General features: G+C 38.3%; 1 protein-coding gene and 1 long non-coding RNA gene across 2 annotated transcripts; both read right to left on the bottom strand.

Moving 5' to 3' along the window:
* Nucleotides 1–31,350: 31,350 nt before the first annotated feature.
* LOC307008427 lies at nucleotides 31,351–37,844 on the bottom strand. Its single transcript, XR_013799817.1, has 3 exons — nucleotides 37,608–37,844; nucleotides 34,621–34,926; nucleotides 31,351–34,227 (listed from the first exon to the last, which is right to left on the bottom strand). It is a non-coding gene; the product is annotated as an uncharacterized lncRNA (long non-coding RNA).
* Nucleotides 37,845–135,522: 97,678 nt separating this feature from the next.
* mgat5b (alpha-1,6-mannosylglycoprotein 6-beta-N-acetylglucosaminyltransferase B) lies at nucleotides 135,523–283,386 on the bottom strand. Its single transcript, XM_079590347.1, has 17 exons — nucleotides 282,802–283,386; nucleotides 278,260–278,372; nucleotides 245,075–245,219; nucleotides 237,756–237,865; nucleotides 228,149–228,222; nucleotides 222,779–222,946; nucleotides 216,475–216,639; nucleotides 205,620–205,789; nucleotides 170,386–170,517; nucleotides 163,486–163,619; nucleotides 159,237–159,367; nucleotides 147,641–147,796; nucleotides 146,165–146,311; nucleotides 142,894–143,010; nucleotides 140,561–140,635; nucleotides 138,253–138,524; nucleotides 135,523–136,578 (listed from the first exon to the last, which is right to left on the bottom strand). The coding sequence occupies exons 1-17, from the start codon at nucleotides 282,867–282,869 to the stop codon at nucleotides 136,380–136,382; spliced, it is 2,376 nt and encodes a 791-aa protein (XP_079446473.1). The 5' UTR covers nucleotides 282,870–283,386; the 3' UTR covers nucleotides 135,523–136,379.
* Between the last annotated feature and the right edge of the window lie 4,972 nt (nucleotides 283,387–288,358).

Raw genomic sequence — 288,358 nt, 5'->3', positions numbered from 1 at the left:
AGCGTACCAGGCTCAAGTGGAATATAACTTGAACCTTTCCTTCCCGTTCTTAGAACCGTTTTGGAAAAAGCGGCTAGAGTAAATGAACCTGGCTGTTTAGAGACTCTCAAACACATCACGAACGACACGTGTGTACGCGACATGCTTCACTCTGAAACCGGTAGCGCATATAATTACTTAAATCTCAGACTATGCGATTTGAAAATGGCCCTAATTCACGATATTGCCCTACTGCACAAATCAGCAAACCGTGCAATCCTCCATCAGAGCCATTTTACGGTGACGTACAACTGCGCTTGCAGAGAAGCAGATCAAGCTGACGATTATTTGTCGTAATGAGAACACTGTGCACATGGTCGTTCTCACAGTCCGCTGCGGCCGCACATTCATCATCCGCCTCGTGGGCAGAAACACTCAAAGACGTAGACGGGATCGTTTTTGAGCACAGCCCGCCGGGCACTGACCCATATGACTCATCCAAAACTGTTAACGCCAGTACTCTCTTTTTATTGGCACACAAAACCTTCTTTACCGATGACCTAGTTTCAGAAGCTCCGAAGGCATGCGGCCTAATTGGATCTGTATCGTTCGGGAGCGTTTGGTCTGAAACCACAAATGTTAAGAAGGCTGGAGTGTTATGCAGACTTGAAAGACCTTTTATTGACGTTTCTGAGCCTAAAATAGAAGTGTGGAGGCAAGATAGTCTTTGCTGACTCGTTCTTTATGCAGGAGTGATGTAGTCAGACATCTACTCTGGGCTCCTTTTGTTATTTTCCTCGGGACATCTAAAATTCATTGTGAAGTATATCTTTCAAAGTGTTTTTGTTTAAGAAAAAAATTAAGTTGAAAATGATTGCATATTTGGATAATTCTCAGGAAACAGTGCCATTCCTGCCCCATTTGTGTCCAGTTGACTTATTAATACAGAACTTGTAACCCAAAGGTTGCAGGTTCGATTCTCAATACCGACAGGAAACAACTGAGAAACCCCCAATCGCTTCCCGGTGAATGGCTACCCAATTTACTTTAATTGGAGATTCAAATAAAATTAATTGGTAATGCAAAAGAAAGTTAATAAATACATTTACATATTTTTTTTTTTATCAGCTTGTTTGTATATCCCCATTCATCACCTTTATATTACTGGTAGGTTAATTGATCTTAATATCTGTGTAGTTTTCTGAGAAAATGTCGTTTTTTTCATTCATCACTTTCTTTTTAACTGTGTTATGCTGTGACATTCCCTCCTTTAAAATTTTTTTTTTTTGATTCAACATCATATTTTAAGGACAGACTTAATCATGTTTGGATCACATTGAAACACATTACATTACTCATTGTTTCTTCTTCTGGTTACAATTATGTTTCCCTCAATGAGTACAATAGTTCATAAATGTTATGGAAATAGCACAGTGAAACACAAGCTTAGGAGACCAGTTTGACCAGGAAACCACATTTAGCTTCTTTAACTCTTTCCCCACCAGTGTTTTTTTTTGTTTCGTTTTTTTAAGTTGGCTGTTCGCGCCAGCGTTTTAGATTATTTTCACAAAAGTTTAATGGCCTCTAAATTTGTTGAATATCTGAACATGCAATATATCAAAAGAAAGAACAGAGCCAACCCCAACCATCAACACCCACACATCTTCACAGTCCTTGGTCTTTCTGCATCTTCTTCACCTGTGTTTTGATTAGGAGGTTCAGTACACTTTCAGGAGATGTGTAATAGCGCCGCCTCAGTGTATAATATTGAAAATACGGAAAGCCATAAAAACTTTTTGGCGGGCAAGCGCATTTTAATGAAAGACGAGATAACTTGTCATTGGCGGGCAAAGAGTAAAGCTGGTCTTTCAACGCAATGTATTTGGCCACTTTTAACATTTAACCCTTTAACGGTAGCTGATCTTTTTAATCAAATAAGTTTGTTTCATTTCAATTCATCATGTCCTCTCCATGGATTTAAAAGGTCCTTCTAAGACAGTGATTTTCACCCATGAGGCACCTAGATGACTTCAAATGACAAAAAAATAAGACAGAATGAGTATTAAAATAAGATATTTATTATTTTAATACTCCCTTTCAACAATTGTTCGTAAAGTTAAGTCAGATGAATGCAAAGTTCTGTCATGAAACTTTAGATGGCGCAGGCTGGTCCTTAACTCAGTCTGCTTCCAGTCACATCATTCTCTTTAGGGCACAGCTGATTGGTCCCTGCTGTATCAATAGCCAATGAGCTCACTGTTTAACCTTCAAATACTTGGTCTGCTGTAGTAATTGCAGTGTGCTTTTAGAAATCCTCCACCTTCCCCAGCTCCACCTGTATAGATCTGCTACAGGTAATCCATGTATGCTATATTGTACAGTGTAACAGCAGTATGTATTGGCAGTAGCAACAGCAGTGTAGCAGATCTATTTCACCAAGACCAAACACCTCAACTTTGTCATGTTTATTACCATGCCAAACACTCAATACGAGAGTTGTCATGGCAGAAATGAAGTAGCCTAATTTTTTTAATATTAGTAGACCTGGAAAAGCTGTAACTTGTATATAACTTGTATTATCATAAACCAGAACATTCCTTGCATGCTATTTCATCTTCTTTATTAGGCCTTGAGGATGATAACCAAGAACAGTGTTACTGTTTGCCTTCTGATTGCTGAAATAATTGATTAGTTTATCTAAAGCCTGGGGTCACGATGTACCTATAACTATCTCATTATTTAAGCTGGAATAATTACATAATGGAGAGGTCAAATGATCCTGTTGACATTTGCTACATCTCATTTATGCCTCAAGAGAAGATTGTCATACATTAAAATGTCAACAACTGCCATTTTGCCATTCAAGAGCACTTTATAAGAATATGCTCATGATTCATACGACCCTGTAGTGACTATACACAGATGAGCCAAAACATTATGAACACCTGCCTAATATGCTGTTGGTCCTCCACATGCTGCCAAAACAGCACAGACCCACCCAGATATGCAAGTCTACAAGACCCCTAAAGGTGTCCTGCGGTATCTGTCACCAAGACTTTAGCAGCAGATTCTTCAAGTCATGTAGGTTGTGAGGTGAAGCCACAGTGGATTGAACTTGTCTGTCCTGCACATTTCACAGATGCTCAAATGGATTGAGATTTGGAGAATTTGCAGGCTAGGGCAACACCTTGAACTCTTCATCAGGTTTCTCAAACCATTCCTGAACAATGTGTGGCAGGGTGCATTATCCTGCGGAAAGAGGCCACTTCCACCAGGGAACACCATTTTCATGAAGGGGCGCACCTTGTCTACAACAATGTTTAGATAGGTAGTACATGTCGAATTACTACCTAAACAGGGCCGGACCCAGGTCTTGCAAGAAGACCATTGCCCAGGTCATAGTCCAATGGCGTAGTCGTCATCCCACAGTTTATCCTGGTGCCATCACTTCCCCAGGTAAATGGTGCACACATACTGTACATAGCCATTCGCGTGATGTAAAAGAAAACGGGACTCATTGCACCGTACGACTTTCTTCAGCTCCCCCAAGGTCCAGTTCCAAAACTCGTGTGCCCCTTTCAACTGTGGACAGGGGTCATCATAGGCACTCTGACTGGTCTGCAGGTGTAACCCCTACCCTCGGGTCCTACTCACCCCGCTCCGTGCGGGTCTCGTACCCGGGTCTCCGGCATGAGAGTCAGGCACTCTAACAAGGAGGCTAAAGACTGCAGCCTCTAGCGTCTATCGCTAGAGCGCCTATTGAGATCAGAGGAGTGAGGTTTACTCGCACAGCAACTACTAGCTGGCCTCCGTTACACTCACCCCCCTAAACCTTACTCCCATCCGGGTCACGGCACCAATGTAACCCCTACCCTCGGGTCCTACTCACCCCGCTCCGTGCGGGTCTCGAACCCGGGTCTCCGGCATGAGAGTCAGGCACTCTAACAAGGAGGCTAAAGACTGCAGCCTCTAGCGTCTATCGCTAGAGCGCCTATTGAGATCAGAGGAGTGAGGTTTACTCGCACAGCAACTACTAGCTGGCCTCCGTTACACTCACCCCCCTAAACCTTACTCCCATCCGGGTCACGGCACCAATGTAACCCCTACCCTCGGGTCCTACTCACCCCGCTCCGTGCGGGTCTCGAACCCGGGTCTCCGGCATGAGAGTCAGGCACTCTAACAAGGAGGCTAAAGACTGCAGCCTCTAGCGTCTATCGCTAGAGCGCCTATTGAGATCAGAGGAGTGAGGTTTACTCGCACAGCAACTACTAGCTGGCCTCCGTTACACTGGTACACAGTCTCATAAGCAACAGATGCACTGTTTTGTGACACATTACTCCCATAACCATCATTCAAATTGTGTGTGACTTCTGATACCAAAGTAGACCTTCTGTTGGCTTGGACAGGCATCCGTTGCCCTTGTGCATCAATGAGCCTTGGGCGCCCAACACCATGTCGACGATTTGTGGTTTGTCCCTCTCCGGACCACTGTCGGTAAATTCTCACCACTGCTGACTGGGAGCAACCCACAAGCCTTGCCGTTTCAGAAATACTGTGACCCAGTTGCCTTGCTATAACAATTTGGCCCTTGTCAAAGTCACTCAGATCTTTATTCCTGCCCATTTCTCCTGCTGCGTCCAACATGTTCATTACGAGAACTGATTGTTTGCATCCAACACAACGATTATGAGAACTGATTGTTTTCTTACCACCTAATCTACCCAGACCTCAATATGTGGCCTTGTTAAGAGATGTTCAATGATAATCATAATTTAAGTTTTTTTTTGGTTCATCAGTGTATAATTTGTTTGGCTGAATCTGCAATGTAGTTTTAAAGACTGAGATTTGTAATGTAAAACCTTCTTGGGAGAACTTGGATGTGATTCATTCTCAGTTCCTCTATATTGAGCACCATATTGACAGTAATGTACGATTCTGCCTTGAATTTCATCTCTATGATTAGATGTGCCCGTGCAATCTTACTGCATTTCTGCCCATTCGTCCTTCTGATGATATTTAAAGACGTGCACCATAGAGCATTGAGGCTGTCGAATGAGATTGTGCTGCACAACAAACTCCTAAGGGCCCTTTACACTCCACGAACAGAACCTGTTATTGATCCGTTTCTGATTTCATGTAATTCACTGTGCAACACTTTAAACACATACAGCTGATTTCAGTAGTCTGAGGCCATACTAAAAATCCTGGATGTAAATAAAGCTGTCAATTTTTAATGTTACGTTTTTGAAGACAACAGATACACTCATTTTTATCAATGTCACGTTTTGTCATTTTAAAGGATTTTTAGTTTGTTCAGTATTTCCTGTATTTTCTATTTCCAATTTTGTTTGGTTGTCACCGTATATTGTTTGACTGATTAGTGCACGCCTGTTTTGTATTGAGTTCATTATCTTGTGTATTTAAGGCCTTCCGTTGTTTTCTGCTACCACACTGTTTCATTCTTCATTTTCTTATACAGTTTCTGGTTCCCATTGACTTCCATAGTAGGAAAAAAATATACTATGGAAGTCAATGGGAACCAGAAACTGTCTGGTGACTGACATTCTTCTAAATATCTTCCTTTGTGTTCAGCAGATGAAAGAAATTCATACAGGTTTGAAACAACTTAAGGGTGAGTATATGATGACAGAATTTTCACTTTAAAAGTGAACTAATCCTTTAAATGTGTTAAAAGTACAATATGTAAGAATTTTGTAATAAAATATCCAAAAATCACTTGCACAGTGTGATATATTTGCTGCAGTTGTGTACTTACAGTCTAAAAAATGCTGGGTTGTTTCAACCCAATTTTGGGTCAAATATGCACAAACCCAGCCGTTGGGTTAAATGTTTAAATTACATTTTTAACCCAACGTTTGAGTTTGTCCATATTTGACCCAAAATTGGGTTGAAACAACCCAGCATGCATGTAATTATGCATAATTTATTACTAACTACACTCTAAAAAATGCTAGGTTGTTTCAACCCAATTTTGGGTCAAATATGGACAAACTCTAACGTTGGGTTAAAAATGTAATTTAAACGTTTAACCCAACGGCTGGGTTTGTGCATATTTGACCCAAAATTGGGTTGAAACAACCCAGCATTTTTTAGAGTGTACAATATCCCAAAAGTTCCCGAAGATTTTTAATTTCAGAGAAATTCCAATTTTAAATAATTGGTCGTCCCGGAAAACTTGTTGACTTGTCGCCTGTCAATGACGCAATATCCGCGTTATCCCTGGTTTCCGCTCAAGTACTGCCGTAGTAACCATGGCGACAGACGTGGACAACTGCGTAGTGCGTAACGTCTAGCTGCACGCTGTTGTTTCGTTCAAACATTATGGACCATGGCCAGCAGACTTTGGGAAAAAAGGAGAACTAAAATGAGGATCAATATCAGCGTGGCGTTTTCGAGATGCAGAGAGCTTCACGTCCGTGACAAACTTCGACTTGACGTGACGCCGCTCTTGGATGTACTTTATTAGACAGGTGAGCAAATGTACATAAAACTAATAAATGTTATTTAGTTCAACATGATGAAATGTTAGAATATGATCTGTATGTTATTTTAATGTTCATCTAGCTTATTGCTAGTCTCATACAGCCAACAAACATATAGAATAACATTATAACTTTCACCACAGTCAAATGCAGTTTAGTGTGATAGTGTAGAGCAAGTGAAACAGCGCTGTGTTACGTCACGTTTAATTAGTCTAATAAACTGACCTGTGCGAGTAGTAATTCAGCACTTGTGGTAGTTCGGTTGAATTAAATGTCATTATTATTTTATATCCGCGGGACTCGTGTGTGTGCGCTGATATCTGTCTCTTATTAGCAATATCGCCCTGCTTCATACCACAGTCATGATAAAAACATCAATGTGTCGCATAATTCCGCCGGAAATTTAGCGTCATCAACGTATGCCTTTGTGATTGTAAGAGGTTAACGACCCCTAGTGGCGAAAAAAAAAACAGGCTGTATCTTTAACTGTACTAAGGCCTAATACTGGTTCACTAGTCTGTGAAACTCTAACACTGATGCAGTGTTTCTTTTAAAACCCTGCTAGTGCTTCCCATATAAACACAGATCAGTGTTAATTTAACACCGGGGATTTTTATGTGGTGCAACCCAGTCTTTTCAGAAATACTCTGACCCTTAATAATTTTGCCCTTGTCAAAGTCACTCAGATATTTATTCCTGCCCATTTCTCCCATTCCTGATTGTTTGCTTACCATCTGATATACCCAGACCTTACTATGTTGCTTTGTTAGGAGACGATCAATGATATTTGCTTCAACTGTGACTTGTCATAATGTTTTTTGGCTCATCAGTGTATAATTTGCTTGGATGAATGTGCAATTTAGAAAATTAGATTTGTAATGTAAAACCTTCTTGGGAGAACTTGGGTGTGATTCATTCTCAGTTCCACCATATTGAGCACCATATTGACAGTAATGTAAGATTCTGCCTTGAATTTCATCTCTATGATTAGATGTGCCCGTGCAATCTTACTGCATTTCTGCCCATTCGTCCTTCTGATGATATTTGAAGACGTGCACCGTAGAGCATTGAGGCTGTCGAATGAGATTGTTCTGCACAACAAACTCCTAAGGGCCCTTTACACTCCACGAACAGAACCTGTTATTGATCAGTGACAGAAAAACGCCATCTTAATGTGGATGGAAGACCAAACCGTATAGAAAAAGATACGTTTTCCAGATTAGTGTGTAGACGTAGCAGCAGTTACTTGATATTCTGGGAGAGTCTCACTTCATGAAAGTACCAAGTTTCTGAAATGGCAGATAGTGGTTTTGTTGTGGGGCTTGAAACGCTCTTTGTGGATCATCACTCGTCAGGTTGTCTGTAATAATGAAAGGCTCAGAGACAGCAGAACTGCTATTAGCACTGCAGAAATGGCAAGGTTTGAGTACATAGCCTAGATGTATGGATTAGTACAGCTTAATGCTACAGGAATAGCAACCGACCCCTCGGATGGATTTTGCTCTCAACTCAAATGATTGTACAACATTGACTGCACTGTAAATCTGCCCGTGTTATCTCCTTCTTCTCCGCATGAATATCCATGAGATGCTATCACACTCCCTTTGGCAACAGAGATATCGGCTGCAATGTTGGGTTTGAATCTTGAAGTTTACAGCCTAGCCTTCGCTCGCAGCTTTCTCCGTGCTGGATCTTTCAGAGCAACCTTTACCTATGGAGGTAAAACAGTCAATGTGCTGAATAATCTTGTAAATATTATGTAGAAGAATATCATGAAAAAGGTCATGCAAATTTAGAAGATTGTGTTTCAAGGATTTTTGAATCATCTGTTCCAGGTTTTCTTTAAGATATGTTTTCTAAGCCGTTTATACAGTGTATCTTTCAAAGACTAAGAATGTGGCATTTTCAGGCTATAAAGCAAATGCTTATGTAAGTAAATACTCGTTCTGAAATACAGTCAAATTATTACAAGTATATTTAAAAAGTACTTTCCAGTTAATAAAAGTGTATTGGCAAGTATGAGCTACTGCAAAACAATGCATGTATTCATTCAGATACCCATACAAACAAATGTCTACATGACCAGCCTGATCTTATACGCGAAAATTAGTTTTTACATGCTACGCAGTTTTCAATTTATTGTGTGTAATACCCACGTACACCACATAACCAATCTTACCCAAACGTATAATAGGCACGTACCCTAATCCTACTCAAGGGGTTTACAGTGCGTATCATATGTATGTAAAAAATATTTTTTGCGTATAAATTGCACAATAAACTCAATGCCTCACTGTAATTTTAACGGTAAAAAAATGTAAAAAAGCAACGGAAAAGACATGTTAATTGTGTAACAGTATGTACCCTTACTATATACAGTGAAAAACTGAAATGGCTCTCACGGGACATTTCATGTAATTTTACAGTAAAATACTGTTAAATGTATGGATTTTGAAAGTACACTGTAAAAAAAAAACCTTACCATTGCATTTACCGTAATTTACCGTAAAAAAATACGGTAGCAATTTTTATGTTTTACACCATTGAACTAAAATTTACGGTAGAAAACTGGCAGCTGTGGTTAGAGACGCATTTAATGAGATCGGGTTGAGGACATGACATTTAAGTCTACATTAAACACTCTTTGCATCCCTCTGCTATATATCTGAGTGAGTCAGTGAGAATAAATGTAGGAAGGAGATTTTTTTTTTTTTTAATCTGAGATTGATTGGGTATTCCCAAGTAGTTAGAGAGACGGATCTGAAAAGTATGATTGCTTGTTTCCGCCACAGAATATATATATATATATATTCCCTAGGAAGGACCCTAGGAGCTATGTTGTCCGGGGCTATATGCCCCTGGTAGGGTCTCCCAAGGCAAACAGGTCCTAGGCGACGGGTCAGACAAAGAGCGGTTCAAAAACCCTTATGATGGACAACAATACAGGAACCGTGACGTCGCCCGGCATGTCGCAGCCGGGGCCCTACCCTGGAGCCAGGCCCAGGGTTGGGGCTCGTATGCGAGCGCCTGGTGGCCGGGCCTTTCCCCACGGGGTCCGGCCGGGCTCAGCCCGAAGGAGCGACGTGGGGCCGCCTTCCAGTGGGCTCACCACCTGCAGGAGGGACCATAAGGGGACGGTGCTTAGTGGATCGGGCGGCAGTCGAAGGCGGGGATCTCGACAACCCGATCCCTGGACACGGAAACTAGCTCTGGGGACGTGGAACGTCACCTCGCTGGTGGGGAAGGAGCCGGAGATTGTGCGTGAGGTTGAGAGGTTCCGACTAGAGATAGTCGGGATCACCTCTACGCACAGCTTGGGCTCTGGAACCACCCTCCTTGAGAGAGGATGGACTCTTCACCACTCTGGAGTTGCCCATGGTGAGAGGCGGCGGGCTGGTGTGGGTTTGCTCATAGCCCCCCAGCTCAGCTGCCATGTGTTGGAGTTTACCCCGGTGAACGAGAGGGTCGTATCCCTGCGCCTACGGGTCGGGGATAGGTCTCTCACTGTCGTGTGTGCCTACGGGCCAAACGGCAGTGTAGGGTACCCGGCCTTCTTGGGGTCTCTAGGAGGGGTGCTGGATAGTGCTCCGACTGGGGACTCTGTCGTTCTACTGGGGGACTTCAACGCCCACGTGGGCAGCGACAGTGACACCTGGAGGGGCGTGATTGGGAGGAACGGCCCCCCTGATCTGAACCCGAGCGGTGTTCAGTTATTGGACTTCTGTGCCAGTTACAGTTTGTCCATAACGAACACCATGTTCAAGCATAAGGGTGTCCATCAGTGCACGTGGCACCAGGACACCCTAGGCCGTAGGTCGATGATCGTCTTTGTGGTCGTTTCATCTGACCTCCGGCCGTATGTCTTGGACACTCGGGTGAAGAGAGGGGCGGAGCTGTCAACTGATCACCACCTGGTGGTGAGTTGGATCCGATGGCTGGGGAGGAAGCTGGACAGACTCGGCAGACCCAAGCGTACTGTAAGGGTCTGCTGGGAACGTTTGGCCGAGTCTCCTGTCAGAGAGATCTTCAACTCCCACCTCCGGCGGAACTTCGACCGGATCCCGAGGGAGGCTGGAGATATTGAGTCAGAGTGGACCATGTTCTCCACCTCCATTGTCGAAGCAGCCTCTCGGAGCTGTGGCCGTAAGGTCTCCGGTGCCTGTCGAGGCGGCAATCCCCGAACCCGGTGGTGGACACCGGTAGTAAGGGATGGCGTCAAGCTGAAGAAGGAGTCCTATCGGGCCAGGTTGGCTTGTGGGACTCCTGAGGCAGCTGGCAGGTACCGGCATGCCAAGCGGAGTGCAGCCCGGCTGGTTGTGGAGGCAAAAACTCGGGCCTGGGAGGAGTTCGGTGAGGCCAAGGAGACTACCGGCTGGCCTCGAAGAGATTCTGGCAAACTGTCCGGCGCCTCAGGAGAGGGAAGCAGTGCCCCACCAACGCTGTTTACAGTGGAGGTGGGCAGCTGTTGACCTCAACTGGGGATGTCGTCGGACGTTGGAAGGAATACTTCGAGGATCTCCTCAATCCCGCCGTCACGTCTTCTATTGAGGAAGCAGAGGTTGAGGGCCCAGAGGTGGATTCGTCCATCACCCAAGCTGAAGTCACCGAGGTAGTCAAGAAAATCCTCGGTGGCAAGGCACCGGGGGTGGATGAGATCCGCCCTGAGTACCTCAAGTCTCTGGATGTTGCGGGGCTGTCTTGGCTGACACGTCTCTGCAGCATCGCGTGGCGGTCGGGGACAGTACCTCTGGGATGGCAGAACGGGGTGGTGGTCCCTCTTTTTAAGAAGGGGGACCGGAGGGTGTGTTCCAACTACAGGGGGATCACACTTCTCAGCCTCCCCGGGAAAGTCTATGCCAGGGTACTGGAGAGGAGAATAAGGCCGATAGTAGAACCTCGGATTCAGGAGGAACAGTGCGGTTTTCGTCCCGGTCGTGGAACACTGGACCAGCTCTATACCCTCTACAGTGTGCTGGAGGGTTCATGGGAGTTTGCCCAACCAATCCACATGTGCTTTGTGGATTTGGAGAAGGCATTCGACTGTGTCCCTCGTGGTGTCCTGTGGAGGGTGCTCCGGGAGTATGGGGTCCGGGGTCCTTTGCTAAGGGCTGTCCGGTCCCTATACGACAGGAGCAGGAGCTTGGTTCGCATTGCCGGCAGTAAGTCAGACTTGTTCCCGGTGCATGTTGGACTCCGGCAGGGCTGCCCTTTGTCGCCGGTTCTGTTCATCATTTTTATGGACAGAATTTCTAGGCGCAGCCAGGGGCCGGAGGGTGTCGGGTTTGGGGACCACACGATTTCGTCTCTGCTCTTTGCAGATGATGTTGTCATGCTGGCCCCTTCAAACCAGGACCTTCAGCATGCACTGGGACGGTTTTCAGCCGAGTGTGAAGCGGCTGGGATGAGAATCAGCACCTCCAAATCCGAGGCCATGGTCCTCAGTCGGAAAAGGGTGGCCTGCCCACTTCAGGTTGGTGGAGAGTTCCTTCCTCAAGTGGAGGAGTTTAAGTATCTTGGGGTCTTGTTCACGAGTGAGGAAAGGATGGAACGGGAGATTGACAGACGGATCGGTGCAGCTGCTGCAGTAATGCGGTCGATGTACCGGTCTGTCGTGGTTAAGAAAGAGCTTAGCCGCAAGGCGAAGCTCTCGATTTACCGGTCAATCTACGTTCCTACTCTCACCTATGGTCATGAACTTTGGGTCATGACCGAAAGAACAAGATCCCGGATACAGGCGGCCGAAATGAGCTTTCTCCGCAGAGTGGCTGGGCGATCCCTTAGAGATAGGGTGAGGAGCTCGGCCACTCGGGAGGAGCTCAGAGGTCAGCTGAGGTGGCTCGGGCATCTGTTCCGGATGCCTCCTGGACGCCTTCCCGGGAAGGTGTTCCAGACGCGTCCCACCGGGAGGAGACCCCGGGGAAGACCTAGGACACGCTGGAGGGACTATGTCTCCCGGCTGGCCTGGGAACGCCTCGGTGTCCCCCCGGAAGAGCTGGAGGAAGTGTCTAGGGAGAGGGAAGTCTGGGCATCTCTGCTTAGATTGCTGCCCCCGCGACCCGGCCCCGGATAAGCGGAAGAAAATGGATGGATGGATGTATATATATAAATATATATATATATATATATATATATATATATATATATATATATATATATATATATATATATAAAAGATAATTGCAAGTTTATATCTCGCAATTCTGACTTTATTTCTTGCGATTTCGAGTTTTTAACTAAAAATTCTGAATTTTTTTCTCAGAATTATGACTTTTTTTATTTTGGAACCATAATTGAGTTTATATCTCACAATTTTGAGTTTATATCTTGTAATTCTGACTTTTTTTTCTCAGAATATATATATTTTTTTCCTCACAATTGCGAGTGTCACAATGAGCAGACTGATCTCATGAAATGGCGTATGTATGACACGCCAATTCGTATTCCATTCGGCGTGCTATCAAGACGCATAATCGCTTTTTGGTGTGTTTTTCAATCACATCTGGGGATATGGTTCGTTTCAGCGTAGACATAGGCTACACGCGGAATCCAATGCGGGGATAATGGTTCGTTTCGACGTAGACATGCTGTCACAATGTCTGGGTGATGTCCCCTGGGTAGCCACTTGAGGTCCTCTTCCCCCACAGGTGTCAGTCACTATTGGACTACAATCCCCATCACCCTTGTCGGACTCATTATTCATTATCACACTCAGCTGTTCCCACTCACCTTGTTAGTGTCTGTCTATTTATACCCTGTCTGTTTAATCACTTGTTCTGGAATCCTTGTTTCATGTCACCCGCTTCCCAGAATCTGTCTTGGTTTGTCTTAGTGTTTGTTTCTTCTTTTGGACTGATTCTCATGATTATGACCTTTTGCCTGGCTTGGATTTACGATTACGGATTACCCAATAAACTGCATTTGGACTATTACCCTTTTTGTATGCGTGTCGTGACACATGCACACGGAATCACATCCGGGGATGATGGTTCGTTTCGCTCAGAACATTTGACAGATGTTGTGCCGAATTTTGACTCCCTGCCAAATTATTACCCCCTTCGTTGAAGTCAGTACCTGATTCCCTAATCTTAACCGCACATCTAATCCTAACCCCTCACCCACAACTAATCCTAAACCTACCCATACTAGGGCGTAGACATACACGCGGCGTAGACATACACGCGGATAGCTCGAAATGCGTACAGATACACTTGGCAGTGGTGTGTATGTTTACTCAAAGTCATGATGTCATGTTGCAATGAGGTATAATCCAAATCGCTTGGCGCAGATACAATGGAAATTATTTAATAAACTAATATAAACACAGGTTACCATTAATGGGTTACCACTACTGTATATTATACATTATGCATTATTCACATTGATTATGAACCTGTATACAGTAGTTCTTAGTAGTCCTCTGGGAGGTATGAAAAACAAAGTAGTAGTTACTGATTAGCTAATAGTGAACTACCACATTCAACTGAGCGCTATTACTTACTAATTCATTAATCAGAGTTTCTTGCTAGTTAATAATAGTAGTTCCTGTGTAGTTATTCAGTAATGATGGAACAGTAACTTTTATTTATTATGTTGCAAAAACAAACTTCTTTAGAAAATGGCCTGGTGATTTGTTTCACAAGTGGAGCAAGTTATTCGAGTTTGATGAAAAATTACAAAGATAAACATTTTGTTATTGGAATAGCATGCACTGATGAATAACACAATAACATCAGGCATTGAGAAAACAAGGTGGATTTTGATTGTATGTTGACTGCAACTATAATTGATTTGAAAGAAGGTATCTGTTCCGTATTGCACACATTTCCAAACTTACTGTGGCTTAGTTTACCTCTCACTCTTGACAAAAAGTACTGTTTTGACAGGAATAGTATTATCTAACTCAGGCCTACCGATTATGCCCTGTGTTTTCTTTGATTTGGGTTAGAGGTGAGTGCAATGATCCAGTTCCAGTGAATTGCCACATTTGGCCTCTATCTGTCTTAATGACTTTGTTTAGTTTCCTCTCTATGGTGACCCTGTGGGATATATATATATATATATATATATATATATATATATATCACAGTGTAAGGCAAACATAAGTAACAACACAACGGTAAGCACACAGAATAGAATCAAAGGGTCATTATGAGGGAAAAATTCAGGACATGTTTTGTTATTGTTGTGATGTTTTATATCATCACTTGAAAAAAAAAAAAAAAAACACAGGATGTTCAAGAAAACATTTTCCCTCCTCGTGCCCCAAGTATAGGGCCATAACTGTCAGATTCTAGAGGACCGCCATTTATTAGTCTATATAACCCATTAAATGAGTAGATGGGAACATAGAAGAGTATATTCATTTCTGTTAATACAATGCACATTAATGAGTTAAATCAAAGGAAGTCACCAAGTTCAGTTGTGTTGTGAGTTTTGTATAACTTGTATAATCGTGTTGTTTACATTTTTTTTTTTTTTTTGGTAACAGATTTGTGGACTACCATTCCCATGGCAACACAATACAGTACATCATGTATGATTTGGTTTTAAGGCCCGTTAACACCACTAACGATAACTATAAAGATAACTATAACAACAACTATATTAGCATCCACACCAGTGGACGGTATCGTTCTGTTTATTCAGTTTTGTCATCTGTCGTTTTAAAGCTCTTTATAGCAGGATGGACTCTGATTGGCTTTTATTGTTTTTAATCGTTGATCAGCGTTTCCTGTGCTGTTATCCATAAACCATTCTTTTATTTTAGGAACGATTTTTACATCTACATCTATATTTGAATGCAGTTAGGAGAGGCCAGGGGGTATTTAGGGCATGAAAGCACATAACTCAGTTCTTATGGTCTCTCTGTTATAAATAAAAACAAGGCTCTTGGCTGTGAAGTGACTTCACTCACTGCTATCGAAGGTAAGTGTCCGAGTGTCCAATGAGAATACATAATACTGTAGGCTAGTACGATTTTATTACTCCCCATAAACCTCCATATAACATGCCCTCACTACCAAACACACACACACCTCGAGATAAACTCGCCTATACAGGGTGAGTAAATGGCATTATAACAAAACCTTCCCTTGAAGGACTGAATTTGCACCACTGTCAACACAGCGTAGTCAACCATACTGACTCTGTGTTTGGGTTTGAGCGGCCATGTGGTCATGATGTGTTTGCTGGTTTAATGTGGCGTATTAATGGCCTACAATACGAGCGATGACGTTAACCACTAAACCGAGAGAGGGTCACACGACTAAGTTTAAGATCCGCATGAAAGCACTAAATGAACTGAATTAATGTAGTAAGGTGGCGTGTGCCCTTGTCAGTTGAAGTGCATCAGATGTGTGCCGTTCAATATACGAGGGAAAAGTAAACCAGTTCACCAGACAGACGATGTTTGCTTGTCTTGATAAAATGAAAAGGAAATGTGTGAAGCAAACAAAGACAAAGCTTTGTTCTAGAATAATTAATATTTAATAAAAGAGTGCCAAGTTCTAGATCTCGGGTCTATTTCAGGAGGCCAGAATAATTTGTTCTCGTAGATTGTTTGGGCAAACAGGACAGCAGGGAAGATCTTTGAACAAAATAATGTAATTCTTGGAAAAGTAGATCTACTTTACCATCTCTTACATGACATATTAAGATTCTCATCACTGTAAAACATTTTTTGTTGTATTGGTGTTACATGTTTGGTCATCTTGACTTCCTTAGTGTTTCCCCTGTGACCTAGCTTTGCTGTGTTATGATTAGCTCATTATTCCCACCTGTTGTCTCATTAATTATCCCATTAGTCCCAGTGTTTAAATACCATTAGTTTACTTCTAGTGGCTGTCGGTCTACATATGTTTATTGATGTTTGGTTACTTTCTACATGTTTCCTTCAACAAATTCCTTCATTGTGCGAGTCATTGCTACAACCAAGTATGTTACAGATAGACTGACCTACAAAGGTTTTGCTGTTTTTTCTTTCTTTTTATATGTTTGCTTTTCCCATGGACCTTCCCTCAGTCAAGGTTCTTTGCTTGGAGCCGAGAGACCATCCGATGGAGATCCACACCTAGGACTTTTTACATCTGGTGTGCCTATTGCACTACCCTGATCGCTCGCTCTGTGTTTTCTACCTCACTAGCCTGAGCGAGCGATCGAAGGCACGCCTACAAGCGGACAGCCCCAGCGAGGATTTCACCGTGTTTGTGGATTAGATGCTGGTGAACAATGACTCTCCGTTCACCATCGGCCTGGAAGATGACCACAAGCCCTGGAAGAGCCCTACTCCACAACCAGAGACCAGCAATCCACCACTGACAGCGACTTACACCCTAGAGTTGTCTGAGCCCGTGGAGACCGTCAAGCCGTGATGGACAAGCCCGTACCGAGGATAAGGACGGAGAGTGTCATCGCCACGTAGCCCGGACCACAAACAGAGTCTGACCAGGTGCCTCTGGATTTCCGGTTCCACCTTGGATGCTGGTCGCCGCGACTTGACCTCTGTCTCCGGGACCATCAGCAGTGTGTGGGCACATCGGCTTCACCTGGATATCCTTCATTGGTCGCTGCATCTCAGTCAGTTGTCCCTAGGGTGTCTGTTTCCATGAAGTCTGCAACACCATGGCTCCTCCGGCCTGCGAATCTGCCCTGGGGTTTCGTCCTGGCTTGTCATCTGGCTCCTCCTGCTCCTTGCTCCCCACTGGCTCCTCCCACTTTCCACTCCTCCTTGGACTATTTCTTTGTTTATGAACTCCTCCTGAGCCCCCGCCCTCCCTTCTCAGTTGTACTGTCTTTTATGGTGCGAGGACGAGCCTTCCCAGGAGGGTATTTTTCAACATACTCCAGTTGAAAAACAAATTCATGGCTTACTTAATTTAACTTTCTGAAGTCATTGTGCAGATTACCACTTGTCACGGTTCTGTTGTTTGGACTTTGTTTGCCTATTTCCGCCATTCGCTTTCCACTTCGGTTACTCATTTGATTTTTCATCACGTTCAGCTGTGTCGTCATTAATCACCTCGTTTGTCTGTGTATTTAAGTTCCTGTTTTCAGTTCACATTTGTCCGGGCTCGTCGATGTATGGTTGTGTTTGTCTTCCCGCCCTCGACTGGATTTCTTCATCTTCTTGTATTTGTATACAGCCAAGTGTGACAGAAGACCAGACTGAAAAGAAAGGATTATGTTTTTGTGGCATTTTGTTATTTATTGTCTTTTGTTCCCCTCACTATGGATCTGCCTGCCGTACAACTCCTGTGCCTGGAGCAGATTGACCCTTCGCTGGGGGAATATACCCAGGACTTATGATGACCACTTGATGACCTATGTGAGGACTCCGCCACCTATGTGGAGTGGGTGCTGGTGCATAATGGACTAGATTATGTCATCAGCCCCGAGGAGGACACCAGCCCCACTCCTAACCCAGAGTCCAGCCAGACACCTCCATGTGAGATGGATCCATTGTCCATCGACGTGGCAGTTTTGGTAGAGATCGAGGGAATGGAGTTGAGCCCCGCCCACACTCCGTCACTGTGAGTGAGTTGTCATTAGTGGAGCTGGGGTTTTTTTTTACTTTGGAGAGGATGATTCCCTGCCCCCAGAACCAACCCGAATCAGACTCTTTATCCTATGGATCTATGGATCCCGCCCAACCTCCCTCTCCCACCTCCTCTCCAAACCTCAGCCAGTCCTTCTACCCAGTCTCCGCTGTCTCTCGTCAGCCCATCTGTTCCTCCTCATAGTGAGCCACCTCCGGCCTTCCGTGAGCCAGCTACCCCTGGGCGAGTGGTTCCCCTTACTCCACCTCCAGCCACTGATCCACCATGGCTCGTCACCCTGACTCCTCCGTCTTTACTCCTCCCTCCCTCAGCTCCACCAGAGACCATTGAACTTACGGCTCCACCGGGTTCCCTCGACCTGCCGGCTCTGCCTCGGTCAGACATTGCCATGACTATGCCACGGACCTATGAGACGTCTGTTACGCTCCGTCGCTCCACTCCTCCTTCTGGCTCTGCCCTACCTCCGGTTTCACCTCAACCCTCTGGTACCCCGGGTCCACCTCGGGTATGTCGCTGCAGCTTTGTTGCGTCCTCCAAAGCCTACGGTGTCGTACCGGAACATCGGCTCTCTGTCTGTGCCTAGGGCTCCACCACCATCGGCTCAATCGATTGATGCCATGGCCGCAAGTCAAGGGAATCCCCGCCATGGCTCCTCCCTCCTTCGGCGCCGCCTTTTGCACACACACAAAAACATAATTTACAGACAAAACATTATGAAATCATCTACTTATGGTTTGTGATGCAGCTGCTATCAGATCCAATACAGTTGGCTGCTTTATCTTTTAACAATAGTTTATTTGCAAACTCTCCATTACTTTGCATCTTGTTTACAAAACAAAATGCTCCGAACAAACATATGGACAACATTAAATTAAAGGGGTCATGACATGTTTTTTTTTTATTTTATTATTATGTTCCCTTAGGTGCAAATATAGTATTACTATAGTTTTTTTTACAAAAAACTTTTAAAATGTAGTGATTTATGACCTTTTCCCACCCTGTTTCTCATCCTCTGATTGAAACAGTCTGTTTTGGGGGTGTTTCCCCTTTAAGAGTTCAGTGTTAAGTCCCAATGTTATGATTGGCTAACGTCAGTGCCTATGCAGCAATTATTAACGCCCCCAGCCAGAAACTGTGCGGATTCAGCGTATTTAAAAAGTAGTTTAAAGTTTTAAACACATTACTTACAGTTTGCGTCGTCGTTGTTGAGCCCAGAATAGTCGGCATGGACTTATCTTTGAGCAACAGTTTTCTGACAAAGCCAGAATCATTTTGGGATTTGTTCTCAAAACAGTCATCCTTCAAATGTATAGAACAAACGCTTAAACTAACACTGCCGTGACTGGGACGTCCGCAAAAAATAAAGTGCATCCATTTTCCCCTGACGACTGGATCTTTCGCAGCGTATTCAAAGATGTTGTTTGTCCACAGCCAGGAACAGCACATCTGCGTGGCATCGTAATTTCCCTGTACACAGACCCACTCTCGCTGTCCGTCGACTGAACACTTGTGAGGCGCGCAGCGCGCGGGCGCGATAACGATACCAAATGAGCGTAGTTGTCTTGCGCTTAAAGCGTAGTTGTCTTGTGCTGGAGGCAGTCTATATGCAAACGCTGGTACGTCACTTCGTACCGTGACGTCACTTCTTACCATGAATCCAGAACGAGCTGTATTTAGAGCTTGATTAAATAAATGATTAGTTTATAATGGGGAGGAAGTCTTAAGCAATGAAACTTGCAGGGCGTTTTAATGGTACAAAGACCTCTTATATACTAAAAGATCAAGGCAAATTTGGTTTCTCATGTCATGACCCCTTTAAACCATCTACTTGTTTCTGACGCTGGGATCCTTCTTAATCTGTACAGAGACGCAAACAAACGCAAACAACTGGACGCATCAAAGCGAAAGTTCTTTCATTCTTCCATTTGTCCTGTTGTCGACAGACTCAAGCACATGAAGAATGTCTGAAATGAACGTGCATCTGTAAACTCTATCCAGTGTAGACAGCGTCAGTGATTATAATGTTTTAATACAAATACCTCTTACAAATATAATACCTCTTATATATCAAAAATCCATACAAATGTGAGTTATCATGTCATGACCTCTTTAAAGCCACTGATTAGCCTGTACTTAAATATTCTTTTAATGTTTTTGCAGTTTCATAGATTTTTTTTCCAGTGTATGGTATGAAATATATTTACTATTTTTATAAAAGTATTTATTAATACAGTAGATAAGACCTAAGTCTAAGACCACATTGAAAATGTGGTCACACACACACACACACACACACACACACACACACACATATATATATTTATTTATTTAGAATTTTTAAGGAAAATATTAAACAACTAGCTTATATTAAGGAGAAATGTTTAAGTTTCGGAACTGTTAATGTGCTGAAATCTTTGTAGAGATGGTCAGCTTTTTTTTTTCCATTGAAGCACAAGATGCTCTTTGCATAATTTTCAAATCATGCTGGAGAACATAGACCTGAATGTCTCTAAATGGGCAAATAAACCAGGCACAGCTGAAAGATTTAAAATCATTTGTATGGAGTGTCCATTTTCCCTGAACAGAATGATACAGTGATATCCATCACAAAGGCTTACCTCAGCCCCCACAATCCATCGCACGGGTAATTGCTGCATTGCATTTGGGAGGTATTGTAGTGATGCTTCTATAAATGGAAGGAAAGTGGACAAAACTGGATCAGAAAGCTCTGGAGAGACAGGCATTTTTTAATAGCACATTATTGTGACTGATTTAGAGGCCAGCGTGTCCTCCACAGGCCACTAGTTTGGCACATAAAGCACAGGTACAATTCATCATTTTTGCAGCTGTAGAAGCTTGGATTGAAAAATCATCCTGCAAGTATTTATACATTTTTTGCTGGTCTTGGTTATTTACCGTCTACTTACTGTGCCATTTGAACTGAATTTACTCATAGTATTGATACTGTAGATTTAAATCTTGTTAATTCTCTTGTCTTGCCAAAATATAAAAATCTGCAAATGTACTAAATGGTGTTTCTAAGAGCTTTTGTAACAGGTTCTGTATTGTGTGATTTTACAGGGTCGTGACTCAATAATGCCATTTGGAAGAACAAGGGAAATCACAAGCTTTAGTGTGTGCTGACAATTATTAAGAGTGCAGATGTAAGCACTCTTTATATCCCAAAAGCCCAAGGAAGATTCGTGTTCAGAATTTGAATCATGTGAGCAATATTATTAAAATATAAACCAAGACAAGCCCATTACACGCCGAGCACACGCTCATTCTTGAAGTCTCCGTTGATTTATACAAAGGACTCATTTGTGGGCTTTTGTTTAATTTCTCCAGCCCAAACACTTCTAATCTCACACATGTTCAGTCAGTGCATCTTGCATTGCTCCCACTAAATGTGTTGTGAATTATAAAGGGCAAATCCACTGAACTTCTCACGACGCTAGTCATCTGGGCTCTTAGAGAGGACAGATGAGGCGTTTCCTCAGGAATTATCGGAGATGTAAGCAGTGGTTTTAATGATTACACAACCCCTAACACTGAGAGGACAGACAGTTTCACCGCCGTCCTTAATGGGCATACATTGCAGTGCTGTTGACTTTTACCACCTTATGCAATTGGGTAAACAGAGAACAATAGCTGTCAGTACAGCTTTCTATTTACACACCTTGGATTCCAATGTAAATATAGTGAATTGAACCCCCTAAACTCCATAGTGGGTTAAATATCATCCAGACATCTAAGGTTTATCTGTGTACACTGGGATCAGTAAGCTTTATTTATTTTTATTTTTAAGATTCTTTTATTCAGAAAGGGCATTCAATTGATTAAATGTGATAGTAAAGATAGTGTTACAAAAATGTATTGAACGAATCCCAAAGAGCCCAATCTGTTTCACGGTTTTCACAAATACATTAAGCACAACTGTTTTCAAGACTGACATGTTTCTTGAGCATCAAATAATCATATTAGATTGATTTCTGAAGGATCATGCGACACTGAAGACTGGAGTAATGATACTGAAAATTCAGCTTTTCCATCAAATAAATTACATTTTACAATATATTACTATAGAAAGCAGTTATTTTAAAAGTTTAATAATATGTTACTATTTCAGTTTTAACTGTGTTATTTATCAAATATATGCAGCCTAAATAGTACGACATTGATCATTTCAGGTTTTGGATTATGCCCTTTTCACAAGATGTAAAATAAATCTCTGATGTCCCCAGAGTGTGTGTGTGTGTGTGACGTTTTAGCACAAAATACCCCACAGATATTTTTATATAGCATGTTAAAGTTGTCACTTTTTGAGGGTTTGCAAAAACGCACCGTTTTGTGCCTGGCCCTTTACACATGTAGTGTCTCGCTTTAAAACACATGTGTCTCGTACATGTGTTTTAACTAGCAGATATCACCATGAAACTTTCCCAGTTGATTACCTACATTAAGATGGGAAAAAAAATGTATTACAAGGTTTCTGTAATTTAATGTTTAAATATGCAAATTAGGCATTATCTAATTAAATATGCGCTAATTTGCCTATATTTAAAAAAAACTAAATCTCAGAATTGGATAAAGCCAGGTTCAAAATAATTTTTTCATTGTGTTCACATATTAGATGGGACACACTAAAATGACAGAAACTGTTCTGCCTTTAATGTTAAAATGGAGTCAGACAAAGATGGAGAGACTGAAGAAGAAGTGACAACATGTAGAAGCAACAGGACGTCTCTGAATGGTTAGTTGATGAATTTAAGTTGCTGATGTGGAGTTATCTATCTTCAAGGATATTCTGTCATGGTAATCTATAAATCGCTCGTATAGGAACTGTTGTGAGATGCACACAGAGTGAGTTTCTATTGCATGTGAAAAGATGGATGCTAAAGTTTGAGCTGACTCACAAATGTGCTCGACTACAACAACTCTTCCACTTCTCAACATGGACTGTGTGTTCCCGGGGGCGGGGCTTATGTACATTTTAGGGTTGGTGATGTCACTAACGCGGAAGGAATGTTAGTTCCTACCAGCCGTTTGTTGTAGTCCTTTTCTTTGAGCGTTGTAACTTTGCAGATGTTGTTTATGCTCAAACAGCAACATTACACACTAACTAAAGTTAGAAAAGTGAAATCATACTTTACCACCCCTTTAAATTGTGATGCCTTCCTGCTCTCAGCTGCTTTATATGTAGAGTGGGTTGTCTTTTTTTTATTTTACCTTGCATAGTTCTGCTTATGGTTTTAGAGGATGGGGGGACGATATCATGGTTGCTCACGAGATTTAATGGCCATATTTTCTAAAAAAATGAAATGAATCTGATTTGCTTGAATTAACAAATATAAATAGTTAATAGAAGTGATGAGAAAAACCTTTGCTAACACATTATGGATGCAGCTCTGAGCGCTTCATCTAATCAAACTCTATCTGCATTGCAGAGAGATTGCACCGGCTACTTCTTGGAATTGAATGACAGAGGCAGAGCCTTACGGCAGACTAGGCCAATTAATTTTGCTCTGCTTTTAACTGCCGAGGCATTTATATGCAGTGCTGACAGAATATCATGCAGTTTATGATGACGGAACTTGACTTACGTGTACGACTCAGGTGGACTGCTAAAAAGAAGACTTCACATCTGGACTAAAAATATGTGAGTTGCACATCTCTGGATGGAATGAAAGCTATGAGTGAAAAGCCCATCTGCTAATTTTCAGATTTCTCCTGCTGACAGGAAAAAAATACAGATCAAATATTCTGAAGCCCTTGCTAAAGGAGCATAATTGGCCATTTTCATATGAATTCGTATGATCTGTAAGTGTAGATAAACTTTCACCATGAAAGTCCACCCCTAAACATAAACCTCGGGGGTTTGCAGATCGTGTAAAGCATACACAATTGTAAGATATATATGTCAAATGTCATGAGACTGTTGGTTGCTCTTGTTAAATAACATTTCACAGTGAACAACGCATGACAGATTTCTGTGCTGTTTTTCAAACTCGTCTTTGACTAATTTGAGTGCATTTGGAGAGCACAAAATAAGTGGAGCTAATCAGCTGTTGTTGTGTAGCAGGCATTCAGAAAGGTTTCTTCATTGTAAACCTGCGTTCACCATGGCAACGCTGACTCTGCCGGCAGAAGCCTCAGGTGTGTGTGACTGTGTGATACTAGGCTTCGAGAGCCACAATCAATGAAACTCACTGCAAAGGATCTTATAAACCTCTAACCTAATGAGAAACAAGAAAATAGTCCATTTTATACCTATTTTCACATTATTGACATATTTTTTTACTCGTTTTTTTTTTAATAAGAATATATTTGACCCAACTCACTCTGTGTTACTAGCCTGACTACGTCAGACTTCCTACTTCCGCTAATTTCATTTCGCTCCTGTATACAGTCTGAGATAGCGGCCTATCTTTCAGTTTTCCACCGGCCTTCGGACGGCCGGGCCAATCAACAAACAGAGGGCGGGCTGAGAGCCGTGACGTAGACGCTAAGCATTGTTTTACATTGTAGGTTAGAGAAATCGAAAACCGAAACGAGACACGGGATGCAATTCGCTCTGTTATGGAGAACCAGTGCCGCCGCTCCCACCACGCGCTGTGCGTAGGGCACCAAGAGCTGAGGAGGCACCAAAAAAATAGCGTTCCGGTAGTCTCCAACATATTGATAGCGGCTCACTGATGCCCGCGAATTAGTTAAAATCTCCGGAATCTAGAGCGAGCGCGCCCGCGAGACAGAGACTGTGCTCCAAACCGCGTAGCGCGTGCACGGCAGAGAGGGAGAGAGAGCAAGAGACCGCGCGCGTGCCTCATGAAGCTTCTCGGGGTAGAGGGCATCATCAAGGAATTATGCTTAGGGCACCAAAATGGCTAGCAGCGGCACTGGCTGTGTTTAAAAGATCTAATCCTAATTTTGAGAGTTGGCTACAAATATTTTCTTGTTTCACTCTGTCAAAAATAAGTTTAGAGGCCGTGATTGTACCGTGGATGCGTAGATTAATTTAGCATAATCTGCAAAAGTCGTTTACAGCCATGTTCACTCCGGTATTTCGCTCGCATCATCATGCGTTTACAGTGTAAGTTCGATCATAGATTTGAGTTCGATGCATGATGTCTGTGGTTCGATGTGGCTGTACAGGCGCATAACATACGTCCTAACTAAACTTATCTGATTGGCTTACGGGTAACCAATGATTTTAAACTTCAGACAATCGCCCCCTAGCGAGAGAGAAAACACTTCTCTATTATGCCATTCCAGACTCTGTCTACGAAGCAAAGTGAAGTAGCAGAGTCTGGTATTACCAGGCTACTATTACCCCTTTTCCACCAAGGCAGAGCTGGTGCTGGTTCGGAGCCAGAGCCTAGTTTCAAATCGGTTCTTTGTTTTTCCACCGCCAAAGCACCAGCTCCGAACCAGTAAAACTGGTTCTTAAGTAGCACCAAATCATTGCAGGGTCTAGAACGGAGCCAAGTAAGAACCGCTTGCGTCAGGGGCTGGGGGCGGGGTTACCGTGGTCCGTGACCAACAAGACGAATAGAAACTTGTGACCGCCATTTTTAAATAGCAGCTAGTCAAGCTAATAGCAGCTCGATTATAATATCCGTCTATGTAAGTTACGGCGAGCTGCACGAACGCGTTGGATTCCGATGTATTTTTGCAATCCCATGAGGATCCATAGTATTGCAACGTCCGTTATTGTTGATGGCTTGTTCGAGATGCATCGGAGCGGCGCGGACCGATCAGAGCTCCGGGAGTATTTGTAGAGATACGACTCCTTTGATCGCTTTCGCAGTGCTTTGATGTCACGCGGCGATTGGTCTGCGAGAAGCCGAACCATCTCGAACAAGCCTGGTGTGTTTTTGTTTGGCAAAAGCGTTGCTGGGCAACATGAGATGTATACAGTGACGTAAGATCTGGCTCTGTTTTGGCTCTCTAGCCTGTGGAAAGGCAAACCGGTTCTTAGAAGAACCGTCAGTAGAACCAACTCCGAACCGGCTCTAGCTCTAGCTCTGAACCAGCACCTGGTTCTTGCTGGTGGAAAAGGGGTATGTGTTACAGCCTTAAGGTCAAGGTCAAGGTCACTTTTATTTATATAGCACCTTAAAAACAGCATTTCTGCTGACCAAGGTGCTTCACAGAAACACAATATAAACACAAGTAAAAACAAACATCATACAAATTACATAGTAAAAATTTAGCTCACAAATTCTACATCCACAGTTAAGGATAGGCCTGAGAAAAAAGATGTGTTTTTAGTGCCGACTTAAATGCATATAAAGAAGAAGACAACCTGACTGATTTAGGTAACGAATTCCACAGTCTAGGACCAAAAACGGAGAACGCTCTGTCACCTTTGGATTTCAACCGAGAGTGCGGAATAGTTAGTAAGCTCTCCGATGATGATCTAAGAGATCTTTGAGGAATGTATACGGACAAATGAGGTCTGAGATATAGACTGGACCAAGACCGTGCAAGGCTTTAAATACAAAAGTCAAATCCTTGTACTCAATTCTGAATCTGACCGGTAGCCAATGTAAATGCCTCAAAATAGGGGTGATATGCTCAAGCTTTTTCTTCCCCGTTAAGAAGCGGGCTGCAGCGTTCTGTACCAGTTGCAGATGCGACAGTGAAAACTGGTTGATACCCGCATACAAGGCGTTACAATACAACCAACTTAAGATCAAACAGTCCAGTAAAAATATCAAAAAATCAAAAGATTCATTGACAAGATAAGCAAATATCATAAGCAAATAGTATTTTGTGTTGTTTCGTTAGCAGATTTGTATAACATTTTTATTTAATTATGCTTTTTTGGATATTACCTCTCATGTAGTGTGTAATACCGTGTAATACTGTAAGTGCATGTTAAAGGGTTAGTTCACCCAAAAATGACATTAATGTCATTAATTCTAAGCCCGTAAGACCTCCGTTCATCTTCGGAACACAGTTTAAGATATTTTAGATTTAGTCCGAGAGCATTCTGTCCCTCCATTGAAAATGTATATACAGTATACTGTCCATGTCCATAAAGGTAATAAAAACATCATCAAAGTAGTCCATGTGACATCAGTGGGTTAGTTAGAAGTTTTTGAAGCATCGAAAATACTTTTTGGTCCAAAAATAACACAAAATAAGACTTTATTCAGCATTGTATTCTCTCCCGGGTCTGTTGTGAATCTGCGTTCACGACTCCGCAGTGACGCTGCTGACGGAAGACGCTGATGACGTGTTATCTGGTGCGCCCGAGCTTCGTTTACAGTCTGAGGGAGACGCACGCTATATTCAAGCTATTCTACATTGTTTGCGTGGATATCATTTTTTTAATGGTGCGTAAATGTGCATGTCGCGGATGAGACACTTTTACAGCGTGGGTTTCCCTCAGTCTATAAATGAAGCTCGGGCGCACCAGAAATACACGTCATCAGCGTCTTACGCCATCAGCGTAACTGTGAAGGATTGACAACAGACCCGGGAGAGAATACAATGCTGAATAAAGTCTTATTTTGTGTTATTTTTGGACCAAAAAGTATTTTCGATGCTTCAAAAACTTCTAACTAACCCACTGATGTCACATGGACTACTTTGATGATCTTTTTATTACCTTTATGGACATGGACAGTATACTGTATATACATTTTCAATGGAGGGACAGAATGCTCTCGGACTAAATCTAAAATATCTTAAACTGTGTTCCGAAGATGAACGGAGGTCTTACGGGCTTAGAATGACATGAGGGTGAGTCATTAATGACATTATTTTCATTTTTGGGTGAACTAACCCTTTAAACTTGTATTCAAATTGATATGGCAAAGCTGTCACCATCGGTACTGTTCATATTACTATGCATACAAGCACCGAGGAGGATCCGGAGCTGAAATTCAGATATGCTAATGGTCATTTCTAGCATGCACTGTAAGCTAACAACCAATCACAACAGACTGGGACATCTGACCAATCAGAGCAGAGTAGACCAATCAGAGCAGAGTAGACCAATCACAATATACTGGGATATCTGACCAATCAGAGCAGATTAGGCCAATCACAACAGACTGGGGCATCTAACCAATCAGAGCAGAGTAGACCAATCACAACATACTTGGATATCTGACCAATCAGAGCAGAGTAGGCCAATCACAACAGACTGGGCCATCTAACCAATCAGAGCAGAGAAGACCAATCACAACAGACTGGGATATCTGACCAATTAGAGCAGACAGAGTAGACCAATGACAACAGACTGGGTCATCTGACCAATCAGAGTAGACCAATCACAACAGACTGAGCCATTTAACCAATCAGAGAAGACAGAACAACATACTTCCTTTGGTGCAATTATGAGAAAAATAAAGCCTATCGTATGATACATCTAAAACAAAATTAAGAACCTTTAAAATAGCAAGATAGGGTCACTTTAAGAAAGTGCCTAATCGAATTTAGCTAAAAAACAACAGCCAAATGTACAAGACAAAAAACACATATACCGGTATTCATGTAGCAGGCTCCTCAGATACTCTATAATTATTCAGTTAACAAAAGTGACAATAAAAAAGTTTTACACAATGCATTTTATTAATGTAATAAAATGCAATACAAAGATTACAAATAATCTGATGATGACTGCTTAGTACTGTAGTAATCTTAATATCTGTTTAAAGTAGCTCTCTGATATCGACTCACTCTAACTGTGCTCTTCTTCTTATAAATCTTCTATCCATGACATGAGCTCCAGGCAAAAGGAAATGATCCCTGAGAGCCTCCTGTGATCAGACAAATCTATCCTTCCTCCTAAAGTAAAGATGGTTCACCATGGCTGGTGCTTCTGTCTGCTCTATTGAACTACATTGTGTGTTAACAAGTAAACAATGGATCATCACCCATATAAAACCAGACAAGTCCATTATTCAGTTGTGCAGAAGAGTTCACAGGGATGTCTGCGCTAGTTGCTTTATATAAAGAGGGGATACAAAACCTGCGACCTGAAGTCCACGCAAAACAAATGAGGGATTTGATTTGCTAGCAAACTACTTGTTAGTTTTAATAGTAGTAACTAGTTATTCATTAATGACGGAAGAGAATTCTAAAGTGTTACCAAATGTTATTGCGATGACCCTGCCAGAAACAAACTACAAGTGCTAAATACTAAACCACACTTGGCCCAAACTTTGTTGCTATCTGGAGCCATATGCAATTGCTTTCTTTGTTTGTCTTGTGCCATTGCACCTTGAATCAAAGTTGACATAGTTTTTAAATAACACTAATTAGACCTACTTTTGAAATGAGCAAATAAGCATGAATCAAATTTCATTATTTTTGAGAAGAGAAAACCTTTCTCATATATTTTGTTGTAGGCATCAAAATCATCATTCATTATTTTGTTACTGTGTTGGGTTTTCCATGTCAAATCTATATCCTGGTGCAAAACCAGTTGAGAACCACATTGCCAGTGATAAATGTAGTGAAGAGTGAATCTGCCTCCTAGTGGGGTTTTGTAAAACTGCATGAAACTTCTAGGAGTGGTGAAACGGACTAGTGAAAATCACATGGAGCTTATATGAGGGTGTTTGGGTACTTATGGGATTTCAGATGGAAATCTTCATGGTGGCTTGTGAAGTGGGGAAAGAAGGCATCATTGATCCGTGTGTATGGGCATGATGTCAAAAAGTGCAGAAGCATTAAGACAAGTCATGCAAAGTCATTCAGTGGCTAGAGGTACAATACTCTCCAATAACATTATATGGAATATACTGTATGTTTGTGACTTATTCAGTTTGACAGTAATTTGCTTTTCAATTTAAGAAACAATGGCCAAATTTGATTGTCTACCACAAGCCAAAAGTTGCATTTAAATGCAGAAAAGAAAATTTAAAAAGAACATGTCTTCATGGGAACAAAAGCATATCTTTTTTTCTGAAGTCAACATTATGGTAATAAGTGTTCCCTTTAGTTAGGCTCTTGGCCCTTGACTTTTAAGGTTTTAATGACTTTCCATTTAGAAGCATTAAAGGTTAGTTTACCCAAAATGAAAATTCTGTCAGTAATTACTCACCCTCATGTTCTTCCAACCCCAGTAAGACTTTGGTTCATCTTCGGAACACAAATTAAGATATTTTTGATCTGAGAGCTGTCTCACTCCTCCATAGGCTGCTAGGTAATTTCATCTGCCGGCCCAGAAAAGTTAGTAAAGACATTGTTAAAATAGTCCAAGTGACCACAGTGGCTCAACCTTAAGTTTATCAAGCGACAAGAATACTTTTTGTGAAAAAAACTTAAAATAACAACTTTATTCAACTATTCATTTTCTTCCGTGTGGGCCTCTGACGCGAGTTCACGAGATCGCCACAACGCATGCGCGAGATCTGAGAAGATGTCTCGATGTAGTGTCTAAATTGGTTCTAAAGTGTGCATTCTCTGGATGTCCGAATCGTGAGAAACCAACGAGAAAACATAAAAGTGCCTTACCAATGCCACAAAATGAATGGCTTACCTTTCACACTTTCCCATCAAATGATTGTGAGCGTCATCTTCTCAGATCTCGCACATGCGTCGTGGCGATCTCGTGAACTCGCGTCAGAGGCCCACACGGAAGAAAATGAATAGTTGAATAAAGTCGTTATTTTAGGGGGGTTTTTTTCACAAAAAGTATTCTTGTCGCTTGATAAACTTAAAGGACAATTCCGGCGAAAAATGAACCTAGGGGTAATTAACACATGGTTAACTTTGGAAAACAGTCTCGACCAGTCGGCGTTCGTGACTCGACTGGTCGAGACTGTTTTCCAAAGATGGCTCCTGCCTGTATACGCGTAATGTACGGTCTTTATAAAGTATCTTCTTATTAAACTGTCTGTAGTACACTTACACAGTTCTCAATGCTTCGGTTTGCAAGTAGGGACCCTTATTATGCTACCGTGTTAGTGTGAGGCTATTTTGAGCCTTGTTAGTGGTATTAACTAGCGATTTACTTTTACTTATATTCTATGCCCCATATAGCGTTATAAGCTAATCTGTTTTTAGAGATAAAACTCTTTACATTCGATTATCATGAAAACACATCCCAGAGAACGATCGACTCGGTAACCATGTGTTAATTACCCCTAGGTTCATTTTTCGCCGGAATTGTCCTTTAAGGTTGAGCCACTGTGGTCACCTGGACTATTTTAATGATGTCTTTACTAACTTTTCTGGGCCGGCAGAGGAAATTACCTAGCAGCCTATGAAGGAATGAGACAGCTCTCAGATTTCATCCAAAATATCTTCATTTGTGTTCCGAAGATGAACAGTGAACTAACATTTTTAGGTGAATTAACGGTTTAATGAATAGAAAAACACACAAATCAATTCAACCTTCGTAATAGAAAGAGTATTGCAACGCATTAACATTGAAAACATGAAGAGATATTTAATAAAAATGTACAACATCTTTTAATGTAAAAATGGAGTTGTCTGTAGGTTTGAATGTGTGTGTGCGAGACCCAAGCCATGTAATGGGGAGGATTGTTCTGTGAAGAGTTCCAGCTTTGAACCCCATTCATTTCAGTGTTTCTCAGGCTCACTTACCAGGTAGTTGGTACGTTTTTACCAACGTTTTAACGATTTAGTTGACCTCTCAGGAATCTAGCCAGTAGTGGTATTTTATATTGCGTGTTATAGTTAATGTACATTGTTAGATAATATATAGTTAGACTATCTGCAGTTAGAAAACATGAGCTACCAAATCAATAGCTACCATAACCAGATGCTAGTTGTCATATTTTGAACAGTTTTTAGTCTTTCTGCACTCTTTCTCTCTCTTTAGGAGTTCGAATGAGTTTTTATGAAGACTGCCCATTCAATGAATAACTTATCCCTCACCTCACATTAAGTCATGCCAACATGGCTGGGAGTGTCAGACCAACTGCATCAATGAGCAAGTAAAGGCATATTAAGATGATTCAGCAAAATGGCTGAAACATCAAATACAGTCACTACCCACATAGCAACATTGTGACGTCCCAGATCCGGCCCACATCTGGTACACGTGGAATGAAGATCTGGCCCACATGCAGGCCATAGCAATGCCACATGTCAGCCAAGAGCAAAGAAACAAACCAGAACTGGACCTTATCTGAGCCACAAAATATGTGTATATTAAATATTGAGTCATCTCAGCCGTAATAAGTCTGTTAACAAGCAGAATCACCGAAGGAATGAAGAGAACAATAACTACAAATGACTTCAGACACAGTCTTAGATGAAATCCACTGAAGAGAAAAGAAGACATTAAATCTGTGAAGATCTCAGCAGAGGAGGATTAAACAACTCCACAAACAGCATTACCAGCTTCACTTATTACTAACCAGACTGACTTTATTTCTGTCAGACGTCTACAAAAGTTGTTATTACGAATTAACAGAGGTTTAACTCGGTTTCATTTAAAGTCACCATAACAGTGATCAGTGTTTCCATTAGTTGGGCTCTTAACTTATATTTGCCATTACATATTTTAAACAGTAATATCCTATACTAAACCTAAATTAATCTTGACAAACTATATATCATTTGAAAGCTTACAATCTCTAGTTTACATATTTGGTGACTCAAAATAAATTACAGAGGAGCTGTAATTTATCAATTAGCAACAAGAATATTTTCATACTCCTAAGGCGTGTTCAGACTTTTATTTTGAAATAGTGATGAACATGAAAAATCATGAAAGTATGGTAGAAACCTGAGTTTGTTTTCATGCCAAGAGTTCAAAAGATAGCATCCATTCAATTATTTTAGAAAAAAAGCTCTGAAAATGTTCTGAATATAAAGAAAATAATAGATTCAGCATTAGTGATGTGGCAGCGAGCTATAATGCACTTGCGTGTTCTTCTTGTGTTACTTAGAGGTTGAATTCATTTCAAAATCTGCCAAACTTTCAATACTACTTCTGAATAGGATGTCTACTTCATAAATTGAATTAAAATTGTAAAAATAATGGTTCAGATCACTCAAACATATGGAAATGGAGTAATGTCAACTAGTGAAAAAGTTTGGTACTGCGCCCAAACAAAATCTCACTGAAAGCTTATTTTTTGAGATATCAACCTACCATTTGAAACACAACTTGTTCAGATGTTTGGCTTTGATTGTCTTGAATTTTTAGAGTCCACCATGTTTTGAAAATATATATTTTATATAAAATATGAATAATAAAATGTTTACATTGTACATTTTCATAAACTCAAACTTCTATAACTTTTTTTTCTGTTTAACTTTCTCAATATATTTTACTTCTACAAAAATCAGCCAAATGTCTTCTTTAAAACAAGACCGATATCACATCTATATTCCAAAGCATTCTTGAATTACAACCATTTAAGTTAGGAATGTGCATTTTCATGTCTATTTAAAAAAGGGGGTGCCGCTTAACTCTTATTATATATTTTGTCGGTTTTGGCTGCTTTCCACGGTGCACGTGTGCCAGATGTGTGCCAGATCTGGGACGTCACAATGTTGCCATATGTGGGTTGTCAGAATATCTATTTGAGACCATCAAAATAAAGTTTTAGAAGATATTAAGCAGACAGTCTACTAAAACTCGAATAACTGCTAGTTGACATGTAGTTGCAAAGCTACTACTACAATGTCATGGACTGTCGAAATAAAGTGTAACCAATCCCTAGCCTTATATTTCCCTAGATCTAGATTTTCTGCATGGCAGGCAGTTCTTCCAATGATATATTGATTAGATGATCAGTCTATCTTGCAAATTCCATTTATTTAAACCCATCAGGTCTTGTGATATTTTGAAGTTGAGTTGATTTATAAAGATCATAAAGACAAACAGGTTCTCAATGAAAACATGGCAAGAAAGAGAAGAGTCCCTGATAAACAATGCTGCGCACTGGTCCTGCTAACTGGACTGAAACCACCACCAGCATCAACTTCAAACTCTTGATCTTTAAGGTATCGTCCATTTTTGAGTGACCACAGAGAGCAGTTATATCTCGGTTTGTTGTCTTGAATGTTTAGGATGCTTGAGATGTTGAACGTTCCATCGGAGTTCTTCAGGCTTGTGACACTAGAGTTGGAAGTCACGTTCTCGTCGTAATGAAACCAGTTTATTATTCCGTCCGGATACACGCTATTAAAGCTACATTCCATTTCTCCGGGCCCAGTCATATTTTGGGAGAATTCTCCACTGCACTCTCCTGCGTAAATACATTTACAAACACAAGTTACCAGGGTTAATGATGCGATGCCCAGTTTTTGTGTCCAGATCTATAAAAAACAATCTTTTTTTAAAAAAATATAGTAAATATGCAATTGTATAAACCCTCTTCAATGATGAACATGTTTTTAATTTTCCGAAATAAAATATATTTTGTTGAATTGAATTCAAATGTTTTAAAAATACAAAGAAGGTTGAATTCAATTATTTTTTAAATATTACTTTTTAAGTTTCTCATAATGTAGCGTTTTCTACATATTGATTGATTGATTCACTCGTACATTCAAACATTCATGCATTCATTAAAATATGCATTGTGCATGCAACTTTAGACTGCTTAATCATCATAATTATAATGGATCAATGAACTGACCTAAAGAAACGTTGATTTTCTCTGATTCATGTCCAGAGGACGCCATTATACAACAATAATATGTGTCTATGTTTGCTGGTGTAGATTGTAAAATAGTTAACGTTAATGCTTCCCCTGTGAAGTTGCACTCAAATCCTGGAGGGTTGTTGCTCGATGTTGGATCACATTTAAAATCTGGTTCTGCTTTTTTCTTCCAGTAGTTTTCAACAATGGTCAACTGCTTTGATGCGATGATGTTGCACTGTAAGACAGTCCTCTCGTTGCAAGTCATTGTCTGGTCTGGGAAAGCATCCAGCAACTTTTCACCTGCATGTATCATAAAGCAATGTTAGCATTTGCTGAACCATTTTTATGCATTTTGATAACTTAATAAATGCTAAGCAAAATTATAAAACTTAATTTCTAAGGTTGAACGTCAAAAAGAAAAAAAAATCAAAGGCATGTTTCAATGTTGTCTAATATTTTTGTGGTAAAAATGCAAAACAATTAATTCGAAAAAATTTATTAGAAAAATTAATTAGAAAAATAGTTAACAGCATGAAAATGTCATTCAGACATTGTAGTCATACAGAAGTTGTAGAGAAACTTCCTTTCATTTTATTTAATTGTTTTATGTTGATGATAGTAGTGCCTTGTGAAAAGAAAGTACACTTTAGCCATAGTTTAAAATAAAATAATTATTACAGAAATAAAATGCTTTAAAAGATTATAACTCTAACTTGTAATGGTTATGTTTTGATTGTGGAATCATGTTGTTTCCTTTAGTTCCCGAGTTTTCTTTCTGTGTTTAGTTCCTGCTTGCTTAGTTCCCTTGGTATCTCCTTTGTTACCATGGTTACTCGTATGCTAATTGATTATGTTCACCTGTGTCTTGTTTGGTTCCTCATTTAGCCTGTGTATTTAAGCCCTTGGTTTGGTTCTACCCTTTGTCCTGTATTGTCTTTGCATGTGTGAAACTGTTACATTGATTTATTTTTTATTTTTTTTGGCCATCTGGATTGTTTTTGTTTTAGAAAATAAAAGTAAAACGGTTGCAATTTATGGTATGTTTACACAACAACTATGTACTAAAAAGAGAAAAGTTTTTCCTTTGCATTTTTCGTGTACAGATGACAATGTCAGAACGATCACCGTTTGTCCCCGATCCCTGGGTCCGCGAAAACGATTAAAAGTGCCATATTATTTATGCCAGGCCAGTAGTTGGTCACTTTGTAAAGAAACACTATGCACCTATAAACTGAACACGTAATAGGCGTGCACATGACGTCACAGTTTTCACTAGTTCATGTTTTTGTAGTTTAAGGCTATGTTTACACAGAAACGATCTGAAGAGAAAACGCAAAAGTGGCGTTGCGTTATCACTTTTTATTCTGCGTTTAGACAAGCGTTATGGGGGGAGAAATCTGCGTGCATATGATGACGCAAAAGTGTGTGAAATTCGATGTAGTGTGCACTCCAGACGGCTAGGTGACGATGTGAAGCACTGAAAGTGAAAGAGCCGCTGACACAGTTTTTCATGTTTAATACGGTAAAGCTGCTGCTTTAACCCTCGGTGCTCTTCGTGTGTCGCTTAGAAATGACAGATTTTTTTTTTTGTCAATGAAATTAATGCTATATTTTAGTTTGATAATGTTTTGTTATTTTCCTGTACTGGCGCATGCATGTGACGTAAACGCGTACGCGACGCCTTCACTGTCTAGCAGACATTTGCGTTTTTACCCTTTAGACGGGAACGCGATGGTGGAGCGTTTTTAAGATTTCCACTCTGGAGGGCGGTTTTACTTTTTTGCGTTTTTAAGCTCCAAAACGTCGTCGCCGTCTAAACGAATGGCACATCTGATAAAATATTTGTACGTTTTCACCCTCGAGCGTTCTCGTGTAAATAGGACCTAATGGATACTATAACAGCATTGTTTTCAAAAACTTGCACTATAAAACCAATTTTCAAAAGTTGCATTTGTTAAAAGTGCATTTTCAGGCCCCCAAAACACCATTATCGTGTAAATGAACAGCCAAAAAAAAGTTTTCCATTTTTAGTTGAAACTGGTGTCATGTAAACGGTCCCTAAGATCCTCTGCTCCTCTTCCCTGGCCTGCACCATAACAACACTTAAGTGCGAAGTGAATGTATAAACTGAATTAACACAATTTAATATTAATTGTAATTAAGTGAAAATGTATTATAGTTTACATTTATATCTAATGCAATTAGTTCAACTTTAGATTGATTTTTGACCCTCTTATGTGAGACTTACGTACACCTTTATATGTGATTTCATAATTATCCTGTTGTGTGTAAAACGGTGTAATGCCGAATGTACTGACAAGCTTCTATTGAGACGTGCATGTCATGTATTTAAATATAGTTGTAAGTATGTAATCAATGAATTTGTAATTTCACTGTAAAAAAACAACAAAAAAGTTGGTTTAACTTAAAAAAGCAAGTTACCTTGTTGCCTTAAAATTTTGAGTTTGTTGTAATTACAATTTGGAGTTAATACAATGAGGAAGAATGTTTTAATAACCAGAAACTAAAAAATAGCATGTTATCTTCACAAAAAAATTGCTGCGATTATTTATCACAACTTAAAATCCAACATTGTTTCAACTTTAAAAAGTATGTGTTCTTGCTTGACTTAAAATATTACGTTTAGTTAACTTTAGTTTAGTTTAGTTAAGTTGGATATTAAAGTTATCTCAACAAATTTTAAGTTGTTATAACTAACTGTAGCCAAATTTTCTTAAGTTGATTTGACAAAAGATAAAAAGTTGTGATAACAAATCATGAAAATATTTTTTTACAGTGTTGGTACATTTAAAATATGTACAAAAAAATAAAAACCACAATGCAGTTCAAATTATAATCAAGTACTTTACATGCGTTTTATGTTAGTCAACACATCAAAATAAGTGCACGTCTTTAAAGTAATTCAATACATGTATGCAAGGGAAGTCATCAATGAATTTATGAATAACTAAATGTCTTACCTGAGGTGGTCACCTTCCCTGATATCAGGAGAACAATTAAAAATGTCATAATGACAATCATCTTTTTTAGTTTTTCAGAAGTTAGATATGCGCTGAGAGGAAGAAGAAAGTGTTCATGAACATGAACTGTCTCGGTCTGCACTCCTCCTGACTCCTACACGGACTATGAAGAGGAGAATTTACCCTGAAGCCGACAACAAGTACTCGCTTGTCCACCCTGCAATGGCAAGTTCTGTTCACCCCTCTCTTCTATCTTTTCGTCCTGAACAATGTCAGACGGGATTTCAAAAAGCAAACATATTTGTCGTTATGTCTCGGCTTTTCTTGAAATACCCATGAAATAAAGGGATTGACCCCCTGGCCTTCATCCTTTCACTTATCAAGAGATTTTCTCAAACATCCTCCTTGTGTTTCATTAGCCAATATCTGGAATGCTGAATTTGCAATGTGATTTTTACCTTTTTAAAAGGCAGAAATAAACTCTACTGGAGCCAGTGGTATTTACCAAAGCTTACACAGCATTACTCACCTCTTGTGTAATGAATTTATCTAATAAACGCTTTTTCTAAACACACAGCACGTCCAGACAGAGACTTTGGAACTCCTACAAGAATGTGTCTTGCCTTTTTTTTGTTGAAAAAGTTTAGATACATGTGTTTACTGACACAATCACAGGTGACTGAGACACGAGTGCTGCTTCTCTGATACTTCGAAACCTCCTGAATGTTCATGACAGACACGCGTGTGTTTTGCTGGGGCAATGCAGGACATACGGCGGATGAGGCTTGCTGGAATGTTTTAGCATTCAGTGGTTGCGTTCAGATCTTCTGCGTATATAAAGTGTCTTTTTACTACGTTTGAGTTATGTCGAGTTATGTCGTAATGCCTTCAGGGGTTCATTTCTTTTGCCCATTTGCTTTGTAGACGCAAAGAAGAACATTTCATGAATCATTGTGCAACTGATCTCTGAAAAGTGGAAAGCATCCAGAAGCACACGCTCTCGTGTAGATAGATAGAGGGGGAATTGTGCTCCCACTCATATTACAGAGGTTCACACATCTGGCTCTGAGTCAGAAAGCAACCCAACACTCAAAACACACTGGATACAATCTTTTAGCAACAGAACATTTTCTCAAGAACGTCTTCATTTACATTTACATGTTTGCATTTGGCAGATGCTTGTATCCAAAGCGACTTACATTACATTTGAAGTTATGCATTTACAAAAACTTCTCTGATCAGATTTGCAACCGTGATTCACTGAAAACAAATGTATATATTTTTAAAATTATTATAATTTTTAAATGATGATAAACTGCATAGCAAGAGTTAAAGACACCGAAAAATAAATAAAAAAAGGTCATAAGCATAACACAAACACACACACACACAAGCGCACACGCACAAGCGCACGCACGCACACGCACACACACACACACACGCACACGCACACGCACACACACACGCACACACACACACACACACACACACACCCAATTATAGACACACAAACACTTATAGACACACACACACACACACACACACACACACACACACACACACACACACACACACACACACACACACACACACACACACACTTCGCTCTAACATGCTTTTTATCTAGTTATGGTCTTCTGTTCGACCTGCACAAACTGAAGCCATTGCCGGATCAGAGAGCATGAGGAGTTCTGTGTAAACATAATCTTGGTCAGCCTCGCTCACGCTGTTGAGTCAGCTTGATATCCTTATAACAGTGTTAGCTCTGCTAGATTGTTCTTTGTTAGCTTTTATTTTGAGGTTTTGTCTTTGATGTTCTTGGCTTTGTTCAAAACCTGTGAAATGCTGAAGTAGGAACATGTTTTGAAGGCAGGAGTAATGAATTCCTTTGCTGCATATGCAATCCCAAAATCCAGTAGTTTGTAAAAAACAACAAAAAAAACAACAACACTTTGACAATGTGATGCCCTGAGAAGTCAGTAAGTTACTAACAGTCAAAATGTGGAGACACTTGACATGACACCGATAATGCCTAAATACTTGAAATTTGCTTTGCAGACAAATATTATCAGTGCATACATTAAAACTGAAAGGTTTACTCCTTATATCATTCCAAACCCATACTTTTTAATGCAAACTTTTTAAATAATAATAATGTGAACTGTTTAATCCTAAAACGTTAAAACACATATACTTTAAAAATGTATGGTATTATAAGTTAAAGGCATCTGCCAAATCCATAGATGTAAATGTACTGTCTCTATCAGTGATGTCTGGCTCTTCCACCTCCTCGCTCTGAAAGCATGAGAGAACCTCGGTGGCATAATCAGATAAACTTGAAATCTCAAATGAGATGTACAACACCCGCATACCACAAAACACACACAATCTTAAATAAATCTCTGCACAGAGAGTGAGGGCTCAAGAGTGCAGCTCTGTGTCTGTTGTGCTGTTCAACCCCTTATATTGGCACAGCCAATTGCATATTTAAAACAGTAATATCCTATACTAAACCTAAACTAATCTTGACAAACTATATATCATTTGAAAGCTTACAATCTCTAGTTTACATATTTGTTGACTCACTTTCAAAAATAAATTACAGAGGAGCCGTAATTTATAAATTTGCAACAAGAATATTTTCATACTCCTAAAGCGTGATTCAGACACGGGCGTTATAAGGGCGTGTTATAAGTTATAAGTGTTATAAGGGCGCCTCCATTTCCATATGTTGTTTGAGTGATCTGAACCATTATTTTTACAATTTTCATACAATTTATGAAGTAGACATCCTATTCATAAGTAGTATTGGAAGTTTGGCATATTTTGAAATGAATTCAACCTCTAAGAAACACAAGAAGAACACGTATGTGCATTATAGCTCGCTGCCACATCACAAATGCTGAATCTATTATTATTTTCTTTATATTTAAAACATTTTCAGATTTTTTTTCTAAAATAATTGAATGGATGCTATCTTTTGAACTCTTGGCATGACAACAAACTGAGGTTTCTACCATTCTTTCATGATTTTTCATGTTCATCATTATTTCAAAATAAAGGTCTGAACACACCTTAGGAGTATGAAAATATTCTTGTTGTAAATTGATAAATTACGGTTAAGCACATTACATAAGCTTTCAAATTATATATAATTTGTCACCCCACACCACTAATTCTACCCAAACGTATTAATACACACGCACCCCACACCACTACTAAACCTACCCTAACCAACCCATGCGTGTCCTATGCACGTAAAAACTCATTTCCGCGTGAAAATTACACGATAAACAAACACACTGCGTGACGCATTTAGTGTGATCGGGTTGTGTCTAAATCAAGTGTCTAAATGTGAAGAGGTTGTCATTAAACATCATCATCTGAACAGATAAACTCATCTGTTAGTGACTTTCAGCCTTATTGTGCTTATAATCACACTCTTACAAACTATAACTCAAACTCTCAAGGAAAATGTTTATATATATATATAAATAAAGTGTGAATAAGTTGTCAGAAACTTAGTGATATTGAAGTCCGTGGTGGTTAGTTTTATAGCCTATACTTCTGACAGTTGTATTTATAGTGCTTCAAAATTCATAAAAGTTGTGTTTACTTGTGAAGATTATCACGATGATGAACAAAACGTGTAAGAATCTTACAAACTTATGTTGGTCACAGAGCTGATTTTCTGCAATGGAAAAATCCCATTGAGTTTTTTGTTGAGGGAACCAATCATGCTTCAGTTTGGCCCACACACATCCCTCATCCCTCCAGCACTCGACTGGTAATTCACATCAATGTGTGTTTGGGACAGGGCCAGAGCTGCTGTAGTGAATGACTGTCAGGTGCATGATTATGGGTAATAATTAGTCAAATGACATTTACGGCTCAAAAACTTTCATGTCACTTATCATGGCAGATTATTTATTTACTTAATATTCATTCTGCTGGACACTGATTCGTCACAAAGTCCTCTGAAAGTAAGTGCAGATTGTGTGATATTTGAAAATGTCATTTATGAACCAGCAGAGGACGCTGTTGCTGTTTTTATGCCTATGCCTGTCAGTGTCTCAAGCTGTAGACTGGGAAACACCATTCCAGGGTAAAATTTTGTAAAATGTCCTTCTTCTGAATTATTATCATTCTCTTTAATATTCTGATGCGCAACATGAAGTTGATTGATTTCACATTTCAGACAAAAATTATAGAAAAGTTGTTCCTTTAGGGGTACAACAGGGAACTTAGAGGAACATCTTTGTACCTTATTTATACTCTTACACGTTTCCTATACATCTAAGGTACTAATATGGACCGTTTAATAGAGATTTTAAGAACTCTATAAAAACTCACGGCCTAACCTTAACCTTAACCCTAACCCCGGGATGCTAATTTACACTAAACTCTGAACACTTAGACTCATGTAAACTTATAAACTACTTTGAACTTCTTACGTTTAAAGCTCCCAAGCAATGCCATAGCAACCAAACTTGAGTACCCTAGCAACCGTTTTGCAAGAACTATATCTCTGTATCAGAACATCGTATAGAGATGAGGGTTGGCTCTTTTGACTCATGCTAGCAAACAGCACTTCCAAAATGCTGGTTTTAAAACACATGCTAGTAGAGAATAGCTACATGTGATAGTGATTAGATAAGTGCTAAATCATGCCAAGAACATGGAACATGGTAAGAACTCTATAAAAACTCCATAGTAACCATCTGTGACAACTACCAACCACATAGTAACACCGTAACAACAGTCCTGAACACCCTAGCAACCGCCTAGCAACCACCCAGAATACCCTAGCAACCTAGCAGCCACCCATAACACCATAGCAACTGCCTAGAAACACCATAGCAACCACCCAGAACACCCTAGCAACTGCCGAACAACCACCCAGAACACCCTAGCAACCACCCAAATTACCTTAGACTACCCTAGAAACACCATAGCAACCACCCAGAACACCCTAGCAACTGCCTAACAACCACCCAGAACACCATAGCAACCACCCAAAATACCTTAGAACACCCTAGCAACACCATAGCATCCACCCATAACACCCTAGCAACCACCCAAAATACATTAGAACACCCTAGCAACACCATAGCAACCACCCATAACAACCTAGCAACCTCCTAGCAACCACCCAAAATACCTTAGAAAACCCTAGCAACACCATAGCAACCACCAAAAATACAATAGCAACCACCAGAACACCTTGGCAACCCACTAGAAACACCATAGCAACTTTAAAGTACTTCAAATTATACTTTAAACTTCAAACTTTCTGGTCCAAACTTTCTCAAGCCAACTTAAAGTTTGTCTCGACAAACTTTTTAATCTAGAGTAACTCTGTTGTGCAAAAATGTACAATTTGTTTTCTCTCAGTGCACATGATTATTGTGTTTGATGGCTCAGCAGTTGTTATTTAAAATTCCTTTAAAAATCAGCAAGTCTTGCAGAATTTGGCCTATCTCCAGCGTCAAGCTCATTGACATCCATTAGCAGGAGGTTCTGGATTTAAACTATATCTGAGTGATGTGCACACCCACACATTTTAAGGATAATGGGACTGGCATGTTTGTTAAACAGACAGGATCATCCTTAAGTATATAACTGCAATGTGCTTTATACTTGATACCAACAGCTGCTGGTAATTAACATACAAGCACTTCATTTCCCTTCGGTGTAAGGTAAGCTATAGGTGTAACTCATTTACAGACTCATGTGGAATCTTTTACAAAGAACAAACAACTCAAATGCTTCATTCACAAACAGCTACGGATTCCATCCTCTTGCATGGTCATTATATATATATACTTGACATAAAAAAACAAAAAACATTTCCTTTAATTCTTCCTTGTTTGGCTTATGCTACTCTGAGCAATGCCTGAACTCTGTATTTTGAGCACTTCTTGCGTTATTTTTGCCTCTTCACGATGACTTGCTTGCTGTGGTCCTCAGTTGTAAGTCGCTTTGGATAAAAGCGTCTGCTAAATGACTAAATGTAAATGTATAAAAAACACATGCATATAAACAAAAAAACTTTTAGCCAATTCAATAGTTTCAGATTGAGGGTATTTTACACGACAGCGATATACTTTAAGCGAATACGTTTTTCCTTTGAGTTTTCCACGCACATACAGTACGACACCATTGTCAAAACGATCCCCATTCACAAGGATCCGCGCAAAACGACTAAAAACGCTGTATTCTGCTGCCAGGCCATTAGATGGCGATGAAACACTATACTGAATGCATAATATTTATTTGTATGATGTCATCGTCTTCACAGATTCCCATTTTTGTTGTTTTACACGGAGACCGTTTTACAAAACTTGCACTTTGAAACCCATTTTCAATAAGTTGCGTTTTCAGGCACCCAAAACTGTCGTGTAAATGAGCGGCCAAACCGGATAAAACGTTTTTTTTTTTAAATCTGAAAACGAAGTCGTTTAAACAGCTCCTAAGGGTTTGTTCACACTTGGCAGGTTTGGTTTGATTAAAACGGGCCGAAACTCAACTTTTCAGGGGGTCTTAACCCGCTTCCAAGCGAACTCTGATGTGATCCGACTGAAATATGAACACAACATGGACTAAAGATGAAACCAAAAACAGGATGTGATGTCACAAGATGACACCCTGAAAAGGACAGAATCCTGAAGTACCCGTTTTTTTCTCGTCATAGTCACGATGTTGCCAATTACAATTCAGTACAGGCACTGGAAACACCGTTTCCTCGCACATTTGTGTGTGACAGAGGGATTCCTGCCTCTGTTTTGACTCCTTTACATATTTTATAAACTCTTCACGAGTTCTTAGCTGGTAAAAATACCACCAAATAAATTCTGTCTCAAAATATGTCATAAATGTCATATTCATCTTTCGCTTTTATGGTCGGTGTTAAAAATGACACCGTGAACGCCATAACGAGGACCAGGACTAATCGTATCATTTTGAAACATGTTGTTTCTGTCCTTTTTGGACCTTGACAAGCAGTATTCACTGAAACTGGCAGCTTAGACATTCTGCAAAACATCTCATTTTGTGTTTTCCACAGAAGAAAGAATGTAATTCAAGTGTTGAAAGAAAATGAGAGAGTACATAATGACAGTGAACATTATTACATGATGTCTCCCTTTCTTCGCTGCAAAAGAACCATTGATCTGGAAACCTATAGATTGTGTGTGATGAATAGTTCTTTCAGAAGTTTTTCCAGGAGACTCGAACAGAAAGCCGGATCTGTTTGTGCGTTTGAACCCATCACTGCTGCGTGTTGTTGGAGTGAAGCGCTGGTCAATGTTGTTGCCGGATCAGTGAGCCATTCTCAGAAAGCCATCTTGGGATCTCAGGAAAAGCACTTGCTCATTAAATGGTCATTTATCTCTCGTCTTGATGCTTGCACATAAAACACTCTCCGCTATACGTCTGTTTGTTTTGCGCTGTCTTGCTCTCTGCATTTTTCTTTGTGTTATTCATAAGAGACTCTTTCAGTTTTTACACTTTCACTTACTCTGTGTTTTGTATCTGTTCTTGAACATACTAGTTCTGTCCAACACATGTTCTGGATTCATGTTTCTAATGGCAACTAATGGTCATTCTGGGGAAATAAAAGTGGTTTACTGTCCCTGTAATGCATGTGCTTACGTGTGTGAGGGTGTGTGTGTTACGTTACGTGTGTGTTTGTACAGCTTTTTTCTTGTTTTTAATTATTTGTGTTTGTTTGAGCATTTCTATTATTTATGTACTGTATTATTTATTGCACGTCTTATACATTTTTCTGACCCAAAAGAAATGTACACATCATTCTGGATAAACTTCAATATTGAGCTTTTATGATAGTGTTGGCACATTATAAATATTTAAGATATATAGAATATTAAAGTCAATGATTTAAGGCAAATTATGCCATGCATTTTTTCTTTAAATATAGTGTCCTGAAGTAGGAATTTATCTATTTAACCATATAGAAAAAAAGCTGAATAAAAACAATACAAAACTGCATTTGAACCAAAGAAAACTGAAACATAAAATACTTCACTGATGTGCGTGTATATGGTTAAAATATTTAAATAATATAGTAATTTATTTTATTTTGCAATTTAAAGTACTTTTTGTGTCTGGTGTACTAGGTGGTCTTTTTGTTCTGTCTCTGTTCCCAACCACTGCACACTAAAATAAATAAATAATAACAAAGCCAAAAACATAATGTTCCTCAGGCATGAAAACATCAATAATTCTGCTTTTTGGGGGGGTTTCTTGTTGCTGAATACACCTGAGACGCTCAATATCTGTGCTTGGAAAGCTGCACGTAGGATTTTTTTCTAACTTTATGAAAGTTTCTAAAATAAAAAAGCAAGTTAAAATGTCTTTGATGACTAAACTGCCATTAACCCTTAAATGGATGAAAGTTTTGCCAATCATTATTGCATATTCGGGTCTTTGTCGACCTGGATCTCCATGGATGGATCTCTAATTGCCACAATATTATAAAGACTAAGACTCCCCTGATATTTTAACAAAAATTACAAAGTAATAAAATAAAGCATACTTCATTACCGTTTGGAACCTTGAGGAATAAATGTGAATTGCACTTATTGAGTCATTAGGGATCCAATTATTGTTGCACAGAAAAAAAATACTTACACACATATACGTCCTATACACTTTTTACCAAAAAATTAATTCGAAACCATACATTTTACTTTTTATTCTTGTTTTATTGTTTAATAATTAATAGATTGAGGAATATTAATAAGTTTGATGTCTAACCCCTTACATTTAAAACCGTAATATCCTACACTAAACCTAAACTAATCTTGACAAACTATATCATTTGAAAGCTTACAATCTCTAGAGGAGCCGTAATTTATCAATTTGCAACAAGAATATTGTCATACTCCTAAGGCGTGTTCAGATCTTTATTTTGAAATAGTGATGAACATGAAAAATCATGAAAGAATGGTAGAAACCTCTTAAAGGGATAGTTCACTTTGAAATTAATTTTTGATATGTTTTGGGTGGTGATGGCGCAATGGATAAGACACATGCCTTTGGTGTGAGAGACCCGGGTTTGAATCCACTGTGAGACACCAATGTGTCCCTGAGCAAGACACTAAACCCCTAGTTGCTCCAGAGGCGTGCGACCTCTGATATATAGCAATTGTAAGTCGCTTTGGATAAAAGCGTCAGCTAAATGAATAAATGTAAATGTTTTAGCTTACCTCAAGGGCATCCAAGATGTAGGTGTCTTTGTGTCCACAGTATTTTCAATTTTGATATTTTTAGGTCAAACCGTTGTTGTCTGACAGTCATATCATGCAGGTCTATGGGGTCCACCTCAAAGAGCATGCACAGAGAAGTCCAAATTAAACATAATTTAATGACTCGTAAATGTAAGTACACATTGATGGCCTAAGACACGAAACGAGCGGTTTGTGTGAGAAAACGAACAGTATTTATATCGTTTTTACCTCTTGTAACACAGCCCGTCCAAAGTGATCTGAGGGCGCGAGCGCATCCTGGTGTGTGACGTGTGCGCAGACTGGTGCATAGATGTATACACTAGATGTCGCCTTGGCTACGGCAGTTCATTGGAACGAATGTCTTTAATGCGACATCTAGTGTATATATATCTATGCACCAGTCTGCGTACATGTCACACAGAAGGAAGCGCCCGCGCCCTCAGATCACTTGGACATGGCTGTGTTACAAGAGGTAAAAACGATATAAATACCGTTCGTTTTCTCACACAAACCGCTCGTTTCGTGTCTTAGGCCATCAATGTGTACTTACATTTACGAGTCATTAAATTGTTTAATTTTGACTTCTCTGTGCATGCTCTTTGAGGTGGACCCCATAGACCTGCATTATATGACTGTCAGACAACAACGGTTTGACCTAAAAATATCAAAATTGAAAATACTGTGGAAACAAAGACACCTACATATTGGATGCCCTTGAGGTAAGCTAAAACATATCAAAAATTATTTTCAAAGTGAACTATCCCTTTAAGTTATTTTAGAAAAAAAGGTTTAACTTCCAATACTACTTCTGAATAGGATGTCTACTTCATAAATTGCATTAAAAAATTGTAAAAATAATGGTTCAGATCACTCAAACAACATGTGGAAATGGAGGCGCCCTTATATGTGCAGTAATCTCAACTAGTGGAAAAGTCTGGTACTGCGCCCAAACAAAATCTCACTGAAAGCTTATTTTCTGAGATATCAACCTAAAATTTGAAACACAACTTGTTCAGATTTCCACCAGGTTTTGAAAATATATTTGATATAAAATATGAATAATTAAATTTTCATAAACTCAAACTTCTATAAAAAAAAATATGTTTAACTTTCTTAATTTATTTCACTTCTACAAAAATCTGCCAAATGTCTTCTTTAACTTTAAAAAATAAATGTACTGAATGACATCCCTGGTGAATAAAGACCTGAGGTATGCATTTAACTGTAAAATGTATCCTTTTTTTAAGCTTTAAAGCTGTCAAAATGATTGTCAGCAAAAAGGACAGCATTTTTCATTTTTGGGAACTGTCAATAAACATGATAAACTGCCATTGAAATATGTCCATATATTTCCACTACATACTGAGCGGGAAAGCTAACAGAAAATGCTGTGGAACAATCCCCATACCTCATGTTGTTCTATCACTACTGACAGGGCTGTGCTTTGCTATTTATTCACTAGTTAAATATATATTTCCAGTAAATACTAATGTGAATGCGAAAGCATGCTGGGCTCTTCTATTTTTCACAGGAGGGAATCCACGGCAACAGACCACAAATGCACATCATGTTTCCTTCTGTGATCATAATCATAGGGAAGCTTCCTTCAAGAGCATGAATTATTGAACCACAAAGGGGAAAGATTTCTTAACGTTTTATTTTCATTTAGCATATGTTCACTGGGAAGCATTATGTGGGAAGCAGGAAGCTGAGCAGATCCTTCAAGATGTTATACGCATTTTTTAGTTTGTCGTTTGTTTTGCTACCTTTGACAACACTGAGATGACAACTCCTGCACCATCTATGAATACAACATTCTCAATAGTGCACCTTGCAGGGTTTTGGAAATAGGAGTCTAATTCAATCAGTGGCTATGGAAGTTCATGAAGACATCACTTACAGCACCATTACATGTTGTAAGGCCATGGGAATATATGAAGTAAGGATATTAACCCTTAAACGCATACCCCGGGTCTTTAGTGACCAGGGTTGTCCCAGCTAACAGACTTTTGTTATAAGAACGTTCTCCAAACATTCAGTGTTGGTTCCGGGAATGTTAAAATGTCCAGTTTTCTTGACGTTAGAGGAACGTGTTTTAAAAGGTACACAGAAAAAAACTACAGTGTTATAAATTAACTCTCCTGTGAGTTTGTTTGGTTCAGCCTCAAGAGTGTAAAGTGTTAAAATATGAGTGTTAAATTAACACTCAAGAGTGTAAAAGTTAATGAGATAATTATGTGATTAATTGAGTGATGATTGAGGATTATTGAAGACACCTGATGTTAACAAGCAGAATCACTGAAGGAGAAAATCAATCGAATTTTAAGTCACCATTATGGAGATCAGTGTTTACTTTAGTTGGCCAGTTGACCCTTACATGTTAAACTTTAGATTTTGTTATGCTGTTGTAACTGAATTATAACAGACAAATGGACAAAAAAAAAGGTGATCAAGTGATGGTGGTTGTGTCTTAACATAATAATCATTTGACCTCATTTAGAGCCTAATCTCTGATTTAGATTAATATTATTGATTATAGCATCACAGTGAATCTACATCATAAGATCCATTGACGATATACATTTATTCAAAAGGTTTGTTATAAAAAATATTCTGATAAATAAATAAAAAATCTTTCTCTTAGGCTCACACAGACATCAATAATCAGTGTATGTATCTCAACAATGGTGACAAAAATAATATTCAATTAGGAAATGGAAATTACTAAGACAATTCAGATCATAATTTATTCATACAGCAATGCATGATGGGAGCCAATGGATGAGTTTTGATTGGTGGTACCCAGAATGCACATGCTTTATTATTGTCACCATTGTTGAGATTCATATGCTGATTATTGATGTCAAGTGTGTTTAAATAAATAAACCGGTTCAAAGTCTGTTTTTTTTTTTTTTCATCAGAACAACTATTAGTTAACATTATTTTTGATTGTACAGAAAAGCTGAAAACCATATGATGTAGAATTAGAGGGCTGTTTTAATCAACAATGTGACTATAGGTTTAGTGACTCAGGTCAAATGATGAAAATTTTCCATCTAACATCACCTGATCACAGTATCTCTTTGTTTATCCAGCTGTCGTAATTCATACAGCAGCCAAACAAAATTTAAAGTTAGCAGTTTAAGGGTCAAGAGCCCAACTAAAGCAAACACTGATCTCCATAATGGTGACTTAACAATTATATTTTCTCCTTTTGGTGATTCTGCTTGTTAACATCAGGTGTCTTCAATAATGCTCATTCATCACTCAATTAATCACTTGATTATCTCATTAACTTTAATACTCTTCAGTGTTAATTTAACACTCATATTTTAACACTTTACACTCTTGAGGCTGGAGCCAATTTAAACTCCAATCCATGGAGTCCAAAATCCATTTAACACTGGAGTTTTTTCTGTGTACCTTTTAAAACACGTTCCTCTAACGTCAAGAAAACTGGACATTTTAACATTCCCGGAACCAACACTGAATGTTTGGAGAACGTTCTTATAACAAAAGTCTGTTAGCTGGGGTCATTCATACCCTCCTCCTCATTCATTTTTTAAAGTTAGACTTTAGGAATAGGAAGAATCATCAGCAAAACTGGAATGACTCAGCGATTTACTGCAGAGCAAGTTCTGTGCGCAATAAAATATTAGTGTCACTGTCACTTGATGGTGAGTCTGGTGAAGAAGCTGTCAGCGATCAGAATTTTGATTGTGAAGATGTTGGACATTACAGTTTTGAGAATATGTCTGAGATTATGAATATGAGCCAGATGCTGCATGTACTGGGAAATGAGCTCTGACGAGGACAGTGATGATGGTATAAAACATCTGCTCAAACGGAACCCTTCCAAGCAACAAAAGGTAACAAAATATGCTTTATTTGATTCTTCTGTAATAGTTCTCTAATATCAGGAGAGTTTTATATTATCACGACAGGTAGAAATCCATCTATGTTTCATATAGATCCGGGTCGCTAAAGACCCGATTATGTAATAATGATTGGTGAAACATTCGTGCATTTAAGGGTGAAAGAATATCCCTGCTGAACAAACATCTTAAACCAGCCTTGCTATAGTCTGGTGTCCCAGCCTTGTCGAGCTGCTGCTGACCACAGCTAAGACCAGCAAACCAGCTTACATGGCTTGAGAATGTTGAACCATGGAGTATAAGTGTATCTTGTAATGGGTTATCTGGGTTTGTGTCTGTTTTGGGTGGGCTATTATGTGTTTTAGGGTACATCTACACAACAGCGATATGCTTAAAGCCGAGAAGTTTTTCCTTTGAGTTTTTCGTGTACAGACGACAGCATGTCAAAATGATCCCTATACATGGATCCGCAAACAAAGACTAAAAACGCTGTATTCTGCAACCAGGCCATTAGATGGCGATGAAACACTACAGACTGAACACGTAATATGCATGTGCATGACGTCATCGTCTTCAGAGATTGGCGTTTTTGTTGTTTACACGGCTTCAATAACTTGCACTTTGAAACCCGTTTTCAAAAGTTCGCGTTTTCAAGCATCCAACGAACGGCCAAAATGCATAAAAAGTTTAACGTTTTCTAGTTGAAAACAGTGTAGAGTAAATTGCCCCATAGTTCAGTTTCATTGGGTGTATTTCTATGGTTTTTCATTATTTGATTGATTATGCACAGTGTCTCGTTCCTTGAATAGTTTGCTCGCATATTTAAATTTAAATTATTTGTGTTTTGTTCAGTTCTTTATCTGATCTCATCACATTTAACCTGTTGTTCAATTCATATTTTTGATAGTTGCGTGAGTGCTTTGTTTTTTTTGTGTTCTTGTTTAATACAACGACTGTCCACAATTAGATCCAGCACTTTTATTTAATCTAGTTTTCAACCGTGTGTCAAATCTCACAATTCTGCCTTTTTTCCCCTCAAAATTTCGAGTTCATATCCCACAGTTCTGAATTTATTTCTCACAATTCCGACCTTATAAAGTCAGTCACAATATTTGCTAAGAAAAACGATGCCTTTTCTACCGGCCAGTTTGCTGATGCAAAACAACGTACATATGTTCGTAGGACACAAAATATGCACGGCAAAAACCCCAGTGTTAATTGAACTCTCCTCAGAGTTTATTTGAGTCCACACTTAAAAGTGTTCAAATTAACTCTGACGCAGTGTTAAAGTTAATGAGATAATTAAGTGATTAATTGATTGACCATTATTGAAGACACCTGATTATAACGAGCAGAATCACTGAAGGAAATAGTCACCATTATGATTATCTCTGTTTGCTTTTTTTTGGCTCTTGACTTTATAACACCAGATTTTGTTTGGCTGCTATAACCGACTTATGGCAGCCAGACATCCCAGAGAAAGTGTGTGTTTAGGTGTTGTTGGTTATGATTTGCCATAGTCATTATATGTTATCCTATACAAACACACATGTTGGGTTTCCATGTTTTATGGGGACTTTTTTTATACTGTACAAACTGTATATTCTATCCCATAACCCCAACCCTACCCCTAAATCTACCCATCACAGAAAACTTTCTGCATCTTTACATTTTCTGTTTTTCCATGGGGCCTACATACCGTATTTTCTGGACTATAAGTCGCATCAGTCAAAAAATGCGCCATGAAAAGGAAAAAAACACATATAAGTCGCACTGGACTATAAGTCGCATTTATTTAGAAATACAAGACCAAGAACAGACATTTAATCTGGAAAGGCAGGTTATTCAGATACACAATAGCACACAGAACAACAGGCTGAATAGGTGTCTGGTGTGTTAACGTAACACATTAACAGTTATTCAGATACACAATAGCACACAGAACAACAGGCTGAATAGGTGCCCGGTGTGTTAACGTAACACATTAACAGTTATTCAGATACACAATAGCACAAAGAACAAAAGGCTGAATAGGTGTCTGGTGTGTTAACGTAACACATTAACAGTTATTCAGCTGCACAATAGCATAAAGAACATATACCTGGGAGGCTGAATAGGCTAAATTAACATCAGACCGCAAGTCCAGAAAGCAAGTTACCGGTCAGCAAGTTCACCAAGCTCCCGATCTCACTCCTCAACACTGAATCCACTGAACTCTTCCTCGGTGTCGCTTCTGAACAACTCCGCTAACTAGAGCGCCCTCTCGCGGCTGTAGACGATAATGTTTTCTCTTGGTTCATCTCAGTCAGTATGAATTAATTTTGATATATAAGTCGCACCTGACTATAAGTCGCAGGACCAGCCAAACTATGAAAAAATGTGTGACTTATAGTCCGGAAAATACGGTAAATTTGCCCTCATGGTCAAAAATTACTGGTATTACTATGAGAAAAAAATGTTTCCCCCACAATATAGGCTTTATCAGGAGCACACCGACACACACACTTTATATAAAAAACACAGAATTAGTATGGTTTGGCACTCTGAATAGTTCAAATGACTTACAGTATAAAAGTCTGTATAGTGCACACCGTGTATCTGAAGGTCAAGACACCCATAGGGATGAAAGGAAAGACAACCAGTGAACTTTATAAGGATTTGATGAAACATTTGCATTGTTGTGTTGTGAAGCTAAATGACTGGCCTTTGACAAGTGATTAATTACAGAGCCATTGTTTGGCGAGGAGCGCTGACATTTGGCTCCGGTTATGGAACATTGGTCAGTGACGGTGTGTGAAGCTCATGGAGTGTCTTCAGAAATAATTAGATTGAACAGAACGGAAAGCTCCGGGCCCAGGGCTCTGCTAATGTCTATAATAGAAAATGTGTCCATCTGTGCATTTTAAGCAAATGTTGTGGAGCATTAATTTGTTTTATGATTCACCTTCTTCAGCACTGACAAACATAATCCGTCACTGTATAGTCTCATTTCACAACATAAAGCAGTCAGTCATTGCCAAAGCTGCTCATAATGCAGTGAAATATTTGTCTTTGTGTGAAAATTTAAGAAAGTTGTTTAGAGCCATGATGGTGTAGACACAGCTTTGACCAGCAAGGGCAAACCGTGATTCATTGTATGACACGAACAATCTAGCAGTGATCTTTAACACTGTGCACTACAAAATGTCCAGATCTTAGGATATTTCCGAGAGTTCAAGCCATTAGTATTTGTATGCCACGCTGCTGCAGTGGGTGTCAGAAGTCAAATGTATGCCTTTCCCATTATCAGGAAGTGCTGCCCTTGTCCTTTTTATGCAGATGAAAGACAGTGATGTGCATCGAGGCAGGTTGACAGCCCCTCACAAACACTAACCCGCACGCCAGTGCTGATTGTGGAGCTGTAAGGGGCAGTGGAGTGTGTGATGGAGTCATCTGCTGTCTGTCTCTCAGCCTGCATACTGATGGCCACAAATTATAAAGTCTTCTGCTAAAAGATTCCTTCGTTTTCTTTTCTTTTCCTCCATTGTCCACCTCAGTGATGTTTTCCCCTCTTCTCTTTTCACTGAAGCACTAAAATAGCCGGTAAGGAAACGCGCGTTCTAGTCTTTCCAGCGTTTTAAAGGAATTTTTGGTTAAATAAGACACAGGTTCTCATATGCAATTATCTCGTTTTAATCTGACTCCATGAATTAAATAAAAGTTCAATGTGCAATAAGGTTATGTTTACACTTAAATAGTTACAACATGATGTAATGAGAATTTAAACCATTTGTAACCCAGCATAAATGTTACCTGAGAGAGAAAGAGAGAGAGAGAGAGAGAGAGAGAGAGGTAGAGAAAGAGAGAGAGAGAGAGAAAGAGAGAGAGCGAGAGGGAGAGGGAGAGAGAGAGAGAGAGAGAGAGAGGTAGAGAAAGAGAGAGAGAAAGAGAGAGAGCGAGAGGGAGAGGGAGAGAGCCCTCTCCCCAGCTTGGCATCCAAAGACAAGAGAGTGAAGAACCTTTGCCGTCCAGTTTTGTCATTTCTCCCCCCACCGTGCCCCCAGCACCCAGGTGTGAGACATTCAAACTGACCAATCAGACCATCACAATTTCCTCCATTGTCCCAATCACTGCTATGCTGGAAATGTCTTAATGAAAAGAAAGTGTCTTTGTTGCATTGAAATAATCTTGGATTATTTCCAACCTTACAGTTCTCCTTAAGGAAGGAAATAAAAAAAATGTTTTGGTGTATTTTAGTTCTTTTTTAAAGGGATACTCTACCGTTTTTTCATATTAAACTATGTTATTCCCTTAACTAAGACGAGTTGATACATACCTCTCTCGTCTCAGTGCGTGCACTTAATCGCTCTGGCGCGCCGCGACACTTTGTTAGCACTTAGCTTAGCCCAGTTCATTCAATAGGGGCCAAGCTGAGAAGTATTCCGCCATACAATATAGTTATCCATTTTACACGCTTAGAAAAGCGCAAAGTTTTTGTTTTGCGTCACCGTCCTAGGTCGAATTACACTACTCGAGTAACTGTATTTAAATAGGGAAAACGTAGAGGTGTTTGGTAGCTTCTCTGCTTGGCCCCTATTGAATGAACTGGGCTAAGCTAAGTGCTAACAAAGTGTTGCGGCGCGCCAGAGCGATTAAGTGCACGCACTGAGACGAGAGAGGTATGTATCAACTCGTCTTAGTTAAGGGAATAATATAGTTTAATATGAAAAAACGGTGGAGTATCCCTTTAAAGCATACAGAACATTTTGCAATAAAAGAAAGAAAACGTATTTGATCACTATTAACCCCATAACCTCCCCCCTTCCTTCACCCAACTCATCAAACTACTACAGGACTTAGACAGGTAGGCTACATAAATAAAATGAGTCCGATGCGTATTTATTAAACCTTTTTTTGGAAAAAAAAACAAAAAAATATAAAATGGATTCGTCAAGCAGTGAGGATGATTTTGTTGCCCTCTTTCTTAAAAAGAGAAAAAGAAAGAGGACATATTGGGTCCATCCAATCCTGAGATTGCGCCGAGGGGAAGGAGAGTTTTACCTCCTTATCAAGGATTTGCGAAATTATCCCGAGCGATTCAAAATTTACCTCAGAATGTCGAACAGTTTGATGCTTTGCTAGCGATACTGGAGCCACATATTAAAAAGAAGACTACCAATTTCTGTGAACCAATCGATCCTGAACAGAGACTGGCAGTATGTCTGAGGTATGGACACACACACATGGCCGACGGAAGCGCTGGGCAGACAGAACAGCTGTATACAGGTTATATTTTGTACCCAAATAATAAATTAGTAATCGAATTGGCTGCTCAATCACCTAATCGAGCCGAAATTTCGATCTGATTGAAAGGGGAGGTTTATTCCTCTTCTAATCCAATCGAGAGAACATGTAAACATCTTCCACAATCTGTCTTTATATTCTGTGTCTTTGTAATCCGCATTTTGTTTTTCATACAGTACTTTGTGCCGCGAGACGAAGTGTGTCAACTTGTCAGGCACCATTCTGGATTTTGTCGTTCGTTTGTACGACGGCTCTGAATTGTCAAAAAAAACTCTCAAAATTCTGGCCGTGGAATGCAAAAAATGCAAAAAAAAATCGAACCTGATCCGGATTTTTTTATTACGGACGAAAGTTTCGTAGACAGTCTGCAAGCGTAATTGACATAACGTGAGGTCGAATTTTTTTTTTAATGTGCGTAAATTTCGGATACGAATTTCGGACTCAGTGTGCAATGGCCTTTAACTATTCCACAATATTATTGATGTGCCTGCATTCACATGATTATATGAGAACTAAACTGAACTGGACGATGACATGTTTTCTCCGCTATATACAGTATATATAATATCTCAATTAATAACTTTTTTTTACAAGAAAAATTAACCATAACTGAACTTACTTCAGCTGGACTGTGGTGCTATGTTCTTCTAGATCTGCTGTACTCACATTATTTTCCTGTTATCACTGTAATGCTGCTTTGAAAAAAATCTGTATTGTAAAAAGCGCTATATAAATAAAGGTGAAAGGTGACTTCGTAGAAATGTCATGAGGAGGTTTCCAACAGTGAACTAATAGTTTCTTTGCAGCAGTCATGGCACCTAGCCAACATTTCCATACCTTCTCAAATTGAGAATTGTTATTCAACAATACATTTTACAAGATTTTTGGGGAAAACAAATCCTTATAGTCTTGTACAAAACGTCAAGGACCATATCCCAGAAGTTTTGCACATCTGGAGAGTCCCAAATCATTTGTATCAAAGTCTCCAGGCATCCAGGTCCACTTCCTGGGAAATTGCCACATTAATATCTGCAATAAAAATGGAAGTTGCTGCAGTGCTGTGGCTCTTTTATCCTCCATCATAAATGACTTGCATCTCAGAGTGCGCAGAAGAAACGCAATAAATGCTGTCGTGTGATCTTGCGTTCAGATGCTGGTGTGTGAGAACGCAATCATGTGAAATGCTTCTGGGAGGAAGTTAAACCCAATCATTCTGATGACAGACCTTAGATCAGACCTTTTTTTAAAGTTCTAAAACAGATTATTTGAGCATGTTTTACAAGAAAGCAGTATTTCAGTCTTCCTAGTTCAAAATTTCACCGTTAATTGTGTTACTTGCCAATTCTTGTAAAGTATCATCAAAACATATTGAGACCAGGTCACAATTTCTCTTGCCATAACAAATGTACTGTACCAATACAAAGTTGGAGCAGCAAGAGGACGACTATTATTAAAAGCAAAGGGTCAAGAGGCCAACTAAAGCAAACATGGATCACCATAATGGTTTCAAAATAAACTTTCATCACAGCATTAACCCTTTAAACTTGTGGGTTAAACGTGTAATAATGTGTAATGGCTGGAAGTCAGTTGTTCTGTCTATTTTTTTCTGTTCTTCTTGTTTCTCTTTCCTTCAATGATTCTGCTTATTAACATCAGGTGTCACCACTAAAAGTAAATCATCACTTAAAGGATTCGTTTTTTTTTGCAGATAATTTACTCACCCCGATGTCATCCAAGTCTACGTTTACACGTGGCCGGTTATTTCCAAATCTATAGGTGGCAGTGTAACGAGAAGCTCAAGCCCACATTAGCCAATCAGAATCCCGAAAATATAGGTCGCACTTTTGACGCAGTGCAAGTTCTGTCGCATACTGTGACGTCGACTGCCTAAAACTCTGTTTTTCTCAGTTTACGTGCAAACGGAGTTTTCCAAAATCTCCACTCTGGCCGGAGTTTTTAGAAAGAATCGTTTTCAGAGGAGAATTCTCCGTTTGCGTGTAAACGACGGGCACAACCGAAGGGAAATGTCTCCGTTTTTCAAAATAACCATGTACGTGTAAACGGGGCCCAAGATGTCCATGTCTTTCTTTCTTCAGTCGAAAATAAATGTAGGTTATTGAGGAAAACATTCCAGGTTTTTTCTACACAGAATGGACTTCAACCGCAACCATCTATCCCAATGTTCAAAAAAAGGTTTAAATGTCCGTCTCAATGCAGCTTCAAAGTCTCTACACAATCCCAGTCGAGAAATAAGGGTGTTATCTAGCGAAAAGATCAGTCATTTTCTAAAAAATAAATAAAAATGTATATACTTTTTAACCACAATTGTTCGTCTTGTGCTGGTCTGACACGCGCCACGCATTATGTAATCACGTTGGAAAGGTCACGTCATCTATCTAAGTTATTTGTCCGTGTACTCCAGTTCAAAAAAGTATGGAAGGGTGAAAAACTCCATCTCATTTTCTCCTCCAACTTCAAAATCGTCCGACATCTTTGTTTTAATTTATTTTTATTATTATTACAAAAAAATTTGTGACCTTTCCAACGTGATGACGTAATGCGTGGCGTGTCGCAGACCAGCAGAAGACAAACAATTGTGGTTAAAAAGTATATATATATTTATTTTATTTTAGAAAATGACCGATTTATTTTTGTTGTTATTTACTTTAACAATGCTTCAGTGTTATTTTAAGACCCTGTAGTGTGGACATATATGAACACTGAGGGTGTTAATTTAACACCAGGGATTTTTCTGTGTTGGGAAGGGAAGACATAATGTACGATATCCCTTATACTTTCGTCTTCATCTGCCTTTTTGACATTTTCCAATAGTCCTGCTGCGTCCATCCATCCGTATTCCAATTCCTATCAAGGGTTTCGGGGAGAAATTAGCAACATGCGGAGTTAAATTGCTTTGAATGGAGCACAGTGCATCACACAAAAGGTCAACGGTATTTACTGATTTAGAATATTAACCACCTATCAATACAGCTGAGTCCAGCGCTGACTCCTTCACCAAGCTAGAAACAATTACAGTATACACACCGTCCTCAAAAATGACAGGTCATGAATTTGAAATTCAGTTTAGATAAGTTTAGTTTTGTGGAGCGACTCACAAAATCTAATTTGGAATTCGATTCCTTAAAACGTTGCTCATCAGGACCCCACCGGGAAGTAAATAAGATTTTCTAGCATATGAGTTCGTGGGAGAGTTTTACCTCCTACTATTAATTAAGTTCATAATGTTCATGTGGAACTACACTGGTGTTCATTAATTCAGTCCCGCAGTAGGACTCCTCCGTAATAAAAGAGATTAACAATCATAAAGTAAGTTAAAGCTTTATTTATTTGTGTGGATGTTAGCACATGGGAGTCTGGCCTGCTGAAATGCACAGCTAAACCAATGGTGCTTTTCTTGTCTTATCTGTTCTAATCCTTCTTAAACCAGCAAACCAGACCAGCCTAAACCACTTGGGCCAGGGAGGCTAACTAGTCTATGGTTTAAGCTTGTGTACAGACATTTTGACCAGTTACGGCATCTTTGCACTGTACATTTTATCCAAATGTGTATATTTTAACCAAAATCTTAGATTCTAAGTAAAATGTCAGTGTGGTCAGCTACAGATTTAGAAAGTGCAATACCAACTCCCCATCATAACAAAGATCAAAACTCAATTATGATTGGCCAAGCGGCATTTCGAGAGTACTAATCGTTAGAATGTGACATGGACATGTGACTAGGACATTTCACTGTTTGTATCACTATTGTCTGTGTTCACAATACTCCCAACCAGAATATTATGTGAACAGTGCTTCATTTTTTGAGTTCTCATCAGGAAAGGAAATTGCTTGTTTTGTGCATGATGCCTTATTTCCCCTAGACTCTAGAACATTGTAAATAAATATTTTTCTTCACGTGCCACCACAAGGTGGACATCGACATCATAGATTTTATTTTCGAGACCAAGGAAACATGTCACAAAACGTACTTTCCCCCCCGACGGTGCCTGGAACCTCTGGGATAATTTGAACACTCAATAAATTTACTACTTCCATCCAGTCAACCAACTCAAACAGTTCCGACTGTTCTAAACAAGAATTTGTTTTGCCAAGTGAAACGAAGCGAAGCTGTGACTGGGGCTTTAGGCTGGTAGTCCCAGGCTTTCTGAAACCGGAAAAGGCCTGTCAACGCTGCTCCTTTGCATAAGCGTATGCAGACTGCACAGACTTGCTGAGTTATAGTGTTGCTACATTACTGGAGGCCACTTTTCTTTTTCCCTGAGCTGTCAGGAGTTATGAGAGCCAGATGAGATGCTGAGGAGATGTGACAGAGGTTGTCTGCTCTAATAGATTTTACCCCACGAGAGCAGCTCCATTTAAATCAGACTCTGTGTTAATGTGTTAATGAATCTACCGGTGGAGCTCCAGGGGGAGAGGGTAATGTGGACGGGTAAAGTTTTCATCAGGCTAACCGCTAACAGGGGCAGGAGACACAGCCTTAGTGTCTGCAGTGGTCAGCACAGGATGTGTTATTGAGCATATTATTATCAAAAATAAAAAAAGAGATCAGTAGAGACAATCCAAATTGTAATCTAGGCTCATTGGGGGAAAAAAACGTGCCTCTACCTACATTTTTGCAAAACTCCCAAAAAATTAATTAAAATGTTTTTTTGTTTTTTTTCAAAAATTAAATTATACATTTTGCTCAGTTCCTCACCTGGTTCAGCAATTCACTTTTGAGTCCCGTGAAACACGATTCATAATAAAAGAGCTCAAACAAACAAGCTAAAACAGCATGGTTGCATTTGTATCTCACGTTTGCTTTTGTTAACACAATCTGTTACTTTTGGGCAGGGATGAAGAGAGGTGAGAACCCAGTTGCAGCTAATTTTATTCAAAAACAAAACCAAAAACCATCTGAGAGTAAAACCAGGAACACGAGACATAGACCATAGACCACAGAGCAAGAACACAACAGCTTCACACTACATGCAAAGACAACAACAAACCAAGACTGAAACAGGGGTATAAATACATAGGGAACACAAGAGCTAATGATGAAAAGGTGTAGATGATAAGTTACAATGGAAACTAATGAGGGTAACTGCGGAGATAAACGAGGCAACAAGGCAAACGGGAACTTAACACAGCAAGAGAACATAGTCACAGAAAAATAACTTCAAAATAAGAGTCCACATAACAACATTGATAAATACAGACCCATGGCACATGTTACACAATCAGTTAGGATTAGTTTATAAGGTTTAGTGTGTTACAGTATTGAGATGTGATTTCTAGCGCTTCCATATTGACATTCATCTGTTTCGGATAAAACTGAACGTGCTTTTAGTGCCACTGGACATTTTACTTTGAAAGTGTCGTACAATGTACTAGAAGAAACAGTACCATGTTGCAAAAAGATCGCCACAGGCACGTTTGTTTCAATAGGCATGGTTTGGAAAATTTTAGGGCTGGCCCCGACTAAATATTTTTGGGTAATGCTTTATTTTGATGGTCCCTTTACCACAGTCTGTTGACTATAAGTAACTTTGCAACTAATTAAAAGTAGTAGTACTTTACAGTTTGGAATTATGTATTAGCTACTCTTATCTGTATGACAACAAACTACGGAGAATTTTGAGTTGAAAAAATGCAAGTGATCGCGTGGGTGCCTCCATTTCTTAATATAATACTTAAGCTGCCTTCCAAACTCTGCATGGACACTTGGATATGCACCTAACAACAGCACACATTTATCTAGGTTAACATTAGAGTGAGTGGCCATGTAAAGTTGCTACTACTTACATGCTTCAAATGATGAGCCATATTTTAGGTTGATGAATGATAGGTGAACATTTGGATTTCCTACCCGACATACTGTACTTACCACAAGGAGTGGACCCGCCGTTAACTATCTGTCACTCACGGACTTGGTCTTGGATTATTAAGACTCTTCCCGTCTAATATTGTAACATTTTTCTTCATTGCTTGTTTGTTTTTTTGGTCACTTACTGTTTCTGACATAATTTTACTAGACATATGGATAAAAGAAATTAGCTTTACTTGATTTGATTTGGAAAGACTTGGAGAACTCATTAATTTAGCTGTGTGAAATTAAATAGCAAGTAATTGTGTTGCACCTAGTGTGAACAGGAGGATTACATTTGAGAGCTGTGGAGGAGGTGAAATAATGACTTACATATTCAAAGGCACATCACACAAAGCTGTGAAAACAGTGACCAGACATTCTGCAAAATATCTTAATGTTTGTTATCTTAATGCAGGTTTAGAACAACATGAGAGTAAACCCAATATCAAATCAAATACATTGAATATCTTTACATCAAAATACACTCACAGAATTAAGCAGACTGTGTTGTTTTTTTTCAGCAGATTTGTTCAGAAGCCTTTAAGCTCTCAAGCATATTGATATGTCAAACCATAGCTATTGATTACAGTGGTAACGTCCTCCATTAATGCTCGAGAGCTCACAGTCAGCAGCAAATGTTTCCTTATCAGCATACACTGACTCATGCTGCCTGTAGAGGTTGTGAGGGAATAAGTCTTTGTAGAAGTGTGCTGAAGGATGAGGCACAAACACAATTTTGAAGGTGGAAGTTACTCTGATGAATGTTTATTAAGAGTACAGGTTAAGGGAAGGAAGGGGGAAGGAGTCCAGGGTGCCATAACAAATCTAGAGTTTGTGTATTTCAGCGCTGGCAGGATTTGGAAAGCATTCAAGGATCTGCTTCTTAGGCCCATACTGTCTGGTTTTAGTTTAAGTTTAGTACGGAAAATAATTACAACTTATTTTTTTTTTTTTTTTAAGATTCCTGCACTCGGGACATTTCTGGGCTGCAACCTTTCGACAGGTGATCTTCTGTGTCAACCTTGGGAAGGTCCGCTTAGTTTTTGGGTCTTAACACAAAAACAGTTTGCTTCTGTTGCAAACTGCCAATTGCCTTGTTGACTTTATATATTATATCTGCATTTTAGATCTGCTTAATCTCATTTCATCTTCATTTTCAGCCAGACTCTAGACCTAACAAAATAAAATATTATGGATCTTCCAGCAAGGTTTATCATCCGTGCCCATGAAGGGTTACCCATTTTAGAATATACTGCTAGTTTCTGTCATCTATAGTACTTATTTTTGGATAATGAAACTTTGAAATAGTTATACTGGGCTGGAGCAATTTATTATAGCTTTGTAGGCTTACCGACTAAGAGTGAAGGAACATGAAGAAAAGCCGTTTTCCGGTGTCTGGGATGTTCGTGTTGATTTCATCAATCACGACCACTGCAAATTCAGGAATCACGCCCACCGCGTTTAAAGAGCCTGAACCCACCGCAGACTGAGAGCCAGAGCTGATGCCCACCACATACCTTGTGACAGAGCCAGAGCCTGCAATCTCGTCCATTCAGGAAACCAATCCTGACTTGCAGTCTGACCAGGTGTCTGAGCTGGTTTATACATCAGTGCCAGTGGGAGTTCTAGTGGAGCTGGATGATGAACATAGTGGTCACCCCCATCCTCAAGCATCAGAAGTCAGTATACCTCAATCTGGAGTGATCGATTTTCTGATGACTTCCAGTGCCCAAGCCCTTCCTCATCTGCTGGTTTCGCCCAGTTTTAAGCCTCCAAGTCTACATCGTCGCTGATGGTTCAGACCAGCCTCAAATCTTCTTTGTCGCTGATAGTCCCACACAGTCTCCTATTCCATCCTATTCCAAGTACGCCATCCAGTTCTGCGGAGTTAGCTCTGCTTGTCCAGTTCAGCTCCTTGGCTTCTCCTCCTCCATTGACTCAGCCTAATGACCCTATTACGCCTTGAGCCTCCTGGTCTTCAGCTCTGCCATGGTTTGATGATTCCCTGGCTCCGCCTCGGGCCTCCAAGCCCATAACTCCACCTCGGCCTATCGACCAGTGAGCTTCGCCTTGGCTTCTCACTCCCTCGGCTCCACCTGGGGCCATTGTCCTTCCTGCTCCACTGGCCACCACGTCCCTCTGAATCCACCTTGGTCAGTCGTCACTCTACCTTCAACCTTCGGCTGTACCTCTGCTCCTCCTACCCTCACTCCTCTTTCACACCGGCTCAATCATCTGGCACCCTGGCTCCACCTCAGCCGCTCATCACAGTGGCTCTGCCTAGGCCTCCCGGTCCTTCGGTGTTGCCTGGTCTCTCGTTCCATCAGACTCCATCTCGGTCTCCACCCTCTACGCCATCACCTGCCTGGCTTCTGGGGGTCTCCTGTTCATTCTGCTCTGCCTTGGTGGTCTTCTGCACCATATGCTCCACCCTGGTGGTCATTTCTTCTGCTTGTCAAGCCTCTCACCCTCATAGGCTACTATGGACCTATTACTGTGCCAGGTGTCGTCTTGTGAGTGGGTCACACACTGTTGTGTTTTATGTTTAGTTTTCAAAGACTCTTAGTTTGTCAATTGCCATTTCCTGGGTTTCCTATCTGTTTACGCTTGTTGCCATGGTTATTCATTGTCTCATTGATCCTCACACATCTGTTCCTAATTTGTTTCCTCAGTGTTTCCCTCTGTTTAGTTAGTCTTGGTCTGATGTTATTTGCAATACGGTCTTGCAATTTGGTCTGATGGTTCATGCAAACTGTTACGTTGCTTTCGCTTGTTTAGATGATCTTCATGTTGGGTTATATTCTTTTGTTTTGTTTAATAAAGTTAACACTCTCACCTCATTTTCATTCACAGCCAGTCCATGACAGACACATACATATTGTTTATTGGCGAGCTAGACTGAAAATGACTAAATTTGCTCACAAATTATAGCCAGTCATCTATTAGCATAAATGTTTTTTTATATACACAAAGTCATTTAAGCATAAGAAACACACACACACACACACACACACACACACACACACACACACACACACACACACACACACACACACACACACACACACACACACACACACACACACACACGGGCCATGTTTGAATGTTGTGCTTACAAACCCAAGGCAGTGTGGGAGTGTTTAGTTCCGTTTAGTAACTACCTACGATCTGCATGTATCAAGCTCACCCCATTGAGTCACCATTTTTGTCCTATCATATTTATCCCAAATGCTGTACAGTTGTTTGCCCACATTAGCGGCCTAATATGTTTTCCTACTGATGGCTCCTGGTTGATGCACAGGCACTGTACAATGTCAACAGAGGTTCCACAGGAGTCATTTTAATTTGCACCCGAGCATATGCACATGCTGTCATTATAGGAATGCCGATCCATTATCATTATCAGAGACACCACACACTCATGTAGACATTCATGCAGTGTCCATGATGTGTGATCTAACAAAACCTTTTGAACCATTTTTGTTTATGTAATGAGAGTTGGTTGAATAATGATTATGATTTCAACCCCAAATGGCGACCTTTCTAAGATGGATGTGCTGATGATCAGCCAAACGAAGCATAGGTATTCCATATCACATGCAGATGCTTGAACAAATGTTAACTCTAGCTTACTGCCAACAAATTTAATAAAAATAGTAAAACATATTTTTATTTTATTTTTTTAATTATATTAAGTCGGGATGAAATTAAGGTTGTGATAGTCTTTTTTCTCTATTGTGACGGATCATGTGAAACGGCTTCTGGTGTGAGAAAAATGTAGAGCGGGACTGGATTTCATCCTTCTGGAATTGACTGGATTGTAGGAAGTTGTGCGTTGCAAACTTAATGGAAGCAGATCTGAACGCCAGTTTTCAGTCAATTGCGGAGGATATTTAGCCCAACCCTCCGCCGAGACTCACGCTATGAGGAGAACAGACATCGTTTTAAGGGGAAGGGAGGTTAACGGTTTGGATTTATAGATTATGAGGGCATTTGAATTTGAAAAAATAATGATGTGCACAGATAAATAATTTATAATAAGCACTGCAACATTATGTGAAAAAAAAAAAAAAAGAATTGTCAATTTTGATTTCATATTGACTTTAATGGTTGCTCCAGAAATTTATTTTTTATTAACAGTCAGTGCAACGAAAAAGACGTTGTACGTTCCACTGTGTAATGAACTGGAGACAAATGCCTGAAATGACTGCAGTCCTTGTCTCTTCTTGCTTTGTAAAACCATCGCTTGTGGAAGAAACTAATTTCAGCACAGCAGTTTCATTGCATTTAGATGGGTGAATTGTTGGTATTAAATAATGATTTAATCAAAAATAATAAATAATGAAATTCTTCAAAAGAAAAGAGTTTGGCATTATCTCATATTATTCTTGTTAGATTTTTTAAATAGTATTTTAACAAAACTGCGTCACTGATGAATAATTTCGGAAAAAAAACATTTCTTAACCAAATAAAAGTCATGTGGTGTGACCACAAAGTCACATGGTCCAACCAACATAAGAGACAATAGCTGTGTCCCATTTCAAAGACTGTATCCTTCGATTGACCCAGACTTCAAAGGCCACGCCTTAAATAAAAAGTGTGCAATGGTCAAACACCGTTGTTAAATAGGACAGTCTAGCCTAAGGAGGATTGCTCGTGTCGCCTAGCAACTCCAAAAGGTGCCGTTGATGAGTGACAGCAACGTCTGTACTAGACTTTTTTCAACTTATCTCAAGTTATATTCAACTGTCTGAAAACAAAACTGGGTTCACTTCACAACCTGTCTAAATATGTTCACTTTAGTCCATTTATGCACTAATAAAGAGTATCACATATCTATAAAATCACATTTTGGTAAGACATTAGTCAGAATTTGAACAGCTTGACAACATGACAACAGATTTGAATTGCATCCAAATTTAAATGCAGGCAACCACCTCTTCAATCAGCGAGCCAAGCTTTTGGTGTATCATGGACCCGGATCCGGCTGGCATCCCTGTTTGTGGACACATATTGGCTCAGCTGCATGTTTGTGTAATGAATCTACCTTTTCAGCATAAACACTCATAGCTTAACACATGGAGGATGTTCGGAAAGCTAATAAATACTACAAGAGGCTGAGACGCACAGCTCAACGGGGTCTGTGATTTGCTTGAGTAGCTGTATGGGTTGAGAGTAGGGTCAGTTTAGGAATTTAACAGTCATCCATTGTGATTCAGAATGTTTTGATGTGACTCAGACAAGGTTTGGTTATGGCTCAGTGAGCACACTTTTATCAGTGCAGAGAGAATTGGCCAGTATCCCTGAGGGGTCGTGAAAAGCTTCTCGTTGAGCTTTAAAATAGCAAAGCTGTCATTCAGAACCGATCCCAAGCATCAGCCTTGGTGGATGAATAAGGGGATCTGGCATTTCACTCACTTAGCACATGTATATTTAAAGTGTGTTGAGCTCAGTGTCCTTTACACAGTACATACTGTGATGCTTGAGAAGATTCAGATGAATGACTGAAGCGCGGCAGAGTGAGCTGTCGGCCTCTATGATCACAGCCTAAAAGCGTCCCATCAGGACATGGATGAATCCTGAGATGGCATGTCTTCAGATCACCCACACTGATGGCCATAGGGTCATACTGGGACCATGTTAATTGTTCTGTGGGACAGGAACTTCTGCTTTTTGTACATTAGCAAAAAGACATACAGAGAGTGTACCCTTCTGACACCACACTCACAGCATTCATTCAATAAGTGCAGGATCTCCCACTGATCAAACCGAAGTATAATAATTCATGTAAATAGCTTCATTGTTTTAGTAAGAGAAAGAGGGAAAAAAGCTTGCCACAGCTGCAGTGTTCAGCTAATTTGAATGGAGATTGAATAATTTATTTAAAAGTCACTTAAATTGTGAATGAGATACAATTATGGAAGTGGGAAGCCCCACTAAATAGGGTTTTGCACAGGGGTGGGCAACTCTGGCCCTCGAGATCCAACTTCCTGCAGAGTTTTTCTCCAACCCTAATCAAACACACCTGAACAAGCTAATCAAGGTCTTCAAGATTACACAGGCTGCAGGTGAGTTTGATTAGGGTTGGAGCTTTTATTATTTAATAGTTTAATACATCACTCAAGAATGCATGGGATCATTAGAGATACAAAACTCAGGAACAAAGGAAATAAATACACCACATAGTACATACAGATCTGAACCAACAACAGACAACTGAGGTCACGTTTACACGGCAACGATGTACTAAACACGGAAAAGCTTTTCCTTCACGTTTTACGCATATTTCGCAATGTCAAAAACGATCCCAGTTCAGATGGTTGAGTAAAAACAAATAAAAACGCTTATTATTCATGCCAGGCAGGTAGTTGGCAAGCTCGCTTTCTAAAGGAAAACTAAAAAAAATATGTTGTTTTTGTAGTTTACATGGAGATAATAATGGTAGCGCTTTCATAAACCTGCACTTTGAAACCCGTTTTCAAAAGTTTGCGTTTTCAGGACCATAAAACGCTGTTGACATGTACAGTACACGAACGACCAAAACGCATAAAAAGTTTTCAGCTTTTAGTTGAAAACGGTGTTATGTGAAACATAGGGCTGATTGAACAAAGAAAGGAAACTAAACTAGACACAGGTGAAACTAATGAGTAAGTCCGATGACGTTCTGTGCAAAGTACGTCAGGATATACATGCAGCAATTATTAATGGAACAAACATTACAGCTTAACTATTCAACTGCAAAACACAGGCAAAGTCGAAGTTGCCATTGCAGGTACCATTCACTAACGGACGGGCCCTTTTTGAAGGGATTCAGTTGTTCACTTTCCTCTGGAATGACCCTACAAATGACGTACCCTTCACAACGTGTCCTTCAAGGGCACAAAAACGCTGTTTGGAGTTTGCCCCTAGACACAGGTGAGACTAATTGGCAACCAAGGAAACAAACTCAAAACAGGAAGTAAACACAGAAAATGATGGACACAATGGAACCAATTACAAACTAAAATTTGATGAAAACTTCAACAAAGGAATTTTTGGGAAACACAACAAACACACTATTCAATATACTGATTGAAATAAACATTTATATCATAAATTATGTAAATCAGTGAATCAGCGTTTAATCATCTTTGGCTTGATTTAAACTTTTCTGCCCTTAGCAAAAATATTGTCGACCAGTGACTGAAAAACAAGGCATGTGACCGCTCCTTTTGAATGGCGTGGTGACAGAGCTGTCTAGTAACCTAAAGGTTAGTGATCTGAAGGAATGAAACATAACATGGAAAGTCTGATATTCCTTATCACTGCGGTGTCCTTGAGAAAGGCATGCTGCCCAAGTTGCTCCAAGAAAATATCCCTGGGCAAATGTTCCATAAGGTATCAATCTTTTTAGGTAAGAAAGCAGCTGCTAAAAGATTAAGACAACTATATTTGGCATATCTCTGCAGGCTGTGTATGTTAGTGTGCAGGATGTGTAAGAAAGGCCAACTAAATATCTTTAGATTATTTATCTGTATGGTTAATTTACTCCTGCAGTTTTGTCCTCCTCTACAGAGGTAGTTCATTACATTAAATCAGTTTAAGGGCATCATGTTACACAACTGACACGGACGCAACAAATGTAAAGATTTTGCTGTGGTTCAAGTTGCCCTATGTAACTTTGACCTCTCTATCACCATCTGTGGTACAAGCACAACATTGCATGTCACTTGCAGAGTAGATATTTAATGACAATTGACCCTTCGCAGGGAGCTTGATTGACAGGTGATCTGACCAATCATACTTCGCCAGCCGCCATTTTGTCCGACAAAGCAGTCAGGAGAGTTAGTAGATTAACATGAACTTGAAAAACGGAGTGTACTGACGTCTTTCCGCGGTTAAAATAACATTCCTTATTATGTTCATTCATGTTTATTTGATGCTATAAATGAACTAGAAGGAAGAGATGATCGGTTCACGAGCAGCTTTAACTGATGCTCTACAGCGATCTGACAGACACATTAAAGAGCCACAAAACGGTATTTATGGCTTAAATTTATTTATAAAAATGACCAAATTTGAAAGGGGAGACTTTGTTTAATATGTTTAATATCAAAAGTAACTGAAAAGTAAGCTGGTCTGTCCTGTCTGTCAGTGTGTTGTCAGTGTCTCTCTGCTCTGCGATGTGTTTTTCACTGCGTGAGAACATGGTGTGTGTGTGAGAGAGGCGTAGCTTGTCGGACATAGCGACAGTAACTAAGGGGGGCGGGTCTTTGTGAACGGTCTATTGGAGAAGAACCTGATGGTTTGAGGAATCCCCATAGTTGGTAAACGCAGATCTGCCATTCTGCACCAAGAAGTTCTTAAAGATAATGGTTATTTATTGTCGTCTGGTTTCATGAAGGACACATTGTAGAAATTACTATTGTAGTAATTAAATATTCGCTTAGTTATCACCAAAGCTCTCTATCTATTTTATTGTAGATCATTAAACCATTCCACTGCCTCAGAAGTCTGTGTGAAATCAGTTTTGTGAGGTGCCTTCGTGTGCAAACGCTGCCTGCAATGTCATTGCCTGATAGGGCAGTGAGGCAACAAGTCAGCTATCTAAGGTTTCAGACACAGACACACTAAATGCTTGATCAATGCTAGCTAGTTGAAGTTCCCCATAAAATCAAATCAATTCAGTCCTGTGAAGTGGTATGATAGCTATTGTATGTGGAACAAACTGAAATGTAAGTTATTTAAAGATCTCCCTCCACTGCAGTTCTCAAATCTCATTTTCCATTTGGCTTATTCATGTTTGCTTATGCGATATACAGCCATGACATAAAACCCGACGCAAAACATTGAGGTTTTTTAAGTTGAATGTGAGTGTATAGGAGGTTTTGAGAGAAAAAAAGAGAAAATTACAGCAATCGCATGGCAGGAGAGCTGTGCCCCTAATGATGTGTTTGGCCTTGAGCTCAGTGGAGATGAGGAACAAGAGAAACATCCAATTACTCTCAATCAGTGCATTAGCGCTAATCAAGGGGAAGAACACGACTGCGGATACTGTGGAGAAAAAGGTCAGGATGAAAATGTTCTATGAATTAGGCATGTCTATATCAGACATTTAAATTAGACTAAATACATGTTGGCTTGACAAAGTTAACGTTTATAACTGTTATTGTATAAACGTGCTAATGTACACACTCAGTTCACTAAAGGTATCCAATTGGTCCAATGTTTTAAAAAAGTAGCATTGATTGTTAAAAGTTGAAGATGAGACGCTGTAAATACTGAGATGTGATGCTGCTATCTGCATCTACCAACCACTTAGCACATAGCAACCACACAGAGCGTCCTAGTGTAACTGGTCCTGCTTACACCTCTCCTAATGGCATTCAAACCAACATCATTGGAATGGGAGGAGGGCGTGCGAACCATGACGCTAAAGACCACAGCCTTTAGCATCAGTTGCTAGTTTGCCTCTTGAGATCAGGGGAGTGAGGTTTACCAGCACAGATATTTACTAGCTAGTCTCTGTTACAGCAACCGCCTATCCTACACTCATTAAAATATCATACTAGTGTTGTCAAAAAGTACCGACTTCGGTACCAAGTCGGTACTGAAATTAAAAAATTTGAAGATACCAGCATTTCCCTGTAGCATTTTGAGCGCTGTTGAAAGGATTCTTAAACACCTCTGATTTGCCATTGTGTTCTTGCGCTCAACATAGGCCTATATATGTCTGTGATTGGCTACAATGATCAAATTGGTAATCTTCACTGAGTGCTTAGATACACACGGGAGCGTTTAAAAGCAGGTGTATATCAGCGAATCCCTAATATATCCACTAATCGACGGATCCGCTGATAGATGCCATTTTCAAACGCTCCCGTGTGTATATGTGTAAGCGTTCGGCGAAGAGCGTCAAATCAACATGTTTTTGGCATTGTAAGTCATCCCGCTGCTCCGCGATCGCTGTCTGCTCCCTGTCATCACATACACCGTTAGAAAGCTCTCTCTCTCCTGTACAATGCTATCAGATCCAAATATGGTCATTTCCTGTTTATCAGCAACCAATCATGAAAGTATAATGGGCGATTTAACTCAAAATGGTGATCTCATTGGCTGATGCCAATTTCTGACAACGTGATTCGTTCAGAATCGTCACGTGACGCGCTCTGACATTTCATACTATTTGTATTTTATAAGTGTTGTCATGTTTTGGATGTTATGATCAGTGATGGATGAAGCAATAATGAGTTTTGGATGTTAAACAGTGTGATACATGGATTTTACTTGGACCTAAAGCATATTTTGTCTGTAATTCATGGCTTTCAATAGAAATTACTGGAATTTTGCCATAAAAATATTTAAAGGCCGTTTTCTCCAAATTAGTTTTTTCTCACACTCCTAGAGAATATTTTCCACATCAAACTTTACAGTCGTATTGTGAAGGTTTGTCCAGAGGGATTTGTTGATATATCATTCCTGGCCTGATTTATATGACATTTTATGCCTAAAAATAGGGCGGAAATACATTTTTTAAGGCTATTGGCAGTATTTTCCGATTTACAGGATAACAAAAGGAGATATTCATAATCCCCTCCGGTAATGTCTTTTCATTGAATATGTCAACAAAATGCAAAAATAATTTTTAACCTTGTTTTTTTAAATGGTCAGATTCGTCACTTCAAAATATATGCAAATTAGCACATTTTTAATTAGATATAGCCTGATTAGCATATTTTAACATAATATTACAGAAAACTTGCAATACATTTTTTTTTCTCCTATTCATACGAGTAATCAACTGGTAAAGTTTCATGGTGATATCTGTAAGTTAACATTTTTACCCTATTCACCTGTAGTCAAAATGCCAGAGGGAAATGCTTTTATCGTCACACACACACTTTTAAAATTTCACTTTTAACAACTCTATCTCATACCAATTAAACCTATTTCACATTTTGTTCCCTATCTTATGTACATTCTGCAATAAAAAATAACTTTTAAAAAAAATGTTTTTGTCTAATTTAAATTAATTTATATGATCACGTTTATACAATTTGGTACAATCTGATTATCCTCAAGTGACGACTGACCTTCATGCTAAATATTTTCTATAAGTGATATATTTTCATATTATTCACATCGCACAAATTCATTCAAAATCGCCACCTGGTAAAATACCTTTCCCATGAGATCGGGTTTGTTCAGACTTAAATCTATCTTCAACTTGAGTATTTAAATTACATACACGTCATATAACCTACATAATTAATACTAAAACATACAAAAATGGTCAACAAGCCTTCCTATTCCAGTTTATAATTCTTAAATAAAGTACGCTCTATGAGTCTAAAGTACAGGCTTGCTTAAGCCAACCTTCACAGTCTGAAAACAGCTTCTTCTAACAGTGATGAAAATACTCAAGATGTTTTTCAGGATCTTTCAGAAAATACTTTACACAAAGTTGTGTACAAATGATGTTACAGAACTAGTGCAAACTTTGTGACCCATGTACAGGAGGCCAGATGGTGCTGCTGGCACCAGCTGTTCCTCAGAGAACCATAGAAACGGCTTCTTTTAATGAGAGGTTTTCCACACATACTGATTCTCTGCTGCAAGTACATTGAGATGCAGACTTTTGCTTTCATTAACATTTGCCCAGTATGTGTGTAAATATGAAAATGACTTCAAATTACAACCACCACTAAGCATGATTTTGCTTCTCAAGGCCAGTGACAGTCTCTAGACCAATTCATTTGAACTCAGTCTTGGTCTTAAAAGATTCCTGCCTTAGGCAGTACATCCACTGCCTTGTTGCTATATTTAGTGACTTAAGCTGCATAGTGAATAATAGAGTTGGGAACAAAGACATTTTCCATTTTGTAAAAAAATACTGTACTAGAACCAAGTAATGTTTGTGTGGAGACCCATTGTATTTATGTATCAGTCAGTCAGAATAATCATAAATTAGCCATATGTCTGTGAATTATAAGTTTGAACCGATCAACTTACACAATGAGTAAATCAGTTAGAGCAGATGTTCTTCTTCAAGAATTTAAATAATTGTTAATGAAATTATTAATATTAACCCCTTAAGCGGCACCCCCTTTTTTAATAGACATGAAAATGCACATTCTGAACTTAAATCGTTGTGATTCAAGAATGCTTTGGAATATAGATGTAAGATTGGTCTTGTTTTAAAGAAGACGTTTGGCAGATTTTTGTAGACGTGAAATAAATTAAGAAAGTTAAACAGAAAAAAAGTTTGAGTTTATGAAAATGTACAATGTTAAACATTTAATTATTCATATTTTATATAAAATATATATTTTCAAAACCTGGAGGACTCTAAAAATGCAAAAAAAAAAAATCAAAGGCAAAAATCTGAACAAGTTGTGTTTCAAATTTTAGGTTGATATCTCAAAAAATAAGCTTTCAGTGAGATTTTGTTTGGGCGCATTACCAAACTTTTCCACTAGTTGACATTACTGCCCATATAAGGGCGCCTCCATTTCCATATGTTGTTTGAGTGATCTGAACCATTATCTTTACAATTTTCATACAATTTATGAAGTAGACATCCTATTCAGAAGTAGTATTGGAAGTTTGGCAGATTTTGAAATTAATTCAACCTCTAAGAAACACAAGAAGAACACGTATGTGCATTATAGCTCGCTGCCACATCACAAATGCTGAATCTATTCTTTTTAAAAAACATTTTCAGACCTTTTTTCTAAAATAATTGAATGGATGTTATCTTTTGAACTCTTGGCATGAAAACAAACTGAGGTTTCTACCATTCTTTCATGATTTTTCATGTTCATCACTATTTCAAAATAAAGGTCTGAACACGCCTTAGGAGTATGAAAATATTCTTGCTGCAAATTGATAAATTACGGCTCTGTCATTTATTTTGAAAATCAGTCACCAAATATGTAAACTAGAGATTGTAAGCTTTATAGTTTGTCAAGATTAGTTTAGGTTTAGTATAGGATATTACTGTTTAAAATACTGTATGTAATGACCGATGCCAATATAAGGTGTTAAGGAACTAAAATCATTGCGATCAGAGAAAAAAAAGCTGCCTATCCCTATGAAGAAGGTCACAGCTAGAAGCGATTTTAGACTGATGGAGAATTTCCTGCATCGTTTTCCTGGTGAGAGGACTAAAAGAGCATTTAAATGACAGAAAGACTGCAGGGGAAGTTCAGTACTGTCTGCATATGGTTAAACCGCCAGTGTTGGCCCCATTAAAACACTACTGTCTCTCCATATCAATCCATTTAGTGGCTCGCTTGGTTTGTTGTCACGCTCAGCGGACGCTGGTTGGCTGCTGCAACGGCTCCTTTCATCTCTAGGTTATCACCAATACACATTGCATTCAGCACAACGAGCTTGAAAGCACATTCTCTAGGAACACGCAGCTCTCTGTGGCATCTACGCAACATGCCATGAGCCTCACAGACCCAGATCACTTCTTAAATGCATCTCGATAAAGAGCTTCTAATGGAGAGTGAATAACTGAAGTCTTTTCAGAAACACATAAGTGGATTATTGGACACTGTTAGAGGCTCAGACGAGAGTGTCTCAAAGCTGATAACTCCAGGATGTTCATTTGGTTCAGCAAATTTTTCTTGCATTTACGTCTAGCCAAAGATTACTGCTGTTCTCTGTTACTGCTGAAAACCCACTTCTTTAGATTTTAAAGGGGTGGTTAAGTGTGATTTCACTTTTCTAACTTTAGTTAGTGTGTAATGTTGCTGTTTGAGCATAAACAACACCTGCAAAGTTACAACGCTCAAAGTTCAAAGCAAAGGAAGAGATCTGCTTTTAAAGGAAAGGACTACAACAAGCGGCTGGTAGGGACTACACGACATTCCTTCCGCGTTAGTGACATCACCAACCCTAAAATGTACATAAGCCCCGCCCCCTGGAACACAGTCCATGTTGAGAAGAGGAAGAGTTGTTGTATAAGAGTACATTTGTGAGTCAGCTCAAACTTTAGCATCCATCTTTACACATGCAATAGAAAGTCACTCTGTGTGCATCTTACAACAGTTCCTATACGAGCGATTTATAGATTACCATGACAGAATATGCTAATTGAAGATCGTTAACTCCACATCATCAACATAAATTCATCAACTAACCATTCAGAGACGTCCTGTTGCTTCTACATGTTGTCACTTCTTCTTGAGTCTCTCCATCTTTGTCTGACTCCGTTTTAACATTAAAGGCAGAACAGTTTCTGTCATTTTAGTGTGTCTGCGTGAGGTAATCGCAGCTGCTAACACACACGAGCTCTTGAAACCCCGCCCTCTGCAGCAGCTCATTTGCATTTAAAGGGCCAGGCACAAAACAGTGCGTTTTTGCAAACCCTCAAAAAGTGACAACTTTAACATGCTATATAAAAATATCTCTGGGGTATTTTGTGCTAAAACTTCACACACACACTCTGGGGACATCAGAGATATAGTTTACATCTTGTGAAAATTGCATTTTACCAACCCCTTTAAAATGTTCTTTTTAAGAACTGTTCAATGAAAGATTCTTTGGCGAACACAAAAGGATTATTCTACAGCAACGCTTGCGAAAAACCCCTTTAAAAACCTTTTTTTAAGACTTTATGTTTGATTTTACAAGTAAAAAGCTGTTTCACAACTCATCAATTTGATCACCTGCTATATTTTCCAGTTCTGAGCGGTTGCACACATTATTGTTTATGCTCTCTTGGTTTTGTGCAGGAGTTGAATTTTTGGATTGTTCACTAGACTGTATTTCACGATTGCTGTAATACAGTTTTCCTCTGTGGAAATCACTGTCCACGGACTCCAGCACACATTGCAGTCTTCCTCATTACAAGCTTTTATTCAGATGAAATCCAATTAGTTACAACATGGTCCATGCAATTTCACTTTCACAAAAAGTAAATGGCTTGGAAATCTATGACCTTCCTGAAAAGTACATGTTTTATTCCAAAATACCACCGAATGAAACCGAGCATTTTTGACACACAGGATGACACACTAAAGTCTACTGGCCTTTTTTCTGTTTTTTTTTTTTTTTAAATAAGAGACGAGCCCTTCAATATGTCCCGACCCTAATTTTTAGTTTCAACAGGAAACTAAAGTGTCTTTTACAAGTGCTAATTTTGGACCCTTCACATGAACAGAATCTGTCACAGCACTGCCACTGCCAAACGCTCCCTATCAACCTCATTTTAAATAACATTTTCTCTCATTGCTCCGAGAGCAATCCTGATGAATTCAATTATACATTGCACTTTTATTAGAGTCGCTGAAGGACGCCCATGGGCTCAGCTTTATTTATCCGTGTTAAAGAGTCGTTCTCTGGCATCGCTTTCTCTCTGAGAGGAACACACACAGTTCAGACAACAATCTAATAAATCTTACATAAAGCATACTATTGCCGCTATCTTTGCACTCAGAGCGACTTATCCATTTGCTTTATTGATGTTTTACCACGAACATGTAGACGGATCTTTATTCTGAGAAGGCTGAAAACATTAGCCCTGCTTTCAGAATTATGACAGTGTAGGAGGACAGAAAGACAGAATTGTCGAGTTAATGCGATTATGCATTCATAGGATAGTGGCACAAATGAAAGGAATAGTTCTGTCATCAATCGCTCACCCTCACGCCGTTCCAAACCCGTATGGCTTTCTTTCTTTCTTCTGTGGAAACACAAAAGGAGAACATCTGAAGACTATGTGCCTGGTTGCTCTATTGGACACAAAAATAATGAACATGGACTGAAGCTTTCAAGCTTCAAAAAAAAGGAACATAAAAGTAGTGCACTGCATCCCAAGTCTTCTGTGGCCATATGATAGCTTAGTGTAATACAGCGATACTTTTCAAAGCAACAAGAATTCCAGTTCATGAATTAACCATTCAGACCAGACCAACCGATTCAAACAACTCAAATGACTGATTTGTTCACTCTTTCTCTCACAAAGCTATTGTATCATACAGTCAAACAAAACTGCAATTTTCAGATATATTTTGAAATAAACGGACTTTCAATAAAACTTGGCTGCCTATGCCTGACTAAAGAAAAACGTCTGTTGTCATCCTCTTTGCTAAACAGGTATAGGTATAGGAAAACTACAACACCCATAATGCACTGGGCATATTGCCATCCAAGGCCACTCCCTCCAGTCTGCTATGTATGAATACGCTTGACCAGAGTCAAATACTGCCTTGCTTTACTTTTAAGCAACTGACTTTAAGTCATACATTTGTTGACTTGTTTTGTTCCCGGGTGCAAGAATTCAAAGAGTGAACATTTAGCGGTAGTGAGTTACTTTGGGTTTCCTGTGAAGAATCCAGTGTGTTGTGGGCTGTGGCTAAAGGCTGCAAAGAATCTTAAAATATGGAGAGAACACTGCGATGGAACATCTGAAAAACTATAGTCAACGTTTCAAACTGGGTGACCACAAACACAGTCGCTCCGTCCGAAATCGAATATTTCCCTATTATATACACTGTAAAAAAATTCTGTAAAAAAACGGCCAAATTTTACAGTAACATACTGTTTTTCATTAAAACAGTAATATACCGTAAAAAAATGCCTTCTGGGTGATATTTGTCGTTTTCGAGAAACTAGCCTACAGGAATATACTGTGAATTAACAGCGCTCAAAGTCGACACTAAGAGGCTGTGTTCCAAAATCGCACCCTATACCCTCATTCACTATTGCCTAGTTCACTAATACAGTCTACTTGACTGAGTGAATAATTTCATAGTTAATTCAGTTAATTTTCGAAGTTAATTGAGACACTGAGGAACACCTGCTGTTAACTATCAGAATCACTCCTCTATCAGAACAAGAGGAACAGAAAAATCTTACCAAAAGATCTTAGCAGAGGAGGATTAAACAACTCCACAAAAAGCATTACCAGATTCACTTATTACTAACCTGACTTTATTTACATCTACAGAAGGACTTATTGAAAGGTGGCAGAGGTTTAATGACATTTTATTTTCATTTGATGTTACCATGATGGTGATATGTGTTTTTGCTTTAGTTGGGCTCTTGACCTTTGAACATTAGATTTTCTTTGGCTGCGGTAGCTGTGTCTTAAAAATACATTTGCTATGGCGAAAAAGCTGAAAGAATACAGTATCATATGATTATGGCTGTTTGATAATGGTCTCAATCATCATATAGTGGCCCAATTCACTGATCTCATTTGTTGTCTAATAATATTATTGATGTTTTATATTTTTGATTTTGGTGTTATTGTGATTTTACAGAATGATATTTTTCTGAAAATTGGCATTCAGAAAATATGACGGATTTTAAAAAGTTTATACTAAGAACATTTTGAATTTTCAGATCAGCTAGACACACACACAGACATCAAGAATCGGAGTATGAATCTCAACAATGGTGACAATCAGAAGTTTTATGCTGCAATGCATGTTGGGTACCAGCATAGTACAAAAAAATCAGCCACCACTCCCAGCATGCATTGCTGCATGAATAAATTATGCAGCTGAATTGTCTGGTTATTTTCTTTAATTTGTACTTTTTGCTTTTATTTTTGCTGTTGGTTTTGTATTGACTTTTAGTAGCGTATTCTGTGATGTTCAGATTTTATGTTATATTTTTTTGTTGATTGTCACCATTGTTGAGATTCATTGGCTGATTCTTGATGTCTGTGTTTGTCTAACTGAAACCATAGTTCAACATTTTTTTTCACATCAAGAGTTTAAAAATCCTTCACAACCGATTGCATAGCACTGCTTGGTCTTTTGCGTTAGTTTCACAGTGTAGTAATATTAAATTAAACTGTGTTAAAAAACACACTTTTGATAAGTAATTTGGAAACTGATTGAGGTCAGAGAGACAAACATTATGTGATGACGTAATATTCAAAACATAACCAGCAACACCTGATCTCAGTTTTGTTGGCTTTGCTTCTGCCACAACAAATGTGTCTTATAAAAACACCGTTAAAGCAGCCAATTGAAAACTAAAGTTAAAGTCAAGGGTCAGGAGCCCAACTAAAGCAAACACTGATCTCCATAATGGTAATGTCAAATGAAACAAAACAACATCTAAACCTCTGTTGATTCTCAATAGGAATTTCAGTAGTGAAAAAATGAATTAAGTCAATCTGGTTAATAATAAGTGAAGCTGGTAATCCTATTTTTTAGAGTTGTTTAATCCTTCTCTGCTGAGATCTTCAGAGATTTCATGTCTTCTGTGGCTGAAGTAAGTTGCAGTTCTTGTGTTTCACTTTTTTATCTTCTTGTTGTTTCTCTGTCCTTGTCAGGTGTTCATCACTAATGCTCAATCATCAGTTAATTAATCACTGAATTATATAATTAACTTCAACACTGCTTCAGTGTTACTCCAACACCCTGTAGTGTGGACATACAAGTGTTCATTTAAAACTGAAGATTTTGCAGTGGGGTTTAAAGGGTTAAATGTGTCAAATAAAAAAAAAACAGAGTGAAGTGTAATTTAACGGTAATCAACTGTAAATTAATTTACGGCATAAAACTGTAGAAAAACAGCATTTTACTGGCAACCACAGCTGCCAGTAGATTACCGTAAAATCAAGGAAAAACAGCAATATTCTGTAAAATTTAACAGTCAGGTTTACTAAACAAAATAAGTTAATTTCACTGAAATATTAGTAAAAGTTCATAGAAAAAAGTTTTGCGAAGTCAATAACTGATAAAGAGAGTAAATATTAAACTGAAGTGTTTTATGTGTTTTGCACAAGATGATTCAGGAGAGATCTGTTGGTTTAATTAATGAGTTTTGTGGGTCACCATTGTGCTGGAGAGTAGAGCCTGTGCTTCAGTCAAAGATGAGCAGAGTAACACTGATGTTATGCTGCCCGTTGCTTTATTTAAACACAGGAACTGTGTAGTTGCTGATGCCGTGACAATCTCGCTGCTAAATACTTTAGCACATACATGTGTGCTACTGTTCGCTAAATGCTAACTGCAAAGATTTTAGTTAATGTCATGTTTTTAATTAGTTCACGATTACACATTAGATGTTTGCAGTATTATATTAAGAGATATTCATTTTCAGTGGACTCAAATGAAGTTCACAATACTATCAGTTTAAATACTCGTTTTTAAACTTGAACTGTTTGAAGCAATCGGTTTCCCAAATGATACAAGTTACCTTCCATTGTATTTTTACAGTAACATGCTGTAAAAAAGGAGAGCTGTATAATAACGGTAGAGGCCTGTAAATTAACAGTACTTTGCTGGCAACCACAGCTGCCAGTAGATTACTGTTATTTTACAGTGCAATTTTTTACAGTGTAGTATGCGGAAAACAGTACGGAGTATAGTTTATCCGAATACATACGATGCGTCCGAAATCTGAGTCTGAGTAGGTGGTGCTACTTGTAAATTTGAAGTTACTTTGTGACCGTTAAAAAAAGTATGTTCTATATACTATGAATGTGTGTAGTATGAATGTAATTCTATGTTCTACATCCACCAGGTCGTCATTATCACATGATCTACCAGTGTCAATTTCGTCACTTTACTACCATTCACAAATCCTCTCCCGTGGCCTCATGGGATAGTAAAGTGTCCATCGTCTGTACACTTCAGAATCTCACCGGAAGTAGGTTAACATGGGTACTTTTCGCCTACTGTTTTACAAATACTATAAGACAGAGAACGAGTAAAACAATGTAATTGACATATACTACCGACATTGTAACATTACAAAATGGGTTGAAAATCGGCGAAGTTACACTCATATTTTTATACATGTCTTATACTCATATTTTTACATATAGTTTTTGGCCATTTTTTATGGTTTTATTGACCAAAATATATTTTAAAAGCAACATTTTGAAGTCACCTAAAATGTGTTTTAAGATTTAAAATGAAATTGAAGTACATTTTCAAATATATTTTGCCATTTCAAAAGTTGAAATAATACGTATTTTAAATATGAAAAGATAAATCTTAACAGCAAGCCAAACTTTTACAACATATATTTAAGATACTGTATATTTTGACCAGAAAAAAAAAATGCCGGATGGAATAGTTCTACAGTAGTTTTATAGATCTTATAACTCTTATAACACTTATTATAGTGCTTTTGCACTCTCTTTTTTAAGTTTGAAAGCTTCATTCCGCATTAGTTGTGATTGCATGGAAAAGAGCGACCAGCACAGTCTTCCAAATTTCTACTTTTGTGTGACAATATTGATGACAGAATTTAAATGTTGGGTGTACTATCTCTTTAATATGATTCAAACTAAATCTTACAGTGAAACTAATGGCTCCATATTCCCACTAAACACAACATTGGCACATATAAGCATAATTATATCTGAGAATATATGAACGCTATACTGATTCAAGAAAACAGATGTAAATGTCAACTCATATTGTCATTTAGTCATTATTTTATGGCCTGGTCTTGTGTGTGAGGCATATTGATGGAGATTACTCTGTAGTAATAAGAAAGAAAAAAATAGCTAATTCCTTCCTGCCATATTGAACACATCAATCATCATGATGAATATGTTACTGATTACAAAATCTAATGAAACAAGAATGGGGTTTGTATTGACCCGTACTGTGAATCTACCAGAGTAAAAATGAGGCATAGACGGAAGCTAGGTTTCATTATGACATAATAACTGAGAATGAATGATCACAGGGTGCTAGGAAAAGAAATTAGCTTTGACCTTTTGCGTGGTCTATAGGTTCGAATCAGTAGTTTTCCTCATCTACAGTCAAACCAAGAATGCTCATTCCCCAAAGCCCCGAGGCAGCTTGCAAAATGAATAATAATATCTCTGTAAAAGACAACTATTTTCCATAGGTTGGACTGGTCTCATTAACCCTGTTGGTTGATGCTGAAACTGCACACTATGGTTCCCAAAAGCATCTTTTACCATTAAATAACATTCAAAAGTCAGTTTAGCTCCAACACTAATCAAACCAGTAACTCTCTAGTAATTCTGAAGTCCTTAGCTTGTTCGTGTGTGTTTGAATAGGAGGTAATTAGAATTAGAGCAAAACTCGGCAGGAGCTCAAGGGCCAGATTTGAGAAACCCTGTCCTAATCAAACACACCCAATTGAACTCATCAGCTCTTGAAGGGCCAGTTTCCTGGAGAGTTTAGCGCCAACCCCAATTAAACACACCTGAAGAGGCTACTCAAGGCTGTTCTTTTAACAACTGTACGATTTTGGCCGATTTCTCTGGTTGTGGCTCCTAAACGGTGGTTTCGTACAGTGAGAGAGGTTCAAAGACGGCCGTGGTCAAACATAGACTGTGATAATTGTCTGTCAGTGTCAGAAATGTATCCTGATCATCTCACAGTGTTTGTTGCTAACATCTACCTTTACTGTCCAGCCAATAAATATGCAACATAATATGCTGTATCACCGTGACATGCCGCAAAAACGAGCTCCATTTCCCTCTTTCCCCCTAGCCATGACCGCATCCATACTCATTAGAAGAAATGTGTCAGGTAAGGAAGACTTCCAAAATGTGAATTGTAGAAACATTATTTGGAAGGCTCTTAAAGGTCCCATTATATGGGGTTATTTTATTATTTTATAATGTTTCCTGGGTTGCCCTTATAATGTTAGTATGTTTTTTAGATCGAAAAAAGTCATAATTTAGAAATAAAAGGCATTTTTCCTAACCTGATTTTAGGCCCCGTTTACACGATGGGAAAACGCAGGTATTTCTCTGTGTTTTGGCCTGTCATTTACACGAAAACGCAATTTTTATCCCAGAAAACGATTATTTCTAAAAACTCCGGCCAAAGTGGAGATTTCTGAAAACGCCGGTTATATGTTGTCGTGTCAACTGGGAGAAACGGGGTTTTAGGTTCTCTCTTGTCGATTCTGAGGATTCTGATTGGCTTGCATGGCTTTATCCTTCTCCCTACACTGCCGCCCATAGGTTGGGCATAGTTATGATGGCGCTCGACGGCGTATTTATGCGGGTTGTGTGCACAATGTTATTATTGAAAACGGAGGGGGGGAAATATTCGTTTCTCTAAATACCCGGCTATGTGTAAATGTGGCCTTAGCCTCTGATTTGAACGCTCTGGTTTAAGGGGCGTGTCTGTGTGAGATTCAGTGTAACCGGCCACTGCTGTGATTGGCTGACATGCTTGCATATGAAATAGCTACTTATTACATGTGAAACTCTCTCGAATACTTTTACTACAGCTATTATACGTTTTTACTATTACAGCTATCGAGCTTAACGGATCGTGATAAGTTTTTAAAGTGTTTAGATCTATTCCCATCACATAAAATGTTGCCGTGATGAGCAAGCGGATGACAGTCTGTTGTTGATCGCCAGAATGTTTTACGCAGTTTCTGCACTCCCTCTGCTTTCACCAATGCAAACACGAGGATGTAAATACAGTAAGAGCTTCGTTGTGCAGTGTAACGTGCGTCATTGACATAACGAGTTCGGCAAGTGTCCAGATAAACTCGCGCTGTGTGAAAGATTGTTCTTTGATCGCTTTCTGTATATAATTTATTCACAATTTAAATAAGATTATTTTTATCCTACTAAAATAAACGATGTGAAGTTGATATTTTAGTCACTGGCTTGACTTACTGATGCAAACAGTATTGAACGATTTTGAGAGAAAGATTACCTGTCTGAACTTGAACAATTACACATCAGAAAGTGTTGCTTGGTAGCTCGATCGATTTATTTTCAGACGTTCATCGAGGCCAGCTCTGTACTGCACGGATGAACACAATGTTTTGAGGAGAATGTGTGGCTGTCAGTCACCGCGCCGGTGTGGATACTGCATTCGCAATCACAGATTCTACTTTTTGGGAGTATGACCAACATAAGAAAGTTCACCGGAAAATGTCTTCTGAACATTAGTAGTAACATTCACTTTGGTTCTGATCAACTAAGGGAAAAAAAGCATTGCAGTAAATCGTGCTGATTAAATCTAACGATCGCTTATGTCTTATGCTGCGTTCACACCAAACGCTAATAGAGCGTCGGGCGCGAGTGATTTCAATGTTAAGTCAATGTAAAGACGCGTTTATGCGCGTCTGGAGGTCCTGCAGTTTTGGACAATTTTGCTTCAAATGCATGCTTTTTACGCGCGTCCATTTGGCTTTGGACGCGCGAATGTATTCAAAATGTTCAAGCGTCAAACTAGACGCGCTAGACGCACATTTGACGTTCTCTATCCGCGTTTGGTGTGAACGCAGCATTACAGGAGCTGTCTCTGCATCCGTTTTGAACCACTTCAAAACACGGAGTTCACGCCACCTTTCAAAAGCCATTCCGATATTATTCCTTGTTTTCGCATGGGCCTGGTTGCAGTCTCTTTTGCAGTCTTCTGCATTTTACAACGGGCGAATCTTCAGTTGTCACTGGTGATTGTAGTTTAAACCTTTCTGGATCCGCCATCAAATTGCTAAGTTTAATTATATCAAGTTTTGAACACTGGCTGGTTACAGTATGTACTTGCTCAAAAATTTATTTTGGATAATTTTTAACCCAAAACAGTTACAGACTGCAGCTTTAAATGAATTAGAAAGAACGGAAAGCCCATGAGTAATGATTTATACTCCCATCCTACACTGTTAAAAAAAAAAATGTAATTTACGGTAAAATACCGGCCTCTGTGGTTGCCAGTATTTTACCGTAAAAAAGAAAGTGGCAACCTTTTATGTTTTAAGGGACTTAAATTTACAGGCAAAAAACACAAAAAAATTTACAAAAAAAAACACAATGTAAAGAAAACCTGTGAAATGTAAGGTAACAAAACGTCAGCTTGGATGCCAGTATTTTACCGTTCAAATTACGAAAAAAATTTAGCAGGCAGCTGTTTTCAATCTATGTAATAGACATGCAAATAGAGGTCCAATCTGCTTTAATACGGTAAGACCAAAATGATTGGTTAAGAACATTCCTAAAGCATATTTCAAATTGCTTACAAAATATTACAAAAGTATTCTATCATAAATCAGGCAACAACAAAAAAAAGTCTACTTTTAAAGCAACACCAAGTAGCCAAAAGATTGCATAGCTCACGTTTACAAGCCAGCGTCATTATAGTAACGTTAGACTATTGTTAGACCGAACCCCGAAGCTCCGTAGTGCCAGTAAAAGCGATACAGACCCCGTCAGGCTATGGCAGACGTGTCATTCAACCTATTGTAAGTCGATGTACCATCACAAGGGTCTTGGAAATATATTATGAAGGTTGAAAAACTACTTGGTGTTGCTTTAATGTTAGTCCTACACAATTCTTGTTTTATAGCAGAGCTTCCCAACACTTTCAAGGAGGCCACACATATAAAACAACATAAAAAGCATGATCTTTCTTTAATTTGTTCTCTCAAGAACTGAAATTTTATATAAAATCCTTGAAAACCTTGTTACTGTGAGGGAAATTGTGATTTCCAAACATGTAAAAACTCCAACCCGATCTCACGGCAATTCGTACGAATTTTACGAGGTGGCTAATTCGTACCAATTCATACGACCTCACTCGTACGAATTTGTACGTTTTTTGCTAAATCGTACATATTTTACGATTTGCCAAAATCGTATGAATTCATACGAATGACCTACCCCTGACCCCGCCCCTAAACCCAACCGTCACGTGGGTTTAGACAAATCTTACAAATTCGTACGAGTGAGGTCGTACAAATTCGTACGAATTAGCCACCTTTTAATCACTCGTACAAATTCGTACGAATTGGTCGTGAGATAGCGTTGAAAACTCAGGATTCCTCACAAATATCTTCATTAAATACACAGTCATGAACAAAAAACAGAAGAAAAAAAACAGGGCTTACATACAAACTCAAACCAATCCGGGGACCAAGCAACAATTATGACTAATAATCAAACAATGAACAAAGCGAAGCAAAGAAACTCCAAGAAAAACACAAGAAAAAAAATCTAACTAAACATAGACGAAACCCACTCATAAACAGAAACAAACACAGTACAGAAATTGCTATTTGTGAATAACAAATATTACAAAATTACACAATCAACGACTGGAAACAAAAATTCACTGGTCATAAAAAAAGAGTAAACCCTGAAATACATTCAGATCTTGAAACACGGAATCAGGGTTATTATGGTAAACTAAAACTAATATCAAAACTATATAAAAAAAATAGCTTGAAATAAAATAAAATTTAACTGAAATAAAATGTAAAAATTTTGTATTAAACTAAAATTTTAATAAATGTTTATAAAAACTAAATAGGCATTTAAAAAAACCCCACAAACTTACTAAAACCTTAACTAAAATTAAAACTCAAAATGTTACTTGTAAGGTTTATGCTCCATAGCCATTTACAGCTTCACTATGATCAGTAAATGTTCAGAAGCAAAGCAAGATTCATCCGTCCTGACTTGGCTCTGTGAGCTATCCCAAACAATTAACGGGTGACAAAAGCAACACGTTTATCAACATGTTCTCCATCTGTTTATCTAGATACAGTATCACTCCAATTTGCTCTCTCTTTCCATTAAATACCCCAATGTTAATATTGCAGGTTAGTGTATACATTATATACACACAAAGTCTTTAAATAATATTGAAGCCCTTTTCTGAGTTGAGAACCACCGTCTATGTTGTGTAGTTGTGACACACTTCAGTCATTATTTTTGCACTTCTGTTTGGTAGTGGCTCAGAAGTTACACAAGAAATTATAAGCAAACATGTTTGTTTTTTTTCATTCTTATTTATTTATTTATTGAATAAGTAAATGTACAAACATTTACAGCTAAATGTTAGTGAGCAAGAAAGTTAAATCTATCAAATGCATGAGTAAGTTAGTATTATAAGGCAATCAGCAGTAAGTCACAGAGACATTCTCTGATGTCTCTTCACTATATTGTCTTCTTATCTCAGATGTGCCAAGGTAAGATCTATCTCTGGGGGTTTTACTGCAGTGGTAGCTTTTATGAGCAGGAAGTATTAGAGGCATTTTATGAGCAAGACTTTCTCAGAATGAAGATCAATAAATAAATAGCCTTCAATGTCTTCAGAGCCACCCTAGAAATAGCTTTCAGAAGCACATGCTCTATTTGAACTCAAGTGACAAATGTCAGTGTTTGTTTGCTTGAAACTATTAAACCAGAGGAAAACCAGCAATGGGGTTTCAGAGAGACGCGGGGAATCAATAATTGTAATCCACTTTCAAACTTTTAATCTACCCTGCTGTAAATTCACCCTGTCACTCTGATTTCTCAGCCTCATCTTGGATGGAGGGATAGAAGGAACAGAGTGACACCAGAGAAACAGCGGCGTGTCTTATCAGTGTGAACAAGCAAACACACACTCTGTGTGAGTCCATTATAATGCAGAGCTGCTGCTGGACAGTTTTCTTCTCATGCTGATTTAAGATCTGTTAAACCTCTCAAGAAGTCTTTTCGGTTGCTTTCAATTAAACCGTTTTATTTTAAACTGAAGGGAAGATAAAAAAAGGCGTGTTGACCTAAATTATTTTCTTATTCTTTCATTTCGACACCATCGCTCAACCCAAGCTCTTTGGATAAATGTGCTTGTGGCGTAAATTCTGCAACATATTACCCGTATTTTCCGAGACTATAAGTATAAGTCGCATCAGTCATAAAATGCGCCATGAAGAGGAAAAAAACATGTATAAGTCGCACTGGACTATAAGTCGCATTTATTTAGAAATTTATTTCACAAAATCCAAGACCAAGAACAGACATTTAATCTGGAAAGGCAAGTTATTTAACTACACAATAGCACACAGAACAACAGGCTGAATAGGTGTCCGGTGTGTTAACGTAACACATTAACAGTTATTCAGCTGCACAATAGCATAAAGAACATATACCTGGGAGTCTGAATATGCTAAATTAACATAAGCCAGCGAGTCCAACAAGCAAGTGACCGGTAAGCAAGTTCACCAAGCTCCCGATCTCATTCCACAACACTGAATACACTGAACTCTTCCTCTGTGTCGCTTCTGAACAACTCCGCCAACTAGAGCGCCCTCTCGCGGCTGTAGACGGTAATGTTTTCTCTTGGTTAATTTCAGTCAGTATTAATTAATTTTGATATATAAGTCGCCCCTGACTATAAGTCGCAGGAACAGCCAAACTATGAAAAAAAGTGTGACTTATAATCCGGTAATTTAAAAAAAAAGTTTAAAAAGGTTTGTCCAAAACAGATGAACATGAATCTGATAAAAATGTAATTTGTTGGTTGCAGAATCATGGCAGTTTGGAAATTAAATGTGAGTTTACTAAATGTGAGTAAATGGAAGAACAAACTGGTGTGACGTAATTTCTAAATCAGGCTAAAAAGTACACAGCAAAATCCTCAGTGTTTATATGTGTCCACACTACTGGGTGTTAAAGGAACACTGAACCAGTGTTGAAGTTAATGAGATAATTGTGATAAATTAAGTGATGAATGACCATTGAAACCTGATGATAATATGCAGAATCATTGAAGTAAAAAAAGAGAGACACAACTACTCCAACTGACTTCCAGCCATTACACATTATTGCACTTATTACTAACCAGTTTGTCTTTAATCTGTCATCTAAAGGTCTTATTTACAATAGAAGTTTAGATGTTAATGTCGTAAGGAAAGTTAGTTTGATGGTGTAGTCACCATCATTGTGATCAGTGTTTGCTTTAGTTGGACCCTTTACTTTTTAATATTAGTTTTTCACATGATATTGCAAGAGAAAACATGACCAGGTCAAATTACTTTTTGATGATACCATCATTTTCATCATGTAGTGGCCCCATTCACAGATGCCATTCAGAGCCTGACTATATGGTTGAAGTGTACCTTTCCTTTAGTATTGTTGAATGTAGCCCTGTGATTTTACAATTTGAGATCCAACAGCAATATGAACAATTTAAAAAATACATTGTGCACAGAAGCGACTGTGCTTAGACACACAGATTCTCAACAGCGGTGACAAACAAAATCAACATCACAAAACAAGCTATTAAACACCAGTAAAATCACAACAAAAGCAAATAGGATGAGTTTTGATTTGTGTCTCCCATCATGCACTGCAACATGAAGCGTTTTGTTTGATTTTCACCATTGTTGAGGTTCATATGCAGATTCTTGATGTCTGTGTGTATTTTAAAAAGAGCACTGCTGGACCTCAAACTACAACGTCACAGATTTATAGTAATGAAAAAATTAATGAAACAATTATAGACGGAGTAAATAATGCTGGGTGAATCAGGCCATTACATGATGATAACATCGTATTAACTAGCGGTCAATAATCGGCTGTCGGTAACATGTCAAAATAGTCATCTAAGACTTCAGATTTTAGCATAGGATCAGTGGATTTGCAAACTTATCTTACACGGTCAAATCGTAGCCAAAATCTTACAGTGTGAACCTGGCTTCAGGCTTTTAGGAAAAGCAGTCCAGGTCGTAAGTTCTCTTGCCATAACAAATTTACTTTACAAACACATAGTTTAAAAGTAAAGGGTCAAGAGCCTAACTAAAGCAAACACTGATCACCATAATGGTTAGCACATCAACACATTATCATCTAAACTACCGGTAATTCTCTATACCAACTTTTGTAGATGTATGACAGAAATAAAGTCAAACTGGTTAGTAATAAGTCTAATAATGTTAAATGGCTGGAAGTAAGTTGTCGTTGTTCAGTCTCTCTTTTTTTCTGTTCTAGTTGTTTCCCTTTCCTTCAGTGATTCTGCTTATTATCATCAGGTATCACCACTAATGGTCAATCATCACTTAATGAATCTCTTAATTATCTTCAACACTAGTTTAGTTTTACTTTTAACACCATGTAGTGTTGACACGTATACTGAGGGGTGTTCATTTAAAACTGGGGATTTTGCTTTGGAAGAGGCTGCCATTCCTACTGTTGTATCATTTGCACACACACACACAAAAAAAAGCCAAAAACACTTTCCAAACTAGAGGGCTGTATTACATGTAGAGCTATTGCTCATCTTTGATGAAAGAACAAACGTGAGGGTGGAGTATTACTGAAAAATAATGACAAAAAAATTGGTTACAGAATCATCATGGATGACAAATGGTATGGCATCTGTGATATCCAGATCAAATTTGTTGGGTTGTGGACAATATCACTTACTAAATATCACTTTGCCAAGCATGAACATGTAGATATTGTGCGAGTGGGAAAATTGAAAGTGGCACTGTAGCTTTAGCATGCAGCACAGAGCACACACACCGGCTGATCTTTGCTGTAGCCCTTTATTCCTCACAAATGGGTTTGAGGTTGTGATCAATATTTGATCCCTTGAGAAGAAGTGTAGTACTACAACTAGGCGAGAGTGTTGAAATGAGGTCATGTTGTTGTGTCTTTGAGCCATGCTGGAGCATTAGGCGGTTGGGGTTTGGAAGGCACCCAACTTGACTGCCGTTTGAGCCAAAATGAAGCATCATGAAGCATCATCCAGAGCATGTTCATTATATGAAACTGGTGGAGGATGCTTCACATACACACAGTCTCATACTGTAGCGCCAGTTTAGCTGGCTCTGTGCCTTTAACCGGCTGGGAGTGTATCTGAGCAATCATAATTGGTGCGTGGAGATTTCAGTCACACTCTAAGCAGTGATAAGAAACTGTGTTAGTGCCAAATACATCAAACATAAATAGGCTTTCTTCAGAAATGTGGGTTTGTCTCTGTGGAAAACATCAAAACGTGTTGGAAATGCAACATCATCTCTGTTTTTCTCACCCAGATTGTTTGTCATTGATCGATTGAGCGCATGCTAATGCCGAGTTCACAATTTTCGCTCACCGACAGGTTTTGTGAGATCGCCTACAAATGGCCGAAATTGGCCGACAAATTCACAGAACGAAACGTTTCTCGTGTGCACGAGATACGTTTCTTGTTTCAATACGTTTCAATACTGGCAGCTAGAATCTGTCTAGATCAGATGAACATATTAAAACAATTTGCAAATAATTGTTACACTAAAGTCATTGAGGTCTCTGGAACCCACAAAATACAGAAAGTAACATCAATCTCATCATAACATGAGCGTCAAAATGTAACCATGCAAAAAGCAATTCTCATAAATTATATGGTTAACAGTCTGCATACTGCAGATAAAGTATTATACATGGTTTTATGCAGTCACCAAAAGGAATAACACAATATGGATTTGAATGGTACTTGGCTTAATGCATGAGACTAAAACCCCTTTAAAAAGAGCAAGAGCAACGTCACTCATTGATGCAAATTCATGCTAATCAGACTTGCTACACCCTTTACTGACCCATTTAACAATTTCACTAGGGAAGGATCTCTGGCTTTGTGTCTAGTGCACATGTATGTATATTAATTTTATAGATGTGTGAAGAATGATCGTTTGTTTTAGGGTAGTGTCGTAGTCAATGCTAATAATCACTAAGTTGGAGTCCCGCGAGAGGGAATCATTGTAACCTTAAAGGAATGAAGGTTATTCAAATACCACTAGTCTTTTTTGTTATCCTTTTTTTTTTTTTTTTTTGTGCATTTTTTCCCCCACTGGATTTGCCGGTGTATTAATTAAAATGCCTAAATGCGAAGCACTTAAAAGTTATCTTGGAGTGTAATCTATTGTCTTGCGTTCAATAATTATGATTATTTTTTAATTATTCAAGGTAGAACCTAAAGTGTCGTGTGTGTGTGTGTGTAATGGTGTGTGACATTTTAGTGAGACATTAAAATTCATTTATTTTTTACAACACTGACAGTGAAGTCGTAGAACAGTGAGCTAAAATTAAATCACAAAAGCATCTGAGCACTTAATGCAGTCAAGCATTGAGTGACTCTTTATTATGCACATACTGTAGGCCTAGAACTGCAGGCACACACTATTACTGTAGGACTTTCGTTTTTATTCACAATGTGGTCAGTTGTCACCTACCAATAAAGTATTTATGTCTCAAATTACATACAGTATGTGGATTGAAGAAATGTAGAGTGCACCTTAATTTCCTAAAAAGAAACTGCTGAGGTTGGCGATGTCTCATCACTCTCCACCAAAATGTGTCTCCCCCCCCCCAGACATGCTCAGTAAATCATAAAAATGAAGAGGCAAACTGAAAGAGCTCTGCAACATACTTTAAATCTCACCAGAAGCGTTCCCCTCGAGGAATCATGTCACAGATTTTGTAGTATACATTTCGGTAAGTGTTTTGCTCTAGGCCATCTGGCACAGTTTAAGACTGAACTTTGCTCTTTTGTTCAAGCTCAAGTCAAAAACTTCTAGTGTTTTTAAAGGCATTGGGCTATGGGGAGACATGTCACATTAGCAAAGACATCGAACACAAAAGGATCTAAAAAGACAGTGACATGTCTTACGACAGCCTATGCTGCCAGGAGAATGGAGACTCCATCCCCAGGCGGTCCAGCTGATATGGGACCTCTTCGGAGCAGCACAGATAGACCTGTTTGCCTCTCCGGACATATCCCACTGCCAGTTGTTTTACTCCCTGACCAAGGGGACCCTCGGCATGGATGCGCTGACACACAGCTGGCCCCGGGGCCTGCACAAATATGTGTTTCCCTCAGTGAGACTACCTTGAGTGCAAGGTCAGGGACTATGAGGACAAGGTCTTGCTAGTTGATCCGTAACCGGCACAACCGGACCTGGTTCCCAGAACTAATGCTCCTCGAGACAGCCACTCCCTGACGGATTCCTCTGAGGAAGGACCTTCATTGGCCAGAGGAGAACTTCCCCCCCCCGACTGAGCTTGGGTTCTCCCACGTTTGTTTTCTCCTGATGGAGTTTTGGTTTCTTGCCACCGTGACCTCTGGATTGCTTAGTTGGGGCCATTTTTAATTTGAACAATATTATTCTGACTTTACTGACGACATTCTCAGTCAACGAAATCTGCCTGGAATTCGGATTGGCCAACTCCCACGTTATTCTGAGACCCTTGCCCGGATACGTGCCCAAGGTGCCCACCACTCCTTTCAGGGGCGAGGTGGTGAACCTGCAAGCTGCCCCTGGAAGAGCCAGACCCAGCCCTTGCTTTGCTCTGTGTCGCCTGCGCCATGCGCCTGTATGTGGACCGAATGCAGAGCTTTAGGACCTCAGACCAGCTCTTTGTCTGTTACGGAGGCCAGCAGAAGGGAAAGGCTGTCACTGTAAAAATGAAAACATAGATTTTATTTATATCTAATTAATAAAAATGAGGCAACAGATTACAAGCAATTTTATAAATTAAATTTAACAAATTAGAATTGAGTAATAATTAATCAAATTAATTCCTTAAATGTTAAGCAGAGGTTGGCCTACTGGATAGTGCATACCATCATCTTGACATCTCACTCTAGGAATGTTGCTTCCTCCTGGGCACTGGCACATGGTGCCTCGCTGGCAGACATTTGTAGAGCTACGGACTGGGCGACACCCAACACGTTTGCAAGCTTTTATAATCTTCATGTAGAGCCAGTGTCTTCACGTTTGCTTGCCACAAGTAGCCAGTAAACACCGGGGACCTGCTCGGTGTCTCACTTACTGCGCCATACCCCTCCTAAAGACCGGATACATGTGCTTATATTGTTCCTCAGGTGAATTCACCAGCTGGCGAACCCTGTTGGAGTTCCTCCAGCTCCTCATATGGCAATCCCATACGTGTATACGTATGATAAGAGCCCGTGTCTTTCCCAATGTTATCTAATAGTCTCACTGTATGGGTCAGAAGGAACAGCAGTGTGTACTGTGTAAAGCCCTGTCCCATCTTCCACCCCAGTGGGTGCTGGGGGGATCAGGTAGCTTACAGTGAGAGCTGGAAAGGGCAGCAAAGGTGGCACTTTGGTAGGGATCCCAATTATTTAGTTCAGTTCTGACGTAACGTTGAACGTGAATGACTGAAAGGGAACGTCTCGGTTAAGTATGTAACCCTCATTCCCCGAAAAACGGGAACTGAGACCTTACATCCCGTCACTACAATTGCTGTCCCACCACTGAAACAGTCGGGACACACCGTCTCGACCGTCTCAGCAAAACATTAATGTGCGATGCAAGCGCGCTTCCATTCATACCCGCTTTACAAATCTTGCACGCCAATGTCCATTGGCTCGTCCTCTCAGGCGAGATCTCAATTCGTCAGTTCAGTTCTGATGTAACGTCTTCGTTCCTTTATTCGGTGAGCGAAGGTTACATAATGTATGTAACCGAGACATTTATGTTAACTAATTAGAACCTTATTGCAAAATATTATCAAAAATATATTTTTGTCCTTATAAAAACACAGCTCTTTAACCTAGCATACACATAGCACATTATAGACTTCTATAATTTTTAAGTTTAACGCAGTCCGCTGGATCCAGGCCGTATTCGGATCTGATGGACCAGCGCCTGGACACGACGACAAGACAGTCCTGAAGTGTCAACTAGTCTCTCCCCTGTGAAGGCCTCGTTCCCTTTCCTTTACCTCTGTACATGTACACTGTTAGACCTTATCGTGTTTTTTTACAGTAAAATACTGGCAACACTGTTGCCAGTAATTTACTGTTAATTGTACAGTTCTTTACTGTAATCTACAGTATTTTACTGTAATATACAGTTTGTTACTGTAAAATGCACTAAATTAAAACTTGAGTTAAAACTAATTTCACTTGCAGAAACCGACTGCCTTAAATTGACCAACTGTCATTTAAATGTATTAACTAAAATGTGTAATGCATTAATAATGTGAATAAAGAGATAAGAACTTTCATTAGAAACCACAAAAAAACTTAAGTACATAAAAAGATTTCCACTGGACCAGCAACTACACAGTCACCGCCTGTTAAATAAAGCAACATGCAGCATATCATCAATGTTTCTAGATCTTCTGCTGGACTGAAGCACAGGCTCTACTCTTCAGCACAATGGTGACCCAAAAAACTAAATTTTACAGTAAACTACTGGCAACAGTGTTGCCAGTATAAACCTGTTTTATAACTTACAGTTTATTACTGTTTAAATAATTTTTGTGTGTGTCTTTTTATCTTACACTGTTAACCCTTTCAACGCCACAGGACAATCCACACTACAAAGAGTAAAAAGTAACATTGATAAGATAATTAAGTGAATATGTAAGTGATTGTTGAGCATTAGTGATGAACACCTGCTGTTAACAAGCAGAATCACTGAAGGAAAGAGGAACACAAGAACAGAAAATAGAGAAACACAAGAACTACAACTGATTTCCAGCCATTACACATTATTACACGTATTATTAACCAGTATGACTTTATTTCTGTCATACATCTACAGAAGTAGTTATTGAGATGTTTAATTAAAAATGTTTGAGTTACCATTATAGAGATCAGTGTTTGCTTTAGTTGGGTTGCTGATGCTAAAACATTAAGTTTTTCTCTTGCTGCTTGACCTGTGTATTTGCAAGTCACACTTGTGCACACACACACAGTTTGTGAATGCGGTTATATTCACTATCATGACAAAATCATCATATAGCCTGTCCATTCACTAAGAAGAAAATTCTCACTCATTCAGAGTGTAATTCTCAATCAAAAGTGTTACGCTACCACCACTGTGAAACCACAGCAACAATGACTAATTCATTTCTAACACAAACATAACCAAAAATAACAGACCTACACTACAACACAGAAACACAGAAATATCACAAATTAGAATATGCATCTCAACAATGGTGGGAATATATATTTTTAATGATTATTCATGCAGCAGAGCATGCTGGGAGTTTTATACTATCCTGGTACCCAGCATGCATTGCGACATGAAACTTTTGATTGTCACCATTGTTGAGATTCATACGCTGATTGTTGATGTCTGTGTGTGCCATAGTCAAGCAGGAGTTAATACAATTTTAATGCACTATATGATTTAAAAATTATTCAGTTGACCTGATTATAGAAATATTACTGGATTTCATGTTGTAGATTATTAGATATATGGTATTAAACCCATAAATTCATAACTACATACAAAATAACAAATACTCATGAATGATTATGACACCATCACAAAGCCAAAAACACCTGATCAACTTCCCTAGACTTTTGCTTGCTGTAGCAAATGTGCTTTATTATAAACACATTGTTACAACAGCCAGAAGAAAATTAATGGACAAAGTTTTTAAGTTAAGGTACAAGAGACCAACTAAAGCAAATACTGATCTCCATCATGGTGAGAACTAATTTTATTATTAACTAAATCCCTGTTCATTCTCAACAATAACTTCTGTACATGTATGAAATAAATTATGTTAAACTGGTTTCACACTCAGTGTGGCTGGAAGTCAGTTGTAGTTCTTGTGTTTCTCTTTTTTCCTGTTCTTGTTCTTCTGTCCTTCAGTGATTCTGCTTATCAGGTGTTCATCAGTGTCTCAGTTCACTCACTTCTTTTCATTCAAGTAGACTATATTAGTGAACTAGTGTAGGGAGTAGTGAATGAGGGTATAGGGTGAGATTGGGAAAACAGCCTCTGAGTGTCAATTTTGAGCGCTGTTAATTCACAGTATATTCCTGTAGGTATATTCCTGTATATTACTGTTTTAATGGAAAATGGTATGATATTGTAATAACTTGGTCTTTTTCTACAGTAAGGGCTAACAGTGTACAGATAAAACGTTGTCGGGATAATTCCGGTTCACGTGGCTATGCGGAAGCGATAAAAAATTCTGTATTATACAATTTTCAAGGCTTGTACCTTGGAACCTGTTTCACGGTTTGCCACCACGCACTGTTTTGTGCAAATGAGCGGCCAGATCGCATTAAGGGTTTTCTGTTAGAACGATGTCGTGTTAGCGGCTCCTAAGTTAATAACTAATGATCGTTGCGACGGAAGTGAGTCAATCAAAACTAACTTTATCTGGACTATAACTTTATTCTGCAGCTGCTATAACACCTAAACAGTCTCTGTTACTTGAATGTCCTATTATCAATGTAAAGCTGCTTTGAAACAATCTATATTGTTAAAAGTGCTATAGAAGTGAAGGTGACTTATGAAAATGGAATTATTTAGCTGTTTTTCACTGCATATTGGTGACATGGTCATTGAGTTATGCAGATAGTCATTGGCACCTGTATAAAAATGTGAAGACCCATCTAATCTTGTTCCTTACTTTCCTTACTTGTTTCTGCTGACTTTATGCAAGGAATATTCCACTTTTGTGGAGTCTTACTTCTGTACATTTTCTGTGCAAGGTTATTTACTGTCCAAAGCCAATTTTTTCTCCCTTTTGGCATGAACTGGGTAAATTTAGACCCTGATTGTGAGACACATAGATTTTAGTATTACTAATCTCATTATTCTTCCTTCATAAATTGTATTCTGTCAATCCAGGCAGTTACTTTAAGCCTGTCCATGTCCTTTTTCACTTTCGTGCTCTTTTGTTACCCATGATGTTGTCAGAATGAATGGCCATCAGCTAGACTGCAGTGTCAGGCCGAGTGACAGTTTGCGGATAATAACATTTCTTCTCTGCATGGCGTTCTTGCTTTGTTTTATTCACAGACACAGTTATCTCCACCATCTCTAGCAACTAGGGAAGTCAAAATGCTCTTTGTGAGATATACATCTTAACATTTTATGTCTTAAGCGAATGTAAACACACATGACCAATTTCAGCTATCAAAGATAGTTAGGCATAAAAGGAAAATAAAAGAAACTATTCCAACGGCTGCTTCTCAGTCTATTTTGACAACTAGTTTTGTTTAATTTCCAGTTTCTGATATAAATTCCCAAATATTTTTTACCCATAACATTTGATGTTGCTGTCAAATCAACATGCTTATTTTGTACCTTTATTTTATGTCGTCTATTTTCTGCAATTTGCTTCTTTGTTCTTTATTTTATTACCAACTAGTCGAATAATTACTTGAGAATTTTTTATGTTAAATGCTAGTGTTTTTATAAACAATTTAATAAAACAATTTAATATTTATTTTTAATATGAAAAAAAAACTCTTTAGCTCGTTTATAACTGAAATATGTTAGATACTGTTTGAAGTATGTAATGTTTTCAGACACTTATTGCATATTATTTACAAATACAAATTTTATTATCTGAACTTAGAGTGATTTTTTTTACATAAGGTATCTTTAAAATTTTATAAATACTAATAATATTTAAAAAATATTCATAAAAGAATGTAGTGACTAGTCAACTAAAATATAATTTAATGGTATTTTTATTCAATCTTGTATTTCATGCATTTAAGCAATTTGCGATTAAACGTGTATTAACTTAAATGTAATATTATAAAATACACAGTTAAAAAAAGACTTTACATGTGCTTTCGTAATGGTTAACACTTTAAAATAAGCAAATTTAATTATCTAAAATGAATCTATAATGATTTTAAATCTACATTAATACATTTAGGTTTGACATTATCACAAAGTATACTTTTTAAAAGTGTACTTAACAGTGTTATGAACCATAATTAAGTGTGTGCTCTCTTTTCTGTAATTTAAATTTCATTATATTATAGAATCAGTACAGTTAAATTTTTTTTAATTTGAAGTACACACTACAAGTACAATTAAACACATTTATTTTTCCTGTAAAAATACAGGCTTTCCTGTAGCTCAAACAGTAGAGCGTTGGCGCTACGCTCATGGGTTCGATTCCCAGGGAAAGCAAGAACTGATAAAATGTAAAATGTGCACCTTGAATGCGATGTAAGTCGCTTTGGATAAAAGCGTCTGCCAAATGCATAAATGTAAATGTAATGACTGTAATTGCTTTTGCAACAAAATCAGTACTTACACATTTACAGTATCAATAACAAGTACACACGTCAAAGAATTTAAAACGAAAGGTTTTGTCACTGTTTGACAATTAAACATCAAAATAAGCGTATTGTGGCCAGAACATGACTTATTAATCACGATTCTTGACCTTCATGGCTCTGAATCAAATCCAGGCGATCATTAACGTTGTTTAATGGTAGTTTGACACCCATCAGAGCGGTGGTTGAGAGCCATTCACATCTTATTAAATATCCAGCAGCTGCAAGGTCAAGGTCCTTGGCCACGATCCTGGACACAGTCTAGCACAGTGGAAAGTGTAGTGGAGAAATTAATTAGCTCATATAAAATGAAAAAGGATCCATTCCCCTCATTTCACGATGATGGGTTGAATGACAGAGAGTCATTATGCGGATACGCTGGCTGAATACATAAAACGGAAAAGATCCATGCACAGAGTTTATTGATAGCAATGAACCATCTGATAACAAACACATTGTAATACAATCCTGGATGACCTTGACCAAGGTCCCTATTCTTCACCTGTGGCTTTGGTAGATATATTTCAGGACAATATGGTTTAAACCTTAGTAGAGAGATGTGCATGATGTGACTGCTCCCATTGGGTAAAAAAAAATTGGTGTGGAAACAATTTTCACTCAGAAATTGCGGTAACACTTTATATTGATGGTCCACTTTAGTCCGCCAACAGACATTCTACTGACTGTAAGTAACTTCACAAGTATTTGAGGATGGATTTGAGAGGATTCGCGAGCGTGCAGAACTCGGCGCTGAACAAAATATTGACATTTTGAGCGGTGAGTGGATTCTGACTAAATTACAGTAAACAGAGATTGGCCACTGCGTTCAAGAAATCAACAAACATGACTGTGATTGGCTACATTGCTCACTGCTGCAAAAACACATTGTAAATAGAAACATTTGACGTTCTCCAGAGCGAAAACCACCAACGCGCTGGAGTGTTTACCAAATCTGTTTTGGTCAACAGCTCTTCCTCTTCTTTCTTCTTCAAGTTTAAACGTATAGCTGAACTAAACGCATATTTCTACTTGCCACTGTGAAGCGTTTACTACATTTGACTGAATTGATCAGGTGATCCGAGCTGGTGTGATTGAGTGGAGGCGGAGACTAATTTGCATATTCATATCCACGACGTAGACTAAACTAAGTTTAAAGTTACATTCAAGCTATTTTAAGGGATGAATAAATTATTTTCACAGGAAGTTTTTTTTAAATATGTAATTTTGAGTATCAAAGATTTTTGATGTAGAAAGACTGACTTTGTAAAAAAAGAAAATAATAATAATCTGTGAATTCCCTCTTGCCCTGCCGATCATGAGACCAACCAAATCTCAAACCTTTAGTGCGTGTATACTAAGCCAGAGTAATTTTATATATATTTATTTTTGGGCTTGCACTCCATCTGTTCTTTGGTCATATTAAAGTATCTATATTAATATTTATTTAACACATGGTCAGTTAACGCCCAGAGTCTGTAGGCGTCTGATCCACGTTACCTTAAGATATAAATATATATGTATATATTTCTATATGGTTTGGTGTGGGAAAAAAAGGGCTGTGCTGTTTTGGCATTCGCTTTCACCACACCGTGTACTTTCCCAATGAATCCCTCACCTAAATCTTGCAGTTACATCTAAATGCGTCGGGTGGCTGAAGACTGAAAATTGACTGTTTAATGTTATTTTTTAGTATTATTTTTCTTTATTAATTTTCTTTATAATTTCATAATGTATTTTGTGAAGTCAGACTATGTTTGTACATGTGTGCTGAGCAGAGAGCTAGTAGAGTTATGGTAAAGTTATATTTTGCTTAGAGGTATGCAATGTTCACTTAGCGGAGATGTTCCAATGATGATGATACTTCAAATGTGTACAGTTCGTATGTTCTTTGCAAGGAGAATGAATGTTTCAACTGATGCAAATGTACCATTTGTATAACACTAATGTATACACCACTAATGTATACACTGAAGAAATAGTTTCTTAATGTGGATAGTGGATTGACCATGTGCATTAGGTAGACATTCCATCTTTAAACATAAGCAATATGTTTTTCTACCTTACAAGGAAGTTGTAAGTCTCTCTGTGATGTATATAAGCTGAATCTTACTGTACCAACTCAGAGAAGCATTAAGGCATGATGAGGGGGTGAGAGGAAGGAGGAAACATAGAGAGTATGGGGTAAGGAAGGAGAAACCCAGAAACCATTTACATCTAGCATGATGGGGAGAGAAGATAGATAATGGGGAATAGAGAAATCTAGAATGAAGACCTCCTCTCATATAGCCTTTTTCTTATTTGCCTGTGTTTCTCTCTGTCTGACACATGACACATGTTCAAATAATAAATCTCTTGGCAAGATATCAGGTGTAGCTTCCGTGATTTAACAATTATGGGGGAAGCATGATTTTTAGAATCTACAGTTGGCGTCACGAACGAACAGGATCGCATCTTCAGGCATTTGTCTCAGTCATTCCAGGTAAGACTTTTTCTATTCTAAAAAAAGTTTAAGTCTGCCTGATGATTTGAGACATTGACTGAGACTGCTTAAAAGAACTGTGTTATTTAAAGTACCAGATGTGTTGCCAAAGAATATATGTGTCAGACATAAATTAAAACAATTAAAATTAAGAAAAAATTGAATTAAATTAAGTAATTCAATTTAATTTGACTTATTAAAGTTTCTCTGAAAAGTAAGCCTCTAGAACTATTTGATATGCTGGGATGGAGATGGATCTTTTTTAGAAAAAAGGCCATTTAGTCATTTGGGAGAATTAGCTATAAGACGGTTAAGCTAGAAAAGTTGCTTGATTACGACTGTTCACGTGGTTGGACTGTGGCGGGACTGTTTAAAACGATGGCAGATCCCTAAAACATATCCAACACACTTGAAGATTCGATCTCAGAAGGAGACGAGGAAAGTGTGACAAGCGATACTTGATTGACAGAAGCGGTTAAGTGTGGCGATACTGTAAAAACGATGGCAGATTAATATCTAAAACATTGTAACACGCTGAAGTAATACAAGTATTAAAGGAGCCCTTTGTAACTAGCTAGGATCGCGGGTATTCTTATTTTGACCGTAAAGCTGTTCAAATATTTGAGGATACTAATCTGAGTTAAACTTAAAGAAAAAGAAAATTAAAATAAATTAATCTGAGATAAAAAAATAAAAAAGAAGAAAAAAGAATCTGATTTGAGTTAAACTGAAAAGGGAGGAAAAAGATAACTGAGTGAGAAGGGAGTAGCAGCCCCTTCCTTTGGAATCTATACCCTCCTTTACACACAGACACACAGAGATATAAATAGAAAGCCTGTTGCTTCTCTAGTATACACAGAGAGTGGTAAAATGACCGAAAGTAATTGTATAGCAAAACATTATCTTCGGGATATTTGAGAGAAGAACATAAACAAGCTAAGCTTTTGAACAGAAATTTCTGGTGTTAATGTGGGTTTAAAAGTAAATAATTGTTTAACGTTACAAAATTTTAGTTTTTGTCTGAAAAGAACAAGAGATAAAAAATAAGATCATAAGATTAAAGTTAAGGAATTACTTTGAGGAAAGATCTATGATAATAGTTGTATAATTAATTGACAAGTAGAAGTTGATGAAAATTAAATTATAGATAATGACTCCAAAAGAATGAGAGTTGGAAAATATATAAGGAAAACATTTAACAGAGATGTTTATTTGGAAAAACATGTCATTTCTGACTGAGTCAGAGTAAAAAGTGAGAAGAATGAAATTATAAAAGTTATGAAAATGCAGAATTACTCTGAGGCATTCTGGACTTTCTTTCAGTCTTTCTCTCATTCAAAGTCAGTTAGATTCTGATATTTGAGCCTGTGGCATAAGTAACAAGCTATTCAAAGTACAGCACAGTGTCTCAGTTGGAGATTATAGACACAGAGATTTTAAAAGAAATGATACATTTAATTGGGAGTTAAATGTTTTAAGAAAAGATAATCTACCTTGAATGATAGAGGTGAGCATTTTTTATTTGTTTATCCCATGACCAGTAACTTCTTTGTCTCATCTTTGTCTTCACCATGTACAGGGCGGATGGTACCGGTTGTTGATGTAACAGAACATTACACTTAATGGACGGTTGTAATAACTAGATTCACTGAGTATAAACTCAGCATTGATATATTGATGTTTGAAGATGTCGAATGGATTTTGGTGATTAAATACTGTCATTAATTTGTCTCCATATGTTTACACTATTAGGCATTCCAAATGGCTCTGATGGGTCTTGAATAAACTTTCCTGAGCTCCAGAAAATACCTGTTACAGTTTCCTAATGGGAAAGAGCGGTTGCAGTGAGCATGAGGTGATTTCTCAAAGACGGCATGATTCTCTAATGGCCAACGGAGGACTTCCTAGGCAGGGTGTCACCGCCACTGGGCACCTACCCTGAAGGGGGGTGTTTATGTGAGATGGGTATGGTTGAGCAGATGTTTGTTAGGCCAACAGCATCATTGAGGGTTACAGCAGTCTGCCCAAAAATGTGAGCTCTCCAATGCCTGATCACCAGAAACCGCATTCCTTGGATGTGACAAGTGTCTTAATAACTTGATATAACTATGCCAGGGGGAACACCCTGAGGAAAGGAGATTATTTACAAAAGAGCTGATGGGAAAGAGTTTTCAAGAACTAGCTGAGACCATGAGGGTGATTGTCTTTAATTCTGTGGAGACTAAAATAAACATTGTTAATTTATTTTAGAAATATAATGTTATTTGCCTTATGGATAACATTGTCTAAAGTTTTAGATCCTGAATCATCTGTGAATTATTATGTCTACCATAGTTTTCACTTTTGCAGATCATTATACATGGCATTTGGACAATTATAAGACATGGTGTTGTTAAGGATGAAGATTGTTTTTGCTAACTCAAGAGAAGTCTGGATAACAGGGGATAAATAAATAAATTATTTAAATTAAAGATAACTTTAGAAATGCTCCTTTGATGAACAAATTGATAAAACCGAGAATGGGACATAAGGAGTAAAATAGGAGATTTTACACATGCTACACTACTTACAAAACACAACCTCACAAACAATGAACACTCGCTTACTGATTTTCAACCCCAAGGGATAGGATCCTTTAACATCAACGTTTGTTTTAGTTTATTATTTTGGAGCCGGGAACTTGAAGTAGTTAAGTACTTACTTAACGAGTCAAGGCATCGGTGAAGACTTATTAGTTTTTCTTTTCTTAGATGATTGGGGTACATTTTAAATGCTTACACATAGACGTTAAATGACACATAGTATACGGGAACATAACATGGGTTGGGGTTATTTGTTTGTTTTGTTTTTCCTTTGTGTTTTTCCTTTGTGTTTTCCTTTTGTTTCCATTGTATCTTTATTTTGTTTATTTTGTTTTTCTATCGTATCTTTCTTTGGTCTGCTTTTCCTTTTCTTCACTATCGCTTCATTAGGTGGCCACTGGTGGAGTGAAGGTGTGGAACTGACGGCCGTAGTTCCAGTGGAGGGAATGAAGACTGAAAATTGACTGTTTAATGTTATTTTTTAGTATTATTTTTCTTTATTAATTTTCTTTATAATTTCATAATGTATTTTGTGAAGTCAGACTATGTTTGTACATGTGTGCTGAGCAGAGAGCTAGTAGAGTTATGGTAAAGTTATATTTTGCTTAGAGGTATGCAATGTTCACTTAGCGGAGATGTTCCAATGATGATGATACTTCAAATGTGTACAGTTCGTATGTTCTTTGCAAGGAGAATGAATGTTTCAACTGATGCAAATGTACCATTTGTATAACACTAATGTATACACCACTAATGTATACACTGAAGAAATAGTTTCTTAATGTGGATAGTGGATTGACCATGTGCATTAGGTAGACATTCCATCTTTAAACATAAGCAATATGTTTTTCTACCTTACAAGGAAGTTGTAAGTCTCTCTGTGATGTATATAAGCTGAATCTTACTGTACCAACTCAGAGAAGCATTAAGGCATGATGAGGGGTTGAGAGGAAGGAGGAAACATAGAGATTATGGGGTAAGGAAGGAGAAACCCAGAAACCATTTACATCTAGCATGATGGGGAGAGAAGATAGATAATGGGGAATAGAGAAATCTAGAATGAAGACCTCCTCTCATATAGCCTTTTTCTTATTTGCCTGTGTTTCTCTCTGTCTGACACATGACACATGTTCAAATAATAAATCTCTTGGCAAGATATCAGGTGTAGCTTCCGTGATTTAACAATTATGGGGGAAGCATGATTTTTAGAATCTACAGTGGCGCTGTGGATACTGACACTTGAGCTGAAGAGAGATTATTCTGTGTGTTTTCAGCTGCATCCAAGAGTGGCAACATTTTGTTTCTACTTATATTTGGTTCTTATTAGAGTCATGATGTATCCCACCAGATAAGGATGTGCTTTTAAGAAGGAAAGAAAGTGCAAAGCAAAAATGTTGCTGTTTATCAGACCTGTATCTGTATCTGTGTGTCCCTGCAACCTTTGTGATGATTTTCAAAACAGCAGGACGTGTCTTGTTTCTCTGAATGTAGAATGATTTGATAGCGTGTGTGTGTGTGTGTGTGTGTGTGTGTGTGTGTGTGTGTGTGTGTGTGTGTGTGCGTGTGCGTGCGTGTGCGTGTTACTCAAATGTATTACTTTGCAAATTGATCTATGAGCTGAGCACAAATCTTCTTTGTTTTTCTTAATTCTTCTAAATAGGCTATTGATATTTTTTATGAATGCATTTTGTTTTTTCTTCAAAGGAAAACATGGGGTGTTGAAGTTAAACCATTACAAGCAGAGCATATTTAATAAAAATGAAATAAAAACTTCAATCGAGTGCTTCAAAACTTGATGACTATAAATGCAAACTCAACAAAGACAAAAAAATAGATACATTTGATGAGTCTAAGTGGTCATAAAAAGTAATATCTTGGCTGTTCACAACCATAGAAATGAATGGGGGAGACCTTAACATTTATGTAATGTGATTCTTTTTTTTATGTGTTGAATAAAATCTTCACATCAGCCTCAAACATGCACGAAAAAGGAAAAGGTGAGAATATAAAACATCCAGAGTGCAAAGGTGGTGAACATAACTTGTGGTAAGATCTATAACCTAAAATCCTAAAAGAAGGGCATCATTTTATTTTTACCTCTTCAAGGACGTTAGGGTTATATTTTATTAAACATGTCTGTGTAGAGTACAGTTGGCCACAGGTTGACACTGCAGAGGAATTATTGAAATAAAATGAGTTCAGGGTCATTTGCTTTTCACATGTACAGAGATGGCAATGTTGTAAAAAAACATAATGAACAAATGAGAGAAAGAGTCCTTCCAGGTTTTCAGGTCTAACAATATTCATGTACAGGAATACCACAGAATTTTAATAAATTGAATGTGTCCTTGTATCAATGTGTTTTGTTGTTTTATCAACATTAATGACACAGACAGGAGCAGGTTTATTAGGTTGCCGTCACTTTAAGAGAGAATGCCCGTGTCCAATCAATGTCTTTATTCATAAATATGTCCTCATTGGTGTAAAATTACCTCTTCCAATGATATGACTTATCCTCGTAAGCAAATAATTTATTATCTTTATTTACATTGGATGGGTAAGTCCACGAAGGCTTCCATGTTGTTCCGCCATTTTGAAAAACTAACAGAGGGACAAAAAGCACTAGCCTACCAAAGCTCGTTTCCACAACGAGTTTTCGTTCAGAGCCAGCATCACGTGACTGAAACCAGCAGAAACGGACAAGGAGATCAGTGAGAGGCGCTTGTCACTGTCCCGGCAAATTTGGAAGGCTGCACTGCAAAAACGTGATCGGCGAATTGAAAAAACGAGGGTAAATATCGGGATAGCTTTTCCCAGTTGGAAAGAGCTAATGAAGGAGAAAGACTTTGAAAGGGACGCTGAAGTTGCCTGCTTTTTTCTCGACAGGTAAGTCAATGTTACGGTCTAAATTACAAGCTTTTCTTCATTCACTGATGATGATATCTAACAATGCACGTACATTGAAAAAAAACTAATAAAGAATGTTTCACTACTAATTAGCATAGTTCATGCTTTTTACAGTCTGTGAATTATTCTGTACCATTCATTTGTTTGTTGTGTGTCAATTGCAGTTTGTTAGAAATAACGAACCTCATCACCTGAAAGAAAACTTGATGAAGTGCTATTGGAAGACATGTTGGCATAGCTTCTTGGCACATAACGGCTACCGTAGTTGCAACACGCATTTGAAAAAGCGAGGCGCTAGAGAGCACTATTTGTTTGAATGCAAAATACAATTTCACCGCTAGATGGGATAAATTCCTATAAAGTGTACCTTTAAGCAAATTCAAAATAACTCACAATGTCATCTCTTTTAATTCAGCTCAAAATCTCTTACATTGGGTGTTTTTGCCGACCTCTTGTGGGAAAAAAGAAAAGATATCTCATGACCCTTGCCACTAGATGGCCTTATATCTCTATATGGAGCTGTTCCGCTGGGTCCTAAAGTCAGTATACTTCAGTATGCATTCAGATACACATGTAGACAGTATAAAATATTTTTTTGCTAACATTTTGGTATTTTTAGTTTGAATTTTGAGCATTTTTAGGTTTTTCTATGTGTACTGAAGCACTCCTCACACTCCATTCATCCCTATGGGGGTCAAATTGACCCGTGGAGGAAGGATTTGTTAATTTATTTAAATTTCAACAACAAAACTCTTTGAATCCATTCAATGTTTCCATTCAAAAAAAGAAAAGAAAAAGTGTTTCAGGTCAAAAAATAAAGTAGATAAAGTTTTATTTCCAATGATTTATACTTTTTCTCCAAGCAAGATGCTGCTGGGTAGACTTTGGATTGTAATACAATATAGTGCATTAACGTAGGTGAAGAGTAGGCGGTCTCTTTGTGGCCAGAATAAGCTAAAAATGGGTTCAGACTCCAGGCTGATACTCGCGAGTCGGTCTATGTCAGACTAATGTCAACACATTGACTGCTACCAATTTTTTTTACCCAGCTAGAAAGTATGATCTTTTCCTGCAGACTAGTCCAGCTATTGAAAGTTAAATTCTTCACCACACGCTCCTGAAGGGTGGCTGAAATAATTCAGTGTGACGTCTCAGTGAGATTGAAAAGAATCATTTATCCGGCCATGTTTGTACACAGTGTGAGTGTCGGAGTCGTGTGCCATTCTAGAAAGCTCCACTAACAGCCCAATTACACTCCCTCCATGCACAATTTACTCTGCCGAGAGTCGCCCAGTCACCCTCCACTGAGAGAGGACAGTGAACGAGCCAATTTCACTTCAGACCCTTAACCAATTAGGGGTGAAAACACACATTCACTGTCACACAGGGGAGAGAATGCCAGAGAGAGAACGAGATAAATGGAAAATAGAGAGAGTCAAAAGAGAGCACGGTTTGTTCACGCGGGTTGTTTTGCCAACACCTTGTCTTTTGTAAGATGAGGTAAAATGAAGATATTTCACAGAGGAAAATAGAAACACGGGCGCACCGCTAACATCTGATAATATTTCTCTAGGTTTGTGAATTTTGTATTCGCAGTACGATGTTATTAAATATTGCATTGTCTCCTTAAATGCTTCTGCAGACAAAATATGATGTAGCCCAACATGCTTTATCGCATCGATAAACATTTATCGGCTTGTTTGCTGAGTTTCAATGGGAACATTCCATGAGTCAATGGGAGTATTTGGCCAGTTTAGATTACGAATGGATCATGTTACATTACTAGTGAATTTTTTATGCTTTCAACTCACCTTCTCTCCTGCCTCATGAATTTAACATTCCTCTTATGCTAGCAATGACAGGAGGACCTTCATCTTTTAGGTTAAGCCTTATGGAATCTGTGCAGGACCTGAGCATAATGTGTGCTTGAGGTCATCTGCAGATTTACCGTCACCCAGCTGAGATTGTGGCACAAGATGAAAGCAAATCACAGACTTGGCTGGTGGATTTTTCTGGTCATCCTAGTTTCTCTGTGGCATGACATTTCTCTGAGGAAATGGAAATCTCAAAGCAAAAGTGATTTTCTTTTGATAGATGCCACTGTTGCGTAGGGGAGAGTTGGGAGAGCTGTGCCACATTTGCTTAATGTCCTCAAGGAAAGGTGAAGTGAGATGAACGAGGTTAATAAAAATACAATAAATAAACTAATACACCTACAGATGGTACTCAACCAGAATGCCTATTACCGCCGCGACAGGCACCGCGGCGAAACTACCGCGGTAAAAATAATCCAGTCGCATTTCAAAGTCATTCGCGAAATGACCGCCAGGTGGCGCAGAGGGACATTGTGCAAAACAGCCGCTATTGCCGTATTTTGAAATGTAAGCGGGGTTAATGTCAATTAACAGATGAAATAGGCTACTATAGAACATTGTTTAGGACAGAAAAATAGAATCATAATTTTAAAATAGAGACGAGAACAATATAGCCTTTATTTCATATTGTAGACGTCGGTGGGCGACATAAGCCTACTCAACTGAGGAATGAGACGAATGATGAGCGCTTCTGTGGAACAGATTGGATAAACCGGGCATTTTTAAATTAGTAGGCTATATTCATGGCCGAGTGGTAGAACTTACGTATCGGTCATATGGATGACACGGGTTCGAATCCCGTACAAACAAAGATTATTGTACATTTTATATTAGCCTATTAATGCATGTCATAGCCTATTATTAATGCAGACAATCAAACAAACAAAACATTTTTTTTATACAGAATAGCCTTTTTTTTTGGTTCATATAGAGTTTGTAAAACATGGTTTTAATAAGGTGCGATTTGCCAGGGGGGACGGGGATTTCCTTCTGGTCTAAACATCCCTGCTTCTGCTGAATTATTTTAATCCCCCCTCCCTCCACAGTAACCAATGCTATAAATTACTTCACCAATAGACCATTTAAAATATATAAAATAAAGATATGCAACAGGCACGTTTAAACGACAAACAATAAAATCAGAACCAGTTTCAGTTCATGGTTCCAGTGCCTTAATGCATGCACGGCTTTCAAAATGTCACAAAGCGTTTTGAGATTATTTTGAATGAAATATTGAAGTTTATAATTAAGTATTTTGGCACACCACGCCGAGTGGCGCTATCCATTGTTCTAAAGTCGGGTTTTATTCTGGCATGTTGAATTAGTGTTCGGCAGACGCGGCGGCGCGTTCATTTGGATTTATTTTTCTCATAACAGACAGCTAAAATAACTTGGGCCCTTTAGGCTACTCCGTAGTTTTTTAGTCATACAGATCAGAGTAGAGTAGCCTAGCCTACATCGGTCAAAACTGTAAACTTGTATTCATATTCAAACTTTTATTCAAAAGTTTATCTGTCGTCTCTGCATGTCTCCGGGAACTGCGCGTCACAAAAATGAACCGAAAGCCACTTTCCTCCGCTCAGTCACGATAAGAAATCGGCTATGTCTAAAGCTTTTAAATGTCTAAATATTTAATAAATGTTATCTGATTAGGTAATCCGTATGAAACCGAGAGGTGCAGATCTACTCAAAAGCTGTGAGCGCTTCCCAATGATGACCGGACAAGGGTGAAAATCTCGCTATAATTAAATGTAGTCTCTAGGCTAAATCGCCCTGAATTAAATTGTAAAAATAGATCAGATAATTTATTTGTCGAAATGTTGCGATATTGTTTCATTTAAGTTCATAAATATTATATAAATGTTATTTAGTTTAGCAGCAGCACAAAGCACTGTGGTTCGAGATTTATATAAAAAATAATAATAATAGATAATTCACAAATCGCGCACCCTGGTTGTAAGGATCCAAAGATCCCCGTGGAATTTAACATTGAGTTGAACATTGTATTCATGACAACAAATGAACATGCGTTTGTATTTAGGCTTGCTTGGAAAAAGCTGCCCAAACCGAGGTAGCGTTTTATTTATTCAATTATTGAAATAATTAAATGTTTATTAATAAACTTTTATGACAGAAATATTAGCCTATTAGCCTACATGTAGCCTAAATAATTAAATTATTTCATTATCAACACTTTACTAGCCTAATGCTATGTCTAGAATTAAGTGTGAATTGCGACTTCTCTTTGTTTTAAGTTGGTCTCAAACTCAGATAGCCTAGCTGTGGGGGGTTGGGGGTTCAGGAGGTGTTAATGTTCCGTCTTTCATATGCAGAGAGAGCCTGATGACCAGGCAAAGGCAAAATACTTTTAAAGATAAATCTCTCGATGTGTCCAAATGTAGGCCCTTAAATTATAAATATTGTAGTTTTATGTATTGTATTTAAAGGGGTTTCACACACACTTTCAGTTGAAGTGTTCAATCCATTTGTTTCAACTGGTTTTGTAGAATTTTAACACGTTTGAGTAGTGTGTTTGTCAACAATCTGGCATTATCTAAACATGAACTATCGACGAAGCGCGTTCTTGCCAACTAAACGAATGCGATGAGCAGCAGATACAGAGCTATTTTATTCTTGATCCACCTCGTTTTATTGTACGGTGAATTCAACCAGACATTCTGTTTGAAGCAAGACTCAATCATGTTACAGTTTTTTCGTGATTTGTCTGGATGACACACAGCGACATCAGTATTATCAGCTGTATAATGGGGTTTTACCCTGAAATCTTGTTTAATTTCGAGAGAGACCCGGCGCGCGCAGTGCAGGGAGACTAAATAAACTAAAATAAAAGAGATCCAGCGCGAGAGAGAAGCAAAGAAAATCTTAATTTATGTTGCTTTGAACTATTTTCGTTTTGTAGACTATAGCCTACTGTTTTAATTGTTTATTTAGCTGCAATTTCTTTGGCAATACAGATTTAAAATGTTGCAAGAATAAGATTCTGTTTCTTACTTAATAAACTCTAACTCGATGCAACCCTGTTTTAAATAAATAAACTGCCCCGACACTTTATTTAAACCTTGAAATGTCCAGGATCTGTTTTTAAAAAAATTCTTCCTTTGCTATGACGGGTATCAATTGTCAGTCATCTCAATTTCGTGGATGATTCACAAAACAATAATTTAGCAGATTAAAGATAGCTTCGTCATTTTCATTTTCTGACGCGATCGGCTGACAATCTTCCTTCATCAGTTTTGTCGTCTGTGCAGCGGTTCTACTGGAAAGTAGCAAATTTATGTTGTAATGTGCCATTGATAATTAAACAAAACGCTTGACTTCAATAAACAGTTACCCATCTAAGCATCAAGAATGGTAATACATTTAACGCTGTCAGCCAAAGCTAGTGAGATTCGATCTCGCATCGCTGGAAGCTCCATGAAGCTCGCGCTGTTGCGTTGTCCACTGCGCTATCGTCGGTCCGCTGATGAGACACTGCTCTTGCAAAGCCTCATTGATGTAGCCTAATATTTTTCTATTGCAATGTTTTGTGTTGAAATGTTTTCATTATTTATTAAATGTATTAGGCCTACATTTAATTTCAGTCTTGTGATTATATGAATTCATTTAACTACATGTTTAACTTGAATTGATCTGTTTTACCACATTTCAATCACTCTCAATGAGCCGCGGCGCGGCGGCAGATTACACAATAGAGAGAATAAACTGACACTTTTCAAAGTCTGCGATTGTAGCGCCTCTTAGCGGTCAAAGCCAGCAAATACACCCCCGCAATTTTACCGCCGCGGGAACGGCGGCGGTAAAAGTCTCATTCTGGTTGAGTACCATCTGTAATTGCATGATATTATATGTGTCTGCTGTCAGCTGAGGTGAGAAGAAAGCATATAAATATTTCAGTGAATGACAGTTTGTAACAGACTTAATTCATACTGGCTTCTAGTATACTCCCACAGAATACATCATTTTAAATGTCATCACAAAACGTCACCCTGCATAAGACTAGCGGCTCGGAAAAATGGATGGATGAATCACAAGTCAAATAGATAGTCAATTAGGAACCCAGTAGTATACTTAAGGCCCTTGCACACTGAGTGCGAAATTCGCATCTGAAATTTTTGCACGTAAAAAAAAAAAATACGACCTCACGCTGTCAATCACGCTTGGACGCTGCCTCCGAAACTTTCGTCCGTCATAAAAAAATTCGAAACAGGTTCGATTTTATGCGTTTCTCGCATCCATAACAAGCAGTTTGAATGGTGTTTGAATGGTGCTTTGACAATTCAGAGCCACCAAATCACAAATACGAAAAAACGGACACGAAAATTTCGGACTCAGTGTGCAAGGACCTTTAAAGTTAAGTTTACTTGCATATTCACATACAACAATACTTGTAGTATAAACTATTAAATTAGTAGTATACTTCAAAGTTTAGCCTACTGTAATAAACTAAAAACTACACTCTTAAGAAAATTGGTTCTAAACAGTGGGTTCTTCGGCTTGTAACAATAGCAGAACCCTTTTTATAAGGTTGCATAAAGAACCATCCTCAACCACCACCAATGTGCAGCATCCATCTGGATGAATGCAATGAAGTCCATATCATATGCACGTAAAAACTAATTTTCGCGTATAAATTGCACGATAAACACAATGCGTGCTATAGAGACGCATTTACGTGAGAACAGGCTGCAACCCGATACCTACCCATCACTGGGGTTTAAACAAATCGAATTCGTACAAATATGCCACCTCGTATTCACTCGTACGAATTGGTCGTGAGATAGCGTTGGTAGCTATATCTATAAGTTTATTTTCAAATCCCACGTGAGTAGGACCAGTCACATTCAAAGTATAATTGCAATACAAAAGAAAAAACTTAAAGTTGTGAAGTAGTTGTGTACTTAAAAAGTACCACTGCTACACTTTAAAATATACTTATAAAACATTAAAATGGTCAATTTAGTTCCAAGGTGTGGTCAAATAGTACACTTACACGTATAGTCCATACAGTAGATATTAGTATATTACTTACTATATACTTACTGTTAGTGTATTGTGTTGATTCTTTAATTTTATTTCCACCAAATAAATCAATAACCTTCAAGAACAGCTTTGATTTTTTTTCTTTACATCTCTTTCAGTACATCCAATTCAAGTGGCGTTCTGTGCATACGTTTGATCCAAAGAGACAAATATTTGTGAAACCAGTATAGATATCTAGATAGAGTGCTAAACAGCTGCACCCTAGTACACAAGTTACATTTGTTAGATGATAAAGATAGCATTCAGTTCAAAGTGGAATTCTTCTGGCCATAAATTCATTCCATTTTCTCAACGCTATAGGACAATATTGCATATGGAAACAAAATGGCAAAGCTATATCGTTTGGTTTTCAGGTGTTCATTTGTCTTCTAGCAACCGCATTGCTGGTTTAATTATCATTGAATGTAGGAACTTTGCTTAAGTGATGCATTTGCCTTAACTGAATGTTCCCGCGGCATCACCCGTCTTAGCACTATCAGAGTTGTCCCATTTCGAGATGCATTTTATAGCATTTTTCCTATTAGAAAGAAACTTTAACTCTTCCAAGTTGAACGGAACCTATAATTAATGATGCAGTTATCACAACTGCAGTAACATTTCTCTGGAAAAAGCAAGTCAATTCTGAAGTAAATAATAATAAATCCTGTTTAATGACATAAGAACTCTATCGGCCCATTGAGATCTGAGGTTTGTTAGCACAACGCAAGAACAGGTTTAGTCCGTTTCCGAATGAATGTTTGGAAGACGTTGGCCATGCATTCACATCAGTCTTTGTGTATTCATGTCAGTTATGTTTCTGGACTAATACATCACACACTCAACCACTCACAGCTACACTCTGAAAAAAAAAATGCTGGGTTATTTATCAAAGCAAATCCTGAGTTGAGACTGCTGGGCAAGAAAAGCTGGTTTTGACCAAGTTTGGGATGAAAATATTTCAAAAATCAGTAACCCAATGGTGCCAAATAGATATTCAGGCCGGATATCTCCAAAAGGGAATGGGCCAGTTAGGGTAAGGGTCTCCCTATGTCAGTGTTTCCCAACCCTGTTCCTGGAGGCACACCATCACTGCACATTTCCCAACTCTTCCTAATCGAGCTCTCCTGATTAAACTCATCAGCTCATTGGTAGAGACTCCAAGGTGTACCCACGTTTTGTATGCGTACATTTGTTCTCTGAATCACACATACATACATTATTAGAGAAATTATTGTAAGATCAAATGTAGGACGGGTTTAACGCAACATTTTATAAATGATGCCCCATGTGTCAGTCAATGGCCTGTCGAGGTGGCTTTTAAAGGGATACTTCAGGATTTAGCACTAAGTTTTGTATCAGTAGAAAACCTGTAGTATTTTTTAATTACCGTGCTTCCCTCTCTCATGTCCCCCTGAGACGAGAGATTTATGTATTTTTTGTCTGTGAAACATCCTCCGATGACTCAAAAATCTTAATTTTGCGTCATCGGAGGCTTTTTTGGCCAGAGGCTAAAACTACAGCCAGTAGATGGCGCTGTTCCGCATGTTTTCAACCCGCCCATAGAGGGAGGGATCTCACTGACAGAATGTACAAATAGTGTCAGCCATCTTTTATTTGGAAGGTAACCGGTTCTTATTCTGTGGAGAAAGCTGAGTAGTAGGGGTGACCATCTTCTTTTTTCCGGACATGTTGAGATCGTCCAAAATGTCCAGGATTTTATTTTATTTTTGGTCCAGATTGGTGAATCTGAATGTAGTGTTTACATGAACGCTAAACAAGTGATCGGTTGATGTGCATTTTAACATTGCTAAGAAAATTCCCGCTCCTCTGTGAGAGATACGAGACCGGTGCCGCTCATCAGTAATCACGCCACCGGCCTTGCATCGTTCTCCCGCGGCCGTCAGCCTCGTCCTGCTCGCCGCATTAAACATGATGAATGGTGACTGTAGAACGCAAAAGCCGAATCCCGGACATTTTGGGCGATCTCGAAATCCCGGGCAGACTCGTCACGGAGACTCACTAGTAGCCTAGCCTTGTTGTTTAACTGCGCTCTTACTGGCAGGCGTGGCTTGGGAGTAGCCCCTGTAGGGCAGCGAAGCAAGTGCATTCTGGGAATTGTTGTCTTTCATCGCCATAAGCCAAAAATACATTTTCTGGCTTTTCTCAGTCTAGAAGGCTCCAAATTCAAAAATAATTTCACATTTCTTCTACATAAATGACCCATTTTAAATACACATTCATCTTTCCAGAGGTGAAGTATCCCTTTAAGGTTATGTCGGACCACATTAGGACCCAGTGTCGCATCACAACATCAAAGCCTCCAAATTATTGAGAGGCACAGCATTTCCTCCAGATGGGACCTCACGCCTCTGTTGCGACTGCTGTCTATATAGTTTATATTCTGGGATGGCCTGTGTGCAGTCGCTCAATCTTGAGCTGAGTATATTTGATTTGGGATTCAATGAATGCCTCTCTTTTGGTTTGTGTGCCATTTACTAAATGAATTTCCTGCTCTCGGAATGATGCCAACTGGAGTTTGATTCAATCGTATGGAAAATGGAGGAAAACAATAGTCATTTATGTGCTTAAAAGTAAACATTGTTTTTCAGCTTTGAATTTTAAATGAATGTATATTCAAACGATATGTAATATTCATAATCTTGAAATCATTTAAAAATAAAAAAATGTTTTTAAAAAAGGAGAAACTGGGATTTTTTTTAATCTTTGCCTCTGATAACATCATATTAAAAATTGAAAACTGAACTGTCTTAAGTCTGCGAAATATGTGCTTTTAATAGGCATTAGTAACTATCTGGGAGAAGTGTATGTTTTTTTAATGGTCTTTGGAGTATTTGTCTGTCTAAAAGCGCTCAACAACGTGCTTTGAAATCTAGTTGTCTGTGAGGACGAACATCATAAAGTGCGCAGTAATAATCATTTTGAAGTTGGTTCCATATGTGTATAATGCTTCTCTGTCCTTCAGGTTTTAAAGGGATCACATCGGAGACACATTTTCCTTGATCTTTTTAGAGCTTCATATGAAAACATACTGTAAAATTCAGAACTCAAAACTTTTGCTACTCTAATAAACACATCAGTATGATTGCCACATTTACCAGCATGACCTTACAGACCCATTGGAAAATCCCTGTTTTAGTGGTTTGTCTTCGGTTGTTACTGTCCCCAGAAATACATTCAAAGTGAAAAAATGATGTAATGCGGCAAACGGCAAGGAAGACACATCCGCTTAATCTCGTGGTGTTTGTTTTAAGCTACAGAGAGCTCTGCTCATTTTAGCAGATTCAAACCGTTTTATCATTTCTGTAATCCTCTACCACAGTAATTACTTTGCTCGGGTTAGTTTTAACATCCGTGAACGCTTCAAAGTTGGGGGAAAAACTACTGGTTAAACAAATAGCTTAATAACAGCATTGACATCTGACATTAATTATATTTCTTACCCTCGAATAACTGCAAAAAAAGAGGAACATTTCAGGTGGATCCAGCAATGTGCATGTGTAGAGCAAAGGCTTTTCTACTTGACTTGAACACTAATTACAAATCGTATTTTCTGTATTTACATCAAGTGCTCAAAGTGTGCGTGAAGAACACAAGCACTTTAAATTAAACTTCTAACACTAGAAGTGCCAGAATCCCATAACTACTAGAACTGCTAGATTACAAACTCTACATCTTTAATGATAAATACCCAATTGAGAGATTAATGCATTTATTGTATTAGGATATTTACATTTAGTCATTTAGCAGACGCTTTTATCCAAAGCGACTTACAACTGAGGTCTACAGCAAGCGAGTCATCGTGAAGAGGCAAAAATAACGCAAGAAGTGCTCAAAATACAGAGTTATGGCATTGCTCAGAGTAGCATAAGCCAAACAAGGGAGGGTAAAGGAGAGGTTTTTTTTCTTTTTTTTCTTAAGGTTTTGATATCTTTTAAAAACAAAACAACACCAAACTGTACATTTAAACAAGTTTAATTATACATTCATAAATAATAATATCATTAGTAGCCTACCGTAATATCGCATATTCACAACAGAAAGGCTATATTTCCACATCCATTCAAAACATAACTCAGAACAAGATAATAACTAAAAGTATCTTATTTAAATATAAAACATTTAATTTTAATATAATAACAGAGCAAATAGTCTAATAACTCGAATATAGGCCTAATAGAGAATATCTACGTAAATAGATAACGTAGTCAGGTATTATTAGCCTATTTCTGATCAACAAATTTAATCGAATATACTTTTTGTTTGTAGAAATCAGCATATATGCAAACACTCAGGACCGCTACTGACCTTTCTGTTGACAGTGAGAGAGACAAAGGTCAACCACGGGAAATGTAACAAAAGAATGCCGCGAAATTCAGTGCGGTCAATATGACCTTCTATGGCCGAAATAGGTAAATATGTTCATTTGTTTTGTTTTTTGCCTTATGTGTAACTTATATGAAAAACATTTTAAATGAAAATACAGACACTTTTAGGAAAAGTCAGGTTCCAGCAGGATTTTATTTATTTTTTCAAGAAAGTTATTGCAGATATAAAATTCAAAATGGTCAAAATGACCGTCATGGCCGTTCTAGTGCTAAATGTCTGTTCAGCAGTTCCAATAGGTGTAAAAATGTAACTGTAATGATAATAAAACAGTTGCAAACATTTTATAAATTATACTAATATACTAACTTTGGCCTGGTTTCACAGACAGGACTTAGATTAAGCCAGGATTAGGCCTTAGCAAAATGAGCAAAACAATTGCACTGATATATTTTAAGATTTTTTACATTTGTAAACTCCACTAAATATTCTAGTGGAGTGTTACATAATCGCTTTAGTTACATATTGTCTGAAAAAAAATATAATATCTAAATAATTTTAATTACACTGGAAATTTTCCTTGACAATATGCGATTTTGGGGCATGGGAGTTCCTAAACATGATGAATTATGGGATACTCTTAGCATCAAATACCAGTCTGATGCGTAATTAAAGATAGTGTGGATTAATGTCAAGGGCACTGAGCGTTGGCATTCGAACTCCTGTCGCGTGCACAGGCCCTTAACATTTTCTTAAAGTTTCACATAAAGACCAGGCTGTCAAATTTGCTCTTTTATTTAGAAAGACTTTCTGTACTAGAGCTGCCATATTGTACAGTATGTTCCAGTTCTGCCATATATTGTAACACCAGTGGTCCGTCTCAGCTGTTCACGGTCTCAGGCTGCGTTTACACGTGGACGGCTATTTTCATAAACGGACATTTCACGCCTCTCCGTTTTCAAAAATAACATCGTGCACACCTGACAGTTTGCAGAAAAGTGTTTGTTTACGCAAACCAGTGTATATACCGTCAAGAGCATGCCGAACCTGTAGGTGGCAGTGTCACGAGAAGCTCAAGCCCACGTTAGCCAATCAGAATCCTGAAAATAGTCTCATACTGTGACGTCGGCTGCTTAAAACTCAGTTTTTCTCAGTTTACATGCAAACGTGCAGACGAAGTTTTCCAAAATTTCCACTCTGGCCGGAGTTTTTAGAAAGAATGGTTTTCAGAGGCGGATTCTCCGTTTGCGTGTAAACGAAGGGAAATGTCTCCGTTTTTCAAAATAACCATGTACGTGTAAACGGGGCCTCAGGCTCCCTGCAGCCCGTCCTAGAAACAATTAAGCTACTATATTGTTTGGGAAGTGGTCAGCTGGGTCAAAACTAATAAACGAAATTAACTGGATTTCAGGGCGAACATGAATGATTTTACCTTTTAACCCTTTAGAACCGAATGTGTCGTCGCCGACACAGATCAGCAAGCTGTATTCATTGTACCGTAACTCTTCAACCGTTTGCACTATCAAAACCATTCAAATTGCTCCTGACAGTAGACAACATGTGCTTTTTGGCGATATACGGCTTATTACGGTAATTTGCTTTCTGTCAGCAAATGACAGCCGGCTTTCTGGCAGAGCGGGAAGGAAGGATTTGAACCGAGAGATATGAAGCGCGGCAGGTTAGAGGGTTTTGGATTGCATAAAATAATAAAAGACACGAACAAATACATGGCGAAAGAAGTGGTGGACAGCAGAAGAGGGAATTGGGTAGCCTGGGAAAACCCAGACCACTTCCGGCAAATTTAGATTTGCTCTGCAAGTGGGTCTGGCAAAGAGCCCATTGAAACCCATTTCCAATCCGTCGAAATCGCGGCACCAATCAGAAACGTTGGGGCGGGCTTTACACGATGACGACAGAGCAGAGACGGTGACGCAGATTTTGTACATTACAAAGATGGATGCCGCCGTGGAACATCACAACATCACTCGTTCGAATCAGCTATCGCGTCTGTTTCAAGCGATTTAAAATTGTCATTTTCGTTAACACAAACAGAGAATTGCTGAGAGTCTCAGATGTTTCTCCGTCGCTCTGCATACGTCATGTCATTCATCGCTCTGATTGGTTTTAGATCTATCCGACGTCCGTTGGTGACGCCCCTGTGGAAATGAATTGTCTATGGAGCTTTGCCAGACCCTTACTCAGTTACAACTGAGAGTGGTCTGGGTTTTCCCAGGCTAGGGATTGGGATGATTTTTAATGAAACTTGGGAGGCGGATGGCCGTTACTTTTTCACGTATCTTTACATGTGGTGTATGCGTGTGTATGTGTGCGTGCCTAATATGAATGGATGCATTTGTATGTGTGTGTGTGTGTGAAAAAGTGTCCTAAATGAAAACTGTGCAACCCAATGTCACAAAATAGACTTGTATAGTTGTATTATACTTCATTTTTCAACTTTAAAGTGTTAGTTTCTTTTGTTCGTGATTTTTCAGTTTTTTTCTAAATAAAAATCAGAAAATGTATTCTAGTTTTGTTTATTTTTGTCTATTTAAATTCTATTTACAAACTCACCACACACAATAATGGTCAATAACTGTAATTTGTTGAAAGCTAATCGTTTTCTGAAAAAGATGACACATTGCACATGAAGATAGGACATTGTTTTAGAATTTTACAGTCAAAAAATCAAAATATGTGAAAAAACATCCATTTTAGCTTCGGGTTCTAAAGGGTTAAAAAAAATAGTTTGAATAATAATCATAATAAAATCATAAGCTAGTATCGTAGCTTACTCTGATGAAAAATCCTGCATTGCTGCTCACCAGCATAATGTTTTGCATTCTGGTTGCTGGTTTGCTGATTCCCAGCAGGAGCAGGAGTTCTGCTGGACCAGTTACACCAGCTCAGTTTTGCTAGATGACATTATGATTATCCTGTCCACCAGCTAGACCAGCACAATATCAACTCTAACCAGCCCGGAGCAACTGTTCAATTCAACTGGTCCAGGTAACTGCTCAACACTGTTAATGGTTTGGGTCTGTGAGTGTTTCAGCAGCCTGGACAAGAAAATGTTCTTACATTTTAGGGATAACTGTTCCACTTTATTTCGATAGTCCACTTTAGACATTCTACTAACTATAAGTAACTTTGTAACTACATGTCAACTAACTCTCATTAGAGTATTAGTATATTGTAGTAGTCTAGTAGACTATAGGAGACTGTTAGGTTAGGGTTAGGTGTTAGGGTTCGGGTTAGGAGAACAAGTTGACTTGTACCAAGTAACTTATAGTCAGTAGATTGTCTGTTTGGGGACCAACAAAATAAAGTGTTAGCAGATATTAAGCAGACAGTCTACTAATACTCTAATGAGAGTTAGTTGACATGTAGCTGCAAAGTTACTTAGTAAAATGTGTAAAGTGGACTATCGAAATAAAGAGTTACCTGGATAACTTACGGTCAGGTTTAGGGATAGGGATATGGTTAGGATTACATTTTCGGACAAGAATGTTGTTCCAGGATCAACAAAATATGTAAAAATCAGGACGTGTGTCCCTTTACATCCAGTTGGGATTGTGCCATCAGACATGCCCAAAATGTTTGAAGTATTGTGTTTTCATTGCCGTATGTATATTAAAGCACTCAGATATCAATATCCACCAAAATGCCCCATAAGCAGCCCTACTGTGCTGGGAAGTTTTTGCATTACAAATGAACATGACCTATGCTGGTGGGCAATCTCCAGGAATTCTCACACAAAAAAAAAAAATCTTGACAAATTTTGGGGAATAAACCAGCATGCGACTGAGCGCTTTCCATACGCAACCGATTCAACCTTTCGACCCGGCGTCCGGAGTCCAAACACTGCGGCGCTCCGGCACGCTGCTTGATTTGCATCTTTTGTTATCTTGTGCTGGGTAATTATGCACATTACGCATATTCTTGCCTTCTGCTCTGATAAGAAAACCATTTATGTCGAAAATAAATATAAATGTAAATGCGGGGGGCACCTCCAAATGCAATAACTGATGAATTGCAAGCGTGGACTTGTTTAGTGCATATCTCTGCATTTCAATAAATTCGATTCAAAATACGACCATTCAGTAGCGTTATCACTCAGAAATGTGCACGAAAGTCTCAGCGGGGCTTTTTTTGTTGTATATATTAAAATGTTTCTGTAAAATATATACTATATCCCTCTTCATATTGATGCATTGTTATATTGCGGGGGGAAAAAATACAAATAAACAACAATTAGAAAATATAATTCTTATAGCCTATATCGAACAGTGTGGAAAACATCTTGATTTGCATAAAACATTCTGAATCTACTTGGAATAGAAAAACTATTTTCAGAGCAAAAATTTACATATGCCATTGAAAAAATATAAAGATAATGCTTTATCTATATTGCCCAACTCTTAATATCTCTTCGTAGATGAAGCTTCACTATAAAAGCAAAATAATGCATTCACAAGAATTAAATGATTCCAGAGAGATCAGATTGTTTGGTAAATGGACTGTGCAAATGATTTTACACACTGTCACGATTTAAATGATTTTCATCACAGAATATGCTGATCTTTTGAAAAATGCATAGCCTTAGACTAAGAAAGCTTTGTTTGAGTTATTCTGCTATGGAGAGCCAGAATGATGAAATGTCTCCGCTTAAATGCACAGGTTGGCCCACCAGACACCGGCCTGGATTAATGTAATGTAATATTTCAGTGATATTAGTTAAACTAGTAAGGTTGAAGAGGTAGAATATTATGTAAGAGAGGACTGACAGCGGAAGAGTAAAGGATTTGTTTTTTAGATAACTTTAAAGTAGTTGTTTACTACAACTGCCTGTAAATCTATAAGTGCAAAAGGGCATCTTTACTTGTAAACGCGGTCCAGCAAGACATTTGAACCTGCTGCAGGGATTTGTGTATGAAGTCTCTGAAGGCTCTCTGAAGCTTTTCTGGAATCTTCTGAAGTTTTGAGTCCATGGCTGGAATTGCTCTCTGTTCTCTGCGGCCATGCGCTTCTCGTTCTCCTTTACATATATGTTTTCTCTTTTAGAGATGTTGAGGTGTCCGCTGAGCACAAAACTGCACAGACAGATTGTACCTGCTGAAAATTCCGGAATTGGGAACAAAAATCTACTGAAAAATAATGGCAATAGATAATACAGAGCCCTGGGCATGGCATATTGCTTTATATTGTGGCCACAAATAAATTATATACAGTATATATATATATATACATGGGGCCCTATCTTGCACCCAGCGCAATTGACTTTGGACACCGACGCATGTATTATTCCTAGTTTGCACCCGCGCACAGCGGACTTTTCCCTCCACAGACGCACAACGGTAAATTAGGGAATGAACTTGCGCTCGCGGGGGCGGTTCAGCGAACAGAGGAGGCGTGTTCCGGCGCAAACGCTCACTGCTGCTATTTTGCAGTTTGAGAAAACAATTCCGCCACTGACCAGGAAAAACTTTGTCTAAAGACAGTGGCGCGTTGCGCGTTAGTGATATGGTATTTTAAGGTTGGCCATTATGCAGCCTGTGAACAATGACATACACTTTGATTCTCTAATATAAACAGACGCGGCAGTTTTCATTTTTGCAAATCAATTATTACAAGGAAAAATATTAACACACGAGGGAAATCATTGTTGTGTCCGTGAAGATGTGAAAAAATAGGCATAAATCTTACACAATACCCAAATTAGTATACGCCTGTTTAACCGAAGCTTTGGGTGGGTTTCTCCCATCATCCCCAATGTCACTTCTCTGTGTTTTACGGCCCTGACGAGAACGTCGCTCTCCTCGGCTGTGAACCGCTCCTGGCGTGCGCTGGTCAATCCGCCGTTATAATAGCAATCCGCCATGGAACAAGCGCGCCTGCTCTTAAAGGGAATGTGAGAGGACGCTCTGATTGGTTTATTTCACGTTACGCCCAAACCACACCTATGAATAATAAAACTACTTCAGACCAACCCCTTTTAGATTTGCGTCGGGCGCAAGAGTCATTTATCCCGCCGGTATAATAGCAACAGCCCACAAAGTTACTTGAGTTTCGTGTTTGATTTGCGTTTCAGATCGTTAAAATAGGGCCCATGGTGTTTTTAATCCATATTTTTGCAAAAATGTATTTGATTGGCAACCCAATGCAATCCAGCCAGAGACACTTTAAATGTACTGCTTTAAATAAGTAACTACCCTTTTGAAAAATAGCCCCACAAACGTTTCTTACTGTCAAACAAGACTTTCTTCCACTGATTGGGGTTCTGGCCTGCCACCCTGTGAAGAAGCCTTGTTAAGAGCATTATTTAAAGCTGAACTGAACAGAAATTGACATGAGGAATCAAGAATGAGAGATGAGACAGAAGTGTTGAGGGGGAGGCTGATCAATGTATGAGCTTAGTTTAGCCTTTAGCTCATAGATAAACTGTGTTGCAGGAGATCCTATGAGTCATGGTGAATATTTTTACAACAATTAGCGATGTCGTGTTGCAATTACTGGTAAAATAAATATGCATACATCTGTTCAAAACATGTCTTTTGATCAAAACACTATGGTTTTGACACTTATAAGTCAGACTCACACTATAAATTAGTGTGTTTACTACTTTTATTAGTTGTATTTAGTGTAATCTGTTCAAGCTTACTGTTGGTCATCATTGTTTTTAGTTCTAGATAAATACTGCTAAAATGTATAAGTGTGAAAAATCCAAATCTTCCTATTGTGTGTGTGTGTGTGTGTGTGTGTGTGTGTGTGTGTGAGAGAGAGAGAGAGAGAGAGAGAGAGAGAGAGAGAGAGAGAGAGAGAGAGAGAGAGAGAGAGAGAGTTCAATCATGAAACTCTAGAGGGCGCAGATAATCACGTCATTACCGCATTCGTTTGAACCCCTCCACCTCCCCCAGCTCCACCTGTCTAGAAGCAGATCCAGGCAGGTGGAGCTGGGGGAGGTGGAGGGTAAACATACGGGATCTGTATGATGTATATGTACCAGCAGCGTATCTTCCATTCCCACAGTAGCTTGTCTGTTGGTAGTCCATACTTGATCTTCAGCGTAGCAGATCTAGTTCAACAAGACCAAACACATTAACACTGCATATTCATTAGCATACTAAAAAAGACGTTGTGCGTCTCTCAGAAATCAGGGCTTTGAGAGTAACATCATCTAAACTACTACATCATACACATTTTCTAGTACTTGATATGTTTATTTAAAGGTTTTAAACCTTGTATTATATGTTACTCTGTCTCACTCTCGCCATGAGACTGCAAGCATTATGAAGCTTATTCTTTATCATTTTTGTTCAGATTTGCATATGCCTACAAGTTGTTTTATTCAGTTGTTCAACCACTGAATATTTAATTTCATCTTCTGTGTTCTCTAATCAGGCATTTTATATTCAGTCCTCTTATTTGAGTTTGTGGATGATTGTTCTGACATAACAAATACAATTTTAGATTGAGGGTACGTTTAACACGACAACGATATGCTTAATACAGAGAAGATTTTCCTTTGTGTTCCACAAAGACGACACCATTGTCAAAACGATCCCCATTCACACGAATCCGCAAAAACGACTAAAAACGCTGTATTCTGCTGCCAGGCCAGTAGATGGCGATGAAACACAACAGACTGAACACGTAATACGCATGTGCGCGACGTCATCGTCTTCAGAGATTCGCATTTTTGTTGTTTCCATGGATACCATTTTCAAAAACTTGCACGATGAAACCGTTTTTCAAAAGTTTGCGTTTTCAGGCACGCAAAACGCCGTTGTCGTGTAAACGAACGGCCAAAACAGATAAAACGTTGAAAACGGTGTAGTGTAAACGGCCCCTTAGTTTCAGATTTTTCCCTTTTATTTACCATTTAGTATTCATGCTTTAATTAGAAAACATTTCAATATATTTTATAATTACTATTTAGTGAGGTACAAGGCATATTTGTTGAATGCAAATTATAAAATATAATTGCATTTTAAAACGGGCTTCTGGTGTAATTTCATGAACTTCGGGTTAAAGCCACGCCCACTTCCAGACTTATCAGAATACTTTTAATATTTAATATTAACAGAATCAATTTGAAATTGTTACAGATACAGATATTATCTCCCCTGCACGCCCCTAATGTATGCATGCAGCATTATCCGTCTCCTGCATTATCCCAAAAGTGAATCGACACAGAGGACCGGAGTTACACTCCAAGGATGTACTGCACTGCCAGTATAATTTATTTATTTTTTAAAGAAACGCTTTGAAGAAGAGAGCAGCTCGTCTGTGTCTCAGAGCGGCATGAGTTTCTATTCTCAGCAGGTTTCTCAGATGATGCCTCTGATGGCAAAGCTGCATCATCACTGTCAGATTTCCCAGAATTCCTCCTGCTTTGAGACCGTCAGCTCTGCGTGATACAGGAGCGAACAATGGGTATCACACATATGAGTCAACAGCTTTACACACACACACACACACACACACACACACACACACACACACACACACACACACACACACACACACACACACACACACACACACACACACACACACACACACACACACACACACACACACACACACACACACACACCTACAGTCAATAATCCCAATGCTTTCTGAAGTTGTACACTTATGAAACATCCCACATTCATTCTCATCCCCGCTAGAGCAGCTAAAAATGTAAATACTCCCATTTTAAAAGTATATTTTATTTTGTACAAACAATAGTGCATATGAAATATGTAAAATGCACATATTTACATAATGACTTTGAGTAACTCCATAAATAATTCACATCTGTTCTTTGCAAGCAAGAGTGTTTTTTTTTTGTTTGTTTTAGTTTTTTTCACAGCAGGGAATTTCATTCGAGGTGAACTTAAAAGTCAACATGAAACCAAAACTGACCCTAATAATGTAAAATGCATCGCTGGTCTTACTAGTACTGTAAGAAAATGTTCAAAGAAAGTCTTTGCAATCTTTCCTCAAACCTTAGTAATATGTTCTGCCTCTGAAACGACATCAGTCAATGTCACCGGCAGCGAAGGCTACTGTTAACCTTTCAGCTTCAGACACACACGGTCCCGAGCCTTCAATTTTATTGTCATGAACATGTTCCAAAACAAAACCGACGCTGTGTCAGATTTGTAATGTGTGGGCTCAAAGTCTTTTAGGTGATTTCTGCAGCATTATTGTGGTTATTGGCCAACAGCTTCAGCAGTTTTTGGGAACACTTTATAATAATGGTCCGTCATGAATACGTAACTACAGGAAGTAATGCAGGACTAATGAGTAGGTCTACATTAACACTTCAGCTACTATTAACTAATATAGAAACAAGCTTAACTAATCAGTACGTAATATCACATTTAGGAGATAGTTACTTATTAGGTACTCAATAATCACTTCCTGCATAGTTACCTATTAATGACGGACCTTTATTATAAAATGTTACCCAGTTACCCCCCACCACCACCACCACTTTTTTAGGTGACACTTACATGTACTTCCTATTGTGAGAACAGTATATTAAAGCAACTAACCCTAATCCAAACCCTGACCCTATATAGTAAGCATGTTGTTTATTAATTTTACTCAGTAAGTATTTGTGTTGTTAAAAAGTAATAACGTCACCTTAAAATAAAGCGTAACCCTGGATCTTTGTTCCACTGCCATACGTTTAACTTCAAATCCAACTGTATTTTGTCCATGTGGCCATCTATTTTGCATTCATGCATAGTGGTTACTGTGCAAAACAACCATATTTTACCTTTATATATATATATATATATATATATATATATATATATATATATATATATACTGTCAAATCGATTACCCTCAAAAGATAATTTCAATAAAGTCATTATTGTGTTAAATGAGAAAGCATCAAACAGACATTATATTTATATTTATGCATTTGGCAGATGCTTTTACCCAAAGCGAATTACATTGCATTTCAAGGTACACATTTACAATCTTATCATTTCTTGCTTTCCCTGGGAATCGAACCCAGAGGACGTTGGTGTTGCAAGCGCCAACGCTCTACTGTTTGAGCGACAGGAAAGCTACATTACAAAAAGTAGCTTTATCATTTTTTTATTTGATTCAACATATATTTTTTTACAGGTAAATGTTTAGGCTCCAGTGGCCGTGAGGGTGAGTAAGTTATGACAGAATTTTCATCCCAGAAGTTTTGGGTGAACTATACCATTAATCCGTTTTTATTTGGAAATTATAGTTTTTTTATGAAATTAAAGCCTGGATTCAGAGAAAGGGCTTATATTAGCCAGAGTTAAGACTTTGTTCAATTAGGACACAAAACGCGGAGTCATGTATATTGTGTCTGAAAAATATAATGTCAAATGTGAGGATAAATGTGCAAAAAAAAAAACAAGGTTGAGGTGGTAGGCAGCAGAAACCATGTGGACCCAAAGTTGCATAGAAACCACAGCTAATACACCACTTCCTATGTGCTAGTGTCTTTTTGATCTCCTAAACAACATAAGAAATGCTCACAAAATGGAAAAGTTCTAACTAAATCTCTAATGCAAAACTACTGTTCCTTAGAAAGGTTTAATGTTAACCAATAGCCAAATATATATTAAGCACGGTGTCAGGCTACTGATCTAAACCCTAAACTTAGCGTTGGTATAGCGTTACTAGAACATACGGCTTGCCACGATTGGATCCATCCATGATTTATTTGAACGCTGAACTGAATCCATGAAGTATGTACTTGGATTGTGTGCACCTTCACGGAGAACATTCAGCATTTGTGGTCGGGTTTTGGGTAAATTTTTTTTAATTTTTAAAAATAAAATAAAAACAATTAAATTTTGCAGTCTAGCTAGTAAGCCAACAGTTTTCGTTCATTCGTATTTTTGGCTTATATTTAGCCTATTTTTCTCTGTGAATTTTTTTACAGTGTTGACAGTATCACGATAAGCCAAAAATAACAAATACAAATCTTGCATTTTAAAGTGCCCTTATTATGCTATTTTCTCCTACAGCAGGTTTACATGCATCAAAGGTCAAACAACATTGTCTCATAATATCTCGAATCTCAAACGACTTCTCAGATGAATCAGTCTCTCTAAATCCCTCCATACCGTGAGCCTACTCTGCTCTGATTGGTCAGATGGCCAGTCTGTTGTGATTGGTCTACCGCTCACCGCGCACATCGGAAACTTCAGCTCCGGAGGCTTCCTAAAGCTCAGTGATTGTACACATTGTAAAGACAGTAACGACGCCGTCGATTTTACCATTTCAATCTGAGCGCGAGACCGATGATTAAATATGGAAATAACTAGTTATTGAACCCAAACCTCCATCAAAAGGATGACTTGAGCTGGATGTTTCTCATTGATACGCTACTCAATTTGAGGTTATTTTCATATTGCAACTATAATTCCTCACCATCAGCATTAACAAGTGTACGTCCATCAACAAACCCATGTCGACTCAAATGAAATAAGATCACAAATATGAAATGGCAATTGACCAATTTAAGATAATCTGTTACCTCAAATGAAATGAGATTACACAGGTTTTAATTCATACTGTAAATATTACAGTAAAGAACTGTAAATTCACAGCTGCTCTTGTTTTGCTGCGTTTACAGGAGTGCTGTATTTTTACAGTTTAATTGTAGTTGATTTACAGTAATCTTGTCAAATGTACAGGCTTACTGGCAACCAAAATTTTTAAAAAAATACTGTAAAATTTACAGCAACTTACTGGCAGTGTATATTTCTAATTTAATGTGATGTGCATGCGGGAACTGTATCAATAAACGGTGTGTATGTTAGACGTGCACTACATTACAAACATTACAGTTTGCAAAACAAATCTTGCTCCGTCCTTTATCTTTAACCCCTTAAGCGGCACCCCCCTTTTTTTTAATAGACATGAAAATTGTCACGGTTGGTCAAAAGTGAAGTGAGGATTCAAGTGCAGATAAGGACATTTATTAAATAAATAGACAAAACAAAACTACAAACCAAAACGTCCCCTGGGGGGGAAAACAAGACAGGCAAATATCAGGAACATAACACGAGGGCAAACATTGACAAGAGCACATGGCCCTAAAATAACAAAACACCCATGTGCATCACAAGACAGGACAGACATGTGACATTACCCCCTCCCCACGGAGCGGCTACCAGACGCTCCATAAGGCCAGGGCGGGACGGGAGGGACAGACCAGGGCGGGACGGGAGGGACAGACCGCTTATTCTTGGATGGCCAGGGTAAAACATACAGTTCATCAGGCGGCCAGGGCGAAGCGGACAGTTCATCAGGCGGCCAGGGCGAAGCGGACAGTTCATCAGGCGGCCAGGGCGAAGACGACCACTCGGGCGACACCGGCTCAGGAACAGCAGCAGACACCGGCTCAGGAACAGCAGCAGACACCGGCTCAGGAACAGCAGCAGACACCGGCTCAGGAACAGCAGCAGACACCGGCTCAGGAACAGCAACAGACATCGGCTCAGGAACAGCAGCAGACACCGGCTCAGGAACAGCAGCAGGCGTGACGTGAAGCTCAGGCTCGGCAGGCGTGACGTGATTCTGGGGCGGGGCCGGCAGGGCGAGCAGCTAGGGGCGGGGCCGGCAGGGCGAGCAGCTCGGGCGGGGCTGGCAGGGCGAGCAGCTTGGGCGGGGCCGGCAGGGCGAGCAACTCGGGCGGGGCCGGCAGGGCGAGCAGCTCGGGCGGGGCCGGCAGGGCGAGCAGCTCGGGCGGGGCCGGCAGGGCGAGCAGCTTGGTCACAACCTCCAGGAGGACAGCGGGCTGCTCGGGCACGGCCTCCGGGAAGACAGCGGCCTGTTCGGGCACGGCCTCCGGGAAAACAGCGGGCTGCTCGGAGGGGACGGCCTCCGGGACGACAGCGGGCTGCTCGGAGGGGACGGCCTCCGGGACGACAGCGGGCTGCTCGGAGGGGACGGCCTCCGGGACGACAGCGGGCTGCTCGGAGGGGACGGCCTCCGGGACGACAGCGGGCTGCTCGGAGGGGACGGCCTCCGGGACGACAGCGGGCTGCTCGGAGGGGACGGCCTCCGGGACGACAGCGGGCTGCTCGGAGGGGACGGCCTCCGGGACGACAGCGGGCTGCTCGGAGGGGACGGCCTCCAGGTCTTGAGGGACTGTGGACGCCTGCTTCCTCCTCCGTCTCCGCGAGCGAGTGGATGCTGCTGTCTCTCTGGAATCCACAGGAGCTGCGGCAGTCTCCTCTGGACCTACTGAGGGCACCGCAACCTCTTCAGGACCTTCTGGAGATGCTGCAACCTGCCCAACTGGAGGACTCCTTTGTCGGTCCAGAAAGGCAACGAACCTCCAGAACGTCAAACGCTCCAGGCCTGCCATTGTCCAAACATCAACAGGCTACTCAAGGGCGTAGTTAAAAAGGTCCTTAAGGGCCATCTCACCCAGCCCCAGTCCCTCTGCAGCGGAGCTGAATTCCAGGGCAAAGTTTTTCACATTTGTCCCCTTCTGACGAAGGGAACTCAAGGCGGTGAACTTTACAATGCGTTCATAACGCGGGCAGGAAATAGGAGAGACTGGTGGCTAGCGTGAATCCTTCCGCTGAATCCTCATTTGGCTGGTTCGTTCTGTCACGGTTGGTCAAAAGTGAAGTGAGGATTCAAGTGCAGATAAGGACATTTATTAAATAAATAGACAAAACAAAACTACAAACCAAAACGTCCCCTGGGGGGGAAAACAAGACAGGCAAATATCAGGAACATAACACGAGGGAAAACATTGACAAGAGCACATGGCCCTAAAATAACAAAACACCCATGTGCATCACAAGACAGGACAGACATGTGACAAAAATACACATTCCGAACTTAAATGGTTGTAATTCAGGAATGCCTTGGAATATAGATGTAAGATTGGTCTTGTTTTAAAGAAGACATTTGGCAGATTTTTGTAGAAGTGAAATAAATTAAGAAAGTTAAACAGAAAAATAAGTTATAGAAGTTTGAGTTTATGAAAATGTACAATGTTAAAAATTTAATTATTCATATTTTATATAAAATATATATTTTCAAAACCTGGTGGACTTTAAAAAAAAAAAAAAATGAAAAAGTTGTGCTTCAAATTTGAGGTTGATATCTCAAAAAATAAGCTTTCAGTGAGATTTTGTTTGGGCGCAGTACCAAACTTTTCCACTAGTTGACATTACTGCCCATATAAGGGCGCCTCCATTTCCATATGTTGTTTGAGTGATCTGAACCATTATTTTTACAATTTTCATACAATTTATGAAGTAGACATCCTATTCAGAAGTAGTATTGAAAGTTTGGCAGATTTTGAAATGAATTCAACCTCTAAGAAACACAAGAAGAACACGTATGTGCATTATAGCTCGCTGCCACATCACAAATGCTGAATCTATTCTTTTTTTATTTATATTTAAAACAATTTCAGACCTTTTTTTTCTAAAATAATTGAATGGATGCTATCTTTTGAACTCTTGGCATGAAAACAAACTGAAGGTTCTACCATTCTTTCATGATTTTTCATGTTCATCACTATTTCAAAATAAAGGTCTGAACACACTTTAGGAGTATGAAAATATTCTTGTTGCAAATTGATAAATTACGGCTCTGTAATTTATTTAGAAAATCAGTCACCAAATATGTAAACTAGAGACTGTAAGCTTTCAAATGATATATAGTTTGTCAATATTAGTTTAGGTTTAGTATAGGATATTACTGTTTTAAATATGTAATGGCCAATCAAAGTAGTGAGAACCAGAGACATTAATAGACAGTTGTAAGTAAAAGTTGTAAGTAATAGTGACCCACAGCTGCTTAGCAGAAGTATTTCAGTAAGACAGTAATAACGTGAGTTAGCCAGATAGCTGGAAACACAATATAAAACACAAAACAATGTATTTTGAACACCCGGTAGAAAATATATACATCAATAATTATTCAGACTTACAGGTTGTGATTCTGAGGAGGAAGTTGTTCCAAAAAACTGAGTTCTGACCCGTCTCTCAAGAGCAAGCGTTATGCGAATCCCACGTTGAACTCTGGGATTTGAGAAGCAGTCGTCAGGAAAATTACACGTTTGAAGGCGGGACAAGTTGTTCGTGGGCGGACAACATTCAACATAGGCGGGCATTATGCAAATGTGTTTTCTAGTGACGTAGAACCGTCATGGAGTTGGGTCGTTTAGGCGGTTCAGAGTCGATTCTTTCTTTTGGGAGACAAAAACATTACTTATCGTGCACTTTTGATTTCACAACTTTGCAGAAAGTTTACATTCACAGACAGCTGCATGAAAGGGAATATTGGAAAAACCAGAATAAGGGCACTTTAAGCAGGAGCGGGACGGTGCAGGATAAAACCTAGCAGGAGCGGACGGGGGAAAAAAACAGTCCCACGCAGAAATCTACTTTCCATCTCCTTTTTGACTCCAAAATATAACATTAAAGGGGTTGTGTGCCATGTATTTTTGTAGGCCGAGCCGTAAATCAAGCATCACACTGGTTCCATCGACAAAATGTGTTGTTGGCTTTTGTATTGTTGCAGAAAATAAGCTCTGTGACCAGCAAAGGTTTATGATTTGTGCATGGATTGTTCATCGTAAATGAACACAACTTTTACCAATTCTGAAGCCTAAACACAACCGTCACAAGTAAAAAGCTACACGCAGGTTCTACATGCACTACACTACAGTCACATGACTTCAATGCCACCACCATTAAGCTTTAGACGAATCTTTCAGTCTTTATTTAAAACCTTTTCCCTGGAAGGTGGAGTTATAATAGTTTGTAAGAGTGTGATTACAAACAAAACGAGGCTGTGCAAGCGACTAGTGAGTAGATGAGTTTATTTGTTCGGATGATGACGTTTAATGTCCTCAACAAACTCAACAGTCACAATAAACTCTTGTTAGCAGCCGCCTTTTACAAGACAAGTAAGGCGAGACAAGGCAGGCAAAAACAGCGGGGGGTTTTTCACTGGTCAATCTTGAGATTCTTGTCTTTAATAACATGTCTTCTTTCAGACTTGTGGTTAAAAAAAGTCCAAAATACACATTTATGTCTTTATTTTACTACACTTTGTCTGTTTGCGTCTGTAGATTTTTCATAAATTCAACAAAAGTTGGCGTTATAAATCATCCCGCTGCTCCGCGATCTCTGTCCTCACCCCGTCATCACACACACACCGTTAGAAAGCTCTCTCTCCTGTACAATGCTGTCAGATCCGAATATGGTCATTTCCTTTTTATCAGCAACCAATCGTGAAAGTAAAAGGGCTGAATGCGCAATCTCATTGGCTGATGATAAATCTTTAAAGCCCGTTTTCTCAAAATGACTTTTCTCTCATTCTCCAAGTCCGAAATCTCCACTTCAGTCGCACCGATATACACCAAACCTTCCAGTCTTGTACCTAGTTATATTATGAAGACATTTACAGTGGGATTTTTAAATATATTATTCCTAGCCTGATTTAAATAACATTTTATTCCAAAAAACATGGCGGAAATCATTTTTTTAAGGCTATTGACAGTATATTCTGATTTACAGGGTAACAAAAGTAGATATCCATAAATCCCTCTGTAATGTTTATCCCATCTAATATGTGAACACAATGAAACATTTTTTTTAACCTGGCTTTATCCAGTACTCAGATTTCGTTTTTTTTTTTTATATATATATGCAAATTAGCACATATTTAATTAGATATTGCCTAATTTGCATATTTAAACATTCAATTACAGAAAACTTGTAATACATTTTTTATCATCTTAATGTAGGTAATCAACTGGGAAAGTTTCATGGTGATATCTTCTAGTTAACAATTTTACCCTATTCACCTGTAGTGTCTCGCCTTCGCTTTAAAAAGGGATGGGGGAGGGGATTAATGATGTATTTCATGTTGTAGAGTAAAACATGAACATATTTTGAGCTTGTGTTAATCACAGACCTTATTTCAGACATTTAACCAAAAACTCAATCAACAAAGCCATCGAGTTTATGACGGTCCAGCCAGAAGTGATAAAACGCTAACTCATTTCCCAGTTTTGGCCTACAAAAATATGTCAACCCTGCAGCACTCTATAATGTTTCATGTTGACTTTAAAATTCATGTGCAATTCTGGCACTTTCAGCATTCATAAAACGTCAGCTACTAGAGTCTGGCCTGCATCACATGGCAGCCACAAACTCAAAAACTGTATTTTGCATTTATTTTCGGCTCGCGCCGTCCAGCCTTGAAGCCGCCGCCAGCCGAACTCTTTCAGATCGACTCCAAAGATGGTGAACATCAGGGTTAGCATCTCGCTTACCATCAATAGCCCATCTGGAGGCAAAGTTTAGCTTTGGATCAAAGTAGCAAGAGTGAGGACACTTCTCCGGACGCGTCTTCAAGCTTGACGTCAATGACCTCAGTCCAGCGATTCCCATGAACCAGTTGACACCAGCGATCTGGGGATTCTGACATGTTTGACTGCCCTGGACCGGCCTCAGTTTACCACAGACATCTTTAAAGGTCTATGGTGAAAGCTCAAAGGCAGTCCCTGCACAGCGCCACCTGGCCGTGGAGGTAGTCTCTGCAAGGGCAAATCCGCTGGTGTTTGGCACTGACTCCAGCGCAGCTGAACAGCAGCGGCTCCTTTTGCTGGAAGCACTCTCTCCTGTCCACCTGTACAGCCGGGAACACGTGGTTCTTCTCCGCTTCCAAAGACTCACACCGAGCATTAAGCCTGAAACGCACACATCCACACACAATGCATCCGTCACAAACAACCACAGACGCGAACAGGGGGGGATATTCAAAACAGTGAATAGAGAACAATGACTGCTCATTTCTACAGCGGTCTAGGTTACGTAAACACTTTTTGTCATTCATTTTCTTCCTAGGGATTTAAGATCTGTCAGCTTTAAACTAAACCATCCAGCTGTGAGATGAATAACACATTACACATTTTGACTGAAGCAAAATATTACATTAAACTGCTTATCCCATGAAGCTCTGTAAATGAAAACAAAACTACAGTGACATAAAACTACTGATTTCATTGGTTATAAGTATAGGAAATACACATTTCATGTTTTTATTTAAGACTTATGTATATCTTACTTCTAAAAAGGCTATTGTGTAACAAAGTGTCCTTGTTACATATGTTACATGTACTTACCATATCAATAACAGCAAATTATGCATAATTACATGCAACTAACCCTCAACCAAATCCTAATCCTACCCTATCCCTATAGTAAGTACATCTAGTCAATTAATATTACCCAGTACTTATTAAATGTATAATTACACTGTAACAATGACACCTTAAAATAAAGTGTAACAGCCTATTTTTATTTGGAGAAAATGATTGGGACATTTGCTTTGAGATTGATGCACTTTATCATGTTTCAATGGAAAATTACCGGCCATTTAGAACATCTATTAGCCAAAAAAAGAAAATAAAAAACAGATTAACTACGTCACAGCTTGTATATATATATATATATATATATATATATTATACAATTTGGATTTCACATTCATTTCTTATTCAAACAAAATCCTGTCATCCAGCCATCTCCTCCCTTCCTCTTTCATCCTCATCCTTTTCTCCACCAATGTGTTCTCTAAAAAGGTGGACAGATCAATAAAGTACAAAGAACATAAAAAAATTATGGATGTTGGAAAATAACAAAGTCTTCTCTGGTAACCAAATGAGTATTTGCGCTAAATAGGGCAGATTTGGTAGCCTGGTTGATACCAGACCCTTCTAAGTTGTAACTGAGAGTGGGTCTGGGGAAGGTTCATTCAAAGCCCATTTCCAAAGGGGCGTCACCAACGGACATCGCTCAAATGCTTCTGGGCGCAACTGGATAGACCTAAAACCAATCAGAGCGATGAAGGAGACGTACAACATCTGCTTCAATGGCGCTGCGCCATCGTCATCGTTTAAAGCCCGTCTCAACGTTTGTGATTGGTGCCTCGATATGGAAAAATTAGAAATGGGCTTGAATGGGCTCTTGGCCAGACGGACTTGCAGAGCATATCTCAAATTTGCCGAAAGTTCGTCAGGGTTTTCCCAGGCTACAGATTTGGCTTACACGAACTTCCCCAGCAAAGTGAGTAAACCTAATAAGTAACCCGCCAAATTGGCCAGTGATTTGACAGCGTTACCCGCCACAGTTGATTTTTACCTGCATTTGGCATGTTGGCGGGTGTTCATTTCAAACCCTGATTATACTCTTTAACGGTGTATATGAATACATAAGCATTACAAAGCGAATATATTATATTTTATACAGTATACAATTAATATCATAACTTCCTATTAACTGGCTGTCAGTGAACAAATACATAAAAAAAAATACACATAAGCAAAAATGCAAACAATCCAGAAACAGTGTGTGTCTCTCACCCATTGAAGGCCTCCACATTGTTGATGAAAGGAAAGAAAGCTGGCTCGCAGATTAGACCGGCGTCCTGGCAGGTTTTCACACAGGACGAGGCCTCTGGAGACAGGACGAGCCGGAGGGCGCTGAGGGGGGGCCAGCAGGCCGGAGCAGTGATGTTGGGTGCCCAGATCAAAGCTGTGGAGTTGGGCAGCTGGAGGAAAGGACTGGGTGGATTCCCAGGCCACGATCTGGATTCATTGACTTTAGGGAATGGAACGCTGCGGTGACAAAAATCCTAACAAAAAAAAAAATAACAAAAAAAACTTGAAAAAAGAAAAAATCTTTGGAAGAGAGCCTTATGATACATTATCAAAAATAAATAAATAGCAGTTTTACCTGAAAAGACACAGAATTCAAATGATGTGCGCTGCTGCTATTTAAGTACAATTTTGTGATTCATCCAATCTATCCAATCAGGATTTACAGACAACTATGTTTCATAAAAAAATAAAAATGTTATTTTATTTTAATAAAATTACCATATTACAAGGCAAAGGCTTTAATAGTCACCAGACATAAGATCTGCTGCAGCAATAACGATAACTAGGACTATCAAGTTGAATAATGGTTCTAATTCTATGAGAATAGGGAAATCCACATCACAACTATGACGATATTATACAATATTGAATGATATTGTCTGAATCACTTTCAGGACAATTATTTCTAGCTGATGAACGATAAAAATATTGACAGCCAACAAAGGGGCCGTATTGCTACTCTCCCTGCTCTTATCCACGCATCGCCCAGAACAGAACCATACCGCCAATCCAAACTGTATGCTTATTACCAATCGTATTTGATGATAGTGGTCCTGACAGAACTGCAGAGTGAGCTTTAAAAAAATACAATCTGTGTATGTGGATGATAATTTAGTTGTTGTATAGTTATCTTTATAATTATTGTTTTTGGTATGAATGGGTCAATAGTCTATTTAGTCAAATGCAAAAATACACACAAAAAAATATAATGCCAATACACACAAATAATACTACAATGCAACATATTATTGCTTTTAAACTACTATTTTATCTTGTTTCACTTTAATTACCTATTTGTAATGAATTCTCAAAAAGGAATACTCCCAAGGGTCAAATGAGTCATTTTACTTTATGTATGTTATTTCCAGGTTTGAGCTAAACATGAAAACAGTGTTGCTGAGTGCTGAAGGAGCTGAACAAAGCATTCAGACTAGTTCAGGTTATCAAAAGTGTGTTTCAGTGTATGTGCTCACATCAAATCCCAAAGGCATCCGACTAGCAAGCTCAGCATATATGTAGTTCACATCATAGGCAAAAATATGCTTGCGCTTATTCTCTTCCATTTTTGTCTACGTGTGCATGTGTAAGCGTAACACAGATCATAGACTTGCTCTGCTCACGATTCGTACACTTTCTGTCCTAAACAGCATGCAACATAAACAGCAGTGTGTCCCAAATCATAAGATGAAAAGATTACTGTAATCTTTTTCTTGATGTCATGTTGGATCCAGAGTGATTAGTCATGTGGCACTTTTGGCTCTTGTGATTGGCTAATAGACCAGAACTGAGAATCTGTAAGCAAGGGTGACTCAAATTGTGTATTTGAATTCAAAGTGTATATTTCCAGGGGTTCTTATCAAATGGCAAACAAAATAAATGGGAATACTAATGGATCATTTTATCCAGTTGTAATATAAATATACCGTATTTTCCGGACTAAAAGTCACACTTTTTTTCATTGTTCAACTGGTCCTGCAACTTATAGTCAGGTGCGACTTATATATCAAAATTAATTCATACTGACTGAAATTAACCAAGAGAAAACATTACCGTCTACAGCCGCGAGAGGGCGCTCTAGTTGGCGGAGTTGTTCAGAAGCGTCACCGAGGAAGAATTCAATTGATTCAGTGTTGTGGACTCGCTGGCTAATGTTAATTTAGCCTATTCAGCCTCCCAGGTATATGTTCTGTGTGCTATTGTGTATCTGAATAACTGTTAATGTGTTACGTTAACATACCGGACACCTATTCATCCTGTTGTTCTGTGTGCTATTGTGTAGTTGAATAACTTGCCTTTCCAGATTAAATGTCTGTTCTTGGTCTTGGATTTTGTGAAATAAATTTGTAAATAAATGCGACTTATAGTCCAGTGCGACTTATATATGTTTTTTTCCTCTTCATGACGCATTTTTTGACTGAGGCGACTTATAGTCCAGTGCGACTTATAGTCCGGAAAATATATTTTTGTATATTTGTTCTTTAACAGTATTGAACTTGAAACGCATCCGTACCTGATGTTGAATGTAAGCGTTCACTCTCTCCAGCATGCCTTCACACGTGTACTCATATGGTATAAAGGGTTCCACCTGTGCAAACAGACGAATGCTAAAAGTCAAAAACATATATACAACTTATGCAGCAAACACATGCTGTTCAGTTAACTAATACCTGTTCATGCATGAACAGGTATTAATGTGTTCACAACATTATTGTGATGCCTGATTAAACTATGCGTCTTGACTCAATTTGATATTCTTAAATAAATCATAAGTGAACATTCTTCTCGGCTAACCAATGGCAGATGGGCAAGTGTTTAGGGATTGAACCAAGCCTTATGATAGCTCTGTGTGAAGAACTGACTGATGTTAATGTTACACATGGGACAATCCTCTCCAATGCAGCTCACAAATGTTCTTCTCCATCACTTTTGCTTATGACACACATGAATACCAATGACGCCAAATCCAGGGTGTCAATGTTTCTGTGTTTAGCATCTGATCGAGATTTCAAGAGCTTTGATCAGGGGATATATATTCATATCTATACTGGTTTAAGCCCTATTCGGACGGGACTAGTTTTCATGGAGGACGTTAGAGAAAATCACGTTTCACAGGTTTACTTTGTATGTTTTGTATTTGCATTTGTATTTAAAATCTCAACGACTTGACTTGATAACTTGATTTGACTAAGAAACAAGAAACTCACCAACAGGCTACAAGGAACAAAAGCTAGACAAGGCACAATGGAAACATGAAACAAACAGAACAGATGAAATGTGACACATGAAGCAAGAGAACCAATCAGAACATGACACATTAGACAACAGAAGCACATGACATGATCACATGAGGGCAAGGGAATCACATGACAACTGGGGCTCTGTCTGAAATCGCCCCCTAAACCCTTAAATAGGTCCCTATTTGAGGCAACGGCCATTTATAGTGGTGTTTAACCATAGTGGACATTATCGAGTGCAGTATCATTCAATCCCAGAATGCACCACAATAACGAGTGTACAACAAACTTAACGGCTAGAGATTACCCACAATGCACTGTGAGGTTCGTGCTGAATGAATTCCCACGTCTGACCAGAAGATGGCGCCCACAACTGAATAATACATCCATCCATTTTCCAAACCGCTGGTCCAATGTGGGTACAGCGCAATATCATACAGGTATTTCCTTTTTAATTGATTATTAAATTGTTTTATTAGGGTTTATAGTTTCCATGACAGAGTTCAAGATAAATCTTTTCATTACTACTGGAGCTGCCAATTTGCTAAGTTTCACATGGTTATTAAACAGCAAGCTCAAACTATGCAAAAAGCGGAAGCCCTTCCGGCGAACTCAGTGTCCCAATTCACTCACTCGTTTTTATTCACTCCTTCAAGTGGACTATATTAGTGGAGTAATGTATGGAATAGCGGATGAGGGTATAGGGGTGATTTTGAACACAGCTGCAGACTGTGAGCATGAATTAAAAGACACTTGAAAAAAAAAAAATTAACGTTACAGGCTTAAAGTGATATGAGCATGAGTAAATAAAAACAACTGTAGTTTGTAGGTGTATTCATTGACAACTTCAACCTGCCATTCGTTAGAAAAAATGGCAATATTTCCACTTTTACAAGGTTTCACCAATGCCCCTGGTTCTAACTTTCTTTCATTTTTTTTTTTTTTCGAATAAAAAGTACTTGTGTCTCCATAAGATTAGCCAGACTGGCTAAACCAGCGTTAACCAGCACAAGTCTTTTCAGCAGGGATGTGCAATCTCTCCTGGAAACGGCAATATCACTACAGTGTTGGAACAAATTTAAAACAATTGATCTTTTTTTCAGAAGCGCTGACAAAGATCGCAATTTGCATGTCGTATCGTTCGATGGGTGATGGTGAAACTCAAAGCAGGTTTGGAAAGACTGATCTTGTGTACGTCTACACAATTGCAAATCTGTTCTCTGTGCTCAAAAACATGCTATTTCTTTTGTTTGCTTTCCCTATTTTTGCACTGTGGATGAAAAAAACAGTGATTTCTAACTTTTGACAGACACTCTGTGTGTTTCCATAACAACAGCAAGCTTGTGCTTTGAGAAAGCAACTGAGTCAGAACTAAAGACTAAGATGACTAAAAAAACACTACATTGCACTCCTCTGTTTAATTGGCGCCATGGACGATTTATATAAAAACGATCTCCAAATATTCCTCTTCCAACTACTAGGCATGTCTTGATGGGAGTATGTAAATTGTATGAGCATAAAATTTGGACATCCCTTTTCTATATGTCTTCATAAAGCCATGCAACTACCACTGTTATATAACAGAGCTGTTAAAGAAAACTACAGTTACCTTGTCTGTGAGTATGTCTACAACAGCGGTCTCAAATTCTTGAGAGTTGTTGAAGTCTACTGTTCTGACATGGGGTTTGCCGATGTACTGTTCAGTGTACGGATGTTGAGATGACACCTGATGGGGAGATTAAAACATAGTGTTAACTATCATGATATCACATTGCATGATATGAGTTGAGGCAGGGCCTAAATGGCAGTAGTCAACTTTATTAAAGGGGTGGTAAAATGCACTTTTCACAAGATGTAAATTAATCTCTGATGTCCCCAGAGTGTGTGTGTGAAGTTTTAGCACAAAATACCCCAGAGATATTTTTATATAGCATGTTAAAGTGGTCACTTTTTGAGGTTTGCAAAAAAGCACCGTTTTGTGCCTGGCCCTTTAAATGCAAATGAGCTGCTGCAGAGGGCGGGGTTTCAAGAGCGTGTGTGTTAGCAGCTGCGATTACCTCACGCAGACACACTAAAATGACAGAAACTGTTCTGCCTTTAATGTTAAAACGGAGTCAGACAAAGATGGAGAGACTCAAGAAGAAGTGACAACATGTAGAAGCAACAGGACGTCTCTGAATGGTTAGTTGATGAATTTATGTTGCTGATGTGGAGTTATCTATCTTCAATTAGGATATTCTGTCATGATAATATATAAATCGCGCGTATAGGAACTGTTGTGAGATGCACAGAGTGACTTTCTATTGCATGTGTAAAGATGGATACTAAAGTTTGAGCTGACTCACAAATGTGCTCGACTACAACAACTCTTCCTCTTCTCAACATGGACTGTGTTCCCGGGGGCGGGCTTATGTACATTTTAGGGTTGGTGATGTCACTAACGCGGAAGGAATGTTGTGTAGTCCCTACCAGCCGTTTGTTGTAGTCCTTTTCTTTAAAAGCAATATCTCCCTTTGCTTTGAACTTTGAGCGTTGTAACTTTGCAGGTGTTGTTTATGCTCAAACAGCAACATTACACACTAACTAAAGTTAGAAAAGTGAAATCATACTTTACCACCCCTTTAAACATTCAATCAAATGAACAAACACTTAGGAGATCAAGATAATGCAAAGAAGATAAACAACACTAAAGAAAGACATACACTACACTCTCTCTACACTATGGAAGTGCCGGCAGATTATCTGAAAACAGACAAACAAGCAAGCTGGAGTTGAGCAATCTCTATTGAGAACATTTACATTTAGTCATTTAGCAGACGCTTTTATCCAAAGCGACTTACAACTGAGGACTACAGCAAGCAAGTCATCGTGAAGAGGCAAAAACAACGCAAGAAGTGCTCAAAATACAGAGTTCAGGCATTGCTCAGAGTAGCATAAGCCAAACAAGGGAAGTTCTGCTTAAATGAAAGTGTCATTCAGTCAGTCTGTGTTTGCTTGGACTAAATCTGCGATCAAACCTTCTCAGTGATGAACTGCAATAAATCCAAACATGGATTTAGGTGATTGTTTGCGATTGTGGTTGCTGAATAAATGCACTTATGCAATGGTTTTAATATAAAAACATTAATTAAAGAATTAAAGGTAGGGTAGGTCAGAATTGTCTAAAAAAACTTTTATTCAAATTTGTTTAAACTGTCTTTATATACCAATACATAATTAAAATGCAAGTACTCTGAAATAGAGAGTATAAAAAACGGAGTGACTCTAGTGTATTTAATCTTCAATAAACACAGCTCATTAATTCCATTCACTCCCACCTAAAAACGGGTGCGCGACTGCGCGCACGTGGGCAGAGCCAGTAATAGCGGCGGTAGTCATGGCGACGGAGAGTGACAGTCGCGCAAGCCAATCACTTGTTTCGTCCCGAATGGAATTAATGAGCTGTGTTTTTTGAAGATTAAATACACTATAGTCACTCAATTTTTATACTCTCTTTTTCAAAGTACTTACATTTTAATTATGTATTGGTATATAAAGACAGTTTAAGCCAATTTGAAAAAAAGGTCTTTAGACAATTCTTACCTACACAACCTTTAAGGAATTCTACAGTTTAAATTTTTGAGAGAAGTTTCTTGTTTTAAAGGGGTGGTTGATTATGATTTTACTTTTCTAACTTTAGTTAGTGTGTAATGTTGCTGTTTGAGCATAAACAACATCTGCAAAGTTACAACACTCAAAGTTCAAAGCAAAGAAAGATATTTGCTTTTAAAGAAATTGCTTTTTAAGGACTACAACAAACGGCTGGTAGGGACTACACCACATTCCTCCCGGGTTAGTGACATCAGCAACCCTAGATTTTACATAAACCCCGCCCCCTGAACACGATTTATAGATTATCATGACAGAATATGCTAATCAATGACTAGAAGATAACTACACATAAGATACATAAATTCATCAACTAACCATTCAGAAATGTCCTGTTGCTTCTACATGTTGTCACTTCTTCTTGAGTCTCTCCATCATTGCCTGAATCCGGTTTGAAAAGGCTAACAGTTTTTGAAATTTTCAGTGTAATTGTGTGTGAGGTAAAAGGACACAAGCTCTCGAAGCTCCGCCCCCTGTGCCGGGAGCAGCAGCTCATTTGCATTTAAAGGGACAGACACAAAACGGTTCGTTTTTGCTCACCCTCAAAAAGTGACAACTTTAACATGCTATATAAAAATATCTGTGGGGTATTTTGAGCTAAAACTTCACACACACACTCTGGGGACATCAGAGATTTATTTTACATCTTGTGAAAAAGGGCATTATACCACCCCTTTAACAGTTTTCATAATGTATATAGTGTGTTAATTTAAGCTATATGATAATAGTTATAACGAATCAGAAAGCTAGATGACGTCAAATAAAACACGTATGAGTTAACATTCTCTTATATAAAAAATATATTTCTCAAATGACAACAATCATTGTGATTTTAATTTTGAGCAAAATAATTGTGATTATCAATTTGTGATTAATAATGTACATTATGCAGCATGAAGGAAATGTGACTAGCTTTCATTGACTAAAACTATGCCCAGACATATAGTCGACTAAACTTGACTAAACAAAAACAGGACAAGGTTGACTAAAGGTTGGCAAATAGGATGCATAGGATGATTTTGTATTTAAGAAAGTAGAATTACAAAAAATACAATTCAGAAACTCATACATGTATACATACTAATATATATATATATATATATATATATATACTGTAAACATTACATGAATTTACTGTAGTCCTGGTCAACAACAAAAAAAAGAAAGAAAGAAGAGAGAACTAATCCACAGAATATGGTTACTGGCATATATAGCGCGCAGACTGCACTTACCTCTCTGGAAGTGGGCTTTCCTCTGAAGAACTCATGGTTGAGGGAGCTGCGAAGGGGGTCGAACTTTGGCTGCAGAAATATGCATCCATTGGCTATGGCCTCTAAAGGGGCGGGGCCTTCGTACGGAAAGCCAAATCCCAGGAAGAGCTAAGAGAAAATGTAATGGTATAAATTGGTTTAAACTCTAAAGCTAGGGTTGTCAACAGATAAAAAAATGTATACATTTTTAACATACAGTATGATCATTAATCAATAATAACGTGTATGAATATTTGATCAAGGAAGTCCCCTATGTAATTGCTCTAATGGTAGAAACATATCTTAGAATGGAATTTACATTCAGGTCAAGATGAAGTTCATATTTTAAATTGACAGTCCTACAATAATATTTAAACTACATGATTACCAGTAATGCTGGTAATGCATTACAAGTAATGTGTATTATGCAATTAGATTACTTGTTTGATATCACGAGTAAAATAATATAATGAGTAAATAAAAGGTACACATTCATATTTAAGTTACTTTATAAAAAAAGTAATTAACTAAAAAGTAATGTACAATCTATTCTTATTATTTTGTATTCTCCATAACATAGTCACTTGCACACTCATGCATGCGCAGGAATAGACAAAAAACTAAACAAAAAAAAAAACATTCTATCAACTTTCAATAAAAAGAGTTCTACAATAGGTATGCATGGATGCATAGGTAAAATAACCCATAATGTTAAGAGATTGTTTGTATGGCATACATAGATCTAGAGGCCGGGAAATATTCTAAGTGAAGGTGTATGGTGTTGAATTAAACACTTGCAAAATGTAACTTCTTAGGGAGACAAAATAATGCAAAAGTAATGTAACACCAATGTAATCTAAAAGGTAACTGCAAGTTAGGGCTGTAAACGATTAATCACGATTAATCGCATCCAAAATAAAAGTTTGTGTTTACATAAATATATGTGTGTGTGTATTGTGTATACAAATATATATATATATATATATATATATATATATATATATATATTATATTATATATATATATATATATATATATATATATATATATATATATATATATATATATATATATATATATATACACAAACATGCATGTATATTTCATTTTTTTATTTTATATATAAAATAGTTATATTTATATATAATAAATTATCTAAAAATATATATGCAGTATATAAATGCTAATATTTCTCAAATATATACATGCATGTGTGTATTTATGTATACAAAATAATTATACACAATACACACACATATATTATGTAAACACAATTTTTTTGGGATGCGATTAATCGTGATTAATCGTTTACAGCCCTACTGCAAGTTACTAATAAGTACCACAATGAGTTACTTTTTAAGGAGTAACGCAATATTGTAACAAATTATTTTTAAAAGTAACTTTCCCCAACCCTTCTTATTAAAGATTTAAAAGTAGGCTACATCATGCTAACTGTACCTTAGCCTTTCTCAGAAGCTGCTGAAGCTCCTGTTGGGGCAGTAAGCCGTGGTTCCTGACGAATGCTGGCACCTCTGGGGGACGCTGCGCCTCATAGTACACCGTCCCATGGATGTCCATGTAACGGTGTAAGATGGTCAGCAACTTCTCCTTACCCTGCATCAGGATAGACAGTGGGGAGAATGGATGAGAACAAGCTGTACACTGTGCATTTCAATTTGTTCATTTTACTTGAAGAAATCTTGCCTCAGGAAAATCTAGTTAACAGTAGTATATTCAAGTTTGTATAGTTGGCTTCTGAGTTTTACTGACTTAATATTAACAGAGTAACAGAGTGCATTGCGGCATGAATAAATACATTTTTACTTTGCTTTATTTGACACTTTTATTTGCTGTCTTGTGTCAGTATTCGCACAATAAAGAGCAAATGAAATAGTTTTTTTTAATGGTCAGAGTCTTATAAACTTACAAATGAATGTAAATGGTTACCATTGTTGTGTTTTGTCTGTTAAATGTTGATGTCTGAGTGTCACTAAAACAATGTTGATTGTAAGATATTGGCACTACTGGAGGGGGATCAACCCCCTTAAATGTTTACTGTTTCACAATAGAGATAGCAATAAAAGTGTAATAGACCATGGGCCCTATTTTAACGATCTGAAACGCAAGTATCAAACGTGAAACGTAAGTAACTTTGTGGGCGGATCCCGGCGCTGTTGCTATTACCGGCGGGATAAATGACTCTTGCGCCCGACGCAAATCTAAAAGGGGTTGGTCTGAAGTAGCTTCATTATTCATAGGTGTGGTTTGGGCGTAACGTGAAATAAACCAATCAGAGCGTCCTCTCACATTCCCTTTAAGAGCAGGCGCGCTTGTTCCACGGCGGATTGCTATTATAACGGCGGGTTTGCCAGCGCATGCCAGGAGCGATTCACAGCCGAGGAGACCGACGTTCTCGTCAGGGCCGTAAAACACAGAGAAGTGACATTGTATGGGGATTTGAGAAACCCACCCAAAGCTTCGGTTAAACAGGCGTATAATAATTTGAGTAAATGTGTAAGCTAGATTTATGCCTATTTTTTCACATCTTCATGGACACAACAATGATTTCCCTCGTGTGTTAATATTTTTCCTTTTAATAATGTATGATTTGCAAAAATGAAAACTGCTGCGTCTGTTTAGATTAGAGAATCAAAGTGGATGCACGTTGTTCACACGCTATACATAATGGCCAAGCATGCGCCCTTAAAATAGCATATGACTAACGCGCCATAGACTTTAGACTAGGTTTTTCCTGGTCAGTGGCGGAATTGTTTTTTGAATCTGCAAAATAGTACCAGGGAACGTTTACGCGGGAACACGCCTCCTCTTTTGCAAATTTTGAAATGAATTCAACCTCTAAGAAACACAAGAAGAACACGTATGTGCATTATAGCTCGCTGCCACATCACTAATGGTGAATCTATTCTTTTTTTCTTTATATTCAAAACATTTTCAGACCTTTTTTTCTAAAATAATTGAATGGATGCTATCTTTTGAACTCTTGGCATGAAAACAAACTGAGGTTTCTACCATTCTTTCATGATTTTTCATGTTCATCACTATTTCAAAATAAAGGTCTGAACACGCCTTAGGAGTATGAAAATATTCTTGTTGCAAATTAATACATTATCGCTCCTCTGTAATTTATTTTGAAAATCAGTCACCAAATATGTAAACTAGAGATTGTAAGCTTTCAAATAGTTTGTCAAGATTAGTTTAGGTTTAGGATATTACTGTTTTAAATATGTAATGACAGTGGATGCTAATATAAGGGGGCTAAATAACAATTTTAAGAAATCAACGTCAATTTATAAAGTCAAATAATGTGATGTTCTCTAAAAATGCTCAGTTGTATTAACAATTCAACATTGACTTAGAGCAAAGCGAAGGCAACGGAGGAGAACGATAACTGCAGAAGTGGAGGAAATGAGTGAAACGTCAATCAAGAGTTGCCCCGCCTCTTTTGCTTGACAAAATGGTACTTAATCCAATCAAGTAATCTTTACTTGGGTTTTCCGAGTAACAAAGGCATAGTATGTGAATAGTACAGATTACTCGATTTTTACAATTATGTTCGACAAATTGTTAAGTAAACTAAAAAAGGGTTGGGTTTTGCAGTGATAGAAAGACTAGTGTGTCAAGCCCTCCTGGAAAGTCCTCCTATGCAACATAATGAAGTTCATATTATGTGCACTGCATTTAATTGTTGCTTTATCTGTACACTGTACAAAATTATTGTTGGTTTAACTTAAAACAATAAGTTACCTGGTTGCCTTAAAAATGCGAGTTCATTGAAATTAAACAAATGAGTTAATGCAATGAAGGAGATTGGTTTAATCAATAGAAACTCAAAATATTATGTTATCTGAACTACATTAATTAAGTTGATTTGACAAAAGATAAAAAGTTGTGATTACAAATAATTAAATTTATTTTTTACAGTGTATTTAATATCATAGTTCAGTCACACAAATCTGTCACCTTTTCTCTAACTGAGTAGTGTTTTCTGGTGAGCTGTATACCTGTTCTTCATCAACAATACACACAATTACACAAAACATACAAATTGTGCATTTAAAAAGTGATGTTTCACAACTGACTTGAGATCAGCGTCATTGACAGAAGCACGGCTACATAGGGGAGCAGTGAAACTGACTCACAGGTGCTTACAATTACAACTTCACAGCAGAACTACATCTTATGAAAACTGTAATGCCTTTGACAACAACTAAGTGTAGCCAGCATCCTAACAGCATTGATTCAAGGGCACAACACTTAATTTCCCTGTGTTTGTATATGCACTTTTTTTTTTTTTTGCATATTTGACCTCAATCAACAAAAACGAGATGGTATGTAATGGCATGTACACACTCAGAATGATTGAGGAAAAATATTAAAATAAATAATGCCAAAACACATCAGCATGAATTCATTATGCTGGCAAGATAATATTAAAACACATTACAACTTATAGATCACGTCTTTAATTATGTATGACTAAAGTCAATTTCACCATCATCTCCACTGAGGGATTATTACATTTCATACATTAATACTGATTTGATGCTGTCAGAGTTTGTCTGAGAAACATGTAATTCAAATGAGCCATAGGCTACACTTTTTAAAGATGATTTTATTTATTTATTTAGGTGGCATATTAAAATCAAGTTATACCCAAGAGCAGTGATTGGATTTCTCTTTTCTGCCTAACTAGTTTCTTATGAACAGGTATATGCAATCTAAAGGTCAGATTATGTTTTACTCAATATTAGATATTAAAGCAGCATACACTGTAAAAAATGTGGCTGCGATTAGTTAAAATTTGTTGAGATAACTTAAATATCCAACTTAACCAAACTAAACTTAAGTTAACTTAACTTAATATTTTAAGTCAAGCTTGAACACATACTTTTTAAAGTTGAAACAATGTTGGATTTTAAGTTGTGCTAAATAATCGCAGCAATTTTTTTTACAGTGTAGGGTTGATGGACTCTGGACGTGATACGTGGTCTGCATGAGAGCATATGGTTTGACAAATTAAAAAATAAAAATAAACAAGAAATGGAGTACAATGCGTTATTTATTTTTTTTCAATCTGGCCCTTGACTGTAAATTTGACATCCCTATTTTTTACGTTGCTATTTTCACATCAGAACAAAGAGAAGGACCATGTTCTCTGGACAACAATGCAAGTTCTCTTAGATGTGCAGTTAAAGAGGTGTATAAATTATTTACTTATTTAAATCATTACTCCATTAATAATTCATACATCTCCTCAGGCAAGTGTTACACCTAATTTCTTATATCAAACCGTTACAAGTTGTGGAGGCAAGCGCCTTCTCCCGAGAATAAAAACACATTTGGCCCTTTTCCTTGCGCAGCAGAAGAACCTCGACTCTCACGCATGCTTTAACAGCAGTTCTTAAACAAAGTGACTACAAAAAGTTCAAAGTTTAACTTCTGGACGTTTATGACCGAATGATTCTTGTGAAGCAAAATTGCTTTTCCTCTGAGCAGTAATGAACGTGCGGTTGAGGAATAAGAGTAACAGATGATGTGCTGTTTCAAACAACGGACATTCGGGGAAATCAATGCCGGGCCTCGTTAAAGTTCACATTAAAGATTTCTGTCTGTCTCTGGAAAAGCATTGGTAGGTTAATGACGTCTCCGTATCGATCTCTGTGTGAAAACGTTAGTTAAACAGCGCTGAGGATAAACCATTGTTATATAAATCTGTAACAAGCGATCAGTGCATTTAAATGAAACGAATGAAAGCTTATTTGTGAGTCAGCAAGTTGACGCACATGATTCATTCCAATTCCGTTTTCCGAATCGAAATGGAATCTTCTTTTTTTGTAAAACATTTTAATGCATTTGATTATGAAGACATTCTATGTTCTCTATATTGTATTTTGTCTTGTATGTTATATGTATTCCCCATGAACAAACCACTGTTTAATGTGACCCAGTGCATCATGTCTCATATCAAATGGTATGTATAGCTCTGTTTACAGCTGGTGTTAAGATGCGTTTTGGTCGATCGGATCACAAGAATACGAGGGAGACACATTCCCGTTTACACCTGGTGTTTTAATCCGTCTCTTTTGTCCACTTTCAACCACCTCAGTCCTGATTTCTTCAACAGGAGGGTTTATGGGTGAGTAAATTATGTTTTTTCAGATCTTTTGATCTAATGGACAAAAATTATAAAGTTTAAATCCCGTATAACTAGCGCACTTCCCATAATATCACTGTAAACCCTAATGCTCAAAATAATTCATTGGTTTGAGTAGGACAAACTTAAATTAAACTAATTAGTTCAGTTCAATTAACTTTCATGAGTATTTAGCACTTTCTTTTTCTTTCAAGTTCACAGAACTGATATATTTTAAGTAAAATGAACTGTTTCATTGATTTGAGTTTTATGAAATTATTTATTTTAATTTAAACAAACTTAAGTTTAACTGACACGGCTGTGATGTCTTTTTCCCAGCATGCTTTGCCGAAGGCACTCGAAAGGGAGAGTAAATGCTAAAATTAAGTGTAATATAGTGTGTTTTTTTGTGCAAGATTAATGTTAAGTGGGAGATTTAGGAGTGATTCATGTTTTGTTATGCTAATTTATAAGAATTTCTGTTAATGTGGATTTTAGGAGTTCCCATCATGGTGACGAGTGGTGCATGCAGATTGATTTGAGACAGAGTATTACCTTTATATTGTTGAACTCATACAGTAAGTGCTTCTGTAAAACACACTATTGCTAATATGATAACTAATTAGCATGCAAGTAGAATAGCTTGTTAAAGCTAGCTAAATTTAAACTAATAAAAGTGTTCACAATGAGATTACATGAAAGTTTTAAGTTAATTGTATGAATTAGTGAACTCAAGTCAAGAACAATTCAAATGTATAAGTACAAAATAAAAATCTGCTAGTTCTGCTTACTTAAACTTTAAATTACATAACGTAAAAAAATCGTTTGCCTTAAATATTTTGAGTTTTGCCAACTTATTCGGGTTTACAGTAGACGGAGGGAAGACGGTCTTTTGTGGCTGTTTGAACACATTCAGTGTTTACATGAAAGCAATCCGGTCGAATGTGTTTTCAACTCCTCTGAAAGTGGTCAAAAGTGGACAAGCTCAACATGTTTTAGACCCGTTTACACCTGTATTTAGCATCGTCCACTTGTGATCCAATCGACCTCAACGCTTCTTAATACCAGCTGTAAACAGCCTATGTGTGATTGTGCGTGTTTGGGTTTAGATTCGTTATTTTGCGTTCCTTAGAATAGTTACAGTAAATAAGGTTTGGTGTACATTCACCTGAGTTTGATTCCAAGTTCACTGCTTACAGACACAGTCACTAAATGATCTGATCTTGCTCCATGCTCTAATACATTAGAAGTGTAAGAAAGTTATTTTCTGTGGCCAGGAAAATAACATTTCTTAAGAGTAGACGATTATATGATTTCCCTTTGAGTTAACTGCTACAACGATCTATCCATTTATTGAAAGAGAGCTACGAAACAGCTCATTAGAGGTGCTTTCTAAGGCCCCGTTTACACGTACATGGTTATTTTGAAAAACTGAGACATTTTCCTTCGTTTGAGCCCTTCGTTTACACGCAAACTGAGAATTCGCCTCTGAAAACGATTCTTTCTAAAAACTCCGTCCAGAATGGAGATTTTGGAAAACTTCGTCTGCACGTTTGCATGTAAACTGAGAAAAACTGAGCTTTAGGCAGCCGACGTCACATTATTAGACTATTTTCGGGTTTCTGATTGGCTAACGTGGGCTTGAGCTTCTCGTGACACTGCCACCTACAGGTTTGGCATGCTCTTGACGGCATATACACGGGTTCGTGTTCGATCACCTTTCTGAAAACTGACAGGTGTGCACGATGTTATTTTTGAAAACGGAGAGGCGTGAAATGTCCGTTTATGAAAATAGCCGTCCATGTGTAAACGTAGCCTCAGTTATTCAAGACCTCAAGTCATATGTATCAAACTTCGGTGTGTAACATATGCCACACACTTGAGTCCTCAAATCCTGCATCTTGAGTGAACAGACTTACAATGTTCACCTGGTGTATGAAAAACTGGGTGTACAAATCCCATAGATTTGTGCTGAAGAAGGAATCCCAGCCCTGAATACAATACAGTCAAACCCTCTGACTCTCTTTGTCAGAATCAGGATTGCCAGCTTCAGCAGAAGAAAACAGGAGACACTCGCTTTCTGTTTAGTAAAATAAAGGACACATATGTCATTTGGGATTTAAGTAAACCATTGGTGGCAACTAACTAAATGGTAAACAAAATGTATGCTTCTATTGTTATTCACCAATAATGTCCCTCTGGTTTTCAAGATAACTTATGGGTAGGGTCAGGAATGTTGTTCCAGGATCAACAAAATGTGTTGACATAGGAACGCGTCTAAATCAGGATGTGCAAACAAAACCTCTATAAGTGCTATAATTAAATGCTAAAATGCATTTTGTGATGCATCACTTTGATTTTTGGCTCACTGTCATATAACTTCATTGCACATGTCGTAAAAAAAAAATATCACACACCATTAAACACACATCAATTTGACGTCTACCTACCATCAACTAGCATAATGCCGGTTAAAAGTTTAGGGTCAGTACGAATGTTTATTTTTATTTTTTTATAAATTAATACTTTTATTCACCAAGGACACATTAAATTGATCAAAGGTGGCAGTTGTCATGATTCCTGTCTTGTGTTCGTTCCCCTTGTCTTGTGTGGACTTTTATTATTTCCTGTTGTGCGCCATGTTTTTGTAGTCCTTTGTAGTTTTTCATGTTTATTAGTTCATGGCTGTTCCCAGGTGTATCTTGTTTCCTCATTACTTAGTTAAGCTTGTTTGTCCCTGTGTATTTATAGCCCTTGTGTTTCACTTGTTACTTTGTCAGTTGTTGTACGTGTAATGGTTGCCTCTGTCTCTGTGATCCCCCTGGTTTTGTTCCTTTGATCTTCGAGTTCTGTGTTCTCGGTTACTTTATTAAAGGTCCCACATTATACAACTTTCTGAAGTTTTATTTTAGGTTTTGATGTCCTTAAAGGAACACTCCACTTTTTTTGTGGAAAATGGGCTCATTTTCAACTCCCCTAGAGTTAAACAGTTGAGTTTTACCGTTTTCGAATCCATTCAGCCGATCTCCGGGTCTGGCGGTAGCACTTTTAACATATTACAAACTTAGTGCCGGCCACGTTGGAAGTTTCCTAGCTGGGGACTATTTTCAGGCTCTGCGTAATATCATTGCTCTGCTGGTACGGCAGCAGTTCCTTGATTATTACGCAGGAATGAGATTTCTGGTCATATTGCCCTAGAAAATCAAAACTTTTCATTTTCTGTTGGTCTTATTACACAATGTAACTACAGAAGAGTCAAGTTTTAAATAGAAAAATGTTGGTCATTTTTTTGAGAGATGCTAACGGTCTAATCAGATTCAATTATCTATGCTAAGCTATGCTAAAAGTGCTACCGCCAGACCCGGAGATCGGCTGAATAGATTCGAAAACGGTAAAACTGTTTAACTCTAGGGGAGTTGGAAAATGAGCCCATTTCCAAAAAAAAGTGGAGTGTTCCTTTAAGAATATATATTTGCGGTATACGTACCAAAAACCATCTCAATATATTTTTACAGCTCCTTTCTCAGGAGCTCGATTTTGGCCTGTCTACTTAATATTCATGAGCCTCTCTTCTGATTGGCCTGTTGTTTTCTGAGTGACCCACCATTGGTGGGGGTGGTGACTGAAGGCGGTGACTGAGTAGTTCTGATATCATACGGAAGTCACAGCGGCTCGTGAAAAGGCACAGCTTCTTTATGCAGGCAGTGTGCATTTGTCTGTGGATCGACTGTTTTGAAACTTATATGGTAGTTTCACTGCCCCTATAGACCTCTGTTCTCATGAAAAAAGCCAGGAAATTTCAGTTTTGACAATATGGGACCTTTAAATAACCCTGCGTTTAGATTCTCGTCTTCGCCTGCTTTCCTCAGCTCGATACAGCAGTAAAGGAAATCTTTTAATAAAGATTTATATTTTTAAATAAATGTTGTTTAACATTTATATTCATTAATCTTGAAAAATTCTTAAGCAACACAACCATTTTGAGCCAAGCATAAAAAGGAACAATGTTCAATGCAAGCATGGCTAGGAGCTTCAGACAAACGGCGATAATAAACAATTAAAGAAGTCTTTCGATTGTTTTAGTTGTAGGGTGGAATCGAGAATTGTTTCAAGCCCTTATAGCTCAAAAGTTATTATTAAATGTAAGTGAACCTTTGGACAGTTGGTGGCGCTAGAGGGATTGAGTTAGATTTGCTTTGGTGAATGTTTGGACTGTACTCTATTGGTGTGCCAAATTTCACAACTCTTTACCATACGGTTCGATGGGCTGCCATAGACTTCCAGACAGAAGAAGAATAAGAAAACGAACAAATATAATATGTGGTGGAGTCGCAACTTCGGTGCTTGGCCCATAAACATATTCAAATGGAAAACAGTTATATTAAATTGGAAAAACATATTACAACAGTACTTTTTTTTACTGTATTTTTGATCAAATAAATGCAGCCTTAGGGTCGGTTTACACAGAATGCATTTTTGCTGTTAAGACGAGATACGGCAGGCAAAAACATTGTTTTTTTTTCACTGGTCAATTTTGAGATTTTGGGCTATTTTGTCTTCAATAACATGTGTTCTTTCAGACTTGTGGTGAAAAAAAGTCCAAATATTTAGGTCTGTATTTTTCTACACTTTGTCTGTTGCGTCTGTAGATTTCTCCGAAATTCAACAAAAGTTGGCGTTCTGAATCATCCCGCTGCTCCGCGATCTCTGTCTGCTCCCTTTAATCTCACACACGTCTGGAAAGCGCTCTCTCTCCTTTACAATGCTGTCAGATCCAAATATGGACATTTCCTTTTTATCAGCAACCAATCGTGAAAGTACAATGGGCATTTGACTCTAAAAGCAAAATCTCATTGGCTGATGTCAATTTCTGACAATTTTCAGATCTGCATTCGTTCAGATGCATCACGTGACGTGTTCTGACATTTAGATGTGTGTTTTTGGCAGTTTTTCTGCTCAGTTGAAGGCCATAAATGCTGTGTTTATACGGTTTGATGTGATTTAGGTGGTTTGCATTGTTGTTGCTAATGATTTGATAAGATATTGTGTCAGTAAATAGTTGTTTCCACTAAAAAAGTATGATTTTTTACATTACAAATCTTTAAATGGCTTTCTCTCAAAATTATTTTTTTGTCATTATCCAGTAGAAACATCTCAGCCTATGTAGCACCGATGTACACGAAACTTTCCAGTTATACACTTAACAGTATTCTGAAGATATGTTCAGAGGGATTTGTTAATAAATCATTCCTGGCCTGATTTATGTGACATTTTAATTAAAAAATATATGGCGAAAATCAATTTTTTAAGGCTATGGACAGTATATTTTGATTTCCTAGGTAATGAAAGCATATATCCTGAAATCCCTCTGAACATCTTTTTTCATCTTGTGTGTAATCAAAATGAAAAAAGAATTTTGCACCTGGCTTAATCATATGTTCAGATCTATCTACCGAAAAAAATATGCATAGTTAATGATATAATGCCTAATTTGCATAAATAAACATACAAATTTCTAAAACTTGTAATACATTTTTTATGAACTTGTGTAAGTAATCAACTGAGGAAGTGTCATGCTGATATCTATTATTTTAAATAAATACCCTATTCACCTGTAGCGTCTCGCCTTACAACGTGAGGTCAGTGGAACGAAAAAAGTGCAAGGTCTAGAAACGCGTTTTTTAAAAGTTGAACTTATTTTTAACTCGAGCCGCACGTGTTTAGAATGGCGTCACGCGCGAGACACTGCAAAAGACGCGGACACAAAGATTAAAGACTAGCGAGTGTTTACATTGAAAAACAATGGGAAAAAAGCACAGTGGACTGGAAAAAATGCACTCTGTGCGAAGACTTCTTTCAAAAAACATTAATTAATCTTATCGACCCCAAACTTTTCAAGTTCCAGGCCTGGGACTTCCAGGTTCTCCATGACCGTGGGAACCCTGCTCATCTATAAATTGATGAGGAGATTGTCACGCTCTCAGTTAGAGCTGTAAGAGATCCGAGGCGGCCGTCAAGAGACCGAAAAATAAATTAGAAATGGGGAGGTGGGGGTGGGGGGGACAGAGGACAAGAGGAGATGATTGTCTTGCCAATCTCTAAGCATACAGTTGTGGTTCTGGGCTGAGTGACACATGCACAATGAGAGCGAGTGGGCTGCTATTTGGCCTGGAGGGAACTGTCAGTGTTTAGGGACTCCACAAGCGCAGATAGCTTTAAAATGGCAACCTGTCAAACAAACAGAAATGACAATGCAGACCTCGAGCCGCACAGAGGCAGAGATAGAGACACAATAACACGGCAGCGTTCAGAAACGGCAGGGAAAAAAAACACATTCAGGTTAAACGTGGAGACTTCATTTCTCAAAGTCTCGGCGCTTTTTCACGGCTCCTGGGGTGCATTTTGTTCTCATCAAAACCAATCTCCGCTCCCGAATGCCCAGTGGTTCGAACACACTTTCTGATTAAAGTCTGCTACTTGTCAAGTTTTATTTATTTATTTATTTCTTTATTTAGTTGGCGGACGGGTGGGCGCAGTTTCCTCCGGCGATGTTCACAGCCTGTCTCTCTCGATGCTGCAGAATGTTTGCTTTCATCCTGCTTTTGAAGCGTGTTAAAGCGAGGCTGATGTTATTTGCTGTCAGCACATCCAAACACCACTTTAGCACAATCACTGTGCCCAACAAGCCATGATAGCAGCCAGGCAATCCATCTCCGTATGTTCTGACAGTTACACGGACTGAAAGCAAGTCTGCGGCAGTGTTTTCCAATGCTGAGCAAGGCTGGCGGTCTGACGCTACACTGCGCGATGGTAGAAATGTGTCAGAATTCTGCTAATGCTGCGGTTTCTGTTAACCACCGGGAAAAACATTTGCTTCGACGTAGATGCACACGTTCTTACCTTCCACATACTGGCTTCTTTGCCGTAAACCACAGCCATGTTGTTGACTTTGTCTCTCTGGATGTGGAATCTTTCAGTCTGGTTTAGTTCCTCGGTCACAAAACCCATGAAGGAGTTGTCAGGAGTGTGTGCTGGGGGGAAAAAACACAGTAATTCTAATTTCATAAATACAGTTCCGTACAAGGATTAATTGACCGTTCGCGAAGACCCGCCCCCCTTAGTTACTGTCGCTATGTCCGACAAGCTACGCCGCTCTCACGCCACACCATGTTCTCATGCAGTGAAAAATACATCGGGGAGCAGAGAGGAGACTGACAACACGCCGACAGACAGGACAGACCAGCTTACTTTTCAGTTACTTTTGATATTAAACATATTAAACAAAGTCTCACCTTTCAAATTTGGTAATTTTTTTAAAGAAATGTAAACAATAAATACCATTTTGTGGCTCTTTAATGTTTCTGTCAGATCGCTGTAGAGCATCAGTTAAAGCTGCTCGTGAACCGATCATCTCTTCCTTCTAGTTCATCTATAGCATCAAATAAACATGAATGAACATCAGAAGGAATGTTGTTTTAACCATGGAAAGGCGTCAGTACACTCCGCTTCTCAAGTTCAGATCCTCCCATGTTAATCTACTAACTCTCCTGACTGCTTTGTCGGACAATATGGCGGATGGCGAAGTATGATTGGTCAGATCACCTGTCAATCAAGCTCCCTGCGAAGGGTCAATTCATGAAGGGAATGTTACAGAGAGAAGCAGCAATAATTGTTTTAATAATGTCCACACAATTTCAGTTGTTTTGTTCAGTTTAGATGTAAGCAATATGAAGAAAATAATTCAACAGCTGGGTAACGGAAGCTCCATTGTTATTATTATTTTTAACAATAACTTATAAACTATGAAAAGTATGAGGTTGTTAATCGATGGTATTCAACTTAGTTTTAAAATAATAATTGTGTTTAACTGTGGAATTCATGAAAACTACATTACCCATGATGCTACAGAAAATTACACCAATCAGAGAATAGAAACAAGCAAAATGCAATAAAATATATTTTTAGCTCCGCCCACTCCCATGAACACTGTGAGAATATATGTATATTTTGCAACAAACTTATATAAACAACATATCTTGTTTTTTTTATATATGTATAATCAACATTTGTAATTGAATAGTTTTATAGTTCTCCATAGTTTTTGATTTGATAATGCTGCTCGCATTGCATCATGGGATTGCTGTTCTTTCTATGACTTGTACCTTTATATTTTTTTCTAATTTAATATATATATATATATATTCCCAAATTTTCGTAGTGGGTTGGTTTGGTTCATGGCTTAAAACACTTTGACGGAGACTTTTTTTGAAATCCCTTTTAAAGAAATTAGTGGATAAAAACAAAAAATAAATGCTGCTGAAAAAGTGGGCAGGCACTAATGCAATCTATTGATTTGTATTCAGTAGAGGACAAAAATGCACAGATGTAAAAATTTTTATTAAAAACATAAATATCAGCATTTAACTACAATGCACTTATTGTGTACTATTTTCACATTGTACTTACGTAAAAAATGCCCGCATGTTATTTTTAAAAAATGTAATAGTAGTTAAAAACATGAAGTGGTACCAATATCCTTAATAATACATTGAATGTTTCTGTCAGTATATGAATACTCGACTTCTCGATTTCCAAAAACATTTGATGATAATAATAATAAATGTTAATAAATATTAATAATTGTAATAAATAGTGTACAAATGTAATAAATTAATAAATGTTTAAAAATAATACAATTTCAAATTTAAATGCCACTATTCAATTTACTGATATTTTTTATTACATTTATGTCATTTAATGAACTATAGAAGAACATTTAATTTCCTTACAAAAGTTTAATTTTGTTAATTTTATAATTTTATAAATCTTTTAAACACAGTGGTGGACATGTTGTTTTTCATGACAAAATTTAAATCAGTTTGATGACTGGTACTTGTTTTGACTGCATTGAACTTTCAGTTTATGGAAAAACTGCCCAATTCCCTGAGAGAGAGAGAGAGAGAGATAAAAAAAGTCTCTACAATAAAGAGATATTTACTGAAAATCCATTTTTGTTATGTGCTGATTTTCAGGCATTCCAATCCATCATCCTGTGGGGAATATGGCCAATTCAATTCGAACTTACACTCTCGAACTGAAAGGGAACAAATTGTCAAATTCTGAACTTCAGCCAACCCTGTGTTCTGTTAATATACATTTAAATGAGGAGCAGTGCCTCAGACGGTCTAGTTGCAGATCTGTGCACATGCTGCGCAGACCCAAACCCTCTCCAGCTCTGAGAACATCTGCTGCTCTTCTCCTGCTTACAGATGCTCTGCGCCTACAGCATCTGCTACCCAAGACACAAACATGCACTGCTCTTGTTTTCTGCAGTGATTACTAAACGTCTTTTATGATACAGCCAGATAAACACGTTAGAGAAGCTACTCACCATTTACTTTCTTATTTGTGTTATACTCTTAGAATAAACGGTTCTATAAAGAATCTTATTATTACGTGTTCAGTCTATAGGCGCTTAGTGTTTCTTTACAAAGTGGCATCTGGCCTGGCATGAATAATACAGCGACTTTAGTCATTTTCATGGATCCGTGAGAACAGGGATCATTTTTGACAATGTATTTCTCACTATAAAAATGTAAATAACCCATTTACCATGAAAGTATTATGCACTCATGTAAGATATATATATATATATATATATATATATATATATATATATATATATAGAGAGAGAGAGAGAGAGAGAGAGAGAGAGAGAGAGAGAGAGAGAGAGAGAGAGAGAGAGAGAGAGAGAGAGAGAGAGAATCATTTTAGCTAAAATAATATACTAAATACTAAATTAATGCAATACTCATTGATTTTACAACATAAGATAAGGCTGTAACATACAACCTTAATGTACATAATTATGGAAGCTTATGGGCAAATTTCAATTTGAAATGTAATATGCAAAATGACAATGCAATATGTAAAATGGCAATGCATTTCTGCATTACAATTTTAATTTTCCCATCATTTGTGCAACATTTGGTGCAAAATGAAAATTCAATTATATAATTTACATTTGCCATTTCATATAGCCTACTAGTTTTAATATGTATATTGAATACATAGTTTAACGCTTTATAAGTTGCAAAATTAAAATGTATTACAGAAATGATTAGATCTGTTTCACATGTTCAAGTAAAAAACTGTAGCAAAATTGTAATTTAAATTTATTTTTTTCTTAATCGCGACACTTGCGATTGCATTTCCATTAAGTGTCCCGCATTGAATGTAGCAAAATTCAATGTGCAGTTTGAAAATGTATTCTGAGCCGATCACGTGCCCGTCCCGCCCTGTCAATCACTGCGTGAAGTTGGCCCCGCCCCCAACCCAATTTGCTACCCATAAGCTTCCATACATAACTGATAACAAAACAATAAGAAACCGTTATTTAAAGTAAAAATAATTCAATGTGAACTGTCAAAAAAGCAGAAATGTCAATTTACGGTTATTTTAGCTTTAAATACGTTTTTATGAGATCAAAATGCTTGATAATTTTTGAATTTCATAATTCGCGTCACCGATTTCAATATAACAAAAATAAATACTAGCCTAAGTTAAAAAAAAAAAAAAAATTACAAGCAACAGGAAACCAAACTAGAACACAGACACAAATGAAATAGACCTACCTGAAAAACTTCAAGCACTAGAAATACTACATCAATTTTGTAAAGCAATCAAATGTATATAAAAAAGACTGAATAGTCTTACAAAAAATTCAATCAATAGCAGTGAGATATTTTCCCTCTTTTGTTGTTTGATTAACATTGATGACACAGACAGCAGGTTTATTAGGCTGCTGTCACTTTAAAACTTAACGCATGGATTCAATATACTGTCACACATGCATTTTGTCTATCACTGTTTACGTTCACTTGAGACATAAATTACTGTGTTTAAAAGTATACTTGCAAAGATGGGCATTTTGACATGTAAGTATGAGTATTTAACCATTCAAGCCCAATGACGCAACAAAAAGAGCTCAGTTTATTACTTGCATGCTTTATGAGGAGCGGCTTTATGCGCGCAAATCTCTCAGAAACCATCAGACAATGTAGCAAATAGCGAAATGAGTTATCTATCATTGCTTATTGCACTTGGATGCTTTGAAACTGTGAATAATATAAAGCAGTCATAGACTCACGGAACATGGTCATGTACTGCTTGCCGTTGAGGTTCCAGTATCCCCAGTTGGTCCTGTAGCCATGCAGTGTGGCGTACTCCTCATTATTATATGCCGGCTCCGTGCCGAAGGTGTCGATCACACGGATGTGGCACCTAGACAGAAAAAGCAAGTGTATTTTCACTTCAACCTCAAATCTGTTCATTTTTCTAGCTAATATGCTCACACATCCCATTCCATCGAAGAAAACGCTGTGTTCACATTAGCAGAAAGGTTTCCACATTACAATATTTCCCCATAAAATATAAAATTGCCTCATTCCCAAAGTAGAGAAAGTTTTTTTTGTCCATGCAACAATGAAAGCAACCGAAGGCAGACAAGCTCCAAAATTAAAAGCACCACAGCAGTAGATCATTTGACTTGTAATGCACAAATCAAATGAACTACCGCTGTGGTGCTTTTAATTTTTATGTCTTCTGAGACAATATGATAGCTTTGTGTGAGGAGCACAGTGAAACTGAAGCCATTAAATCTTTCCCTCTATTCTAGCTATAAAATCTCATTAATGCAATGATATATGATTGAATGTAGATATACTTATCAGACGTTATCAGACTACATGACTCCTAAAATATGAACAGATTTTAAAATACTAGCCATTACACATTTGCTGACTTTGTAAATTGTCCCAGAAAAACATGGGCATGCTACACTAAAAAACTTAAGCTGTTGCAAACACATCAAACTCATTCTGAAAAAAAAATGATGGCAATATTTGCAGTGATGTTAGGTGTAAAGTGCTGTTTAGTGCTCGAGAGGTGAAACAGTCCCAGAAATAAATGACCAAAGTTATACAAAAGTAACAAAGAAAAGGAAAAATGGCAAAAAAAAAAAAAGAAGAAAACTGCACAAAAATAACAAAAAATAAATACATATATATATACACACACACACACACAACATTTGTCAAGGATAAGGAATTGCTCCCGGCAAAGTTAAGTATGTAAATTTTTCCAATATCACATAAATATACGTATACACATAAAACAACGAAGTCAGAAACAACATGCAGACAAAATAACAAATACAAATATAGATAAATAATAATAAACACATAACAATGGCACCACATTTGACGCCCCTCATTAATCCATTGTCAGCAGCCCTATCACCCTGTAGCCCAAGACTGGTTGCCCACTGAAGCTAAGCAGGGCTGAGCCTGGTTAGTACCTGGATGGGAGACCTCCTGAGAAATCCAGGTTGCTGCTGGAAGAGGTGTTAGTGAGGCCAGCAGGGAGCGCTCACCCTGTGGTCTGTGTGGGTCCTTACGCCCCAGTATAGTGACGGGGACACTATACTGTTAAAGAGCACCGTCTTTCGGATGAGACATTAAAGGTCCCAGGAATAAAAGCGCTATATAAATGTAACAAATTATTATTAATACAAACAATGGACGAGCCAACTTCCGGTTGCTTTGCCCTGACGCACACCGACACTGGCACTATTTATCCAGGCCACAGGGTGGTGCTCGGTTCTGGCCAGCTGATGGGGAATACACAACACGAAAGACCGGCATCACAGACGCTGACAAACAAAACGAAATCAAATGAAAGAAAATACAACTTAGATATCTGTGTGTTGTTATGTGCAGCTTGGATTTCTGTCAGGGATGGAAATGGAGTGGATATGTTTGCGTGTGTGAAAACCAGCGTGCTAATGGCGTGTGTGTGCACCCACATCGCCCCAGCAGGGAATGGAGGAACGAGTTAAGACACACACGAGTGTGTGTGTGTAAGTGCTGCACTAACAACAGGGACAGGTCACTCTGTCACATCACCTCCCCCCTCTCCAGGCTGCAAACTGACAGGATTCCGAGACAGGTAGTTGGCTATTTTTTGGGGGGGGGTCCAGGTCGATGTCTGACCTTAGGGTGGTAAGGTTGCAGGGAGAGATACCCTCTGGTCAGACGGGAATTATGATCTTTCATCGTGTGAATCCATGTCAGGGCTCTGTAATCTGTCTCTAGGGTAAACTCTGAGACTCCCCAAGGTCCACTTGATCGCCAGACCTTCCTTCTCCACTGTGGAGTACCTGGTTTCTCTTGGCAGCAACTTCCTGGTCAGGAACGCAATGGACCTCTCTTTGCCTGCATCTACCTTGGCCAGGATTGCTCCAATTCCCACAGCAGAGGCATCTACCTGAACGATGAACTCATTTGTGAAATCTGGACTTTTGAGGACTGGGACAGAACACATCTGCTCCTTCAATGTATTGAAGGCTGCTTCACACTCCTCAGTCCAGATAACTGAGTTCTTGACGTTCTTGCAGAGCAGGTTGGTCAACGGGACGGCGGTGGAAGAGAAGTTGGGGACGAAGCATCGATACCACCCCACCAGTCCCAAGAAGGAACGGACCTTCTTCTTTGTCCTCGGTCTTGGGCTGAGTCAAACAGCTTCTACCTTTTCCACTTGAGGATTTAGCTCTCCATTTCCCAGGTGGTAACCAAGGTAGTTGGTCTCTGACTTTGCCCACTCACATTTAAAGACAGGCCAGCCTCTTGGATCTTGCTCTGGGTCTTTTTGAGGTGTAGAAGATGGTCCTCCCAGGTCGCACTGTATATGACAACATCATCCAGGTATGCTGATGACCACTCCTCACAGCCTTGGAGGACTTGGTCAATCAATCGTTGGAATGTTGCGAGTGCTCCATGCAGCCCGAACGATAGGAACGTAAACTGATATAGCCCCAGCGGAATGCAGTATAGGGTCTGGACGCCTCCTTCAGGGGTACTTGTCAATACCCTTTACATAAGTCCAAGGTTTTAATGTAACTGGCTTGGCCGATGCTCTCCAGAAGATTGTCAATGCGTGGCATTGGATATGCGTGAAATCTTGACTGAGCATTCAGCTTTCTGAAGTCAATGCAGATGTGTAAGGTGTCGTCTTTCTTCGGGACAATAACAACTGGGCTGCTCCACTCACTCTTGGAGGGTTCAATAACTCCCAACTATAGCATTGTCTCGATCTCTACCTTCAGGGGTGCCACCAGCCTCTCAGGAATACGATATGGCCACTGTCGTGAAGATGTCTGATCTAGAAGGTGGATTTGGTGTTGTACCAGGTTGGTACACCCAGACCTCAGACGGTCTCTCATCTTAAGGACGTACTGGACAATGCCCTTGTCAGACTTCGTCACCTCTTCAGACAAAGCAGCCTCTCAACTTTTCCGCAGTTGATGAGAGACTGCCTAGACAGCAACAGGGAGAAGCCCCAAGAGAACGTGCGACTGGCACAAAAGGCACCGAATACTTGGTATAACCAACACGCCAGATCCCGAGAACTGCAACCTAGACAAAAGATTTTGTTTCTGCTCCCAACATCTACAAACAAACTGCTGGGACAGGTCACTCTGTCACAAACTACTTTAATGATAAATTCATGGTTCTTTTTGGAATATTTAAAGATTGAAAACCCCTGGCTCACCATTAAATCTCATTGTATGTAAAGAGCAGCTTCAATATTCTGCTAACAATTATATCTTGTTGCATTCCAAAGAAGAAAGAAAATGATGCTGGTCTGAAACAGTGAACTATTGCTTTAAGGGTGGAATTATGGGGTTTGTAGCTACCATATTTGACTTGCTCTCAGACAGCTGTTATAAAAGTTCTGCAGTCTAAATTCACATCGAAACGCTCACTGCATAGCGGTGGGAATACACAGGCCTCTGTAAAGGGAATCCGCTGCATCCCAACTAAGTATTACTCTGATTTTTGGGAGGTAAACAAGTTTAAGGCTTAAGATCACAACAAAATCACTTTCTAAAAGGCGGCATTAGGGAATGTAGTGCAACAGTGGTCATACACTTTTTAAGTGGCATTTGTTTCCATTCATGATATCTGTAGTAAATTTAAAGACTTACTCAATAAGGAAGCCAACCAGCTCCAAGATGAATCACAATACAATCTCATTAAAAAAAATTGACTGTAAATTGGGTTATGAGCTCATCATATGAGAATGAACTACTGAAGAAAAACTGAACAAAAACAATGTGTTTGAGGTTTATTGCAACATATTCTGTCCCACATCTCAACAGTTGTGCAAGAGTGTAGGAAGACTGACTCGATGAAGTCATTTGCAATGTCTCGTGGGAGTCGACTTCATGCTTATCTGTTTCACATACAGTGAATAATTACATACATTTTAGTTTATTCCTAACAAAAAATGATGATGAAGAGAGATACAATTCTTTAATAATCCAAGAGTACACGAAGGAGTAAGGGAGCAAAAACTACACAACAACATAAGCAATAACAGACAAAGAAACACAGGAAACTGAAGGTTTAAATATGGTGATATGGTGATCATGGTAAAAATCACTTTAAAATTAAGTTAATTGCACTTAATATAAATGTAAACTATAATATGTTTCGTTTAATTGCAATTAACATGCATTTAAGTGTCCGACAACATTAAATCCAGTTTGCTCAAGTATATTATTTAAAAATATGTGTAAATCTTTTTCACAAGAGTTTTTATGATAAATTGATGTGGTTTTACTTCTTGGAAGTAGAAACTATGAACTGTCATTGCACGAAAAGAGCTGTGTGAAGTATATTAAATTATTTCTTATTTTGTGACATTTGGAAAGAATGCCAGGTTTCAGGTTTAGACTGACTTTAAACATTGAATTGCAATAAACAACGAGGATGAGTCCAACAGGATCGATTTATTCCACAAAAACAAATCAGTCTCTTTCTCTCCCAGAGTTAAATATAGAGATATACTTTATTTTACAACTGACAAATGAGAAATTGCCTCTAATTGATCTTCCAATAATATTAATACATTATGCATGTGGTGGTCTTGTGGTGTGAGCGATGAGAGACAAATATTATCCATTATTTATGAGGTACATTTCTGGAGTATTACGCTGTAATCATCAGTGTTTTATGCATCTCTATTCATTATTGAACCCACTCATTGAAGGACAACTCTTCATGTAACAGAACATAGAGTCACCGTGGACTCACAGTGAGATTGTTGGTATGACCAAGTCAATAAAGAGTCAATAAAATTATAAGCCAAAAATAAATTTAGGCTGACCAAGGAGAAACAACAATATGCATTTCCTTTTCAGCTTTAAATCTTGACAATCTGGCAATGAATGATAGGAGGACGAGAGCATTAAGACTCAAAAATCTAAATGAATCTGGCACACGTTAGGGTCCAATTCTCACTATTAAGTAAATATTAACTACGACTTTCGCCTCAATAAAATAAGTACTGCTTATTGATAGTTAGTAAGGTAGTTGTTAAGTTTAGGTATTGGGTAATATTAAGTGATATATAATATTATAATATGGACATTATGCTTATAATAAGCTTAATAAGTACTACTAAACAGCCAATATCCAAGTAATATGCATGCCAATAAGCAACTAGATAATAGTAAGAATTGGACCCTAAACTAAAGTTTTACTATTAATCCTTAAATAACTCTAGTCTCTATCGACCTGGGTCATCATTCTAAAAGGTAACAAAATATGCTTTATTTTGTTCTTCTGTAATTTATATTAAAGTATAAGGAGATTTTTACACTATTGCGGCAGTTAGAGATCCATCCATGTTAGATATAAATCTGGGTCGCTAAAGACCTGCATATGTAATAATGAGTTGTGAAACATTCATGCATTTAAGGGTTAAGATTTGTGGCTTGTATTGCCTGTATACAGGACAGTGGAGAAAATACTTTTTTAATCCCCTGATGATTTTGTAAGTTTGCCCACTTGAAGGGTCAATCATTTTTATGGTAAGTTTATTTTAACGGATAGAGACAGAATATCAACCAAAAAACCCCAAAAAAGCACATTATACAGTATAAAGGTTATAAATTGATTAGCATTTGATCGAGTGACATACGTATCTGATCCCCTACCAACCAGCACAATCATTTTTACCATAAAAAATGTTTGACCCTTTATTTCTTTGTAAGGGGGCAAACTTACAAAATCAGCGGGGGATCAAATAATTATTTTCTCCACTGTATGTCAATATGGTAGTACCGCATTTTCAGGACTATAAGTCACACTTTTTTTCATAGTTTGGCTGGTCCTGCGACTTATAGTCAGGTGCGACTTATATATCAAAATTAATTCATACTGACTGAGATGAACCAAGAGAACACATTACCGTCTACAGCCGCGAGAGGGCGCTCTAGTTAGCGGAGTTATTCAGAAGCGACACAGAGGAAGAACTCAATGGATTCAGTGTTGTGTGATGAGATGGCGGGAGCTTGGTGAACTTGCTTACCGGTAACTTGTTGGACTCGCTGGCTAATGTTAATTTAGCTTATTCAGACTCCCAGGTATATGTTCTTTAAGCTATTGTGTATCTGAATAACTGTTAATGTGTTACGTTAACATGCCGGACACCTATTCAGCCTGTTGTTCTTTGTGCTATTGTGTAGCTGAATAACTTGCCTTTCCAGATTAAATGTCTGTTCTTGGTCTATAAATAAATGCGACTTATAGTCCAGTGCGACTTATATATGTTTTTTTCCTCTTCTTGACGCATTTTTTTACTGATGCGACTTATACTACGGAGCGACTTATAGAACTTATAAAAGTTGACAAAATGAAGTTTTAGAATTAAAAATATAAAATTAGTTTCTCTTTCTAGAAATCAAAAACAAATGATCATTTAGGACAAGGAGGAGGAATTCTGCATTCCATTCAACACGGAACGTTGGAAAATCCAAATTCCTACAACATGCAAACAATTCATGTTTAGACATTTCTACATGATTATAAAAGCTTTTTGCAGCCAAAGGAGTAAAAACACATGCTAGCACAGTACAGCATCATTAATCTCTGCTCAGCCTGAGGTTCAAAAGACAGTTTTGGGAACAGAGGCTCAAACTGACCTGTGCTGTCTGAAGGAAAGGCCCATGTGCTGTTTCATCTGCTGCAGGCCGTGGTAGTCGGTGTAGATGAGGTCAAAGGACAACGGGCCAATCAGAGGACAGCTTCCTCTTCCTGGAGGCACGCCAAGTGACCTAAAAGTTAAGAAAGAACAAGTTTTGACACACTGAAGCAGTTTGATGTGAAAGTTTGAGGACAGTCATCAACACCAATGGAACTTTTCAGTCCTCTGCATTTCATGCATAATGACACAACTCATATTTGTTTGCTGTGGAACAATATAGATATTTGAGTGAATCTGTGGATTTCATTTACATTATTAGATTTCTTGCACCAATACAGTATCGGACTTTGCTATGTTTCACTTGAAACGGGCCTTGTGAGAGAATGGGCTTCCGCTTGCCCTCGAAAAAGTGATTCATTTAAATTATTAATTTAAATTTTAGTGCATACTAGTTAAAGACAGCTACGTAATATAAAGTGGGACTAAATATAATTTAGATCAAAACAAAAATTCAGCTAATTGCACTTTAAACGAAATAACATGTAAATAACATGCAACTAAGTGTCCACAAAAATGTTACGCATATTCTTATAAAATATATTACGTTTTCATGGGACATTCATTGGACATAAGACATAGACAATGATGTTTATACTGTACAAACTGTAATATTCTATCCCTTTACACTAACCCAATGCCTAAACCTAACCATCACAGAAGGATTTTCTGCATTTTTACATTTACCAAAAAATCACGTTGTATGGTTTATAATCTGATTTTCTTATGAGGACCAAAACAATGTCCCCACAAGAACAAGGACTTGGGATAATAACCTAGGCTAGGGTATATCCCATAAACTAGGGTATACCTGATCGTTACACACACACACACGTGCAGGAGGTGAGTGTGATGAGTGCACCTCCTTCTCTCTGCTGGAGATCATTTGTCAGTTGGGAGAGTTTCTCTGGGATGGTCCTCCAGGGATGCTGGATCTGCCAAACCCAAAGCCTCTGGTGTTTCTGAGCAGATGCTTCAGCAGAGAATGTGTAAGACGCCACAGACCCGCTGCTAAACTGGCTTTGGATATTTCATTATGAATTCTGGGATGGTTTCACCCACCCACATCTTTCATCCAGAAAATGGGAAAAGAGCAATAAACGCATCACAACCGTATGCAGGTTGGGCTCCGTTAAAATCCATTTCCGAATACTAAAGGTTTTTGATGTTATTTCGAACTGAAATGTCAAAATGTGACCGCCTTTAACCGTAACACCCGGGGTTTAATAGACAATAATGGAGAGACCTTCTTTTTTTTATATAATTCCCAGTTCATTTATGCAAATCCTTAGGCAAAGGTAAAGGTTTTTCAGATCCTGGTCTGCAAATCTTCTATAAATGTCACCACTGTAAGTGAGGTGGTCTCTCGCATTAACCTGGTAACTGTGTCCAAAGCAACGCGTTTAACCTCGTGGTAAACTAGGAGCTAAAATACATGTAACATGGTATAATATTCTTGTAGATGAACGCTGTGTTTGTTCCACACGACAGGTGTGAAATCAGACATCCTAAAGATGTTTCCTGAACTAATGTGCTCGTGTGTGTTTGGGTTTTTCCAGTCATTTTTCATTCAAATGGCTATTTTCTTTTAAATCTGCACATAACACAACCTTGTTCTAGCACAAAGGTTAACACACAGGTGAGCTGGCAGTCCTTCACTTTTGTCTAGCTCTTGTGTGAAAAAAATAACACTTTAGCACACTTTCAAAAAGAGTGCTTATTACAGAAATAATGTACTTTAAAAGTGCAAAACTAAAGTAATGTTTTAAACTTAATTGCAGGGGCGTAGAATTTAGTAGGGACGCTATATGTCCCTATACCAATATCCAGTGACACTGATATATCCCTAGCAATAATTTCGATCAAAACTTAAAATATATGTATATATTGATCTCTCTGTCCCCACCATTTTCAACATCAAACCTACGCCACTGCTTAATTGCATGGTATTTACAATTAAATAACTAAAAATGATGCAATTAGTTGAACTTAAGTTTTTTTTTTTTACCCACTTAAGTAGGATTTAAGTACATATTTATGTACTTTCATATTATATTATATTATCAATTAAGGCGAGACACTACAGGTGAATAGGGTAAAATTTTTAACTTACAGATATCACCATGAAACTTTACCAGTTGATTACTCACTTGAATAGGATAAATGTATTGCAAGTTTAAATATGCTAATCAGACTATATCTAATTAAATATGCTCTGATTTGCATATATTTTGAAGTGACGAATCTGACCATTGAAAAAAAACAAGGTTCAAAATTATGTTTCCATTTTGTTGACATATTCAATGAAAAGACATTACCGGAGGGGATTATGAATATCTCCTTTTGTTACCCTGTAAATCAGAAAATACTGCCAATAGCCTTAAAAAATGTATTTCCGCCCTATATTTAGGCATAAAATGTCATATAAATCAGGCCAGGAATGATATATCAACAAATCCCTCTGGACAAACCTTCATAATATAGTTAGGAATATGACTGTAAAGTTTGGTGTAGGTGAGAAAACTCATTTTGAGAAAACGGCCTTTAAAGATTTGTATGGCAAAATTCCACTAATTTCTATTGAAAGCCATGAATTACAGACAAAATATGCTTTAGGTCCAAGTAAAATCCATGTATCACACTGTTTAACATCCAAAACTCATCATTGCTTCATCCATCACTGATCATAACATCCAAAACATGACAACACTTATAAATACAAATAGTATGAAATGTCAGAGCGTGTCACGTGACGATTCTGAACGAATCACGTTCAGCATTTCGAGTTAAATCGCCCATTTTACTTTCATGATTGGTTGCTGATAAACAGGAAATGACCATATTTGGATCCGAAAGCATTGTACAGGAGAGAGAGAGAGCTTTCTAACGGTGCATGTGATGACAGGGAGCAGACAGCGATCGCGGAGCAGCGAGATGATTTAGAGAACGCTAATTTTTGATGAATTTAGGTGAAATCTACTCACGCAAATAGACAAAGTGTAATAAAATAAAGACCTAAATGTGTATTTTGGATTTTTTTCAGCACAAGTCTGAAAGAAAACATGTTATTGAAGACAAATAGCCCAAAATCTCAAAATTGACCAGTGAAAAAAACCACGATGTTTTTGCCTGCCGTATCTCGCCTTAACTAGGGTTAAAGTCTGCTGCAGAATGTACTGAGAAGCATTTATGGTATAGTATAATGTGATTATATTGTAATTTCTTTGGAAACTTGTATGCCAAAATGCCTAAAAACATTTGTAATAATGAAGTGGCAATTTAGTATATTTTAAATAACGTATACATTCTAAAAAATGCTGGGTGGTTTTAACCCAATTTTGGGTCAAATATGGACAAACCCAAACATTGGATCAAAAATGCAATTAATAAATTTAACCCAATGGCTGGGTTTGTCCATATTTGACCCAAAATTGTGTTAAAACAACCCAGAAATATCTAGAGTGTATGTAATATCAAATACCGTAGTGCAGGTTTTTTGAAGTACTTAAGAAACATAGTCATGAAATTGAACTCTTTAAGTACACTTAACTGTCCTTTTATAGAGCACATTCAACACAATAAGCACACTTATTGTCCACAAGGGTGAGGCACACATTATCAGGACACATTAGCACTTACACTACACTGTGATCACATGCAATTTCTGACCTTTAATTGTGGTTTAAGTGATCACAAAGCATGTTGGACCCTATTTACATCTGTATTTAGCACTGACATGTTAATCCAAGGGATAAACAAAGCCTGTATTTGCACAAAATGTCTGCTACCCTCATGAATCAGTGATGGATGCCGTATAGAAAAGAACAAAGAGCAGTGCAGACAGCAGGGGCTGGCGAACACACAATCACAAAGCACAACAGCTTTACAGAGCACAACATGACCACCCACTTTCTCAACAGCCTTGGTTCTGGAAATATTATTCGCATTCATTTTCTCTAAAGGTATTAAAGGAACAAGGAATCAATAGTTTGAGCCATGAACCAAACAGACCACGTTTCCAGATGAATCACAACATAACAAACTTTGTTTTAAAATAAATAAAAAGTCTTAGAATTTCTGAAGAAAAAAATGTCCCTACAATGATGCAATATCCGAAATCCTTGTTCTTGTGGGGACATTTGTATGTCCCCATGAGGAAAATAGCTTATTTATCATACTAAATTATGTATTTTGAAAATGTTTTTTTTTTTTTACATTTTCTTATGCAGCTTTTTTTCTTTTACATGTTTTTTTTTTACAGCGCGTGTGTGTGTACGCCAAGGAGATAACTCAAAGAACAATCTATAATCACAAATACTCAAGAAATTACAGGGCAAAGGAGAAATAGCCAAACCACGTAACATAGACGTCACCGAACTATGAACTGAATGAACACAGAGCTTAATTACACATGGAATGAATAATTGAAACAGAACAGGTGTTAACTAATTAAGAACCATGGATACCAGATGTGGAAACTATAATGTTGTAACACGAGTTACGTAATCAGATTACTTTTTTAAAGTAATATCCGACTTATCAAAACACTTTTCAAAAAATATCCAACTTTTTTTTTCAAATAGGTAATGCAAGTTACTTTTTTTCCCTTTTATTGACTCCTCCTCTGTCCCCATGTTGAGAGAAACGGTAAGTCCAAAGGCGTTGTGTGCGCTGTGTGTGAACATGATGCCAGAAAACACAGTACGTCAATGTGACGTCAGGAAGACGTTGGACTCCAACCAATCCAATGTCAGTCAGACTTCATATTTTGTTGAAAATGAAAGTTGGGTTGATGTCTAAACCCATCATTGGGTCTGACTGACGTTGGAGTCTACATCCTGTGCCTGCTGGGTACTGTAGTTCTAGACTAAGGCTCAATCCCAATTCACCCCTTGCCCTACCCCTTGGTAGGGCGAAGGGGTAGGGTGTCACGGGTATGGTGCGGATGAAGACAAAGGCAAAGGCACAAAGCTCCAATTCAAACTTTTACTATAATAAAGCTTACACAAAACGGAAACACTCACGATACACTGTAACATAATCAAACATTGACCGACAACTGAAGGGAGAAAGACAGGAACTTAAATACAGAGGATGACGAGGGTACAACAGGTGAAGACAATGAAGGGTGATTAACTGATTAACTAAACAGGTGACGAAAATGAACTAATGAAAATGACGACAGAGATGATGAAAACACTGAAGATGGAAAACAAACTAAAAGTCCATGATAAACAACAGAAAACACATTAACAATGTGACAGAACCCCCCCCTCCCCCCAGGCGCGTCCTCGCGCCGTAAAACATCCAAAGGGGTGGGAGGGTGGGCGCCCTGGAGGCTGATGAACAGGTGGCCGATCTGGAGCAGGAAGCCTCCAGGGCGGAGCAGGACGTTCAGGTGGCCAGGGCGGAGCAGGATGAGGGCGTGGCCATGGCGGAGCAGACGGACCCTCAGGCGTCCATGGTGGTGAGGACCCTTCGGGCGGCCATGGCGGTGAGGACCCTTCGGGCGGCCATGGCGGTGAGGACCCTTCGGGCGGCCATGGCGGTGAGGACCCTTCGGGCGGCCATGGCGGTGAGGACCCTTCGGGCGGCCATGGCGGTGAGGACCCTTCGGGCGGCCATGGCGGTGAAGACCCTTCGGGCGGCCATGGCGGTGAAGACCCTTCGGGCGGCCATGGCGGTGAGGACCCTTCGGGCGGCCATGGCGGTGAGGACCCTTCGGGCGGCCATGGCGACCGTGTCGGAAGGGCCTCCACGATCCCCTCAGAGGACTTATTGCCCCCCCCCAAAATTTTCTTGGGGAGGTCAGCACTGGACTGGACCAGCGGCGAAGAGGGCTCTGAGCTGACCGGGGCCAGCGGCGAAGGCGGTCCTGGACTGGACGGGACCAGCGGCGAAGGCACTGGGCTGGACGGGACCAGCGGCGAAGGCTCTGGGCTGGACGGGACCAGCGGCGAAGGCTCTGGGCTGGACGGGACCAGCGGCGAAGGCTCTGGGCTGGACGGGACCAGCGGCGAAGGCTCTGGGCTGGACGGGACCAGCGGCGAAGGCTCTGGGCTGGACGGGACCAGCGGTGCAGGAAGCTCTGGGCTGGACGGGACCAGCGGTGCAGGAAGCTCTGGGCTGGACGGGACCAGCGGTGCAGGAAGCTCTGGGCTGGACGGGACCAGCGGTGCAGGAAGCTCTGGGCTGGACGGGACCAGCGGTGCAGGAAGCTCTGGGCTGGACGGGACCAGCGGTGCAGGAAGCTCTGGGCTGGACGGGACCAGCGGTGCAGGAAGCTCTGGGCTGGACGGGACCAGCGGTACAGGAAGCTCTGGACTGGACGGAACCAGCGGTGCAGGAAGCTCTGGGCTGGACGGGACCAGCGGTGCAGGAAGCTCTGGGCTGGACGGGACCAGCGGTGCAGGAAGCTCTGTGCTGGGCAGCGATGAGGGCTCTGTGCTGGGCAGCGATGAGGGCTCTGTGCTGGGCAGCGATGAGGGCTCTGTGCTGGGCAGCGACGAGGGCTCTGGCGCAGGGTCAGCGGGCTCAAGATCTGGCTGGACGCGAAGATCTGGCTGGACGCGAAGATCTGGCTGGATGTCTCCCACAGTGAGTGAGGAACCACACACCCAAAGAGCTCTGTCCATAAACTCAATAAAAGGTCTATCTAAGTCCCTGAGCAGCAATATCTGGGCTAGAGGATCATCAAGTCCTCTCCAGAACCGTTGCTTCAAAAACTCCTCCTCCCAGTAAACATCCTGACGAAGATGAAGGTAAACTTCCACCAACTCCTCCAATGAACTCCCATTCTGATTGAACAGAAATGCCTCCATAGCGTTTTTGGGTCGGTCAATCTGTCACGGGTATGGTGCGGATGAAGACAAAGGCAAAGGCACAAAGCTCCAATTCAAACTTTTACTATAATAAAGCTTACACAAAACGGAAACACTCACGATACACTGTAACATAATCAAACATTGACCGACAACTGAAGGGAGAAAGACAGGAACTTAAATACAGAGGATGACGAGGGTACAACAGGTGAAGACAATGAAGGGTGATTAACTGATTAACTAAACAGGTGACGAAAATGAACTAATGAAAATGACGACAGAGATGATGAAAACACTGAAGATGGAAAACAAACTAAAAGTCCATGATAAACAACAGAAAACACATTAACAATGTGACATAGGGCTACATAGCCCTCGAAACTGAGATATTTTTTTTCAGAGGCACACTCCGAATGGAGGGCTACGAGAAAGTTCCCAGAATGCATCGCGAATCACTGGTGAGATGGCTTCACAAACGGTGAAAAATAGTCACAAATGTATGTATTTTCTTCAAAATGTACGATAACCATGGTTGTAATGCTATGGTAGCCTAATATGGTGATTTTCTTCAAAACAATAAAAAAAAAGAGATCGCTAATTCAGCCGCTAGCATGTTGCCTCGGTAACCAGACAGTGTTGCTTGCTTCGCTATTAACGTTAGTCACCTGGTAACGTTAATGAAGCTAAACTAAAGTAAAAAGCATTTGTTCTCACATGTCTTTATAAAGAGTGAGTCAGTCCGGCATCGCGTGGTTATCGTGTAAACACAACACAGTCAATAACTGAATTATAGCCATGTATTTCACGTTGAAACATTTACTTTCGCTTTACACTACCAGCAGCCCATACGACAGAGATTGCCACAGTGGAGGACACCGTATTGGTATCGTTGTCAGTCGTTGTCATAAGAAATCCTGTAAAAACTCGTCACTTCCATAACGTCAGAGCCATCGTCGACGACTGATGACGTATCGGGTTCACGAAGGGTTGTTCCATTCCGTAGGGGAATATTTCAATTACATTTAGGTTCAATCCCAATTTACCCCTTGCCCCTACCCCTTGTTTTCAAGTGTACCCCTTGGCCCTTAAAACAGAGTTACAATGGCCAAGGGGTACACTTAAAAAAACAAGGGGTAGGGGCAAGGGGTAAATTGGGATTGAGCCTAAATGTAAGGATTTACTCACTTGCATAAAAACAGATTCTGTTTTCCAGTAAATGAATTAAAACAGTGAAATGCAAACTCTGAATATTATGCAAACCTGGAATAATTGGTTATGCTAAATTACACAAATATACTTTATGTATTTAATCTTTCTTTATTAACCAACAATGAAGGCTATTCTATTGTCACAAATAAATAATAAATGAATTGCATTAATAAATACATATGGCGTGAAAGTTCTCAATTTACTGCTTGATCACACTCGATCACACTGAGCGGAGAGCCAGAGCTCTGTGCCGCCTCTAGTCTAGAAGTTTACAAATGTAGATGGTCCTTAAGGAGTCTTACAATTATTCATCCAAAGCAATATTGGTTTTCTTGCTCGTAAGAGAGCAGCTACGGCTGAATCATTCATCTGATCTGCTTTAGTATAACTCAGCGCCTGCAATCATTGCATCTCTTTAATATCTCTCACTTACAGACTGTCCAACAGAAAGCAGATGGACCGTAGACTGCACAGGTGAATGTATACGAGATACAACTAGTTCTTTATATCATTAGTAGTTTAGATAATTAAAATAATTATTTAAATGTGTATGTGTTTGGGCAGATTTTGTGAGGACCAAATGTCTGCACAAGGATGGAAAACCCTGAAATCAGCCAAACAGATGAATACTAAATAACGTTTTAATTAAAACTGCAAATAAGTTTCTGTGTGGATTATGTTTAAGGGATATAAAGAACCACTGGCTCATTAGATGAAAAATGTGTGAGTTTGTTTACAGCTTTAACCTTACACATCTGCTAAAAGATGTGCTGTTTATTTTCTAATTAAATATAAATGAACATGGAGTTAACATATACAATGCTTATGGAAACTGTATGGGAATTCATTTTTAATATAACATATAGCAAACTAAATGTGAAGCAATTGTTTTGCAAGAGCAAACAACTTTAACTATGAAATGTGTGCATTGACAGATAAAAATGTATCTTCATATGAAAAATGTGAAATTTTATAAGGGTGCCTATATATACAGGTATTTATAGATACAGAAAATGCTATATCTGCAATTGGGAGGGGAGGTTATTGATATCACTGTGTATCACTGTTTCTACAACAGAAAAAAATAATAAAAATATATAACTTCAGACTGTTGACCTCAAGCCTGTATGATAGATATCTCAAACTAGCCTCTATTTACTTTTTTGACCCAAAAAGTTTTATGCCACAATGTATACAACAACATAATAAAATGTTGTCAGATTCACGTTGATCTGTTTTGGATAGATCTGGACATTTTAACATCATTCGCTTGACCTTTCACTTTGAAAGTGTTGTAAAAAGTAAAATAAGTAACGTAATCTATTTTTTTTTTTTTGCAGAAATGTCACCATGGAGCCTTGTTTTCCCACTAAGCATGGCTTGAGATATAGTTATGTCCACCCTTATTTTCTGAAAAGTCTGCTTAATATTTAGAATATCTACTGGCTGGAGTGTTTCTGAAGCTAAAACATGAAATTTTTTCCCACTTAAAGCTGTCACAGGTTTCCATTCTTTCTTTGTGAACCAAGTGAACTAAAGCTGCCTCTCTCTCTAAAAAGAGAAATGACTGTGAGCCAAGTGCGAGCTGTGTTTCTACAGGTCACTGGAGCTCAGCAAATGTGACGATTGGCAGACACAGAAGCTGTCACAGTGAGCGGCACACAGAAATACAACACAAAACATCACATCAATGCAGCATTTACAACAAACTTGCAAGTTTGACATCTACACCACAGTGGAAAACACCACATGTCTAACACTAACTCAAGTAAACCCACAGGAACTCACATCTCCAAAACATCAATGCAATGGGGAGAGAATGGTGATTTTGCTTAAAGACCACATGAAACTCTATTCATAACTAATTTTATTTTCCTAATTTTTTCAAGTGAATCAGGATTTCAAACAATAACAAAATGCAGTGTGGGACCTTATAGTGTCCATTTTAATACAACATTAAGATGTAAATGGGAATAAATAGAATAATGAGCAAAGATGAATGCACAACAAGAACATGTATTAAGTAAATAGGGTTCATTTAGAAGTGTTGACTTAAGTCTCTTTCTTCTCAGAAGTCCACGGTAATCTCACGTGTCCCAAGTTTCAGGTGAGATCTCAACAGTGTCTCAAACTGAGCTAAGATTTGTCAAGATACCAGAAGTCTGAGATCTCAATATGAACTTAAAAGTTTATTCTTATTATTATTTTTAATAACCAAATTATATGAATCAATGATGTCCGGTTAATGAACGAATCATTCTTGTATACCAGTTCTTTTTAGTGAATTGGAGGAATATTTGGGGTTACGTATGACCCGGTTCACTGAGAAGGAAACAAGACACTGTGTCATGGTGTTGACGCTATGGGAACGCCTTCAATGTCCACCGGTGTTTTAAGTGTGAGTGAAAACATGGCAATTTGATTTGCCAACAGAGGTCATGTGAAGAAGAACAGTGTGTCAGCAAGAACATAAAAGGGCACTTACATCACAGAATCTCCAGATTCTAATTGTCTGAAGAAGCTGTGCAGGCATGCTTGAAGTACTGTAAGGTTGGAAGGTTGAACAAGATTTAAAGTATACATAAGCACAAACCTTGTGGATTCGCAGAATGGATTAACCCAAAAGGACCTGAGAGCCTTGGGTTGAATCCATGTCCACACAATAAAATCGTATTAATGTGTGCTGAGAGGACCGGCCTACCACAGCACAAACATCCTGCAAGAAAAGCAGGATGCCACACTCCGGGTAGAGGTCTGGTGCCTAAAGGCGAAGTGAGCCTGTGTGCCTAATATGCACAAGAAATCCCATCAGAAACCCAATGCAATAACATTGGATTGGTGGCAGTGAACCTCGTTTGTGCCCACAAAGCAGACAAAAAGTTGATCAGATTTACGCTACTGGCCTGAGCAGTGAGTGTAAATCCTAAGGGCTCTGACTGGACAAAAATGTACAGCCTCTCCTGCTCTGGTGAGTCAAAGAGCAAAGGGAAGAAGGCCTGAAGAACGATGAAAAGAAGAGGAAGGCACCTTTGGGATGTAGTCCCATCTAGGCTGAAATATGACTTGGACCAGCCCAGGGGCAAAATCCAAGCAGGAGGATGCTACCGAAAGGGCCTGCAAGTCTCCTACCCTCTTGAGTGAAGTTATCGCAAAGTAACAGAGCTACTTACCAGAGAAGCTTCTCTGAGGTTGACTTAAAGTGTTCAAATGGAGCCCCTGGTAAGCCTTCCATAACTATAAAAAGATCCCCAAAAGGAACTCACCACACAAGAAATGTGATATCAGGACACGCCTCCCCAAAGAAGCTCCATTAATGTGAAAGCGGCAGGCCGAAATTGAGGCCACGTACACTTTAAGTTTAGCAGGGGTAAGCCCCGCTGAGAGATGCTTCTGTATGAACTCCAGAACTGAACCAACGAGGTAGTCGACTGGATCCAAGCGACCCTGATTGCACCATGATACGAAGAGATACCAAATCAGTGCATAAAGTTTCCTTGTAGAGGGAGCAGTCAGGGGATAGGAGTACAGACACAGCCTCGGCCACATCTGCACCATGGCATCCAGCCCTAACAGAGCTGGAGGTGTGATGAGTCCATTGGTGGCGTGCTTTACACTTTTGAGTTGAGAGTCACTCTATCCGATGCTTGGCATTGTACTTGGTAATGTGAGGGTTGTATGCAGCTGCTCAGTCATAGCAAGCCATTCCATGAAGCTTCTCCCGCACAAATGTTGTGCTGATATTAATGCCAGTGGAAGTTTGTACTCTTCAGCTATGGAATCAACAGAGCGTTGGCGACTTTACGCATTATACCCATTATGACTTTACGTGGCCTTCGCTTCATCGATGAGTTGCTAAATGCTTCCACTTTCTAATAATACCACTTACAGTTGACCGTGGAATATCTAGCAGGGGTGAATTTCTATAAACTGACTTATTGAGAATGTGGCATCTCATCACAGTTCCAAGCTTGAATTTACTGAGCTCTTCAGAACAACCATTTTTTCCCCACAAATGTTTTTAAATGCAGTCTACATGGCTAGATTTTGACTCCTGTGGAAATGGATCTGATTGAATAACCTGAATTAATTAGGAGGTGTGTCCCAATACTTTTGTCCATATAGTGTAGTTTGCCTGCATCAATCCATGCCTGTGTAAACTTCCTGCTTTTCTTTGGACCACTTAATGCTTAACTTGACAACTGCCTGGGTAACAACCTCATGTCCTTTTGAATGAGGAAGTTGTTCAAAAGACGTGCCCGGTTCATTATAACCAACATCCAGCTCCTTAGAGCCAGATGTAGCTGACAGTAGGTTCACATCAGGATTGGAAGCAATCACACAGCGAGCTTCCAAATCCAGAATGGGTCCCTTGGAGTTAGTAGATAGAGCAAAAGAAAGGGAAAAACCCGTCTCAGACTTGAGACGCACTGCCACGTCTCAACTGCCTCAGCAGCAGCAGGATCCGAACCACGAGGTGCAGACGCCAGACTTCCATCGCTGCCTAAGAGAGCCAGGCGGGAACAGAGCTTCCTCAATGTGAAATTCTCACTATGAGGGCAGTCTGCTCCCTCAAGAGCTGACAGAGTGTGCTCCACTCTTAAACAAGCCACACAAAACTCATGTGCATCATCTCCTGAAACATAACAAGACCATGGCGGCACACATCTCCTAAACTCTTTTCTAGAAGTCAGATTTTCTAACTGTAGAAAGACAAACAGTGACAAACAATTCACATGTGATCAAACAAATGGTTTCTGAAGACAAAGAATTTGGGGACTCCATGAAGTATTTGCCCTTTTCTGCTGATTTCACAGGTGCTTTAGACACTGGCACACGCTGAAGGTGCTCCCATAACGTCAACAGCATAAAGTATAACAAATAAAACTTATTGGAAATGTAACAGTGATCCAATGGCAGTACACTCATAGCAGCTCTCTTGACTCAGGAGTCGGTCAATGGTTACAACAGTTCTCGAGTCACCAGTGTACTGAAATGAGGAAACAGTTAGGACTTGTCATGTGTGTGGAGAACCAATTAGCCGCTGATAAGAGCATGCGCAAAACGAGCAGTTGACTCGCAAGAGGGGGCAAAATGTAAATTCCTTTATGGTTTCTCATGGTTTATTTAAAAAGGTGAGTTGATTAAGGGTGTACTCGCACTAGGCATGGTTACTTTGTACCGTGCCTTGGTGCAATTGTCCCCCCTCCCCACTCCCCCGCTGTCCCTCACTCACATTGCACTTAATGTTCCAGACCAGAACAATTTTTTGTTTTAAAGAAAACCGGAAGAAAAGCACTTTCGCTAGACTGTCTAAAAGATTTATAATTTATGCCGTGCAGCGATTTTCACTTGAGTGTGCTGCATGTATCAGAAGATTATTACTGAAGCAGCTGACGTTGATGGAGGAATTTGCAGATTTACTTGCAATTCCCGTTCATCAATAAGTTGAGAACCAGACCTGTTGTAAACCTAAAAGTGTACTGTCCAAGTAGTACAATGTTTGCTGTTGTAATGAATACAGTAGCGCACACAAGAATAGCTGTTCTGTGCTCCGGCACTGTTGGCGATCACACTACACACCCGAGCCCAACTGAACCGTGCTCTGGCCCGTCTCTTTCAAACAGTCCAGAACCAGACTTTGGGGGTCAAACGCGCTCGGATCACAGTTCAGATCGCCAAGGGTGAGTACACCCAAAGACTAGATTCAGTGTCACCCTTTAATGTCATTATTGGGTGCTTTAATAATAGATTTACGTATAGTCCTCTGTGACGTCATTGTGTGATTATGTAAACAAACTAGTGAACTGTTTTCTTTTAACCAGTTCATTGACACAAGCTGTCCGAAAGAACCAGTTTGCAGAAAAGAAAAGGACTGCCATTACTAATCTGAATTATGCAAGCCACATTAATATTATTATTATTTAGTTTTACTGTATAACAACAATGGGCAAGACACACACACACACACACACATTAAAAAGCGTCTTTGAAGAGCAAATGTCCTCACGCAGTTAAAATCAGATGCACATTACTGTTCTATTTCCCTGTGATAGATTCATCTTGCTGTAGTGTTTTATTTCAGGAAAGAACGGATGTCTCCTTGCTAAATAGTAGCTAAATAATACAATATATAAGACATCTTGTTCTACAGACTACTAACTAAGGCATTACAAAAGCTCTAGTTATAAAACACATAGTTCCTGCTGTAAAATCAGATAGGATGAGCTACATTTGAAAACGTTGTAAAATACTCCTCTTCCTCTGCTAGGACACCTGTGTGAACTTGAGGAGAACAAGAGCTTATTGATGCAATTCAGTCTATCTGCTATTTTATTCCTACCGTTATGCTGTAAATATTTACTTACGTTTTAAAAGTACAACGCAAACATATTTAGTAGTACATAAGTTGTAACTTAGTGCTGGTAAGTTACGTAAAAACTAGGCAAAATTGTAACTTACTGACAGCTGGTGCAAGCAGCCCCTGCTGATTAAAAGACAGTGAGCACAAATGAAATAAAAGTCAAGTTAGTGAAGAGAAAAGATCCTGCAGCATTTGAGTGCAGACGACATTTCCACTGCAGTTATATTCAGACATTTTTAATTGTGAGTTAATTGTCCAAAAAATTGAATCAGAGAACTAATTTTTACTATGGAAATGGAAATCGTGGCAAAACAGCTGAGCAGTGACTGTCCACTCCCATGAAGCATTGCACATAAATCAAGTCGGTCTCTCTACATACATCAGACTATTCTGGTGTTTGTGTATATTTGAGATTCTTCTTCAAAAAGGAATGATATATCAACCTGGCACCTTGTAAGCACTTTGTTTCCCAGTGGACTTCTGCTTTTCCCCAACTCCCAGAAGTTACCAATATTTGACCAATCAGTCTGGAACTAAACGTTTAAACCTGCTCTTCCATGCAGGCAGTTTTTGTGTACAATATGTGGATCTTTCATCTGAAACTGAAACCATTGGATTAATACAGGTAAATCAATTTCAAACTCCTTTCTGTCTCCGTAGTCTGTTAAACACCATGAAGCAGAAGCACTTTTGATGCCCCCTAAATTGGCCACATCTGAGAGCATCTCTGCCAGTTGCCACACTGTTTGTGTTCAGCTGTCACAGAAGTGGACCCATTAAAAATTAAAATGCCCACATTTCTTTCCATTAATTTCAAGCTTCACCGCTTCAAATGGTTCTTCTGCTGCCAGCTTAGTCCAATTATAAATAAACTCTACTCAAAGCTGTTGTAACTCTAAACTCTTAAAAATCTCTGTGAAAAACAAAACAAAAAAATACACACTCTCATTCTTTCAGGATTGTCTTCTTCCAAAAAAGGCAAAGGTAAACACCCCTGGTTCTGGTGACATTTCCTGCAGAAACTCTAAGTGTGTACGGCTCATATACCGCAGTACAGGATTTTCTAGCACAATCACAGCAGGACAGATCTTTAATACATCTCGAATGTAACAAATGCAACAGATTACACAGATTAGAAGGCGGAGAATTTATGAATAGACGAACAATTGTGACGGGGGAAAAATCAAGAGAAGTGGTAGTGTATCACACCGAGAGAATGAATATGCTGTAATGGAAGAGCACAAGACTGTATTAAGCAGACTGCCGTTTCATTAACTCAACACTGCTAGAGGCTTTAATTAGATGTATGCAAATTCCAATATGAACTTGTGAAGCAAGCTATGTCTGCAGTTATGTAGCATAAAGTGTGAGCAGTGGTAAAAATGAATCCTGCCGACACATAAACACATACAAGTAAGGAATTGAATGATTCTGGTTCCGATTACGATTCCACAGAACCATTCCAGTTCCTTAATGAATTATCTAATGATTCTTTTAGTAATTTGGAGAAAGAAAGAATAGTATAAATTGATTATATGTAAAAAAAAAAAATGGATACACTCTGCATCCTGCTGTTCAATTACATGTCAGACTTTAGCAGAACAACAGCAATAATAATAAGAAATTATTGAGGCTGCTTGAGGCTTGGATAACTAATACAAGGTTTTACTGCAGTTGTTTTAATCCAATTGCTCTTATGTTGACATAATTATATCTATTTAATTTGCATACGGGTTGCATACAGGACTCTTGTCTCCAGGCACAAATTCAATATCAGTTTCTAGGGAGTGCTGCAAGGTTCACTGTTAGGCCCCTTGCATATGGTGGAATCAGACTTACTATGGGAGAAAGACTGGCCAAACTGGATGCAGAGGGAGCAGTTTATGTTCTGAGTATACACTTCTGAGTACACAGCCCTTGCACTCTGTTCCAATTCAACAGAGCCACACTAATCTTTCTCCTGATATCAAAGAAAAGCCTAAGGAGATATTCTATAGTGAACGTACCACTTCATTTTGACCCTGGCTCTGCAAATATAGCCAAAGACTTCCATTCTAGTTAGATCAGGGCTTCACATGAAGCCACTGGGGTTCAGATTGAAAAACGGCAGGAAAGTAATGAAGCATTCCTTGTGACCAGCGATTTATGTCATATGGAAGAGATTTTTCTGTTAGCGTCGCCTCACTGCACTCAAATGAATCAGACACCTAGAGACGCGAGACAGATGCAGACAGAAATCCCAAACACCACTACTCTCTGTCTTCAGTAACATCTCAAAGCAAATGGATGCTGTGTTAGAAATAAGCCCTAAAGGACACAAAGGAAATCATTGTAATCTTATAACAGCATAAATCCTTTTCCAATATACAATATTGGTTTTGCTTAAAAAAAGATATTCCGAAGTTTCCTACAGCATTGCAGTCGAGCATGTGTGGTTCACTGTATATATAAAGCTTCAGGATTCAGATTAGCTGACCTTGTTCAGACTGGATACAAAGTTGATAAGAGACCAGACTGTTTTCTCAAGAGGCTGAGCAAGTTTCTCATCTCCAGTAGAAAAAAAAAAGAAGCATTTTCATTCACATTTGAACAACTTTCCAGGCTAAAGTAATAAGGAACCTCAGTTAACCTTATACCGTTAACATGCATCTATTATTGCAAATTATAAAGCCATAAAATAAAATTAATATGACATAATTCTACATCAAACTGTTTTTTACAACAACAAATCCAATTAGGTTGAAAGGCTGATGAAAGTGGCAGTAACTCAAAATACATAAAAAAATAGGAGAAGATTGGTTGCGATTATATTCTTGTTTAAGTGAAAACAACTTCATTGTTTAATAATTTGCTTTTTAAAAATAAGTGGGTAGAAAGAAATCTGAAACTTTTTTTGTTGTTAAATTCTACCATTTATGCCACTAAACATGTCACTGGGGCAAATGGCCAGACTTCTGGAATTTTTTAACCTTATTGTTGGCCCCTGAACAGTAACACAAGTTTCATTTCCAGAAAAAAAGGGAAATGATTTCCCTAAGTGATGTAGAGGATTCATATCCAACTTTTCCTTTGCAGCAGAAGAATCAATCTGCTATATATATATATATATATATATATGGTAACACTTTACAATTAGGGGTCATATAGCACTGGAATATGTTAGTATCCAAACTCGTTTTAACAAGCATGGCAAACCAAACCCTAAACCTGAATTGATGGCACTCTAATTATCTGTCTTTCAATAACTCAATATCCTTGTTTACTTTGTTTAGTCTAATGAACAGTATTTAATCACTACGATTGTGTGTGATTAAACACGATTGATTTGATCCATTGTAATTAGAAGATAACGGCACATATCAGGAGAAACTCCACTTTTTGTGTCAATTTACTGTGTCATTAGATGTCCAGAGAGGAGAAGCTGGACGTCATTTGACTCTATAGTAGCCCACCATTTAAAACAAAGTAAAATTTCCACAAAAACTATTTTATTTTTATGTTATACTAGTGAATAAAAGATAAAAAAAAAACTGAAAACTGCCTTTAATGTTTGAAGGACCACTAAAGGGGACTGAGATGCCAAAAAAACACACAAAAAAGGTTGCAACAAAAATAGTCTGTTTATAACCACATTGATGACTCAATCAGATTGAAAAGTTTTCATGTAAACACATCAATCGCTCTAATTGAGCTCAGTCAGATTGTAAGGGGTGGTGCAAACCTGAAATAATAATCATCAGGAAAAACAACAACAACAACAACAAAAACAAGCTTAAATGTGACTATTTTCTTAATCGGATTCAAAAAACCCTTGGACACATGCTCACAGTGCTGTGATGCATATGTTCTCATTTGTTTTGCGCGCATATGTCACGCATTTCGTCTATATTATGCATATAATATTGATTGGGCCCCGTGGCGAACGGACCCGAAGTGGACCCTTCTTTTATTGAAGAATAGATCAATGCAAACTTTGTTGGACTTGCCAGCAAACCGTCACCAGTATGATAGTGGCAAAAATGCTTTTATTAATTTCACATGAGAAGAATCAGTTTGCATAGACATCTTGAAGACACAGCTGATTAAACAGAAAATGCACATTTAATTATAAGAATCAGAAAGAACAATAAAAAACTTAAATATAATGTTTGGAGCAGAAAATCTTTAAAGCAGTCCTCAGGGAAAAATAAATGTATGACATGACCCCTTTAAAGCATAACATTGTAAAGTGAATCAGGCCTGTAAGCAATAATATTGTTATTATTTCAGTAATAACTGACATCTTCAGTGCCTTGTGTGCATAAGCGGCATACATAAACTGTTCATTTGCTGAATATTTCTCTACTGAACAGCTTTAGTAATGGAAATCCGTTCTCTGTACCACAGGGCACAGATTTGTCTTCCAAGTCCCATAATACATAATTCTGTGATAGGATAGCGTTCATACGCTTACAGGCAGTTGATATAACAACATGCTTTGTGCCCATAGAAGGCCTCATGTGTCTTAGCGAATTTGTGCAGTGTATCATATCAGTGTTATCTTGATCGCACCTAACGCTGCTTTCAACTGGAGTGCTGCTGCTCTAGATAGAGCTTCAAAGCATCGGAACAAAAGTACAGTGATGGAGGGAGAAAGAAAGAGCGTGAGTGCCCTGTGGTACTAAAAATACAGCTAATGCATGAAGAAAAAAAAATCTTTTTTAGTGTTTCGAGAACGTATTCAAAGAAAATCTGTGCAACATAGGCTGGCACCTTTATACTGACTATAGGGTAAAATAATGAGAGCCCTGAACAACTATAGGAGGTATAAACACAAAGGACAAACCGTCTGATATGTGTTCACAGTCGGCAACCTATAAACAAGGGGTGATTCTTATGGAATTATTTGATACAGTACATACGGCATATATTGAATAAGGTAAATCCTATTCTTAGAATGGATAGTGTGCCTAGAAATCAGAATGATTTCATCATTTTACACCCACATTTCTGCATGATCACAAGGGAGACTGTCTTGGCGGCTATTTCTCATATAATGAAAGTGGATGGAGACTGGGGATATCATTCTGAAATGAAATAAAAAAAAAACAACAACATAAAAGCACACAAAGAGTCAAAAGTGTATACTGTATTCCAAGCCTTCTAAAGACAAAACAAAACAACACAACTTAATATCACACAATATGTTAACAGTAAAAGTGACATTTTTGTCTACTTTCATTGTACAAAAAAAATACACTACATGTCAAAAGTTTGAGGTCAGTTTTGTAAATAAATTTACACTTTTATTCAGCAAGGACACATTCAATTTATCAAAAATGACAGTAAAGGCACGTATAATGATACAAAAGATTTATATTTCAAATAAATGAAGTATTTGAATGTTCTATTCATCGAATAAAATGTATCATGATTTCCAAAATAACATAAATCAACTGTTTTCAACATTGATAATAATCAGAAATATTTCTTGACCAAATTACTGTATTGACTGTAAACCTGTTCCCTTAAAAAGCAATAACGAGATCCCTACGCTAAGGGAACATATTTTGTTTGATCGGTTGTGAAGCATGTGTGTCAAACACGCCAAGAACTTGGTTTAAATAAAATCTGACGATAACGTCATTGAAATGCACGTTCGTGAGAGGCTATAAATAGACGTGCAACAGGTGCGCCTTCAGGTTATCACTTTGTCCAAAGAGACGTCTGGACACCCCCCTCAGTGCAGCAATGAAGCACAGCACCTCGTTCCTGCTTTTTCAGGTAACAGGGTTACAGTCAAGTAACCTGAGACGCTCCCTTTCAAAAGCTACTCTCGATTTCCACTTTCCGAATTCCAATGCCGCTGCACTGGGAAGTGTCTGGACCCCTCAAGGTTGTGTAGTGTGTGCGCACAAACATTGAAGAGGTCTCAGACATAACTTGGGATGTCGACTTAAGGACATGTGAGCCCAGAGTAGGATGAACATGCAAACTATAAAATCTGGTAAATGTGTGCAGGGAGGACCAGCCTGCAGCATAACATACTTGTTGCAAGGGGGCACCTCTTGCCAAAGCCCAGAGGATACAACCCCCCTGGAGGAATGAGCCCTAACTCCTAGAGGAGAAGCTTGACCGTGCACCTCATAGGCTACACTGTTAGCCCTTACTGTAGAAAAAGACCAAATTATTACAATATCATACCATTTTCCATTAAAACAGTAATATACAGGAATATACCTACAGGAATATACTGTGAATTAACAGTGCTCAAAGTCGACACTCAGAGGCTGTTTTCCCAATCACACCCTATACCCTCATTCACTGTTCCCTACACTAGTTCACTAATATAGTCCACTTGACAGAGTGAATGAAAAGAAGTGAGTGAATTGAGACACTGATGAACACCTGATAAGCAGAATCACTGAAGGACAGAGAAACAAGAACAGAAAAAAAGAGAAACGCAAGAACTACAACTGACTTCCAGCCACGCTGAGTGTGAAACCAGTTTAACATTATTTATTTAAAGTTCTTGTTGAGAATGAACAGGGATTTAGTTAATAATAAAGTTTGTTGTCACCATGATGGAGATCAGTATTTGCTTTAGTTGGTCTCTTGTACCTTGACTTAAAAAATGTCATCCATTCATCTCTCTTTGACTGTTGTAACAGTGAGTTTATAAAGCTCATTTGTTACGGCAATAAAAAGTCAAGAAGTTGATCAGGAGTTTTTGGTTTTGTGATGATGTCATAATCATTAATGAGTTGATGCTCATTTTTGTATATAAGCTATGAATATATGGGTTTAATACCATATATAAGATAATCTACAACATGAAATCCAGCAATATTTCTGTACTCAGGTCAACTGAAAAATTTAGAAATCTATAGTGCATTAAAATTGTATAAACTGCTGCTTGACTCTGACACACACAGACATCAACAATCAGCGTATGAATCTCAACAATGGTGACGATCAAAAGTTTCATGTCACAATGCATGCTGGGTACCAGGATAGTATAAAACTCCCAGCATGCTCTGCTGCATTAATAATAATTAAAAAGATGTATTCCCACCATTGTTGAGATACATGTTCTAATTTGTGATATTTCTGTGTTTCTCTATAGCAGTGTCGCTCTGTTATTTTTGGTTATGCTTGTGTTAGAAATAAATGAGTCATTGTTGCTGTTGTTTCACAGTGGTGTTAACGTAACACTTTTGATTGACAATTAAACTCGGAATGAGTGAGAATTAACTTCTTAGTGAATGGAAAGGCTATATAATGATTTTGCCATGATAGTGAATATAATCGCAATCATTCACAAACTGAGTGTGTGCACAAGTGTGACTTGCAAAAACACAACTCAAGCAGCAAGAGAAAAAATAACGTGTCGGCATAGGCAGTCGGTTTCTGCAAGTGAAATTACTTTTAACTCGAGTTTTAATTTAGTGCATTTTACAGTAACAAACTGTATATTACAGTAAAATACTGTACAATTAACAGTAAATTACTGGCAACAGTGTTGCCAGTATTTTACTGTAAAAAAACCCGGTAAGGTCTAACAGTGTAGGGCAATGGCATCCCTCACCCAATGTGATATTGTTTGCTTGGCAGTGTCAGCCCCCTGGTTGCGGCCCCATAGCAAATAAAAAGTTGCTCTGACTAACGCCACTGGCTAATACGTTGGACGTAAGTCTAGAGAGCATAAAATTGGACACAGTAAGTTTCCACTTCTCCCAAATTCTCTTTAGAAAAGACAGGTGCTGACTCTAGTGGCTCAAAAGGGTTCTAGACCAGCCCATCAAGGACTATGGCTAGGTCCTACGAACCTTCACTCATGGGAGGCCTCAGCCGCCAAGCTCCACGAATGAAGCGGTCAGAGGTTGTTTCCCCATAGGTTCGTCAATCAAGCCGATATGGTGGCCACAAATACTCTGAGAGTCACGGGACATGTGCCTGTTGACAACTTTTCCTGCAGAAACTCCAACATTGAAACAATCTGGCAGTGAACTGGGAATGCACGGTGTGCTGGACACCACCATTCAAAGAACACACTATTTAAGGGCATACATTCTTCTAGTGGAGGGGGCCCCAGCACTCAGAATAGTCTGTACTACATCAGCTGGAAGCCCAGAAGCTCAGAAGCCCCCTTGAGCATGACAGGGAAGACATTTGACAAAGGCTTCCTCATGCCTCTTCACCTCCTGGAACCTGCTGATGACTGTGTTCATGGATTCGCTGAACAGTCTGGAAGGCAAGACAGAAATTGAAACGCTTTCCCCACCAGCGTGGATGTTGATCTGCATGGTTTGATGGGGAGCGCTGGCTTTTTCAATGACGATGAGTTCCCAGGGGAGAGATAGCCCACAAGTGTCTCTTTCACATGAGGTACCACGTGCCCTTACAACCACAATAGCCAAACAAGTCGATGCCTAGGACGCAAAGACACACGATGAATGTGGTTTGGTTATGGTTAGGGAGTTAACTCATCATGGAGAGCCTTGAAAAAGGGGAGAGACCGTCGCTCATGCTCCTCCCCTTGGCCACTGGACAGAGATCTGTCGTCTCACTTTGAGCGCTTGGGGGACTCTTGTTCCTGTGGCTAGTCTATCCGTAACCTGGAGACTTCATGATGCAGCACCTCGAGTAACTCCTCTTGCACTTTATTACCGTGGGAGGAGCGCTTGGAGGTGGCGCTCTCAAAAGGACTTCCCGATCTGGAAAGAGAACGAGAGAAAGGGAAGGTCTCCCACTCCTCAGTCAGATCAACTCGCAAGCCCCCCGATCTTAATGTGGCTTGTCATTGAAAATAAGCAAGACGAGCACGAAACACTTTAATCGAGAACAGCTCACAGTGCTTGCACACGCCATGCTCGAACGTGAGGACAGCATGCTCTTCCCCCAAGCACTCAAAGCAGAACTCATCGTAATCGGATATGGCCCTAGAAAAGAGATGCACACATCTCCTCATTGCTTGGAACATGATGTTCTCTTGACTTTTTTTTCACACTCAGAAATGCTGCACATTGACAACTCAAACTAACTCCTAACAAAGTGTACAGATAGAGAGGAAGCACACTCACAGGCACAATGCTTTCCCCGAAGACAAAGAAACCCGAAGGCGCACCTGTTTCACATCTACTTATAGCTTATTACGAGTGCATTCTAATGAGCGTCATCGTCAGAGGTTATTTAAGCCAAGTTCTTGCCATTTTTTACACACATGCTTCACAACCAGTTGAACAAAGAATGTTCCGGTAGCTTATGAGTACGCAGAATCCAGAGTAGCTTTTGAAAGGAAACAGCATATTATAATAAATTAAAACCGTTTTTAAATTGAAATATTTCACAATAGTACTGTTTTTACTGTAATTGTAATCAAAGAAATGTAGCCTTGGTGAGTATAAGAGACTTCTTTAAAAAACAATTCTTTAAAAATCTTACTGATCAAAAATCTTTGAACGGTATATCTGGATTTTTTTTATTTTTTTTATTATGGGTTGTGTTTTGATTCTGCAGAAGAAAGAAAGTCATGCCAGTTCGGAGCGGCATTAGGGTGAGCAAATGATGACAGAATTTGTATTTCCTGTTGAACTATTGCTTTAAATGATGCACATCATTAACATTCCTCACAGTGAAAGACAGTGGTGATTTGAAATGCGCAACTGATGATGCCGCAGTGCAGACATATGCTTCTCTAACTCAAAGTGTAGTAAATGACAGTTTTTAAACGGCTGTCCCCTCACGGCAGAGACCCCATTTATGCCTTCCACTGGCTCATTTTCCCGTCAGTATGACAGAAGGAAGAGTGCTAACAGGAATAAAGATCCCATAGACACTAGTGTGAGTCTGCTTCACATTCTAAGACAGAATGAAATGTAATAGATGACATTAACACTGCATTAATCTTAATTTTGTTTCTCTCTAGCTTATACTGATGCTGAATAATTACCAGTATTTTGTACAGGAGATCCCTGATGGGACGTGACATCTGTCTTTGCCTCTTTTCTCACCTCTGGCATCCGACGGCTTGTGTGACAAACTGTGTCTGCAAGCTGTTCTGCCCTCCCTCTAACGGAACCTGTTCTCCGCAGATGCCCGGGACTCCATGTCATTCACAAAATGATGTCTATAACACGGTCCCTCACTGCCATTAAACCTTTAATGGGGCGTTTACATATATAGCCAATGTATTGTTGTAGGTTAGTGAGTAGCTGTAGTGTTGATGAAGTGCTGTCATATACTCCTGGGATGTCCTAACGTTATTGGTTAAGGCGAGACACGGCAGGCAAAAACATCGTTTTTTTTTTTTCACTGGTCAATTTTGAGATTTTGGTTATTTCTTCAATAACATGTCTTCTTTCAGACTTGTGGTGAAAAAAAGTCCAAAATACACATTTAGGTCTTTATTTTACTACACTTTGTCTATTTGCGTCTGTAGATTTTTCCGAAATTCAACAAAAGTTGGCGTTCTGAATCATCCCGCTGCTCCGCGATCTCTGTCTTCTTCCTTTAATCTCACACGCGTCTGGAAACTAAGCGCTCTCTCTCCTTTACAATGCTGTCGGATCCAAATATGGTAATTTCCTTTTTAGCAGCGACCAATCGTGAAAGTACAATGGGCATTTAACCCTAAAAGCGAAATTTCTGACAACGTGATTCGTTCAGATGCATCACGTGACGCGCTCTGACATTTAGATGTGTGTGTTTGACTGTTTTTCTGCCTCAGTTGAAGGCCATAAATGCTGTGTTTATAAGTTTTGATGTGATTTAGGTGGTTTGTATTGTTGTTGCTAATAATTTGATAAGATATTGTGTCGGTAAATAGTTGTTTCCACTAAAGAAGTATTATTTTTTACATTACAAATCTTTAAATGCCTTTTTCTCAAAATGAGTTTTTTGTCATTCTCCAGTAGAAACATCTCAGCCTATGTAGCACCGATGTACACCAAACTTTCCAGTTATACACTTAGCAGTATTCTGAAGATATGTTCAGAGGGATTTGTTAATAAATCAGTCCTGGCCTGATTTATGTGACATTTTAATTAAAAAAATTAAATAATCGATTTTTTAAGGCTATGGACAGTATATTTTGATTTCCTAGGTAATGAAAGCATATATCCTGAAATCCCTCTGAATATCTTTTTTCATCTTGTGTGTAAACAAAATGAAAAAAGAATTTTGCACCTGGCTTTATCTTCAGATCTATCTACCGAAAATATATGCGAAATTGCGAATATTTAATGAGATAATGCCTAATTTGCATAATTAAACATACAAATTTCAAAAACTTGTAATACATTTTTTTATGAACTTGTGTAAGTAATTAACCGAGGAAGTTTTCATGGTGATATCTATTATTTTAAATAAATACCCTATTCACCTGTAGTGTCTCGCCTTAAGCTACACAACTGGCCAGAGATTATGAAAATTGATAAAACGGGGTGCATTTCTTGTCTTCTGGGTTTGAAATGAACAGAGGCAAAATCAAAGAATGTATACAGTGTGTGCTTGCCTATGTCAGCAGTGTCTCATAATTATTCATGAGGCTGCACAGCCTTGTCCTATGTGAAGGCACCGTCTTATAATTATTCATGATGCCATGTGACCTTTTCTTTTCGACAGGTACTTCAAGTACTTTATACCACACATAGGTCACAAGTGTTTGCATGCGTGGAGCAAAAATATGGCGCTCTCACACAATGCCGAAAGAACGACAAGCTTTCAGTCAATCGCTGACACCTATGAAATGTTTATGTGCAACGGTCATTCATTACGGAAAGGATTTTTAGATTTACGGAGAGGTGGACTGATGCTCGAGTGAAACATGACGTGGTCTGATGTTGATAAACTCGGCATCTCAAACACTATCCGCCCTTACTGTCAGTGTGTCAATGATTACTGTATATCTGGAATGGTCACAGAATGCTATTTAACAATTATTTATACAAATGGATAACACTTTAGTTTGGGGACCAGTTCTCACAATTGCTTATTAGCGTGCATATTACTAGGATATTTGCTATTTGTTAGTACTTATAACGCACATATGAATGCCTTATTCTGCATGGCCATATTCTACAGTACATCCCTTAATCTGAACCAATACCTAAGCTTAACAACTACCTTACTAACTATTAATAAGCAGTAATTAGTTAGAGTTTATAGAGGCAAAAGTCATAGTTAAAGGTACAATATGTAAGAATGTTGTATCAAAATATCATAAAAACTCTTGCACAGTGTTATATATTTCTTTCAATTGTGTACTTCCATCATCCCAAATCTTTCCAAGAATTTGTAAATTCAGAGAAATTTGAAATTTTTAAAAGTGCCCGTCCCTGTTCACTTGTCGCCTGTCGATGACGTAATATCCACTTGTACCGCCTAGCAGCACGCTGTTTATGTTTCGTTTAAACATTATGGCAAGCAGACTTTGGGACAAAAGGAGAACTAAAACGAGGATCAATATCAGCGTGGCGTTATCGAGATGCCGAGAGCTTCACGTCGAGTCGAGTTCCAGCGAAAGAGTGACCTCTGACCCGACGCATGAGGTAGGATGTAGGAGTAGCGTAAGCTCAGGTGAAAGTAAAAGCCTCTTACGGTTTAAACAAATAGGGGTGAGTAAATTATAGGATCATTTTCATGGGTGAACTAAACCTTTAACCCTTTAGAACCGAACGTGTCGTCGCCGACACAGATCAGCAAGCTGTATTCATTGTACCGTAACTTTTCAACCGTTTGCACTATCAAAACCATTCAAATTGCTCCTGACAGAAGACAATATGCGCTTTTCGGCAATATACGGCTTATTACGGTAATTTCATGCTTTCCGTCAGCAAATGACAGCAGCTTTCTGGCAGAGCGGGAAGGAAGGATTTGAACCGAGAGATACGAAGCGCGGCAGGTTAGAGTGTTTTGGATTGCATAAAATAATAAAAGACACGAACAAATACATGGCGAAAGAAGTCGTAGACAGCAGAAGAGGGGATTGGGATGATTTTTAAACTTGGGAGGCGGATGGCCGTTACTTTTTCACGTATCTTTACATGAGGTGTATGCATGTGTGTGTGTGCGTGCCTAATATGAATGGATGCATTTGTATGTGTGCGTGTGTGAAAAAGTGTCCTAAATGAAAACTGTGCAACCCAATGTGACAAAAAAGACTTGTATAGTTGTATTATACTTCATTTTTCAACTTAAAAGTGTTAGTTTATTTCGTTCGTGATTTTTCAGGTTTTTTTCTAAATAAAAATCAGAACATTTATTCTCGTTTTTTTAATATATTTTTTTATTCTATTTAAATTCTATTTACAAACTCACCACACACAATAATGGTCAATAACTGTAATTTGTTGAAAGCTAATCTTTTTCTGAAAAAGATGACACCTTGGACATGAAGATAGCGCATTGTTTTATAATTTTACAGTCAACAAATCTAAACATGTGAAAAACACCCATTTTAGCTTCAGGTTCTAAAGGGTTAAGAGTGAACACGTGTTTTCCAATCTAAAGTGTGACCTCAAATATTTTTAAAGAGCTATTAAAAATGCAAAAGCACATTTCCATATATTCAGATGTAGAGCACAAATGAAAACAGCTCTGAACTTATTTGTGCATAAAATGACTAACACTAAATTACTTATGTATGTGCGCAATGTACAGGATTGGGAGCTTTAAAAGTGTATATTTGTGCATTCTTTTGTGTACAATTATGAATTCCAGCATAAAAGCAAACTTTAACACTTAAATCATTGTAACCCGTAATAATATAATGAAACTAATATAATCTCATTCCACAGGTTTCCATGCATACTTTTCATAACTGCGGTGAGAATTGACCTGTGTTGAAACGGGCAGCTACGTGATATTTTAAAACATGAAAGGATGACAAGCTTCTTTCTTGTAACGTGTGCTGGGCTTTTGACAGGAATCATCAGAGTTTCGCGTATATGCTGTGTATCTGCGCTCTGCTTTGACACTGACAGCATTCAGCCAGCAGGAATAAAGATGAGAATAGAGGGACAGCAGCTGCTGTGGAGGAGAGAGTATCATAAACCCCTGCAACAGCTGGAGAACAGGCATCTGTCTGTTCCCCACAGAGAGGACACGCGGGGTATGCGGTCAAGAGGGGAAGCCAATCAGAGCATGTTGCCTTAGTGAGACTCATCAGAGAGGTTGAGTGTGTGTGTGTGTGTGTCTGATCATTTCAGAGAGTCAGAAGACATGTGGCTAGAATCAGGACATGCTGGACTTTTCTGAAATATTCCATTGAGTCAAATAGAGAGGTGATGTTCTAGACGAGTGTTGAGGCAGAACTGCATGTATCATTTGTGGAGAAGACAATCTCAGAATGCACACACACACACACACACACACACACACACACACACACACACACACACACACACACACACACACACACACACACACACACACACACACACACACACACACACACACACACACACACACACACACACACACACACACACACACACACACACACACACACACACATACATCCAAAATGAGGATAAAGAGGGAGAATGGCCTTATTTAGAATTTATTCAGTACATAAATAGATAAAACCATGCTCAATCTAGTTAAAATTGACTATTTTACCTAAATTGTGTCCATCTATTTTTACCCATTTGAAAAAGAAGTACATTTAATTGTATTGATTGTGCACTTGTAGTGTACTTCAAATCATACAAGTACATTTTAAAAACTGTACTTGCAGATCCTATAATATTAATTCAATAAAAGGCCATGCTCTTAAAGAGAGACACTTTCTTAACATACTTAAAGGAACACTCCACTTTTTTTTTGGAAAAGGGCTCATTTTCCAACTCCCCTAGAGTTAAACAGTTTTACCGTTTTCGAGTCCATTCAGCCGATCTCCAGGTCTGACGGTAGCACTTTTAGCATAGCTTAGCATAGATCATTGAATCTGATTAGACTGTTAGCATCTCTCTAAAAAAATTACCAAAGAGTTGACTCTTCTGAATCGAAACTCTTTGGTCATGTTTTTGAGAGAGATGCTAACGGTCTAATCCGTTTCAATGATCTATGCTAAGCTATGCTAAAAGTGCTACCGCCAGACCCGGAGATCGGCTGAATGGATTCAAAAACGGTAAAACTGTTTAACTCTAGGGAGTTGGAAAATGAGCCTATTTCCAAAAAAAGTGGAGTGTTCCATTAAGTACACTTTTAAACAAATTAATTTTAAATCATCTTTTGTCAACTTTTAAAGTGCCCTTGTTTTAATGTGTTAACTAGCATACTAATGCACATGTAAAGTACTTGTAGTGTGTAGCTGTAGTGTGTTTCCAATATTACATTTAAAGTTAATATAGTTTAAATGTAATAAAATACAACTTCATCATTACAAGGCATACAAGTTTCAATGTAAATAATATTAAAGTATATCATAAATGCTTGTAAGTACATTCTGCATAAAAAAATTACATTATAGGTCAGTTTATTTCAGATATTGTTGCCGATTTGTTAATTAACCCCCTGGGGTCGGCAAACGCGCGGGCGCGTTTTGCTCGTTTTTTTTTACATAGCAGCAAAATAGACCTAAAATACTCAGTCAGTTTTGGTCATACAGCCTTAAGAAATATGAGAAAATAAGCTGTTAAATGTCTACTTTTTTATGTGTCCACTTACAATCGAAATAAAACATTGTGCTTTTGTAAAATAAAGAAAGTAAACAGGGAGTGCTTTATGCCTCTCCGTCTCCGTGAACTTTTTTTCTGAAGCACGTTTCTAAATTTAAACAAATCTCAGCGAATACTATTCACTCAGACATGAGCTATATATCTCTATAATCATTTAAGTGTGTAGTTTTAAATTATCTAATTCAAAACTAAAACAAATATTCTCTGTTTATGTAATCTATATAAAAAGAGCGAGAGATCAGCTGTGCTCATTATCTTTCTGCCACCTCATTACTCCGCTAATGTGACACGCCCATCGAGAGCGCGCGCTATTCAAACGCAGATAATCTGGAGCAACACATGCAAACCAGTCAACGCCCACAACAGCTGGAAAACACACTCGCTGCGAGGAATAATAATATCGTGATAATTCTGGAAATTTTACCTCAAACGTGCTGGAGTAGCCGAACAACGGATCCAGCTGCAGATCATCAGTAAGTGCTTTGTTCTAATCGCGATATGAAATGGTGTCTGTAAACCGCAAAAGACTGTTTCAATTTGAATCGCGTTTCTGTGTTTGAATGAATGAACGGCGCATGCTGTTGTTTACTACAGCTCGCGCGAGTTTCGCTTTTAGCAAACTATCTTGCCTACTGAGATGAGTAAAAATCGACTGAATACGTTGAAATAAAATGTATTTGTATAGCAACATATTAAACTGCAAATTAACATTTATGCCCTAATATATATTATAAAAGACCATATGTTACAGACGAAATATGAAAGACAAAATTTCGTTTTGGATAGATTATTTATAAAGCTTTTACTGCCACATCAAAACCTAATTTACAAGGTGCAAACAAAATCTTAAAAGGTCAATATAAGCCTTCTCTATAAATTATTTTTGTGTTTTATTAGTGACAAATTTGGGGAGAGGATAGCCTACATAATCCAAAACTTTCTGAAAATACGAATGAGAATTAACTGCACAATTACTAGAAATGTTTACCTTGGATATTATACAATTTGCAAGCATACAGTTTGTGGAAAAATACACTTTTTTTCAAGATGTTTCCAACTCTGAACCAATTCTGTAGTAATATATATATATATATATATATATATATATATACCGGTATATATATGTATGTATGTATATATGTATGTATATATGTGTGTGTGTTGTCTTTGCATTTTTTCTTGTAGCCACAGTGACACCTAAGGCTCATTAGTATGCACTGCAGCATTAGCAGGCCTTCTTTGTCTCCAGGTGTGAATGAGGACATTATTCATGACCTTGTTGGATCATTCACGCCCACCTGCATATTGCCTTTCCAAACAAAAAGTGTCTTACAAAATTTAAATCAATCTATTGTTTAATGTGAACGATTAGCCCGGATGATTTTCAGATAATTTTGAAGTAAATACTCTAGCCGACAAGATCCATTAGTCAAAAGTATTGTGGGAATATGTGAAGTTGGTCGTTTGTGGTCTTATATCAGAACATTTAAGTTTGAGTTTTTTGAATAACCACGCATAAATAATATTCTCTCAAAAATGCAAACATGTACATGCATGTTGCTCAGATATTATGATAGTCATGTTCGTGCTAAATAGAGTGTAATTACACCTTTGCCATTAATATGTTTATAAGCAACTGAAAAAAATACAAATATCAGGTCATATCAAAACATCTCAAGGACCCCAAAAACACCTTAGACTCCAGAGGGTTAAATGTGAGTTTGGCGACATGTTTTGTTTTCGAGATGAATTGGCCTTGCACGCCCATAATAGTCATCGTAAATATGGTCGTCGAGTGAACTGATATTTGTTGAAAGGGTATTTGGCATTGCATTGTTAGCTTAGCAACATGCTAATAACAAACTCTTTTGAAATCACTTATGAAGGTCTATTTTAGTTAGGATGCTGCCTTAGAAGGATTACTGGGTTTTGGGATACAGCCTGATATATGTTGGTCCATATATGGCTCGGGTCCCAGCTAAGTAAATGCAAGAGATGAGGAACCATTTATTTAAATAATAATATTACTAATTCACTCGAGTGAATCTGAGCAGAGAAATGTCTTGAGCAATACATGCATTTCTTAAAATGACTCACAGAATACAAAGACTTTGTAAAGTGTGTAAGTGTTTCGTGATTTCACTGGCCAATTTATAGACATATCAGATCATAATAAAGGAATAATTTTTCCCTCCTCATGAAAAGACTATTGAAATTGCATTTCATCCGACTTCAAAGCATCACATTGAAGCCTGACAGAGATTCGGATCAGCAAGAGCAGTAACTCCAGCAGCCTCACATGTTCTGACAAAACAGATTAAAGAAGAATGTCTTCAAGTTCAACAAAAAACTGTAACTGAAGGCAATTTTCACACATTTCAGGTTTGACAGTTAGCGAGATTGGCAAAAACCAAACGCTGAACTTTAGAAGGTGAAGCGAGGATGGCATAATCTCTCAAAGGACTGATGGAACTGTCGACTGGCAGACGCTTGTGTGAAGGCCTTCCACGTGATTCGCGTCGGGACGGCTTAATGCATTAAACTGTAGAGCAAACATCAATTACAACATTACCTCCAGCGCCATGTTTCCAGTCGAGCGTTGTAACACGGCATTCAAACAATTTCAACTTTGACCCCGTCTGCTGCCCTACGAAGCCCAGCCAAAGATCAGCAGAAAATGTGTGTGTCTTTGCAATGACAGGTATCATTTTACGCCTTGTGATTGAATCTTGGATCCAAAGATTCAATGTATCGTGAAAACAGTGGTGGGCAGTAACAAAGTATTTCTACTTCATTACTGTACTCAAGTACGTTTCTCAAGTATCTGTACTTTATCAGTGTAGTTTTATTTTGGAAAATTTGACTTCACTACATTCCAAAGAATAATATTGTATTTTTTACTCCGCTACATTCCATAAAGCATGTCGTTCCTTGTTATTTCGAGCTGAATATACCGCCACGCTATTATATGATAGGATGTCTTGAACGAATTGATTCTTTCCAGTGAACCTGCAGAATTAGTTCGCATACGGTATAACACGGAGCGATTTACAGTATTCTCAAATTGGACTGATACAATTGACCATTCGCAAAGACTCGCCCCCTTACCCAGATAGCAACATTGTTTCGGCCCAGATCCGGCCCACATCTGGCACTTGTGGAATGCGGATCTGGCCCACATGCAGCGTGGAATGACGGCACTTGAGTGGACCGCTCCTGTTTGCCAGATCTGGGCCACAAGCAGACCATAGCAATGCCACATGTCAGCCAAGAGCAAATAAATAAACCAGAACAGGACCTTATCTGAACCACAAAACCTGCGTTTATTAAATATGGAGTCATCTCAGCCTTAATAAACCTGTTAACAAGCAGAATCACTGAAGGAAAGAAGAGAATAGAAAAAGAGACGAGCAGAAACACAAGAACTAAAACTGACTTCATTCACAGCCTGAGATGAAATCCACTAAAGAGAAAAGAAGACATTAAATCTGTGAAGATCTCAGCAGAGGAGGAATAAACAACTCCACAAACAGCATTACCAGCTTCACTTATTACTAACCAGACTGACTTTATTTCTGTCAGATGTCTACAGAAGTTCTTATTGAGAATAAATGCAAGCAGGTCTCTTACAATCCATCTTCTACGGAGAATGCCGGCGAATACACAAACCTGCCAGACATAGAGCGTGCTAAATTCCGGCCCGAATCCCTCTTATTTATTTTACTTTACAGGATTATAGAGACAATCTCAGTGATCAGAGAAGGGCTCATTCAGCCCATCAGGCAATTGTTTAAGCATGTATGGGTTAGAAAACGGGTATTTTTAACATGAAAAGTTGCTTAATGCACCTTTAATGTAGGTAATCAACTGGGAAGGTTTCATGGTGATATCTGCTAGTTAAAATTTTTACCGTATTCACCTGTAGTGTCTCGCCTTAAAATGTTAACACATTTTGCAGCATGTGACGTATGTGTAACAGTAATGTTTACTTCTGTTTAGTTTCCGTGTGTTTTAGTTTGGTTCTCCTTCTTTCCGTTTGCATGTGCATGTAAATGTATCGAACTCTGACCCCCAAACCGAGGTGACTTCTATGTACCGTTACACCCATAATAATTAAAATAGTCATAATTATTTTCTCTATGGGGACAATGGGGCTTTTTCACATAAAACAGTAGTCCACAGAATAAAATAACAATGTATGGTTTGGGGCTATGCGTTCCATGTAAAGTGTCACATCTGTATGTCACATCAAAAGAAAAGAAAAAAAGTGCCGCTTTGCGCAGGAGAAGGTCAAACTAGTCGTTGTCCAGCATGAAGCGAAACAGAAACTTGCTGTCATGGTGCTTCAGTTTTTCAGCTAATTTAAATTCACTAGGATCATCCAGAGACAGTAAAGTTCAATGTTCGACATTGCCTTTTTTATCACCGGAACCTTTTTTTTCTGTTGTAAGCTCATTTAAATGTTTACACGTTTACAGTGTACACTTACTGCTTTCTTGTCAACTATTTTACAAAGTCTGACAGGTTACATGCTCACATTCAAGCAGGTGTCACTCCTGGGGTATTTAATAATAGCCTTCTTTTCAGCTCTAATAATCTTAGAGCATTCAAGGCAAGTACAAACAAAGAGATTTACAATCTTCCAGACATATTTTTGTTAAACTCGCGCAAACACTGGCAGATTGCTGTGTGTATACGGGAGCTGTCCATGGTGCTGAAACACACTCTTAGTATTGAATGCAGGGATTTGAAGGACCACCTGTTGTTTTTGGCACGATTGGTGCTTAAGGCGAGGTATTTATTTAAATGAGCGCATTTAACATACTTTATAAAGAAAAGTCTAAATTTGAGTTTGTGTTTTCAAACAAATATATTGTGTATGTTTGTATATTGTGAAGCTATCAATGAAATTATAAAAAAATACATATTTTATGGAAAATTCCATTTCAATTTTTAACTATTCAATTATCTGTGCAGATCTCAATGTCACCATCAAAACACTGCAACTGAAGTGCATCTGCACAGGTCATCAAATAATAAATGGTACCAAGGCGACGGTTAGCTTATGAATATTGATGAGGTAACATGTCTGGAGACGGAGTAGCATTAGTACATGACTCACCCCTGCAGTTCTTTGACCGAGAGTGAAATCTTGAGGTTATGTCCCAGCACATGAAGGGTGGTGAGGATGTCTGCCCATTGGACCATCTCTCCGAGCGGCCCACCTTTCAGCACTTTTGGACTGAACACATCACCGGATTCCTCCGTCAGAAAGCCCACGTGCACCAGGATCTGAAAGAGGGAAAAGAGGCTGTGTTCAGAAGGACATATTACTCGTACAACTATTTCTGCAGAAAAGGATGTCTACTGTGCACATCTTCTGTAAGCAGAGGCTACCAGGATAACCTATCCTGGATAATTGCCAAAATATATATTTTTTATCAGTGGGATAAATGAACTGTAATATATAACGAATATCCATTTTACTGCCAAAAAAACTACATATCAAGATTAAGTCAATATGTCTGAAAAAAAGGGATAAACTTCCATAAAGCTGAAGTCCACAACAGAAATCCACAAATTGAATATGAGTAACTAACTTGCTAGCCCAAACTAATTAATTCCACCTAAAAGTTCACATCTCTCACAATTAAGCTCGCAATTGGGTCAGTTTGGTTTGGTACGTCACTATTATGGATATATATCTATGTACTATAAAATATATATTAAAATAATATTAACCTTTTTACATGAACACAATTCATATTACACAATTCATACACATATCATACATAACTATTTTAGAGATGTCATTATACTTGAGATGATTTTTTGTAATTTGCTTGTTTGTTTGTTTGTTTGTTTGTTTGTCATTTTTTAAGGGATCCATTTGACTCATGAAGAAAAGTCTGATATAGGAGACACAAGGTAAACTGAAGGCGAACACATCAGGGCTTTTAAACTAAGAGATGATCAAACAATCTTTATGATTTGGATCCAATCTTTATTTCAAGTCTCCATACAAGGTTGAAAGCATTTGTCCTTGACTAAAAAACATCTGAATTCACTTATCAACTAAATAGCTTGTAAAATAAACCCACATAAGAGACAATAAAAACATCCACTGCTAAGTCTTTTTCCCAGCATGAGCTATCTTAAATATTTATCTATCTTTCAGATACAAAGAAGAATCAAATAGATAAACAGCTAATAAACCAATAACACTGTAAATTACAGTGACTATGAATGAAGAATGCTATTATAATTAATAACAGGAATTAAGTTTAGACCAGATTGTTACTATTTTGTCTATTTAAATGGGGAAACATCTAAGATAACGTCAGTGAATTATGGAGTGCTGCAAGGATCCGTGTTAGGCCCTCTGCTATTTTCAATATAGATGCTGCCACTAATTCCATCAAAACATGGAATTAGTTTCCACTGTATGCCTATGATACTCACTTATATATTTCATCATGACCAAATTAAATCTTTGAATTATCCAAGTTGACAGAGTGTGTTGAGGATATTTGATAACAAGTACTTTCCTCAATTAAATTCGGATAAGACTGAGATATTACTTATTGGACCGACATAATCTCTTTGAATACAATTTGCATTTAGAAGGATGTACTATTACTTCATCCTCAACAGATAAACCCTGTGAGTTATATTAGACAACAACTTGTCTTTCTAAAACCATATTTCATATGTTAAAAAACAGCCTTTTTCCACCTCCGAAAAATTGCTAAGCCACAGAAAATGTCATCAGTTTCTGATAGAGAAAAGTTAGTTAATGCATGCATGACCTCTAGACTAGAATACTGTAATGCATTACTATAGCTGGTTGTCCTCCATCATCAATAAACAAGCTATGATTAGTCTAAAGTTCAGCTGCTAGAGTTCTTACCAGGTCAGGAAAATATGGTCATACAACACCAATATTATCAACTTTACCTTATAAAGTTCTGTATCAATTACCACTGACCTATAAGGCCATAAATGGTTTAGCTCCTGTGTATTTAACTGATCTTCTATCGCCCTACAAACCATCTCGCTCTTTAAGGTCAGACAAGTTTGGTCTTCTGGTAGTACCTAAGATATCTAAGTCCACTAAAGGAGGGAGAGCGTTTTCACATTTGGCTCCTAAACTTTGTTTTATCTCGGAATGCCCATGCTGAGGGAACCAGCGACCACACCAGCTCCAGTTTGGATCCAGCGTCTCGTGAAGACCAGATGCCCAACACCAGAGACACCGCCAACTCCTGACAGGACTTCAGATGATGCAAAACCTGCCTTATGTGCAATTTACATAGTGTTGATTATTATATCATGAAAAGCAACGGAATTTAATAGTTTGGGCTGTGTTGTTAATTGTAAGCTTTAATATTATAGTAATGTGCAAGTATGGGTTCCCTAACATTGCTTACTTGCTGAGATAGATTTTTTTATCCTTAAGAAAATGTTCATGTTAATTATAATTAAATTTATTTAAAGAGAGCTGCCTTTATTTTTTAGGAAGGAAAATGCTTTGTAAAGGGATCATTATATTTGTTGATAAAGATTATCAGAAAAATGACCAGATGAGATCCCAGGATCCCTTGCTGACCTGCATTCCTAAAATCATTGCAAGCTTAAGTAGAAACCAATTTCCACCAATGGTCTCTACGATAAACTTGATGGTGATATTTTTGGAAACACAGCCCTTGACGGGGCTTGGATGAGTCTTGCTTAATGGTAGTAAATTGCTCAGTTGGCTGAGAAGACGAGTACTAGATTGAGTACAGTTTCTGACAGAAAGGCTTCCCATAATTCATCTCTAATGAATGATCAAGTGCACCATTGACATGTCAAAACATTCATTTATCGACAACAAAAAAACACTTAAAGTCAAAATGACTTACAAATGAAGACTGCTTTAAACCAAAGTGGTTTTAAGGAGGCAAAAGTACATCATATAAGCATCATTCTTCATAAATACATTTCTAAGGCCTATAATTATCCACAATCAAAACTACTGCAAGTCTCCTGTCATCTGATTGATAGTTTATATCCATAGCAATGGACCTGAAGGTAGACGTTTTTACAACTATAAATATATATATATATATTTATAGTTGTAAAACGTCTACCTTCAGGTCGTAGTTCACAAGTCTTTTTACGGTGAAATCTTTACTGATTTATATCAAGTAAACATAAGAATACATTTGTATTGTTATATTTCAAGATGAACTGGACTTAAACAATACAGAATATGCGAGTATACGATCAAATATGATCCATCAGGATTTTGAGGCATAATTATATTATTTAATCTCACAATCATCATTGTATTACCTTTTTAAACTTAAACTATAAGCATTAAAATAGTTTTGTACTAAGACATTATTGGGAGATTTACAGTGACAACTGATATAGATTTTACATTGTTATACTGTTATAAACTGCACCCAATTGAATATGTTTGCTCAGTTTGGGCCTCGGAATAAAATGAAGGTATTGTTGAGCTGTCATTTATCCGTATTGATAAATATTCCCAACACATAAGACATCTCACTGAATGTGAATACATGAAAATTACACAGTCTTTTCCCTTAATGTTTAATTGATGGCGAGTCACAGGCAGGTTTAATGGATCAGCACTAATCGGCAGCCGTCTGCAGTCTTTCTCTTGAATTATTCTTATTTCTACCTGTCATTCGCCCCTCTACACGCTAGTCTTGGCATAAGTATGTATCTGGTTGAAATGTATAATTGCTGTTCATTAGTTTGTTTTTCAACAACAGTGTCAGATTCAGAGGCCTGTATTAATCAGAGCATTGCTTTCCTGTTGCTAGGTAGTATTTAATCACATGGCCTTTCTTTATTGCTCAGATGACATGCTAAAAAAAGCTGAATTTAGTGTCTGTAAGCAAAGGTGGCAGCTTTTTTTCATGTTCCACTTTATTAACTGCCATTGAGATGAATAGATATGTTAGCAAACAGCTCTTTCCAACATGTTATACACCTCACAGATGCTAACATGTTCCTGTGCTGTGTGTAGAAAGACAGTAATAGTGTATTTTAGGAAAATAGTATTTACGGATAATTAGGATGGACTTCTATCTTCTTCTGGATGGTTTATTGAATGAATGTCACTGGATGTACCGTAGATGAGTAATGCAGCTCTCAAATATTTCAAGGTATTTCAGAATGATTTATGAAAGTCTTATCCGAGAATTTTTATTTTTTGTGTCCATTTCAGAAGCATTGTTTGCATGGTGCAAATGTATGAAATCGTTGCATGGCCTCTCTTGAGATGCAGGCTGATACCTCTGAAATATATGTGTGTAACATGCATTTATTAGAATGTTGATATACTGTGCTAAATTAAACTTTTTTTAAAACAAGAAGTGACCTGATCGTGTTTTAGCTTCACAAACCCTCCTCACATTCTCAAAAGTCTATCATTTTCTACAATTACTTCAGAATATGTTTTTGGATCAAATTAAAGACACACATGACCTGTGTATATGTATGTTGGCTTGAAAAAGCATACTGATTTACTATTCAAGTTTCTAATTAAGTATACCAGACAAGTTCTTAAAGGTGAACTATGCAGGTTTTTTACCTTAAAGAGATAGTTCACTTTAAAATGAAAATTCTGTCATCATATACTCACTCTCAAGTTGTTGTTTTTCTTTCTTCTGCTGAACACAAAGGAAGATATTTAGAAAAATGTAAAAAGGAAACAAACAGTTAACTGGTCTCATTGACTTCCATAGTAGGGGAAAAAAATACTATGGAAGTCAATGGGACCAGTTAACTGTTTGGTTACTGACATTTTTCAAAATATTTTCCTTTGTGTTCAGCAGAATAAATAAATTCATACAGGTTTGAAACAACTTGAGGGTGAGTATATGATGACAGCATTTTCATTTTAAAGTGAACTATCCCTTTAACTGAACAGCTTCGGAGTCATTGGAATGGTTATATAACTTTTTTCGGGTTGAATGGTGATCCTCTCGCACCCCCCTATCGCCTGTGAGCGGAAAAAAACACCCTTGCAACTTTGGGCCGCCGGCCGCCGCGTCAGGAAGAATTGCGTGATATCAGGTCTCACGATTTAACAAATTGCTTTACGGCAAAAACAATCTGCTAAAATTCTGTCATTATTGCACTGCCTCACGCTGTTCGAACCCGAATGAAGAAGACGTTTTAAAGAATGTTGATCTACAAGCCTCTGGTATCTGAGAGTCGCCAACAAGTTTTTCGACAGTGTTGTCAAATATATATTCCGAAGCTGTAGAGGGAGCTCTATAGAGAAACCTGCGTGTAAAAAGCGAGAATACAGCGAAGAAATACCCGAAAACTGCATAGCCCTGCTTTAACAGGGTAACACTTTAGAATACTGTTCCTTTATTAATGAATAACTCCACAGGAACAAATGAGTTACACACTATTAACATTCTAGTATTAACTAACAAGAAACAAATTAATAAATTAGTAAGTAATAGCGCTCAGATGAATGTGGTAGTTCACTATTAGATAATCAGTAAATACTATTTTTTATACCTCACTGAAGACGACTAAGAACTATACTTGGATGTCATTGTAAGCTTTTGAGGTTTTTGTAAGGTTAGGATAGTAATGACTCAAGCGTTACTGCATGTTTCTAAAGGAACTACTAATTATTTGGATCTGTATCCTAAAGTGAAGATCATGGGAACACACTAATGACTAAAGTGTTACCAAATCCATCGGAAGGAATTACTATACACAAGCTTACAAAAATCTCAAAAGTTTACAATGAATACAGTCAATATCAGGTAGTTATGTTTTTCACTTTAGAATACTTATCCAAATAATTAGTAGTTCCTAGTAAATTATGCATTAATGTTAACTATGAACCTGTATATAGTAGTTCTCTGAGAGCTATGAAACAATAGTAGTTACTGATTAACTAATAGTGACATGATCACATTCATCTGAGCGCTATTACTTACTAATTAACTAGTCAGAGTTTCTTGTTAGTCAATATAAGTTACTAAAATGTTAAAAGTGCGTTACTCATTTGTTCCTGTGTAGCCATTTTTTTAATGAAGGAACAGTATTTTAAAGTGTTACCCTTAACAGTACTTATCCTAGCTTTCAAGCTATGATCACCAAAATATGAGCCAGAACTTCCGGGTGACTCGTTTTGCTATATCTGATCAGACTTATAGTTTTACATAAATCAGATGATTAAAACAAAAATATTATAGACTTTAAACTCTAGCAAAGAATAACTAGCTTAGGACAAGCTAACAACATGTTAAAACATGCTAACGTTTGAAACGTGTGCTGTACAACCTAACAGTTAAATTAACTAAATAAAAATGAGTTTATTGTACTCAAACATTACTTAAAGTTATGTGAACACAATAACTGAAAAATAACTAAAATTGAATGAGTTAGAACATTTCTAGAATACAAGCAGAATCACTGAAGGAAAGAGGAACAACAACAACTACAACTGACTTTCCGATTTTCCAATCCTATAAGATCATCACAAACGGCACTGTACGACTGAATAAACTTTGGTACGACACGTATAGACTGTACGATGATGACATCTATTGAATCGTAGGATACGACGCAAGTTAGTATAGGCTAATAAAATTTCACTACAGATCACAATAACTCAACAGATCACATTAGACACTACATAAAAAAATTTAAACAAAGCATCCAAAGCATGCAGTTAGTATATTGTAACACAGTAAACTCATTTTGCAATTACATAAAAAAAGTATAGTAATCACAATTTACAGTAGTAAGGTTATTAAAGGGAGGACTTGCCATTTTGGGTTATTGTTTTGCTTTGGTTGAGTTTTTTTTTATTCCACTTATCCTTCTATATTTTATTATTTTATTCATTTTATCTGGCAATTCTTCAGAACATCTTCACTCACCACCATAATTCTTATGCCGTGTCTGCAGTGTGAGAACTGCGGTCAATACACTGCTCAAATCCTGAGCATCAATAAGCATCGAGTTCTCTCGCTGCAGTGTGAACACGCACCGTGGAAAAAAACAGAACTATTTTGAATTATATTCAGTAAACCAGACCACTTCATTATGATTGTGTCACCATCAGTCACACATATCACCTGATCTCATGTTTTATAATAACCAAGAAATACAACATTTTATCTCAAGGGTCAAGAGTCCAACTAAACACATTTTTTAAAATAAAACATCAACATCTAAACCTCTGATAATTCTCACTAACAACTGCTGTAGACGTATGCCAGAAATAAAGTGTGTAAGAAGTGAAGATGTCCATTCTGTTTATGGAGTTGTTTAATCCTCCTCTGCTAATATCTTGAAACATGTAAGGTCTTCTTTTATCTTAAGTTGATTTAATCTAATGATGTGGCTGGAACCCAGTTGTAGTTCTTGTGTTTCTCTTTTTTCTTTTCTTGTTGTTTCTATTTTCTTCAGTGATTCTGCTTGTTAACAGCATGTGTTCATCAGTAATGCTCAATCATCACTAACTTAATCAATTAATTGATCACTTAAAAAACTGCAATGTATATCTTCTTTTAGTAAACTCAAATTAAATAAGTTCAGAGTACTCATAAATATTGGTTTCTAAACTTAAATCAATTAAGGTAATTGGTTTCCTCAAACATAATTAGTTAGTTTAACTTTTTGGGTTTGACCTGTGTGCTTTTGTGAGCTAGCAGACAACTACAATCGCTCATTAAAAGTTTGTAGCGCTCATTTAGGTTCATTAAAAGTTTGTAATTTCAGTGGTTTTACTCAATATATTGAAGTTCACTCTTTATAAAGTATTTGAATGCAGTGTAAAGTTTGATTGTATATTAAGAAATATCCTTGTTTTAGCGGAATCAATTAAAATAAGTTATGAGAATAAGTGCTCTATTGTTGTTTTTAACTTCAATTACGTTTTTTAAACTTAATTGAGTTAGCTTAACTTGAGTTTTACAGTAATCACATGCTTAACCATGCTAGCAACATGTTAAAATAATTTAAATCAAAACAAAGCAAGCTAGCAACTTAAAACATGGTAGCATCCTGTATTGCACCTAATAAAAAAACAACAACATATCAACCGGTTAAATACATGCTAGCAACAAACTAAAACATGCTAGAAACTAGCAACATTATTGCAAAATGCAAAACAATAAAAGTATGCTAAAACAAGTTAACAACATGGAAACGTGGTAAAATATGGTCAATCATGATAGAAACACACTAAATCATGCTAAAAATGTGTTAAAATATGTTAGCAATGTGTTAAAACATGTTAGAAACCCTTTATTTACTTCATATCGGACTTCTTTATCTGACTTCAGACTTTTCAGTCATTTTCAGACAGGGTTTTGTCAAGCCAACATCAACAATTTAATTCTTACACATCTAGTTGGAGATTGTGACCTTACAGAACAGCAGATTTTAGTTACCTTTTTGTTGTTGTTGTTGTTCTGAATACTGACACCAAATAATGGAATAAGCTACAATACATGCTCTCCTCGCACTGAGACATTCATTCAATTTCTCTATTTGTGGTTTTCCAATGAGACCACTCTCAGTGAAAATGAATAGCTGATAAAGTGATAGATGACCATGGAGTAGAGGTCAAGTGCACAATCAATTTGCGTTTTGATGCGCTGCACAGCAACTTCAGCCACTTTATCTTCTCTATCTTTCTGAAATAAAATGTTTTCATCCATACATCTCATGTATCACTTTTTGACATTAATTATTTGTATTTCTAGTACATTCATGTTGCTTGTGATGTTTATAATCCCAGACTTTCTAACCTAAATAAACTTTCAATCTCTAACCGTGAACTATAAATATGTTTTATGTATCTATAAAAATATATTCATGTATACACTCTAAAAAATGCTGGGTTGTTTCAACCCAATTTTGGGTCAAATATGGACAAACCCAGCCGTTGGGTTACATTTTTAATTACATTTTAAACCCAACATTTGGGTTTGTCCACATTTGACCCAATATTGGGTTGAAACAACCCAGCATTTTTTAGAGTGTAATGTCATTAACACTAAATTATCCATAACTACATGCTAACCCAAAACCTAACCTTAGGCCGTCTGTCCACCAAAGCGTTTTTTCACGTGGCTGGCGTGTTTTTTCAAATGTTTTCAATGGGAGTGTCGCGTTTTTAAAACGCCATGAGCGTAGCGAGGCGCTGAGCGGTTTTTTTTTTTCATGCTTAAGCGCTCAGCGTTTTTTACAGGTCGCCGAGAGTTGAAGAATGTTCAACTTTGGGTAAAACTCAGTGCTCACCACAGTCACTTTTTACCCAACCATCCAATCACAGTGGAGGAGGGGCGGGACTAATACCACACCGACCAACCGCCACATTCTGCTTGTACAACGTCAAAAGATGACAACAACGAGCACAATAAAGGAACAAAATAATTTAAAACAAGAGCCAGAAAAAATACGTTACATTGTATCGACATTTAAATATAGAATCAACACAGAAACAAAATAAGTTTGAAATGAGATACTAGTAACACTTTCGCGGATATTCAGTATCATAACAAGCAAAGGTGTCTCAACTGCCAAAAAGCTCTGAAGCGCTCTAGCTAGGCGTTTTCAGCTGGCTAAAACGCTTTGGTGGACACACAGTTTTAACCCCATAGTAAGAATATGTAGTTAAACATTACTCATTACTGTATTTACACTATAACAACATCACCTTATAATAATGTGTAACAAAAAAAACACTCTTTCATAATAAATGGAACATTTATTCATATATAATATTTAATTTGGTATATGTATACCATAAATATTATTGTATATTATCTAGTTTACAGTTAGGTTATTATCTGGGCTTCCTTAAAAGTACTAAATAGTTTATTGGGGGGGGGGGGGGGGGGGGGGGGGATTGAGACGTTAAGGAACCAAGATCATTAATTGGAATCAATTCTGAGGCAAAATAATTAAATTTCCTATACACATGGTAAACACTGACAGTTGGTAATCCATATCAATTAATAGCAGAAGGCAGATTCAACCAAGACTGTTGAAAGGATGTTAAAGGACTCAATAGGGCACATCGAAAGTGCACCAACCAAACGGAAACGGAATGTTGAGAAAGCGCACGCGGAGACAAATAGACAAAGAGACCGTAATTAAAAACTAGCACATGGGAAATGTGTGCAACCAGCCATTGCAATCAGTTTCACAAGCACCTGCAATTATCTTTTACTTTTACCAGTCGCACTCATAAGCAGCATTCTTCACCTGCAGTAAACAGCTTTGTCATCGTCACACTCAAACTCTTTACAGAAAACCATTTCTCTCTGACAGAATTGAGAGTGTGTATCGGGGTTGTATTCTCACTGTGAGATTGATTTGATTTAATATACAGTTGTTCTTGTTTTATTCAGGCTTGGCTTCAGGACAGAAAATGAAAATAATCAGTCTGTATCGGCTTATTTGTAACAGATTATCTTGAAAGGAAATGGTACAAACATTACTGTTTATAATCTTCATAATACATGTTTCAATTCAGGCGAGATTTTCCTGAGGAGGCTAGGTAAATTTGTGTTTTGCAGACATATTTTCAGATTTTAATACTATCCAAATCAAACACGGCAGTGTTTTCCTTATTCAACCTCCATACAAATTTCAATTCCCTCTTTTTCTCTCGCTCTGAGAGATCTAATCCCGTTCAGATAGGAACATCCGTGATTGGTTTATAATTTTTTTCAGCGCTTCTCATTTATTTTGACCTTCATCAAATACCATATCTACAGCTAAACTTCTGGTTTTTAAATCCCAGTTGCATTCAAATCAATACATGATCCTCTGGTAATAATCAAAACTCAAATGCCACTTGGAAAACAAATCCCACCCGAATAGTGCTAACGAAGCCATTGTTTTACAAGGAAACCTCATTATAGAGTTTTTAATTGAGCTTCTTTAGACAGTGTGTGACAGCTCACCCTCTTCTGCTCTCTGTACTGACCGCGCAGGCGCTCCTCGAGTCTCCGCGCAGCTACAGCCCACTGTGCAGACAGTCTGCGCATACGCCTTCTCATGAAGCTCAGGGATTCTTTGCCTGAGCCGACTCGTTCCAACAGTAGAGACAGGTCGGAGCGGAAAAATGCCTATGGAAAGAGAAAAAGTGAGAAAGAACAGGCAAAGAAGAGTACAGACGAATATGTCCATTCAAAATTACTTATTTTGTCAGAAAACAATTATAAAGTTGTACTTTAGAAGCAAACTTTAGCATACTTTTAAATGAGTACTTATCACTGAAATAATATACTTTAAATGAATGCTTAAGTGATACACAATCACATTTTAATTTAAATGAAATGAAAATGTATTATAGTTTAAATTTACATTAAATCCAGAACTTTAGAGAGTTTTTTGACCCACTCAAGTAGGACTTAAGTGCATCTTTATATGTAATTTCATAATTACTGACAACTGTCTTTGGAATATGATTAAAGTGTACTGATGAATGCTGACAAGCTTTTATGATAAACTAAAATATACATTGTCATTTCTATTGAAACGTGTATGCCATGCATTTTAAAATATATTTTTAATTACACATTTGTAATGAAGCTAATATTTAGTACAATTATATTAACTTTAAATGTAGAATTACACACTAAAGTTACATGTGCTTTAGTATGTTAGTCAATACATCAAAATAAGTGTACTTTAAAGGAACATCAAATGATTAATAAAACATCATTATTTAAATTGTACTTCACGGTAAAACTTTTAATTTGAAATTACAAAGTGCACTTTTAAAAGTTTACTTAAAGACCCCCTGAAATCAAAATTTAAGATTTTTAGCTTTTAGTATGAATATGTTAGTCTTAAGTTTATGAATAAGCTGTTGTGTTCCAAAACAATGACAAAATTCACATTTAGAAGATATAAGCTTTCAAAACTTACAGTCTCTCACTTCCGCTCAAATGTATCACAAATTTTTATGGCATCACCGCGGACTTCAACTTATAATCACATCTTCTGTCCAATCAAATACTCTCTAGAATCTAAAGCTCCGCCCCCTTTGCTATAAATACCACCTGGCCAAAGTGACCGTTGACACGTATATGGGTTGGAGATGTGTGACAATGCTCGAGTTTTCCGTTTTCCAACTGTACGTTGGTTAAGAATGAAATGGCTAGAATTTATTCACACCTCTACTATTGAATCCAGCGTATCATCAGCGCTCGGTTTCGCTTCCATGTTGCTGTCAAGTACGACTTGCAGTCTGAGAGGTAAACTAAACGCTATTGGCTATTTGAAAAGGGGGAGGAGCCATTAAATATGTCCAGCCTTAAAGGAACACGTTGACTTTTTGGGACTTTAGCTTATTCACCGTATCCCCCAGAGTTAGATAAGTCCATACATACTGTTTTCATCTCCGTGCGTGCCGTAACTCTGTCTGACGCACCTGCCGCTAGCCTAGCTTAGCACAAAGACTGGAGGTAAACGGCTCCAGCTAGCAAACTGCTCCCAATAAGTGACAAAATAACGCCAACATTTTCCTATTTACATGTTGTGATTTGTCTACCGTATTTTCCGGACTATAAGTCACACTTTTTTTTCATAGTTTGGCTGGTCCTGCGACTTATATATCAAAATTAATTCATACTGACTGAGATGATTTATCAAAATGAATTCATACTGACTGAGATGATTTATCAAAATGAATTCATACTGACTGAGATGAACCAAGAGAAAACATTACCGTCTACAGCCGCGAGAGGGCGCTCTAGTTGGCGGAGTTGTTCAGAAGCAACACCGAGGAAGAACTCAATGGATTCAGTGTTGTGGAATGAGATCGCGGGAGCTTGGTGAACTTGCTGACCGGTAACTTGTTGGATTCGCTGGCTAATGTTAATTTAGCCTATTCAGCCTGTTGTTCTGTGTTAGAACAAGTAGCACTGCTACTCGGAAATCACTCCGCCCAAGTAGCAGTGCTTCGCCTTCTGAGAATATAGATCCCAGTATGTAGATGTTTCATGTGACCTTGTTATTTGTACACGCTGTGACTATACAAATCACAACATGTAAATAGGAAAATGTTGGCGTTATTTTGTCACTTATTGGGAGCAGTATGCTAGCTGGAGCCGTTTACCTCCAGTCTTTGTGCTAAGCTAGGCTAGCGGTGTGTGCGTCAGACAGAGTTACGGCACGCACGGAGATGAAAAGGGTATGTGTGGACTTATCTAACTCTGGGGGATACGGTGAATAAGCTAAAGTCCCAAAAAGTCGGCGTGTTCCTTTAACTTCCTGTTTCAGTGGAAATTATGTCAATGCATCATACAAAGCTGTGCGTTCCAAGGCACTTCAGTGGGCCTTTAATAAGAAATCATGAAAGTGTACTCTCTTTAAGTACACTTAAGTGGCCTGTTATGTCGTTAATATTTTTTATGTACAAGTACAGCTTTATATTTGAAGAACACTACACATACACAAACAATACAATGATGTGCACTTTATTTTACAAGGGTATACAGTAATTTGCAGTTCTTCTCTTGGATATTTACTATACTTACTAAATGGCTCAAACAAACTCTGAATATCTTTCAAAGATTTGATGCCACTAACCTGGAAAATCCAGAGATTAGGCATCAAAAGCTCAAAAGCGATCAACCCAACGCTTAAACACAACACAGATTAATGGACTCAGAGTGGTCATGCTGCATGAGGCTGAGGTTAAGCAGGATTTTACAAATGAAAGAACTGTCATTTTAAAATGCCAGATCGTGGCATGAGAGTTCAGGCGTATGCTGGTAAAAGCTGTGTGGAATTTAAAGAGGTAATTATGCTAGACAGGAAAATTCTACAGTATTTTAAGCTCCAGGGGAACGAAAACTGAAAAAAAAAAACAATATCTCATTTCAGTCTTAGCAGGGTTCAGTGATGTTGTGAATAAGTGTCAAACAGCTGGAATTCTTTCACTTGAAATGACACTGTGAGAGAATCTACTAACCAGGTGAGATCTGCACACGGCATAAAACCCACTGAGCTTCCTTGCTTTCTACAGCCTATGAGGCAAGAATCCTAACAGAAACGAAACCTCATAAATGACTGATTTTGAACGCTGCATAGGTAGCAACTTGTGCGTCATACAAACACGCACTTTGGGGAATGCGGGTACTCAAAACACAATGAAGAAAAGAGCTTCATATTCGTTACATATTGCTAATCCAACAATGTGCTATACTTCAGCATCCCAAACAAACAAAAAAAGACTATTTTTGTTTTTATTTAACTTGTCAGTTAGATTTATTTTACAGTACGTTCACTTACATGTACTTACGGTGTATTTACCTAAGAAAGTTAATACCCAGTTCTTGTAATTGCTATAATAAGAACATACATGGGGGATGTAAAAGGGCTGTAAAATAAAGTGCTACCCAACTTATTATTACTATTTTAAATGACTGTTTTCTATTTGAATACATTTTAAAACGCAGTTTATTCCTGTGATTCAGAGCTGAATTTTCAGCATCATTAAGGTGCGTTCACGGCACGTCGTAATTGCCGCAATTACATGATTTCAACTTGTGAAAAGCCTTCACGTCCTCGTACAGCTCGTAATTACAGCTTGTAAGATATGGAATAGTTTGAGAGCTCGACTTGAACCACCTGACCGCTGCAGATTCATTTATTCGTTGATAGTGGTGCCATAGAAACGCATAATTCCCAGTCTTAGGACGTGAACGGCTCCGAATGTAATGTCATGGAGTCTACGGTAATTACGACGGCGTGAATGAATGTGTCTTATGTGTCATAATTCTTCAAAAATCATTCAAAATTGTGATACTCAAGAAACATTTCTCATTATTATCAATGTTGAAATCAGTGCTTCATATTTGTGTGGAAACCATGAAACATGTTTACATACATATTTACTGTCAATTTTAATAAATAAATAATTTCCTCATTCTGATTTCAAACTTTCGAACAAAAGTGTATTTATAATTGCTATTTCTCTTGCTTCATCCATAAAATTTTTCTGGATATTTATTTTTATTTTTATAAAAGATACCTGCAATGCTGCCTTATAGGCAACTCATTATGTTTAGGAAAAGAGCCTTATAAACTTCAGATTAGGGCTGCCCTAGACTAAAGATTTTTCTAGTCGACTAGTAGTCGTTTCTTTAAGCGATTAGGCGACTAATCGTTCGATAATATCAATAAGCCATAAAACTTAATAATGAGTCTTTAAAGGGATAGTTCACCCAAAAATGAAAACTCTGTCAGTAATTACTCTCCCTCATGTTGTTCCAACCCAGTAAGACTTACGTTCATCTTCGGAACACAAATTAAGATATTTTTGATGAAATCTGAGAGCTGTCTCACTCCTCCATAGGCTTCTTAAAGTCCCACTCCGATCATATTTTGAGCTATTTTTAAACATTCCCAGTGGTCTTTAAATTATGATTATGCCATTTTTAGCCAAAATCTCAAAACCTGTGCTGTTTTCTGGGACTTTGCTTCAGCAGAGCGGCAGTAGCTCATTAGCAATTCGCCTCTGTGTTGTGGGCGGAGCCGTTGGCACGGAGACGACCCTCCCTCTCCCCGTTGCTGAGAGCTCTGATCACCACCGATCATTATTTCACTCCGAGACGTCGCGGTAAAAAACAGCTCGACTTCGCCTCGATATTTCATCCCTCCCACAGTGATCAATGAGGACATATTTAGTATCAGTGGATTGCTCGGAATTTTGGGATTATTATGATGCTAATGTCACCGCTCTATCTGAAAAACTGACTGACTCTCTCACGAGTGATGGACTTGACACACAAGGGGACAAACGACTGCGACAGGCGAAACTCGACGGTGAAAGTGACTTATTGTTACAGTATGTGTTCCAATTTGAGCGCCACTATCGGAGCTCACAATGACATGCAATGGCTTGTGTGTGTGTATCTGACCCTGCTGCTGAGTAAAATTAAACACAAAACACAACTTCAAAAAAGCCCCTGTAAAACGCATTACATTACATTATAATCTACATCGCTTTAACACAGATGAAGTTAAGTTAACAGAGAGTTAACTTTTTTAACTAACTAGCCCCGCCCAGTGGAGTTACTACGTCACAACTCCAGTCTATTTTAGCCGGCATTTTAGCGTCTGCTACTGATTCACAGCCATTTGAATGTAGAAATACTCAGAAATACAACTTTGAGCTTATTTTTCTCAAGATATGTTCTCTAACATCAGAAAAATGCCACAAGAACATGTTAACACCTAGAAAAACATGATTTTCATCGGAGTGGGTCTTTAAGGGATTAGATTGAAACTTTCCATCCCAGAATAGTTATTAAAGACATCGTTAAAATAGTCCAAGCGACTACAGTGGCTCAACCATACGTTTATTCAAGCGATGAGAATACTTTTTTTGCGCAAAAAACAAACAAAACTAACGACTTTATTCCACCATTCATTATCTTCAGTGTGGGCCTCGAGTGGGTTTGCGTAGTATATCTGTGCAGCGCTTCTGTGTTGTACGTCACCACGTAGGCTCACTATTGGCCGACGCTGGTCATGTGTGTGATGCGTACAACGTACAACACAGACGTGCTGCGCAGATATACTACGCAAACACACTCGAGGCCCACACTGAAGATGATGAATAGTGGAATAAAGTAGTTAGTTTTGTTTGTTTTTTGCGCACAAAAAGTATTCTCGTTGCTCAGATTTCATCAAAAATATCTTAACTTGTGTTACGACGATGAACGAAAGTCTTACGGGGTTGGAACAACATGAGGGTGAGTAATTACTGACAGAATTTTCATTTTTAGGTGAACTATCCCTTTAATTGCCTGTAATGCATAACCTAATCAGCACTCAAACGCACACATAAAGCTTTCCCTAGCGCACCGGCAAAAAGTAATGATTATGAGTGTGTCGTGAAAGACTGTTTAAAAATGTGAACAATTTATTGATTTTTTTTTTTTGACGATGCTAACTCGTCCTCTCCACACTAGTTTCATACTACTTACACATTTCAAGTGATAAGCCATATTTGAGGCCGATGAATGATAGGTGAATGTTTGGATTTCCTGCCGTAAATGAATTTCCTGTGGGTTTTTTTTTGTGACTAACCGACTAATAAAATCTTGGTCGACCAAACCTCTTCTAGTCGACTAACGGTTAGTCGACTATTAGGGGGCAGCCCTCGCAATAGTAACTCCTCACAAACCTCTAAGCTTCTCTGTGTCAGTGAACTCAGTATTGTAGTTATTGACTGTTTCAGACACTCACCTGTCTTTTTGGGAGGCTGCTGGCTGTGGGGTGGCTGCTTTGATTCCTCCCGGCCAGCGGGGGGCAGAACCACTCGACTTCACTAAGGTAGATGAGGAAAGAGCAGTCGGAGCCGTCCACTCCATAAAAGGTGTAGCAAGGGTCTGATGTCCACCTGGCTCTCATCCACTTGAACAGTAAGAGATGAATAACAGTTAATTGTAGGTTGGCACTATTTTGACATTTCACAGTGAGGGGACAGAGGTGTGATGATACCCAAACCAAGCATGACGGGACCCATCAAATGATTCGTTTTCATGAATAACTCAGGTTTGTAATTACATTTACATTGTATTTTGCAGACTCTTTTATTCAAAGCAACTTAGAGGGCATTCAAATTATATATGTTACCAGTACATTCTCTGCATGGGGATCTTGGCATTGTTCAGGAACTGGAACTGATAGAGCGTTTCATTCAAAGGGTCTTATTTACATGTTGGGTTCAGTCTTCATCTTAATGCCTCTGCAAACCTTTACAAGAGCACATAAACTGAAATGTGTGATTGTTTTTTTTTGTCTAATGTAAACACTTTGCTAGAAAAGATTGGTTTGATTTGGCTGCTTTCGGGATTATTTTGGAATGGGAGTGTTGAACACACATTTAACCTCAAAGAAACGATCATCCATACAACAACCACTCCACATGGGTGATGGTGTCATACTTCAGACATGAGTGACACATTCAACACAATTCTAACAGCACTTTCACAGCAAATTTAAGGTAAAGAAAAGTTAAACGAATCAGTGGCAGAACGAATATCCAAATGGCTGAATGAAAGGAAAATACTAGGGCTGGGAATCGATTAAAAAATGTAACTAATTAATTGCATAATTTGCTGTAATTAATTGCAATTAATCGCATTTCCCCCAAGCTTGTAATCATCAATATTTAAACGTAGAATCACCTAATTAAATTAAACACAGGAAAAAAGGAACATAAAATAGCCCTATATTCAAATAATATTAAACATAAATCATTCTTCATTCAGTTCTATGCAACATACTCAGATTTAACAGATTTATTTTTTGACTAATTATCAAAATAAAGTATAGTCCTACAAAGCTATTATTACCAGAGCATGTGATCAGAGCAGGTCATTTTACCATTGTTGCCCAGCGTGGCTATATTAGCTCAGTAGGGCTAATGCAAACAGAAGTCTATACTGAGAAATGTCACGTTATTTGAGCGGACTTTGCATTTCCAGTGCGTGATCGGTACATGAGTGGAACGTTTGGGCCGTGAACGACAGAGCAGAACGCACAGTGCAAACACGGAGCGTAACCTTGAGCAGAGAGCGCAGCGAGCCGACAACCACACACACACACACAGAACGGAGAGCGCGGCGCACACACAGAGCGGAAAAGACCTGCTCGTTAAACCTGATCGCCGAACACGGAGGAGTGGGGCGGCATATTTTCGGCTTATATTTTCTGCCCTTTTTCTCTTTCGGCCAAAAACCAAAAATGTCATTTTCGGCCGATAATTCGGTGCATCCAGCTTCTATGGTATTGGAATTCAGCTTTGCTAATTGTACACAGCATCATTGTTTTGTCAAACGCGCCATCAGGCAACGTTATAAATGCAAACATTCCTCCTAAAACTCCATCCTTATCCTTCTCCATCATGACCTGGTTCGGCACACTCACAATAGCAGCCGGGACAGGAAGTCGCGGCAAAAAAAGTGCTGCGTCAATTGCGTTATTTTTTTTTTAAAGCGTTAAACATCTCAAATTAATAGCAAAGATTAACGCGTTAATTCCCCCAGCCCTAGAAAATACATATTGGTACACAAGATGATGCATGTGTCTTTTAGATCCTCAGCTGTATGAATATCAGAAGCACGGGATGCAGTAGAAGCAAATTCAACACCCTAATTAAAAAAACTTTAAAAAACAACAACAAAAACCCCCAGACATAACGAAACAAAAGTAAGTTGCGTTTTTGCATGTTCACTGATATGCTCACACAAAAATCGCTGCAAAAGATGCTTTCCAACAGGTTTTATCGTAGTTTTTGTCCAACTCCATTGACTTGTATTGGATGTGCTGTGTGAGGTACGGTATTACTCCGCCGCCACCAACTGGGCTGGAGTGTCTATTATTCAAGCTCTCAACGGAAGAATGTACAGGTGAGAGGCGTTTGGAAAAATAGGTCCACAGTTTACAGCGAATGGTAAAACACATGTTGGAAAGCATCTTTTGCAGCGATTTTTGTGTGAGCATACCCGTTCTATTTCATCAGAAACGATCTGAAAACAGGGCTTTAAGTTTAAAATACCGAACTTGTCCATTAAAGTAAAAACATCGTTAAACCAGTCCATGTGTCTACAGTGGTTAAATGTCATGAAGCGACGAGAATACTTTGGCGGGAAAAGAGTTAATAATTGAAGGTTCAATTATTAACTCTATAAACTCTATAAACTCCATAAACTCTATTTGATGTATTATGTAATCATTGCAGATTTCATAAAGTTAAAACATTTGGGATCAGTAAGATTTTTGGTAACTAACTATACATAACTTTGCAACTTAGTAGACTGTCTGCTCAATATCTGCTAAGATTTTATTTTGATGCTCCCCAACAGACATTCTACTAACTATAAGTGACTTTGCAATTACATGTCAACTTATTCTACTAACCCGAACAGTCTATTAACACTCTAATGAGAGTTAGTTGACATATCAAAGTTACTTACATAGATTGTCTAAAGTGGATTATCAAAATAATGTTCTGAATTGTAATAATATTTCACAATATTACAGATTTTTCTTTATTTTTGGTCAAACAACTGCAGCCTTGGTGAACAGACTTCTTTAAAAAAAAGTATTTTGAGTCATTGTTATAGGGCAAACCCATAATTAGGCTCATTATAGTTTGTGCTTTATTCACAAAAGGCCGTGTGAAATATGTCAGATCTGCTGAGCTCTCCACAATACAGCACTGCGGTCCTGAGATCACAACCGCACTGTGCAAACTGCGCTCAGCACAGGTTCTGGGGGTGTGTTTGTGCCGTTGCCTGATCTGCATAATTAATTTAGTGGATCGGGGCCTAAAGCAGCGCAGACAGAACATCCAAATAAACAGCTTTCAGCGGGAGCAATTCATTCTTAGCAAATTCCCCCGTGTGCATTACCTACAATACAAATCATTAAAGCCATCATAATTATTTTAACATTTTGACAGCCCTATATTTCATAAAAATCAATTTATTGAAAAGTGGAAAAAATGCAAATGTAATATATGTGGAGAAAGAATGTAGATGCAGGTAGGTGTAAATATGTGCAAGAAGCGGAGAAATATTCATGAGGATGAACCATGTGTCAAACAGGGCAAAAGTGTAAATTAGTGCTGGATATGTTATGCAGGCACCTTGCTTATCACAGGTTACACATCTATTTCATGGAAACTAAAGAGTTTTTACGAACTGCACATATTTGATTTTATAAGTACGAAGTCAAGTCTTGTACGAAGACAACTGCAGCTACATGTGCTTGTGGCTTCAATGGTTTCAGTGCATTAGTGCCAGCAAATGCTCTCATATGGGATGTTCCCCACAACAATGCGCATTGTTTTGTGCTGAATATTTGGCATTGGTGTGAAAGGACTGAGAAACTCGACTGGTTACATGGCAAATTTGGCTGATGTGTCCAGTATTCACAATATATTTGTTATTATTCTACTAGCAATATAAAATTAACCCTCTGGTGCTCTTCGCGTGGTGGTCAAAAAATGACAGATTTTGTTTATTTTTTTATTTGTCAATGAAATGATTGTACTATATTTGCGTTTGTTTTATTTTTATTTAATAATTTTGTATTTTTAGGGTATTTTTTTAAACAAATTTATATTTACGCTGTATTTATAATCAATGTATTAACTTTTTGAGCATAGACATGAAAATTAAATTTCCAACTTAAACTGTGGTAAATCTTGATTTAGAGCAATCTTTGATTAATCTCTTTTCAGAGACGACACTTGTCAGATTATTGCTGAAGTGAAAGAAGTTTAAAAAAGTGAACTTATAAAAAAAAGTAACAGAATGGTACGTGTATTGTTATGAAAAATGCACAAAAATACTATTTGAAATTTTTATATGAAATATAAAATTTTAAAATAACGTTTTACTCTAAAACGGCAAGAAAATCGAAGCCATAAATCTAACCAAGTTGTGTTCCAAATTTTAGACTGATATCTCAAAAAAAAATTCAGTAAGATCTTGTCTGGCTGCAGTACCATGCGTTTTCACTCGATCAAATTCGTTTTTGAATTTGTCTTAAAGACCATGACTTCAAATTGAGCTCTCTCTATATATCAAATATTGGGTAACACTTTACTTGAAGGGGTGTGCAGCATAAGACTGACATGACACATGTCATGAATATGAAGGAGGTTTTATGCATGTTTATGACAACTGTCATTAAGTGTCATTCGCTCAATTATGACATTGTTAATGCAAATATGACATTGTTTGAGATAACTTGGCATTAACCAATACATCATAACCTGTCAGTGTCTTTTTTCATGACAACTTGACACTACTAAGACAACACAACCTGTCATAAATATGTCATAAACATGACATAGCAGATTAATGATCAGACTTAAGAAACTACTTAGCTTTATGGATTGAATTTGTCCTTAAAATGACATTTTGTAGTTGAGGTCAAGAAAAACATTCATGACACAGTTATAATGGCCTCATGACAGCCAATGTCAAAACCAACCACATGTTTAATGTAATGTTAACCCATAAAGCTAAGTGGTTTCTTAAGTTTGATATGTAATCTGCTATGTCATGTTTATGATATATTTATGACAATTTATGTTGTCTTGGTAATGTCAAGTTGTTATGTCAAGTTGTCATAACAAAGACATCTCAAACAATGTCATATTTGCATTAAAAATGTCATAATTGAGCAAATCACACTTAATGACAGTTGTCATAAACATGCGTGTCATGATTATGAAGGTGTCATGTCAGTCTTATGCACACTCCTTCAAGTAAAGTGTTACCCAATATGGTAAATCCACTCTAGGTTTCTTATGGCCAAACGCTGAGACTTGTTCACATGGTTCAAAGGCTAAACAAAGGTAAAACTGGTCAAATTTTCTAAAACGAGGACAAACTGCACATTAGAAGAGAGACATCATCTATGAAACGGCATCATCAATCAACGAAACAGGTGTGAAAACACTGCAAGAAATCAATTTGTTGGCTGCCAGTGTTTGCTTCCACCAATCTGTTCCCCTCCGAGGCAACCGCGGAAGAAACGAAGACAGACATAAAGGAGTATGAGAGTTTTTAGAAAAAAAAATCTCTGTCAACTCACATCCACTTTACTGGCGCAATCCGGGTACCCAGGATCCTTCGGGACTTCGCACTGGCCCATAACTCCATCTCGGCCTGTAGATGAAAACAGGACAGGCGGTCACAGTCTGATAACACATTTCCACAGTATGGCAGCTTCGGTGGGGAACACCAGTGGGATCTGAACGCTCTCGGCTTTAATGAGGCTTTGGGAGAGTCCTCCGCATCTTCTTCCATCTCCTCAACTTACTTTAAGCTTGCTTTATTAGCTATTATGAAAGTGACCTCTCGGCCTCATATCTCGTACTTGTCTGAGCAAGGCTTGCTCTGGGCTTTGTTAAGAGCTCTGTACTGCTTTCTGTTCACTAGGGTAGAAAATTGCAAACATCCCCCCTCTCCTTGATTAATAAACTCCCATCTCTCACTGGTAGCCGGTCCCAGTCAGCCTAATTAACTTAGAAAGATGTTGTTCTTTGTAAAGCAGGCTACTTCAGATCCGTCGAGAAGCATACAGAGAAAGGAATTATGGGCTATTCTGCTTGATTATGAAAAGATGGTAAGCAGCAGAAAAAATATCCTAGAACACTTAAATCAAAGGACGTCCACTGGCTCTTGTGTTCTGTACCCATGGAACATTAATTTGGGAGATTCACTCCAGCGTCCTGCGGTTGAAACTCCCCAAACTCTGTAGAGATCCCTATTGAAATGTCTTTGGTTGCAGACTCGGATATTTTGGAAACCAACAAAGAAATTGTCAATTTCTTTTGAAATGAGCGGTTCCATTTGAGCAAAAATCTCAATGCCGTCTTGGAGAAGCATCTGAAGTATTAAAGTGATCTAATTTATGACTTTACTTTTGTATGGGGATATCTATAAAAAAAAAGCTAGTTTTTGCACCAAGGCTATACAGGTGAAACTCGAAAAATTTGAATATCGTGCAAAAGTTAATTTATTCCAGTAATTCAACTTAAAAGGTGAAACTAATATATTAGACTCATTACATGCAAAGTGAGATATTTCAAGCCTTTATTTGTTATTTGTTAATTTTGATGATTATGGCTTACAGCTTATGAAAACCTTTTCACAATATTCTAATTCTGAATTTGGGGTTTTCATAAGCTCTGAGCCATAATCATCAAAATTATAACAAATAAAGCTACGTTCACACAAGCGACTTTGTCGCTGCAGGTCTCCAGTGGCTGGCGGTGAGGTCGCTAGTGGGCGTTCCCGCTACTGGTTGCCTAGTAATGTTTGTGAGTGACATTCACGGATGTTTCTCCATGTTGTAGAAAACAAATCCGTTTTCTTGCCACTACAAACAAACATTTTGGAAGGAAAATATGCCCGAAAGTGGCTCTTCATTTGCATAAAGTTAAACAGATTTCAACTTTGTCACGTCGCCAAACACGCCCCATCAGGTCGCCAACAGTCGTGATCGTGTGTGTCGCTGGAAAACGCCCGCTCCCCATTGAAATGAATGGTAACGTGTCGCTTTGTAGCTTGTAGTGTGAACGCACCTTAAAGGCTAGTAATATCTCACTTTGCATGTAATGAGTCTATATAATATACTAGTTTCACCTTTTAAGTTGAATTACTGAAATAAATTAACTTTTGCACGATATAATTTTTTTTCGAGTTTCACCTTTATTTATTTGATCAAAAATACACTAAAACGGTACGTTTACACGACAACGATATGCTTAAAACAGAGACGTTTTTCCTTTGAGTTTTCTGCGTACAGACATCATCATTGTCAAAACCCATTCACACGGATCCGCGAAAATGACTAAAAACGCTGTATTCTGCTGCCAGGCCATTACATGGCAATGAAACTCTATATCGAACATGTAATACGCATGTGCATGACGTTATTTTTTTCAGAGATTTGTGTTTTTGTTGTTTACACGGAGGCCGTTTTTAAAACCGTGCACTTTGAAAGTTTGCCATTATTGGACACACTGATTAATCCAGGTGTGTTTGATTATTGTTGTTGGTCAGGCATACCTGGATTAATCAGTTTGTCCAATGATGGCAGACAGGAAACAAAGGAGCTGGCTAAAGTTCAGGAAGTAGTGCAGCTGTGCATGAAGTCCATATTCTGATTGGCTGGGATTGTCATGTTGTGTCACATTTTCACATTCATTGTCAACAGGCACAGCCACTGGAAACTGAGAACACAGCGAGTGTATGGCTTTAGATCAAAAGATATTTAGTATTGTCAAGTCAAAACTGAAATATTACAATTCGAAATGTCTAAAAAGTCATTCATAACTATTTCAGTAGCACACTTTGGTGCTATTTTTCAAAAAAGACAAGTTTTCTTAACAAAGTAAGCAGAGTTTGAGAAGAATCCTTGTTTTTTCTGTCCAAATGGCAGAGCAGAAGTATGAATTATGTTTGTCTTGCATTAGTAGTTTAAATAAACCTCCCACGCATCTTGCACATATGCTCACTAAAAACCAGCTGGAAATCGACCAAACTCGGTTGGCAAACTTTAGAGATATCTGAACCTACAGAGGGCCTCACTGAACAAATAGCGGCAAGAGATGACTGGCATTATTGCGATGAAGTTTAATCAAGTTGCATTAAATAATAAATAGCGAATGTGTTGTCCTGAAAAATGGCATTGAGCCCAGACCTCTTCATGTCTAATTTTAAACAGAATTTTTAATATGACTGTGGCTCACTATAAAGAGACTAAGACGAGAGTTTTTGTTGAGTTTATCAATCTTGTTCTTGTTTGCCAACATAGGACTTAATTTAAGTATATGCACAATGAGACTATTTTTTTTTTCATATATATATATATATATATATATATATATATATATATATATATATATATATATATATATATATATATATATATAATGTGTTATTATATAATTAGTTTGTTTCTCTGAAGGGGAGAGTACTATACAATCAATATGTATCGAGAGTTCCCGTAGACTACATATGCAAAAGTACGTGTGTGTGTGTGTGTGTGTGTGTGTGTGTTTAATGTATTTGTAAAAAATGTAAAAGAACACTGAATATCAGTGCAATTAATCTCTAATAAAGATTGGTTTAAAGCACTTAATTAATGACATTTTGCATGACCTAATCTAAAGTGAGAACTATTTACTAATAACCAATTAACAATTCCTTTACTAGGAAATGAAATGATAATAACTGTTGATTACAGTAACAATGAATGAAGGACTCATTATATATAGCCTATTATTACATGGCTCTGTGGAATACTTGATTTCGATTGGTCAATCGCACCATCCAGGTAACAACCGCTAAAAATAGATAACACCAGCTCATCCGAAATGAAAAAAAAAAAAAAAAACGTATTGTCAAAAGTTGAAGTCTCATCCTCATTATTTAATTAAGTAACTTCTGTTCTGTCACTTGTCAGATGTGATGCAGGGAAGCTTTGTCATTAATGTTAGTTTTTATGTTAATGTGCTGGTTTTTAATCTATGCAGTGCCGCTTTTGAAAATTTTCTTCACCACAACAAGACATCCTGTTATGCAGAAGACTTCTTGAATGCATTCAGTGTTTTTCCTTCTTTAAAATTAGGCATTTTCACCTAAATATCCTGTGCTGGAATTGATTTGTTAATAAAGTGATGTGATAAAATGTCAACCCTGTTGTCTGTGTTCTGTATTTTGCTTAATGAATTTATGATTTTCATACATATTTTATTTTGGGACAGAGAGAAATAATCAATTGAGCGTAAAATTATCAATTGGACCAAACGACACGGTTTGATAAACTAAATTTTTCCAGTGGCTCAACATATTATTTCTGATCTGATTGAGCACACTATTGCCACAATTGACAGTTCGCAAAGACCCGCCCCCCTTAGTTACTGTCGCTACGACAAGCCAATAATGTCAAGCCTCTCACGCCACATCGCTGAGCAGAGAGGAGACTGACAACACACTGACAGACAGGACAAGGACAGACCAGCTTACTTTTCAGTTACTTTTGATATTAAACAAAGTCTCACCTTTCAAATTTGGTCATTTTTAAAAAAAGAAATTTAAGCTATAAATACCGTTTTGTGGCTCTTTAATGTGTCGTGACAGATCGCTGTAGAGCATCAGTTAAAGCTGCTCGTGAACCGATCATCTCTTCCTTCTAGTTCATTTATAGCATCAAATAAACATGAATGAACATCAGAAGGAATGTTGTTTTAACCGAGGAAAGGCGTCAGTACACTCCGCTTCTCAAGTTCAAATCCTCCCATGTTAATCTACTAACTCTCCTGACTGCTATGGGACAAAATGGCGGATGGCGAAATATGATTGGTCAGATCACCTGTCAATCAAGCTCCCTGCGACAGGTCAATTGCTAAAATTCAATTCACAGAAATGTAATTAGGCCAATGGAAAAATCATTCACTAGAACATTTTGAGTTTGATAGGTCTGAAATTTGAACAGTGTAATAAAAAATCTGAAATATTTTTGGTTGTCGCCCCAACAGCGACAAAAATGGGACCTTATTGTAAAGTGTTCATACTATTTTTACATTAAAAGTATCCAATTTGTGATTTGTTCCCTTTCAAAAGCTACAATCGATGCTGCGCTGCTTAGCGCATTGGGAACGTCTTTAATCGTGACCTGCTGTGAATATAGTGTGTAAACACGTCGATGGAATCGACCGGAAGTAATATAGCCTCGGTCGGTGACGTCAACGGCGCGCACCCGCGACGCGAGGCTATAATTAGATGAGCCGCAGGTGCATCGTCAGGTCTTTTGTCTTCAGAGATCTCACTGTGTTTGGTGTGCAAGCATTTATCTCCTCTCTATCTACTACAGATCTTTGTTAGGAGTTATTTAGTTTATCACTGACAGTGTGCAGATTTTCTCTTTCTCATCTCTCTACGATCTAAAAAGTAAAAAGAGAAAGAGAAATGTGTCAACAGAGTAAGCGCTGTGTCCCTCCATGTTCTCGTCCTATTCAGAACTGGATACACACGCTTACTGCTTTGTTTGTTTGGGAAAGAGCATGCTGCCCTTGCGTTTGAGCATGGTGAATTCGAGCACAGTGGAATGTTCACAGTTAAAGTGCTTCGCGTTCGCTTTGCTTATTTCAAAGGGGTGGCACCTACAATGCGATTGTGGGGCTCGCATGTCGATCTGGCTGAGGAGCGAGAGACGGGTGCGTCCTTTTCGCTTGCTCTCTCTCCAGATCGCGATGTCCTTTTGCCTGACTACCGAAGCGTGCCTCGGCGCTTCTTCGGCTCGGGCAGAGGACATTTAATCTCGTGAGTTTGCCGCTTACGAGCGTTCCTCCCGTGATAATAAAAGGAGAACTGCTCGGGGCGATCGTTCGTGCAGTGGCCAGACTACACTGATCACAACAAAAAGACACTCAAAGATTATAAATAAAGATGTAAATATAATATATATATTTATACATGACGTGTCTTTGTGCCCTCGACGTCGACCAATTCACTATCGCGGGTGCAAAGGCACGCGATTATATGATGCTGTCTCAGATTGGAGAGACGCGCGCAGGCTTTCTCTCCCCTGGGATCGTATTATCACATGCATTTTCAGCGGGTCAGGCTGGTACTGCGCTGTACACTACAGGCATACCAGGCTGATCTTATGAAAGATTTAAATACAGCCTGTCATCCAGACCGTGTCTGATTGATATTTGGCTGTATTTATTGCTGATGAATTGAATGATGATGAGAAATCAGATATTCAATGCAATATATCAAATGCTTGTAATAATTGCTGTTCTTTGGCCACATTTAATTCTGAGGGATTAAATATTGAAAAAGCCATCTAAATATATATATATTATGATGGACTTTGAGAGTACTGACTCCGAGCACTTCTCTCGTTATGATAAGCGTGTGAGAGGTTCCTCGAGTTGGTGACTCGTGCAGTGGCCAGATTACAGCTAGACTGTCCTCCTTGAGGATCTCCATGACGTTAACTCGTGCATGGGGAAAACCTTATTCTTTGTGCCCTTGAAGTCAATTTATTAGACTATCATGGGGCATGTGCATACGATGATGCGCCAGTCCGAAGAGACGCTGGCTGGCTATCTCTTCTCTGTGGCTCATCGTCATTTAAGGAGTCAGCACTACCCACCATGCCGTGTATAATGACATCCACGCTGGTGAGGGTCAGACTGGTGCTGCTCTGCACACTATGGCAGTGTTGCAGGTGTACCAGGCTGATCTGTTTTTAAAAAAAGAGGGCTCAAAAGCAGAGTGTGGCGAGTTGCGTTCCCCCTCGTAATGACTGGGGACCGGTTTGTCGCGCTCAGCAGCCTCATAATATACCAGAGACAGAAATCCTGAGTTTTTTGTCCCAGGTCTGTGGGGGTGTGCCCCTTCGGGATAGGGCATGTAAAATACATCAATCAGCTCCTACCTGACACCCTCACGAAACCACTGTTACATCCCTGCCACCTTTGGTGATTCAGGGAGTAGCAGTTTCCAGCGAAATGTTGAAGGTTCTGTTGTTTCCTGTTATCGCCCAGGACACAGAACAGTTAACATTCCCCCAATTCGAAGTATTAAATTTGGTACCCTTTAAAGAGACTTTGGCAGCGTGGAAGCTACTGCCGAGTATCTCTTTTTGTGTCCTAAAGACAGTAAAAGGAATATGTTGCCCTCCTCGTTTTAACGGTGTGTTCCCACTACCATAAAACAGAAGTAGGCGCATCTGCTGTCACAAGAAAGAAATGGGGGACTGCGTCCGTTTTTAGATCTTTGAGGCTTGAACCGTTCCGTCAGAACGCTCAAGTTCAAGATGCTAACTATCAAGTAGATCGTGTTGCAAATTCAACATCATGATTGGATCTTCACGGTCGATCTTAAAGACGCATATTTATACATAGAAATATTGCCACAACACAGGAAGTTCCCGAGGTTTGCTTTTGGGGGCGAAGCCTACCAATATCGGGTTCTTCCATTCGACCTAGCCATGTTACATAGACGATTGACTGATACTGGCACAGTCTCAGGAGCTTGCGCTTTCGACATCAATATCGATCCACGCTTCTCTCTATGGGGTTAAGTTGCAACGCCAAGAAGAGCGTTCACTCTCCAACGTGCTTGGGGTTTAAATGGGACTCTGTCACCATCGGGGGCACAACTGTCCCCCGCTTGTCAAGACCATTGTTAAACACCCTAAAGCAACATCTGGCTAGGTCAGGATAGGTCTCATGGCAGCTGCGTCCACAGGGATCCCTCTGGGCCTTTTGCACATGAGACCACTTCATTTGTGGCTCAAATTCCCTAAGGGCAAATAGAGGCAAAAGCACGCATTGGGTGCTTTGTGTCCTTTCTGAAAAATCCATGTTTATGGTAAGTCACGCGCTGAACGCTTCGTGTACTTTCTAAAATCCATGTTTATGGTAAGGGTTACGCGCTGTAGCTTCGTTCCCTTTCTACGTGGTTCAGACCCCGGTTCCTCACCTTGGGTCCCACTCTTGGTGTGTCTTCTCGTCGCATAATGCTAACGACAGACGCCTGCCTGTCGGGCTGGGTAGCGGTCTTAAGTGATCGTCCAGCCCAAGGGTTTGGGGAGGCATCATCTTGACTAGCAAATCAATTGCCTCAAGTTGATGGAATATGTATTTCTGGCCCTGAAATACTTTCTCCCTTAGTTGAGAGGCTGTCATGCCCTAGGCTGTCATGTCCTAGTGCTAGAGCGGCAGCCTCTTACTTAAATCACCAGTGAGGTCTACGCTCACGCAATCTGTACAGATTTTATGAAGCGGAGGTGGACCTCTTCGCCGCCCAGCGGACAGCGCAATGTCTCCTCTTCTCTCTGAGTCACCCAGCCCCCTGGGTCTGGATGCGATTGCGCACACATGGCCCAAAATGCGCCTGTATGCGTTTCCTCCAGTGGCTCTGCTCCCAGGAGTTCTAGCCAGAGTTCGCCAACAAGGGTCTTGCCTCTTACTGATAGCGCTGCGTTGGCCGAACAGAGTATGGTTCTTGGAGATATTTCTCTCCTCAACGGCTCGCCATGGGCGATTCCGGAGAGGAGGGATCTTCCCAGGCGGAGGGTACGATATTCCATCCCAGGCCCAACCTGTGGAATCTTCATGTTTGGCCCCTGATGGGTACCAACTGAGGGACACTGGGCTTTCGCCTGCCGTTATTGAGACCATTCTAAGTGTTAGGACTCCCTCCACTAGAAAGAGTTATGCCAACAACTGGGGTGTCTTTGAAAGGTGGTGTGTTGTACATAATGCAGATCCGGTCAACTGCCAGATTGCTTCAGTTCTGGATTTCCTGCAGGAAAAATTATCAACAGGTACATGCCCCGCCACTCTCAAGGTTTATGTGGTCGCTCTTTGGCTTGCCACGCCTTGGTTGACGGGGTGCCACTCTGGAGACATCCTCAGCTCGCTCGCTTCAATATTGGGGCCAGATGACTGAGGCCTCCCGTAAGAACCAAAGATCCCTTCGTGGGACTTAGCAATAGTCCTAGAGGGTCTGGTTGAGACCCCTTTTGAACCTCTAGAGTCAGCGTCTGATAAACTTCTGACCCTAAAGATGTTTTTTCTTATGGCTATAACCTCTCTAAAAGAATCGGGCACATGCAGGCTCTGTCAATATCGCCATCCTGCTTAGACTTTGCCCCAGGAATGGTGAAAGTGATTTTTGCATCCTCATCCTGATTACCTGCCTAAGGTACCATTCTCGGCTGTACATCCGGTCACTCTAGAGGCCTTCTGCCCTCCACCGTTCATAACGCCGGAGCAGGAGAGATCTCACAGACTGTGTCCAGTCCGTGCTCTTCAGGCCTACGTCCACCGCACTAGCCAGTGACGTAAGTCAGAGCAACTATTCGTTTGTTATGGGGGCAGCAACAGGGGTGCTGCCGCTACCACTAAACAGACCATGTCACATTGGGTCAGGGATGCTATTGCTCTTGCCTATGAGGCGCGCGGCCAAGCTTCGCCAACAGGTCTAAGGGCTCACTCCACCAGAGGGGTCGCCTCCTCTGCTGCCTTGGCAAGAGGTGCCCCCTTGCAGTTTGTTTGTGATGCGGCAGGCTGGTCCTCTCCGCACACATTCATAAGATTTTATAGTTTGGATGTTCATACCACTCCGGGCTCTCACGTCCTTGAGTCGACATCGCAAGCTAATGTCTAGGGCTTTCCTGCGTTTCTTGTGAGCACACCTACACAGCCGTAGGGAGTCCAGACACCTTCAAGCACGGCGGCGTGGGTATTCTCGTTCCCAATGCGCTAAGCAGCGCAGCATCGATTGTAGCTTTTGAAAGGGAACGTTCCGGGTTACTTGACTGTAACCCTGTTCCCTGAAAAAGCGGAACGAGATGCTGCGCTACTTTGCCGTGCTGATGATGTCCCAGGACTGCTCTTCAGACAAAATATCCTGACGATGCACCTGCGGCTCATCTAATTATAGCCTCGCGTCGCGGGTGCGCGCCGTTGACGTCACCGACCGAGGCTATATTACTTCCGGTCGATTCCATCGACGTGTTTACACACTATATTCACAGCAGGTCACGATTAAAGACGTTCCCAATGCGCTAAGCAGCGCAGCATCTCGTTCCGCTTTTTCAGGGAACAGGGTTACAGTCAAGTAACCCGGAACGTTCTTCCCCTTACAATGAGAAAATCCTCAATCACCTCTGCCTGGGATGTTAGTCTTCTTGAGAATCTGCTCCATTCGTATAGCCATGTCAGACACGTTCTGGGCGATGGCCTGGATTCGCTCCACCAGACCTACCGGCTGGAATCTGGAAGTGAACAGAAGAGAGAGAGAGAGAGAGAGAAATGATGCCCAGCTATTAAAGAAACAGTACACCCAAAATTAAGGTCCGAAATTCGCATCCGAAATTTTCGCACGTTAAAAAATAAATATGACCTCACGTTATGTCAATCACGCTTGCACACTGCCTCCGAAACTTTTGTCCGTCATAAAAGAAATCGAAACGGGTTCGATTTTCTGCGTTTTTCGCATTCGTAACAAGCAGTTTGAATGGTGTTTGAATGGTGCTTTGACAATTCAGAGCCACCGAATCACGAATACGAAAAAACGCATACGAAAATTTCTGACTCAGTGTGCAATGGCCTTTAGGCTACTGGATTACTTTGTTAATCACTTATGGTGTTTTTTTTTTTGTAAGCATGACAGTATAAATCACAATCCACTTTGTTGTATGCAATGACCAGCTCAGACAGCATCTCATTTAAAGTTCCACAGAATAAAATAATAAGACTTTAGAACGACATGAGGGTTGAGAAAAGATTACTTTAAATTTGCATTATGGAAATTAGGCACATCTTACAGTGTCTGTGACTAATAAATATGAGAAATGAAAAGACACAAGGTCTAAAGATGTATCCTCTCGCCTTGACTGAAGCAGACGTGTCTTTATTCATTGTGGAACTGGATTGCAACATCCTTGAATGGTGCGATTACCCATTGGACATGCTAATTGCTTGAAATATGCTTGGAGCATGAAATAGCGAAGCTTCTGCACTGACACCATTTGCATAGATAGATAATGGAAATGACATGCGGCATGTTTAGGCCTGGCCCTGAGAGAAAAACACGTTACAGCAATTAAGCCAGTAACTTAATTCCCTTGTTGTTGGAGCCTAGAAACGATCCGAGAGATTAAAACAACTGGGGTTCAAATGAAAGGGAAACATTGCATCATTTATTTGTTCCAGAGGTGGATTTTTCTTGAAACTAAGATTTCACCACTTTTTTTTGTTAAATAAAGCTAACATTAAAACGGCCTTGGAAAGTTTTAAGTATGCGTTCATTATTATTATAAATTATGACAGAATTGTACTTTTTGGGTGGACTTTCCCTTTAAGTGTTACCAACATTTATATTTTTATTAAGTACAAATTGTTATGTTATTTTTTTATGTTAGTGTTGTGATACACAGTTGAAAGGTCACCTATTTCTAAATTCTCTTGAGTTACAAGCTCAGATCTTTAACCATTATGCTTCCACCGCCCCATAAAGGCCTTTGCACACTCACGTCCGAAGTTTTTGCACGTTAAAAAATAAATACGACCTCACGTTATGTCAATCATGCTTACGACAAGCCTCCGAAACTTTCGTCCGTCATAAAATAATTCGAATCGGGTTCGATTTTTTGCGTTTTCCGCATTTTGAGAGAGCGAGCAGTTTGAATGGCGTTTTGACAAATCAGAGCCACCGAATCACGAATACGAAAAAACGCATACAAAAATTTCAGACTCAGTGTGCGGATCTTTATGCTTAAAAACATGGCTGAAAATGAGTGTTTAATTGGAGTATCAAATAACAAAATAATAGATATATTTGTATTTTTGACCAAATAAAATATCCAAATAGTGGCCCTGAATACTTTCCCTGAAAAATATGGATATAATAAAATGATCAAAAATGTTGTCACTGTAAAAAAAAAGTTGTGATAACAAATCACAACTTTTATCTTTTGTCTAATCAACTTCTATAACTAATGTGTGAAGATAACATACTATTTTGAGTTTCTGTTCATTAAACCATTCTTATTCATTGTATTAACTCAAAATTTTAAGGCAACAAGGTAACTTGTTTTTTTAAGTTAAACCAATAAATTTTTTTACAGTGTATGTATGGCAAATATACAAATTGAGTAAATTGTTAGATTGTGCCGATATCCGAAAATGTTAGATCAGATGGATCTCCATGTCAGAAATATCAGATATATTAGACAAATCACAGAAGATATCAGTTTTCTATATGCCTGATAATTAGACTGAGGAAGCCAGGGAAGAGCAGAAGCAGGAGATGAAGTGATGAGAGTAAAAAGAGCAGAGTTTATTCAATAATCTTAGTTTCAATGCTCAGGCTTTGTCTGAAAGTCTCGATGCTTTGACTTTGTCTGACCAGTACAAATCCAACAAGTGTTATTATACACTGCCCAGACAAAAAAACAACAACAACAAAAACGCTGTTTGGATTTTGGATGGCCAAATTCTTAGGAGTCTATGATTAGATCATGACAAGATCTTGACCAAAAATGTATGCACCTCTTGATGGAAATAAAGTGATGTTATTTCTATCAAGAGGTGCATCCATTTTTGCTCAAGATCTTGTATTGCCAATGCAATAATCCAGCACTCTGTAATGTCTCCTACAGGAGCCAATTCATGTGTGGAAATGATTCTTCATGCTCCCTACCAACCATAGTCACAATCTGAGCCTGATGAATCTTGACATTGTCCTCCTGGAATATGGCCATGTGTCTTCCTACATGGCTGTTCAGTAAATAAAAAGCTGCACACTCCATCAATTAGTGTTAGAAGAACTGTTGCCAAACATAGAAACACAGTAATCATTGCAATAATGATCCAATCATAGACTCTTATGCATTTGCCTATTCAAATCCAAACAGCGACTTTTATTTTTAATTTTGGCCAGGCAAAATACCGCAGCAAAAACAGAATCCTAAAACTGTTTATTCAGTCAGGTTGTCAACGTAGTCTCTGTACCCACTGTAGTTTTCCTCAAGCTTTGTGACATTCTAGTTGTTTTTGACTATATATTTTTATTATCTCGTATCTGAGACTATTTCAATAAAACCTCAATAGGTTTTATTTCAGGTATCTCAAGAGACTTGAAACTCTTTCAGAGAGACATGAAAATGTCTTTCAGCGAGCTCGGGGAGTGCGTTGTCATCTTTGTTTCACACCGAGTGTTTGATTTCTTCATAATACAGCTCGCACGAACCGCCTGCAACCTTGTGCCCTGCAGCTACAGTACATCAGCAACACGGCGAAGCAAACAGCAAACCCCCTTCTGCGAGCAACTGTCACTCGCAATACATGTCACCTCTGCTCAGCACAGGGCTGAGCGCTCACAAAAACCACGCCGTCTGAACCCTGACCTTTCTGACTTCACACCCGAAGACAATAAAGCGTTTAGGCGGAGCTGTCACATGCATGTTTGACTTCTGCATCCTCTGCACTTCTGAGACTTCTTTTTTTAGATCCTGTCAAAGCTTTGTTTTACCTTCTGTGGTCTTGAATCCACACCAATCAAATCGGTTTTTATAAAAGAACGTCAGTGTTGATTTTTCAGTCCAACAGACACGTTTCGAAAAACACAAGGTAAAGGCTCCAAGGCTTTGCTTATGCTGCACCAAGTTCAATCTGAACTGTATTTGCAATCAATTTTAGGGCTGACTTTCACATTTTGCGAGTGATGACTTTGAATCCGTTTGTTCAGTCAATATACGTTATTTCTACATCGGTTGTTGCAATAATTACTTCAGCTACAACAAGGTGCCCTAAGACTTTTTTTCTACAGCAACAAAGAGTACAGTAGCATGGGAAGTGGTGAGCTCATCAGATAATATAAGCATCAGAGGCACGCCAGTATTTTAAACAATCATTTACATGTTCACTCATTCACTATTTACATAGCAAATGTAATTACATAGTTACAATGAGTTGTATTACAAAGAGTGAACAAAAGCAGCATTTCCATCCCATGGGCCCAATTTTAACGATCTAAGCGCGTGGTCTAAAAGCGCAGGGCGCAAGTGCACTTAAGACGCCCAAAATCCACATGGTCTAAAAGGGTCGTCCCTATTCTCTTAATGAGTAATGGGTGTGTTTTGAGCGTAACGTGCAACAAACCAATCAGAGTCTCATCTCAAATTCCCTTTAAAAGCCAGTTGCGTTCGCGCCATGGCGGATTCGTAAGCGGAAAATCTAAACGCGTCTCCAGAGAGCAAACGGATCTGCTCATGCGCGATAGAGGATGGATACCCGACCCGAGCCCGACGGGACCCACCGGAGCCCGACGGGCCGGGCCGGGTTCGGACAGATATTTAGAAATTATGTTCGGGTTTGGGTCGGGCTCGGTCACATCAGCGCGATAATGAACATTTTAAATTTAAAACAGCTTATTATGTAGGTAGCCAATGTGCCTGATGCTTTCACTTGATGCAAACGTTCGTTTTTTTGTGATTAAAATACATGTAAAATATTACCATAACATCTGTCTTCCTGTGTGCGGAAATTTGTTTATGTAGCCGTGACAACGAAACACGTGCATGACCGCCTGTGTTAAGAGCGCTTGTTGCTCCGTGCGCTGATGCGCTCATCTGTTGACATTTCCGAATGCCTTCCTGAACTTGCTTAATAAAAGCGGGCTTTCCACACAAACAAACGTACATGTGTCATTAGTATGAGAAAAAAATGGGATTTTAACTGCCGGCTCGGACATAAATATCTTTATGCCTGTCGGGCTCGGTACAGCTCTGTCGGACGCGGGCCGGGCTCGGAATCCGCACTCTAATGCGCGAGATTAAAGGAACATGCTGACTTTTTGGGACTTAGATAAGTCCACACATACCCTTTTCCTCTCCGTGTGTGCCGTAACTGTCTGACGCACCCACCGCTAGCCTAGCTTAGCACAAAGACTGGAGGTAAATGGCTCCAGCTAGCATACTGCTCCCAATAAGTGACAAAATAACACCAACATTTTCCTATTTACATGTTGTGATTTGTATAGTCACAGCGTGTACAAATAACAAGGTCACATGAGACACAGCCATCTACTAACCGTATACATACAGGGAACTATATTCTCAGAAGGCGAAGCACTGCTAGTGATTTGCTCGCAGCGCCTGAGAAGCCCTGTGGTGAGGAGCAGAGAGTTCGCTCAGAGTGTTGCGCTAATCACTCCGCCCGAGTCAGACAGAGTTACGGCACGCACGGAGATGAAAAGGGTTTGTATGGACTTATCTAACTCTGGGGGATACGGGGAATAAGCTAAAGTCACATAAAGTCGGCGTGTTTCTTTAAAGTGTGCAAGCAGACCATCTACGGGACAACCCAGATTCCACCTAGGGATGGCGAAAACTAAAAAAAATCTTGACCGACCACCGAGCCTCATTAGCCGGTTGAAACCGGTTAACCGATTAGTTTAAAATATGCTACGCTATTTGAAATAACAGCCATTTAGCGCCTGCAATTTCGCAACTCTGTAGCATCTCTCTGCCGCTCTGGCTCCCGCTCACACACACACCGGCGCCGCCCTTCCACTCACGTCACTTTTTAAAAATCCCCATACAGCGCGAAACATGAGTCCCGCAAACGCGTCGCCGAGGAGCTTGTATGTAATCGGAGGACAAATGGCTCCTTAGTTTCTAAATGATTTGGGTACAAGGTGATCGCGTTGAAAATAAAGGCATTTGTCTAGCGTTAGCAGCTCATTCGAAACATTGCCACGGCTAATTTAAGAAAATGACAGCTCCGAAGAGACGCCGCTTTAGCTTATCTGTTACCACTGAAATGTAGATGTAATGTATTTCCATATTTAAGCAGTGTATCACACAAGTTGCAACTTACATCTGTGTCATTCTTTTTGGTGAAATGGTCCCACACACTACTTTTCTTTGCACGCTTCCTCCTGTCGTCTGCCCTGGCTCTAACCTCGAGTGTTTTAGCCTGTAGCCTTTACTTTTCGCAAACCTTGTGAGCGCGTGAACCCAAATGCACAATAATTATCTTTTACATTGTAATCCTTTTATTTTTAATTTTTGGCATATACTGGCATATACATCCGCCTATACTGTACTATCATTACATTACTAACGTGTGTCTCAGAGCGACAGATGAAAAGCAATAAATGCTGTCATGTTATCTTGTGTTGGGATGCTGGTGTTTGGGAACACAATCGTGCGAGACGCTTCTGGAGGGAATTAAACCACATCCTTTGACAGACTTTGGCTCAGGCATTTTAGAATGACCAAACCAACATTTGAGAAGCTGTGATGCGATTGGTCCTCTGGTTAGTTCAGATATCCAATCACCTCCTCTGTTGAGGCAAGGTCATGAGTTTTTGTTGCGCATCAAAGGATTTATTCTTTAAATGTATTTTCATCGTAGTTTAAGTGCACGTCTTCTTATCGGATAAAAAATGTATCTGTCTTATTTAAGCGCATATGTTTTTTTTAGAATTTATCAGACTGGACAGATAGTGAAACTAAAGCACGACGGAACAGCTTTTAATGCTAATTTATGCATTTTCTGTAAAGCTGCTTTGAAATGATGTGTATTGTGAAAAGCGCTATACAAATAAATGTGAATTGAATGGTATCGTACAGGTAAAAAGACAGAACACCTCTGTTTGTGTTAATATTTGTGTATTTACCAGAAATATCAATCTGGTAATTTTACGGTAATTCACCAGGCGCATTGTGTGAAAGCACAGAGTTTGAAAACATTGATTATTTTTGCAGTTCCTTGATGATACTAGATGTGCAGAAATGACACACTTGAGCTTTAAACTATCACTTCACTAATTACTTTTCAGGGACACGGAAGAAGCAGAAAGTTGACAACATCAAAGATGGTGTAGCCGGGGTGTGTGGGTGTGTTTATCCTCTAAGATTAGATGATGTCTGAAGATATCACACGGAAAGCCAAGGCACAAGTAACCATTTGAACTTCTGATGTGACAGACATCTGTTTCCATGGAGACAGGTGAAAAATGTGGGAAGTGTCTTGACTAACTCATCAGCAAGTAGTCTACTGTCGGAAACATTCAGACTCGCTGCTGCCTTCAAGATTATTGGGAACTTCCTACTTGCAAACTCTGAAATTGTCACTACGGTGTGATGTGTGTGTTCATTTTGATTTTGCTGGCCAGTTGCTTCATTAACCAGCAGCTATAGTGTTTTTGGAAAGATTTTTTCAAGCTATTTCTCATTATATATGTAAAATGTATGCAATCCAGTGTTCACATTAACTCCTGGAAGTGGACAAGGGGTTAAAAAAGCAAATCAGTTCCCTTTCAAGGAAACTGGCAATTACAACATTGTGGTGCCATTCATGTGTGCTCATCTCGTAAATACAATTATCCCCACACGACTTGAAGGCAGCAAGTGACGACTGAATGTTACGGAAAATGTCATTGCCGTGTTGTAATCATGAATGTGAAGTTGCACCTGTGGAGAGCGGAGCTCAGCTCCTCCAGTTTGTGGGACTCGCTGTTGTTGCTCATTTTCGACAGCGTGTCGATCCTCTTCATGATTATCTCCAACATATCGCTGATCTTTCTCAGGACCCCACGGGACTCGAGACCGCCCATCACTGTGACACAAAACAACGAGTACATGTCAATTTGGACAGAAACAATACGTAGCCATAGAGACCCTGCTGAAAAGACCAGGATGTCAAGTTTCAGAATCGGGTTAAAATGATAGAAGCAGCCTTTCAACATCATTACTCCAGTCTTCAGTCACATGATCCTTCAGAAATCATTCGAATATGCTGATTTGATACTCAATAAATATTTCTGATTATTATCAATGTTGATATATGCTGTTCATATTTTTATTTATTTAAAAAAATCAAGATTATTTGATGAAATAGTAAGTTCAAAAGAACAGCTTATATTTAAAATAGATTCAGTTTTGTACAGTGTGTGCCTTAAATTCCTTAATCATATTTTACTCAAATTTGTAAGTCATTAATACAAAAACATACAAAATAGTGTTCTGACAACGAGAGACCATTTCGTTTGAAGTCACCATTATGGTAATCTGTGTTTGCTTTAGTCGGGCTCTTGAACCCTGACTGTTTAGTATTAGTTTATTTATTTTATTTTATTTTTTTCCTGGCTAACTGTGTGTTTGTATAGTACATGTTTCTATGGCAAAGAAAGCCAAGACAGTTTTTGGGGATGATCTGTTGGTTATTTACTAATCATCATGTAGCCTGAATCACAGATCTTATCCCACGGATTATCACGGAGAGAGTTCTAGATTCTTAAATACTTTTAAATATTGCAATATCCACCCTGAAACATAACTGAATTGAGTGAAAGTAACTTACGTGAATACACAACATAGTAAACATATTTTTGCTAACATGTTTTGTCCAAATGCGTAAGCACTTCAAATCTCTTCCCCGATTACAACAGCGCCATAATCTGCAGAGTAATGTTACTGTGGCTGCAGCAATGTTGACAGACTTCTTTATTATTATTATTTAAAGACAGACATAGTTTTTTTCAGTAAACCACTGTTTAATAATAAATTAAAAAAAATGTATTCTAAAATAAAATAAAACAAATTTTTGGGAGGTAAATGGCTACCTAAAAACATTATTAACATAATGTAGTAATGTAGAATCTATTTTAATGAGCCAGAGTTTGGTAAACACATTATCACCCTGTTTGCACCAGTGAAACTGTTCTAGGTGAATATCAGATGCACATTTTTTTCTTTTTTTCTTTTCTTTTTTAATGAGTCTTTGCATAGGAGAAGACTCATAACTCAGCTGTGCCAAATACCTTTGAAAATCATTAGGGACAGTTTATGTACATTTTAGGTTTATGTGATGCCACTAACCCTTGAAGAAGCTCATTGTAGTCCCTGCCAGCCGTTTGCTGTAGTAAACAAGGCTTCAAACTTGAGATAAGTAAACAATATAGGAAGAATATTGTCATTTATTTTTCAATAGATGAAAAGCAGCAATTCCTTATGTATTATTCAATATATTGTAAACGTAGTGAAAAATAAATTAACTAAAATGTGTTTGAAATACATTTGTTTTATGCTAACTATACTACAAATACATTTACATATTTATATAAATACCCGGCAATTGTACTTTTGGTATCCTAAATTGGTATACATAAACTCTGCTGAATTGGAACAACTCATTTTGAACTTAATGTACTTTAGTTATCCGGAAGTAGTTCTTAGATCTAACTCAATATATACATGAGTATATGTGATTGTGCTAAAGTGAAACTATTGCAAGTATACTTTAGGTACACTTAAAATATCTTGCATTTAACAACTGCTATTATACAGGGATTATAACCTTTATATCAATTATCAAGCAATATGTCAGTAAATATGTTAATGTATTTGTAGTATACTTAGTATGAAACAAATGTATTTTAAATACATTTTGTTATAGGTTTTTTTCCCCCAGGGACTATATTAACACAATATATATTATTTCATATATTTATCAATACATTTAAACCATTTAATACATTGATCATAAATATACGGAAATATATTTTATTTCTGTAAGCGCGAGCTCTAATTGATGTTGGCCTAAGCCAGTCTATTTGGCAGTGGAGAAACACAATACAGAGATAAAGATTCTCTAGGGCTATACACTCTCTCTTCTGAGAAAGGCTCGAAAACAAAGTCATGGCAAAACAAAGAGCCTAAATGGAGACTGAACTCAAATTTGCTGGCATATTAGTTGTATTTACTCATAATACCAACAACAGGCTGAGGGTTTTATTCAACAACGTTTCAAAAGCTTCTCATTAGCACAGCCTCTCTCTCTCTCTCTCTCTCTCTCTCTCTCTCTCTCTCTCTCTCTCTCTCTCTCTCTCTCTCTCTCTCTCGAGCATCAGCGACGAGAAAGCCTACTTCAGCTCTCATAACTGAAGAAAGGACACAAACAGCACAATACAGGAAGGGAAGGGGACCAATTAGGCTGACAGTCGAGTTTAATTTCCGAGCTTTCCGAGCTCCTGCTGTCTGTTTGAGTGAGCTGAGGCTGGTGTGAGTGAGTGGATGCCTCTCACCTGGCCAATTAAACAGAACACATCTACAGCTGTGAGGTCAGTAGGCCTCCAGAACACTTTGCTCTGACATTCTCTGTTGTAGAGATCATCCTGAAGCGAATGCATCTTTCTAATGATGAAGGCTACGAGAACATTACAGCCGAGTTTCTTCTAAAGTGCCCCAGATTAAGGCCTCCGCGGCTGATCTTCCTCGGAGCTAGACTACTTTGTTTTGGGGTCAAACTATTCTCACAGCTGGATATTTGAACTTTCATTGCGAGTAGCATGCTCACACTTTTATAATGATGGTAAACACGCAGGATTCATTTGTTTTGATGAAATTATGTGATGGTTTACTCACCCTCATGTCATTTTAAACCAGCATGCATATGTGGAACCTATTTTGAAGAATGTTGGAGTCCAAACAACATTGGACCCCATGGGGAAACAACCAAAAAAACTAAACTACACAAAAAACACTAAATGGGAAGAATGTCACGTTACTAATTGGGCGTTAAGATATATACATAAGACATCCATCACGAAAAAGAAGTTTATTCAAGTCTGCTATTAGTATACTTATCTTAAACTAAAAATAAGAAAGCATACTTTCAGTCTTTGTATGTACTTCTCAGAAATATACTTTATGCACGTCTCAAAAATATACTTAAAATCGTAGTTAAGTTGACCTTTACATGTTAAATGTTGGTTTAACTTAAAAAAGCAAGTCACCTTGTTGCCTTAAAATTTTGAGTTTGTTGTAATTAAAAATTTGAGTTACAGTGAAGAAGAATGGTTTAATAAACAGAAACTCAAAATAGTATGTTATCTTCACACATTAGTAATCGAAGTTGATTTGACAAAAGATAAAAAGTTGTGATAACAAATCATGAAAATTTTTTTTTTACAGTGTATAGTTGTACTCAATCTTTGTATAATTAAGTATTCTAAGTAAATGTGGCTTGTAGATGTGTTTAAATACTTTTTTCACATCATCTTGCATATTGTCTTATACACTTACATTATTTAAAAAATATTGAGTTATAAAGAAAACAGATATGTACCTAATTCTAAGTGTAGACTAGTTCAATGGTATTGTACTTTACTTCAAATCTACTTTACTCTTTCCCCATTGATGAAATTTTTCGGCCATCCATGTTTGCACTGTTGTACAGTTATATTGCCATAACTCATCTTCTAGAACATAATTTCCAGATCAAAACACAGTTAAAAAAGAAGCAGAAACAAATTATAGAAGATTGCTTGCAACGCGACCATCAAACATTAAACGGCATATAAATCAAAACTGCCTAACGTTACCGAATTAAATGTTGAACTCATGAAGATGATATGACTTTGGGCGTGTTGATGGACTTGATCTACTCCATCCATGTTTGTTCTAAATCTGATCTGGACGTAGTCTTTGACAAAGACTAAGACTGGCAAAGACTGAACTTGTAGTATAGTTGCAGTACAAACTAAAAACTTTTAACACTAAAAAGTTGGACAATTTAGTCCCAAGTAGTATTGAAACAGGACACTTATAAGTATACTTCTATCACATTGATAATGTATACTTCATAAAATGAAGTATACTTATTTTTTGTAAGGGACTGTAAAGTCTTGATGTAATGTATGTAGTAACACATATTTCTTTCTGTATTGTGATGTACATCCGAGTGAAACGACTGGTAACACTTTATTATAATATTCCACTTCAGACATTCTAACTTTGCAACTACATGTCAACTAGCAGTCACTAGAGTATTAGTAGACTGTCAGCTTAATATCTGCTAACACTTTATTTTGATAAAGTAACTTTGCAACTACATGTCAATTTATTTTACTAACCTGAACTCTAACACATAACCCTAACCTAACAAGTCTACTAACAATCTAATGAGAGTTAGTTGACATGTAGTAGCAAAGTTACTTATAGTATAGTATAATGCATAAAGTGGACCATTGGAGTATAGTGCAACTAAACAATTTATTAAAGAAGAAGAAAAAAATATGACGGGGAATTGGTTCTATCCATCTGGTTGTTGGTTGGATGAAGGTAGATCTGAATGATCCAGAAAATCAAGTCATTTTAAAATTAGGAGGAAATTTAAAAATAAAACATGCATGAATGCATTGTTCACAATAAGATCAATAGCATGTATTTAGGAAATAGATTAGGTGCATTTTAATTTCATGCTGACTTTAGGTTGACATGGCATCTTAAAAATGCATCACTTAAATACTTAATATCGTGACCCACCTTTAGTGAATGCCAACAATTTTCTTCGAAAGCAAATAAGACTTTATATCAAACTTCAAATATGTGAGCCAAATGAGTGATTTCTTGGAAAGCATTATCTAGAGTAATATCTAGTACCTGGGAAACTACTGTACAGTTTAAAAACATTCTGGTCAAGATGTTAACTTCAGTGCGCTAACTGGATGATCACCGAGTGCTTTTGATCTCTGAGATTTGTGCAGCGAGTGCTCTCATCCGTCCAAATCAATTGGAAGACTGTGTAAAAACTAGATGAGTAATGATCGTGTTGAGAATGATCTACAGTATAGACAATCCCAAACACTGTTCTGTATTTTAACTTGACATAAAAAAAGTAAAAACATACTGGGTTTGGTTCAACATCCTTCAGATTCTAAAAACAAATGTGAAATTCAGTGACACTGTATGTACTGGGAATTTAATCAGTTGTTTGATGTTCTGCGAGGGTTTAAAAGCAGATTATTGATGCTCTTTTTTCTCTCTCAAAGCACTGAACTAGAATCTTGTTTGTTACTTAGGCAACATTGGTGGTTGGGAAAGTAAATTTTGAGTAAGCAATGTGTATTATTACATCATAAAATTGTATTTATTCCTTGGACTTCCTTTTCATTTACTGTTTGTATCTGAATGCAAGCATAAGTAGTGTCATTATTTAATTGTTACTTCGATCTCACATTACTTCTCTTTATAAGGTTGTAGGCAATCCCAACACACAAAAAAATGGAAAAAGGCTATGGTTGTTTGCTGGACTTAGTTGTTTTAATCTGTTTTAGCTCATGTTCATCTGCCCAAAACCATCACCACACCAGCTTTAACAGCAGATATAAACTACTGTAGAAGGCAAGTTAAGACTAGAAAACCACCTTAGGCTTAGAAATCAGCCTTTTTTCTTTCTTTTTTCCCCCTTTTTCCTCTTAACTGAGAAAGCCTGCTCAGAAGCACACTTCAAAAATCCATTGAAATAGTGCACCATCTGGGCATCTTTGAAATACTATTTTCAGCATAGGTCTACTGTTATTTGGGATGCAAATTTTAATCATGCATACAATTCAGGACAGATTGTATGCAAATTAGGATGAAGTGAGTGATTGTTGAATAGTTGCTTTTATTTCCCTTGCACTAGATGAAAGCAAAACAAAACAAAAAATGCTTGGTAAACATCCACCGATTTATATGGAATTCTTAAAGTGTGATAGTTCATACATTTCCCATTCACTTTTTCACTGAATGGTGAGTTGAAATGTCTGTCAGAGGTTACTGACAGCTGCTTAGTGAAACTTAACCTGGAATATTATGGAATAATGATCTTATGTTTCCAATAATATGGAAACATAATCTGGAATACTAATGTCTTTGAGAGCCCCTGCTGAAAATAAAAGCATAGCTAGAGTCCAATGCCATATTTTTACAGTCTTGGTCTCGTCATGGACTCAGGAGCATTTGGACTCAGTCTAGACTGGACTCAACTACGACACCAAGGCTACAGGCTTACTAATACGATCCGCTCTGTGCTAGTGTCCCCCGACCACTATGTGTGTGTGGAGATTTGTGTGATTGTTCATCCCAAAGGGAAGCACGATCATACAGCCTGAATTGTTCAGACCTCTTTAAGTCTGCGTCTTGACTTGAACTTGATTTGACCCTCTATGGTTTTGGTCTCGTCTCGAAGACAATTTGAAGACCATGCCGATGTTGGTCCACAAGCTAGGCCAGAATTAACCCAGCACTATAACCAGCCTAGACAAGCATGCAAATTCATTCTGGTCTTGTTCCAGGTCTAGTTTTATTGGACAAGTTTTATTGGGAGTCTCCAGATTAGCAAAAGGTAACTATAGGAATTAGAATAATGTTTCAAAACTATGTTCACGCTACCACAGTGAAATCCCAGCTGAGACGTAAAATCATTATCCCCGATTCCCAAAACCCTCCTGAACCTTAAGCGATACATTTGATCTTTGTGCTGTTCTACGTTTGACTTTAATGCGGACACCATTTCCAAAGCTCTGGATCAGTGAGGGATGCGAGCAGTGTGTGCCTGCTAATCCTACTAACGTATGCTGCCTCAGCTTCCTGATGTATTTATTAGCTTGCTGAAAAGCCACCATTTGTTAAGCAGTGAGGGCTGATAGAGTGATTCACGACTCCCACATGCGGCTGTATACTGCTGACTGGAGCCGGATCTGCTTGCGTGTGCATGCATGCAGGTGTCTGTGTTAGAGATCCTTAAGGCCATTATACTGTATGTGTGTCATGTGTGGGTGAAGGGGTTTGGGTAATACAGTAATACTGTATCTAGCATTCTCTATGACACATTTATTTACTGCTTTTTGCTTTGTAGATTAAAGCTGAAAAGAGTCTTGCTTAGGGATTTGGGAGTCAGTTTCAGTCCTTTAGATGATATGACCATGTCTTTATCTGAAGGAATATTAGTACTGAACAAATCCATGTGCACGCATCTAAATATCCGATTGACCAATCTCACGTACAGTATTGTAGACCCTTTAATGGGACTGTGCTATGTTGGGTCTACTATGAGAAGTGTTTCTAACCTTTCATTAGTACTGGGGCTCAGGCCCCCGATCAAAAAAGTGTCCTCACACTGTTATAGATATATGGATATAAATTGTCTTTACAATCAGTAGCAACAGAGTTGTTCACAAACTACATGTGCAATGAACAGCTTCATTGCCGACAAACTGAAAAAATCAGATTCCTACAATAGTAAATCCACTTTCTCCAACACCTCCTTCCTTAAAAAATATCCTGTTACGCTGTGAGAAACCAGTGCATGAGTGAACTGTCCAAATGTACAAAATAAATGTGCAAACTGATTAGCTTGTTTGACTGATTAGATCAAAAGAGGGGCTCATTCGCAATCTATCATTGCTAAGTCTGATGCACACATGTAATTATTGCTGAAATACTATCAGAGAAAATCAATCTCAGGTCGTTATATGGTAATCTCCACCATCAGACAAAGATTTAACAGTAATAATGTACTGGGGCACAGAGTTATTTCCCTAGGGCTCATGCCCCAGTAAAATGAGTCTAGCGATGCCAATGTCTGATACCAAACAGCCTATGCAACAGTTTGTCACCAAACTGTGGACTCTAATGAGTACCACCGGGGTTGAGGATGACATTTGGAATGGGGCCTTAGTTCAAATCAGTCCAGGCCAAGATGCTGGATACTGAATAGGGGTTGATTTGCAAGAGTTGGCAGTCATGTCCTTGCTGACAAATCCAGCATTCACCAGCTCTAATGCCAACAGGTCCACCTAGACCAGCACTGACCAGAATAAACCAGCCTGGATCAATGTGAAATTTGTGCATGAGATGTGCTCATGGTTGTGATGATAATGCTGTGATGATTTGTAAATCTATATGATGTTTTCACCACATAAATTCAGTAAGTGAACCCAATCGCGTGCCTCATATTCTTGTACTTTGGACAGTTACGGAAACACCATGCTTTGGGAGTTGTGGATAGGTGGTCAAGTGGTGATGGACAACCATATCTTACCATACCTAACCATAAATAATACCAGAACGCACAATGCTAGAGCATTTATGTAAACAGGTTGTTGTTAGCTGTCAGTTAAATGACACTGAAACGGCAAATGTGCAAATGAGAATGTTAACCGAGGGTTTAGGAATATACAGTGTGGAACAGCAGCTTGTGAATATACAAGCATAAATAATGGTAACACTTTATTTCGACAGTCAACTTTAGACAACTATAAGTAACTTTGCAGCTACATGTCAACTTGTTCTCCTAACCCATACCCTAACACTTAACCCTAACCTAACAGTCTACTGACAGTTTACTACAGTCTACTAATACTCTAATGAGAGTTAGTTGACATGTAGTTGCAAAATTACTTATAGTTAGTAAAATGTCTAAAGTGGAACCTAAATAATAACCCCGCGTAAGTCATGAGAAGTGCAAAATGACCCAGAGTTAACGGTTTCAAGTGTGAAAAACCCTAATGTGTGTATACATTGACTTTTGCCAAGTTACAGATATTCTTTTGTTTATGTACACATGCAAGCCACTGGCAACACTTAAAACAACTTTCACAGTTGTGATATAACACTTAAATTAACCTTCAGCAAAGTCTATTGCATCTTTTGGAGACTCTAAGATAAGAGTCAAGCAGCAGCTTGATAGGTAAACACTCTGAGTCAGCGCAGGCTGTTGAGTAAACATTCACTGCTGGCTGCGAGCTCCTGAATATGGAGAAGTGTACCGCTGTGATTGACTGCAGCTTGGTGTTGTAGCATGATGTAAGCCCTGTTGGCTTACTGCATAAGACATAGGCCATCGAAACTAGGGATTGTGGCTTTCAGTCCCATCCGGGCTTAGTTGAGCCAGAGTGAGCCAGAGTGAGGCAGTAGATGCCTAGAGGTCAACGGATAGAAAGCATCCTCTGCTAAGACTGCTCATTACTCCTGAACTTCCCCTCAGGGATCAATACAGTGCATCTGTCTTCTAAGAGTTGAGAGTCTTCAGTTCCGAACAGCTGGAGGAAATGTTTCCAGCAGTGCGAGTGCAGTGCGATGGGCTTCCTCCTGCAGAAGATACAGATGTGTTGTCGCTAATTGGCAGACGAATAAAGTCACGGTATGCTATACATGGGGTAAAATGGGTAAAATGTTTGCCTCTAGATTTAAGAGGCAAATAATGTTCATATCATGTAGTTAGCTTTGAAAATCAAGCTTGCATTGATAAATGCTAAACATTTTTTAGTTGCCTTGACAATATTTTTCAAAACACAACCCGTTGCTCATTTTAAGTTGACTTTAACTGGAAAAGAGCTGGTTGAGTTAGTTTAAGTTGAATGTGGATCTAGAAGTCTGTAGTAGCTCTGATCTAGCAATGCAACTTTTTTCGAGACTTGGAATTCTGGCAAAGCCTTTTAAAAATAGTGTATTATAATGGTGCCAGGGTTTGCTAAGTGGTTGCTAAGGTGTTCTGAGTGGTTGATAATGTATTGAAAATAAGCTGTTAGTGTGTGGCCAGCGGTAGGGTGTTCAGGGGGGTTGCTAGGGCTTGCATGTTCCAGGGTGGTTGCTCGATTGCTCTATGTTTCTTTGGGGGTTATTAAATAGCTTGTTTAGTACAACATTAGATCAATCAACAGCATTTGTTAATTGGATTACCACAAAACTGATCCTGCTCTAAAGGGTTAGTTTACCAAATAATTAAAATTCTGTCATTATTTACTCACCTTCGTGCCAAACCTGTATGACTTATGTATAAATATAGTTATTTAGAAGAATGTTGGTAACAAACCAGTTTTAGAGGCCATTCGCTTCCATTGTATAAAAAAAACAAAAACATTTCTCAAATATCTTCTTTTGCATTTCAAAAATAAAGAAAAAAGGTTTTAGGGTGAGTAAATAATGATGGATTTTTCTCTTTTTGGTGTGTGTGTGTGTGTGTGTGTGATTGGTGTGCTTATTATACCGTTTTCAAACAGGTAGCTTGACATAATTGGATCACAGTTTTTCTTTCTCCAAAAATACCCAAGCAATAAATTAAAAATTCTGCACCATACCTCGCCAAAATCATTAGCAATGATTAGTCGCTGTGAATGCCCACTTTATGAGTGCAGGTGTGGGTATATTCCACACGTCAAAACTAAAAAAACTACTAAAGTCTTTCCCAACCAAATGACCTGCCATATCAATGAAACTGAAACTAGCTTTGCATAGAACCGTTTGATGAAAGTCACTTGAGAGAAATAAATGAAACAAGAAGTTACACCCAAGACAGAATAAAAAAGTAATGAATTCTCATTTTTATCTTTAAAATGTAATCCCTTGCTTTTTAGCGTTCTGAAATGAGAAAGATATAAATAAATATAAATAACCATATCCTGTTGTTTTTTGTTTGTTTGTTTGTTTATACACATGCCCTGCTCCACACTTCACAATCTAGTAGAGCAGACACGCTCTGCCCTGTCTTACTGTGGCTCATCTGCGTCTCTGGGATGAAAGTGTGTTTAAGTCATGGCACGCAAGTGTATTAGAGTGTGTGTGTGTGTGTGTGTGTGTGTGTGTTTGCTTCAATTAGCAAACGTTCGCTCAGGGATTTGAAACTGAAGTAAATAGTCTTGCGGGAGGGATTAGAAAGCATGTGACAGAAAAGGCAAAAAGAGCAGTGGAACGATTAAGAATATTAAAGCCGAGTGCAGGAATATATTTCCACTGAAAACGGAGAGAGAGGGAATGACTCAAGCTACAGCTCTCCATCACACACTCCACTGCTCTTACGCTTTAAACAATGACCACTACCATCCAGTGTGAGTGGCTCTCAACGTGCCACCATCCCAATATCGCTTTCAGCTGTAGGAAAACAAAAGCTCTGTTTCAAAAGTCCTACAGTAGCACATCAAGGAAACATTTGAGTTTTTATAGATGCACTCCTGACAACACAAGTGTTGCTATTGCTATTGCTATTGCTAATGCTATAAAGGATTAGTTGAAAATTCCAAACCCATGATTTTGAAAAAAGATTGTCAATGGAGACAGAGGCTTTCAAGATTCAAAACCGATGCAAAAAAATATGTTCCATATGACGTGTGCACTATATTCCATTGATGTGAATATAAATTGAAGTCACTGAGCTGATAATCGATATGACCAGATCATTAAAGCAGAGCACGATTGTAAAGCTTATGTATAATACTGATATTCTGGTCTATAACTCCCTGAACTTCCCGCCCTCATGTATCTTGCTCTCTCATTGGCTGTCGGTCATCGCCGATGTAGTTTTCAGTCAGAACACATTCACACAGCAGGATTTTGAATCGCAGACAAGTCCAGATATTTAGCATGCCAAATATTAGGGCTGTAACGATTAATCGCGATTAATCGCGATTAATCAAAATTCAAAATAAAAGTTTGTGTTTACATAATATATGTGTGTGTATTGTGTATAATTATTTTGTATATATAAATACATACACATGCATGTATATATTTGAGAAATATTTGCATTTATATACTGCATATATATTTTTATATGATTTATATTATATATAAATAGAACTATTTTATATATAAATAACACATTTTTATTAAATATCCCAGTCAACACGGTGATCTCACAGTGATCTCATCATGTGGTCACAACGTGAGCAATGTGAGTTCACAGTGAGCTAAAAGTGTAACCTCACAGCGCAATCACTGTGTGCTCATGGCCGCAATATGAGCTCATCCCAGCTAGAAATGTTATTGTTCTATGAATATTTTGAGAGCATTATATTATGTTATGGTTTCTGTAGCTAATTTTATTTTTGTTACCAGAATGTTCTCCTAAAAAGTAGGATAACAGTCTCTAAACACATTTTAAAAATTACATTGATAGAACATTATCCCCTAACATTATTATAAGGGTTTAGTGCGAAGTTTCCCAGCAGACACATGACTGATCCTCTTAAAAGAGGTTTAGATGTCGAAGTTGGTTTGAAAGTAGTTGTTTGGTTTGGTCACCATTATGGAGGTCAGTGTTTGCTTTAGTTGGGCTCTTTGGCCTTGACTATTTGATGTTAGTTTTTCTATGGCTGTTGTGTTTGTTATAGAAAGAGACAATGTGAAGTATATACACAGCAAAAACTCCGGTGTTATATTAACACTCCTGTGAGTTTATATGAGTCCACACTCAAGAGTGTAAAGTGTTAAAATATGAGTGTTTAATGAACACTCAAGAGTGTTAAAGTTAATGAGATAATTAAGTTATTAATTGAGTGATGATTGAACATTAGTGACGAACACCTGATGTTAACAAGCAGAATCACTGAAGGAGAAAATCTCAAATTGTAAGCCACCATTATGGAGATCGGTGTTTGCTTTAGTTGGGCTCTTGACCCTTATATTATTTACTTAAAATGTTGTGTGCCTGCTGTCATTATAACAGACAGATGAACAAAGAAAAAAAGTGATGAATTGGTTATGTTATGACAATCAGAATTGGAACTTGATCACTGAACCATTATTTCTGATTTAGATTTATGTTTGTTTATTACAGCATAACTGTGATTCTACATAAATATCCAGAATTTTTGATAAATAAATACGGAAAAATTTATTTTAAAGTTGTTTTGAAAAAAAAAACTTCATTTTAGGCACACACAGACATGAAGATTCAGTCTATGCATCTCAACAATGGTGATGAGCAAAATATTCAATTAGGAAAAGGAAATTACTTCGACAAATCAGATCATAATTTATTAATTCCGCAATGCATGATGGGAGCCATTAATGAGTTGATTGGTGGCAGCCACTGCAACATGCTTTATTCTTGTCACCATTGTTGAGATTCACAGGCTGATTATTGATGTCTATGTGGATTATATTAAAAATACTGAAAATTATATGATTTAGAAACATAGAGCTGCTGTATTAACAAGTTAAAACAAAGTATCTAAATATGTTTTGATCATTTCAGATCACAATATGATTATGCCAACACTTAACCGATACCATCAGATCACAATTTCTCTTTGTCTGTCTGACTGTTATGAATCAGTAACAGCAGACAAGCAAAATCTCAAGTTAATAATATAAGGGTCAAGAGCCCAACTAAAGCAAACACTGATCTCCATAATGGTGGCTTACAATTTGAGATTTTCTTCAATTTTCTCCAATTTTCTTTTTTTTTGTAATAAGTGAAGCTAGTAATGCTATTTGTGGAGTTGTTTAATAAAGTTGGATCCTGACATCAGAAAAATGTTTAGATGTCAACCCAATTTTAATTTTCAACCAAAATTTGACATCTGAGTGATGTTGGAGTCCACGTCCAATAACATTTTTAGCTGGGATGAGCTCATATTGTGACCATAATATGAGCACACAGTGAGTGCACAGTGCGGTTACACTTTTAACTCACAGTGACCTCACATTGTGATCATATGGAGAGATCACTGTGAAATCAACGTGTTGACTGGGATATACATGCATGTGTGTGTATTTATATATACAAAATAATTATACACAATACACACACATTTATTATGTAAACACAAACTTTTATTTTGAATTTTGATTAATCGCGATTAATCGTTACAGCCCTACCAAATATCTCACGGGCGTCGGCGACGTATCATTGATTCAAAGAATTTCTCAAAAATTATCTCAAATCTGAATGTGATTTGAGAGAATTTTTGAGAAATTCTTTGATAATTCTCAGATTTTGAGAAACTTTGATAATTCACACTGCGTGATTGTTACTCACGTGAACAAACACCGATTTGCCTATGATTTCGGGCATTTGTCTGCGATTTGGCAAAATCTGCCGACGAGAGAAAATCAAGGCTAAAATCATGCATCGTGTTAGTTACAAAAAAACAATGCAGATTGGTCTATTTAAATCTGAAAAGTATGAACGATTACACCTTAGCTATCTGCTATAGTTCTTACAACACAGTCTTAGGGCGAGACACTACAGGTGAATAGGGTAACATTTTTAAATAATAGATATCACCATGAAACTTCCTCAGTTGATTACTTACAAGTATATATATAATATATATATTATATATATATATATATATATAATGTATTACAAGGTTTGCAAATTTGTATGTTTAATTATCCAAATTAGGCATTATCTCATTAAATATGAGCAATTTTGCATATATTTTCAGTAGATAGATCTGAACATATGATAAAGCCAGGTGCAAAATGAAAAAATATTTCAGAGGGATTTCAGGATATATGCTTTCATTACCTAGGAAATCAAAATATACTGTCCATAGCATTAAAACAAAATGTTTTTGCCATATAGTTTTTAATTAAAATGTCACATAAATCTGGCCAGGAATGATTTATTAACAAATCCCTCTGAACATATCTTCAGAATACTGCTAAGTGTATAACTGGAAAGTTTGGTGTACATCGGTGCTACATAGGCTGAGATGTTTATACTGGAGAATGACAAAAAACTAATTTTGAGAAAAGGCATTTAAAGATTTGTAATGTAAAAATTCATACCTTTTTAGTGAAAACAACTATTTAAAGACACAATATCTTATCAAATCATTAGCAACAACAATACAAACCACCTACATCACATAAAAAATTATAACACAGGATTTATGGCCTTCAACTGAACAGAAAAACAGTCAAAAACACACATCTAAATGTCAGAGCGCGTCACGTGATGCATCTGAACGAATCAGGTTGTCAGAAATTGACATCAGCCAATGAGATTTTGCTTTTAGAGTTAAATGCCCATTGTACTTTCACGATTGGTTGCTGATAAAAAGGAAATGACCATATTTGGATCCAACAGCATTGTACAGGAGAAAGAGAGCTTTCTAATGGTGTGTTTGATGACAGGGTGTAGACAGCGATCGCGGAGCAGCGGGAATAATTTATAATGATTTACAACTTTTGTTTAATTTAGGAGAAATCTACAGACGCAAATAGACAAAGTGTAGTAAAATAAAGACCTAAATGTGTATTTTGGACTTTTTTTCACCACAAGTCTGAAAGAAGACATGTTATTGAAGACAAATAACCCAAAATCTCAAAATTGACCAGTGAAAAATGCCGTATCTCGCCTTAAAGGGATAGTTTCACCAAAAAATGTAAATGTTGTCATCATTTACTCACCCTCAAGTTGTTCCAAACCTGTATGAGTGTCTTTCTTCTGTTTCTGTAGAACACAAAAGATGATATTTTAAAGAATGTTGGTAACCAGAAAGTTGACGGTAGCCGTTGACTTCCATAGTAGAAAAAAATACTATGGAAGTGAATGGCTATCGTCAACTTTCTGGTTACCAACATTCTTTATAATCTTCTTTTGTGTTCTATAGAAGACAGAAACTCTGGAACAAGTTGAGAATGAGTAAATTATGACAACACTTACATTTTTGGGTGAACTATCCCTTCAACAAAGTGGCTTCGCTTATGCAACTGGTCCCAAGCTGAACGTACCATAATTTTAATCTGTAAATGACAAGACATCAGTTCTACCAGAAAGACTCGGGAGAATAAATACTGAAGCCATTAACATTTATTAAGAGCTTAGCAAGCAATCAAGTTATTTGGCGAATAGGCCCCGTCCGTAGCTTGCAATCCTAGGGTTCGGACTCTGCATATCCTGCCTGAAGACTAAGGCAGGGGCGCAGCCGACCCCCTGCGAAGTAAGGGAAGGGGCCATCTGGCGGTGGTGGGGTGGATGGAAGAGAAATACATCTTGGTGTTATGTGGAGGATGGAGGGAAGGACCCGTCTTGGTGGTGTTAGGGAGGATAAAGGGGGGTGGGGGCCTCCTATCTTGGAGGTGGTGGGGAGGGGGAAGGTCCTATCTTGGTGGTGTTGGGGAGGGGGAAGGTCCTATCTTGGAGGTGGTGGGGACGGGGAAGGTCCTATCTTGGAAGGTGGTGGGGAGGGTGGAGGGTGGAGGTGAATGGAGCGTCAGCGTTCAACATGCGAAATCAGACGTGTGTAAGTACCAACCTTTTATACCAAAAGTATTAGGATATGATTGGATAGATGATAAGGTAATAAGTTGCGTAACAATTGAGTCTTCCCGGCAGAACTTACGCTAGAGCTTCATTAATAGCCTAAATTAATTCATTTTGAGCTTTGATCTCCATGCAAATTGTAGGAAATTCCTTTAGGCTCCTGGCAATTAATGCCATTCAAATGTAGTATGGTCATCAGTCATTTTCTTTATATGCCCCCTTTGTTCTGTCATTGTTCTACAGGGATTGTCATTGTCCTGCAGGCTCCTACACTGCAGTAATCCCCCCCCCCAAAAAAAGGACTACATCATGTGTGTATGCGTGTTGAGCAAAATAGGATTGCTTTATTGCCATTAAGACGACCACCATACAAGTAAAAAAGTAGCAAAGTCAGCAAAGTCATCACACCCACTGTGAACTGAGTCAGAATGTCATTGGCAGTCACTGGGTAAGGGTGTATAAATTAATTGCCTGTCAAAAGCCTGTCAAATCATCATTAATATGTTTGCTTCCTGTCAGAGCTGAGTCATTGTATGTCTTATCTTGGTCAAACCACATTCTTGTGAGGCATATGCCTAATGGATTTTCAGTATTTTAATGAAGTTGGACCAAAGAAATCAGCCTGTCTAAGAAATCATCTAAAAATACATCAAGATAACTGAGAATAACCAGCACAGTCTGACCTAAAGTTGAGTTCATGCAACAGAAAATATCAAATTATCATAAAACACTTCCATTTATTAGTCATGAATTGTCCCAGGAGGAATCTCCTCACTTTTTTTCACATTTTATTCAAATTTCCTTAAACATCTTTTAACAATTCAAAGCCATGTAAACTTGGACAAATTTCCCAAAAGTATCACGTAGATCGTAGAAGCCGCCAAAGGTCTTTACGATCTATGATTTTGGAAAACACAGCCCATAGTTCTGTCAATATTTTGTATAGTGGATTTAGCTGACTTCCTATTTTAAGCCTTTAACTGTTTTCTCAGTGGTAAACCATTTGGCAACACAGTAAAAGTATAAAAACGCTGTGATCTATTCAAAGGTAATTAGACTAATGATCACAGCTAATTAAATAGATGCATACAGTTCATTTATAGGCTGTAACATGAAGTCCACTGAGGCAAGCTGAAATAAGAACCCAAGGGAAGCTTTATTTATATCCAAATACAAGATAATACAAGATAAACAAAACCTGACTTGACCGAGAAACAAGAGACTCACCCGCAGCAGGTTACAACGTCACATCTAGACAAGGCACGATGGAAATATGAGGGCATGGACATGGGGAAACACGTGACCAAAACAACCAATGACAAGTGGAACTAATCAAACAAGAACCAATGAAAAGACAGAACTGAGTACAAGATAAGACAACAAACCAATGAGAACATGACACATGAGACAAAGAAACCAATCAGGACATGACACGTGAACTAAAGGGACCCAAAATACAAGAGGTGTGTTCGACTTGAACCGGCAGACCGATCAGTGTGTGACATGATAAATAATACAAAATAAAACCCATGAAAGCATAAACATAACCATAACCTAAAACAGAGTTTATTGGATAATTCAGGGTACATTTAAACAGAAATGATGTACTAAGAACTGCATTTTTTCAGACAACGTTGTCAAAACGATCCCTGTTTACACTGATCTGCGAAAATGACTAAAATTGCTGTATTTTTCACGGCAGGCCAGTAGGTGGCGATGTAACTCTCCAAAGAAACGCTACACCTATATACTGAACACATAATTCGCATGCGCATGGTGTCAGTGTTCTCACTAATTAAATTTTTGTAGTTTACACAGAGATGATAATAGTATCAATTTCAAAAGCCAGCAAAAGTTTGCGTTTTCAGGGCCCCAAAACTAGCCTGGTCCTACCAGACTCTCGTACATTTCATTTGTACAGAGAGTCTGGCCTCTCTCCATTGACAATCGTTAACTGCCTTGAAGGCGGGTCCTCTGTTGAAGTTTAAAACTATTGGATCTGCCCAGAGCCACTCTGGATCTGCCATAACCAATTGCTAACGTTTGGTCGTGAACGTATGACGATTCAAACTAGCGCATGACCTCAACGTCATCGTTCTCAGCCACTCCCTCTGTTCGCTGATTGGACCGGTAAAAAATTGACCGGAGAAAACCAAAGAATACACTGCAAACCCAGACGTAGTACTGAAGGAAAATGCAAATTGAGCGGAAGTATGCAGGATGGCGGAGCCAGGTTATCCCAAAACAGCAATGTCGTGTAAATGAACGGCCAAAACGCATACATTTTCAGTTTTTAGTTGAAAAACAGTGACGTGTAAACGGCTCTTTATTTGTGTTTAAATTAATTTTATACTATATATTATCATAATAAATATACTAAATTCTATGTTTAATTATATAATACCATCTAATAATTTGTATAATACCATTTGTTTTTTCTTCTAAAAATTCAACTATTGGCCGCACTTGATAATTCCAGCTATTTTTCCCCCAGGTATGTTGGTGTTAAAATGTGAAGAAAACAAACCCGGATTCTGTCTAGTGAGTCGGTGTGAATTTCTTGATCTCTTTAGCTCGACTCGGTCTGACAGCAACCGTGGGAGTATGTGAGAGAAGACGAGAGATGCTGCCGTGAAACTGCATCGGTTTACTTATGACTCACTAGCTGTAAAATGACCTGAGGGCTTCTGAAGAGCAGCAGGTCACCAAAAACACTAGCTCCAAATGCTATGTGTGCCCACATCTGCCCAAGATATTTAACATGAGGGGGCTTGATGGCATACATATACAAAGCGGTATGAACATGCATCTTTTAAAATCAACAAACTGATCCTGTTTACATTATATTGTTCATGTTATTATGTACACTGAAAAAAGTGCACATGGCTTGTCATTGGTTTAAAAAACTTTTTATACTTGATCTGACTTAATAAATTCACTTTTCTAGCTTGTCGTTGGTGTGAAAAAAATGATACTTTGGACCAACCTAAAAAAATTGCTGTAATTTGTTACAGCTAAATGTATTAGTTTTTCTCAAGCTATATTTTTGATTTGGTTGAAACGTTAATTGAGTTATGATTGAGCATTATTGGAGACACCTGATGATAACAAGCAGAATCACTGAAGGAGAAAATCGTAATTGGTGTGTTACCATTATGGTAATTAGTGTGTGTTTTAGTTGGGCTCTTGACCCTTAAATTATTAACTTTAGAATTTGTTTGGCTGCTGTACGTGAGTTATAACAGCCAGATGAACAAAGAGAAAATGTGATATGATGGTGTTGGTTGAGTTCTAACATTACCATAATTTCACAATCAATTGACCTGAATCACTGAATTCACATAGAGCCCAATTACTGGGTTACTATTGCTTTACTGATTATAGCAGTACTGTCCTTGAAAAGCATGACTTCATTTTCATTTATGATGTTTGTTACTTTTACAATGTGATCCAAATCATTTCTTAAAACTTAATCACATACAAAACAGTTTTTTTTTTTTTTTTTTTTAACACAGACATCAAGCATCTGCCAGTGAATCTCAACAATGGTGACAATTATAAAGCATTGTGCAGTGCATTCTGGATGCCACCAATCAAATATCATTCATGGCTCCCATCATGCATTGCTGCATGAATAAATAATGACTTATGTTCAGAGGTGATCTGTTTGTCACCATTGTTGAGATTCATATGCTAATTATTGATATCTGTGTGTGCCTACCTGAAAGACTTTTAAGAAGTTTTCTTCTTAATCTATTTGGATTTAATTGAAAGGCTAAAAATGGCATACTCTACCAGGACAGTGCTGCTATAATCCATAAGGTAAACTTAAGTCAGAAATTATGCTCTCAATGAGTTCAGTGTTTCAGGCCTACTATTGATTATGTTAAAACACAACCAACTCCATCAGATCACCTTTTATCTTTGTTCATCTGTCTGTTATAAATGAATTAAAGCAGCCAGACAAAATCTAAAGTTGAACCAGTAAGGGTCAAGAGCCCAACTAAACTAAACACTGATCTCGATAACGGTAACCATTTTACATAAATTTTCTCCTTCAGTGATTCTGCTTGTTATCATCAGGTGTCTTCAATAATGCTCAACCATAACTCAATTAATCACTTAATTATCTAATTAACTTTAACACTGCTTCTGTGTTAATTTAACACTGGGGATTCTGCTGTGTAAAAAGTAGTTTTTTCCAAAATAAAAATGCTAGTTGTACCAAAATAAGAAAATGATTTATGGTCTCTATAATAAACAATATTTTAACTTTGTTTGAATGTAAAAAAAATTATTGGGTTAAAGAACTATTTTGATTTATATTAAATACAATTTTAACGTTTCAACCAAATCAAAAATATAGCTTGAGAAAAACTAATAAATTTAGCTGTAACAAATTACAGTAATGTTTTTAGGTTGGTCCAAAGTATCATTTTTTTCAGTGTAGAAAAAAAAAAAAAAACAAGAAAGTCAATACATGGTAAGCTACCTGTTTGGGTTTCACTTTATTTTGATGGTCCCTTTTACACATTCTGTTGACTATACGTAACGTTGCACCTGCATGTCTACTAACTGTCATTAGAGTGTTAGTAAAGAATTAGCAGAGGGTTAGGGTTAGAATAAGTGACATGTAGTTGCAAAGTTACTTATAGTCAGTAAATATCTGTTGGAGAGCATCACAATAAAGAGTTAGCAGATATTAAACAGACATACTAATACTCTAATGAGAGTTACTAGACACATAGGTGTAACATTACTTATAGTCAACAGCATGTTCAAAAGGGACCATCAAAATAAAGTGTTACCCCTGTTTGCATTCATTTCAATAGCCCCTTTAATATATACAGTAAATTGCCGGTAAAATACCGTTCAGACATTATGTGTGAACAGGACTTTTGCACAGTAGCGATCTCGGGACCAGACCTGTGCAGTAGTGAGCAGGAAGTAAACCCGCAAAATAAAGACACATGCTCCTGCACTTTTTTAATTAATTATAGAAATTTAGATATTAAATTTAAAGCTCCAATCTCCTCAGTCCTCCGAACATCCTGAAAAAAAGTCTGTTGGTGCTTCAGTGACTACTTCGCTCAGAGAACCTGTCAATCACAGCTGTCAATCATGACGTCACACCACCTCATCAAATAGCTAACTAAAAACAAACTTATTTTTAAAACAAACACTTGAACTTACATCAGCGTGATAAAAACTACAGTAAATGACAGAAACCATTTTTTTGACCATTTTTTAACCATTTTTATTATAGGCCTACACTAAGTGAAAATAGCATATTTGATTAGCAATAGATGCTACAGTATTTACGCTAAGTACAACTAGTGATAGCTGCTATTTACACTAAGTTTAAATAGCAATACATTATATTTACACTAAGTGAAAAATAGCATATTTTCTTAGCGATAGATGCTATTTATGCTAAGTTTAAATAGCAATACATTATATTTAAACTATGTGAAAATAGCATATTTTCTTAGCAATAGATGCTATTTACGCTAAGTACAATTAGCGATAGCTAAGTGATTTACAATGTACAATGTGATGTACAATTAGCGATAGCTAACTTAGTGATTTACACTAAGTTTAAATAGCATCAGGCTATTTAAGTGAAACTAGCATATTTTAGTAGCGATAGATGCTACAGTATTTACACTAAGTACAAATATGGATAGCTGCTATTTACACTAAGTTTAAATAGCAATAGATTATATTTACACTATGTGAAAATAGCAGTATTTTCTTTGCAATAAGTGCAAGGATGAGGCTATTTACAGGTGATTGGTAAATAGACACTCCGTTACTTAAAAAAAAAAAAACGAGAGAACGAATTAGTAAAACATGGTGACATATTAATAAATGATGGGAACAAATTGTTAATGCGTGGCCACAATATACATATCCCATTCCCACATGTCATATGCGGGACTCCGTAAGCTTGAGCTCGGTTTTACTTTCAATACCCCTCTCCTCCAACCACCTGAATCCACGCTGTCCAATCAACTCCCAAAGGAGAAAATCAAGTATTTTATTATGAAAAGAGACCACAGATTTCAAATGAGTTGCATTTCATGTTGACTTTAAGGTCTACTTTAAAAAGTTTTATCTAATCTGCAATAAATTTGTTCAGTTTTTTTATTTTTATTATTATTATAGAGAGAGAAGTCTTCGAAAATGTGCTGAAGCAAATATTTACAGCATTAATTTCACCCCAAGAATCCAAAAGCAGACTCCTTCAGAGTGTGTGTGTGAAAGAACTCGCTCCCGTTCCCATTAGACCCTCATTTAGCATTATAAATACACAACAGTGCAAAGAGGAAAACATGGATGCTGGAGAAACTAGGGCACATCTCGTGGCGAGGGGACTGGGGATGATTATATCACCGCTGTATCCTTTTCAATTCATTCAATCCCTTAAAAATATAGTAATAACAATAATAATAAGCAATAGGTTTGATTGATTTTGCAGCAGTCATTTGATTACATTTGATTTGTGACTTAGAAATGGTGCAGAGATTTCTTTCTAATTCATTAGACATTCTTTTTCAAAACTTTAAATTCAAATCTGAGATCTGAGGCCAGAATTGTCAGTGTGGTCTCAGACATTTGTGTCCCACTGTGTATACAAGTGAGAAAAGACCTCTGTACAAGACGATACAGGCTTATAATAGAATCAGTGTTTTCATCTCCTGCTGTGCCTGTGTGCCACAACTGTCAAAGGCCACAGTTTTTGAACCCTGCATTGACTGTCTAAAGGAAAGAGAAGCGCTGATGTTCATCTCGGAGCAGTGCGGATATCTGCCGGAGTGTGATGAAGCACGGGGACGACTGCATCTGAAATCTAAAGACCTTCCTAGAGGATGTCGTGTCTAAGCCCTGCAATCCACAGATTTATATGTCACCAGCAGCAACCAAACACCACACACAGCACACGGGAGACTCGACTAACTGGGTTGTGCATCATTCAGAATAGAATTGAGCTAGAAAACAAGATGCAGAATTGCAATTTGAATATGAATGTAAGGAAGTAGACGTGACAGGGTCATGCAATGATAAATTCAATTTCCCTTGATCGCGTACATTTGCATTCGCTCACTCGTGTGCAACAGCAAGGGGGCGTTGATGCTTGTTTCTACGCAATGTTATTAGCCAATCATAACAGTGACCGTTTACTGCATGTGAAATTGTGTCAACGTAATTTGCGCCGTTATATTGATACACATTTCAGTGCATTCACGTTGTTTCCACGTTCCATCATTCTGAATGGATCCGTGTACTGTAATAAGCATATAATGCAGTCAGGTCAAGGTGGTTGGTTTAGGGTTTTATTGTTATAAAAAAATGTTGGCATCTCTATGTGGTCCTGTTCGGTACCGCAACTTGTCTAAATAAATATATATATTTTTTGGATGCATGCTTTAGTATTCATACATTTATGAATTATATAAACTCTTTGTCATTTGGTTAAGTTTCCTTTTTTGGAACTATTAACCATGAAAAAAAAGCTTGCAGAAAATACAGTTTTGTGAAAGTCCTCTGGTCTAATTTGCTGGATGTAACAAATGATGACAAAATGTATGTGTTAAACAAGACAAATGGTGTATGCTTAATTTCACGATAAATGTGCGATTATTCAATTAAAAGTAAAGTAAAGTAATTAAAAATTGTTATTATTTCCAGCCCTAATTATAAGTAATTTACTTCATAATCATCAACAGTGTTGGATCCTGGCATAGGTGATATACTGTAAGCAGTTTCTATGGCGTTCTTTTACCAACAAATGTCATTAAACATGAGAGCGCTCACATTTCATTCACTCTCGCTCGAAACTGGACACATGTAGTGTGAGCACCCACCGGTGTGCACTGATCGGCTCTCATTGGTCAGATGCCCCAGTCTGTTGTGATTGGTCTACTTTGCTCTGATTGGTCAGATGGCTAAGTCTGTTGTGATTGGTATACTCTGCTCTGATTGGTCAGATGGCCCAGTCTGTTGTGATTGGTCTACTCTGCTCTGATTGGTCAGATGGCCCAGTCTGGTCAGATGGCCAAGTCTGTTGTGATTAGTCTACTCTGCTCTGATTGGTCAGATGGCCCAGTCAGTTATGATTGGTCTACTCTGCTCTGATTGGTCAGATGGCCCAGTCTGTTGTGATTGGTCTACTCTGCTCTGATTGGTCAGATGGCCCAGTCTGTTGTGATTGGTCTACTCTGCTCTGATTGGTCAGATGGCCCAGTCTGTTGTGATTGGTCTACTCTGCTTTGATTGGTCAATGGCCCAATCTGTTGTGATTGGTCTACTCAGCTCTGATTAGTAAGATGGCCCAGTCTGTTGTGATTGGTCTACTCAGCTCTGATTGGTAAGATGGCCCAGTCTGTTGTGATTGGTCTACTCTGCTTTGATTGGTCAATTGCCCAATCTGTTGTGATTGGTCTACTCAGCTCTGATTGGTAAGATGACCCAGTCTGTTGTGATTGGTCTACTCAGCTCTGATTGGTAAGATGACCCAGTCTGTTGTGAATAGTCTACTCTGATCTGATTGGTCAGGTGACCCAGTCTGTTGTGATTGGTCTACTCTGATCTGAGTTAGTATAAATAGCCTCTGCCAACAAGGTGGGCTATGTGAGTTTAGTGTAACTAGACACTCCATTACTTAAAATGAGGGAACAAATTAGTAGAAAAGGTCAAGTAGACATTGTTTGTGAGCAGCCAATGAAGACCATAGACTGGCATTATGCAAATGTATTACAAACCGTACTTTAGGCTCGAGTAGGATGTAAGACTGGAATAACTGACGACTCGTTCCAGGCAGTTCAGAATCTGTTCATTCTTTTGCTAGACAATACATCCATTTATCGTGCACTTTGATCTTTGAAACTTTTAACATCTATATAACACACTACATGAAAGGTAATATCTGAGAAAGAAAAAAAAGAAAAAAATTGACACTTCAAAGGAGCTGGCCCTTAAAAAAACAGATAATTTCAGACAGAGGGACAGAATGAGGGTTAATCGTGATCGTTTTTCTACATATATGATAAAAAAACATTTTTAATATTATAAGTGAACCTCAAGAAACATACAAATAGTTTAAAAAATCAATGTCATGACCCCTTAAACAGAGTACTGTTGTAATAAACAGTACTTAAAATACATTAGTGTGTTGTTAATGTCCGTGTACCTTCTGATAATTTGCTTTTCAATTTAAAAAGAAAATAAGAATTATTAATTTTAGGTTAATGAGTAGAAAATGTATAAACAGCTGTGAAAAGGCATTAACACACGTTCCGGCTGATTGGTCAACCAAAGATCAGCCCGTGCTGTCATGAGCTAAACTTTGGTGTCTAATTTTGATATTGGATGTATGAATCACCATGCAGATCCATTGCATGAAAAAGAGATTTTCATCCCTAATAAAGACGCATCTAAATATACACATTTCAGCAATATTTTGATTAGATTATACATATCCAGTTGGAATAGTAATAAGTTAGAACCTGTCCAGTGAAGGGATGTATTCTCTACATGCAACCTAGTTTTACGGCTGTAATGCTAGGCATCCTGTATTTCTTCCTTAACTAACACAATCCTGCTATTTAAAACTGACAAAGTGCTCCTTACATCAACCCACACGCAAGCTTTCATTAAAAATGTATAATAACAAACCTTTCTTACACTGTTAGACCTTACCGGGGTTTTTTTACAGTAAAATACTGGCAACACTGTTGCCAGTAATTTACTGTTAATTGTACAGTTCTTTACTGTAATCTACAGTATTTTACTGTAATAAACAGTTTGTTACTGTAAAATGCACTATATTAAAACTAATTTCACTTGCAGAAACCGACTGCCTTAAATTGACCAACTGTCATTTAAATGTATTAACTAATATGTGTAATGCATTAATAATGTGAGCAAAGAGTATTATGAAATTTCCTTAGAAACCATTAAAAAACTTAAGTACATAAAAAGATTTCCACTGGACCAGCAACTACACAGTCACCGCCAGTTAAATAAAGCAACATGCAGCATATCATCAATGTTTCTAGATCTTCTCCTGGACTGAAGCACAGGCTCTACTCTTCAGCACAATGGTGACCCAAAAAACGACATTTTACAGTAAACTACTGGCAACAGTGTTGCCAGTATAAACCTGTTTTATAACTTACAGTTTATTACTGTTAAAATACTTTTCGTGGGTGTGTCTTTTTATCTTACACTGTTAACCCTTTCAACCCCACAGAAAAATCCACACTACAAAGAGTAAAAAGTAACATTGACCAGTGTTGCAGTGAGATCATTAAGTGAATATGTAAGTGATTGTTGAGCATTAGTGATGAACACCTGCTGTGAACAAGCAGAATCACTGAAGGAAAGAGAAACACAAGAGCAGAAAATAGAAAAACACAAGAACTACAACTGACTTCCAGCCATTACACATTATTACACGTATTATTAACCAGTATGACTTTATTTCTCTCATACATCTACTGAAGTTGTTATTGAGATGTTTAATTGAAAATGTTTGATTACCATTATAGAGATCAGTGTTTGCTTTAGTTGGTTTGCTGATGCGAACACATTAGTTTTTCTCTTGCTGCTTGAGCTGTGTGTTTTAGCAAATTTCACTTGTGCTCACACACAGTTTGTGAATGATTGCAGTTATGATGAAATCATTATATAGCCTCTTCATTCACTAAGAAGTTAATTCTCACTCATTCAGAGTTTAATTGTCAATCAAAAAGTGTTAACGTTACCACCAATGTGAAACCACAACAAAGACTAACTTATTTCTAACACATGCATAACCAAAAATAACAGAGTTACACTGCACTACAGAAACACAGAGATATCACAAATTAGAACATGCATCTCAACAATGGTGGGAATATTTTTTTTTTAATTATTAGTCATGCAGCAGAGCATGCTGGGAGTTTTATACTATCCTGGTACCCAGCATGCATTGCGACATAAAACTTTTGATCGTCACCATTGTTGAGATTCATATGATGATTTTAGATCTCTGTCTGTGCCTGAGTCAAGCAGGATTAAATAAAATTTCAATGCACTATATGATAACAATATTCTTCAGTTGACCTGATTACGGAAAGATTGCTGGATTTCATGTTGTAGATTTTCAAATATATTGTATAAAAGCCATAAATTCATATCTCACATACAAAAAATAGCAAAAACTCACTCATGGATGATTATGACATCATCACATAACCAAAAACACCTGATCAACTTTCTCTTGACTTTTTCTTGCCGTAACAAATGTGCGTTATAAACTCACTGTTACAACAGCCAGAGAGAGGAATGGAAGAAATGTTTAAGTCAAGGTACAAGAGACCAACTAAAGCAAATACTGATCTCCATCATGGTGACAACAAACTTTATTATTAACTAAATCCCTTTTCATTCTCAACAAGACCTTTTGTACATGTATGAAATAAATAATGTTAAACTGGTTTCACACTCAGTGTGGCTGGAAGTCAGTTGTAGTTCTTGTGTTTCTCTTTTTTCCTGTTCTTTTTTCTCTGTCCTTCAGTGATTCTGCTTATCAGGTGTTCATCAGTGTCTCAATTCACTCACTTCTTTTCATTCAAGTGGACTATACTAGTGAACTAGTGTAGGCAATAGTGAATGAGGGTATAGGGTGTGATTTGGAAAACAGCCTCTGAGTGTCGACTTTGTATATTAAGTTCACAGTATATTCCTGTAGGTATATTCCTGTATATTACTGTTTTAATGGAAAATGGTATGATATTGTAAGAATTTGGGCTTTTTCTACAGTAAGGGCTAACAGTGTAGAATAGCCATTAGTATCCATTAGAGGCGTAATCCCAGAACATATGTTGGATGGTATTATTCAAGATAGGACACGGCCAGAGTGAGGGCTGGTGGATCTCTTATGTGGAAGAGGATTAGAGAATCAGAAGGTTTTCTCTTAGGGACCGAAAGAGAGCATTGAGATAACATGTATACTTCTAGAGCTGAACATCACTGTTAGATCAGCAATCAGTAATGCCAAAAAAATGGGCTACACTTTATTTTACAGTATGTGCACTGCACTTATAGTGTACTTACCTAAGAAAGTACTGGGTAATATAAGTTAACTACATGGTTTAGAGGTAGGTTCAGGGTTAGTACCTAGTTATCACCAGTTATTATTAAAATTACTATAATAAGTACATGGTATGGGAGACAGGGCTGTAAAATAAAGTGCTAAAAAAATAAAATAAAAAAGATTATGTAAATATTTTAAGTATTATAATGGTGCTAATATATACATAATTTGTATATATCAGCATTGTTTTACTTTAATACTGTAATACAATAAAAAAAAATGTCACAAAATTATGTAATATAGAAACTAAACGTGACAATAACGACCCAGCGTTCAACATTCTTAAATGTAATTCCATGAAACAAACAAACAAAAGACCATTTTAAGTTACACACACACACACACACAAACCACATACTGTAAATAACACCATGTTTATAATAAAATACACATTTTTATTTTTGGATGAACTCATGGTCAGAATTAATGGCATCCCTGGTAAATATGATCAAAACTGGCTGTAAAAAAGTAAATAATGCTTTGTTTATCCTTTTGATCTTTCATTCAAAAAGTTGCCAATTGGAGGGGATGAATCACATTATGAAATAAATGTTTTTCTCCAAAACACGTTGGCCACAATTATTGTCACCCTTTTATTAAATACTTTTTGGAATCTCCTTTTGCCAAGATAACTGCTCTGAGTTTTCTCCTATAATGCCTGATGAGTTTGGAGTACAACTGACCAGTGGTCAGAGACCATTCCTCCATATACAGATGGTGCTTCTCTTCAGTTCAGCCCACTCATCAGGTCAGGGAACTGGGACGGTCATGACAGAAGCTTCATTTTGTGCTCTGTAACTTTATTTTAATGTTTGTTTTGGATCGTTGTCCTGATGGAAGATCCAACCACGGCCCATTATAAGATTTCTAGCAGAAGGTGTCAGGTTTTGATTTTTTAATCTGTTAATATTTGATAGAATCCATGATGTCATGCATCTGAACAAGAATTCCAGGACCTCCAGCAGAAAAATATGCCCACGAAATTAAAGATCCAACGGTATATTAGATTGTACACATGGGGTACTTTTTATCCTTGTGTGCACCAAACCCATCTAGCGTGTTTGCTGCCGAAAAGCTCTTCTGTTAGTTTAATCTGACCACAGAACCCTGTGCCGTGTGAAGTTCCAGTCGTGTCTGACAACTGGATTTGCTGGAGTTTCTTTTATGGATGAGCGAGGAGCATTTTTCTTGAAACTCTCCCAAACAACATGTGGGGATGTAGGGGTTGTTGATTTTTTTTTAATAGGCTTTCTGACCCCAAGACTCAACTAATCTCTGCAATTCTCCATCTGTGATTTTTGAAGACTCTTTGGCCACTCAATCTTTCATCCTCACCGTGCATTAAGACAATATAGACACACGTCCTCTTCCTGGCAGATTCGTAACATCTCTAGTTGATTGGAACTTCTTAATTATTGCCCTGATGGTCAAAATGGGGATTTTCAAAAAAATGTAGCTATTTTCTTACAGCCACTTTCTATTTTGTGATGCTCAACAATATTTTGATGCAAATCAGAACTATATTCTTTGGTTTTACTCATTGTGATGGATGATTAAGGGAATTTGGCCTTTGTGTTTCCTCATATTTAAACTCCTGTGTAACAAGAAGTCATGGCTGGACAATTTCACGTTCACCCTGGTGTGCTAAAAAAAAAGGTAAGTATTGATGGGAAAATTCTAGGGGTACCAATAATTGTGGCCATTGTGTTTTGGAGAAAAATATTTATTTCATAATGTGATTTCCCGCCCCACTTTCAATTCTTTTACTTCAATGAAAGGTTCGATTTTTGGCAACTTTTTGAATGAAAGATCAAAATGATAAACAATGCAGATTGATTTTTTACAGCCAGTTTAGATCATATTTAACAGGGGTGCCATTAATTCTGACCATGACTGTAAATTAACTAAATGAATAACTTTTTTACATCACTAAAACTTACTATGACGCTACTTTCTTCAAGAAATTAACTTTGTTGCATTATTTTCCTGTTATCACTGTAAAGCTGCTTTGAAACGATCTGTATTTTAAAAAGCACAATATATAAATAAAGGTGACTTGACTTGACTCATCTAGTACAGGGGTTATCAATCTTTTAGATGCCACAGACCCTCAAATATGATAATTCTCACACGAGGGACCACCATCCTAAACATGTATCTTTTATAAATACCCAATTTATACACTGACATTTTCTGTTTTTTACAGTTTTTCTCTAGACTTTTCTATGTCACTAACTTGCGGCCCCCTGGCGATTCCCGGACCCCAGTTTGAAAACACCTGATCTAGCAGATATCCCAGTCAACACTTTGATCTCACAGTGATCTCTCCATATGATCACAATGTGAGGTCACAGTGAGTTAAAAGTGTAACCGCACTGTGCACTCACTGTGTGCTCATATTATGGTCACAATATGAGCTCATCCCAGCTAAAAATTAAAATTAGGTTGACGTCTAAACATTTTTCTGATGTCAGGATCCAACTTTATTAAACAACTCCACAAATAGCATTACTAGCTTCACTTATTACAAAAAAAAAGAAAAGAAAATTTGAGAAAATTTGAGAAAATCTCACATTGTAAGCCACCATTATGGAGATCAGTGTTTGCTTTAGTTGGGCTCTTGACCCTTATATTATTAACTTTAGATTTTGCTTGTCTGCTGTTACTGATTAATAACAGTCAGACGGACAAAGACAAATTGTGATCTGATGGTGTCGGTTATGTTTTGGCATAATCATATTGTGATCTGAAATGATCAAAACATATTTAGATAGTTTGGTTAAACTTGTTAATACAGCAGCTCTATGTTTCTAAATCATATGATTTTCAGTATTTTTTATATAATCCAATTATAATTGTTCTGATCAAAAACACAGACATCAATAACCAGCCTGTGAATCTCAACAATGGTGACAAGAATAAAGCATGTTGCAGTGGCTGCCACCAATCAACTCATTAATGGCTCCCATCATGCATTGCGGAATTAATAAATTATGATCTGATTTGTCGAAGTAATTTCCTTATGAACAACTTAAAACTAAATCAGAAATAAGGGTTCAGTGATCAAGTTCAAATTATGATTGTCATAACATAACCAATAGATCACTTTTTTTCTCTGTTCATCTGTCTGTTATAATAACAGCAGGCACACAAAATCTAAAGTTATTAATATAAGGGTCAAGAGGCCAACTAAAGCAAACACCGATCTCCATAATGGTGGCTTACAATTATAATAATGTTAGGGGATAATGTTCTATCAATGTAATCACTAAACATTTTTAAAATGTTTTTAGAGACTGTTATCCTACTTTTTAGGAGAACATTCTGGTAACAAAAATAAAATTAGCTACAGAAACCATAACATAATATAATGCTCTCAAAACATTCATAGAACAATAACATTTCTAGCTGGGATGAGCTCATATTGTGGCCATGAGCACACAGTGAGTGCGCTGTGAGGTTACACTTTTAGCTCACTGTGAACTCACATTGCTCACGTTGTGACCACATGATGAGATCACTGTGAGATCACCGTGTTGACTGGGATGACAATTCTTGTGTCTTTATTTTAATTTCTTGCAGCAATAAAAAAAAAAAAATCTAAAAGCCAGATTGCAATATCATGTGTAGTGATATTTGGACACTGACTGCATTTTAAGTAATTCATACGTAATTAGTTTGAAATAATTAGTCATTTGTAACTGGAATTCATTTTAAAGTAACCCTCACATCTCACATGTCAGCGCCGGGCTCCCGAAACACAGTGACGTCCATCTCTGGCTGATCAGCGGGCAGTGTTTAATGAGCGAGAGCCAGATGCCTTCTCAAGACCTCAGCCTGGGACTGGATAATTAATCAGATTGTGCTCTCTTTCTCTCTCTCTCCCCCTCTTTTCTCCACGCGACCTCTCCCACAACATCACAGAACACTAATCCATCATCTTCAGCTTTATACTGGGGTTTGCTGAGCACACCATGAAACAGTTTTCCAATTTTCCAGCTACCGAGTGGAGCTCTTAAGATGGCTATTTGCCACATTTGGGTACACCATTTCCTGTTGGGCACAGCGGTGTTGAAACTAGAAAGGAACTGAATATTAAACATATTGGCTCTCTTCCAAAAACCTCTGTAGTGAGCCCATGTAGGCAGAATTTTAAAGCAGTATAGGTGTGATTCCAACATCTAAGCTTTCACAAAAGGTAGACGGCATAATTACGCTGCCTCGCTAGTCGCTAAATTCTAAGTCAGCATCGCATACATCCATTGCGGAGAAGACGATCTCAACCAGGTCACGCCGAATCTGTGCCGGCATCATATTTGGAACACCCTTCATTCATCAACTTTCACAAAAACCCTTGATGAGTGCGTAAATGATGGCTGAATGTTAATTTTTTGGGCGAGTTTTTCTCATGGACGGGTTCTTTTTGGCATTTGCAGTGGGCGAGACCTCTAGCCTCTGGTGTGATCTATTTTCATAAAAAAAAAGTGATGACCGAAGAAAAATGGGGTCTTCGACAGCCAGAGACACTATTCACAGCACACCCACCCCTGGATAATCAAGCCTGTTAAAGGCCAGCGCGAAACCCTCCATTGACGATCCCATAAAATGACACTTTTCAAATGCCACAGGATGAATTAGACATGCATATGGTCAGCGCAGGTGGACGTGCAGAGCTGCCGGTTATTAATGTACCTTCGGTTCGGATGCTGAACGGGGAATCGCCCAGTCGCTTGGCCGAGAACTGCCCCCCCAGAGAGGTCATTAAGAAGCACAGACTGAAGAAACCGATTCCCGCCACAAATATCCTGAAAAAGACAGACCGAGACAGACAGATATAAATGTGCTGGGGTGGAACAAGAAAAAACCTGTGAAAAAGACTTTCCAGCCAGACATTGAGGAGGATCAACTATGAGAAGTATATTGTTAGTATGTTGTCCTTGTGAAACTTGTCCTTTAAATGAATAGTTCACCCAATAAATGAAAACTTTATTTATGTATTTATTGGATGAGAAAAACATAGCTCTTTACTATAAAAGGATATTTATTTATTTACCACGTCTGTCAGCCTCCAAAAAAAAAAAAAAAAACACCATAAAGGTGCTCATGCTCTGTTGTCACACGAACATACACTCAAAAAAATAAATTGTTGAATGAACATGATTTAATCGTATCACCCATTATGCATCTAAGCAAGATTTGAATATTTTATTTGAACACAATATTGGTTTGTAAATTGAACATGATTGTAATATGTCAATGCAACTTGTTTGCTACTAATTGAATCAACATGTTTGTATTGTGTTAGACTAATCAAATGTATTCTCATTCACTCAAAGCACAGGAAAGCAGAATCACCAAAGGCGAAAATCAAATTTTTAAGTCACCATTATGGAGATCAGTGTGTGTTTTAGTTGGGCTCTTCACCCTTATATTATTAATTAAGTTTTGTTTGGCTGCTGTACATAAGTTATAACAGCCAGATGAACAAATAGGAACGGTGATCTGATGGTATTGGTTGTGTATTAACATAAACATTATTTCACAATCATTTAACCTGAATCACTGAACTCATATAGAGTCCAATTTGTGAGTTAGGTTTATTTTATTAATTTTAGCTGCATAATAGGTTTAGCCTTTTCAATGAAATTAAAACAATCAAATCAATAAAAATTAAAATATATAAATACACATTTCTTTTTTGGGCACACACAGACATCAAGAATCAGTGTATGTATCTCAACCATGGTGACATTTATAAAGCATGTTGCAGTGCATTCTGTGTTGCACCAATCAAAACTCATTCATAGCTCCCATCATGCATTACTGCATGAATAAATAATGAGCTTATGATCAGAGGTGATCTGTTTCTCACCATTGCTGAGATTCATACGTTAAATCTTGATGTCTGTGAGTGCCCAAAAAGAAATGTGTATATATATTTTTTATTTTTATTGATTTGATCGTTTAATTTCATTGATAAGGCTAAACATATTATGCAGCTAAAATTTATAAATTAAACCTAACTCATAAATTGGAATCTGTATGAGTTCAGTGATTCAGGTTAAATGATTGTGAAATAATGGTTATGTTAATACACAACCAACACCATCAGATCACCGTTCCTATTTGTTCATCTGGCTGTCATAACTTATGTACAGCAGCCAAACAAAACTTAAAGTTAATAATTTAAGGGTGAAGAGCCCAACTAAAACACACACTCCTCTCCATAATGGTGACTTAAAAATTAGGTTTTCTCCTGCTTTGAGTGAATGAGAATACATTTGATTAGTCTAACACAATACAAACATGTTGATTCAATTAGTTGCAAACAAGTTGCATTGACATATTACAATCATGTTCAATTTACAAACCAATATTGTGTTCAAATAAAATATTCAAATCTTGCTTAGATGCATAATGGGTGATACGATTAAATCATGTTCATTCAACAATTTATTTTTTTGAGTGTAATGTACAGTATGACTTCAGACGATTTGGAATAGAACGTCAATGTGACTGTTCCTCGTGCAACACTATTATATGATTATTACCTAGTTCTGGCATGAAAATATAGATGGCGCAGGCTCATAAGTATTTGACTTATTTGGTAGCGATCACATTATTATCTGCATGGCACAGTATGCAGTGCTTTCAGAAACCCTCAACCTTCCCCAGCTCCACCTGTATAGATCTGCTGCGGTTTACATCATGTATGTTACATGTGCAGTAGTAGCAGCATGTCTTACATGCTCACAGCAATGTCTGTGAATGTATTCCCAGTAATAAGTCTCGGTACTTGCTCTGCATCAGTAGCAGCGTAGCATATCTATTCCGCCAATACCAAATTCATTAACATTGCCATATAACACGTCAATCTCTGTTACCATACCAATCTCCAGAGAGTTGTCATGACAGAACTTGGAATATAAGATGAGTCAAATAGTCTGTATGGCATGTAATGGTGATTTTTTTTTTTTTTTTTTTTGAGCCTCTCAGACATGGTCACTATAATTTTATGGAAAATAACAGCATTTAAATTTTTAGAATGACATAAGGGGCATTCACACCTGGTAGTTCTAGGAACTTAATTCTAAGAACTCGCCACAACGGTGTTTCCCCAAGAACTAATGGTTCTATTTTAGGAACCAATGGTGCCGCCAGTAGGAAGTGGCATAACTTGTTGTGACTTTTATTTTGACGGTGCGGCGGACCTTTATTTTGACGGCGCTGAGAACGTCAGCTTGTGACGCGCTAAGCTCACAGCGCTCACATTCTCCGTGTTCATTAGTTTACGTGTTCATTAGTCTAATACGTTATTAGATAGAACTGTTATACATAGAAAGTAGGTATATGAAAAGGTATTAGCGTATGCCGTGTGGTTGATGTCCAGTGTTGCTAGCTGAGCAGATATACATGTTTGGCTTGGTCCTCTAAAAGTTGCGTTGGATTTTCTCCTTACTGTAAAGATTGAGAGGCCCATCTATCACTGTTTTACATGTTCGTAGAGTTAGTTTGTGGAGTAAATATATAGGCTATAATCTGTGTGTTTACACAGCTTTTTTTTTTTTTTTAAATGGCAGGTGCTGATGTTTTGAATGCATTTGTCCAATCAGCGTACACTAACATCACTGGTAGTTCCTATAGTTGTTAGACCCTACTCTGAAGTTAGAGCTAAATTAGTCCCTCCAAAAAGAGGTTCCTAAAACTGAAATCGTTCCTATTCTACGGTGCAAACACGCCAAAACCCAGGTATTTCCGCCAAAAGTTATAAGAATTATGAAATTGGTCCTCCGGTATGAAAGCCCCTATGGTATAATGTCATTTTTTGGTGAACTGTTTCTTTAAACTTCATTGATGTATTTCCATTGACTTCTCAGTTGACATAAAATCCTGTAATTAAACTGAATGATTTTTTTTTCGGAAACCAAGTCATATCAGAAACATTATAACAAAATAATCAAATTAACCCAACGAACCCAGCTGTCCAAGCACTGCTAGTGCTTACTTAAAACAACAATAATAATAATTCTTATCCATCCTAAGGTGAATTTACATTTGCATTGCAAATATTTGAAGAAGAAAAAAAAGAAATAGGTGGAATTCAAAACACTATTAATGTGGCCAAATCAAGTTGCTCAGTAATGAAAATCATTTATTCATCCATTAAATAACCGCACAGTGTTATGTGTAGTTATATGGGAACCATCAGCAGAGTAAGACTGAAGCAGTGTTCGAGTTAATTAGATGATTAAGTGATTAATTGAGTGATGATTGAGCTTCAAGACACCTGATGATAACAAGCAGAATCACTGAAGAGAAGAGAAGCTTTGTTTAGTTGCTTTAGTTTTGCAATTTGAATCTTATTTTGTTTTAATGTTAGTTGTCTCTGTCTGCTGTAAATGTGTTTGTTATGCCAATAAAAGCCATAGAAAATGTCATGACAATGTTGGCTACTTATTGATGGTGAAGATGTAATCATGTCCTGTTAGACATTATTTTTTATTTTGTTTCCACAATATAGGCCTAATTAAATCTGCTAATTAATACAATTTAATTGTCTGAGTTCGACCACAGCATATCTCTGTAATACTATTTTATATAGGGTGGCTTAACCCACAACATGATCATATTCATTGTAAAAGTTGCAGAGCTCCTGCAGAACAGAATGACCCACATCCTCGCGCTGCTGGATTCCCGCCACTGTGTGAAAACAGCGGGAACGCTCATCAGAGTCTCACTTCTTACACCATCCTCACATCCTTTCCTGAAGCTCTTCTGACAACATCAATGAAATCCTCTCAAGAGCCTAAAATAGTTCCACCACCTCCATAAATGCACACCATGTTATTTGCAGTAGCCTAAACTTGATGTCTTTCTTTGTAGATATACTTTCATGTGGTAACAGTAAAGAGACGAAGTTTGACACATTTCAGCTTTGTTCGAGGATACGAACTTGACAATGTCGATAAGTTTGCCGCGAAATATGAAAAATTACCATGGTAAGCATCTATCTATCTATCTATCTATCTATCTATCTATCTATCTATCTATCTATCTATCTATCTATCTATCTATCTGGTTTGTCCCTACACTAGGCTACCATAAATACATTTAACAAAACGACAGTAATATTGGTAACGCTGTTACGTTGTTTGATATCGCATTAAGGTCTTAGTTGTGTCAAATATCTGCAATATCTGAACATTTCAAATGAGTCCTATTGTTAAGTCTTACCTGAACGGTTTGAACGTCAGCAGGCATCTTCTCATCATAGTTATGCACTCGCTATTTACAGCAATCATTTTTCACGCGGGCTGTGCAACAACATACGAACTAAAAAATACATAATTTTCTTTAATATTTTTTCCCCCAGGTTGTGTTTCTTAATATGCGAGCTTAATGCAAACGCCTTCCTTTAACTGACAGCTCTTTGATGAAGTTGCTCGAAGAAAAACATCCACAGATTTGCTGAGCAAAGTAATCAGCAGGTCATTCATTTGGTGATGTTGAACTCCTACTCAGAATAGTTTCCAAAAATAGAGTCAGAAGAAAATAATCCAGCAGACAAAGGTCCATCTCTGTAGATTTTAGTGAAGTATCAATGAGTAGAAGCTCGTGAGGGGAATAACCGCGTCAGAACTCCCTGCGCAGCGCGCGACGACACTGGATCAATTCAGCGGCACGACTGGCGTTTTCTGTGATGTGTGCCATCACTTTCTCCTTCTCTGGGAATAATGTTGTCTCTGTGGCTCAATATAAAGAGGAATATAGTTCAGCAGCTTCTGGTGAAGCGTCTGCGAGCTTCAACCGCTCAGCTGTAGTTTCAGAGCCGCGGACAGCTCCCAGTGCACGCGCTAAAGGCATCAAGAGCGCCATCCGATGGATTTCCACCAGTTTACTCGGATTATCCGATCTGAGATATGACGAATTGGGTCTTTCTTTCTGTTATGCAGAGTTGTATGTCAGTTCTGTCACTGCTTGCTACACTCTTAAAAGTAATGTTTTATTGGCGTCTGTCTGGGGTTCCATGAAGAACATTTAGCATTCATGGAACATTTCTATTCCACAAAAGGTTGTTTATGGTGGAAAGAGGTTCTGTAGATTTTTTTTAATGTTCTTCATACTATAAGAAACGTGTTATTTTTAAGAACAGTTCACTGAAAGGTTATTTGAATAAAAATAATTTTATAATTCATGGATAAAGTTCAGACAAATAATTTAAGTTTATATATATTGGAAATTCCCCTTAACAATTACTTTTTTGAATATGACAGACTCTTTCTAAACATATAGTCATGTGACAAAAATTGTGCACAGATTAAGGGGGCGATTTATATATTTTATTGAATTGGGTGTACTGTAATAAGTTAATGTGGTTTAATATAAAAAACACATTGTTTTTCACATACTGTATTTACATTATTGCAGCACCCCTATTCCCAGTCTGTCAGAAATGCTCTGGAGTGTGTTTCCCATACAATGACGTAAAACTTGCTGCTTTAAATGCCGTAGTACGATGCATCGTTGAAGAAATCAACTGGCTAGTCACGACTGTTTCCCGAAACCGCAATGCACCGCAAACCTGCCGTTCAACCATGTTGGTTAATGATGTCCCGCAGATGGTGGAGTAATAACTTCTTTTAATTAATGCATGATTTATTGCTAATTATGGACATGGCATCTGAGGAGAATTCTCATTTATAAGCTTGTTCACTCACACGTGCACTCTTCAAAAACGGCACTTTAAATCTCTTGACAAACCAAAAGGAGTAAATTACATTTGTATGTATTCGACGTAAAAGATAGAGGTTGTATTGAATGTCAGCTTGCTTATTGTGCTCAAGATAAGGATTTAATGTCATGCAAACAAGAAACTATGCTTCTAACACATATGTTAGATAGCCTATATACAGATATACAGATATATAACTTTGTGATGCTGTTTGCGAAATATTCGTTAAAAAAAATATGGTTTTGGAAAACACAGACCCGTTGAACAATGCTGATAACGACGGAACTTGTGACCATATTGACTAACGATGCTTTCTGGAAACACACCCCTGATTGAGTCCCTCCTGATTGACACGGTGTTTTGTGATTGGTCAAACACCTCAAGCGTGTGTGTTTCAGAAATATAACTATAATCGCGAGCTTCAGCTTCCAAGGCTTTTAAAGCAGTTGTAAACCCAGTTAATAATCTCGTTGGTTTCATCGGTTTATCAGTTCGCTCCCAAGTCAGATTCTGTGGATGACCAAGCAGATCGATCGGAACCAGCTTTGCAAGCATGACTTGAGCAGAATGTTTCACAGAGGTAAGTTTTTATTTTTAATTGCAGGTGCTGTATTCTGCAGGATCAGGAAGCTGTCCTCTGTAACTGTACTGTACAAGCAAACTTTTGGGTTGCTCAGGACCAGCGAATATAAATATTTACCAGTGATTGCTAATTTAACCGTTTTCAGAAGGCCAAAAAATCGGTTTTGCTTTCGCATCGAAATACGGATCCAGACAACATTCACTAATGCCTTGCCTTCTTTCTTTGCATATACCTTTGGGCGGGCATTATGATGCTAATATTTCACATTGCAACGTAGATGTTTGCGGAATTATTATCTGGATCAAGGTGTTTTAAACAGGTCTGGATCAGTGTTCTCTGTTATATACACAGAAAACCCAAATAAGTTGATTTAACTCAATTGATTTGAGTAAACTCGTTCCCTCAATTAAATTGAGTAATGGGTTCTCCCAAAATGTACATATTTAAGTTTACTCGACTTCAATTGTTTAGTTCACCAAACTTGACAATTATTTAATGTACTTAAACAATAAAGTTCACTTAACTTAGTGTTATTTAAATGAGCTTTGAAACTTTGCAGATCTTATACATGCATAAACAGATAAAAGATTACACACTAAATGAAAATGAAAACATCAAAAAGCATCACATGACCCTATTAATGTATGCTGTTTTTTGCAACCCAATCTCACAACAATTCGTACGTATTTTACGAGGTGGCTGATTCATATGAATTCATAGACCTCACTCGTACAAATTCGTACAATTTTTGCTAAATCATACATATTTTACGAGTTGTCCAATTCGTATGAATTCGTCCAATTGACCTACCCCTGACTCCGCCCCTAAACCTACCCATCACTGGGGTTTAGACATATTGTACGAATTCGTACGAATTGGCCGTGAGATAGCGTTGATCTATGCTATATGCTTACACTATCATTGTGTCTAGACAAGATGTTTCACTACATTATTAACAGTAATGAGAATCTAATGAGAGTCATCATTCAGAATAATGAGGATTATGAACTAACTCAAAGGAAGTCAAGCATTCTCAAACACACCCGTCTCCTGTCTAGCTCACGATTTCTGCTAGTTTCATTCCCATCATTTCTGAGCCCTGAGAACCCAAAGGACTATTAGCAGTGCAGCCCACACCTCCGGATGACACACTTCATATCCAGCAGTGAGTCTGACAGATCCGCCATTAATGAAAGCCTCTCTCTGTACAGTTTAAGATGCTGAGGATCTGCTTTAAAAAAAAAAAGAAAGAAAAGAAAATCAATAGTTCTCTATTTACTAGACCCCGAGTCTCAGAGTACAGCAGTGCAACTGCAAAAACAGGACAGTGGTGTACAAAACTTTTAGGCTGAGTGGAATCCATATTGTTTCACGGCTATTGTAAAATGGAGAGATTTCTGACTATAGCAGAGGAAAAAGTGAACAACAACAACAAGATGATTGTCTTGTCTAACAAAACAGATATACGGCCGGCACTGATTGATGCCATTTAGTGCTCCCCACTTTGTCTCTCTATATAATTTTCTCTATGAAACACGACCACAGATGCAAGAAAAATAAGGAACATGAAGTTGGCATGGTACACAATGTCTAGACTTGTTAACCTGCGCTCCGCCTGTGGAACACAAACCCTACAAATGACAGACCCATACGGTTGCAGTTAATGAAGCTTTTGGACTAGAGACAATTGCATGCACCATAAATCACAAATAGTTCATTATAGTTTGGACGGCAAAAGTGTGAAACTGCCATGTTTTTCTCGGTCTGCTGTGTTTGACGTCACCAGTGAAGGGCTTGAGACTCATGTCCCTGTGGTGTCATCAAACAATTAGCATTATCATTTTCCTGCGCCTACAAAGTGATTAGTCACATGACATTTACGGCTCAGGCAAACCTGAGTGCCTGTGAGCAAAGATAGCTGCATGTAAGTCACGTTTGCTTTTAGTCCTGTGTCAGCCAGGCAACATGCTATTGAGATAAATGGGAATGCTAATTTCTCCAGGTAATAAACCTCTGAGTTAATCAGCATTTTACAATGGTTTAGAGCAGTGGTTCCCAGCCCTGGTCCTCAAGCCCTTCAGCACTGCACAGTTTAGATGCATCTAAAGATGTGCTCATTAGAAGAAACTCTAAACACTGAATTGGGTGTGTCAGATAAGAGAGACATCCAAAAAGGGCAGTGTTGGGGTAGTCAGGGTTGTTTCCGAAATCGCCATCTATAACCTTAAAGGACACTTCCGGTGAAAAATGAACCTAGGGGTAATTAACATTACCAGAGTCGATCGTTCTCTGGGATGCGTTTTCATGATAATCAAATGTAAAGAGCTTTATCTCTAAAAACTGATTAACTTATAATGCTATATGGGGCATAGAATAAGTAATAGTAAATCGCTAGTTAATACAACTAACAAGGCTTAAAATAGCCTCACACTAACACGGTAGCATAATGAGGGTCCCTAGATGCAAACCAAAGCATTGATAACGTTGTAAGTGCACAGAAAGTTTAATAAGAAGATACTTTATAAAGACAGTACATTACGCATATACAGGAAGGAGCCATCTTGGAAAATAGTTTCGACTAGTCGAGCCACGAACGCCGTGCTACGTTAGATTTCACAAACGTAATTCCTATCGGCCAGCTCACTTAGCACAGCGTTCGTGGCTCGACTGGTTGAGACTGTTTTCCAAAGATGGCTCCTGCTTGTATACGCGACGTGTACTGTCTTTATAAAGTATCTTTTTATTAAACTGTCTGTACACTTACACAGTTCTCAATGCTTCGGTTTGCATGTAGGAACCCTCATTATGCTACCGTGTTAGTGTGAGGCTATTTTGAGCCTTGTTAGTGGTATTAACTCGCGATTTACTTTTACTTATTCTATGCCCCATATAGCGTTATAAGCTAACCAGTTTTTAGAGATAAAATTATTTACATTCGATTATCATGAAAACGCATCCCAGAGAATGATCGACTCGGTAACCATGTGTAATTACCCCTAGGTTCCTTTTTCACCGGAATTGTCCTTTAAATTTGGCACTATTGGAAGGTACATCCATTTGTAGTGGGGTCCGAAAGCATAGTGGACATTATCGAGTGCACTCATTCAATCCTACATTGGACAACAATCACGAGTGTACAACCAATGTATTCTCAACAACTATAAAATACCCATAATGCACTGTGCTGAATATATTCCTCGCATCTGACCAGAAGATGGCGCCCGCAGCTGAATCATACATTGATCCATTTTCCAAACCGCTGGTCCAATGTGGCTACAGTGTAGTATCATACAGGTATAAATTCCTTTTTGATTGATTATTAAATAGAAAATTTAAAGTGTCGGACCTCTGTGGGAGCTTGTTCTTGGCTGCGCTGTGATTGGTCAATCTACATTCTAGGGTGTGGATTAGCCAATGGCGAATTACACGCAACTAAACCTAAACCAAACCCGTTAACCCTAACTGTAACTCTATAG

Source organism: Phoxinus phoxinus (genome assembly GCF_949152265.1).
Source record: "Phoxinus phoxinus genome assembly, chromosome: 1".
NCBI lineage: Eukaryota > Metazoa > Chordata > Actinopteri > Cypriniformes > Leuciscidae > Phoxinus > Phoxinus phoxinus.
This window is presented reverse-complemented; position numbering and strand designations above follow the sequence as displayed.

What these genes read in the sequence shown, in the direction of transcription:
- mgat5b (XM_079590347.1), bottom strand. Translation starts at nt 282,869, where the DNA reads ATGATTGCTGTAAATAGCGAGTGCATAACTATGATGAGAAGATGCCTG. An exon ending in CTGAGCTCCGCTCTCCACAG is followed by an intron (nt 237,866 to 245,074) that starts GTGCAACTTCAC and finishes GTTCACTTCCAG; the next exon opens with ATTCCAGCCGGTAGGTCTGG. An exon ending in AGTACAGAGAGCAGAAGAGG is followed by an intron (nt 205,790 to 216,474) that starts GTGAGCTGTCAC and finishes TCCCTCTTTCAG; the next exon opens with ATCCTGGTGCACGTGGGCTT.